A 288,358-nucleotide genomic window follows, 5' to 3' on the forward strand; every position below is an offset into this window, starting at 1 on the left:
TTAAAGTTGGTAGCTGTAAGTTGAATAAAAATTATTTTATATGCACATAGAAAAAATATTTGTATATTCATGTAGGTCTCATTCTATTTGTCATATAAAATATATTTTGGAAAATAAGGTGATGTATTTAAAATATGCTTTTTCTTTAGAGAATACCATAGGAATCTTGTCTTACATAAAGTTGTCTATTTCTTATTTCTATTGCATCTAATGACTTTTTAAGCATTGAAATTATACTGATATTCCTGCAAAAAATTAGAATTTCAAATTATTCCTTTAATCGTTTATTATTATTTTGTGTTGGTATTCTAATTCTTTTTGTTTGTGTTGATACACATCCAAAATACACCAAATATGGTGGGACAATTCAAATTCGAGGCTTCCAAACCCAAGTGTTATGAGAGAGACATTATTACCCACATTTTGCAGTTAAAAGATGAGTGTCAAGATTGTTAAAATAAGCAAATTTTGTCAACCAATGTACATACAGTTAGTGAGTGCTGGAACTGAAATTCAAGCTGGGTTATTTTATATTATCTATTTTATGTTTTTATTCGTTTGTTTTCAGGTAAGCTCATTCAAATATATTGTAGTTTCAGAAGGCATCTTTCAAAGTTCAGAAGGTATCTTCTTTATCCCTGGGCCACAGTCCAGGGCAGAAGTTGCTCAGGGAGTGTTTACACCCCTTCCCAGAACTTCATTTCAGTTCTGTCTGCGCTGTCTTGATTTGGCCCATGGACCTAAATATTTTGGAGGAGCATGAGAGAGAATGTCTTACATTCTGACTACAGTATATTTTAGGGGACATCTGGTGGACAAATCACTAAGAACTTGAATACATCTGCTTCTAATTGAGAAAAGAATTGACAGCTGAAAACAGGGATATGAGGGTTATTTATCAGCATTTAAGCAATAGTTTCATCCATTGTAGTGGTTCAGAACTCTTAGGGGAGAATGCAAGATAACAGAATAGAACTAGGTTCAGAAAGAATAAAATCTACTAGAATACTTAAATGAATAATGTAAGTTAAATGAAATATTTGTCTTGGTAGCAGAAATAAGACAAGAGTTACAAGAAAGATGTGTAAATATGCTTGCTGAGTTGGAATTTTATTATCTTATTCAGTAGGACCTTTCTGGTTACATAGGTAACTTTAAGAATAATAGGAAAAATGCAGTTCTACATACCAGACTATCTTTATCTGGAAAAGTTAATGAACTGAATAATATAGTTGAATGAGCTTACTTGAAAACAAACTAATAAAAATGTAAAGTAAATAATATAACTCAGCTTGAATTTCAGTTCTATCTCTCACTAATTATGCATATACTGGTTAACAAGATTTGTTTGTTTGTTTTTTAAACATTGACACCTGAGCTAACAACTATTGTTAATCTTTTTTTAAAAATTTTTCCTCTTCTTCTTCTTCCCAAAGCCCCCCAGTACATAGTTGTATACTTTGATTGTGAGTGCCTCTGGTGGTGCTGTGTGGGATGCCACTTCAGTATGGCCTAATGAGCAGTGCCATATCCACACCCAGGATCTGAACCAGTGAAACCCTAGGCTGCCAAAGTGGAGTGCACAAACTTAACCACTTGGCCATGGGGCCAGCCCTAAGATTTGTTTGTTTTAACATCCTCACCATCATCTTTTAATTTCAAAATGTGAGTAATAATGGCTGTCTCATAACATATTCTGAGGACTAATTGAAGTTCTCCATAATGTTGGTTCCAGAGAAAGGAACACAAACATAATACTAAAGAAAGCCACCAAATCACAAGGGAAGAAAGCAAGAGAACAAGAAAGGAACAGAGAACTACTAAAATGAAAAAAAAAAAAAAACTCAAAATGACATTAAATACATTCTTATCAATGGCTACCTTAAATGTCAATGGACTAAATGCTCCAATCCAAAGGCATAGATGGCTGACTGGATTAAAAAAAACAAGACCCATATATATGCTGCATAAAAGAGACACTCTTCAGACCTAATGACACTCACAAACTGAAAGTGGTTGCTGGAAGGGATAGAAAAAGATATGCTATGCAAATGGCAAAGAAAAGAAAGCTGGGTAGCAATATTTATATCAGAAAAAATAGACTTTAAAACAAAAACTATAAGAAGAGACAAAGAAGGGCACTACATAATGATAACAGGAACAATCCAACAAGAGAATATGACACTTGCAAATATCCATGCACTCAACATAGGAGTACCTAAATATATAAAATAATTATTAACAGACATGAAAGGAGAAACAGACAGGAACACAATATAATAGTAGGGGACTTTAACACTCCACTTACACCAATGGATAGATCATCCAAACAGAAGATCAATAAGGAGACAATGACCTTAAATTACACATTAGACCAGATGGACTTAGTAGATATATATAGAAGATTCCTTCCAAAAACCACAGAATACACATTCTTTTCAAATGCGCATCAAACATTTTCCAAGGTAGATCACATATTAGGCCACAAAAAAAGTCTCAATAAATTTAAGAAGACTGAAATAATACCAAGCATCTTTTCTTACCACAAGAGTATGAAAGTGGAAATCAACTATAGAAAGAAAATCAGAAAAGCCACAAATATGAGGAAATTAAATAAAATGTTACAGAACAATGTTTGGGAAAATGAAGAAATCAAAGGAGAAATAAAAAAATACCTAGAGACAAATAAAAATGAAAATATGACATACCACAATTTATGGAATACAGCAAAAGGGGTCCTAACAGGGAAATTTATAACAGTATAGATCTACCTCAACAAAGAAGAAAAATCTCAAACAATCTAACAGTACACCTAAAGAAACTGTGAAAAGAAGAACAAACAAAGACCAAAATCAGCAGAAGGAAGGAGATAATAAAAATCAGAAGAGAAATAAATGAGAGACTGAAAAAAAAAAAAAAGAAAAAATCAATGAAACTAAGAGCTGCTTCTTTGAGCAGATAAATGAAATTGACAAACCTTTAGCTAGACTCACCAAGAGAAAAAGAGAGAGGGCTCAAATAAGTAAAATCAGAAATGAAAGAAGAGAAATTACAATGGACACCTCAGAAATACAAAAGATAATAAAAGAATACTATAAAAAGCTATATACTAACAAATGGAGTAATCTAGAAGAAATGGATAAATTTTTTAAAGCATACAATTTTCCAAAACTGAATCAAGAAGAAATAGACAATTTTGAATAGGCCACTCAACAGCAGGGAGATTGAAACAGTAATCAAAAAACCTCCTAAAAAACAACAGTCTAGGACCAGACAGCTTCCCTGGCAGATAAGAAGATTTAGTACCTATCCTTCTCAAACTCTTCCAAAACATTGAAGAGGAGGGGAGGCTTCCTAACTCCTTCTACGAAGCAAACATTATCCTGATACCAAAACCAGACAAGAACAGCAGAAAAAAAAAGAAAATTACAGGCCAATATCACTGATGAATATCCATGTGAAAATCTTCAACAAAATATTTACAAATTGTATACAAAATTAAAAAGATCATACTCCAAGATCAACTGAGATTTATTCCAGGGATGCAGGGATGGTTCAACATCTGCAAATTAATCAATGTGATATACCACATTAACAAAATGAAGAATAAAAATCACGTGATCATCTCAAAAGATGCAGAGAAAGCATTTGACAAGACACAGTATCCATTTATGATAAAACTCTGGATAAAATGGGCATAGAAGGAAAGTACCTTAACATAATAAAGGCCATATATGACCAACCCAAGCTAATATCATTCTCAGTGGAGAAAAACTGAAAGCTATCCCTCTAAGAACAGGAACCAGACAAGGATGCCCACTTCCACCACTCTCATTTAACATAGTATTAGAAGTCCTAGCCAGAGCAACTGGGCAAGAAAAAGAAGTAAAAGGGACCTAAATTGGAAAGGAAGTGAAACTGTCACTATTTGCAGATGACATGATTGTATATATAGAAAACCCTAAAGAATCCACAAAAAGCTTTTAGAAATAATAAATGAAGATGGTAAAGTTGCAGGATACAAAATCAACATACAAAACTCTGTTGTGTTTCTACACACTAACAATGAAGAAAGAGAAATTAAGAATACAATCCCTTTTACAACTGCAACAAAAAGAATAAAATACCTTGGAATAAATTTAACCAAAGAGGTGAAAGACCTGTACACTGAAAACTGTAAAACAGTGTTGAAAGAAATTGAAGAAGATACAAAGAAATGGAAAGATATTTCATGCTCTTGGATTGGAAGAATTAGCATAGTTAAAATGCCCATACTTCCTAAAGCAATCTATAGAGTCATTACAATCCCTGTCAAAGTTCCAATGACATTTTCACAGAAATAAAACAAAGAATCCTAAAATTTATATGGAGCAACAAAAAATCCTGAACAGCCAAAGGAATCCTGCAAAAAAAGAAAAAAGCTAGAGGTATCACAATCCCTGATTTCAAAATACACTACAAAGCAATAGTAATCAAACCAGTGTGGGACTGGCACAAAAACAGACACATAGATTGATGGAACAGAATTGAGATCCTAGAGATAAACCCACACATCTATCCACAGTTAATTTTCGACAAGGGAGCCAAAAGCATACAACGGAGAAAGGAATGTCTCTTCAATAAATTGTATTGGGAAAACTGGACAGCCACATGTACAAGAATGAAAGCAGATCATTATCGTAGACCACACACAAAAATTAACTCAAAATGCATTAAAGACTCGAATGTAAGACCTGACACAGTGAAAGTTCTCGAAGAAAACATAAACAGTATGCTCTTTGACATCAGTCTTAGTAGCATATTTTCAAGTACCATGTCTGACTGGGCAAGGTAAACAATAGAAATGTAAACACATGGGACTACACCAAACTAAAAACCTTCCTCACAGCAAAGGAAAGAAACAAAACTAAAAGCCAAGCTAACAATTAGGAGAAGATATTTGCAAACCATATATCTGATAAAGAGTTAATATCCAAAATATATAAATAACTCATACATCTCAAGAACAAAGAAAATAACAACCCAATTGAAAAATGGGCAATAGATCTGAACAGACAATTCTCCAAAGAAGATAAACAGGTGGGCAACAGGCACGTGAAAATACGTTCAATATCACTAATTATCAGGGAAATGTAAATCAAAACTAGAATGAGATATCGTCTCACTCTGGTCAGAATGGCTATAATTAACAAGACAGGAAGTAACAAGTGTTGGAGAGGATGTGGAAGAAAGGAAACTCTCATATATTGCTGGTGGGAATGCAAACTGGTGCAGCCACCATGGAAAACAGTATGGAGATTCCTTAAAAAATTAAGAATAGAACTGCTATACTATCCAGCTATTCCACTGCTGAGTGTTTATCCAAAGAACACAAAAACATGAATCTGTAAAGATATATGTACCCCTATGTTCGTTGCAGCATTACTCACAATAGCCAAGACTTGGAAGCAACCTAAGTACCCATCAAGGGACGAATGGATAAGGAAGATGTGGTATATATACACAATGGAGTACTACTCAGCCATGGGAAAAGGATGGAATCTGGCTCTTTGCAACAACGTGGATGGACCTTGAGGGTATTATGCTAAGTGAAATAAGTCAGAAGGAGAAAGTCAAATACTATATGATCTCGCTCATAAATAGAAGACAAAAAACAACAACAAAGAAACACAGAGATTGGATTGGTGGTTGCCAGAGAGGAAGTGTGGAGGGAGGAGAGTGAAAGGGGTGATTAGGCACGTGTGTATGATGATGGATTGTAATTGCTCTTTGTGTGGTGAACATGATGTAATCCTCACAGAAATTCAGTTATAATGATGTACACCTGAAATTTATATAATATTATAAACCAACGTTACTGCAACACAAAAAATTTAAAAATAGAAAGAAAATAAAAACAGTTTTTACCAGGTAGGCATTTTTTGCTTGTCTAAACCACCAAGCATAAATATCCCTAAATTCTGAAATTCTTTCCTCTTTTATTATCACTCTATATTTTTTGTCTCCTGTGATATCATTTTACCATGCCTTAATTCTTATGAGTCTCAACATTGAATTTTTAGTTCGTTATCCTCCCAGATCTTTCCAGTTTAGTATGTTCAAATTTCCATGGCAAGTTTTCTTTTAAGTGTCTCTCCTTTATGTCAAACTGATTATATAAAAAAATTAAAAATAAACAAATAAATCCTCATAATTTTCTTAAAGCAAATAAGATTCCTCTTCCCTTTTCCTACTAATGGCTTTGCCACTCCTGAAACTGTATCGACATGAAACCTTAACATTATTGTAGTGTACAAGATTGGTTGACTGCTATAATCCCAATTCCCAATCCCCTTCTTCCTAGGCATTTTCAATCAACTGTAGCTGTGTAACAGAGATCTATTCACTGAGGCATACAACGCATGTAGTGAGAATTTTAGAAAAGAATTCTATTTGTCTTTCTTCCTTCTCCCTGCAAGATACAAATGATAACTTGAGGGTAGAAACTACCCAGTGACCATGAGAAAAGGCCATAAGAATCTCAAAAACATCAGCTCTAATATAATTGACCCTGTAAAGACTAAACCAATGCCAGCAGCCACCTACCCCAAGACTTATGTGAGAAAAAAATCCCATATCTGTTTAAGCTACTGTATGCAGGTTTCTGTTACATGCAGGGAAAGCATGCTAACTGATTCAATTGTCTGATATTTTTCAACTCTTTCATTCCCATCCCCGTTATATTGTTGGTTTACAAATTCTGTTGATTCATTTCCAAGAAAAATATTTCTTACTGCTCTCAAACATTGCACTCAGATACACTTACTTTGATGAAACTTTAGATTATCCAGAGCAAATAGATATGGAAGAAAAAACATTCCAATCTTTCATTATTAGGGTGACTACATGTCCTGATTTTCTGGAACAGTCACAATTTACACCTGGTGTACTGGCATAATTATTAATAACATCTTTTTTCAACAGTGTCCAGGTTTAACAATAAATTATACATTGCCCTATTACTTATCCACTTGAATCAGTTTAATTAATGGTTTAAATATCAGAATATTAAAAACTGGAAGAGCTGGCATTTAGTGGATTTGGAAGAACATAGTGAAATTGATTAATTATTTCTCTCAATGTCAAGCTTTTGATCTCTGAACTAGAGATTTCAGCATCCTATGTGATGCATATTAGGCCAGATTTAAATGATTTGGGTATTATTGAAAGTTGTTTTGTATTGTCGGAAAGCCAGGCATGAAATTATATCACTTCAAAAAGTAGAATTCATAGCACAGTGACTCATCTTCTAAACAGACCTCAGTTCTCTTATAGAATCTCCCACCCCTGCTGCTGTCATTGGAAACAGGTACTGTTCTCCACTTTTACATCAGCATCGGATGGGGGTTACTCAACAGAGGCTTATTTTAGTCCTAGAGCCCTCTCATTAAAACCTGAAGTTTACTTAAGGTTGGCTCAGTTGCTTTAAGTTACACAGAGAGAGAAAATTGGCATAAGTAGGGCTGAGAAAATCTTGCTGGTCAAATCGGCAATGTCCAGTACAAAGGTTATTTTGTTGTTCATCGTAATAAGTGTAGTTTATGAACAAACTTGACTTTTGCTTCTCCCTCCCCAGCCACTTCACTATGACCCATGTGAGCTATCATGCACAGAAGTTTAAGAAACTCTCTATACAACCCCGTCAATGACTATTTTTCTTCTTTACAATACCCTTCCATTTTCAGTTTAGTTTACTTTCTGAATAGCTTGTTCAAGTGCCATTCAAATTCACGCTGTTTTATAGAAAATCATTCTGAATATTGTCCTACCAGCAGTCACCTCCTTATATTTGCCATATTGCCAATCATCATGATATTGAGCTTCTCATATTTTGTTGCATATACGTTGCTTTAAGTTTTTGACTAAATATCTAGAAAAATCAGATTATTTAAAATTAATAATTAATTAATTTGGCTTTTATGTCCAGCTTCCAAAGTCTTAATAATTCTCCCCAGAAGCAAGCTCAATCACCTCAACTTGACATGTGTGATTATTCACTAGAAATCCCAGCTGTTGTACCACTTTTGTCTCTCCAAATCCCTAATACAAACCCTCTTTCAAGGAAGGCTTCATAGGCCATTTTCATTTCTCTTAAAGCTTCACTCAACTTTTTCCCCAACTGGAACATTTGCCTCTCTCATTTTTAAAAAATCTAAAAATCTATTCATCTCATAACTGAAAAACTCCTTGTACAAATAAGATCATCTAAATGTCTTTCTTCTTTGACCCTAGATGGGACTGGGCTTCTGTGAAATATATTTTGGCACTCTATTTACATCCTACTTGGATTAGTATATATCTTTTTTTTTTTTTTTTTTTTTTTAAAGATTTTATTATTTCCTTTTTCTCCCCAAAGCCCCCCGGTACATAGTTGTATATTCTTCGTTGTGGGTTCTTCTAGTTGTGGCATGTGGGACGCTGCCTCAGCGTGGTCTGATGAGCAGTGCCATGTCCGCGCCCAGGATTCGAACCAACGAAACACTGGGCCGCCTGCAGCGGAGCGTGCGAACTTAACCACTCGGCCACGGGGCCAGCCCCTAGTATATATCTTTTTGATGTTCCCTGTATTTGTTTCCCAAATAACTCCTAGAGACAAATCATGTATTTGCTTTGTCTCCTATTTTTGCCAATTATTGCAGAACAACAAACATGTGTAAAATATTAAATGAGTAACTTTCGTTAAAAATTAAATGAACAGGTAAAATAGCCAAATTTAATGATATGTGGACTTACAAACTCTGTTCTACTCTATGTGATAGGTTATACTTAAACATCATTGAGGAAAATGCTTTTTGAGATGTTCTTCCCAGTCTTTTTTTACCACTTTCTGCAGAGTATAAACCCAAGTAAAGTGGAGGAACTATGATCTCCACACTATTTGTATCACAGGCTTTAGTAAAGTGTAATATAGACATGAGCTCTTCATAAATATTTATGATCTATCTTCGCTTTCTTCCATATTATGTTCCCTGAGGGGCCAGAATCAGGTTCCCAATCTGGCAGTTGTTACCTGAGAAAGGAGAGCTCATGCTGATTTTGATAGCTGGATCAGAAAGTGAATATGCCTTTCTCACTGCTGGAGACATTGTCTGTGACCAAAGGTTTTCCCATTTCCAACTGATGTACACATAGAACTCTCATTAAAACTGTGCAAGTTTTGCATGCACTTCACCAAGGGTATGTACCCCTTCGTGCTGAAAGATGAACATTCCTAAAATAAACTCTTTTTACATCTAAATTGCAATTTGCGGGAGGTCGCTCTCCTGAGCTATGCGCAAGAAGAGGAAGACTGTCCTGTGGATAATGAGTTTATGCAGAATTCTTTAGTGAATAATCACAGACACTAGTTAAGACAAGATGCAGCTGTGCATGTATAATAATAGTCTCAAAAGCTGTGCTGTCGGAGTGTGGTTTGTAGCTGTGAGGAAAAGAAATTAATCTAGAGATGAAAAGTTATCGTGGCACTGGCTTAACAAGCTATAAACTAAACTTAATGTAATTACATTTAAAATGAACTTAAGAATGTAGCAGTCACTGGATTTGAAAAAGAAGATTCTAAGAGGATATGAAATATCCATAGTGTCATTATCTAATAACACCTCAGAAAAGGTCGGTTTAGTTTGGATGCACTTAAAAAGTATATGCAAACAATACATTATTCACATTTAGGATGAGTAGGATCTGAAAATCATTCCTTTGTGGAGTAAGACCACACTTTAAAGTGGATTTGCTAAAACTGGAGCTTAGGGACCAAAATCTGCCTTGCACAGGAGCAAAGGAGAGGAGGGGCCGACACTTGGACACTCGTCTTCCTTTTTCTCTCCTCTTGCTCACTTTCACACTGTGTTCTTTCCTTTTTGTCTCTGTACTCCTGCTTCTTTTCTACATCCCTATCTCCCCTTTAGATTTGATCTCTCCCCATTCCTCACCACCCCCAACATCCCTTCTCTTTTCCTACATCCTAACCCATGAAATTCAGGGAATTAAAATGTTTACATGTAAATAAAAAAAGAAGAATGCAAAAGCTGTATGCCACTCCACTGCCCCCCACCATTTTCCATCATCTTTAAGGGTTATTGGTAGTTAAACAAGCAAAAACAGATAAATAAACACCAGAATTTGCACAATTGACCATTGCATGTTACATAATCAATTAGGCCAGGGAGAGAAATTAGGAAAAACCACCATGATGTTGTTGAAACAGCAGGGATTCAAACACAGCTGAGGGCAGCTCAACATAACTCTGAGATTTTCAGTACAAATTTATAGTTTATACCAAAAATAGCTGTTGGACTTAGGCCTTAAGGCACTCTACGGTCTACCCCTCTCCTACTCCATTATCTTTTATTATTAATATATTTTTTTGAAAAGTTTAGTTCTCTAAATAAGAAGTACAGACATGAGCCCACAGAACTTCTATCAGAAGTTTTCTACCCATGGGCTAAGATAACTCAGGGAAGAAGAGCCTCCACTATGTGACCTTTCTTGATTAATTCATCCCAAACAAACCGAGTTCCATTATAAATGTTTGATTACTAATGACTCGTTACCATGAGCTAATGAGGTTGATTTCAGAAGACTGGGATGTGTTACTTTTGTTGCCAGAGCAGAGAAACCTACTTCCAGATAAGTGGTTCTCAAGCCTGGCTGAATATTTGAATTACTTGGGGAGTTTTGAAATAGTACATGTTTTGGCTCCATCTCAAAATTGCTGAGGATATGATCTGGGCATCAGTATATTTTAAAAGCTTCCCATGTAATTCTGGAAAAATGCCCCTTGAAATATGACTGTCTGCTACAGATAATTGGGTTAAATTTATGGTTAGAGGCTCCATGGAGGTCAGAGCCACACAATTCATTTTTCAATAGGCAGGCTGAGAAACATAATCATTCAATTTCCATATGAAACAAATTTGAACTCTAAATTGTTGGTGTGAGATGTCAATTACACAAGCAACATATTGCTGATCCTAGTCTCTATCACCATTACTTGAATACCAATCAATCTGTTCTCAGAATCCTCCCTAAATCTATTTGAGCTCATGTAACACATTTGTTGTGTGTTTTAAGAAAGCTTCTCTCAACCACCACTTTGGATTTAACGATTCCATCTTTCTTCTGTCAGTTATGTCTATTGGCAAGGCCCATTTGTTGATGAAGCTTCATCCTTGATTCCTGAAAAAGATGGCCATCAAATAAACTGAATACAATTATAATGCTTTTGAGTCATGTTCTCTCTGAGGTTACCAGCATTGCCTTCTGGAGCTGATAAAGTTATCATTAATCCCTAAACAGGAACATTACTATTCTCACCACCTACACTGCTGCCACCACTCAAAGACATTATTAGTACAATTGAATAAGCCACTACCTCTTTCTTAAGCTTTGCTATGCAGCTGTGTCAATTTAATCTTCCTTTCGCTGCTTAAATACTTCATTAAATCCTAATAGGTGTCAGGCTCTCTGCTAGATGCTTAGCGGTAACTTTTTCTGTAGTTGAAAATGCATCTCGTGCAGTGTCTGCCTTCTGTTGCTATCCACAGAAATCACATGGCAACATCCGTGCCCTGCCCTGACTTCATCCTACCCAAGGGGAGAGAATTCCTATTTCCACTCATGACACATTCTATTATTTTGGTATGAAAGCACGATTGGCTTGTTACTGGGATCTTCTCATGGCTTTTTGATTTGAAAATGTTTTTTGGCTGTTCTTTTTAACAGTCTCCTTTAGCCATTCCCTAGGGAGTTTCAGGAGACAAATGTGTGTACTTGTGTGTGAAGTGGGAAGGAGACTTTTATTCTGAATGATATGCACCATGCTCTGTTAAATAACTTTTTTTTCAAGCTGAAGGCACTGCTCATAGACAAGACTCCTCACCATCTTATCTTCATCAGCTGACTTTTTTCAGAAGGTTCTTCAATCCTCCATGCAAATAGACTCCTAGAGACATTTTGTGGATATAGAGGAATTGCAGGGGGGCTCATGATATCACACTTACCATAATTTATATAATGATTCAACTTATTATTCTATTTGTAATTTTAAATTTTACTACTGTTTACCAGTTTCTAATAATATATACTTGTTCGTTTTTATAAGAAACTAAAGCCTTTATACAGTATCTTCCATGTAACACGTCTTTGTAAACATTGAGGATTTCTTAGGGAAGGATACTTGATTTTTTGGCTGAAGTATATTATATCTGCAGGCCAGTTGTAGGAATGTACCAGAAAGAGCTTTTGTTTCTCAGTTGAGAAATGTAACAAAAATGAATATGTAAAATAAATAGTAAACTATTAGTACACCTTATCTAATATTCTAGAAGAATATTTGTAGTCATTACATAGTCTATATCAGTGTTATCAAACTTGGCAATGCATTATGTATACAGTCTCTGCATCTCTACTATTAAGATACAAATAAATGGAAAACATTATGGAGAGAGTAAGGTCTTTTATTTTGAAACCAAAGAAATGCAATGTATGAACAGCAAAAGACAGTGGGAGACTACCAGCCTCTCCATTGATATAGCCTTTTTCATTTTCTCCTGGGGTCTTGCTTATCATGGGATTGTATCAAATATTCTTGACAGCATGAAATAATCAACAAGCCTGAAGTAGAGAAAGAGCAAGATCAGTAGGCAGGAAAATGTTCTGGTGGATTAAAAAAAATAGTTATGAAATTTGGGGCTACAAATGCCTCTCTTTTTATAGTTCTATTAAATATGTATATTTATAAAAATGATTTTTAAAAAGAATTTTAATGTAAGTACCACTCAAAAAAAAATCCTACCCTGCAAAAACTTTCCTGGATATGATTTATGGTATGTAAGTTTCTTAAGTTTAAAACTAAGAAAAATATATTACCTTCAAGAACAACAGAGATTTTTAGTAACAATTTCATTTTCCCTTAGATTTAGGCATCTCCAAAATGTGATTAAGAGGAATAATACAAAATATAATAAACTGTACACTTTCCAAGTTTCTCCAATTCACGGCAAATGCTTCCTTCATGAAAGCTCTTTCTTCTCCTTCTCATATCCCACGTTACAGTCTCAGCACTCTGTCATCTAGGCACTTTCTGGGGGAATGTTCCATATGACGATAAATATACATCTTTCTCTACCTCATGAGGGTCTGCAGACTTATCCTTGTGAATTTTCAGTTCTCAATGAGAAATTTTTAATGGGATGCTTTCATTTTAATAACTTATTAAAACAGTGTGGATACCTTGGATAGATAATATAAAACATACTACATGATTTTAGTGCTAGTTGGTACCAAATGATACTTTTCACCATTGGGAAATAGATGGTAATGAGAAATAGCATTACCTTTGAATTTATGTCAAAGGTAGTTAGATCAAACTTTATCATTAATTATCTCAAATTAAATAATATTCTTTACAGGTAAAATAGACTTCCACAACAATGGTCTTGAATGAATCACCTCTGCCTACGTCCACAACCCTTTGCAGAGTGACTGTGCTGCTGAGTTGTCATCTACTTACCCATCCCTAGAAACTGATCTGGCCCTGTGACTCACACTGGCAAATAGAATGTGGCAAAAATGATATTGTGTGATATTTGAGGCCCTAAGAGTGTTACCGCACAAAAAGGAGGTTCTCTCTTCCGTGTGCCTTAAAAGCCAATAATCACACCTTTGGCTTTTGAGGAGAGAAAAGGCTTTATTGCAAGGTTGATAAGCAAGGAGACAGGAGGCAAGGCTCTCAAATCTATCTTCCTGATCCAGGGCTTGAGGCAAAATTTAAGAGTTTAGGGGAACAGGCTGATATGTGGAAGTACTGTTGGGGCAGGTTTTGATTGGAGGGCTTTAAACATTTATGATAAGGTGTGGAAGAGGCTTTAATACCAGACCTTTCTAGGCAATGGACCCCTTGCTTCCGAGGAGTCCAACTTTTAAGTTCTGGTTGTGTCCTGATCCTTTGATTCTGTCTGGGAGAGAATCTTTGGTTCTGGGTGTTATTTCAGGTCAAGATTTTCTCCTCTGCGCATGCTCTGGCTACCTGACTTGCAGTATTGGCTTGCTTCTGGCAAACAGTTTTAACCTTCTCTTGATAAGATGTGGTCAGTTAAAATTGGTCCTGTGGTTACATGAGTTCTCTCAGTTTCCATTCTTGCCTTCTCAGAATGCTTCACCATTGTGAAGGAACAGTCTAACCTGATAGTATATGGAAGGCCATGTGGATAGGAACTAAGACATCCTAGCTGAGCCAGCACCAACTAAGACAGGAACCAGCCTAAGGAGACAGGGTCCTCCACAAGTTCCATGGCCTAACAAGATAAGGCCCATAACCAATCCTCAAGCTAGGAGAATCAGATAGAGACCACCGAGATCCACATTCTACAGCCTTGGGACTTTCCCAGGCTTACACATGCTCCCTAGCACCCAAGAGTTGTCTGAAGGTGACCCTAGCCTCATTAGCATAGTAAAAATCACATCCGGGGTAGATAGTTAGGATGCTAATGATACATGCAACACATATATTGGCATGTCCAACAACAGTGCAAATGCAAGGAAAACCCCACCTCTGCATGACATGACAAGGCACTTCTACCCAACCTTTGCCTAATAAAAGCCCCACAATCCCATTCCCCAGTGAGTCGGTCACCTGTTCCTTTCCTTTCTGCATCGGATCCCTTGTACCTTTGCTGTGCACAAGCTAATACACTTTTACTTTCCTACTCCCATTTGTTGTCTCTCTTGATTTCTATCCTGGATGACAACAAGAATCCAATGTGCCAAGAACAAAACCATCAAACTTGTCGGTGAGGGCATATTGGACAATCCTGTCCAGTTGGACTGCTAATGCACACAATTCTGAGGAAATAGTTTTTATGTCATTGAGTACACAAGATAACTCATGTAGCACTGTTCTATTTTTAAATATTAATATATTTTCCATCATTACATGAGCATCATACACAAGTCTTTAGGATTTCCTAATCCATTACCTGAAAATGTTTACAAAGCAAGCATAATAGACACTGGCAATAGACATTAGCCAATCTTCTTCGCACACACACACACACACACACAAGTAGCTTTTCTGTGATAGAGAGTGATAGATCTTTTACTGTCTCAATATGACAGTTCATTCCAACAACATTTTGGGGAAGGTTTTTTTTAAAGATTGGCACCTGAGCCAGCAACTGTTGCCAATCTTTTTTTTTTCTCTGCTTTACCTTCCCAACCTCCCCAAACATAGTTGTATATCTTAGTTGCAGGTCCTTCTAGTTGTGGGATGTGGGACACCACCTCAACGTGGCCTGACGAGCGGTGCCATGTCCGGGTCCAGGATGCGAGCCCTGGGCCGCCGCAGTGGAGTGCACAAACTTAACCACTCGGCCACGGAGCCGTCCCCTTGGGGAAAGTTTTTGATTCTCAGATTTTTCTTGGAGGTCAGGGGTTAGAAGAATACTTTGATCTTGAGCTCTGCCTAAGAAACTAATATTAGGTGTTTCGTGACTTAGAAAACCAAAATCTTCCACGGTTCTTTGCATATCTGGAGGTAACAATTTGAAGCGGTTTTTTGCTCATCATAAGAATCCATTTTAGGAAGAAGCATTTTTCTCCCACTTTCATATTGGCTTTTCACTGTATAGTATTTTTGATTATTTAACTATAAAGTCAATAATCTTCAATGGCATATTTTAGACTAATGGATTTAGATTGCAGAAAATAATCTAACAGTTTGAATTCTCCTTCAGTGGAGGTTTAAAGTGGTAGACATCATTATATTATGTATGATAGAAATCAAAATGACCTCTCTTGCTATGTTCAGGAGAAATATTGATAAGCCTGGAGAGATAGTTGGTAGGGAGATTGTTGATGTAAACCAGAAACTAACAAGGATGTGACTCCTTCAAGGGAAGAGTTTGGTATAAACTGCTGGGACCCTGAAAACAAGTGTTGATGTTATGGTGATTTCCATTGTTTTCTTTCAGTACTGCATTATGAGATCTCTCTTTTTCCTGACTCCTTATGTATTCTATATTAGGAACAATGATCTTTTTACATGTCCCAGATTAGTTATAGAATACTAAAACCATCAATATCAGTGAAAAGGACAAGTTGTCAAGAGTGGGAAGGAATATTTTCATAATACTTTACAACTTAAGTTCAGGTAAAGTATAGGTACGACTTCCTTTAGTTTTAAGTTTATTTTGTAGAAAAATTATGGAAGGATATATACATGATCTCTTGGACGCAATGTAAATGTAAAATTAAAATGATTATTTAGAAATAAAATGAGTCGAAATATAAAAATACAAAATATTAAGTTTAAGTTTTAATGTTACATTAAAATCTCCCAAGTGAAACGCAGCAGAAGTATAATGCTTTCTTTTCCTTGAGCTGAATGATCTCCATTTTATATAAAAAGTAAATATTTATACCCTTAGTTTCTGTAATGAATATAGGCATGCCATAGGAGACATGAAGTCAAAGCATTTATTTATAACTACCTTAATAAATATCATTCCCCTGCCTAATGTTTTCACTGTAATGCACTTTAATTTGACAAGAGAATTGACTGTCTCTTTCCTGAAATTTTAAGGCATGTAAATGATGCAATTACCACCTCAGCCAGAGACCTTTATTTTGTTTGATTGAGTCAATGACAAAGGTAGAATAGAGCCAAAGGTTCAAAAACTTTAATAGTTAACCATTTATAAGAAATGGCATCTTTTAAATTAGCAAGACACCAAAAAAAGCCTGTGTAAGAAATATCAGAATGAAATACAGCAAAGCCGGCTTCATACTGAGTTTCTTGATCAGAGTGCATAAGTCTTTTCACATGTGGCCCTTATCCTAGTGTGAAGATCATAGGGGAAATAATTGCTAAAGGGTGCATCCAGCTGAGTCTCTATTTTATATTTTTATGAGAAAGAAGATAAAGGGTAGTGCTCAGTCTAGCAAGATCAGAGTTTATGGCTCCTGTTGAATGTTAGTCTCGAATTTGGGTAATACAGGTTACGTCTCCTAACGAACTGTTGAAATGTGAAGATGAACAACTTAAACTTTCTCTAATCAAAAAATATTTCCAGTGGAATATAAAGGCATCACAATTAATTAGTCTGTTTTATTTTTTTCTCTTTTGACTTACTCTCAGGTTATTAGGATATGCAACCATATTCCGTGTTTAACAAATGGAATAAAAAGGAGAGAGAATATTTCAATCTAATAGAAAGTGAAGATCAAGGTAATTAAAACAGAACTGAATAAGAAAGAGCAGAGACTCAGGCTGTGAAAACACTGTCCATAGGATCATTTGATTCACCTGATTCAGTAACAATATAAGTTAACACAAGTGTTTACTCTGGAAACTTTAGGTGCTTGACAGAATTTGTCATTCTTTGTTTTGGAATAGGTAAGTAATGTCACCCTTGGTATATGCTAATAGAATGTAAGAAATCAAACTAAAATCTAAGTACACTTGAACAAATATCTATATTAAGTTTTTTTAAAAAACGTTTCAAAGAGCTCATATTTCCTTGTACTTTAATTGATGGTCTCCTGGGTAGGAAAATCTAAGTAAATATGTTCTTCATATTTATGTATTAATTTACTTATAGCCTGTTTTGGTAAGGAAATATTATAAGGTAGCTAAATATTATGTTAATGTGCATATCTTTCATATTTTTGAGTAAATGAATATATTCTAAATTATCTAAGCTTTCTCAAAAATGAAAGAGTGTGTTAGTGATTATTTTATTAATGATTATTGATTATAAATGATTATTAATGATTATAAACCAGTATAGTACAGGCCAATATTTTAAGTTTCACATGCATCTGATAGGCAACATGTAGTAAGGAATATAATCTGAACAATATTACATTTGATATATGGAGTTTACACCATCACACTGTGTTGAAATGTAAATATACTTAGTTTAAGATGCAACTATCTGAAGGTGTTATACAAACAGATTTACACGTGGCTTTACAAAGTTAGCAGTTAATTTACAGGGATGAGCTGTAATTCACATAGATGTAAATTCAATAGATTGTTTATATGAACTGATCGATATCTAGATTAACTTTCTAAAAGTGTCAATAATATTTTTTCTTTAACATAGATAATCTAAAATTTTACCTGAATTGTGTTCAAAAATAAAGAGTTGATAGTAGTATGTGAACATATCAATGACTGCAATACTCAAAGGGAATCTTTCTAGAGTATTAACTGTCAACTATTTTAATCAGTGCAACATAAAATCTTGACAAGGTCAGTGAAAATGACTTGCCAAGTATTTAGTATCGATGTCATACACATCAGTAATTAATGCTGGACAATTTTATGTTTTAGGAGATAAGCTTGCATAATAGGAACAGTATGGACTTGAGAGAAAAGGGAAAAAAAAGCAATTCTCATCCCAGCTGAACTCTCAACTAGGGCTGAAATCTAAACACTAATGATCTAGCTTCATTAAGGCTTAGTTTCTTATTTGTAAAATAGGGATAATTGGACATTTCATACATGAATGTTAAGGAACATTTAACACATTGATTCTCACATAGAATGGGCTAAATAGCAAATAAAATAGCCATTTACCTATTTTCTTTTTTTCCTAAGGAAATGGGCTTCTTAAGTCTTTGCTACCATTCAAATGTAAAAGATAAATTAATCAAGCATAACAATATACACTATTTTACTTGTGTAGGTACAGCATGACATTTGTGAAGTTGGTAATGTGAGAGCAGTTTTAAGGCAGCATGAAGTGTGTAATTGTCATTGTAAATGCAAAGCACCTCAAAATTAGAAGCTTAAATAGGAGAACTAAATAGGACTGTTAACATGCCATCAGGTTCATGTTCATAGTGTCCTACACACTAGATGCTAAGTGCTGAGAAAGGAGTTTACACACACACACACACACACACACAGAGACACATACACACCCCTACTGCCTAATCTTTCCATGATATTCTCTTCCCTTAAATTTTAGTCTGTAAATGATGCAATTTAACATATACTTAAGACCAGAAAATGTCAAGGTGTACGAAGCTTCATTGTGTAAAAGCAAATTTTAGAGGCCTGGTGAACTAGTGGAAAATGCTTAAACTACTAAAATTACTGTTTTGCCTTTGACTGAATCCTGTTTATATCATTTCACTCTTCTGCAAATAACTGAAACATTTTCCTCTTTGATTTTTGTGTGTTCTTTCATTCATGCAAATGATTCTTCCCTGAATTCTTTAACCACTGAAAGCATAGCTTGGATTCCATATACTTTACAATTCACATTTACATATCAAATTAGAAGAAAAAACTATTCATCTTTCTCTATTTACACATTTACGGCAAAAATATAGGATATGCAGAGCACTTGTGTGTTGTGTGGGTACTGTTTATTTCATATATACGTATTCTTTAGAATACCCTTATTTAAAAATAAATTCTAAGATTAATAGTCTTTTTCTTAAGGAGATTGAGACTTGCTAATTTGTATGACAGTTATGAAAGAAAAAGAAAGAATCTCTATGTAACACTTCATTATTGACATTTTCAGAGTGTTTGTGTTTGCTTTTTTCCCCCTGGTAATTATATTATTGGATAGTTATTAACAGAATATCTGGCTTATTACGATAATGATGCATTTGTGTTAACTATTTAACAAAATGTGTAAAAATTGAATGCGCTACATAAAATCTAGTTAGCCACTTTTCTATTTAGTAAATTTTCAATGCAAGAACTCACTGGAATATTATCTGACATTGCGAAAATAGTTCTGAACATAACAGTGTCTCAGGCATATGATATCAACTTATAAAATAAATATGAAATATTAATATTTTGTTATATATTACAATATATTAGAGAATATAATATAATACTAATAATATAATCAAGTAGTATTAACTTCAAGCAGAAAGAAAATATATAATAATCATCACTGAGTAACCAAAATGAGAAAAATAATACTAGATAATTATTTATTCAAACAATTTTTGCTTATATTTTCTTCTAACAATAATAATGCAATCCTAAGATTCACTGTCTTGAGCATTTGTGCATTAACTATCACTAGACATATAACAATAATTGTGTTGGGTGTTTTTTTTTGAATTTAAGAACTTTTCAAAAATCTCCTGAAAAGATTTTGTTAGAATAGATGACCACACACATTTGGGATCTTGTTTTGAGAAGTAATTCTATTTATGTCAAATGAACAATTTAGTGCAATTGCATAACTGCAAGAAGACAAAAAATTTAAGATATAAACTTTTACATTTTGGTTGTGATAGTTATCACACAATCTTTGATTTATTCTCAAGATTTAACTTTGCTTTCGCCACACACATCACCATCACCAACATGATGAAATAGCCTGGGACTGTGTAATGACCGACAGTGATCTGAGTTTTAGTTAGTCTTCGCCTGCTGTGATATCTTGGCCAATAATATTAATAATATACGGCTCTGTTATCTATTTTTAAATCCTTAATCATGAACTGTTTTTATAAGATTTGGAAGTATGATTTCATCTGCATGATAACTTTAGGCAGTGGGTATTAATTCCCATTTAACAAATGAAGGTGTTAAGTATCAGAGAGTTTAATAGCTTAGTCAGGATTATTCCAAAAATAAAATAGGCAGAGAAAGTAAAATTTTCTCTATTCTGTCTACAATTTCTCCCTATGTAAGACTCTATTTCTATCTGCCTGTACACACCTCCATTTCAGCAATTAATCATTCACTTTCTTTTAAGAAAGAAGGAAGGAAGGAATAGAGGGAGGAAGGAAATGAGATAAAAGAAAAGAAATCAGTGTATATAAAGACACCGCATCTTCTTTATCCGTTCCTCTGTCAGTGGACACTGAGGTTGCTTCCATACCTTGGCTATCGTAACTAATGCTGCAATGAACATAGGGGTGCATATATATTTTCAAATTGTGTTTTCACTTTCTTTGGGTAAATACTCAGAAGTAAAATTGTGGATTGTATGGTAGTTCTATCTTTAATTTTCTGAGGAACCTCTAGCATTAAAAAGAATGGAATCATGCCATTTGGGACAACTAATGGATGGATCTAAAGACTTTAATGCTAAGTGAAATAAGTCAGACAGAGAAAGACAAATACCATATGATTTCACTTATATGTGGAATCTAAAAAGAAAACAAATGAACAAACATAAGAAAACAAAAACAGATTCAAAGTTACAGAGAACAAACTGGTGGCTGCCAGATGGGAGGGTGGTGATGGGTTGGGAAAAATAGTGAAGGAGATTAAGAGGTACAAATCTCACTATAAAATAAATAGGCCATGGGGATGTCATGTACAGCATAGGGACTATAATCAATAATATTGTAACAACTTTACAGGGAGACAGATGGTAACTAGATTTTTTGTGATGATTATTTTGTAATGTTCATAAATATCAAATCACTATGTTGCACACCTAAAACTAACATAATGTTGTATGTCAATAATACATCAATTAACAAAAAAAGAAACCATAACTCTCTTCCGCTATTATGCATCACATTTTCCTCCTCCACGTCAACTTTTTTAAAGAGTAGCATATTGGAGAGTTTATAAATCCAAATGTCTAAAAAGGCCATTTGGGAGTATTATGAGTAAAATAGTTCAGTACTGATAGAGATGAAATAGAGTGTTCAAGGCCCAAATCACCTCAATGTGTGATGTACAACTCTGTCAAATATTGTTTCAACCAAATGTGGGCAGAGAATGATAATCTTCCAGTTTTTCAAAGGGAGCCATACATCGAAATTTTTATGCCAAAACTCCTAATTTTAAATTTCACATAGTGAATTGGTAATTACAATCAATTTGTAATTTCTCATAGTCATCTCTACCTTCATTTCTTTCAGATTATCTACTGTTTAGCTCTCTAACATCTGGAGTCTGCGACCAATACTTCACAGTAGTGGAGGCTGGGGATGACTTGCACCTTATCTTTTGAATGCCTTTTAATTCACATCTTATCTGATGCGTCTGCAGTTTAGATGTGTTTAGTGAAAGATTCCTTAATTATTTCAACCACTAAAAAAGAACATAATTAGTGATCTGATAGAGGTGCTAATTATCTCTACAATGGCAGTCATATTACAATATTTAAATGTATCAAATTAACACGTTGTACACTTTAAATTTACACGTCAAATACATTCCAATAAAAAATTTAAAAAAAAAGCATTCCTTCATTTGACTTTCTATCTGTCTCTGTTCTCTCCCTTGTCAAGCTCCTCTACTACCACATTTCAGTTACCATCTGTCATGCCAATAACTCCCAACCTTAAGCATTTAGCACAGATTCCTATTCATTTCTTACAGGAATTTTCATATATCCTCATATTCATATATCCAGGGGACGGCTTAAGTCTTAATTCCCCAAACATATGCCTGGTGGTTCAGTTATTTTTTAACCTCAATAAACGTCATTATACTTTTATAGTACTCTATTTTCATTTCATAGACCTTCATTGTTTTATGGTAGCTTTAACGATATAATCATCTATTTGGGCAATGTAATGTATCCCCTACTAGACTGTAATTTCTGTAGGGACAATAATTTTGTCTTTATCTTTATTGTGACATCTTAGTACCTAATATGCTGCCTGGGAGGCCATACATTTGTCAGTATGCCCCTCAGCTCCAAATTTACCCTTCAGCTTATGCTCTGTCTGTAATGGGAGGAATTCCTCCTCTATTTCTTCACAGTGAGCAGGATGTTAAGTGTTCTCAGGACAGGGCACTGGAGGCACACTGCAGGAGGAAGGTGCTCGCCTGTGGCTTCAGGCTGCTCTCAGTGGGTGGGTGGTGTGGGTGTGAGAACATCTGGTGGTGCTCTACCCCAAACACGAGGTCCCTCAGCAACCTGAGAGCTCAGGCCTGCCTGGCAATAACCTTCTCATAGCTCTCTCAAGAGGGATGTCACACACTCCATGCTTCCTGCCATCAGAGATGCCCCGATTCCCCGTGGTACCCTTGCATCTCAGTTTGCTATTGGCCCGCTTCTCCTGCACACTCATGCCTTGTCCACTGAATGGGGTTCCCCCGTGTGCCACCTGCTGAGTGTGATTGTTTTCTGCTTGCCCAGCGATTACAGACTAGCTCTGACCCAGGCAAACCAATTAACTTCTCTACTCTCCAGTGGGCTGCAACTACATCTTTTCCAACATCCCTGGCATCAAGGAGGGGGCGATTCGAGGGAGCAGGTTTATCTAGTTTGTGGAGTTTAGGTCATTTACCCATACCCTAACTGCAACAGAGTCTGGGATACTGATTATCTGTTATCTTCAGCTTCTGTCATGGGTGGCAAGCTCCACACTGCACCAACAATCAAGTGGAAGGTTTCTCAATGTACGATGGCGATTCAGATATTGTGCAGTCAAAATACACACATACGCAGATGCATACGCTCTCACTATCTGGATGCCCAAAGATATTTGTCTCAGCACCTCATGCAATAGTAAAACCTTGAGGAAAGTCTAAATTTCAATAGAAGAATGATGGAATAAATTGTGGCACGTTTTTGGTAGACACTATTTTTGGTTACCTACATGCCAATCCCAATAAGCTACTCTCTTTGGCATTCTACCACAGAAAATAAACAAAATAGGCAATTCTGAAGTTTCTTTTTGGTCTTGGAATGACCCTGTGAGTTATATCCTAGCCAATGAGATTTAAAGAGAGGTCTGTTGTGAGACTTTTGAGCCAGTTTTTTCTCTCCTCATATAAAGAAATGTGTGCATGCAGAGGGAGGGACCATATTGAAATTTGTCATTTATACATCAGTAAAGCCAAGAGAAAAAAAAGAAAAAAATCAGTGAAACATCAGAACCAAAATATCCACACAAATTAAGAGAAGAAATACATCAAAACTATTGTGTATAAAAGCCAGTTAAAGAGAAAGTGGAATGTAGGTGAAACCTGGGAGAGACTGAAGAGAAGAAATTTTACCTCACTGAAGAAAACGCAAGTAGAAAAAGAAGAAAATTAATGTATCGTTATGCTAACCCAGGATTGGCTCCACTGGATTCTCAGGAATATTTACTAATGCTGCCAAAGAATAGCTCCTGCAGGACATGGAAAAGGCTGCGGTGATGCTTTCAGCTGGATTAAGATGGAGCTAATACAGGTGAAAGGCAAAACATTAGAAACGCGCAATTTTTTTTGTATTTTTTAGTAGCATGTTCTATGCCAGACTCTATTCCTTAATGTTACAAAAGTTGGAAAGGGGGGAAAATATAAACTGGGATATCTTTTGTGCTTCATGCATTGTCAAAAGGTGAGGGTTGGTTATTGTTAATTTTATCAAAAGGGAGAACATCTTACTGCATTAAGTGTAGTTACTATGTATTTACATAAGGACACATGTCTCATATTCTAGTTCTTTGTAATAAGGAAATGTATATGTGTGTATACACATATGTATATATACCTACAGGCATATATATTAATATACACATATATATACGCATACACACACATACACACACATTGTATACATGTATACCCTGGGAGGAGAATACTTAGGACAGAAGTGAAATTAAGATCTTTTGAGTCTGTACTAAATGTTGGGTGACATACTGGAAATTATATACTATTTCAAATAATTTCCATAATAACTATGAGAAAGATTACCATCATTATTCTAATTTTACTGATAAGAATACTGAGTCATAGACAGTTTTATCATAAAAAAGTCTTGTTAAGCGGTACCAGAAGCACAATCAATAATGACAGAGGTTTGTTTAAAGCAAGACATATTTTCTATAAAGCTCATAGTTCTTCTGACATGCCATAATGTATTAGGTTGGCAAAAACCTAGAAATATTAGGATGTGATGGCAGCCCTAGGCTCAAATTATATCCTTATAACTCATTAATTTGTTTTCTATAATTGCCTGTCCTTTCTGAGCTTGTTTCCTCAACTGAAAAATGGGAGCGGTAATATCAGTCTTGTAAGAGTGCTTCTACCTTCCTCAAAAAATTATCGCTAGAGGGACAAAAAAACCCTAATAGGTATATATAAATATATTAAAATTAAACCATAATTGTTTAATGATTTTATATTATTTTTGTACATCTCATTTCAACCAGTTTTTTCACAAGAAAAAACTGTAAGTTAACATGAAGATTTCTGGTTAATATTCTATATACTTATTTTATGAATCTATAGCTGGCTATTTTATGTTTCATTAAGAATTATTTACAACCATGAAATATGTACCAGATGAAGACCTTCCTTTTGGATCATAGAAAAAATACAGAAAGTAAAGAAAGAGTTTTATGGATTAAGTATAATGCAAGTTATTATTAATTGTATTATTTTTTACTGGAACAAAGAAATCTAATAGGTCAACTACATAAAGATGCTTCCCATTTTTGGTAGTTTTAAATTAAATGTTGCATTCAGTTTACCTATAAAAATGTTAAATTTCAAATACTCCAATATATTGCCTCCAAGCCATGCATGAGCACATTTGATGAGACGGTCAAAAAAACACCTTCTTTTCAGGTGGATACAGATATCAGCTGAACCTGCCATAAGGCTATCTATAATAATAAATTTACTTTTCTTGAAGTAGAAGAATCAAAAAACTGAATGACATAAAGATAAAAAGTTGTCTGTGGAAGCCTTTTTTTGATCTCGGTAAATATAGTCTATTCTTGATAGCAGATCCAAATAAGGCAATATGGAATCTCAAAAAGTTTTGTATAATCTACTATTATTTGTTTGTATAGACTTGTAAGAGGTATGATGGGTGAAACCTGGTTGTACTCTGTCTACATAAAAGAAACGACCAAATCAAAGAAGAAGCAACTTAAATATTCCTGTTGTGGGGTAATCAAATATAAATCATCATATACTCAATGTCTTTGATTATGTTGCTTCAGTTTGGGAAGAAGGTATGTTTGACCAAATTATCCTGGATGTTGTGATGAAGAAGCCCAGTTTTAATCAAGTGTCTAAAACCAAGAAGACAGGTGAATGGTTAGATCCGTTTCAGGAAATAGTGATACAAATAAAGCCAAATTAATCAAAATTTTTAAATTCTGTTCATCATTCGTTTTCATGAATTCTTAGTTTTCTTCTTACCTTTCCTTTTGTCTTTCAGTGTCTAGCACAGATTCACATCTATTGGAAAGAATTCCTCAGGTAGAATTAGTTGCCCCTTTCCTGCTGGTATAGCCCCTTTTCATACTGCTGAATTTATGAACTTTAGCCCCAGTCGATGGTCAGCTTCCTGAAAGATCAGTATGCATTTGATTCATTATTGTAGGTAGAAATTGTTTGTTATGGTGTCCCATATATGAAAGTGATTTCTTTAAATGCTTGTTTGAATAGCTGATTAAATTAATAAAGTAAAGGCATTAATTGGCTTGGCGCATTTCAGTCTGTACTGTCAGTTATTACTATGTGTGTGCAGCTGATAGCGTTTCTGGAGAAAGTTGAAAAGAAAACCCACTGTGACTGAACAATAAGGTCACTTTAACTCTTTATTTCATTTTTCTTCTGATGGCTTTTTTTTTTTTTTAAGGATTTTATTTTTTCTTTTTCTCCCCAAAGCCCCCCGGTACATAGTTGTATATTCTTCGTTGTGGGTCCTTCTAGTTGTGGCATGTGGGACGCTGCCTCAGCGTGGTTTGATGAGCAGTGCCATGTCCGCACCCAGGATTCGAACCAACGAAACACTGGGCCCCCGGCAGCGGAGCGCGCAGACTAAACCACTCGGCCACGGGGCCAGCCCCTTCTGATGGCTTTTTAAGTTTATTTTATTTTTTATATTTTCGTATGGTAAAATTGAATTTTTTAGTGTAAATTTCTATTAATTTCAACACAGTCATAGATTCTTGTGACAATAAAACAATTTGGATGCAGAACAGTTCCATCACCCCCCAAACTCCCTCCTGATTTCCCTTTATGGTCACATCCTCCTCCCACCTTTAAGCCTTGGTAACCACTGATTTGTTCTCCATCATTCTAATTTTTTTTCTTCATTTAATGTCCTATAAATGGAATCATGTGTTATGTATCAGTTTGAGTCTTGCCTCTTTTACTCGGCATAATATATCAATTGTCGGTTATTTTTATTAATGGGTAGTAGTTCATTGTATGGGTATACCATATTTTCCTTGCCAAGTCACCCATTGAAGGATGTCTAGTTATTTACAGTGTTTGTCAAGTATGAAGATAGCTGCCATAAACATATATGTATAGATCGTGTGTGTTTCACTATTTTTAAGCAAGGTATTTTTTTCCTTTTCCTAAGAACCTTTGGGTAGAGTCATATTTTTGAAAATCATAACTCTTATAATGACTTGAAATTGTTATACTGGCACACTTATTTATTTGTCAAATAATTTTTGTCTGTATCTGCCACAAGCATGTAAGTCCGATGAGGTTAGATGTTTTGTCTTGTGCACTGCTATATCACTAATCGTTGGGAAAGTGCCTGGAATTAGTAAATACTTCCATGTAAATGCATATGTGTGTCTGTGCGTGTGTGTGTGTGTGAGAGATGGAGATAGAGAGAGAGATCTCCACAACTTCCATCTCATTATTTCAGGAAAGAGTAACCATAAGCAGGGTACACTAGTTTCCAGGAAGCTATGAAACATAGCTATGAAAACAGCTTTATTAGGAGAATCAGTATCTTACTGATATACAACGATGTCAAATGTGCAGAATTTTAATTAGAAGTTTAGGATTCAAAAGTAAAAACAAGTCAGACTATCTGGGAAAGAATATATCTGCTTAAGTTTTGAAACCGTAGGAAAACAAAATAGCAGCTTACATATTTCACAGTTGAGCTATTTAACAACTATTTTCCACTTTCATTTATTTATTTCATTAGTGGACAAAGAAATATTTGTTTATTCTTAAGCTTGCAGAATGATTTAGGGCCATCTAAAATTATCGTTAACATAGCTAAGAAATGGGGGAAAAAACAATGTCAGCACAGCTATACCAAAAAGCTAAGGATGATTTTTTCTAACCTGGTAATGAAATGTTTAAATCTACTGTTTGAAAAGAGAAAGGGAAGTGATTATGCCCATTTGTGTGTGTGTGTGTGTGTGTGTGTGAGGAAGATTGGCCTTGAGCTAACACCTGTTGCCAATCTTCTTCTTTTTGCTTGAGAAAGACTGTCATTGAGCTAACAGCTGTGGCAATCTTCCTCTATTTTATGTGGGATACTCCCACAATGTGGCTTGATGAGTCGTGCTAGGTCTGTGCTCAGGATCTGAACCCGTGAACCCCGGCTGCCAAAGTGGAGTGCAAAACGTAACCACTATACCACCGGGCCAGCCCTGATTCATGGCCATTTTAATAAGAGGAGGCAAGCAAATTTTTGAAGACTTTTTAACAGCTCCATAATTAATAACTGTAAATACTAGATATTTGCAACATGTGTGTCATCAGGGAGTTTGACAAATGGCTGAAATTTGCCATCTATCCTGATGAAACAAAGCAGGAAAGTGTTTCAGGAGTTCATCAGTCTTGAGCAGCTGCTGATAACTTTCTTTTAATTTTGGAAAACAATTGCTGTTTGCTAAATTATGGGGAATATGGGGAATGGCTTTAATTAGGTTAATATCATGAAATCAGAATCAAAAAGAATAAACTTTTTAATATCATCAAGATCGGAGATTATTTTCTTATTCAGTCAAAAGAAAGTTTAATGAGGAAAATCTTCTTTTTCCCCTCTGAAATATATCTTAAAAAGTAGATATCTATGTTATATGGTCCATTATTTTCCAAATGCCAGGATTTAAACTAGGATGTGCTCTTAGTTTTAAATTCCTTCAATCTCCTTGATGGTAGAGATCTCCTTCAGAATCTTCATTATAACTTCCTAGGACGTTTATCAAAATCTTAGTGTATTATTTCAGGCTTAAAATATATTGGTGCAAATATAATCATAAACTCCATAGCATCAAGGTAGGAATAGCCCATAAGTCATGACTGATCCTTCTCATCCATGAGGATGTCATAATGGGCTTGATACACTCCCTTCCCCAGGAAACAAATTTTCTTTTTCACACAGTCCTTCCGATTAACTAATATCTTATCAAGAATAATGACACCAATGGTGGAAATTTCAGGCCTTGAATATTTTATTACTGACACAACTTGGTAAGTGTGTAACATTATTAGGAAAAAAAACTTATGCGTTACTCAGTAATCGATCAACAAGCATTTATGGTTATTATCATTGCTTACTACTCTGTATGATGCTGTATTGGAGGGAAAATCTAAGCTGTGCTTTAACTCCTGAAGGCAATTTCAGTTTAGTGATATCTGTTATACCAGGGTAAGTGAGTGAGTAAAATTATTCAACTGAGCACTTACTGTTTAATATTCTCAGTGCCATCGGAGAACATCAATTTTATTTTTTATACCAGCTTCCCAAGAAGTACTAGTCAATTCAGCATTTTAATTATCATCTCTACTAAGATGGTTTCCAAATTAGATCTATAAATTTGACCTTTTTTTAATATTCCAGGACTGTATTTCCATATTTAATATATTTCACTTATTCAACAGATACATTTATTAATCACTTATTTAGGTGTGCCTCTCTAGGCTCTTTGGCAATATCTTTCTCACTTTTTATAGCTGAGTATCTTAAAGGAATCTTTGATTCTTGATGGGTTGAGATGTACGATAATTTGGGAATCCAGTCAGGTGACTCGGACATTTATATTATTTAATAAGCCCTTAGACAATTAGCTTTTATTTACAATTCTTACTTTGTAAAAATTTTGTTAGGATTTTCTCTCACTAAAGTTTTCAGATACTTTTTAGAAATTTAACCTCTCCTATTTTTCTATTTTCAGAAAATATACGTGCAAAGTGGCATTTGCTTATATGATTATCTGATTTTTATTGAGAATTTCAACTAAAAAAGAAAAGTCTGACCTATTTTCCAAACCCGATTGTCACCAAGATAATTCTTCTGTAGTAGAGTGGGCAAACTCTTTCCCCCATAAATATATATTGAGATCTACCTTTGATAACTTCATGGCAAAAAAAAAAAAAAAAAAGCCTGGCATGATCTCCCACTTCCATTTCAGTGTTCTTTGTTTATAGACTTTGGCCTGTAGCTCTGAGTTTTTTGTTTGCCTGTATCATTTATCTATCCCAAGAATTATCGCAAAAACATGCACATTTGTCTGCCTCTGCCTTTACTTCCCATTCTGCTACCATCTCCCTTTTCCTTCTTTTTCTAATTATCTTCAATGAGAATGAACAATCACGCAGAGTTTTCAGTGCTAAACTCACTGTGCCTGAGGAACAGATTTAGAGAAACAAGTGACTGTAAATGCATTTTTAGGCAAGGAAAATATTCTCTTAGGTAAAGATCGCTGGATTATCTTGGTGGAATTTACTTCACTCCAGTTTGTGGAACAGGTGAATTATTAAAGTAATGAGTGCTTTGGTGATCTCTTACCCCAGTGAGTCCATTGCTAAAAGAAAGATTAATTCTCCCCTTCCCTTCATAGGCATTATGTCCCAGCAGTAACGGTCTGATTTTATGCTATGCTTGTCCCAGAACTGAATGTTAACGTTTTTTTCTATGGCATGTTGTGAGAACATGGAGTGGGATGGATTAAAGTGGACTATCTCAGAGACTAGGCAAATTGGAGCAAAAGTAGATTAGTGGTTGTTTAGGGTGGGGGGTAGAAGTAGGGGAGAAATAGCTAAAGGATATGTGGTTACTCTTTGGGATGATTTTTACTGTTCTGATGTTGACTGTGGTGATAGTCGTTACATGTGTATGGATATACTAAAAGCTATTGAGTTGTACACTTTAAGTGGGTGAATTCTATAATATGTGAATTTTGTCTCAGTAAAGATGTTTAAAAAAGAATCAGAAGGAAAAAGTAGAAGAAGGAATAATTATGGTAATCTGAGCTATCTGGAGGTAAATGAGTCATTAAAGATCATTGTATGGACATTGGGTACGACAACTGATCTATTTGTACATGTTTTGCTTCTGATGGTATTTTCTATTAAGATAATTTCATATAAAAGCACAATTTCAGTACCTAATGTTTAACAATATTTATACAGGCACAGTTCGTTTTATTGTGCTTCACTTTATTGCACATTGCAGATATTGTGTTTTTCACAAATTGAAAGTGTCTGGCAACCCTGCATCAAGCAAGTCTATCAGCATCATTTTTCCAATAGCATTTGTTCACTTCGTGTCTCTGTGTCACATTTTGGTAATTCTAGCAATATTCAAACTTTTTCATTATTATTATATTTGTTGTGGTAATCTGTGATCTTTGATGTTACTATTGTAATTATTTTGGGGTGCCACAAACCGCACCCATATAAGACAGCAAACTTAATAAATGTTTCTGTTCTGCTTCAATGACTGGCCATTCCCAACATCTCTCTCCCTCTCCTTGGGCCTCCCTATTTCCTGAGACACAGCAATATTGAAATTAGGTCACTTAATAACCCTACAATGGCCTCTAAGTGTCCAAGTGAAAGGAGGAGTCACATGTCTCTCACTTTAAATCAAAAGCTAGAAATGATTTAGCTTAATGAGGAAGGCGTGTCCAAAGCTGAGACAGGCCAAAAGCTAGGCCTCTTGTGCTAAACAGTTAGTCAAGATGTGAATGCAAAGGAAAATTTCATGAAGGAAATTAAAAGTGCTACTCCAGTGAACACACGTATGATAAGAAAGTGAAACAGCCTTATTGCTGATATGGTATGCTGATATGAAAGTTTTAGTGGTCTGAAGATCAAATCAGCCACAACATTCCCTTAAGCCAAAGCCTAATTCAGAGCAAAGCCCTAATGCTCTTCCACTCTGTGAAGGCTGAGAGAGGTGAGGAAGCTGAAGAAGAAAAGTTTGAAGCTAGCAGAGGTTGATTCACCAGGTTTAAGGAAAGCAGCTGTCTCCATAACATAAGAGCGCAAGGTGAAGCAGAAAGTGCTGATGTAGATGCTGCAGAAAGTTCTCCAGAAGACCTAGCAAAGATAATGAAGGCGGCTACACTAAACAGCAGATTGTCAGTGTAGACAAAACAGCCTTGTATTGGAAGAAAATGCCGTCTAGGACTGTCATAGCTAGAGAGGATAAGTAAACACCTGGTTTCAAGCTGCAAAGGACAGGTTGACTCTCTTGTTAGGGGCTAATGCAGCTGGTGACTTAGTTGAAGCCGATGCTCATTTACCATTCCAAAAATCCTAGGGCCCTTAAGAATTATGCGAAATCTACTCTGTCTGTGCTCTATAAATGGAATCACAAGACCTGGATAACAGCACATCTATTTATAACACAATTTATGGAATATTTTAAGCCCACTATTGAAACCAACTGCTCAGAAAAAAAGATTGCTTTCAAAATATTACCGCTCATTGGCGATGCACCTGGTCACCCAAGAGCTCTGATGATGTACAAGGAAATTAATGTTGTTTTCATACCTGCTAACACAACATTTATTCTGCAACTCATAGATCAGGAGTAATTTTGACTTTCAAGTCATTATTTAAGAAATACATTTCATAGGGCTATAGCTGCCACAGTGATTTGCCAAAGTGATTTCTCTGATGGATCTGGGAAAAGTAAATTGAAAACCTTCTGGAAAGGATTCATTATTCTAGATGCCATTAAGAACATGCATGATTCATGGGAAGAAGTCAAAATTTCAACATTAAGAGGAGTTTGGAAAAGTGGATTTCAATCCCCATGGATGACTTTGAGCAGTTCAAGACTGCAGCGGAGGAAGGAACGGCAGATGTGGCAGAAATAGCAAGAAAAGTAGAATTAGGTGTGGAGCCTGAAGATGTGACTGAATTGCTTCAATCTCACAATAAAACTATAATTGATGAAAAGTTGCTTCTATAGATGAGCAAAGAAAGTAGTAGTGCTTTCAAAGAAAGTAGTATCTTGAGATGGAATCTACTCCCAGTGCAGATGCTGTGAAGATTGTTGAAATGACAGCAAATGATTTAGAATATCACATAAATCTAGTTGATAAAGCACCATCAGAATTTGAGACGATTGACTCTAATTTAGAAAGAAGTTCTACTGTGGGTAAAATGCTATCAAACAGCATCATATGATACAGAGAAATCATTCATGAAAGGAAGAGTCAATCGATGCAGGAAGCTTCATTGTTGTCTTGTTTTAAGAAATTGCCTCAGCCACCCCAATCTTAAGTAACCACCACCCTGATCATTCAGCCGCCATCAATATTGAGGCAAGAATCTCCACCAGCAAAAAGATTACAACTCACTAAAGGCTCAAATTATGGCTAACATTTTTTAGCAATAAAGAATTTTTTTTTGGTAAGGAAGATTGGCCCTGAGCTAACATCCTTTGCCAACCTTCCTCTTTTTTTTTTTCTCCCCAAAGCCCCAGTATATCGTTGTATATCCTAGCTGTAAGTCCTTCTAGTTCTTCTATGTGGGCTGCTGCCTCAGCATGGCTTGATGAGTGGTGTGTAGGTCCGTGCTGAGGATCTGAACTGGCGAATCCAGGGCTGCCATAGTGGAGTGCATAAACTTACCTACCATGCCACCAGGCTGGCCCCAAGAGTTTTTAAATTAAGATATGTACATTTTTCTTTTAGACGTAATGCTATAGAACACCTAACACTGCATTATAGTGTAAACATAACTTTTATATGCACTGGGAAACCAAAAACTTGTGTGGCATGCTTTATTGCAATATTCACTTTATTGTGGTAGTCTGGAACAAAACCTGCAAGATCTCCAAGGTATGCCTGTACTAAAATGTTATGTAAATGTGAGTACTATATCATTATAGAATATATGTTTCACTTAATGTCATTTATATATATACTAGAGAATAACTACAGTGATAGATTACTGGTATTCAAATCTGGTTGCATATAAGAATAACTTCGAGAGCTAGATAAAGACCCAGATTTCTATACCTATGTTACATGTGTGGAATAAGAATATGTAGGGTAGTATCAGGAAGACATATGTACTTTTACTAATGTTCTTTTGTGCTTCTCATTCTATGGCCAGCCAGTCAACAATCCACAGACTAGAGTTTGGTGATCTCTAGGATAAATGTTTGCCATAATTATATCTGGATAACTATTGAACTTTCAAACAACATGGTTGGAAGGAAAAAAATAATTCTAAGGCATGCTTTAATGAAACGTCACAATGTATATGGCATGTCTTTGGAAGCACGGAGCAAACTCAAAGGAATGCATAGATTATACCATATTTATCTTTGACATAGTAATAAGTGTTAGATAGCTAGCAAAATATTAAGGATGTATTTCTTCTGGACTTTTGGTAACTTCACCATGTACTTGAGAGAATACCACAAGATTGGTGGAAGGTCAAAGTAAATTTGATAGGGACTCTCTTATGGATCTTCACGTAATTGTTTACCAATCCTTGGAACACTCGCATTTTATAATTGGACATCTCTTGATGAATTTCCTACAAGGAAAGCAACCTTATACATATATATCAGTTCTCCTTTTCCCATACACTAAGTTTTCTAAGTTCAACAGAAAAAAACCTTCAAATATAAGACTCTCAACAGCATACAGAAAGGGAAAGTTGCATATTTCATATTCTTCACCATACCGGATATTCAAATTTAATGCTTTAGAAAATTGAAGGAAGTAACAAGTTATCACCTTGAAGAGTCATGGGAATTACCTCAAGAATACCTGAGGCATGTGGAGTGTGTGTATGTGCACGCAAACACCTATATTCTTTCCAAAGTAAATTTAATAGATTTAGATTTGCTTTTGCTGATGTACAGAAGTATTGTGGAGAAATATTTTGAAGATATTAATCTTTGATGCTACCAAACGCATGCACACTGACTTATGTCATAAAGATTCACTCTGGCTTGCATATCTTTCCATACTCTGCTAGAAAATCCGTTGAGATGAATACTGACATATTTGTGATAAATCATTTAACTACATTGCTAAGAGGAAGAGACAGTGATATAAATAGCCTTTACAAATACAGCATAACCTCAAGGCCTTAATTGGGCAATAAATAGGATTTAAGTAGATATTTTTATGACATAAAATTTTGATTTTTCACTCAAAATCATATTTTCAGTTTTCCTCCATCAAGAGAACTCTGTGCAAGCAAAAGAAATTAGTCTCTCACATTACTTGGAACATTTTGCCTAAGATGCTGCTCCAAGCTAGTGTCTAGTTATTATAGCAGCCACATGTCAGTGCTGTAACAATTTATAATGAGAAGAAAATTTGTCCAGGCACTATAAATGTTATTAATAACCTTTTAAGGCCTAAAATTGAGAACTTGTACCAATTATTGTAATACAACATGAAAGTAAAATATACTTGATGCAGAGCAATTCAGAGTTTTTATTTATACCCTTATATTACATATCATAAGTCTTGCTGGTAAATAATTACACTGCAGCCAGGAGCAGTACACAGAGGATTCAATTATTATTGGGACAGAGAAAGGGGTCTGCAATTGTAAGAAAATAAAGACGGTATTATTTTTATAAACATATGAGTTAAATTTATAATATTCCCCTTTGAAACACTGAAAATTGTTACACTTTGAAAATAAAACCTGAAGTTGCAGCTGCAAAATACTAGGTTCTCGTTCATAAAAATGTATGCTGTACATAATTAAAGTTCCCAAAAGGAGGTTAGAAAATATATTTTTGATAGTTCTCAAGAAGAGTAAAGTGTTTCCATGATGGAAATATAAAGAAATGTTCAACCATACAAGATACAATATTATCAATATGCTGAAAATTCCTCTGAGTATTGCAAACCATAGAAAAGTCCTCCCCAGCAAACACGAGAACATGTGAGCATGGGAAGTGTCTAGAGATAAGAAAAAATTAAAAATAGAAATATTACTGAAAAATGAATCACTCTAAAATGTTCCATGTTCCATGTTCCATGGGGACTGCAGTTAGTCTATACAAAGGAAAGTCCAGAAACAGAGCTGGGCCATAAGAAACAGATCCAAAGCCTGGGGTCTTACCTCCTGAATGTGTCCACAGTTAAAAAGACCATGCTTCTGAAGTGGACATCTAAACAGTTCTTCCAATGCACCAGGACCACAGCCTGGAAAGAGCTGTTTGTCCAGAGCTTGGAAAGGTGGCTCAATGCTGTCTCACCTACACGTAATATCGAGCATATTCCCTAAAACAACAAACAGAGCTTAGGAAACTCAATCCAAGGTGAGACTGTGGAATTTTGTAAGACCAAGCGAAAGACACTTCTACATAAGATAACTTTAAAATCCAGTGGTACAAAACGCCTGAAGAAAGTCACTATAATGGGAGGAAAAGAAAATGCTCAACAAACAAAGAAACTTACATTGGAGTGCCTAGAGATAATAGGGTAATATGAAAGACTAAAAAATTTTGTGTCTACAAATGAACAAAGAGTGGATTACAACCATGAAATGTGTTTTAAAAATAAGACCAGAAATCCAAGTAACTCCAATAACTCAATGGAAATATGAGAGATAAAGGTTGCATTTATTGAAATAATGACAGACTATGCAAGGAGAAGTGTGAATTAATGAATTAAGAACATTTTTTAAATATCACAGAAACAGCATTACTATATAAGGAAAAGTAAAGTGAAAGAATTGAACTTTAGGTGTATAAAATTTAGCATAGTTCTAAAAGAAAGAGAGAAGTGAGGGAATAATTAGGAGGCACTAAATGAAAAACATTGCTTAAAAACATGAGTTCTCAAATTGAAAAATTAAAAAAAACTAACTAAAGTACTCATAGATAATGTAATAAACTTCTAAACATCACAAATAAAAGCAATGAAAAAGAGGGATCAAACATATAGAGGAAAACAATGTTTTTTCAATAGCTGAGAAGAAAATTTCCATTTTAGTATTGTTATGTGTGTGGCTAGATAGAGATAAATAGAGACATACACCTCTGTATGACTATTTTATTATGTACATATGTAATACACAAGAAAGGATGAGTAAAGGCAAATATTATTCTGAAAGAAAAAAATTCATATAAAATTATTATGTGACTTTTGACTTTTAGAGGAAAATAATTTATCTGATGATGAGTACCATAAAATAGCCAGATTCGCTTTTAGTTATTTAACAATAAGATTGGATGAGATAGTCATGGATAACCATCTGAAAAACTGTCTCTGTTGAATGACTTCCAGTGTCTTCTCTTTTCACTTTCCACTATTTCCATTATTTCTTTTTAATTTTCTATTATTTATTCATCATTCTGGGGTATCTGAGACTCTGCTGGACACTTAAGTGTCTACACACTAGTATACTCTATTATTACCATACTTCTAATTAAAAACACAGCAAATGCATAAATTTTTGATAGGACTGAAGAAGATAAATAATCCTTCCTAACAAAATGAAATTTTAGAAGTAAGAAATAGCATCATTATTTATTCCATTCTTTTATTCACACATGCCTTTCAAAGTTTTCAATGATTTCCACTTTGTTCATTTCCAGAGGCAACGCTTCTCTTAAATTCAAGTCAGTTTCAAATGAGATTAACTCTAATACATAGTTTCTTAAAATCCTGGTAGAATTTTGTATTAGTTATGGAAAAGACTTACCCTACCAAACTCACTAAAATGCCATGGCTTAGGGGAAGAAAAAGAACATTTATTTCTTTGTCATTTAAAAGTTCTGCTGGAAAGACCATATATTGATTTCTATGTTTACTAAGGCACCAAATAGAACAGTGTTTTATAAAAATAAATTCATTGCAATTTCTATGCTACCTAGCATAATACTTTTCATATAGAAATGACCGTTTTTTGAAAAAATGAATTTTAGGTCAAAAACAGCAACAACCAAGTTCTGGTCTCGGCTGAAAGCCTTCTGTGATCCACAAGATTCAGGGATCCTGGATTGTTCCTTCTCCTTGCTCCACTTGCTTTCTGGCATCAGTCTTATCTGTATTGTCAAAACAAAACAATGCCAACAAAGACTGCATGCAAATCAGCATTCTAGACAATACAAAAGGAAACAGGACATAGAGGTTAATCAATTGACTTTTAAGCAAGTTAGGTGGATAATAAACCCACCACTTCTGCTCACACTGCAAATTTAGACATATGTAACTACTCATTGCAAGGAGGGGATGGAAAATGCACTGCCTAGCCAAGGGGTCCATGAGCCCATGAGCTCAGGAAGAGAGTAGAATGCATCTTAATTGCACAATTACTACTTTTGCCACAGATTTCTTTAATGTTCTCCACCTTCTGTCAATGCAGTGAGAAAGATATTTTCTCTTCTTCATGGAAACATTTAGAGGATTACATGATTACATTTCCAAAGATCTACTCTTGTAATGGAGAGTAATTCCACACACAACTCACTGTTTAATTAATCTTAGGACTAAACTATTACACAAAGCCTCTAAATTCATCCTTGTTTGGATTTTGTTTTTCTCTAATACTGTTTGAATGTAAAACTAACAAGGGGCATGTGGTAGATAGACTCCACAACTGCAGCCTCCTCTCCTCCCCCCCAAAAATGTAATCCTTTTTCCTTCTATGTAAGCTACTTCTTTTTTTCTGGCTTTAAACGATAGAATGCTGTAGAATGACCTTTGGGATCTCTGAACTCAGAATGAGGAGCAGCAGCTTCCACTTCCTGTCTCCTGAACCACCCCACTAAGAGCCCCAGGCGTCCTGATAGAAAGAGAGAGGGCACAGCAAGGACAGTAAGGCTCCAGGCTTGTGCGTGGAGATGTAATTTTGGTTGTTTCAGTCTCAGTCCACAAGGTGACCGATTTTGCTCCAGAAAGTTTAAATGACGTGAAGAGAATAACCAGCTAGGTATGACCCAGCCAACCGAGAGAACCAACAGAAATAATCAAATTGTTGTTTTAAGCAACTAAGTTGTGAGGAGGTTTGTTCTGCAGGAACATGCAGCAGTAGATATTCAAAACAACAAATTGGCACATTGGTGTGAAAGAAAAATAAGGAACAACTAGATGGTTTTCAAATTCAGCTTATGTCCTAACGATATTGAATTTCTATAATCATGATGACAGCACATTTGTGCAGAGTTTGCAGGGTATTCTCACAGCAAATAAAGCTGCCGTGATTTGCCATTTCATCAACACAGGTGTCTCATCACAAAGAGGGGAAATGATAGTCTCTCTCTGCAATTCTGCTGAGATAATTGGTATATTCTTGTCAGTTAGGGTCAGCTCATTACTGTAAGGATAAAGATTAAATGGAAGAATTCAGAACACCAACTTAGACACAAGAATCACTGGCCTATAAAGTCCAAGCAGAGGAGAAAATTTCTCAGGTTGTTTTACAAGCCTCCATGTACCTGAGGTGTAGGCCTAGCCCCTTGACACCTCCCCCATTGCAGTAAGAATTACAATGATTCTCCATATCATTGCAAAAACATAGCAAACAGGGAAATAAATCCATATCCAAAATAAATGAGTATTCAACAAGGACAAATTGTTGGTCATTCATTCGGGAAGGTATCCACTGTAATCAACTATTAACCAGCTAGCTAGCTGGCTCCCTGTAGGTAAGTTGTATCAGAGATTCAATAGGAACCTGTCTATTACAGATAAGGTAGCAACGCATAACTTTTCATATTTAAATCAGACCCTTGGCTTGTTGGTTCTTTCAAATTAATTAACAAATTTCTCTGCTACAGAGTAAGTGTGCTGTGCCACACTCAATTCAGGAATTTCTGCTCTGATGTTTATTATAAGGATTTTGAGCAGCGTTAATATTGGTAGCAATTTAACTTTAAAGCAAAAGTATTCTGCTTTTTCTCAAGATTCTCAAGACTAGGTTATGATTGGAAGTAAAGCTCTAAAACCTGTTGTCATTGACATTTAGCTCTATGAATGAGGATTTATCTTAAAGCATAATCACAATACAATGCGAAAATAAATTTGAAACTGAGGTTGGCTAAATATTGCAAATTTCATCTCTGATTCACAATCTCATGCTTATCACTGATGATTACTGTTTTAATACAATATAAATATTATGATCCTGAATTTTTAAAATAGATATATAAAATACTATACATGTTGGGAAACAATTCTCCATGAATATCGTATATACCTGATCCTCTGAGATCCTCTGAGCAAAGGCATTTATAGCCAACTTAAGAATGTTTGCATAAGGAGACATTCCGGGATAGTAAAATATAGACACGTCACCCTCCTCAAAGACGTTCCCAGATGTAAAGACTTTTCCTTCCCTTCAAGAAAGATTTGTTTACATTGATAAGCAAAATAAAAATAAGGAAATAAATAAAGCAAAATAAAGATAAGATAAAATAACAATAAAGTAAGTCAAGGTTTTTCTGTCTCTTTCCAGAGCAAAGGATAGGTAGATCACCAACAGCCTGACATAAGATCAGAGTTGCCTAATCTTGTAGTTCTGTCCTTTGAAGCACCCACCACATCTAGCCCTCATGAAATGTCCTCTGGCTATTGGTATTCATGGAATGGCACAAGATTCACAGTTTCTGACACAGCAATATCCTTCGCATATAGATTGTAAATGAGGGATTCCCCGTTAAGTGTTATTTAAAAATATATATTCCACCGTGGGACGGTTTAAACGCTGTGGGACAATGATATCTTATTTATCTCATCACATCAAATCATCCTCTAAACTTCAAGCAACTGAGTATAGCCAAATGATACAGATGTTCTAAAACATCTTTACTGAAACAAATGCTTAAACTTTTCATGTCTGCTTTGTTGATTTTGATTTAAATATTAAGTACTGTTTCCCTTATCAACAGGTAAAATATTTCTTTCTTAAACTGAATTACATTCCCTTGCAACCTTTTAAGACACATACAGGCTAAAATTCAGCATATCCTACAATCATCACTTAGCCTCTTTTTAGTCAAAAAGCATAAGTTTATCTCATGTTTCCTCTTGAAGGTTGCCTATTGTTTTCCAGTTTTATTAAAGTGTTGAACATGCAATAAAACCCATTCATTTTAAGTGTATATTGTGATGTGTTTTGGTAGTTGTGTACAGTTGCAAAATGACAACCACTGTCAAAATATAGAACATTTTCATTTCCCTAAAATGTAGCTCCGTGGCCCCGTATAGTCAATCCTTTTCACTGGCTCTTGACCCATCAAACCACAGATCTGCTTTCTATCACTATCATTTTCCTTTTTCTAGATTTCATAAAAATTCAGGTATACTTTATATAGTCTTTGGTTTAATACTTTTCACTTATCATAGTAATCTGAATTTCATCCATGATGTTTTTTGTGATAGTATTTTAATTCTCTACTTTTTTAGTATTTCATGATAAGTTCGTATCAAAATATGCTTACCCATTCACCAGTTGAGGGTCATTTAGTTTGCTTCCTAATTTTAGGTGCTGTGAACAGTGCTTATATGAACATTAACGTGGTATTCTTTGTTTGAACATGTGTTCTCTCTCTTGTGGTAAATACCCAGGAGTGGGATAACTGGGTTTGTGGTAGGGGTATGTTTCACTTTAAAATATACTACCATATGGTTTTCCAAAGTAGCTGTACCATTCTGCATCCCTACCAGCAATGTGTGAGTTCTGGGTTTTTCACATCCTTATGACCACTTAGTGTTGATATGCTTTTTACTTTTATTCATTCTAGTGACTAAGTAGTGGTATCTCATTATTTTTTAATTTGCATTTCTCAAATGAATAGTGACACTATGCATTGTTGCTTATACTTATTCTTTGGTGATTTGTCCATTAAAAATTTTTTTTCTTACAAGTTATAAGTATTCTTTCTAAATCCTTGATAGAAATGATTTGTCAACACATTTTTAAAATATTTTCATAATCTGAGGCATGATCTTAACTATCATTTGAAGAGCAAAAGATTAAAATTTAATTTTCTATTTACTTATTTGTGTTTGTTTTTAATCTTTCTGCCCTGTTTAGTAAAATTTGCCTAACTCAATATCGCAAAGATTTTATTATAGCTATTATATTATAACATTTACATAGGTGTATCTATGATGAATTATAAGGGTATTTTTTGGTATGGTGTAAATTAAGGGTCAAAATTCATTTTACCCCAATTATCCCTTTGAAATCCTTGTTTAAAAGAAATTGGTCACAAAAATTTGGGTCAGTTTGGATTCTATTCTGTCACTTTGATCTATATATCTGCACTTAAATTTATACTACAGTACACATCCTATAGATATTCAAAGGACAATAAAGGAAGGCATTAAACACAACTGTGAAAAGATATTTGACAAAGTAGATGAAGTAGATGAATGTTTTGAAAAACACAAATTACCAAAACTGACACAAAAAGAAATAGAATACTTGACTATTTATATAGCAGTTAGAAGAATTGAATTTATTATTATATACAGTCCCCAAAGGAAACTTCAGACCCAGATGACTACAATGTTCACTTCTATCAACAATATAGAGAAGAATTAATACCAAAACTTCACAAACATTTTCAGATAATAGATGAGGAAGTCCTACCCAACTCACTTTACAAGGCCAATATCGTCATTATAATAACAAATTAAAAGATATTGGAAGAATGAAAATTTACAGATCAATAATCCTTATCAATGTATATGCAAAAGCCTAACAAAATTTTCACAAATGAAATACAAGAATAGAGAAAAGATAGTAAGTCATAACCAAGTGGATTTAATTTTGGCAATTCAAAGTTAGTTTAACATTTCAAATCAATTAACATATTTCACTGAATTATAAAATTATAGAGACAAAAATCATATGATCATTTCTCCATGGTTAGAGTTTCAAATACATTAGCAGAATTTGTTCCTTATATTCAATTTATCTTTTTACTGTACATAGGATCTTTAGTAGTGTCCACTTTCTATTCCGTATATTGCTTTTTTTATGCCCTTCTCTTTTTCTTCATTGGCCAAGCAAGTAACTATTTTACTAACCTTTTCAAAGAATAAGCCTTTGGATTTATTTATATTTTCTAATGTTTATTACTTTACTATTGATTAATTTCTGTTCTTACATTTATCATTTCTGTCCTACCTACTTTATGTTTAATTTGCTCTTTTTATTCTAAATTCTTATGGTAGGATTAGGTTACCTTTTGGAATTTTCTATATTTTCCTTTTATTCTGACAATGCTAGTCTCATAGATTGAAGCTCTGATATTAAATATATTCATATTTATAATTGGAATGCTCTCCTCATTAAATGGGCATTTATTATGATATGTCCTTCTTTATGATTGATCTTAATTTTTTTCTGCTAATCTGTTTTACCTAATATTTACTTAATATTAAGATAATCGCTCCAAACTTCTATTTGAGTAGTATGTTTTTCACCTGTTTATTTTGGACATATAAGGGGCTCTATATTTAAAGAAGATTCTCTTGGAGACAGCATATATTTGGACTTTGTCCCTTTTCCCTCTGACAGTCTCTGCTTTTGATCTGAATGTTTAATTCACTAAATTTAATGCAATTAATTATATGATTGCTTTGATTTTTAATTTTATTTTAAGATTTTGTATATTTTCCCTCTGGTTTTTATTCTTTTGTGCCTAATTTTCTGGATATTAAAATTTATTTAAACATTTTTAAGAAGGCTTATTTTTATTTATTTATTTATTTTTAAAGAGTGGCAGCTGGGCTAACAACTGTTGCCAATCTTCCTTTTTTTTTCTTTCAAAGATTGGCACCTGGGCTAACAACTGTTGCCAATCTTTTTTTTTTTTTTTCTGCTTCATCTCCCCAAGCCACCTCCCCCACCACCGTACACAGTTGTATATCTTAGCTGCACTTCCTTCTATTTATGGGATGTGGGACGCATCCTCAACGTGGCCTGGCGAGCGGTGCCATGTCCACTCCTGGGATCCGAACCCTGGGCCGCTGCAGCGGAGTGCACGAACTTAACCACTCGGCCACAGAGCCGGCCCCAGAAGCTTTATTTTTAGACCAGTTTAGATTTATAGAAAAATTGGGAAGATAATGAGGATAGTTCCCATATTAAATATTTTTTTAGAATTTTATTTTATTTTCCCGTTGTCATTTTAGCTATATACTTCTTTGCATTTTGGAGTGTGTGTGTCTTTTCTAGAATTACAATATAGACCCTTAAACTGTACAGTCCTTTTACTGTTCTTATTAACCACTTCATAACAAATGTAGAAACTTTGCAATTAGATCTATCATCCTCATGCTGTATACTACAGTTGACAAATATTTTCCTCTGTCTAAATACATATGTATACATTATGTGTATGTATATATACATATAAATATGTGTGTGATAATGTCCACAATACAATATTATAAATTTTGCTTTTAATAGTTAATGCAGTATAAAGAGGACAAGAGGAATATTTTTTTTAAAGGATAGTCTTTAGCGTGGATGCAGAGAATAATCATTTCTGATGCACACCATTCTATTCTGAGGTTGCAAAGTTCTATCTAGTATCATTTCCCTTGAGGATATAAGACATTTCTTTTTAGCATTTCTTGTAGTGAAAGTCTTCTGGTGAAAATTCTCTGATTATTCTTCTTATCTTCAAATGTCTTCATTTTGAAGTACATTTAGCATTTCTTGTAGTGAAAGTCTTCTGGTGAAAATTCTCTGATTATTCTTCTTATCTTCAAATGTCTTCATTTTGAAGTACATTTTCACATGTTGCTGAATTCTGGATTCATAGTGATTTTCTCTAAAGATGTTGTTTCATTCTATTTTGGCCTCCTTAGTTTATTTATTTGTTTATTTTTTTTTGAGGAAGATGAGCCCTGAGCTAACTACTGCCAACCTTCCTCTTTTTTCTGAGGAAGGCTGGCCCTGAGCTAACATCCGTGCCCATCTTCCTCTACTTTCTACGTGGGACGCCTACCACAGCATGGTGTGCCAAGCGGTGCCATGTCCGCACCTGGGATCTGAACTGGCAAACCCCCGGCAGGCAAGAAACGAGCGCGAGAACTTAACTGCTGCACCACCAGGCCGGCCCCTGGCCTCCTTAGTTTCTGATGAGGTTACCATTAATCAACTGTTGCCCCACCCCATGTAATGTCTCATTTTTGTCTTACTGCTTTCAAGATTTGCTCTTTTTCTTTGGCTTTCAGTGCTGCTATGAGTGTTGCTTCTTTGCAATTTCTTCTTCTTTTTTTTTTTTTGAACATTTCATAGATGTCAGTTTTTGTCTATTATCAAATTTAAGAAACTTTTTGGTCATTATTTACTCAAATAGTCTTTCTTTCTCCTTCTCTCTTTCCTCGTCTTCTCTTACTCCAAATATAAAGATGCTGTACCATTGAATATTGTCCACTGGTTTCTGAGGTTATGTTCACTTCACTGTTTTTATATGTTTATTACTTTGTATAATTTCTATTGATCCACCCAATGGATGTACTCTAAGTTTAGCTTTACAATTATTTATTTGATTCTTTTAAAAAATCATTTCTATTTCCCTACTGACACTTTTTATATTTTTTCCATTGAGAGCATATTCTATTTTAGTTTAAGTAGTTTTAGTAGCTGCTTGAAAATCTCTATCTAATAATTCTGACATCTTGATTATCTCAGGGGCAAGCTTAGTCGATATTCTTTTCCCTTGGGAAGGTGTTACGTTTTCTTCATGATTTGCATTAGGACAATTTTGGATTATATTCTGGACATTATGAACGTTAAGTTGTGGAAATTCTGGATTCTGCTATTTTTGTCAAATGAATATTGTTTATTTGTTTTAGAAGGCAAGCATCTTGGTTAGAGTTCAACTATAAACATTATCTCTTGAGTAACATCTTTGGTCTCAGTTCAGATCTTTTGTTTCTGTTTGAGCTGCTTTGGGTCTTTTCTATGAATATTTCCGTGATTAATCAGGATTGTGGATAGTTAGAATTTGATATCTCTTCCCCGGCCTTTTCCCTTCTAGTATCTCACCAGTTTTGTAGCAAGAATTTCCCTGGCTTCAGTGTTCTGGATCTCCTGGCTAGCAAGTCTGTGTGCCTTTTCACTAGGTACCCCGCCGCTGAATATACTAGGCCACAAAAATAGAAATTCAACTCATATAATTTCCCTGCTCTAAGTCTAAACTCCCCAGGAGAATCTGTCTGCTTCTTTCATGCTAGTGTTCTTCAGGAGCTTGTTTTTGAAATATATTCATATATTATGGTTTGTTTGTTTAATAGGAGAGTCGGTTGGGCAGGAATTGATTTAATTATTACAGAGGCAGAAGTCTTTATTTCTTTTATCATTTTTGTATCCTGATGGTTTCTTTTCTAGTTTACCAAGTCTCCTTTAAATATCGTCTCCAAAATTAGACATGGCAGCCTTCGAAAGATCTAATTGTTTGCAAATTAGAGTAAACTTGCATGTATTTATTGATATATTAACTTTTTCATGTGATTATGAATGGATCCCATAACTTGTATATAAAAGTAAGTAAATTGACTTGTACATATTGATCACCTAAGGCTTAATCTTTCCTATATTTAACTCTCTCATTGGAGATCAAACTAAGAATTGTTTACATTCTCTTAATACATATTCCCCTCAAATTATTGCTTCATTTATAAGAATTGTTTGAGATAACATCTTCTTAAAGTTAATTTTCCAGATTGGTACAAATGAAGAGAGATTGATATATTAAATATACTTTATTTGAATCTGGATAAGGACAAACAATATGGGTTCCGTATGACAATGAAAGTAACATTTTCACTTCCAATTGATTGTTCTAAATTGTTCTATTTAACTATGTCTCAGAAATATCCAATATTTATGACTAGGGTGGTCCAAATTTACTGTCTATCTGAAGAAATTATATGCAATCCAAGTTAATTCTAATGGTGCTATTTAAATCTATTTAATCAGTTTCAACTCTGGTTTAGTTTACACTGACAAGAAATACAAATTGTGATAATCAAAACTATGCTGAAAACAAATGTCAGTGAAGGCATCAATAATAATAAGATATGTAATTCTCAAGCATATCTATGTGTATTCTTTCTGTGGTTATTATAACAGATTGAAAAAGACAGGAAGAATATATATAATAACTTTAGAATTAACTAAGTGATTTACCAATTTATTTTTCATATTTATTTTTAAGGTGCTGTTGATTTATTCCAACTACCAAAGTCAAAATTATGGATGACACATGAAAAACTTTCTAGTCGTATTTACTCACTGTTATCAAATACAAATGAAGAGTAAAGCAGTATTTTGTCAATTGTGTACAATAATCTTAACTTATGTTATTTTCTTAGCTATGAACTATTTTAGGGCATATCTAAGCAATACAAAAAGGTATACAAATACAGCCCATGTCACTTGCTATATCAACTTTTTCTTGGCGTCAATAAAATTGTGAAATTGGTGTTTTCTAAGCCAAGGAGAGGTCATTTTGGGATTTCATTTTGACAAGTTTATGCAAACAAAAAGCCACCCTACATCAATCATAATAGGAACAATTAGCAAGCATGTTTTTTAATCCTCCATGACCTTGCCTGTGAAGGACAATGTAGCCAAGCATCAAGTCTCCTTACTGAAGAAAGTTGCTCACTAATGTCTCGTGCAGCTATGATGATAAATCTAAAACCCCAACCTCATCTATTTATGTGGCAGGAATTACCAGATGTATAAGTCAAATAGATTATCTTTCAAATATAAAGGCAAATAATGATGTAATTATCAGTTCACTGGAGAAGAGAGTAGAATTTGACATTGATGAAGAGAAATATGTCCATTATGCAAACCGGTTTGATCTTTTTTTTTTTTTTTGACTTGCCATCTATCTGCATCATCTGGCTATACATGTATCATGAATGCTTTGTCATATAGGATTAGATAGTAAGACTGATAAAATGATGGCTAGTTATAAATTCTAATAACTTCATAGATCTTATTACTAATTTAGCTAGGCACAAATACACTATCCTCAATTCAGTTTCAGTATATAGTTTGCTATATTTTTGTAAAATGATATTTTTATAATTTAGGTTAAAGTGTCTTCAATGTTGTTGTTATTTATAAGAATTAACACTGTAGGTAAAAATATAAAATTATCCAGGAAAATATGCCACTGAATGCTGATACAATGCTTTTAATCCGTGTGAAATATCAGTCGGAAATTTCTATTCTGTTGAACAATAAGACAAGAGGCTTGCTAAGTCTGTTAAGATCTAAAAGTAAAAGATCATTCAAGGAAAAGAAAGATTTTTACAAATTGCAAAATATGGACCAAATCCTCTCCTTTCATTTTCGATACAGCTCTGTGAGATGCATATTATCCTCTCTGTTTTAGGTAGAATAACAGAAACACAGCAGCATTAAGTGACAGGTTTCAGGTAATATAACTAATAATTAGTGAAACTTAAGAATTGAGCTAGATTTATCTGGTTGTACAACCTGAGCTCTACATCTGAAAATAGTGGTTAATTATGACCTTTACTTTAAAAAGAAATTTGAGCTGCAAGGAATTTGAAGACACCCTGAATTCATTTCTTCCTGTAGGTGGTTGAGCATCAACCAAAAAAGGAAAGTTTTCTCATTCTTTTTCTGTTTCTTAACCTATCTTTGCTTTTTTTTTTTTTTTTTTTTGAGTAAGATTAGCCCTGAGCTAACTGCTGCCAATCCTCCTCTTTTTGCTGAGGAAGGCTGGCCCTGAGATAATATCCGTGCCCATCTTCCTCAACTTTATACGTGGGATGCCTACCACAGCACAGCTTGCCAAGCGGTGCCATGTCTGCACCCAGGATCCTAACCAGTGAGCCCTGGGCCACCAAAGTGGAACCTGCACACTTAACCACTGCGCCACCAGGCCGGCCTCCTTATCTCTGTTTTTATCTGATTTTTTTACTTTTGGTTTTTCTTAAAGACTTTCTGAAGGATGGCAAAGATGAGGATACCAGTCATTTTCTTGATGAGCAGCTCTATTGAAGTGTTATTTATGTTTATGTCCATTTCCAAGCTAAAGAATTTTAATATTTCAATTCTTTAAATTTTATTTTATTGCAGTAAGAACACTTAACATGAGAACTAATCTCTTAACAAATTTTTAAGCATTTAATACAGTATTGTTAACTATAGACACAATGTTGTTCAACAGACCTATAAAACTTACTTATTTTGCTTAACTGAAACTTCATGCTTGTTGATTAGCAACTCCCCATTTCTCCCTCCACCCAGCCCCTGGCAACCACCATTCCACTAAGTGAAATTATGCAATATTTGTCATTCAGTGACTGGCTTATTTCACTTAGCATAATGTCCTCAAGTTTCATTTGTGTTGTTGCATATTGCAGAACTTCCTTTTTTTCAGGCTGAATAATATTCCATTGTATGTATATACCACATTTTCTTTATTCATTCATTTGTTAATGGATAGATTGTTTCCACATCTTGACTATTGTGAATAGGGCTGCAATGAACTTCAGAGTGTTAATATCTCCTCAAGATCCTGATTTCAATTCTTTTGAAACATACCCAAAAGCGAGATTGCTAGATCACATGATAGTTCTACTTTTAATTTTTGAGGAATCTCCATACTGTTTTACATAGTGGCTGCACCATTTTCCCTTCCCAATGTTGATGCAAATAATCCATAGTCAATCTGTAAATGAAAATTGGGGTGAGTTTATTATGAGTCAGATCTGAGGAATAGCCTGGGGCCTTCCTTCTCTAAGAAAGGAAGGGCACCAAGAAGTGGGGTGTACAGAGTGGTTATACACTGTCTCGGAATAAAGAACATACATCACATATGATAGGAACGTCTCTTTTACAATTGTCATGATATGCTTAGCTAGCACAGCAAGTCAGTGGTCACAAGGTGAGCACAGAATCAATCCTTAGTTTCCAGGAAGAGATGCTTATCCTTAAAGAAATGCCAATATGGGGGAGAGGAAGCTACATCCCTAACTTTAGGGACATCATTCTTGTCTTTGGGACATAGTAAATATTTAAAGTAGATGTACAATGCATGGTCAACAAGCCACATCAGGCCCTTTTGGAAAAGCAACGTCAAGCCCAACTAGTTTTAAACCAAATGGCTTCCTCATATACTCCAGTATATGCTGTTGCTTTTCATTTATTTATCAGCAACAATAGCTACAGGGGTTCCAATTATTTCACATTCTCACTAACACTTGTTGTCTTGGTTTTTTTGATAATAGCCATCTTCAGAGGTCTGAGGTGATATTTCATTGTGGCCTTGATTTGTATTTCATCGATGATTACTAGCATTGATATTTCCATATATCTGTTGGACTTTTGTATGTCTTCTTTGGAGAAATGTCTATTCAAGTTTTTAGCCCATTTTTTAAATTGGGTTATTAGGATTTTTACTTGTTTGTTGCTTTTGCCTTCGAGTTGTAGGAGTTTCCTATATATTTTGGAAAATAACTCATCAGATAAATGGTTTGCAAATATTTTCTCCCATTCCTTTTCACTCTATTGATTGTTTCCTTTACTGTGCAGAAACTTTATAGTTTGATGTAGTCCTATTTGTCTACGTTTGCTTTTGCTACCTGTGCTGTTGGAGTCATATCCACAAAATCATGGCTAAGAACACTATCATGAAGGTTTTCTGCTATGTTTTTCTAGGGGCTTATAGATTCAGGTCTTACATTTAAGTTTTTAATCTACTTGAGTTGCTTTTTGTGCATGGTGTAAGAGAAAGGTGCAGTTTCAGTTTTTAGTTTATGGATAACCAGTTTTCCCAACACAATTTTTGGTAAACACTATCATTTCCTCATTGTGCATTCTTGACACACTTGCCAAAGATTAATTGACAAGTGTGTGTGGGTTTATTGGCATACTCTATTTTATTCCATTGGTCTATATGTCTGTCTTTATGAGAGCATCATACTGTTTTAATTGCTGTAACTCGGTAAAATATTTCAAAATCAGCAAAGGTGATGCTTCCGGGTTTCTTCTCTTCTCACAAGATTCATCTGGCTATTTGGGGTCTTTTGTAGTTCAGTATGAATTTTAGAATTGTTTTCCTATTACTCTAAAAATGCCATTGGTATTTTGGTAGCAATTGAAGTAAACGGGTACATTGCTTGACATAATAGGAGCATTTTAACAATATCAAGTCTTCCAATCCATGAATATCAGTGTCTTTGCATTTGTTTGTGTCCTCTTTAATTTCGTTAATCTAAGTTTTTAATTTTCAATGTACAAGTCTTTCACCTCTAGTTAAGTTTATTGCTAAGAATTTTACTATTTTTGGTGCTATTGTTTTCCTAATGTTCTTTTCAGATAATTCATTGTCCATGTATAGAAAAGCAACTGATTTTTTTAAAGGATGACTTTATATACTGCAACTTTACTAAATTTGTTTATTATTTCTAACAAATTTTTATGAAGTCTTTTGGGTTTTCTACATATAGATCATATCATCTCCAAAGAGATAATTTTATTTCTTCCTCTCCAATTTAGATACATTTTATTTTTTTTCTTGCCTAATTGCTCTGGCTGGGACATCCAGGACAATGCTGACTAGAAGTAGTGAGAGTGGGCACACATGCCTTGTCTTTGATCTTAGAGGAAATGCTTTCAGTTTTTCACCACTGAATATGATGTTAGCTGTGGGCTTTTCATATATGGTCTTCATTATGTGCAGATACTTCCTTCCATTCTTAGTTTGTTGAGTGGTTTTTTGTCATGAAAGAATCACAGAATTCATGTGTTGAATTCTGTCAAGTGCTTTTTCTGCATCTATTGAGACTATTATCATGTGATCTTTATCCTGTATTCTTCCAATATGACTTATAGTTGTTTAATTTTTATATATTGAACCATTCTTGGTCAAGATGTTTGATATTTAAATGTGATGTTGAATACAATTTGCTAGTATTTTTTTGAGGATTTTTGAATGTATGTTCATCAGGGTAGTGGCCTGCAGTTTTCTTTTTTTGTGGTGTCTTTTTCTGGCTTTAGTATCAGGATAACACTGGCCTCATAAAATAAATTTGGAAGTGTTCCCTCCGTTCCAACTGTTTGGAAGAGTTTGAGAAGGATTGATGTTAATTCTTTAAATCTTTGGTATAACTCATCAGTGAAGCCAACGGTTCCTGGATTTTTACTTGTTGGGAGAGTTTTGATTCCTGATTCAATATCCATACAAATTGCACATCTATTCAGACGTTCTTTTTCTTCATGATTCAGTCTTGTTACATTATATGTTTCTAGGATTTATCCATTTTTTCCTATGTTACCCAACTTTTTGGCTTATATTGTTTATCATAGTCTCTTATGATCCTTTGTTTCTGTGACATCTGCTACAACTCTTCTTTCATTTCTAATTTTTTATTTGAATCATCTTTATTTCTTAGTAAGTCTAGCTAAACTTTTGTTAATTTTGTTTATCTTTTCAAAAAACCAGATCTTAGTTTCATTGATCTTTTAAGTTGTTTTTCTAGTGTCTATTTCATTTATTTCTGTGCCAATCTTTATTATTTCCTTCTTCCTGCTAGCTTTGGGTTTAGTTTGTTCTTCTTTTCCCAGTTCCTTAAGGTGTAATTTTAGATTGCTTGAGATCTTATTTTATTTATTTATTTTTATTTTTATTTTTTTAAAGGTTGGCATCTGAACTAACAACTGTTGCCAATCTTCTTTTTTTTTTTTTTTCCTGCTTATCTCCCCAAATACCCTCAGTATGTAGTTGCATATTTTTTAGTTGTGGTGCCTCCAGTTGTGGCACGTGGGACACCACCTCAGCATGGCTTAATGAGCTGTGCCATGTCTGTGCCCAGGATCCAAACCGGTGACACCCTGGGTTAGCACTGCAGAGCATGCAAACTTAACCACTGGGCCACGGGGCCAGCCTCCGATCTTATTTTATTTTTAATGTAGCCATTTACCACTATAAACTTCCCTCTTAAAAGTACTTTTGCTGCATTCTATAACTTTTGATATGTTGCATTTTCATTTTCATTTCTCTCAAGATATTTTCTAATTTCCCTTTTGATTTCTTCTTTGATCTATTGGTTGCACAAGAGTGTGTTGTTTAATTACTTGTATTAAAAAATTGTTAAGAAGGTAAATGTCATATTACGTTCTTACCATAACAATTAAAATTAAAAAAATAAATTTTAAACATCTATGATTTTTACTAAAAAATTAAAAATCACTAAAAATAAAATTTTCGAATACTCAACATCTTCCTCTAGGTAGTAACAACTCTTTTATGTTATGATCTCTATACCTATCTATTTTTATAGTAATGGAGTTACATTACATATATTGTTCTGTAACTTACTCTTCTCAGAAAACTCATATTTGTTCTTCTGTTTTAGTTCCTGTTTGCTAAATTAGTCTTATATATTCCCCCCCCCCCTTTTTTTTTGGTGTATGGGAAAACACTTTAAATCTTCTTTTTTATGGTGATCTGGTTTTATTTTATAAATAAAATTTTCCATTTTTAAATGAATTTTATTTTCAGAAAACTTGACAGATACCAATACTGTTCAACCAAATTAGGCTTTATTCACTATTATTAAAAGCATGATTAAATAATTTTCTTAACCTAGTGTTCTCAGGATAAGTACAATGGCAGTAATAAACATAATCATTATGATCCTAGTTTTTGTTCAATTCAGGTAAAATATATAGAAATCAGGATTTTCTTTTGGTGTCCTAGAGTTCAGTGAGTAATTTGAGAATAAGGAAAAATCTATCATCCTCTACCTAATCCCTTAGGATTTCTCCCTCATGACTTTGATAATGAAAAAGTCTGTCGAACTCCATCCTGGAGCTCTATTGCTTACACTGAAGCTACGTAATCAACACAAGTTTGTTCAACCCATTAGTTTTCTAATTACGTCTACAGCTCATTTTGGATCAAATTGGCTAAAATTAATATTTAAAAAGACATGACAAGGAAATTGAATTTTCAGCAAATATAGGTTTTGTTTGTTGATTTTTTAGTGTTGTCTTGTATTACGGTTCTCAAATACCTTATTTTTATTTCCTCTTTCTTATTTCCAGAATTTAACAAATTGAATACTAGCTAGTAAGTACCTCATTTTCTTTCACTGACTTTCTCTCCTAACATAGGTAAACAAAAATTTTTTCTATTAAAAAATTTCGCTATATTTGGAGAAAGTAAGTCTCAAAAAATTATTTTTTATTTTTGTTTACAATAAAACATTTGTTTTCTAGGTGAAAAAGGATTTTCAAGAATCAACAACATAGCTATTTTAATTCTAATTGTTAAAATAAATGTGTTCTGATCTTTTAAGTGCACTTCCTCATAAAGTATTCAATTCTCTAGTTCTTTATTCCATTGTTTTGAGATAGGATAGAATCGTGTCCATTAGTTCATTTTCAAAATGCCAGAAAGTTAATAATTTCCTTAGTTTTCTCCCATATTTATCATGCATTGTATCTTCATATTAAAAAAAATAGTAATGTACATTTATTTGTAACTATCTTATTTAACGAGATGGAGGACTTAGGGAGTAAATAAAGAATTGCCTATTTTTTTTCCTGTCCTCTCTGTCTTTTGAACCCACAGTTTTTCATATCTCTTCCTTACCTATGGGTGATATCTTCAGTAAATTCTGTAGCTTTTCCTTAATTTTTAAGTACAAGCTTTGTGTTAGTTTTACTTATTAAAATGGCCAATCTAACCTAAATAAAAAATCTTTCATCACACACCAAGTTCATAGCTTTTCCTATTTGGCTCATGCTTGAACTGGACTAAGAAACCTGTAGAGGGGAAAGAGATGATGTACACTCACTGACCTTGCTCTTCCTACTTCTCTTTCGCTCCTGCCTTTGCTTCCTCCAGATTGACATATGGAAGGAGATGTGAGAAGCAATCAAAGAGTCCTAATTACTGGTTTTATGGTAGCCTGACCTTGGGGCCATCTGACTTTTTGTTTTGTGTGGTTGCTTCAAGCACCCAGGGACCTATGAGATTGTATTTCCTTGGAATGTTCAATGCACTCTCTGGATGATATATTATCACTTTCCCCTTGGCTTATGCTTGTGTAGAAATCTCACTATGACAGGTAACCCTCTTGAGTGAGACACTTTCAATCTCACTCTATTAAAGTTAATGTTTGCAGTGTCCTCATAACATATGGGAAAACTCATCACCTTTGCCCTGCTGTATTCTGGAAGTTTAATTTGCTCCTATTGCATCTTTTCCCCTTGATGCAGAAATCAAGTTAGTTTCAGCCAGACTCTTAGCTGGCTTCCAAAACATCAGGATATATAGGTCAAATGCTCCAAGAAGCATCTCACCTTGCTCTGTGCTGGTGCCTTTGTGACACTTGAATGCTAAAAGCCACCTCTTCCCACTGCTTTTATTGAAATGAATAGAGTGAAGGAACAACATCATTGCATTCTATGAAACAGACTACTAACAAATGAATCATATTTTTGCAACTCTCTTGCTTCTTTGCTATATAGGCTGAAGGTAGGTGGTTGACTTTGTGTCACAAGACTTATACTGGCCGTACCTTGAGTACTAAAATTAGAGGATTCTACAAGTCTTATTTATCTTGTGTGGATAGATGTCATAATGTTTTTATAACTTTAAAGCAGATAATTGGGCCAACTCTTTTTTTATGAAAGCCAAAGATGCATAAAATAGTATGATATCAATAGCAAATAATACACACCATGCCAATCAAGTGATATATTAAACTGGAGATGTAGTTAATATTCAAAAATATCATTTGCAGGTGGAGTGGTTATCATAACATTATAAATGTCCTCATTTGCATCAATCAATACACAGAGACAAATATTTTTCTAAACTTTTCCGATTTCTAGATGTTCGAGTAAGACTTTATACCACAGCAATCCTTACACTGCTATACCGTATCAATTGGTTTTTCACTCTGCCACACTCAAATACTTTGGCATGGCGCTGATATAACCTTAGTTATGTTGAGATGAAACTTCACATGACTAAAAATAGAAGGAGAATATATTAAAAACATCTTCTCGGTCTGTTTGGCCACCCACTTCTCTTCAGAGTGTGCGGGATAGAGCCATCCACAAAGCGCTTCTCCATATCAGAACCAGAGCAGTGAAGTCGATGAAGAACAGGGCCGCGCCCCAGATCCACTTCCGCTGGTTAGTGCGCCTATTCAATTCAGCGAAGCTCTTGTTGAACTTAATATGATAGAATCCAAACTTTTCGTCAATGGAGACGCTGCTCCAGAAGGCCACCTCCTTCTCTTTCAAAGCTTTTATCTGGAAGAAAGGTTCTTGACGTGGGCCACATCAGGCAGAGGATAGTCATGCAGATCGGCACCGTTCGCGAGAGCAAAGCCTTCCATCTTCACAACCCTTGCGTGTGCTCCTACACACAGGGAGGTGGAAATTGCTCATTTGTCAATTAGCCTAAATACTCTGGTAGCCAACGTTCTGCTGACACGGCCCAGTCGCTGCCCACAAGGCCAGTAGAGACCGCCCTCTCTTCCCTTTTTTCTGAGCGCAATAGGTCAAAATTGGGTGGTACTGCGTCTTTTGGACTATATTCTTTATGGTGTTTCCCTAATAATATTCCTGCATCCCTGAGTTGACCCATAAATAAATTGGAATAAAGCCACACACCTCAAATTCTATTCTTTAAGTAGTTTCCATAAGAAATACAATCACATGTATATTTCACCAAATTCTGGTCTCTAAGTCATTTATGTATTTATGAGTGGAAAAGCAAGCTATAAGCAAATCCATACTGTTTGTTATTGTGATATATAGTTAGATTATATTTATTTTTACAACACTTACACAACAATGTGAGCAAGGAAAATAGAGTAATGAAGAAGAAAGAAGATAAGTTTTGTAGAGGTTAGGGCAAACAAAATGTAGCAAAGTGGAAAAATATACTTGGCATGGTGTTAGTTAAAAATATAGAATGTGAAATTATCTGTAATTAACATATGAAAATATTAAGATTGTACCTAAACATAGCATTTATGATTCATTTTAAAGTAGAAAAAATAGATATATACAAAGAAGTTCACTTGAATAGATAATAACTTTGATTTAGTTACAGAGTGCAATTATGGGTACATTTTAAAATAGTATTTCTAATAATAATAAAAGTAATCATATGTCCAATATCTTATTTTGCATACTTGCCTTTTTCCAATATATCTTCACTTCTTCTCTAAAAAAAACCTTAACATACAAACACACAAACATATGCGCACACACATTCTTGTACACAGTCAGCAACTTACATTTTCTTTATATACAGTAACCATTGCCATATAAGTATCTTTGCTAACTAACACTCTGTGCTCTTGCAGAAGTCCTGCCACATAATTCTTTCATCAAATTAAAATGTCCTGACCTCTCCCAGGTCCCTTCATGTAGCATATCATCTGTTTTATTTTATTTACCTTTTCATGGTGAATTTAATATCTTTTACATGCATAAAATACTTTGTAGAAAGAGTCTTCTGTTTTATTTTCTAATGATATATTTCATATTTAGGAATGTTCTTCATCATTCAAGGTTTATCCCTGAGGGTTAAGATATATTCCCATTTTTAAATTTGTTTATAGTTTTTATTAAGCTGAAACTACTAGACTATAAAAAGTTATCTGAAAATAAAGGTGTATGTGAACATAATTCCTCTGTCAGTAGATGGATATATTTTATCACCTTATATCTTCAGATTTGTTTAATCTAGAGACCTTTTAACAGTAAGTAAGGAAATATTTGATATGTGGTTTGGGAACATTATTGTTCAAATTCCAGGAGTTGTAGAAGTAGCAATAATGCTTTTCCCCTTTCTAATATCACTAATGTATTGCTCTTTGCTGTCTTTTTCATATAGCAAGAAATTTATTCCTCGTCAAAAAATCAGGTCATTTCTGTTTGAACAATCCCTCCTTCTGAGAATTGCCTTCTGATTTCAATTTATTTTTCTTTCTGTAGAAAGAAATTTTTAGCATGAGAGAGTAGTTTTTCAACAAGTGAAGAATTTAAAGGATAAATGTTACTCTGCTTGTGAAGTTTGTCTATGTACTTCCTTAAGTGGATAGGAGAACGTGTGATAAAACTGTGAGTGTAACAGAAGTTGATCAGACTGTCATAAAGCTGAAGGATGTGATGGAAGAGCTGTCTGTTCTTAGCAGAAAGCACAAAGAGAAAGAGCACATGAGAGAACCTCTACTCTCTACTGAGAGAAAGGACAAACAACCCTGGGAATAGTAGCATGAAGGAGAATTTGTCATTCTTTATATATCAGATGATTTTTCTTAGAAAATCAATAGATTATTTTTATTACTTTAGCAACAAGTTGACTGTGGAGAAACTTTCTGCACATTCGTGGAAGTGCTAATTCAAATGTCCTTGGAACTCTTACCCAGATGAATTTAATAGAGATGAATAATTTTTTAAAATGATATTTTGCTATTATTCATCATATGCTATGGGTCTTTATTTTTTCAGGGATACATAGCTAATATCTCTCAATGAAAACCAAAATATTTTTTATTTAGAGATTTGCATGCCAACTTAAAAGTACATTTTTTTTGTAGACACGACGTTATTTCTTTCGAATGATTTAATGATTAGATTTCATTTTATAGAGATTTTTTTTAACCTTTGAAGAGTCTTAAATGCATTCAGTAATATATAAACATTTGGAGCCTGTGGTTTTCTGTTACCTGTATTTCATAATGAGATAACAATTGTCTTCTTGATAACTGGTGTCAAAATTTCCCTTATGGAAGAAAGTATCTTTCTTTAGGAAAGTGCCTTGATGAATACTCTTGAAGTGGGTAAGTCCCTGTAAAGATGATGATGCACGAGGCCAAAGAACAAGTTAAGGGGAGAGAGTTAGGGAGGTGTACATAGAGAAGAACAGACTAAATGAAGAGAGGCTAGCATCAGACAGGGTAAAAAACTAGTCAATCTCCTCATGAATTGGGTGAGCAAAGGATATTTTCAGGGTGATGAGTCCTGGTGTTTTATTTGAAATAGTTTACAGTTTTTCAATTTAAAATACTTCTCAGTCTTTCCTAAGAAGTTTAAAAGTCTACCACATCCATAGATTGTGTACATATTATATATGAACATATTTGTTTGTGGAAATAAAAGAAAGGATTGAATTTAATATAGTGCTTGTTGGAATATTCAACAATATTGCCCTTCAAAGTGTAGCCCACAGACCAGCAGCATCATACAAGCTTGTTCGAAATGCATATTATTAAGTGCCGTCCCAATTACTGAATCAAAATTTACCTTTTATTAACATCCCCATGTAATTTTTATGCATATTTAATTTTGAGAAGCCCAGCACGCAGTCTCACACCTTCACACATGTCAGCAGAAGCCCAACAGCTTCTGTGGGCATGACGTGGTAAGCCTCCTCAGTATTCAGGCACATCTTGAGAAAGCTTGGAATTTCATGGCTCAGAGATGCTTGTGGCAGAACGCAAACCATCCAATATTACTAAAAACTCAAAAGGCAACTGATACAATGTTACCATTGATGACAGAGTTAAAGTAATAATTCCTGAAACCTGAAGATTCGATTAAGGATAACTTTCCTTTTCAATGTTTCTATGTACCTGGCATTTTGTTATGGCCTAAAGGGATAAAAATCTGCATAACCTGATGCAGATAGTGAAGATGGAGAGGGAAAGTAACTCTGAAAAACAAATCTTGTTTTGGAATAAAATGCACAGACACACTCTGGGTTGATTATGCCATCAGATGGAAAGAGTGGTACAAAGTGAGCCCAGAAAGAAAGATCAAAGCCAACTGGAAAGAACATTGTAAACTATTCTGTAGACAAAGAGCATGAGCAAGTTTTAAAAATTTTGGAAAAAAGCATTACCATTTTAAGAGTATTTCCAATAAACCATTTAACAAAATTTGTTTTTACACTTACAGAGTTGATCTTATTTCCTATCTCATTACTTATAAGTTATTGATTATATCAATGAAAATTGAGAATGGTATGGAGCAAAAAGTTCTCACCTAGAATCCTAAAGTTGAGTCAGAATATTAAATATAGAAGAAAAAGTCTTGTGCATTTGCTATCCTGTTTCATCATTAACAAAGCTTTAACAGGTTTATAAATAGAATCTGACCTAATATGATGCAGCATATTTGAAGATATTTGCCCTATATTTCTATGGCCGAAAGGTTACTGAGTCAGGTTTTAGATGAAATAATAATGATGTTGTAAGAAAGCTAAGAAGAATTGGCATTTAAAACTTTTATGAAGTGCTGTTCATTTGTAAACAATTATATAGGTAACATACATTCAAATATGAGTTAGATAAAATTAATATTAATAAGCTTGATTTTTATTTTACGATGTAAAGCTTTGATCTTGCCTTTGCATATTTTTCTGAAATGAAAATCGCTAAAGGGTCAAGATAAAGTAATATGGAATACTCTTTTTCACAAAAAGTGTCCTTATTCATATTTCACTCAGTAGAGACACTGCAATACTTTATTAAGTAGGGTGAGCTCTGCAGTCAGGCACCCCAGGTCAGAGCTCTCTTTTACCACTGAATAGCACCATAATCAGGTGCAAGTTACTTACTGTCTGTGCCATAGATTCTGATCTGAAAAAGGATAATGTTTTTAATAAATATTTACTCAAAATACATCATTGTAAAGCATTCACAACAGAACCTAGCAAACCTAACATATAAGAGTTTGTTAGATTTTCTATTAAATAAATGTAAATTTTACACATACACACAGGACGAGAGATAAAGAGTGCTAAATTTATTCATCGTTATCTTACCATTCTTTTTTTTCATAAATTCATGAGTTAATTGCAGTCTATCTGGTGTCATCAGACAAAAGTTCTGCTAAAGCCACATTTTTCTCATCAAGTTTCTAGGTTCCATGAGATGTTGGTGAGGTTTGGAAATTTTCTCACCAAATGGTACTTGAAAGGAGTCTGTCTCTGATCTGTTACTTGTAAAGAAATGGTGCCACCAGTGTTAGTCTGCAGTCTCCAAGAAGCAGATGCTAAGGGACAGTTAGATGTGAGAGGGATTCATGAGAGGGAACACCTGGTAATATTAAAGAGGAGGAAAAGGAATAAAAAGTGATAGCCTTCAGATTCTGATGCAGGTCTGACACCAGTGAAAAGAGGGAAAAGGAAGCAAGTTTGAATAAAAGTCTTAGTTAGCAGAGTAGCTCTAAGAAATCTGCAGCCCAGGTAAGGGCCAACTCTCCTTTTAGAGCTGCTCCCATTTGAACATAAATGGGCCTCCACTTGTACTCCTGCTGTGCTCAGGTTTTTCAGTTTTTCAAGTTTCAAGTTGATATAATGCATATAAGATACATTACAAAATCCTTATAAAATGCATATGCTGCTTCAAGATCTGCTGAAGATTCAACATTAATTCCTCTGACTTACTCATATATAATTATTTTCTTTTTCTATTTCAAGCTGTTCTGCCTTCGTATATCCCATTTCCTCTGCCTGGGATACTCTTATTTTGTTTTGGTGTGTTTCTCATCTTTGCAAACTCCATTCAACTTTCAATAATAGGCAATGATGTTACTTCATCTATGAGCTCTCAACTGACATGATCACTCCAGTGAGCCTTGAATATTTCCTTACCTTTATTCTTATGGTGGCCTTTTTTTCACATTCTTTTGTGCCTTATTGTCTCTCAAATGCCTCACCTCCATCAAGACAGATATTATCTTTTATTTTTATATTTCTAGTGCATAAGGAAGGGCTTGACATGTAGAAGGTATTCAATGTATTTTTGTTTGATCAGTGACAAGACGCTGGAATGAGGAGTTGTGATTTTCTGGACAACCAAGTGGATGAATGAAGGTACCATTAAGCAATATAATGAAAATAAAAATAAAGTAGAAATTTTGAGATTGAAGATCATGTGTTCATTTTAGATACTTTGAGATTGAGACTAAGTGATGAGGAACAAAATTTGTTGGACAATTAAACATATGGGTCCATATGTGAGTACCATTGACCAAATGCAAGATAAATAATTGGAAGGAATTAGCATGTAAGTGGTTAACAACAACTGTGGGAATATATAGTTTTGATAATGAGAAATGCCTATGTAAAAGAAAAAATACTGTTGAACACCATTATTTATGGGATGTACAGAGGGAGATGAGGCAGGGAAAATTTAAATACATGAAAGAAGGAGAATGAGGAAAGGTTGAGTCATACAAGTTCAACATGAGAATCCTAAAGAAAGAATTAGCCATGAACATCGTATATATCAGGACAAACAAGTAAATAAACCCTAACAATGATTTTGGATTTGGCTTTTAAGAGGTGTCATCAGAGACATGGAGATGTAAGGATAGGTGCCAAGTTGTTGCACACTGAGAAGTGAATGGAAGCGGGGAAAATGAAGGTAATGGTGCATATTTACAGCCTTTGGGCATTTGCATATACTCATATATTTACCATTTTTGGCTCTCTTTGTTTTTTTGTGTAGATCCAATTTTCTATCTTGCATTATTTTCTTTCTGCCTGAAGAAGATGTGATAATATTTCTTATAGTGAAGATCTGCTAGCAATGTTTGTCAAAAAGCTTTATTTAACCTGTATTATTATAATACATTTTTAGTAGGTATAGTACTCTAATGTGGCAGTTTTTCCATTTCACTTCTTTAATGGTATTGCTACATCGTCTTCTACCTTAACTAGGTCTGACTATGCCAAGAGGTCTGTTGCTACATTTATCTGTTTTTCTCCTCTTTATGTGTCTTTTATCATTTACTGTTTTTAAGCTTTTCTCCTAATCACTGTTTTCCACCAATTTAATTGCAATATGGCTTGATGTGGTTTTCATTATGTTTACGCTATTTGGAGCTTATTTAGTTTCTGGATCTCTAGGTTTACAGATTTCAACAAATCTGGAAAATCTTCAGCTGTTATTTATTCCAAGTTTTTCTGCTACCCCCTCTCCTTCCGGAATCGTGTGTGTGTGTTGTGTGCATCTCTGTGTTAGATCAAGTGATTATGGTACCACAAGTTACCAACACACTTCATTTTTGTTTGACATATGTTCTTTGTGTATTCCTTTGGAGAAGTCTTTTTGCTATACATTTAAATTCATTAATTTTCTTTTACCTGTGATTTCTAACTTGTTTTGCAGCCCATTAGGTGTATTTTTTTCAGATAATGTATTTTTCATCTGTAGAGGTTCCATTGGGTCTTTTTTATTTTATTCTTTTCTCTCCTCATCATGTTCATCCCTAAAGATACGGTACATTCTTAGAATTGCAGTTTAATGTCTTTTTCTGCTAATCGCATGTGCTTTGCCATTTGTAGATCACTTGCCAATGACTGATGCATCTCCTGGTTATGGATCACATTTGCCTGCTTCTTTACATGTGTAGTAATGTTTTATTGGATTCTGAGCACTGTGATTTACACGTAGAAGTGCTGATTTTGTTTTATTCACTTAAAAAGTAGTTGGTATTTTCTGGAAGGCTGTTATATTCATGTGCATTAGTTTGCTCCTTTTGTGGTACCTTTTTTTTAAGCTCCTTTATGGTGGGTCTAGAGTAGCTTTCATTCCAGGACTAATTTAGCCTTGGTACTAAAGCCATTCCTTCTGAGGTCTCCGAGGAATGCCCCCTGTATTCAGTGTCAATTCTCCATTTTGGATACAGGGAACTCAACTGATTACTCGCACTGTATGGCTCTGAGAATTCTTCACCCTGCTGTTTTCTGTAATTGTTCTCCCCTAATCTCACGGGTTTTCATCCTGCAAATGTGTAGATTGGTGTTCAGTCAAAGACTCAGGAAGACCCCTATTGCAGTTTCTTGAGCTCTTTTTATGTGTAACTTCCTTCTCTAGTGTACTCTACTCTGGAATATTCCTAGCCATTTTGATATCCTACGCTTCAGTATCTGCCCTTTAACTGAGCAAGATTCCTGGACTCTGTTATGGACCCCTTTTGGAGCCACAGTCTTAGAAGCAGGTCTATGTTAAAACCCTAAGACATAGTATATCTCACTTCATTGGTTTCCTTTTTCTCAGGGACCGTAGTTGCTTTTTAAAAAACATTTTGTCATTTTTTTGTTGTTTATGACATGAGGGCAGTTACAGAATATTTTATTCACTCCTGTCCAAAAGAAGAAGCACCTTCAAAATGAGATTGTAAAATAAAAAAGACACAATAAAATTTTTCAAGGAATTCAGTGTTTAGAATGGAATTTTTATTCAACAATAGTAGAAGCAATATGGATTTAAGGTGAGGATTTTTTTTTTTCCGGAAAGCAGCTGTTGGTGATATATTAATGAAAATTAGATGTCATTGAAGCAGTGTTACCCGGAACCCCATGTGGAGCTTCTGTGTCGGTTCTACACAAGCATTTCTTAACGTAGTGTTAGGTAAAAACAGCCTAGAAAGCAGAGGAAATTTAATTTAACACAGTACATGTTAAGTTCTAATGAATTGCTCTAGCTCCAAAAATTTACAATGTACTCAATTTAAAAAGTTTCCCATGAAAATATTTTTAGTATCAGTAATTATTTGTATTAAAGCATCTTCAAATGAAAAAAAAACACTTGTAATTTTTAAAAATAATATGAATCTAAACAAATAATTTAAATTTTATATAATAATCTTTTGTATTTGTATTATTTAAAAAAATTTTATATTAAAGTGATTCTTCTTATATACTCCTTATGAAAAGGTAGATAATTAAATTCTAAGAAGAATTATTAGGAAATCCATATGTCTTCAAGTTGATTAATGACTATTATGATGAATAAAATGCATATCAATGATACATAAATTGCTAACATCAGGTATTTGGAAGACATATCCGTGCAATATAGATAAGGTAGGATATTGCTGTCTTTCTTAAATTATCTAAATTATTATTCATGCTGTTATTTTGCTTTAGCTATTTAGATCTGATTTTTAATAAAACCCCAGCTATAAACAATGGCATGGCTATTTCATTCTTTCATGTAAGCTTATTGACTAAAAGGCACTGAATTATTGGATGGAAATCTGTTAAAAAATCCAAAGAGAAATCATGAATATAATAGAGTATACAATTCACTGGGGCAAAATATAACAATAACAATGATGATTAAAAAGTCATCAAAGTCTATTTCTTCCAGAAATTATTTTATTAAGCTTAATCCATCTGTGCTTTAGTGTAAGAGCAATTAACTTTCTCTGACCTATATTTGTAAACAGTATGCTAAGAAATTAATGTATTCTGATAACTAAATGTGTTGTAGAGTCCATATGTTTCAAATAGCTGTATTTAAAATTCTCCTGAAATTCTATCTTTATATGTAAATTTTTTTCAATGAAGTCATTTATGATTACAAATGTAAGTAGAGATTTATACTAGCTATATATGTGTGTGTATATGAATATAACTCAGACATATTTGAAAACATGTTGAAGAAAGTATATTCATGAGAAAGAATAAATTTCTTGGCATATATTATTTACATGTTTCATGTAAATTATATATGTATATACACACACATATAATATGTATACACACACACACACAGACACGAGCACAAAGCCTAAATTGTCATTTTATATGTTTTTAACACAGTAAACTCAGTTTATTGATGAAAGTGTCAGAGAACTCTCAAAAACACTCAAAACATTATCCTATTTAACCATAATTCTAAATCTTAGTTTGGTCCTTTAATAATTTCAAGGGGAAAAAGTGAGATTTAAATACTGTGAAGTATTGCATTTCTTTAAATTATAGGATATTGCTACTAGAGAAGTACAGAGAACCAGGTCCTGTCTTTTTCAGATGTGGACCACTGTTGTTTCTTCAGAGCCTTTCAATAAAACCTCTTTGTCTACTTCTCACCTTTGCTTTGCTTTTTACAAATAGTCCCAGGGTTCACTTAAGGATAAGTTATCCTATGTAATTCATATGTTTAGTTTGCCTTGAGTCTTAATTATGAAAGTTTTTTGAGAGAAATGTATGAGAATAAAAAGTATAAAGGAATCTCAATATAATTTGAAAACTAAGGTTAAATTTGAACTACTGAAACAAAAATATATAAGAATCTGATGAATTAGATATTTTTTAAGCCCAATAACTCCCCCAATCCAAAAGAGAAGTAAGGAAAACTAAAGGTATATAAGATATTGTGAACACATGGACTAACCTAACTAGTCAGTTTGAAAAGTGACGCAGGGGCCAGCCCAGTGGCACAGCAGTTAAGTGCGCACATTCCCCTTTGGCGGCCTGGGATTCCCTGGTTCAGAGCCCGGGTGCGGACGTGGCACCACTTGTCAAGCTATGCTGTGGTAGGCGGCCCACATATAAAGTAGAGGAAGATGGGCACAGATGTTAGCTCAGGGCCAGCATTCCTCGGCAAAAAGAGGAGGATTGGCAGTAGTTAGCTCAGGGCTAATCTTCCTCAAAAAAAAAAAAAAGAAAGAAAACTGACAGCTTTTTGTTACACAATTTTTAAAAATGTGTTGGCTATCTCTAATAGAATATTAGCATTTTAAAGCTTGGTACAACTGTGTTGTCTGTGTTAATCTGTTGTGAAGGCCTACTATGTTGTGAGGAATAAACTCATTCTTCACTAAGTGCCATTGAGAAATGAAACTATTGCTGGTTTCAATTTCTAAAACATTAAAATTCTATTTTAAAAAAGAAGTTACTATGGTGCATCATAAATTATTAAGTTGTATTAAACTTTCACACATTTAAGAGAAAGGAAGAAAATGTAAATGTCAATGCATATATTTGCGTTGTTGGGAAGCACAGTGTTAATATTTTTCTGAAATGACACAAGCACTTCTGACTATCCTTATTGTATGATTTAAATTAGTATTTTAAAAAGTCTGCATATATTCACTAGTATCTAAGAGGAATCCTTACACACAAAACATAAAGCACAGGAACACCAAGTATATCCACTCGATTCTTTGCTCACTAAATATTGCATCCTAATGCTGTACTATGTTTAGTCAGGGGAAAGAGCACCTCTTTCTTCGCCTAAAGGCACTATCAGATCACCAAGTGAAGCATGTGTGAGTCTAAAAGGTAGCAGGAATTCTAAGTGTACTTCTGGTGTACCTCTGCTTCTGCTCCCTGGAACAGAAATGTTGATTTAAGGCAGCCAGAATCTAAGGAAGATCTAGACAAATGCTTGCCACATCAGTTTTGTTTTGTTTTATTGTTTAACACTCTCAAATCTATGTAGGATTGGTAGTAGAGGGTCAGGAAGAAAGAGTAAAAGGGGTAACTTTAACTGAGGGGAAAGGAATAGAGGTATTGGAGACCTTGAAAAGGGGAAAGAAAGAAGATATTCAATCTGGAAGAAGAAAAAATGGCTGAGAACCACGACAAAGCTGCCCTTGAATAAAAGAAAAAATTCCTGCTTTCCATAAAAACCTTGAGATCCTTGTAAATATTCTCTAAACAGGATGTGATAAATGGGCAAAAAAGGAAAATGAAACCTCTTTACCACGGAAGAACTGATCACAATGATTTGGGAATTTTTCTTTGAAACAGAGAAATGGCAAACTCAACAGTGCTTCACTAACTGTAGGGGAGGAAGAAATTTTCCTCTACCTTCATACATTCTTCTGGCTGGTCTAAGAATTAAACTGACATGATACAGAGTAACAGGAGAAAATCTAACGGTGTCTAATAACTTGTATATATGGGAGAAATCCAGGGAGACTGAGTAACTCACAGAAATGGCTGAAGCCACCACCTTAAATACCATCTTCAGCCAAAGACAAAAGAGAATGTTGGGAGTAATGGTTTGGGACTTCAAAGGGGAGGAAGGCAATTCACATGGAGATGGTGCAAATGCTTGGTAAACAAATGTTTGGGACAATGAGACACAGACAGGACCTTGGTTAAAAGGGCCTTGCTAGGTTCCTCCCTGTCTACCACACCTAGGTCATATTATACTGTAGTTATCTACAGTTATAGCTCCTTGCTGGAACAGGTCTTCTATCTTAAATTCTTTTAGCCAGTTGGCGTGGGGTGTGGGGAGGTCCAAGTTTCTTCCTGTGTCTTTTAATCTTAAAAATAATCAAGCCAAAGAGGCTTGATTTTGGGGTAGTAAATTCTGCTCCCCCACATAACATTACAAACTATTTCTCTCAATTATTCTCTCAGAAATAAAATAGTGTCTCACTTGCTTCTTCTGTTTTTGATAACTGTTACTTAGTTTTAGAGATGGTCAACATAGTTTTAAAATATTGAAATGGTCCTCTTCCTTTAACATTCATTACTGAAAAGTAATGAGGTTAAAACAGAAGTAGTTTTGATTAAAAGCATATTGCTTCACGTTAATAAGTTTAATGGATAGTGTTGACCTTTAAATTATAAAACACATCCATGAATCAGCTAAATAATAGGTCATCCGACAAACAGAAATTCTATTCCAGTTTATAAAGCAGAAACAGCTAGCAAACATGCTTTTGATGGCTAGTGAAGTAGTTCACAGTATAGAAATAAAACATTCTCTTATTCATTAAAATGTCAGACTGTATTTTCTTGAGGTTATAAGAGTGTTTCTTACATATGCATATTAATTGTAAAGCTTAAAGATAAATTAACAATATTTTTCTAGCAGTTGGGTATAAATTGTTGCTCTCTTGAATGTGTTTGTATTTTAAGGGATGGTGGGAAATAATACCACTAAGTGCTCACATCTCTGTTGGAAATTTAAATTGGTTAAAAACCTTAATGAACAAGCTATACTTTGCCTTTCCTGTGGAAAATGAAAGAGGGTTTTATTTTTGAGATCCATAAAGAAAATACACCTTTTCTATAAAATCTAGCTTTTAATTTTCTAAAAACATTTATGTAAATTGACTAAACGCAAATGAACAAATCAAGATGATGGCTTTTCTTGTATAATTTTATGTGCCCATTTTCCAAATAAAGATTTAAAAAAAAAATCTTCTTATGTACATACAAATAGTTTCTTCTACTTCTTCCTAGAAGTACATAGTTACTAGATACTTTTTCATTCCACTCCATTAATTATGTATCTTCCAAAAGTACAGAAAGAAGATTCTTTATTGGTGATTCATGACAAAATTGGAAACTAATGAATTCACCTCAGTGTTCCTCTATGGTAAGATATCCGCAATACTTTTTTCTTTGTTTATTATCTGTAGACTTGCTCTGAATTGTGACTATAAAGTAACAGCATTTTTAGAAAAACACTTTGGTTACTAGCATTCAAAAAGGAAACAGTCATTACTTTTTAAACTTAAATCAAGTCAAATAAATTTCAAACATATACAAAATTATAAAAAACAAATACTACAGGCATAACTTAATGACTTTGTTTCAAAAATTTAGACCTGAGTTAATAACACACAGAATAGACAATGATTTTACTGGCCCAGTTTTACTTTCTTCTTCAAAACAGCAATTTGTTTTCAGCACCTGGCCTACTGTCTTGCTATTTGACTTTGCTGTGAAACCAGACGGTTAAAAATCTAAGCCTAGTCTAATCAGTTATCTCCATCATTGTTGCCAGGCTCCATCTGAAGAAAAGCACCCTAGCTGGGCATCAGCCAGGAGTTCACTGAAGGGAGTATTAATGAGACTGACAGGAAGCAGGCAGTTATTTCTCCAGAGAGTGAAGTGTTATAAACTAGTGACCATGAAGAAGTTAAGGAAAAGACAAATGAGACTGTTCCTTTTCTGGCTGAGAGCATATCTTATTGAGAACAATTCCTTAGGAGAAGTCAGAGTTCTGCTTTGATAAATACTGCTGAAGAAGGCCTCACTTTGATCTCTGCCTTATTTCAAGGGTAGACATCAAAATACATTTAATGAGCTTTCGTCTCCCCTTCAGGTGAAGATAGACTCAGGGAATTAAGAATTTTGAAACCGTATATGGTGATATCATTTGTCTTTCATTTCTTTCTCATATTTTACAGACAAAGAACTTGAGGCAGAAGTTACATAACTTGCTCAAATGGCAACTACATTTAGAAGTAGAGACAGGTCTGAAATTTATTCTATCTAAGTTCCAATCCAAAGCTTTCTCTCTTCTACTTTCTTTCAGTATGGTTCCCATATCATTTATATCAAGTATCATGTCATCTTGGGAGAGATACAGGCTTTCAGAAGACTGATTCAGTGTGAAGGGTTTCAGGAATATTCACAATACTGGGAATAATTGTCATAGATTTTATTAAATTTACGCTTGAGACATTGAATGCCTTCTTTAAATTCATTATCACTCTCCCATTTTACAGTTGAATAAATTGAGAGGTGAAAATCATACCCTTCTTCCACAATCTGGAGTCCATAATGCCAATTGTACATTCAACTTGATAAATGAAAATGAATGCAAAATCTTCAGCTGGGTCTTGTTTCTACATATGTTATTAGTTCCAATAATTTATTATGATAATTTTTTTTCCTTTTAGTAAGTATACTACCAAAAAATAATATTGTCCTTTTATATCTGAAAGTATAAATAACTCTCAGAGAACCACATGTTGTCAGTGTATTCACATATAAATATAAGTTAAGTTGAAAATTTTATACAATATGACATTATTATTCATCAAAGTGGAGTGAAAGAGCACATCAATGAAAAATATATAGTTGGTTCCAGCTGCTATAGATATATGAGAATTATTTTCATTAGTTGTGATATATACACTATAAAGAATCACATAGAAGTAAATTATGCTATAAATCTTAAAGTGCTTTTACTTCTTGTATTTAAAGTTGATCATATATTAAATAACTTACTGAATTAAAATATTAAGTTGAGTTTATCTTATTTTTGTTTTTCTTAACAATTATACTGCAACATATTATATCAAAAGATATAAAATGATTTAATAAGTAATTTTATCAATATTAATACTTAATACTTTGATATATTTAATTTAGAGAGATCTTTTTATATTTAAGAGTAAACCTCTTCTTAACAAAGGTAATAACTCTATATAGGCATGCAGGGTATTAGTAAAATAGAGATTGATGGTGAAATAAAAAAAACATAGTGTTCTCAGAATTGGACAAAGGGGAAATTATGTGGATAAATATTAAAATTGATTAATATAGCTTTGAAATAAAACTAGACAAATATTTGGTAACATTCTAACACTGAATTTTTCCCAGAATGGACACTTTAAGTCCTGGTTAGAAAAGATTAACTATTTTCTTCTCTGAGAATTTGACACAAAATATCTTGAATTTCTGCTGTGAGGAAAAATAAATAAAAATTCACATTAAAAGTATAGAGGAGCATAAATTTTAAGAGGGTGAGAATTAAACAGTTTGCATTCATCTGAGGTTTTACTTTAAGAAGGGAAAATCTAAAATGTCACATATATGTTAGAACAGCCCTATTTATAGAAAAACAGATCATTTAGAAGAAATGAGAATAATTTTTTCATATTTATTTATGAACAAATGGTTCTTAATATTCCTGAGGTGTTCCTTCTATAAAAGTTTCACTACGTGAGTTACCAAAGAACAACTAATTTCCAAAATGTTCTAGCACAAGATGAGTTCTAATGAAACAACATTAATTATAGTTAAACTTTAATCCAAATCAGAATGTATGCATGTGACTTTCTATAAACATGAAGGGATTAGATTAGAAGACAATTAACACAATATGTGCTTGGATACATATGAATGCTTATTATCTTTCACTTCTCAAATACACAGTTAAGTGCTAATGCATGACAAGGGCACAGATCTAAAATATTTAATAAAGAAAATACTGAAAAAGAGTTTGAATACTGCAGGATAGTTCTCTATTTTCAAAGCAAGTACAGCAGTTTGGCATTCAAATAATAATAATGTTTGTGTAAAGTCTACTGTGTCTCATTGAAATAAATGAAGTTAGTGATTCTCACTGAAGAAAATTGGCAGAGTTAATGACATAATTTCTGTGACTTATATTTTTATGTATTCACAAGTCAGTTGCTTAACTAATTTGAATTTGGTGATTAATGCTACCCAGTTATTTGGGGATGATAAAGTTGGATTAATTAATTAATTATTAATTAGCTCCATCAAGCTATATTTTTTGAGCAAATTTTATTTGATAGACCAATTATATAATAGGCCTATGCACTTCAACTGAAATCTTTTTAAACCAGGCATATTATGAAATGTGTCGAAGAAAATGTGAAGCTGTAGCATAAATAGGACATAGCTTTTGAAAGCATCAGTTAACTGGAATATTTGAAAGAAAAACTTTGTATAATTAATGTCAACTGATAAACTTAGAAGAAATGATCAAGTTAAAGATGACTATTTGGAAAAATTAGACAAGAATCATCAACAGATGAGTAAAGTGGTGTGAGTAAATATTTGATGAGTGATAAAATATACATAGTCACAAAGTGTCTCTCCCAATGTATTTTCTAGTGACCCAAAGGAAAAAGATAATTCTAGAAAGTTGGCATAAACTACAGAGTAGGGATTAAATAATCACAATGGGATTTTGTCTCCGAGAAGACAAAGCAATTCATAATGTGTTTGTGCCTAACAACACTGTACTAACATATTTAAAGCAAAATCTAATAGAACTGCAGGGAGAAATACATGAATCCACTATTAGAGTTGGAGATTTCAACACCCCTCCATCAGTTATTGACAGAACCAGCAGGGAGGAAATCAGTAAGGATATGCTTGAATTGAACAGTACTATTAATCAACTGCATCTAATTGGCATCTATAGAATACTTCATCCAAGAATGACAGAGTATATGCTCTTCTCAAGCTCACACAGAACATTCACCGAGATAGACTGCATTCTCAGATACATAACACACCTTAACAAATTTAAAAGGACAGAAAGCACACAAAGTACACTCTTACATCTCAATGGAATTCATGTAAAAATCAACAACGTAAATAGCCAGAAAATCTCAAAATAATTGGATATTATACAACACACTTCTAAATAACACATGGGTCAAAGAAGAAATCTCAAGAGAAATTTTAAAAATATTTCAAACTAAGCAAAAATGAAAATAAAATAAATCAAAATTTATAGGGTGAAGTAAAAGCAGGACTTAGAAATTTATAGCATTGACTGAATATAATAGGAAAGAAAAAATATTGCTATGGGGAATGCAAAATTTAAATTTATGGTAAATTTTGATAAATAATAGTATAATTCCTCCAAGCATTGTGTTCTTCAATATTGTCTTGATTATTCTAGACAAATTTTAGAAGCAATTGTTATTGATGTCCTTTTAGATTTCCACAAATATATTGCAACTAAAATGAATCAACAGTTCATCGTAGGAAAAATGATATGACAAAATTGAGTTTCTAGGGCCGGCCCCGTGACGGAGTGGTTAAGTTCGGGTGCTCGGCTGCAGTGGCCCAGGGTTTCGCTGGTTCGGATCCCGGGCGCGGACATGGCACCGCTCGTCAGGCCACGTTGAGGCCGCATCCCATATGCCACAACTAGAAGGACCTGCAACTAGGATATACAATTATGTACCAGGGGGATTTGGGGAGATAAAACAGAAAAAAAGAAAAGACTGGCCTCAGTTGTTAGCTCAGGCGCCAATCTTTAGGAAAAAAAAAAAAAATCGAGTTTCTAATATGTGAATATGGTTATTACTTCATTTCATCATGTTCTCTGATTCTCTCTGTAATACTTTTATATCTCATGTATAGCTATTGTACATCTAATAGACTTATTCCAAGGTAGTTGATGTTTGATGTTATTGTAAACATATCTTTTAAATATCATTGTTTACATTTTTTACCCAATGCCATTTCTCCACTTAATCAGCCAACTAAATATGATCTCTCCAAACCGTAACAAGGAAAGAACTATAAGGCAGTGTATTCTGCTATATTCTCCAGTGTATAGGGTTGGGAGGGGCCTTCTTTTCTCTTGTGTTTATGTGCTTTTATTTTGGGGTAACTTCTGGTATAGTACAACCATTAGCCTCTCACTGCTTTCTCACCTTTGCTGAGGGAAGCAGGAGTAATTTATCTGATGGGGGAATTTTGAAGAAGGACTGGTGAAAAGATTTGTTGTTGTTGTTACACAGGCTTTCTGCAGCGCCGTTGTATTTTGGTTGCTCCTTCTATGTGAGACATGCTTACTTCTCTCTGGTAGTCCTGTAGTTGTACAACTGTGCAAGTGATCCTGTGTGGAAGTCTATTTATCTTCAGAGATGAAGTATTAGCAGATTTACTTGGTCACGGGTCTAAAACCACATTTTTCAATCAGTCCAATTTATCAAATCTGTATTCTCTTATTTAGTTCTGAATGACAGAGAAGAAATTTTTTTTTTGCAGTAATTCTCCATAATTCCAACATGATGCACAATGTTTTTACTTCTTTTATTACATTTACTTTATTTTATATATCCTTTGTAATTTCTGTACTGTCCACTGACTCCTTCAATAAATATTTATTGAGTGGCAAGCAAAAGAGGCTGAATTGGGGTTGGCCTGGTGGCCCAGTGGTTAAGTTTGCACTTTCCACTTCAGCAGCCCGGAGTTCCTCAGTTCAGATCCCAGGTGTGGACATAGCACTGCTTGGCAAACCATACTGTGGTAGGCATCCCACGTATGACGTAGAGGAAGATTGGCATGGATGTGAGCTCAGGGTCAGCCTTCCTCAGTAAAAAGAGGGGGATTGGTGGCAGATGTTAGCTCAGGGCCAATTTTCCTCAAAAAAAAAAACAAAACAAAAGAAGAGAGAGACATAAATCTTCTGATAGTGTTTTTGACTTACGTGGGAAAATGGAATAATAAAATAATCGCACAAAAATGTTTATATTTGTGATAATTACTGCTACAAGAAAAGAACTGAGTACTCTGATACCTTCCCTGAACGGAACCTTATGTGGATTGGCTGAGGACAGGTCATGAATGCTTCCCTGACAAAGTGACTTTTCATCTGAAATCTGAAGAAAGAATAAGAGTTGACTATTGTTGTCAAAACAACATAAAGAACATGGATATTATTACTTGGTTTGTTCCAGACAATATTTTTCTCTTGGGGTAGCCTAGGAGTTGGCGAACATTTTTAGTTAAACTCCAGATTCCAAACATTTTTAGCTTTATGAACTATACAGTCTCTGTTACAACTACTCACCTCTACCATTGCAGAATGAAAGCAGTCACAGATCATATACAAATGAATGCGCACAGCTAGTCCCAAAAACTTCTTAGAAAAAACAAGTGTTGGGCCGACCCCCTGCCAAGCCTAATAATATACTACGTTGTGTATTTCTACTTCACTTCTTATAATAAACATATTTACATTAAATTTTTTTAAATAAGAAATTAGCATCCCATTTTTAATTTCTGTTTCACCTAATTGAAGGGCTGTACATTTGTAACCATTGAATTACACTTACTTCTTTCATTTATCCTACCACATGTATTTAAAAACTATTTATGTATATATAATATTTTTCTTCCAGATGTATTATTCTCAAGAGCAAAATCTTGTGTCCAATGTCTTTACAATAGTCATTGATCACAAAATTCAATGAGACGTTGTCAAAAGAGTTTTCCAAAGTGTGTTCTGTGGACCACAGAGCCCTTGAGATGCTACCTAAAGTAGCATCTCAAATACGCTTAGAAATCACTGTATGTCACTGGTTCTGAAATGCCAAATAGTAACATTTTCTTATGTGTAGAGCAAAATGAGAAAAATGAGGGCTGTGTGGTTAGTTTTCGGTGTGTGGGGGAAGATTGGCCTGAGCTCCATCTGTTGCCCATCTTCCTCTTTTGTTTGAGGAAGGCTGTTGCTGAGCAAATCTTCCTGTATTTTGCACATGGGTTGCCACTACAGCATGGCTTGATGAGCAGTGCATGGGTCTGTGTCCAGGATCTGAACTCACAAACCCCGGGCTGCCAAATCGGAGTTCGTGAACTTAACCAATATGCCACTGGGCCAGCCGTGTGGTTAGTTTTTGACAAATATAAATATATTTATTTTAAGACTTACTTTAAAGTTGTAGTTTTCATATATTTCAGAAAAAAAGTACTTTTTTAATAATGATAACAGTAGGTAATTTCGCTAAATTATTTTAGAGAGCAAGAGTTTTATAACTCACAAATAAACTTTAATTTCTGTTTATATACACCTCTCTCATACCCTATGACCCACTGAGGAATATGGATAGAAACTTGAGGAATGCACTTGCATTTGCCTTTTAATACGCTGATGCTTAGCAAATCAAGGCCTAAAATTTGAAATATTCTAGCTCAGATATGTACTTTTTTATTAACTACTCACTTTCTTTCTGTCTCAATTCCTCTTTAACTATTTTTGCCCTCTTCTCCCAGTTTGAAGATAATTCTCCTTATTTTATCACTAGTTATAGCCTTTCCTTAGAACACATCCTGGAATGAGGAACAATATAGATGTCCTGTATGTACCTGTCTAATTTTAAAAAAAGTCTGTAAGCAGTGTATTTTCTTTGTCATCTACGAAAACAAAAAGTATGCTGAAACATTTTCTTTGAGTGTTTTCTGGCATGCTGTGCTGTCATGCTAATGTGTTTACTGTAAGAGTCTCTTATACTTCATTATTTAACTCATTATCGGATTGTTCTTTGTGGCATATTAAGGAAATCAGTTGAACCTAGGACAAAAAAATACTGATTCAAAAACATTGCTCTATTATCTTTAATGAGATTGGCACATTAGCATCTTGGAATCGAACAATAGATAAATAATAATCCAAATGTTGCCCAAACAGACGTTTGACCTACTTGTATTATTTGGTCCCCTAGCTTTCCTTTCTCCTTTGCCATTATTGATAACGATTTCCTTTCAGTACAGCCTCCTAATCCTCAGGAGTTCTTAGCAATTTTAATCCACAATGTGGGAGGCAGAATGAGGTGAAGGCAAATTTCTGGATACCTATGAACATTTCTCCCAGGTCGAATCAATTGTTCTGACTCTCACAGCGATGAAGTGTGAGGAATGAATACATTGTTTACTTAATGGGCTCTCAACTTTCGAATATTTTATTCAGGCAAGCAGTTTTGGGCTTTTAATTTTCTTATGTAGGGCAATCTCTTAATATTAAAATTCATTTATTTATAAATGGGTTGTACTCCTTCCACAAAGTGTGTGTATTTGGGCAGTCATTACAAATTCTTCCTTGCAAGATTTTGCTAGCAAAATTAAGCCAAGCTGAATCATGGGTAACATAAATGAGTATCAGATCAGCAAGGGCAGAAGCAATCTTCATAATGGGCTGGAGGTTATAGCCCATGGGAGATGAGATGGCCAGAAAATGAACTGAAGTTTAAAGCTGATACAAAGGTAGCCAGTGGGAGCCTAAAGGGCTTAGTGGATAATGTTCTTCTTAAATGATTGCTTCCAACTTTCTGGTTGACTAGAAGTAAAAGGAAATGAAAAGCATATGCATTTCAATGTTTAGCAACTTGTTCAAACAAAAATTTTCACTTGATAACTGGGTGAAATAAAGTAACTTAAAATTTACTTTAACACAACAGTATAAAAAAAACTTTAATATTTTTATTTTCTGACAAAACATTTTCCTTTTGAAATATTAAACATGATGTAGAAAAATTTAATTTTAGAAAAACTTTTCAGGGACATTTTAAATGGATTTTTACACTATTTGACAACAATGTATTTTTTTCTTCAGTTAAATACTAATAATTTATTCAATTTATTTAGAGATAACTATGGTTTTGGTATTATACTTTTTAATTATGTAAATGATGCTTTTACTATCTAAAAATATTAAGGAATATAGAGTCACTAACAGTTTATTTTAATAATTGCAACCTATTTTTTTAATTATAGAAAAATCTGGGAAATAATTTCAAACTTTGATACACATTTAATACTTTGTCCATGATATCCTCTCTGATGTCTGTGGTGAGCTACCACATGACGGCTAGACTCCCCCGTTAGCTTACCAAAACCCCAACAATTTCTCTGCTAATGAGAAATAAATTTTCATTTTGTTTAGCCACTGATATTTTGGGACTGTTATTACTGCAGGTAACATTAACCTTATCTGAATATTACAGCGCCATATTAAGCTGTTTATGCAGTTTCCATATCATTTCTTGGAAATGGTGAAGCACATATACCTCCTTCTCTCTCCAGTTTAGGCTTATTAAATCAAATGGTTAACCACATAAGGAAATAAAAACACTGTGGTCCACCCATACTTTTTTAAAATCACCTTCGGTTGTGAAGAAGGTGACTGATGGAGAAATTATTTGAAGCCTAGATTTTCTTTTACAATACATTTACTTATACACATATATTTGTGCATATATCTTATCCATTTTACAATATTGAAAAGCCTCTAGGGGGAAAAGCCTTTAACATACTCATTAGTATTCCCTCTATCGTTTGCAAATTGCACATGATTAAAATTTTGCAAGATGGAGCTGAAAATTTGTTCTCGTGTGACAGTTTCAGCATTCTTCATTATCTTATTGGTTTAGCTTTGGAAGAACTGAAGTTTAAAAAGGTTCATTTTGAACTGTGTTTTAAAATATGTTTCCAAGAAGTGAATATAGTATTCTAATATAATTTGATCAACCTAATATCAATGGTATCATTGAGTTCCTTGTTCTAGCCTTATATTTATACTATGTAATCTTAGACTACTTTTGATATTTATGTAATATTAAAGGGTATTACTGAGTTTTCAGTCATCTAAGAGGCACCTCTTGTGGTGAAAGCACTCTCTTATTCTAGAAGTGGTCAGGAAATTATTCTGCATAGATCATCTACAGGGTATATGGGTTACCTGCAAAACATCAGAAATTGAAGCTTTAGGTTAGAAACTATGTCTAGCGGTACAAAATTGATGAACAAGAGTGTAATGCTACTATGAATAACCTGTCAAAGAAATAAAAATATCTTTGGGATGTGACAAAGAAATTTTTTGAAGAATCTACATCGATTCCAGTATGCCATTCCCTAGGGGGGAAAAATCTCTTAAAAGATAATTGAAATTATTTTGCATGCATTTGTCCAAATGCATAGAATGTCCAACACCAAGAGGGAACCCTGAAGTAAATAATGGACTTTGGTGATTATGATGAGTCAGTGTTGGTTCAACCTTAGTTTAACAAAAGAAAGGAATCATTCTGGTGAATGATGTTGATAATGGGCGAGGCTATACATGTGTGCTGACAGGGGGTATATGGGAAATCTCTGTAGCTCTCTCTTAATTTTGTTGCAAACCTAAAACTTCTCTAAAAAAATAAAGTCTTTAAAAAATGACTGAAAATCTTATAGGTCAAGCTCAAAACTCTATTACAGTGGTTCTATAAAAGCTATTTCTGATACATAAATTTCCTAATGGTACTATTTCTATAAACGTTAAGAAAATTGTAGATATATTTATCCATACTTATCTCTTTAAGTATGATCCTTAAGTAGACCATGACAGAAAGGGAGACAAAAATGTCTAAGAATGACCTGTGTTGGGGAAATATAATTAAAAACAAAACCTTCCCCAACCACAAAGGTAATAGACAAAGAAAACTATTTTATTGAAAAAGCATTAAACCAGAATGTGATGCACATCACAGGTGATCAGCTAAGAGATTGCAAAGACAGAAAGAAATCTCACCTTTTTATTACGGCCAAGGAGATGGAACCCATTACACACATGTTCTCAAGGTAAACAATAACTAGTTCTCAAGTAAGTGCACTTGACAGCACCATTTGTCATGTAGAGTCATCCTAGATTCACCTGGTAAAAGGGATTACCCCCTGTGTAAGCTAATTGAATTTACCCAGAGGAAGAACAAATGTCTCATATCTTTAGGACAGGAGATATTTTTGTGACCTGGAGCAAGGTGCCCACTGAAATTAGGCTCCTAGCCTCTCAGAGAAACTGGGAAACAGGGGTGACATCTTCTGTTATGTTTACATTCAATGAGATGGTTCCTGAGTTCTTGAGAAGAGCATTCCTGGGTCATAAAGCTGAAAAAAGGCCTATATAGTTTTCAAAAGGATTTATACACTCAAAGAGAGGAGAAAGTATTTGCAATTACAGATTTTCTAATCACTTCCCTTATTTTTAACAGGGAGAATGAAGCCCCCTATTTTTAATTTGTATTTGTCCTTACACCTGAAACACAGTATTGAACGAGATTACCTAAATTTGCCAGGTTTTCCTTTGCTCTGATTGCAATTGTGTTCAAAAACAAGAATAAACTCCACTGAATTGCTAATAAAATTGTTTTATTTACTTTCATCTTTTCATAAATGAATACTTATAAATTTATGTATGTTCTGAACATTACTCCAGTTGTCTCAAATGTGCTTGCTCACCTTTCCCATACTTTTTTTTTTTAGCTCATAGAGACTGTACTCTAGGATATAAAGAAATTTCTCCCACTAAAATAAGTTCATAGAGATTGTGTCATACAAGCTTTAGAAGACAGATAGTACCAAAACATGATGATATGGTAGAAAAGCAGGATTTGCCACCCCAAAATACGTCTCTTTGGCATAAGGATTACTTTAGGCTGGTTACTTTGTAAGAAACAGCGGACAGGGGAGAAGCTCTGAAAATCAAGTTACCCTTTGTAAGAAATATTTACATATCTAAGGGAAATCTCCATTTGTAAGGATGTCTCCCTCATTGTACCAGGAAGAGGTGGACAACTCAATTTCTGGAAACTCTTATCAATGGAGAAGGCAATGACTCCACTGTGCTTAACAACCTTATCCTTGTGTACTGTGCTTTTCCTGGTAACCTCCTATAACTCACTCCCCACTCCCAACGTCTTCTTTGTCTTTAGCTGAAGATGGTATTTAAGGTGATGGCTTCAGCTGTTTGAGGGAGTTACTCAATTTTCCTGGGTCTTTCCTATGTATGCATGTTATTAAACTTTTGTTCCTTTTTCTCCTGCTAATCGACTTTATGTCAATTTAATTATTACAATTTTTATTTATTTAAAATTTTTCCTCCCCTACAATATCTCCAAAAAAGATTATTTCAGGAGAAATTAACAATTATCTTAGTTAAATGATGACACTCTTAGGTATTTAAGGATGTGCCATAAATCATAATTGGTGGCTTTGGGCATGTTTTTACTTCTGAAATTATTCCCTACAATAGTTTAAGTGAGGAGTTAGGTCAAAATGGTTTTCCACATAAATTCTTTTTTTTTTCTTTTCTTCTTGTCCCCAAAACCCCCCAGTACATAGTTGTATATCCTAGTCATAAGTCCTCCTGGTTGTTCTATGTGAGATGCTGCCTCAACATGGCTTGATGCGTGGTGCCACATCCATGCCCACGATTTGAACTGGTGAAACCCTGGGCCACTGAATCAGAGCACGTGAACTTAACCACTCTACCACGGGGCTGCCCCCTTGAATTCTTTAGAAGATTATTCTATTAAGAACTCAATATTTTATAAAACAAGTTACAGGAAATGACTCTAAGAGCTTTAATCATCCTGAGGCATGCCTGTCAAATGTCATTGTGCCCATTGAAATATTTTGCTCTATCAAAGGAAACTACAGTCTCTAGTCAGGGATTTTCCTTATGGTCAAAATCTTTTCTGTTTATGCTTTAAGCGTGTGATGCGTTCAAATCGAAAACCATCTAACACATCCTTTCTTCTTTATTTCAAAAAAGTTGTTCCCAGAGCTATTCAGTATTTGTAATTTGTTATTCATCTAAAGAATATTAAATAATTAATAGAATAAATTCTAATATTTATAACCCATCACAATAATACGATTTTTACAGTCAGAGATTTGGAGCATATGCAGTTCTCAGTATATTAATTTTAAACCTTAGTGCTGTAGGATGCATGGGTAATTTGAGGATGAAGTGCTGCATGTTCACCTCATCAAAGGCAATAAAAGAAAGCCAAGGGAAACATTAAGAAAGAATATGTAGTATTTTCACAGTTACAGGGTGATTCTCTCTGACAAAAGAGGTTCACAAAGAGGTTTTGACTACTTGAATGATTTGTGTGAATGAACTCAAACCACATTTAGGCCTTTCTGTGGTTGGCATAAGTAAAAACTAGGGATCTGATGAGCCCTTCAAGATAGCTGAGCTGTCAATTCTGACTATCAAGCAAGGAAGAAATTCAATAACAGTAACAATTAGATCGTGGCTCCTGACATTTTCAAAATATAACAGCAAAAAAAAAAATTAAAAATTAAATGATTAAATAGTACAAACATCAATAATTTACTAGTGAAAATTAAACTCTTACAGTAAGTACAATTAATTATCAGCATTTAGCACACCAGTGATTCATTGAACTTTTATTATCTCCCCCCTTCTGTTCTTCCTATCTATTTTACTAGATGTATACTAGAGGTATGCAAGGGGACATTTCCCTTGCCTGTTTTACTTTCAAACTTGTAGTTTTAGTTGCCTGTGATTTGGTTTGTTGTGGTTTGTACACAAGTAATATTTATCACGATTCTGGAATCGAAGTCACATATTCTTCACACACTCGAGCCCATATGGATTTACCTCAACTCATACTTCAGAAATAATTACTCTTATGCCACAGCTAGAAGGACCTGCAACTAAGATATACAACTATGTACCAGGGGGGATTTGGGGAGGTAAAGCAGAAAAAAAAAAAGAAAAGATTGGCCACAGTTGTTAGCTCAGGTGCCAATCTTTAGAAATAATTACTCTTGTTGTTACCACACCAAGGTCATAATCTGCTCACCATGAGAGAAAAACCGATTATCAAGAAGCAAGATGGTGGCAGAGAAAGGGCATTCTATTACAGCTTGCTAGCAAGAGAGAAGATGGCCAACTAATGTTCAAAAGAACCATCTTAAGGGCAGCATAGAATCTTGAAGCAGCTGTATAAGCCAGTGGGTTATAGGGGAGGGGGTTAGGAAGGTTGACCCAGGAATCACCACACCAGATCTTTCAGTTCTCATTGATGATGACTATAAGCATAGACTCTCTGTTAGGAGGTCATCACATTCCTAAGGAATTCAAAAGAACGAAGTTATTGTCTTACTACAGCTGGGAGGTACATGCACAAGAAGGGGTCATAAAATCTACAGAGCAGGTGGGTCTCCTGGAGGGTGCATATCCAGTTGGGTTAGTTAGTCAGTGGTCATTCAAAGTTAAAATATAGTTTCTTTTCTACAATGTGGCTTCCCTTATGTCAACCTTGTGTTGAGCCGATATCACAACATTTTTTTTCTGGGCTCTTAATTTTGTCAATGAAAAATAGCCCGTAAGCATTCTATAGATAAGAGAGATAACGTGACCTTAACTTGATCCAGAGTGAGGAATATAATCTAAGAAGGCAGTCTAAACAAAGGAAGAAGGTGTTCTGGAGAAGCATGGTTTTCAGTATAGCCCTCAACATTTTTAGAACAAAGAGCATACATTAAACACACTCGTGATACATATTCATCAAAGTCTCAAAGAGGTATTCAGCTGCAAATTAGCAGGTCAATATGACCTTGAAGTACAAGAAAGGGAATTTATCTTCAGGAGTACTAATCTGGGCATTACCAATAGGGCATTGCCATTACTGGCTTTGTAGGAGAAGTATGCATTCTTATCTTAAGAGAGTGCCTTCTTTTACTTTGACATAATGTTTAATGCACTCTTTACCTTAATGGTTAAAACAAGTGTAAAACGTATGTTTGATAGGCCATAAGTCAGGCTTCTTTAGTTCAAGCCAAATCTGTCTTGAATCACAGTAACTACCCCATAAATCCTAATATGTGAAAGTCTCTTTAGTTTGATTTCGTTCTTCTATGAGTGACTGTTACTTTCAGTGTCAATGGTTTCTCCTAATTTGTACCTTTATCAATACTCATGTGAATGATAACAATCCCTTTAATATTTACATATCATGTAATTAGCGTTAAATTAATTAAACAAGGAGGCCATTAGACTGGGGTGGCTCTAACACAGGGCAGCCTATATAAGCAAACATTAAGGTCTTGGTCAATAGGCCTAAACCACTTATGACAACCCAACCAGAGTCTGTCAAGTGAATAAATAGAAACTTCATTAAATTGGATTTGGGAGGCCAAAAGGGGGAGCTCTCATGCCCTACATGGATAGCAGAGCCCAACAGGAAAAAGAAAGAGCCTCTCCTTGACTGGCAAGAAGCTCAGCCCATGAAAGACTGGCACAACTCAGCCAATGAAAAGTCACTACACATTGAGCTCTCACTTCCTCCAATGGACTCTCTGTTTACAACAGACCTTCCAACTTCCTCTTCTCTCTAAAAGAATTTCTTCTCCCATGCTGTGAGGGGGCTTGCACATGGCTTGCCATGGTTGTTGACTTTGAATTGCAATTTTTTACTGATCCCAAATAAACCCATTTTTGCTGGAGATATAACTGTGTGTCTATTTGTTTATGGTCAACAAGTCCGTGAAATTCATACAAATTTGCAGGCAAATAAAAAAGAAGGTTTTAAAAAGGATATTTAAATTCTCATTAGTGCTACCACCTAGTCCTTATCAAGTGCATTTTGATTTCTTTCAAACTCAGAGAATTTGGAATGATATCTTCTAATACAATATAAATGTCTTATCACTAACTTGGAATTACTTGTACTTCACATTGTGAACAATTTAAATCTAAAAGGACAAAGTATGATGTTTAATGTTGAACCTTACTCTACAGTATGATTAACATTAATAAAAAATCTGACTTTTTGTCTACTGAACTGTGAATAATGAAGTTTTATTAAAATGCCTAATTTGTTTAGGTACATGCATTGCCTAGTTATCCAATTATTCTGGCAAAATTACAAATGAAGAAAGTTGAATTTGTTAAATTAAGAAGGTCATTGAAGTAATTAAGACTGGTGAAGCATATGATTAATACTTTACAGGGGAGGGTAATAACACAAAATGTACCTGTTCCCTTATGTTCAGCTTAGGTTCCCATGGGAACTTAATTATCTAAGATCTCAGAAAATAGTTTAAATATTTTATATATATTATATTATATATATATACTATATATATATATAGTAGGTCATTATTAAGAAGACACCTAAGACTTATTTTAATAAAAAATCCCATTTTATGAGGAAAAACAATGGCTTATTAATAAGCAGAAATTAGCACAAAATGGAGGTTTGAGTGTGTAATAACTATTAGCTTAAAATAGATGCTTAAATTAAAAACATCATGAAAAATAATTCATTTAAGAATATTAACATTAGCCATCTTAATTTTCCTTTTTAGTTTAACTAATATGTTTGAGAGAAAGGGAAAAATCCTATAAAGGATGGGCTAAGATAGCGTATAGAAAGAACATGGCTGAAGAGTAGGAGATAGAGAAATGAAGAACAATACATGAGTACTTTAGATAGAGATCATGAAATTCACTTCATTGTGCATTGCAAGGATTTGAGTAAACATTTTTGGAGTATAAAGTGAAAACTACTCATACTTACCTGATAACTCATAAAAATGATTTAAATATGCATTTCTCAATTACTACATGTTTTGAAGTATACTTCTAGTTCAATTGAACTTGACCTTCGAATACTTACAAGTGAATAATAGACAATTTTTCTTTCACTACAAATACAGGTACAGGTGAACTGTAGAGACTAAGAGGTCTAGTTTATCTCTTTGCTCCCCAAAGCGGATTATGGATATTGATAGAGTAGTGTCAGAGTCAGAGATAATCACTTTTCCTTGTTTCCTCAAGGTACGCTCTCAACTCAAGGTTCTAGACAGGGCTTTTCCATACTCTGAAAATATATGAAAGTAATTTTGTCTGTAAACACAACCACTCAGCTGAAAAAAATGAGCCCACTAACCCAATTTCCTTGTTTATTTCAAACTTGAAGCAAGTTTGTAATAAACTTAAACTTATTTGTCAAATTGGCTACCTACCTGTATAGGCTAGCATGAGTATTTTCTGGTTCTATTTTCTAGATGTTTCAACTCTTTCTCTTTTTTTTCTAAAAGAATTTCTTCTGTTTTCTTCCATCTTTTTTCCAGTTTTATACCCAATTCCTTCATGAAGTCAATGATATGATTTGTTCAACGTATCTTTATTGACTATTATGTATGATTGGTAATCATAACGAAATAAACATGCGTAAGACAAAATCCTTGTCCTTGGAAATCTGACAGACTAGAATGTCAGGTAACTATGAGACAATGTGAGGAATGAGTGTATATCCCAGGTTTGAAGTTTACACAATTTGGGGAGTGCTCTTGAAAAAAATGTTATAGGATACAAACAAAAAACCATGCACAGATACTTCAAATGGGCCTATGCAAGTGAGGGGCTCTGAGTCTCAAGCTTCACTTCTGTTTTGGTAAACGCACCGCTGTTCCTGAGCATTACAACGGTAACATATATAAAAGGCTATGGCAGTGCTATTGGTCAGATTACTTGCTCGTATCCCATTACCATCTCATTAAATAATAGGGAGAGAAGCCTATCGTTCTGCCAACTGTGGGAATCAATTGAGACTTTATAAAAGTAAAATCTGAGCTAAGGCTGGCAAATGAGAAATAATACATCAGTTAGAATAGGTGGGAAAGAAAACCTTTCAGACAGATGGAGATGCACAAACAAATGACAAAAAGAGGTGAATATGTTTTCTTTTAAGAAATTGCAATTATGTAAAGCATGGCTGCATCATGAGTGAATAGGGAAAATGAGAAAAATATACGTAGGCTGGACATTAGACTGTTGTCAGAGAATTTCTTGATTCTCTTTTGACAAGGTAAGCACAATTGCTGTATGTCTTAAAGCAGTGGCATGCTTAACTAGCAAGTTGTAGCTCTTTTTTTAAAATATCTCTAATTAAAATTTTGTCATTAACCACAGTTTTTGAGTAAAAAGTTATATTTCATGCTGGTGTGCTACATAAATCATTTATTGTTAATATATTGATGACAGAATATAAAGAGAATAAAAACTACCATTTAACATTCATATTAATTTACATATTGAATATAGAGATTATTATTTAAGTGACTAGATATCATTAAATCACTATGAAAATATTTACATTGTCATCCAATTTTTACCTGTTTATATATGTACTTTCGTTTGCTCTGGAGAAAACTGCCAGGCTAATGACATTTAGAGTGATGACAGAATCATCTGTCAGCCTTCTCTGTAATTCTCTCCAGGCGCTGGCAGACAGATACGTTTTCACATGCTATAAAAAATTAAGTACCAAAACAATATAAAAATAACTTTAAGGGTCTGATAAAATAGGCTAAAGCAAGGACATTGAAAGTTAATGCTTCCCTTTCTGCCTAAACTTGCTTTATTCAATTTCACAGATTTTATAAAATGTAATAATTCTTAAAAGCCTACAGAGGGCAAAGAGAGACAAGATCTTCTAAAAGAAGATATAAATAATGGTCTAAATGTGATTATGAATCAGCTAGATGACTCCAAATACTTTTGTTCTATCATTTAGGATTGTTTTTGCTGAAGGTAACCAAAACTCAACACAAAGTGGGTTAAATTTTAAGTAGAGTTGTGACAAGTCATGGTTCAATCATGGCTTTGCTGTATTTGTGATTCCCTGATTGTGTATGATCATTTTTCAGTATGTTAATGTAATGGTTTCAGCAGTTCTGATTCTCACACATACCCCGAGAGAGAGCCCATTAGTTCCAGTCTTCCCAGCAAGAATGAACAAATAATTTGTGTGTCCAAAACTTACTCAATGCCTGCCCAATGGGAAACAAAGTACTTAGTTCATTTCAATCAACCCTGCCCTCTCCTCCCATTTGGGATGTAGTCAACCTTCTCCGAGTTATATGGCACATGTAGTCAACCTTCTCCATTTCCTGCATGAAAATTTGGACACTATTAAGAGAGTGCAAAGTGAAACTGAATCCTAGGTAGACAATCAGTTATGTTCGTTGCAACTGCACAAAATGAAATGCCAATGCTTTATCTCAAGTACTGGTAATTTATCTCCTGAAATTTTATGATGACTCTTAATTACTCTTCTTTTTAACTTATTTTGTCCACACACTACAAACTATATCCATACTGTGCTCCTTAGAGAGGAAATCTGACTTAACTTCTTAAGGTTTTTCAGAATACCCTAGAACTTCAGCAAAAAAGTGTAATTCCCGTGGAATGAGCACCCCAAGTTTCTAATGATATTTCCCATGATTTGCTCATGTGCTTCTTGTCTCCTTACACTACATCTTAGAATTAACATTTGAGAATTATGAAGTGTATGCATTTTTATAGTTCTGTTTCAGTGCACTTGCATACCTGTGTTATAAGTTTTGTGGTCTTTGTTTCACCCTGCCCTGAACTTTTAATTCTCCCCTAATAATCACAACTAGCTTCCATGCTTCTTGCTCGGGAAGGCCTCCCGCAGGCCAAAGGCTAGAATGCCATGCAGACTTCTATACACCTGGAGTGACCACAACTCTTAGAACATTATGTTACAAGGTCTTTTTACCTGTTTTCATGTGAAGAGCTCAATGGAAGAACCTGAACAAAGCGCCTGACACATAGCTGCACTTAGTAAATCTTTGCAAAATGAAACTAAGCATATTACACTAATAGTGGCCTTGTGTGGTACCACATTGATCCTCGCTTCCTATGTTCCAGTTTTACCTGATTTATTTTGTCTTTAAGCTACACTCTTTCTTTTTTTTCTGTTTCTTTCTCATGGAATTATCTTCTCATTTTACCTAGTTAATTCTAATTTGCTCTTCAGGCCCTAGCTTGAGTGTCAATGTTGGGTAGGCAGCTGTTTATAACTTATAAGTCCATGGTAAGTCTGCCTGTTATGCATTCATAGAATAGCCTGGTCTTTCCCATCATAACACTGAAATTGAACGCATAAGGACTTATTTAGTGCCTTTCTTTCTTCATTCACTCTGAGATACATGGGAATGAGTGTCCCTATGGGCCTATTTACCTCTATAATCTATAACCTAGTATAGCACCTGGAATATATTAGGCATATCATATATGTTTAAAAATGTAATGATAGCACGAACCCCTATGATTGTAAGTCTGAGCCAGTTCTCTGCTTAACTTTATATATTAACAATTTTGCTAATGGCTAAATATTTAATTTTGAAAATTCAAGATAACTCCATTACTTATAGTTCATGACTTCTATGTGTGATAAATTTAGTGATTTTAGGCATTCAGAAATCTCTGTGTCTCCTTCTCTATCTGCTGACCGAAACCTCAGGCTGTGGAACCATTTCACTTCTTATTTCTGACACCCTATTCTGCTACAACTTCTATCCAGATTCATGTCTACCTTGAAGATGCAGACATTCTGAGAAGCTGCCTGCTCCAGGATTACAAATGGGATATAGGAAGTCTTTTCTGTTTTTGGATCCCTAAATCTATCTTAAGGTTTCTATCACATCTACTTCCACTTTCCAACACTGCACCCACCTTTGTTAAGTAAGCTTACCACTGTTTGATCCTCCCCTTGCTGTGGAGACCGCTCTTATTTCACCATAAATCCTTCCCCATGCTAAAGCCATGCTCTGAGGCTCCCAGACATTCTGGATCTTGATATTCAAAGCCAACATTAGACCACAGAACCATTGTCTCTAATGTCATAGTTTTTAAAAAATCAGTATTTTTTTTTTTTGCTGCGGGTTTGAAATATTTGTTTAGATCTCATATAACTCTTTCTAAGTTCCTTTCCCCAAATGTTTTACTAAAATATGAGTCAAAATGTGTTCTGGCTGCTTGAATAGTCAGGATAAAGAATAGAAAGGATTCCTCAGATGAAAACACAGTATTATTTACTTCATAATACAATTTTTTTTTCACCATCCAGATCCGAAAACACACAAACAAAAACAGATAAAGACAATAAGGTATGGGCACCATTCAAACCAGAGTCTTGTTGCAGCAAAGGGGCTGAGACTCAAATTCCAGATGGAGAAATTATCCTTAGATTGAAGGGAGGACAGCTCTTCTTTAGAAAATGAAGGCTACAGGCAGCTTCGATATCTATTTTTATGCTAATGCTTCCCAGAGCTCTTGTCAGAATTGAATATCCACATATTCAGCTCACCAAATACTTCCTGGTGTTTCCAACATATATCTCACAGATATCTCAAGTCAACATTTCCAAAATGGAACAAATGAGCTTCCCTAACCTGAACTGATTATCTTCTTGCGATTCTCTTCTCGATGATTGGAATCATTATCTGCTATCTGCTCCGTTGTGCCTTTTTGCTAAATTATTCTTGACTCAAAACTTGTTCAAGTATTTCTCCTTTTAAAGTAAACACAAAAATACCACCACCAAGCACTCTACAATCAGCATTCTGTAACACTTTATTTTTCCTCTCCTACAACCAAACTCCTTAACAGAATTTTCTCCTCTTGTTGCCTCTCAACGCATTCATTCCTCACCTCAAATTCTCACTGCTATTCTTACATCTTCAATGAAATTGCATCTCTTAATAAATCAAATGTATACTTTCAAACTTATTTTTCTTGATCCCTATAGAATTTAATACTACCAAAGACTCTATTTTTGTTTTTTGCTGTTTAATCACTTTAAAAAATTTCAAAGCTATTCTTTTCAAAGTTTATCTTATTCTTTTCTATGTGTTACTTTATGACCCTCCATAGGATACCGTAGTTACCTGGGAGTTGTGGGAGGGGCTAATCATGTGACTTCCGTGTATTCCAGGGCAAAGACCATGTTTATGTCTTTATCCTTTAGTGAGTGAGAACTACCGATTGGATAGTATCTTTATCAATCCATGCTTTAACAATACCACTTTGATATAACTGAGATTTATCACTGCAACTTTCAGAAGAAAGAATGTTGATAGTTTGTTGGGAGACAATTGAAATTGTCCAACAGGAGATGACAAAGGTCTTAAGTAATTTAATGGGAGTGAAGACAAAAATAATTGTTGAATAAAAGAATGATTAAGCACTTAGAATGATGGGTATAATATAAAAAGAGGACCCTAAAATGATCTTTATTTTCTGAAGAAAACACTTTTATGAAATGCCAAAACAATCACGAGAAAGGAGAATAAAATTGAAGGCAATATGCTTGCTGATTTCAAAATATAATACAAAGTTATAGTAATTAAAACAGTATGGTACTGTCATAAAGACAGATATATAGACCAATGGAGTAGAATAGAGAGCTCAGAAATAAATTAACCCATAAACAGTCAACCAGTCTTTGACAAGGGTGCCAAGAATACACACTGGGGAAAGGATTGTTTCTTCAACAAACTGCTCTGGGAAAACTGCACAGCCACCTGCAAAAGAATGAAAGATCTGAGACACTAAAACTTCTTGAAGAAAACCTAGGGGAAAAGCTTCCTGGCATTGACCTTGGCAAGGTTGGCAATGTTTACTTGTATATGAGACCAAAAGCATAGGCAACAAAAGCAAAAATAGACAAATGAGACTATATCCAAACTTTTGTTCCCTTTTGCTTTGATCAGTGTTTAGAACTTCATTCTTTAATGTAGGCTTAAAAACTCATCTTTTATGAAAAGAGTCCATAGCTCCATGAATTTGCCTAGGTAAACACATTTAGGAACACTTTACTAGGCTCCCATTTCCCCACAGGTAAATCATAAGAGATACGGGAAGGCGAGTGAAAGGATGGTGCTATTTTGGATAAGACAGCCGAGGAAAGACCTCTCGGTACAGCGAAATTAGGACGAAAACAGAGTGAAGATGGTAGGTGGGTGGGAGATTCACTTAGATATTCACTGGGAAGGTGTTCTAGGCACTGCAAATGTCCACAGTGAGAAGGTCCTTGGTGTACTTCTGTTTTCTTTGGTTAATATGGATAGAAGTGAAAGAGGATGACTTGATAGAGTGGGAGAGAACTGGATCAAAACATCACTCTAACTGAGGCCAGAGAGCAGAAATAATCAGAGTTAGAAAGACAGGGAAATAAAAGTATGTGTGTAGGCTCAGAATATGAAATGTTAAAAGTTATGATTTCAGAGACACAAATATGGAACTGCAATAACCAGTAGCCACAATATTGCTTGTATGTATTATTCATATAGAGAAAATGCTAGTAATATAGAGAGATCAGATCAAGTATCACATATTTATTTTTTATCAAAAAGTCGCTACTGATAAAAATATTTTTTATTTTCTGTAAATATGAGCAAGTTGGCTTCATATGTTTTATTCCATAAGAAAGAAATTAAATCTTAACTTGATATTCCTCAAAATGTGTTTTGCAGAAAAGTGGGTTCCATGAAATGCTTGAAACAAATAAGTTGATTTTGTGGTCAAATAATTATGGCAAGTGCTGCCTACTCTACCTCCCTCTTAGATATTCACAAATCTTAACAATACGGGAGGGTATGATAAGTCCCGCAGTATAGAAACCTCTTTAGTTTTCAACCTACTTACCAAAATTAATGACTACAGGACTCCCTCTTTACCATAAGTTAACAACTCAATATATTCAACTGCTGTTTCTCAAAGCACTCTGAGAATCATTGTTTTAAGCTAAACAATACATGCATGTATGTTATGTATTATAGCTCAGAGAATTTCTTGTTTCGAAGTCACAAGATGTGAACTTCCAGGACTGGCCCTTGGCTGAGTGGTTACATTCGCACGCTCTGCTTCAGTGGCCCGGGGTTTCGCGAGTTCGGATCCTGGGTGCAGACATGGCACCGCTCATCAGGCCATCCTGAGGCAGCATCCCACATAGCACAACCAGAGGCACTCACAGCTAGAATATACAGCTATGAACTGGGGGGCTTTGGAGAGAAGAAGAAAAAATAGATTGGCAACAGTTGTTAGCTCCAGTGCCAATCTTTAAAAAAAGAAAAAAAAGATTGAACTTCCTTTCCATAAAATTCATTCAGTTACTCAGGATGAGCTACCCAACCAGAGGGCTGGATGCTGTCTAACCACCTTCCTGTGGGAAGGAGTGGGCTGTGGCTTCACTGATGGCAGTTTAGATTGAGAAGCTTGCTCTCCCCTGCTGAGTTGGATGGCTGGCTTCACTGGTTAACATAAGTGCTTGAGTGGTACTTCTGGGACGGCATGGGTTCTTTAAGTCATCCGAATCTATGAAATGTCAATATTATCCACAGTCTGAGATAGGTCACAACTGAAAGGACAAGGCAAAGGTTTGTAGTTTCAATTTGCCAGACATTGCCAGAATTATAATACTAAGCCAATTATTAAAAACCAAGAGATTTCTGCTCTATAGAAAAGGGGAGAATGTGATGTGAGTATCCCTTCAAAACAGTCGATCAATTTCCTGGAACAATGAGAAACAGTGGCAAGGAATAAAACCTTGATCATCTCCATCGCATGGCCTGGACTGAGGACACTAGGATGATCTGTGTCATTGCTTCCTTATTTATTTGGTGTGGTTCCTGCACATGGGGACTTCCATTTTCCTTTGGAGAGAAAAACTGCCCAATTTCACCAAGCTTCTGTGATATGTCATGACTCCTGCAGGTATTTCCTTCTTTCCTTCAGAATTTGCCGTCTGCCTTCAGTTTAGCCCATGCTCGCCTCCTCTTATGGAGATGATGGTAGTTTGGCATTCATGTAAAGAGGCTCTTCTTCAAGCCTCTCTGTCCCAGGTAGAGGGATTCCTAGGATAGCAGCCATGAGCCAGCCCCAGGCACCATCATGACCTCTCTCCTGAACTGATCACATAGCCTGCCACTGATAGAGTTACAGTGAGAGACCCTTGCCCACTACTGGTTGTGTTGGTATTGGCTCCTGTCTAGATGGTCTGTGGCCCTGCCAAGCTGGCAGCCGAGATGGTGGTCATGGCTTGCTAGAGAGTGATGCCATCAGCATTAACTGGCTGATAGAAGATGGTCTGTCCTTCAATAGTCTGTGCTACCTGCTGCCCCTGGACAGTGACCTGCTGCTGTGCTTTGTGTGTGGCTGGCAATAACAGCTGTCTGTGGTTGCTGGATGATGATCTGCTGAGTCTGGTCCTATTGGCCCTGCACCTCCAAAGTCTGTCCTCCCTTCCCCCGCCCCACATCCCACATCTGGATCTGTCTCCATAAACCAACTATGTCTGCCAAGGTTTGACCTTCTCCACCAGGGACAGTTTGGGCTATGATAGGTTGTGATTAACAGGCCAGTGATGAACACTGACTTGTACCACTAATGGTTGCCCCTGGACCTGCTGTTGAATCCATCCAAAAATCTGCTCTGTCAAAATATTGTTATTTGCTGCATTCTGCTCCATACTCCAGCCAAGTTAGAAACCCAGTAACAAAGAGTTTCACTCTGGAGATCCTAGAAGACTGTGAAGTATACTCTAGAGTATAGAGGAATTTGTGGCAGGCAAGACCACGCCAGGTCTGGGGTCTGAAAACCTGGACCAAAGGAAGAAGGATAAGGGGATGCATTTCTATCTGGCACTGGCACTCTACAAGGGTCAAGACCCTCAACCTGCATGTTTCAATGGTGCCACCCTTGCATGGGATTAGCCTCTGCAGGCCTTGAAACAGACGGACACACAGACTTTGGGCCAGGATCACCGCTCAGCTGGCTAGGCTCAGCTTGCCTCTAACAATTTACTTTTTATTCAACTTAGATTCATCAACGTACACATATCCACACTGGACTTTTTGATAGAGACACAGGGATATTTAGGAAAACATTATTCACAAAAACTGTCTTATATGATGCATTTGGAAAGATGAGAAAAGCACAGAAAACTCTTATGACAAGACAAACTAAGAGACAAACGAGAGGTGGAAAGAAAATTCCAGGGATATTACAGAGTAACAGCCTTGTCTGAAAATAATAAAATAGAGCACATAAAGAGGGATATTTGACCATGATCTTTAACGTGAAAAAGGTTTTGACAAGAAAAATAGGGAATTTATGGAAAACAGGGTGTCTTACAAAAAGTGGAGAAGAGTTCAATTTGACAATAACATAAGATACATATAAAGGAGTTGAAATCTACTAAATTTTGTTTCTGTATTCTTTCTCAAGTTTTTTTCTTTCTTTCTATCTCTCTGTGTGCCCTATTTGTCTAGTATAAGCTTTTCAATGTAACCCTATAAGTCAGCATTTCCCAGGAATCTGGCCTTGAACTTCTAACTTTGCACTCTCATCCTTAGAGCTGACACCCATAGCTTCATGAAAAACATAAAGGCTGATGACTCTCACCCTAAATCAGTCTCCTAAACTGCAGACAATTTCACCAAATGCCTCCTAGATGTCTCTCAGTGAATGCCTCCTAATAATTCTAAAAGCGATATATCCATCATTTCCTCGCAAATCTATGTTGCCCGGAGTTTCCTAATTTAATCTATAGCAATAAAACGCTTGAGAAAAACAATAAGGAGGAATCCCTAGGCAACAATAATAGTCATATGATGTCACATCTCTAGACAATTTAAAATATCCCTCAGAAATTTTCTACACAGAGGAAATGAGAGAGAGTGATGGCAATCCATCCTAAAGATAGTTACACTGGCGATGGAATTTCCCTGAGATGGGCCTCTGTGGAGAAGTGGCAGAAAAGAGCAAAATAGATTTTCAACTTTAAAGGGAGGCACGTGGGACCAGCTACATAATTTGTAGTGCCCAGTGAAAAATGAAAAGTGGGGCCCCTTGTTCAAAAATTATTAAGAATTTCAAGGCAGCAACAGTAAAGTGTTAAACCAAGTATGGGGCCCTTCCAAGTGTAAGCCCTGGGCCTACACATCCCGAAGCCATCCCTGGATGCCAGCTCCATAACTAGCAGAAATTGGTAAGTTATAAAATAGTGTGGGTCACATTGAAGGATCATAGGTTATATTAAAAATAGGAAAGTATTCATAGAGAATTTTTAATGAAAATTCAAAGAGAAAAGTGAGCCCTAAATGAAGAAAAATGTGACAGAAATTTCCACTATTCTGTGCGTCCTCTATTTAGCTCTACCATGTAATTACTGCAGAGGTGACATCAGATATTTTGTTCATATTCACACCAGTTAAGGACTTGGTGCTTTTCCTTTATTAAGTCACAACCATTCTGCATTCATAACTTTTCTTACAAATATGTTCAACATTTATTTACGTATTTTATGATCAAGAAGTTCTCATTGTACCCATCAGTATTTGCCTTAAACCACGTGTGTTTATTTTAAAGAAAATATTCATGTGGCTTCTCTGAAGCCTTGTTTTCAATTCTGACATCTTATCTGCAACTTCCTTCATGATAACCTCAGAAAAAGAGCTTATTATTTCTATTCATATTCTATTCTGCTGTTATTTAATTCTTTCCATTATCCCTTAGTGGTACAAAGTCTTCTATTATTGATCTTGCTATCTTTCAAGAAATGCTGAAAGCGTCTTCTGTTGTTTTATTCACTTTCAGTGCAGCACATCCTCGTATCATCCTCTGTGCTTTTTCAGTCAATGAGTGTTGCCCTTTCAGTTTTACTTCATTATTTACTCTTTTCAGTGTATGAAATATTTTCCCAGATTTAAGCAAATTAGGCATTGATGCAAAATATATGTCTAGTAAGACATATACAAAAGAATTCTATGAATATCTGGGATACATTTGTGCATCATTGTTGACATATTTCCCCCCACTGGTCCAGTTTTGATCCCTCGTCATTGGAAACTGTCAATCATTCTAAATTGTATGTGGGTTTTATAATGTGAGGATATTTCCCAGAGGCTAAAACAACTGAAAGTCTTGGGTAAATTGAAAAACAAACTAATAAATAAATAAAGCAATTCAACAAAAGCCATGACAGAAGGTGCCACTCTGTATATTCTTACTATTCGGATTTTCAATGCTCTGCCACACAGAAAAGATAAAAAGTTCTATTACTAAAATTCTTATGGTAAAATGGTTTTTAAGTTCATCTTGCTTTCAGTAAATAAATAAGGTAAATTAAATATCCTGGGCTATATCAGAGAAAGAAAGCTATCTTCCATCATGTATTTTGTATGTTTGGTAGGTTTTAGTGTTTTTAATAAATTTGCATATAAATGTTTTGATATATAATTTTAATGACATATATAGCAAATCAGCATTTCTGTAATTCTAATGTCTTATATTGTCTGCTATTATGGTCATGTGCTACTTTCCTTTCCAATGTGGTAATATTCAGTATATCTTTTTGTTTCATTTTATAGTTATGACTGGGGAAAAGCTTACAGATAACATATTTTTAAAATTCAAAAGAACACAAATTAGAAAATATCCATATATAATTTTCATCTTTTAGGAATTAATTCTTGTTAAGTGCTTGGTGTGTATTATCATATTGTAAATTCCATAACGGGGGGAAAGCATTTAGTTCTAAACTATGTGTACTGTATCAAGGTCATAGTTTCCAATATTTTATCAGTTTACCACGAGTTCCAAGTTCATATTTATTCTGCGGGTTCTGAGCAATAAACCTGTGTTTTTTTAGTAACGACACAAGCACAATCCAAATTATAAAATATAGGAGTATTTGGATGAGTTTATTATGATTGTTACTGTTTTTGCTTGTATTTACTTTATGAGAGTGCAATTACTTCAAAAGTCTCAGTCATTTAATATTCTCTGACTCACAACTCATCGAAGATCGACCAAAGTCAGGCATGTGATATGTCAATCACATTCCTTTCATAACCAAATTTTTACCACAGGAGCTGGTTTCCCCAGTTCTAGTTTCTCCTTCTCCCATACATTTGAGTGTGGTGTGTTTGTGCTGCTGTTTGAGAGCATTTGTGTTAGGTGTGGCATAGGCATCTCAGTGAAGAACAGCCTTAACTTGCAATCAGCTCCAGAACACAATCTCAGAAGATAATTTATTGAAGAGCGGGGATATTCTCACATTTCTGCTGTTTGCTATGATCTTTCACATGGAGATCACATATTAATTGCTAAAATAAAAACTAAAGAAACAGATAAGGAAATTCAAGAACAGAATGGTGATCTTACCCAGAGATGAAGGTACATGCTTAGTAAGGGAAGATAAACAGGAAGACTAAGTCCCAACTGTAAGGTTTACAATTCAGTTATAACTACTTTGTCAGCATGATCAACATTAAATAAATTCAGTATGTCAGTAGGGTATTGTGGCTTGGAGGAATACATTCTACAGGTGTAATATTAAATTATATTCACTTTGGGGCTACATTAATTAAAGTCACAAGCAATGAATTCATGGAGAATCTTCTGAGCTCAAGAAGGATATGTTACAAATCAATTTACCATTTGCTTATATTTTGAAGTCCAGATTACTGCGTACTTCTGGAGGTGGCTATTGAACTCAAGAGAACACTGCAACAAAGATATGCGTCAAATGGGACTGGGCTGTGGGTCAGCCTTGTTACAGCAAAGAATTTCAATTCTGGAATGCACATTAATAGCAGATCCAGTACTGCCCATAAATTTGAAGAGGTGAGGGAGACTTCTAGAAAAAAAGAACAAAATCATATTTGTCTGCATTGTCTCTTTCTAAAGAACTACTAATGTTCTTTAATTCTGTGAGGTTCAACCTCTGATAATTGGTATTCTTTATTGCGAATTATTTAGCCGCAACATGGAATTGTCTAGACTTGCACAAATAATTTTGACTAATAGGTGTATTTACAGAATTTTGTGCATTGCAAATAGAGAATACACTAGGCATATTAAAAATAAACCACAGACTAGAAAAAAACAATCTTATATTCAAAAGAAACATCATGAGACTATGTTCTCTAACCATAATTTAATAAAGTTATAAAGAAAGGGAAGATGTCATAAAATCTTCATATCTGGTAATAAACTACAAATTGAATGCTGGGTTAAAGAGAAAATAAGAAAATTTGCAAAATACTTAGTACATAATTCCTGTGGAATCCCCCTATGCCAAAATATGTGAGCCAAAACTGAACTAGCCCTTGTAAGAAAATTTGTAGCTTAAAATGCAGTTCAAAAGTAAAACATGTCTGCTATACAGCCCTAGAAAGGAAAAAGTTAAGAGGGCAGACAATATCTGTGTATCAGTATCAGTGAGTATATGAAACAATAAATATTCATATACTGCTGGTGGTACAGCAAATTAGTACAACCATTTTGGATAATTGTATGCCTTAGTGGTATTTTTTAAAGTTGAACACTTCTTGGGGCCAGCCCACTGACACAGCAGTTAATTTCCCATGCTCCTCTTTGATTACCTGGCATTGGCCTATTCAGATCCTGGGTGTGGACCTATGCACCGCTTATCAAGCCATGCTGTGGCAGGTGTCCCACATATAAAGTAGAGGAAGATGGGCACAGATGTCAGCAGAATGAGGAGGATTGGCAGGAGATGTTAGTTCAGGGCTAATCTTCCTCAAAATAAAATAAAATAAAATAAACTTGAACACTTGAATATCTTTTGACCTAACATTTACACTCTTAAGTACATGCTTAATAGAAATATTTGCAACATGTATGAACCATAAGACACGTACTAGAATGTTCATGACAGCACTATTTTAGTTGACCCAAAAGTTTACCCAGATACCCAACAATATTAGAATAAAAATTAAATTGTAGCATATCCATGTAACGTAATATTTTTCAACAATAAGAATGAATAATCTGGACTACATGCAATACGAATAGACCTCACATTAAGCATTAATTGCATTAAGTCAAGTGAAAGAAGCAAGACATAAAAGAATATACACTATTTGGAAGAAATACTGTAGAATCCCATACAGAATACTGTTTTGGAAGTGGGTAGAAACTGAAAGGGAACATGAGAGGGTTTTTGAGAGGTTATGATTTTTGATCCAGCATGCTAGTTTAACAATCTAGCAGTCGGTTTGTGAGAATTATGTGAGCTACACACTTATGTGCACTCTTCTGTATATATACTATACTTTAATAAACAGTTTTAAAAGACAGATGAATAAATGTTGAAAATATATTTTATCAACACTCAATTCAAAATTTTAAAAAGAATAAGGGGGAAAATTCAACATACGAAGAATGAAGGATGTTGGTTTTGAAAAAGCGTCAAGAGCAGTGAGAGAAAGTAAATTACAAGGCTTGGTTTAGGCTTGAGGATGGGTGAGAACAATGATTCAGATTCACTTAAGGTTAGTATCATCCTAATTTCTCACTGAATCATCAACAAATAGTTCAAATTCAAATCCAATTGTAGTCATAGATACATGTGGTTACATTTTCCTTCCTTCAAACAAAAGAACAAACAGAGAGAGAACTCCTAAATAAAAGGAATCCATATGGGCCCTGCTTTTTCTGTTTTAGGTGGTAGTAGGGGATGAAGGTTGGGAGGGAATACAAGCACAAAAGCAGCAGTTTTATCTTTCCTCATCTGTTTCTCATTGCATTATTGGTTCTACTTTTGTTTCTATTAAGGTGTATATGGCTGTGTCTTAACCTATCAATGGACTCATTGATGCGTCCTTAACCAGTACTTAAAAATTCTTTATGATGTGTACAGATACTTCCTTATTAATCTGGTAAAGGATGTTTTTAATTCCACATTTAAAAAACCACAGGGTGAATTTAATTGACAGGTGATGGTAATTTTGGCAAAACTCATGGTACCATAAACCCTAACACAAATAGTTAACAAGAATAAAAACTCCATGTGATTCAGTGTGCGAAAGAATTGCTCTATCCTTGCAGCCTGTTTGCCATGAGGATAAAATTTGTACAGTCATTTCCTCCTCTCTGCCACCAGGCCACATTTCCTGGATCCTTTGTAATTATGTCATCTGCCTTATCTATATGCTATTGTCTATCAAGATAAAGGCCCAGACAATCTCCTAATGCCAAGGCATTTAGGATTCCTATCCCTTAACTTTTTATTCAGTCCTTAGCAAAACAAGTGACCGAGTTTATCTTTCTTACTTTAACTATGCACTCCAAAATTTAGTCATATCCCCATTATTCCCTCTAATATTCAGCTTGATTTTACCACCATAACCACTACCACACGTACATACACACAAACACACAGATTGCACACACTTTCTGCTATTACATCTTATTGGAGAGTTTTGAATATGAGAGGATATGACTGAACTATCCCAAAGTAAGGGAAATTTTGGAGTTTTATGGAATGTGTGTATTTTACTTCATACACACTACCCCCTCAGATGCATCAGAGAGATGAACTTTGTGGATTCTGTGGTGGTGCTCTTTGGGAACAAAAAGCAGTGTATCCATTCATGCCTCTTACAATTCCATGTCAAACACTTTACTCTAGTGCGTGTCAATATTGACTTGAAATGCCTTCCATGTTTGTTTGTTAAAATTGAAGTGCTCTTAAGGTTGCTGTTGATAAGAGATTGAGTTGCCCTTGGAAACACTTAGGAATGGGAAAGATGTAATTTTACCTGACAGATTATTCTGCACAAGCGCCACAATGAATTGACCATATGGACCATCCACCCTCCATAAGGACTTTCTCTTTGTAGGTGTCTACCCAGCTTTCCCAATCCTGCATTACTCAGCCTCATCACAACATCGAGGACCTATAAAACATGTATAACACAGTGGAGATTTTAATTCTACCCATGGGATAAAGGAAATAACCTTAAAAATTAATTACTTCATTCCATTTCCCTGCCGATATGGCAATGACTCTCATGGTTGAAGTTAGTGCTGATGCTAACAAGAGTGACATACTTTTATTTAACCCACTATAGTTCCACTGTGAGGTGCTTTAACCTATCTGCAAAGAGGGAGCTGTTTTAAAAAGTAATAATATAAAATAAACAAAATAATAAGAAGTATGGAGGGTCTTGCTCTTTTATGTCTTTGAAGATTCACTTCATCTAGAATGAAGTATTTAAGCTTGTTTACAACTGAGACAAGCTGTGCAAATTAAGGGACTTCCATTGGGCCCTCATTATTCTGGACCTTGACTCTGCCAAATGTATGAAATAGCACTACCTCCTGAAATCTCATTTGTTTAGTCCCACAATATTTTCTCTCTGATTTCTTATCACATTTCCCCTAATTTAAGAGGTGTCAGAAAAGCGGTTCACCCCACTTGCAATGACTCCACTAATTTTTCTATTATCCTCAATACTTCTCTCTGTCAAAAGGTATCACCCCTACCCCATATGGACACTAACTTCAGCACACTTGCATGTTCTGTAGAATGTAGAATGGCTTAACATGGGTAGCTTTCATGCTCAGGTATTATTAGTCAGGTAAGCTGTGGTGCAGAGTTTGCTACTGTATGTGGACCCAAGGAATAAAGCATGTCATCCTGACAAGTTCCCTAGATACACTCCGTCTTTGTCCTCTCCTACAATTACCATATGGTCTTCCTGCATTAGAACAGGTTAAAACTTCCCTTCCAAGATCCAGTGCTCTGCTTGTGACTAATGAGTAGATAATAAGATTATAAAGCACATGATCAACGACAGATACAGAAGACCCAGGTAGAAGCAACCAAGACACAGGGTTCCCATTCAGGTGCCCCAAATTAGAGTACAGATGAAGAGTCATTGTCTTCTAACCTGAACCAGCTGTAACCCATCTTTTAGGCAGCACCTGAGACTAGATGCTATAGGGCTCCTTGACTTGAAGGTGGATGCAGGAGTAAGGAACGATCTCACCTGGGGAGGTTTACCAGTAGAGCTTAGCCCACCTCCAGAGTCCTAATCCTCAAACCCTCACTTGGGTTAGAGGTTAAAAGGTGCTCTCCTAAACCTTTTCTGAATTGAAAGTTGTAATTAAGAGTAGATCCTAGAGGCCTGACTGGCTTTCTTCCAGAAGCCCTCTGCTCGAGGCCTCTTAGAGTGCTCCTTTTTGTTTAAAATAAAACAAGATGTATTTCATGTATATTTTGATTTTTCCCCTTTCTCACTTAAACCACTAGGCTATTCTAGCAATTCTGCCCCAGCTACTCCACAGTCCCATAGAGTACATTTACAAAAATATTTGTCATGTCTTTGTGTGTGTGTGTATGTGTGCACAAGCACATACATGTACACACACATAGGCTAGTCAGGAGATGGGGAAAAAAAGAGTCTCTTACTGGAAAAATAAATCAGTAAAATGTGGAGTAAGGATACTGTGCAATATATGTAACATTTAAAAGAACTGTCATACACAGTTTAGGAGGCTATTAACACCCTTCACCTTGATACCTTCACTTTTCCTCCAAGAGGATGGCAAAGGGATTCTCTAATTTATCAAGCAGCATGAAAACAGAGGGGTGCCTTTCTTGAACTTGAAGGCCCTTCTTAGACAAGGAGACATGTCTCCTGCTGTCCATATCTGTTCACATGGTTACATATATGTGTAATAGGTTCTCTTTATTAAAATAACTTGTATTGTTGGTCTGTATCTCCACATCTGGCTATTCAACCCACTTTGACCACCCCACAAGCCTAACATTACCTTCCACTTTGTCATCTGTCTAATCTACAGTTTGGGTGGTTCACCAAACTTAGAGAAAAGAAGCAGCCGTCTTGAAAAAAATTATGTCTATTCTCATTAGCCTGGCATATGAAATGTGCGTTATTCACTGGACCACGAGCTAGATAAGTGTAAGGACTGACTTTGTCATATTTACCCATTTACCCCTGGAGCACAGTATATTATTGGTGTCTGTATTTTTTAATAATGAATGTCTTTTTTCTTCTGGCCCCAGTTAAACATGCTAGCATATCTTGTGTATTCTCATTCAGAACATATGATTTGATAATCACATGTGGAAGCTCATGCTTACAACTTCTTTTTATTATGTTAAAATATATTCCAAAACTGTAAATTAAGGAGCTTTTTAAACTTAGAATTGCAGTGGAAATTACCTTTGGTTTCTCTCTATACCAGGTGCAAAGGAATATTATACTGCCCCGTTCCCTGAGCTTAACATGTTTGTAACAATACTTTGACCAAGAAAATGAGAATGGAAATCAAATATGTCATCCCATGCTGGGTGGAAATATTTATCTGCTAAGACTTGAATTTTCCATTCACCTGCTCTCTGTCTCACAGAACTAGAAAGTATTCCAGATAAACATCTATAAGAGGCTAGAGCCTCTTTCAGCCTGGCTCTCTGAGTTGCCTCATAAAGGATGGTTGCTCCAGTGACCACTTAGATTTACAGAGGGATTTACCTAAGTGCTAAGTCACTGAGATTGTAGAATTGTTTATTGTCGCAATATAACATAATCTGTCCTGACCAACACAGAAACTTGCTCACTTCATTATATTTTATTATCCTGTCCTTTTCCCTATGGTGATGAATAGTATCTCCAAAACTAAAAGGGCCTGTATGTTCATTTGCAGACATCAGAGGAAAGAGCTAGCTGGTGTGATTGACTATTCTTGCAAAAGACCCACAAGTGAAAGTGTAGGTGGAGGAGTAGGCAGAGGCATTGGGACTTGTGATTATGGTTTCTACTCCCTATTCCATTCCTTCTTTGGTGGGCTCTACCTTTTCTGCTATGGTGAGAGGCAAGGATTGTAATTCATGCACTAGTCTTCCATAATTGCTGCTAGCCTGTTCCCCTTCATGGAAGCCATAGCAGAGTGAGTTCTGTTTTCCTTAGTAAAAGAATAGCTTCACATAGTGGTGTAGTTATAGATGGTTGTAAACCAAATTATATTAGTGAAAGGGCTTAATTAGGCCGACTGTGGCCATGCCTGTGGAAATAAGGTCAGGCAACTGTTAAAACCAACACTCATCCAGCATGACGTTTCATTACAGTCCTGTTTTATTCCGATGCAAATCCTCCAATATTTGAACCTACTCAGTATCTGCTTCAGAGACTCCGCTCTGTTTCCTCCTTCTCTGTTACAGTGTAAGAATGTCAAAACTGCACTTTCCTTCTTTCCTATTCCTGAATTTTCATGTCCTGCTGAACAAGTCATTCTGTATGCTGAATGAGATATAACAACTTTTGTGTAAATACATGTCTATGTAGGTTGAAAATAAATAAAATTACATACCTTCTGTAGTAAAATGCTAATCCAATCAATTAATGAAAAAATATGATTGAAGTTATATTAGTAAGACAGCATAACAGATACAATTTTTATCGATTTATGCTAATATTTATCATTCAGCACTTGTAAACTAGTGACCTACACACAGTATTGGTAGATAATCAACTCTGAGGGCAACACGTACGAGGACCGGTTGGATTTACGTGATGTTTTTATGGGTTTCAGTTCGTGTTTCACTCATTAACGTTTATGTTGGATATTTGGAACTTGCTATTTTTCATATCAATTTATTCATCACTTTATTCTCACTATGCCATTTATGGGGCATTCTCTTTTATGTACATTTGTTGATACCAGAGATGAGAAGGTTGCAAATAACATAGCTGAGCAGAATAAGCAACAATAGGATAGGTCAGACTCACTCTGGCAAGAAATTAGATGTTACAACGGATCTAAATTTATTTTGGGAATTTGTTATAAACCATGAGATCAAAAACACCATGAAGTTGAAGAAATGGTCTGTGAAATAAACAGAGCCTGTGATAAAGGGGAAGAGAACTGATGAAGGATTTTAATTACCTAGTACATAAAAAAAATCTAAAAATGTACTGTTCAGAACTACATAATATTGTCTTATAGACAAGCATATTACTTCTGTCACCCTTTTTTCACTCAAATTAAGGTAAACTTCTATATAATCTCAAACTATCATACACCTTTTAATTATCTGTTCAGCTTTACATTACTAAAAGTTGTGACTTTTGTTTATTTGGCATAGATATTCTGAAATTTTTGTTAATTTGACTGCTCAATGATGACGAAAAGTAGAAAGATGATTAATAATGATCACACATCCATAAAATCAATTTGTCACATTCACAAAGTTTTTCACTGCATATAATCCAGATTAAAGTTGATTTTGTAGCTTTTCTCCTAGTTAAAAATGAACCTTTTGATTATGATTGAAAAGCAGATATAAAACAGACCAGAAATCTGTTAATTGGTTATTAGGAAAATCAAATTGAAAATAAATCACATTAATATGTGTAGTTCAAAAAAAGAACCATGACGTTTCAGCACATTTAGAGTAGAAAAAGCACTGGAAATCTACCTAGATATATTTTTGGATTTCTACATTGTTGAGTGTTAAAAAGGCAAAACAAGGTTATGAAATGCCAAAATCTCAAAATTGAATTTAAATAAAATCACTCCACCTAAAATGACCAAATAAATTTGAACTGAATGTAACATTATCACAACTACGCCCTTTACCTCAACTTATTGCTGTACTATTTTGTCTTCAGAGGGAAAAAAAAAAAAAGAAAAAAAACAAGCAGTCAGAGAGTGTTTTTTAACTAGATGGAATTTCATCATTCTGGATTCTAAGTGCTAATTGGTAAAACTCCCTGGATAAGCACCTCTTATTATTATATATCAAAACCTCTTATTATAAAGCTAGATTTTTCCAGGTCATTAGAATCTGGGCTTCTATAGGAAAGTCCTAATCAGCATAAGAGAGGCATTATTTTTATTAATCACTGTGCTTCAATAGTAATTTAATACATATTTAATAAATGCATCCTGTTTGTAAAGGAACAAAGATATCTTAGTGTGTTAGGTTATATGATAAATAGTTTGTAGGTGAATTCAAGTGTGATGACTTTCTTGTTTTCAAGCACGACAACCCAGGTTCTAGAACGTAGATTTATTTTACTTTACCGTAAAATATTGCAAAAGGCTACAGTGTTCTTTTATATTCATTACCAGGTACTTGAACTTCAGTGTTTCAACAAGACAGGACATCTTGAAAACTTGCTCCAGAAATGTCGTTTTTCTCTGAAAAGAATTTAGTTTAGTACATTGATTAAATGCCAAGTTTCTGAAAGTTGCCTACCCTAGTTCATAGCCCAACTCTGCCATTTGTTAGCTCTGACAACTTGGGTAAGTTCCTTATCCTCAAGTGTTTCAGTCTCCTCATCAGGAAAATGAGGAAAGTGATATACCTACCGACTTGCGCGGTTACTGGGAGAGTCAAACGAAATAATAACATAAAATGCTTAGAACAGTGCCCAGCATGTGGCAATTGCTATATGCAAGTGAGCTTTCATTATCTGTATGCCGTTATTTTACTTTCAGTGTCAGCGATAAATGGTCCCATCTAAGAATGCATATGGTTTCAATGACAAATTTGAAATGACTCTAGAGTTGGATGCCAAATATTGTAACTGGTTTCCTCTTGGGTCCAGGGAGGAAGAATTTGGTGTTTCTAAGTGTATAAGTTCATATCCAGGGACTTAGTAGGAAATCTGTGTAACTCAGCCGTTATTTCAGCATTTCACGATATTTTGGGCAGTCATTTCTACAATCCAGCTGTCAGAGTATAGGAAAGCTTTCTACCTGATACAAAATTGAGCCAGATTTTTTTAAAAAATAGAACAATACACAACTTCTATGCTAGATTCTCAGTAATAAAGTCCTCCCCTGTATTTAATATATAGACCCTCTTTTGCTTTGGAAATTAATCTTGTTAGAAATAATGATAACACTTTGTTCACTTGGATTAACATCATAAAATAGTTGGTGACTTTCCCCAAGCAGTTTTCATTTATTACAATCCAGATGAGCATATTAAAACCAAACTGATCCAAAATGGTATTATAGTTATAAAGTAACATATAAGTTAAGGCACAGATCAATGGCCATAGAATTTGACCATCTTATATTTTCTTCCTTGGTATCCTGTACACCATCTGAGTTAAGAAATCCATATCAAGTCTCATTCAGAGTTTGTAGACTTCAAGGTATTCTTTAAAATCTTTTAATTACAATAACTTCCAAAGTTGCCTCCCATCTCTCTCACCTCCCTTAAAACACAACTCTGTGATCTCATCCAAGTCTATTTGGGAGGATGGGATTTGAAGTGAAACATAGGAAACAAATTACTGCCGACGACATTGTCTTATATTGACAATGTCTTGTCTTGCATTGCTTCTGATCCAAACCCATCTTGGCATTATAAAATCTTCTTTATCCACAAGCCTTGAAAAGTCTGAGGAGACTAGACCCCTTGGGATCTACAACAAACTCCAAAATTGCTAAACACATATTTCAGATTTGTTTGGGGGTAGTTGTGAGCAAGATTTAAATGGGCCAGGAGTCTTGAGTCCCAATTTCCTAATAGAGGAAAACTATGCGTGTAAAATAAACATACTTTAAGTGATTGCAATAATTTTTGTTTCAATATTTTGATCTTTTTAATTAACATTATGGCAAAAGCCAACATTTTCCCCATAGTGTTATTTTATTATAATAACAAACAGAGGGAAACAAACAAACAAACCAATGTGCAAAGAATCTGCATTCTTTTGGCTTAATAGAAGTTTTTTCTCATGAAACAAAAAAAAAATTTAAAGTGTAATAATTATTTTCTTGACAGGATAAATAATCTGCATTGAGAGACAATTTTTCCATGATTTCTGTAATCTTAAAGTGCAATTTGAAATAATATGTGCATATTTCCCTAGGAATTATTTTGTATTCATAGTTATTTTATGCCTAAAGTTATCTCCTATTTTTAATATGAACAAGGAATTTGATCCTTGGCAAACCTCTCATGAGGATATGAGCTCAAATATTTTGTTTAAATATGATTTTTTAATTGAATACATTATAATAACTGAGAAAAATACTGAAATCTCAGAAAATGTTTTTAAAGAGAATGAAGTTCTTTATTATTATTATTATTATATTATTAGAATACATTAGAATCAGAGTTATTAGCATATTGGAATAATTAGAAAATTAGAATAATTAGAATATTATTAGAAAATGTTATATAGACTGTATATCTTCTGCCATGTTCTGCCAAAGTAGAATTTAACTTTGTTTTTTTTTTGGCACCTGGGCTAACAACTGTTGCCAATCTTTTTTTTTTTTTTTTCTGCTTTATCTCCCCAAACCCCCACTGTACATAGTTGTATATCTTAGTTGCAGGTCCTTCTAGTTGTGGGATGTGGGACGCCGCCTCAACATGGCCTGACGATCGGTGCCATGTCTGCGCCCAGGATCCGAACCCTGGGCCACTGCAGCGGAGTGCGCAAACTTAACCACTCGGCCACGGAGCCGGCCCCTAGAATTTAACTTCTTAATAAGACCATTATAGGTAATGCATTATTTGTATTTGTTTGTTAAGTATTAGAGACCTCAGCTATTCTAGCATTAAATCATTTCTTTTTTCTTCTTAAGAAGTTTAAAAGGGTGGTATTATGTAACACGTATTAGTTAATTGAAAAAAGTTTGGCTTGTTGAAGTCAACTAAATATTTTGACAAATGTTACAAGACTAAATGAAAAAGTCTAATTTTAAATGCAGACCTTCTCATTGATTCCAGTTTTTATTCTGAGAATTAAATAAGAAAATATATTTAAAGCACCTACCTAAATACTGTCAATAAAAGCTATTATTTTATTATATTTATCTTTCAATATTTCATTTATAGAATGAAGTAACATGCAAACTGTTCATCATAGGGAGATAATCACATACACACCACCCAAATTAAAAATAAAGTTTGCACTTGCTATTACTCTGTGAAACCACCATTCTGGATGTTATCTAGATCATTCTCTTACTTTATGCATGCACTTACATAAATACATGCACACATACACATGGGTCACAACTATAAGAATTCCTAAAAGAAAAAGGTGCTGCTTAGTTTTAGTTGACCTTATAAAGTGGCTACCATGCTATTGTATTTTTAGAGATTTACTTCTTTAATTGAGTATTGTGTTGATAGGATTAACTCATTTCTTTTGAATATTGTGACATCTTCAATTATGTAAGTATGGCAACCATGGAAGTAACACATCTATCCACTAGACTTTTTTTCTTAAACTTTTTATCGTTTTTTATTAGATATAATTTATGTACAACAGCATTCACCATTTTTAGTGCACAGTACTGCAAGGTTTGAAAACCACTCACAGTTGTGTGGCCACCACTACAGTCAAGATATAAAACAGTTACTCTAAAACTTTTCCATGCTATGCTGTGGTCAACCTCTTCCTCACCCTCAGCCTCTGGCAGCACTGATGTTCCTGTTACTACAGTTTTTCGTTCTCCACAATCTCGTATCAATGCAGTCATATTATATATTAGACTTCAGCATCAGAATATTTTCAAGTAACATGATACATTTACGATTCATCTATGTTTTTGCATGTTTAAGTTCATTCTCTTTAATATATAGACATTCCACAGCTTGTTTATTGACTCACCAGTTGAATGGCATTTGGATTGGCATCAGTTTTAGATGATCATAAATAAATCCACTATGAATATTTACTTCCTGTGCTTTATGTGAACATGTTTTCATTTCATTGGGTAAATATCTAGAGGCAGGATTTCTAGAACATAAGGTAAATGTGTGCTTGAGCTTATAAGAAATTGTCAAACTGTTTTCCCAAATGACTGTACAATTTTGCATTGCCACCAGCTATATGTAACAGTTCCAGTTGTTCCTTATAGCCAAGACTTATTATTCTCAGGGTTGTTTTTCTTGTTATTGTTGCTGTTGTTTTATTTTGTTTTTTCCATTTCAGTAGGTATGGATGGATTTATTATTGTACTTTCAATTTGCTTTCTCTTTTGACCAAGGAAATTGAGAGTCTTTTACATGCTTTTCTATTTTCTATATCACACCTGATGCATAGTAGGCACTCAAAACATTTTGAAAAAAATAGCATTCAAACACTTTCTTAGAAATTTTTTCTCTCCTTTCTCTATCATGAAAAGGCGGTTCAGTTCTCTTCTCTCAATAAGGTTCAACTTTCTTTCACAGTTTTGTACTTAAATGAATACCAAAGAAAAGCCAGGAGTTAACTTCAGGGAATGTTGTAATACTAAATCTCTCCCTAGGAATTATTCTGATGATATTCTACTAGATTTATTATTTAACAATTTCAAGTCCAGAAATTAATATTTATGGGAGAAATGATTCATTCATAGATTAGAGAAAAATACTTCAAATAATCAAGAAATGGAAATATCTCTGAAAATAAACCTGAAACTTAGCATAGTTCTTCAAAATCAACAGATTATGCCTTTTGAACTATGCTGACATTGGGAGCTTCTGTAAATATGAAATCTGTTTGTTTGAATCACGTTGCTATAGGAATTTTAGTATCTAACATTAATCACCACTTTGTAACCATAGCTACATCTAATAATTTCAAGTTATTCATGCTCTGGAACATAAAATAATGCCCTATAGACTAATTGAATTAGAATAGTAGTTAAATGCTACAAGTTCTGCTAGTGCAAGTTTGACCTACATTTAGCCCAACAAAGCTAATCAGTTGGTGAAACTTAATTAGCAAATCTAATCATCAAAGAACTAGGATTATGCTTTACCAAGAAAAAGAAGTAGTGTTTTTTTAAGTGGGTACTGTTACAAAAATCCATTTATCAATTTTTAATCTAGTAGAGGTCCCATCCTTTAGAGATCTCAATATTCACCAGATTGGATTCAGCTTTATTTATTCATTTAAAATGCAAATATATAAAGCTACTTTGTCTTTGCATTCAACATAGCATGTACACCCTATTAACCTGATAGGTTTGCAGAAGAAAGTCTAATTGTAGAAATAGAGAAGTATTTGAATTGATTTTTTTCTTCTTGAAATACCCCTTCAGCCACAATGCGTTGCGTAAATTCATTGATGTAATTGAATCACAAAAGAACAGTTTTGCTTCATTTCCCCTCAATTTTTAATTCGGTTCTAGTCAAAAAAACTCTCTTGATAATAAATGATAAATGCTTGGAGAGCATATAGCTAGATTAGTGTTTAACAGTGTAGAAAACTGATAGTTTTTAAATAAAAGAACCCCAGAGTTTCACTCTCTATATTGGTAGGAAAATCATGTGTGCATAAACATGGTTAAATGCAAAGATTGGCCACATCATCATAAATACAAAATAATTATCTTTTCTTCCATACTTATCATCGATATGAAAATTTATATGCAGCCACAGTTCTTGTTACCTCACAAGACAACAAATCCTAGTGAATGGGCCCAGTGTAGAAAAGAAAAATAGATCGTGCAGTGATATATGTGACAATCCCACAGCCACAGCAGCTTTTCTTAGAATTCTATCACTTCATGTTGTCCAGTGTTCATGTTCATTTTGCCTCCTTATCTTCTCAGGTCAGGTTCTACGTTACAAAAGTGAAGTTTAAAAGTAGAGTTTTATTATCCACTGCACAGTGTGAATCATGACTGGTACAATAATTTGTAGATTATTTATTTCAATCAGTGGTAACACCTTTTTGCCCCAAAAACATATAAATGGAGGGGAACAGTTGAAAGCCTTTAAGCAGCAGAAATAAAGTGAATACATGGTTTGTCTAGTTTCTGTAAACTAACATTTAGTAAAGTACTCTTGTGGATGTCAACATGAGACAAAATCTTTCCTGCAAACTATATCTTTAAATCACAAATCTTATGATACAGCTTGCCAAAAGGCTCAATTTAGCATTTTGTATGGAGCTATGTCAACAAATGCTACATACTTGGCCATTTTACTGCATTATATATGATATGCAAATTCATGTCTCAATAGAATCTTATGAGAAATGATTATTTTTCCTATTTTGCAATTACGTAAATTGTAGTTATTTACCTGCTTATACACAATACTGAGTGACAAATCTAGAAGTTGTTTCTAGGTACATCTGATTACAGAAGTCTGTGACTTTTGTACTATGCTACATCATCTATTTTTAGCCTACTATCTTCAAATACAGTGGTAGAAGAGAGAAAATTTTGGTAAAAATTAAAGTATGAGGTTTCATGGCATGGTGGTTAATATCACAAATTCTGGAGCAATAGTGCCTAGGTGTAACAGGGTTCTTCAGAGAAACAGAACCAATAAGATATAAACATATATGTATATATATACATAAAAATTTGATTTGTTATAAGGAATTGGCTCACACAATTATGGAGGCTGAAAAGTACTACAATATGCTAGTTACAAGCTGGGGACTCAGGAAAGCTGGTAGTATAGTTCCAGTTCAAAGGGCTGAGAACCAGGAGGATCAATAGTGTAAACTGCAATCTGTGTTGAGAACCTCAGTCCAAAGGCGGCAGAAGACTGATCTCCTACATAAAGCAGCCTTGCGGAGAAAGAGAATTCTTCCTTCCTCTGCCCTTTTGGTTTATTCAGACCCTCTGTGGATTGGAGATGCCCACTCACATTGGGGGAGGACTCTTCTTTACTCACTCTACTGATTGAGATGCAAATCTCATGCAAGAACACCCTCACAGACACACTTAGAAGTAAGTTTATCCAATTGTCTGGGCACCCCAAGACCCAGTCAAGTTGACTCATAAAATTAACAATCACACTGGGTTAAAATCCTGCCTCTGCTACTTTTTTGGGGTGTGTGTGTGAGGAAGATTGTCTCTGAGCTACCATCTGTTGCCAATCTTCCTCTGTTTTATGTGGGATGCTGCCACAGTGTGCTTTGACTAGCAATACTAGGTCTGTGCCCAGGATCCAAACCTGTGAACCCCAGGCCACCATGCCACTGGGCTGGCCCCCTTCTGCTACTTTTTGTTTGGTCAAAATTAGCCAGATGATGATGTTACTGCACCAGGCTCATTTTTGCCTGCTGCCCAGAAAGCCAAACACAGAGATGACGAGATTGCAGCAGAGAGAGCATTTAATCACAAGGCAGCCATGTGAGGAAGAGAGAGCATGAGCCTCAAATCTGCTTCCCTGAAAACAGGGACTCAAGGATATTTATGGGTTGGATGGCAAGGTGGTCTGAAATGTGGAGATAAGAGATTGGAGATGAGGAGAGGTGAAGTAATTGATGATCTGTGCAAGTGTAGTCAGACTTCATGCCTCTTCACAGGATGCGTGCTCACAAAATGTCAATGTAAGCATGATCTGAGGGTGGAGTTTTTAGCCTCTTGACATCAAAAGGTTGCCTATCAGACATCTGCATGGGCCCAGTTGATGAGTTGGTGGTCTCAACTGGTCTGAAGTGGACAAAGGGCTTCTAATTCCTGAAAAACAGCTCACGCACCCATTACCATGGTGATCTGGTCTCCAGGGGGATCTTATCTATAAGAACGTAGTGGGAGTCAGACATCATGTTGCCTAAGCAGCACAGTTAACAATGAGTGGGTTAAACAGCTAAAATCTATAATCAGTAATATCAAAAGGAAAAAAACCTTTAGTTCCTAGCTATTTAATCATCATGGCTGACTCTTTCCAGTTTCAATGATACTAAGATAAGGAGTGGTTCCTTAAGCTCTTTACACTTAGTTTCTTCATATGTAAAACAGGGATAATAGTAAAAGTAACCTACCACATAGCCTTGTGAAGATGAGTTAACACTTAAATAGTTCAAACTGCTTGACTAGAGAGAGATAGTAACTGCATGACATTATGAGGAACTCTGTGGACATACTCCCCAGCTAAACTGGTAAACACTATTTATTTAAGAAAAATAAAATCTCTGGAAATGGTCCTAAGCATAAGTAGCAAATGAAGAAACATTTATCAAGAAAGGCTACTGAATTTGGTGAGAACAGGAAGAGTCTGTGCTACTTGAACTGAGACCTCTCTCTCTTCCCCCTCAAACTCAGTGAGACAGAAACTCCACTCCATACTGGTGCATCCAGGCACATAGTAGCGATCCCTCTCCCCACGCTATCAGTCAAGGACTATTTTCCCAGGCGGGGTAGAATGTCAGTAATTCACATCCTGGCACCTTCTACCTGTTGCTGAGGTTATATATGTGAATAACAAGGAATATTGTTGAAATAAATGAATTGGATATTAGAAAAGCAGTAGAAATTTTTTTAAAAGCTGATTCTTTGAAAAATCAATAAAATTGACAAAGCTTGAAGTAGATTTTTCAAGAAAAAAGAGACTACTTAAATTACTGGAAAGAGAAATAAAAGAGAGAGCATTATTACCAAACTTGCAAAAATAAAAATGATTATAAAGCAGTTGTGTGAATAATTATATGCCAAAAATTAGATAACATAGATGAAATGGACAAACTTCTGAAAATTAGAAACCACCAAAATTAACTCAAGAAGAGATAGACAATCTGAATAAACCTATAACAAATAAAGAGATTGAATGAGTAATCAAAAACAAGCCACATAGGAAAGCACAAGCTCAGATATCATCACTGCTGAATTCTACCAAACCTTTAAAGAAGAATTAATACCAATTCTTCATAAACTCTTCCCCAAATTAGAAGAGAAACATTTCCCAAGTCATCGTATGAGCCCAGTACTACCGTGAGACCAAAACCCAACAAAGACATCACAAAAAAAAAAAAACTTATGCCCATATCTCTCATGAATATGGATGCAAAAATACTCAATAAAATACTAGCAAAGGCAATAAGGCAACATATAATCAATTATGCATCGTGACCAACTGAGATTTATACCAAGAATGCAAGGGTAATTAACATACAAAACAAATTAATTTAATATACCACATCAATAGAATAAAATCCAAAACTACATGATCATCTCAGGAGATGTGGCTGAAGCATTTGACAAAATTCAACACCATTTCAAATAAAAACATTCAACAAACTGGGAACAAAAGAGAACCTCTTCAACCTGATACAGGACATCAACAAACTAATATCATACTTACTGATGAAATAGTAGATGTTTTCCCCCTAATATCAAGAACAAGACAAGATGTCTGCTCATAACACTTCTACTTAACATTTTACTGGAAGCTTTGGCTAGAGAAATAAGTCAAGAAGAAGAAATATACAACATGGAGAGAGGAAAGGAAGAATAAAGCTATCTTTATTTGCAGATGACAAGATCTTATATGTAGACATTCCTAAGGAATCCACTGAAAACACTAAAAAGCCATTAAAGCTAATAAACAAGTTCAGTAAGTTAGTAGGATACAAATCAATGTATAAATATAAATTGTAGTTTTATATACTTGCAACAAATGATACAAAAATAAAATTAAGAGAGCAATTCCGTCTACAATACCATCTAAAGTGAAATACTTAGGAATAAACTTAATCCTATAAGTGCAAAACTTATACTTGGAACACTATGAAACATTGTTGAAAGAAATTAAGGAAGATCTAAATTAGTGGAAAACAACTATGATCATGTTTCAGAAGAGTTAATATTCTAAAAAAGATAATACTTCGCAAATTGGTACACGGATTCAATCTCTGTCAGCATCCCAGGTGACTTCTTTGTAGAAATTGATAAGTCAATCCTAAATTCATATGGAATTTCAAGTAAACCAGAATAATCAGAACAATCTCAAAAAAGAAGGCCAAACTAGGGCACAACCTCCTGATTTCCAAACCTAATAAAAATCAACAATAATCAAGACAGTGTGGCACGGGCATGAGAGTAGATATATAGATCAATGGAATAAAATTGAGAGTCCAGAAATAAACCCATGTGTCTATGGTCAACTGATTTTTGACAATGGTTCTAAGACTCATGGGGAAATAATAGTCTTTTCAACAAACGATGCTGCAACAAATACATAACCCTACAGAAAAAAATGAAGTTGAACTCTTACCTCACATCATATATTAAAACATAACTCAGGGGCCGGCCCGTCGTCAAGTAAAGTTTGTGCATTCCGCTGTGGCAGCCCAGGGTTTCACTGGTTCTGATCCTGGATGCGACATGGAACTGCTGATCAGGCTACGCTGAGGCGGTGTCCTGCATGTCACAACTAGAAGGACCCACAACTAAAATATACAACTATGTATTTGGGGAGAAAAAGCAAAAAAAAAAAAAAAAAAGAAATTGGCAACAGTTGTTAGCTCAGGTGCCAATCTTAAAAAAACTCAAATGGATCAAAGACCTCAAGGTGAGAGCTAAAGATCATAAAAATCAGAAGAAAACAAAGGAGTAAATACACATGGCCCCAGATCTTTCCAACTGATTCTTAGATATGACACCAAAACATAAGCAACAAAAGAAAAAAATAGACAGTTTGGACATTAGTAGAATTGAAAAAAATTTAAACTTCAAAGTAAATAATGAAGGAAGTGAAGTAACTCACAGAATGAGAGAACATATCTTCAAATTATATATTTTATAAAGGATTTGTAGTTATAATATATGAAGAACACTTACAACTTAATGATAAAAAGACAACCAAATTAAAAAATAGTAAAAGAATCTGAATAAACATTTCTCTGAAGAAGATATACAAATGAACACTAAGCACATGGAAAGGTGCTCCAAGTCTTGCTCACCCAGGAAATGTGAAATAAAACCACAGTGAATGACCACTTAACACCCTCTTTAATGTCCAGAATCAAAAACCCAGATGAAAACAAGTGCTGGTGAGATTGTGGAGCTATTAAAACCCCGAGAAATAAATAAGCAAGTTCAGCAAGGTTGTAGGACACAAATCAATATACTGGTGGGAATATAAAATGGTATAAGTACTTTGATAAACAGTCTGGCAGTTCCTGAAACAATTAAACAGTTATATGACCCAGCAATTTTACTCCTAAGTATATACCCAAGAGAAATGAAAACAGGTCCACACAAAATGCCTGCATGAATTTTTATAGCAGTATTATTCATAACAGCTAAAAGGTGGAAACAATTCCAATGTCCATCGATGAATGGATGAATAAATAAAATGTGGAATATTCACACAATGTAATGTTATTCAGTCATAGAAAAGAAGAGAGTACTGAGACATTACAACATAGGCGAAGCTTGAAAACGTTATGCTAAGTGACAGAAACTAGTCACAAAAAATACATATCATATGATTTTATTTATATGAAATATCCAGAATAGGCAAATCTACAGAGGAAAAAAGTAGATGAGTAGTTTCTTAGGCTGGATGACAGGGAATGGAGAGATGAAAGGATGATAGCTAAAAGGGATGGGTTTTCTTCACGTGGTGATGAAAATGTTCTAAAACTGACTTAATGGTGGTTGCACATATCTTTGAATATGCTAAAACCATTGCATTGCACGCTTTAAAGGGCTTGTGAATTACATCTTAATAAAGCTATTTCAAAACTGAAACTGCTTGACAGCAAAGCAAATACACACATTAGCTGTTATTATTATCTGTTCTTTTTGAAATGTAGCACTTGACACAAACCATTGAATCCTATATTCAATTTCCTTTGCATTGAATTCCTAGGGTTTTTATTTTTTGATTTTGCCTATGTCGTAGAATTTATAAAGAAAATTTATTCAGCACAACAGAAAACAAAAAATCAAAATCATGGGAATTTAAGGTATGTAGATAGCAGTTATTCAATAAGACAATATATATAGACCTGGTATTTGAATTATATGTGCTAAACCTTGAGATCATGTCAGTGGAAAACTATTTCCTAATAGCGTGGTCTGTAAAAGTATTCTAGGCTTTAAGTTTGTTTGAAAAGGCAGGTTTCTTCTGGGAAGCGAATATAATTGCAAGCCTAAAATTTTCACTTGTGTAGGAGGGCAGTTACCTACTTGTCTGTACCAGCTCTTCCACTTACAGACTATTCTTCCTAGAGAGGAAGCTGTGCTAAGTGAATGTACCATAGTTGTTTGGATTTATTCATAATCTCAACACTGCATGCGAAAATTGACAATCAACTCGATCATAGACTGGTTGAAACAATTTTTTTGTCCCTCAGAGCAAAATAGGCACTTCTTGAAACAACGCAAAGTGTTTTTTAAAACCATTTGATAAATTACCACTGGGTTGTAGCCTATCTATTTGGAAACAAATCACAATAATTTCACTATTTACAGGGAGATTACTAGGTCATGGCGTATCAGCATTTTTTAACTTGTCTGTATTTATGTATAGATATGAGACAGGGAATAAAAAAAGAGAGGAATAGAAAACAAAATGGCTATTATATCACCCTTGATGTCCAACAATCACTGTTCAAATGTTTGCCAGATGGCTGTCATTGGAATGGCTACAATTTGTCACCATTTTCCTTGTCTTCCTTTTCATTTACTCTTTTATTTTCTGGTCCATACACCAACAATTTAGATCCTTTGAAAGATACTACTTCATTCCTTTACCAATATTTTTTGTTCACTACATTCATTTATATTTAAGAATTCGCCCCAAGTAAATGTTTTCTACCTATTCCCTGTCAAGGTTTCTATTCTATTCCCATCGCCTTTCCTTCCCATGTTTATGTTATGAACAGCTAGAAAACGACTTTACAATCATTGCAACGCACTCACAATTGCAATCTCCATAAATCACCTATCTCAATCTCTGATTTTTCACTCTCGCTGAAATTACATGTTCTCACATGCTCCAGATTACATTCTCTGCTCATATGCAATAATTTTCCTGACCTTTCCAAGTTCATTGTATCTCTATGCACTTTCATTTTTATTTTTAATAATTTTAGTAATTTTTCTTTTTTACCTCTGTTATAGATTGTTAATCTTCTTGGTCTTTCAATATTTGCAGAGTACTATTCCATAACAATTGCACAACTACGTTCAAATGTCTCTTCTTTAATATAAATTATTTTGAGTTTTGATGAAAGAATTCATGAAATCAAATTGATTAAAAGGTATGTTTAATGCAGCTATGTTGGTATCATCAATTTAGATCCTAGTAGAAGGGAAAACATTTTTTTACCAAATAATGTGCACAACAAAACGCCATGGTCTATTGTTTCTCCCTTAACCACCACACTGATTAAATTGGATGCTATGCACTACTCACTTCTATAGTATCCGAGTGAATTACAAGTTTGGATTACAATTGTATTTTGGAAAAAGCATATATTTTCTAAAGCCATAAAACAGACAATATTAAAGGTATGTCTTTTAAAACTGATATACACCTCTACCTCAGCAAAGGAGTTTACTTATATTAAATAAAACACATAAATGCCACTGAGTTATGAAAAAATGTTAAAAATGATTTGAAATTTTCCTGTTTAATATGAAGCATAGAATAAGACATTATAATATGACCTATTTTTTTCACTCAAAAATAATCAAATGAGTATAATCAGGTACTCTATAAATAGTAGAGGTTTTCAGCTTCTATATTGAATTGATATTCAAATTTGTGAATCTTAGTCATTAAATAAATTTATTTCCCTATAAAAATTAAATAATATTTTTGGAGCTTTAGGAGAAAAATTTCAAGAATTTTTAATGACCAAGCCAGTAACAATGAGCATTCCTTGTGTCCAAATCTAAAAGAAAGTAAGGATGTTATCAAATTTGTCAAACTCTATTGTTAATGGATTAAAGGACCTAAAAAAGAACAAAACACCACCAATGGTCTTGTCAAATAAATCAAATCTGAGCCTGATCAAGCTTCTGGATCCAGCTTCCAATTTTCATAAAAGACTGATGCTAGAGGAACAGCAGAACTCCACAATGAGTTTCCAATCTGTAAATTCTAGACTATAGGATATACTAAAAATTCAATGACCTGGGTTTGTCAATAATTACATTATTTCCCACAGAGGTTAATTCTGTGACAGCCTTAGGTTCATGTTATAAAAAGTCCTACTGATCTTCAAAACCCCATATTTCATCTTACATACTCCATTCTGTAAGAGATATTTCCATCATAACCTTCCTAAAGATGGCCAGGAAGTTATGGCTGCAAGGCTCCACCTTGGCCACGTTGTATCTCCCCTCAATCTTAGGACTTTGATTCTAGAGTACATTACTGAAATCAAGTTTGTGATATTATTATAATGTAGGGGGAGGAGGTATCACTACAGATTTTTTGTGTGGCACAGTGTAAGTTTAAATGCCAGGGAAATTCAGGATAAAAAGTTTAGGGTGAGACAATATAGCTCCCTATTTTATTTGTGTGGTTTACTAGGGCAACAGTGTAGAGATTGTGGATCAAGATAAAGTTTAACATTTTTTGCAGACACAGGGCGTTATTGCAAACATCTTGCCTAGACATTGTGTATTTCTGTGGGGCTTTCTTTTTTTATTCCAAGAGAAATGAGGAAAAGCCATGCAATTAAAACCTTTCTGATATTTAAGGCAGTCAAAAGAGTACTTCACGAGCCGAAAGTACTCTTTTTCATTTCATGTGCATTTGATTCTGACACTAATTTGGACTCATCCGTACAATCTTTATCCAAACCAAAAAAAGCCATTTTTTTAGTTAGAGCTCTTTCCTCTCTAAACCACGCAAAAATAGTTTCAACTTTAAAACTTTGCATACATTTCACCTTCTTTATGGTACATCTGTTCCAATTAGATGACTCTATAGTGCACACAAATGAAAGATTTATATGACCAATTAATCTCCAAAACTTTTAAAAAGGAGCCAGTCATAGACACAAAAGGGCTACAATTAGAAGCAAACTATTGTAAAAGCTATCTTCTTCTTTGAAGAGGAAAATGGCTTTAAAAAATAGTTGCACACAGACTTACCACAAGAAACAGAGAGAACCAGGAGCCTTAGCTTTTCAACTTCAGCCACTGGTCATATGTAAAAACAAAAACCAATTTTCTCTATTCAAACAAAATTCAGCAATCAGCTGCATCACTTTCAGTAGAGGTGGGCAGGTAGGTATGAGTAATCTCTGTGAGATGTTCCTTGAAATGAGAACTGATTTTCATTTGATTTTTTTTATATTTAAGCTTTTCTTTTAGTTGATTCAAGTTCACGGAATGTACAAACGAAAGCTTTTATCCAATAATCAGATTATACATAATTAACGATTTGAGAAATAATATGAGCACTTTGTCATCCTTGCGCTACAGGTCAGCCATCTCTCTTTTTAAATCATATTCTTATGATCTATTGGCAAAGAGAATGGTTTCTAAAAACCAAGAGATAAGAGAATCCTCAACAAGCAAACACAAGAGATAAACAGAAAGATACAGTGTTGTCTGTCACTTGAAAAAGCCCATATGGTCGGATAATATAATCAAAACCAGCCTCCCAATGTTGCTGCTAAAAAGAAAACAAAATGAGACTCGTTTACAAAGTGGAATCAGGTTTGGCTGAGAAACAAAACAGAGTCAGAAATAGTCAACAAGAAGAAATGATGTTCACTGCCTCGTTAAATTTATTACTGGAGCCAAGAAAGTTGAGTCCAAGTAGAAGATACAAAAGAAGAACATTTTGGAAGCAACACAGTTCATTTAGTTAAAGTGAGTGGGTCTGCCTGGGAATCTTGATAGTACTTCTTCTACTAATTAAGGAAAAATTCACATGGAAAAAATGTATTTTTATTTACAAAGTTGGCAGAGGAGTTTACACTTCTAAAGAAACTTAGATCTACAGAAGGAATGAGAAGCAATAGAATGAGTAAACATGTTGTAAATATTCTTTTAATATTAATAATTATTTAAAGAACAGTTGGTAGAGGAAAAATAATAACAGTGCAATGTGGAACTTACAATTTTTATAAGTAAAATATATGACAGCAATTAGACAAAGGACGGGTAAGGGTAAAAGGAATTATACTGTGGTAAGCTTCTTACATAATGTGTGAAGTGATGTTCTATTATGCGAAGGATAACCTTGAGAAGTTAAGGATACACATTGTAATACTACAGCTACCACCATTTATGGCTTAAAAACTCAGTAGAGATACGAAAGGAAATCTGAAAATATTAATGTTATCTCTAAGGAAATCAGGAAAAGAGGAACACAAAAAGAAAATAAGAGAAAAATGGAAAATGAACAGCAATATGGTAGACAAATATTTTTTTTAAGATTATATCTGGTTGCAGAGCATTTTATCTCTTTGACTGAGATATGCATTCTCCTTAGCCATAGTGGTGGCAGGAAAGTTCTAATTTTGATTTCTCAATCAGAAGAATGTATGAATCACTGAGTGTGGGAAAAAATTATTTATTTTCTCTCTTTCTCTCATGTTAAATTTTATCTTTCACACTAGATTTGTATTTTAATCAAATACAAAATTTGTGTTCTAAATTTTTTTCTTTTGGAAATTAAAGAGGCTTAATTAATTTCTATTTTACTATCATACAAGTATAAATTCAATTACCATCCAATATTTCCCTTTTTGTAACCAAACCACTTTTTCTTTCTGGATAATTTTACCATCATCTTTTGTATTTAGGATTCGGATATTTTAGCAAAACCTATTCATCTCTAGTTACTTTGCTTTTAACTAGCTTGGCAGTCTATTGGCCCTTTCAAACAGAAGATGGATGACTATCATCTGATTAGGAAGAATTTCTTCTATCATTTTTAATAATTTATTTCCTTACTTTTTTCTGAAAATTTTATTAATATCTCCTCTTAGGTTTGTTAATAGTTGCTTTATGAACTTTGGTGCTCCTGTGTTGAGTGCATAGATATGTATAAGTATTATGTCTTCTTAGTGGAGTGTCCTTTGATCATTATATACTGCCCCTTTTTGTCTCTTTTTACCTGTCTTATCTTGAGGTCTACTTTGTCTAAGTATTGTGACGCCTGCTTTCTTTTGTTTGCCATTAGCTTGGAGTATTGTCTTCCATCCCTTCACTTTGAGCCTATGTTTGTTGTTGGAGCTGAGATGTGTTTCCTGGAGGCAGCATATTCTTGGGTCTTGTTCTTTAATCCATCTCACCACTCTGTGTCTTTTAATTGGAGAATTCAATCTATTTACATTTAGGGTGATTATCAATACATGAGGGCTTAATGCTGCCATTTTATCACTCATTTTCCAATTCTCCTGCATTTCCTTTGTTTCTTGTCTCATATGTTTTTGTCTACCAATTGAGTTATATAGTTTTTTATGTTGTGCTCCCTTGTTTTCTCCTTATTTATTATTTGTGTCTCTGTTCTGCTTTTTTGTTTAGTGGTTACCGTGAGGTTTGTATTCAAACTCTCGTAGATAAGATAGTCCATTTTTTTGATGGCCTCTTATTTCCTTAGACTAAACCAATTCAGTTCCTTTCCTCTTCTCCTCCTAAATTATTTTTCTTACATCTTACTTCTCCATCTTGTGTTGTGAGTTTGCGATTAAAATGACGAGATTATCTTTGTTTTGGTGGCTTTCCTCCCCTTTATCTTTAATGTTATATTTGAGTATTTGCTAACCTGTTCTGATGTATGGCTACAATTTTCTGATTTTGTCTACCTATTTATCTCCTTACTTCATGCTTTGTAACGCCCTTCTCCCTTTTTTTTTTTCAGGTATGAGGTCCTTCTTGAGGATTTCTTGTGGGGGATGTCTTGTGGCTATGAACTCCCTTAGCTTTGTTTACTGGGAAAGTTTTTATTTCTCCATCATATCTGAAGGATATTTTTGCTGGATAAAGTATTCTTGGCTGAAAGCTTTTATCCTTCAAAGATTTGAATGTGTCATTCCAGTCTCTCCTAGCCTGTAAACTTTCTGCAGGGAAATTCACTGAAAGCCTCATAGGGGTTCCTTTGTAGGTTATTTTCTTCTGCCTTGCTGCCCTTAGTATTTTCTCTTTGTCATTCACTTTTACCAGTTTCACTACTATATGCCTTGCAGTAGGTCTTTTTATATTGACATATTTGGGAAATCTGATAGCCTCTTCCCCATGGATTTCCATCTTCTTCCCTATGTTTGGGAAGTTCTCTGCTATTATTTAAACAAGCTTTCTGCTCCATTCTCCTTCTCTTCTCCTCTTGAATACTTATAATTCTTATGTTGCATTTCCTAATTGAGTAGGATATATCTCAGAGACTTTCTTTATTTCTTTTTAGTCTTAGTTCTCTCTCCTCCTCTATCTGGAGCATTTCAATATGTCTACCCTCAATTATGCTGATTCACTCCTCTATGATGTCTGCTCAAGCATTCAGGGAATCCATATTTTGTTTTATATTGTTGACTGTGTCTTTCATCTCCAATATTTCCGATTGATTATTCTTTATAGTTTCAATCTCTTTTGTGAAGTAGCTCATAAACTCACTGAATTGTTTCTCCACATTCTCTTTTAACTCATTGAGTTTTTTGATGATAGCTAGTTTGAATTCTCTGTCATCTAGATTACATATTCTGTGTCTTCAGGACTGATTTCTGGGTAATTGTCATTTTCTCTCTGGTCTAGAGATTTAATATAATTTTTGATACTGCTACAGGGCATGGCTTTGTTCTTGTCCATCCTGGTATTATTTGGTCACAGTTACCACCTATCACCACTGGGTGGGGGTCAAGAGCCATGTATTCTGAGCCCTCAGCATTTCTCCCAGGATCCCAGGTGCTGGAACCAATGCTGGGCAGGTGGTGGGGAGGGGTGTTTTCTTGTTTGTGCTCTGCAGGCTTACTTGCTCTTCTCTCGCTATCTCCTCTCCTGGGCTGTTGGCTTGATGAGGTCAGCCCCATGTTAGCTTTCATCTCAATAGGGGCTTTCCCCTAGGCTGCAAGGGACCTCAGGGATCTTTGATGTTCCTGCGAATGAGCATCTCCTCCCCCTTTCCTTCCCTCTCAGAGGCTGCCCACAGTCCCGGATCACTGTCTTCTGGGGAGGGAGTGAGGTTTTCTCTTACCCTGATCCACCTCCTCTGAGCAGGGCTCCAGTCTCTCCACCTCTGACATTTGTCTGCATGGGTCTTTCAGACTTCTTTTGTGTTGTGTGGATGTCCTCAGTTGGAATATGAATGTCTTTTTCATTGTATGGTGGAGGGGTGAGATCACTGGGAGAACTCTCTCTGCCATGATGTTGACATCACTCCTGGAAATTTTATTATGAAGATATGGAAGAATTGAACAGATTTTCTATGGCTCTTTTCTCTAATATTACTTTTTTGTATATTGTGCTTTATATTGTAGAAAATTTCCTCAATCTCATTTGCTAAATCACTAAGTCAGTTTTAGCTGGAAAGATGATTATAATTAGAAAGACCAAGTGGAAATTTGTGGAAGTTCACTTCACTATCTAAACAGTAAACCAAAGACCAGCAAGAATAGCAGTATTTATTATCAGCTTGCATATATGAAAGAAGCCAAGGTAAGATTTCTTTTACTTTCTCTTCACTTAATTAGCCTTTTTTTTTTTTTATTTTGCTGAAGACAGATGGATTTTGAAGGATTCCAGTGGGTTACTGTAAACCAAATTAGGCAGTAATTCCAATTGTAGTTTATATAGACATTTTGATGAGACAAATCGACAAAACCCTGATATCAGTTGAGTAACCCAAGATTTTATAAATGATTTATGTCTATGAATATAACCTGAGGAAAAATAGAAGCAGTTTGCATTCTCATGACAAGGACAGCAGAGTGCCTTCATTCAAAGTTAAGTTTGCAGAGTAACTTTGCTCGGGGCTATACCAACACTCTCTACTCTTGCCTCATAATTAATATACAAGGACCTTCATTACATTGACCTGCATCACTAAGGAGAATTTGAAGTTCTCCCTATGCTACTGAAACCCTGCATTGCAGGGTTAGGGACATATTAGTATAGGCCCTTCAAATTGAATGAAAAATTCCTTTCCTTGAGACCTGAACTAATAAGAAAGTGGTACAAGATGAGTCTCTTTGGACTTTGGAAACAATATGCAACACATTTGAGTGTGTTTCTCTTGTCCATTCCTATAATGACAGTAAATACTTTCAGCATAAAGAGTTATCCTGAATAAGAAAAGGTTCTCCAGCTGTTCTGGTATGCAGTGCAAACAGATTTTTCATTTGGCCTGGATCCAACTGTGCCTGAAGTATCTATCAAAGATAAGTATGCTCTATACATTCTGTGGCTGACACTCTTTTTTTTTTTTTTTTTTTTTTGCTTTTTCTCCCCAAATCCTCCCAGTACATAGTTGTTTATTTTAGTTGTGGGTCCTTCTAGTTGTGGCATGTGGGACACTGCCCCAGCATGGCCTGGTGAGTGGTGCCATGTCCATGCCCAGGATCCAAACTGGTGAAACCCTGGGACGCCAAAGCAGAGTGCACGAACTTAACCACTTGGCCACAGGGCTGGCCCCCCAAAATCTTCTTAGGAAATAAATATTTCATTTCGATAAGGTGGTGACTTCTGATAATTCAAAATTGTTTCTAGAAGTTAAGCCTAGAGCCTACATTTCTGGCTATTCCAAACCTGTTCTAATTTGAAAGTCACCAAATGCTTGCTTACATATATCCCTGTCTACTTTAATTATCAATTTAAGTCACATGCTATGAAATCTGAGCCAGTAAACCATATCTTAATGATCAGCTCAGACTCCAGCTCCTGTACAAGGGATACTTGAAGTGTCTCAGCCAGCAATAATATCTCCGCTTGTCAGCTCTCCTATGGTACTTGAATTTTAACTTTTAAAAAGTATTTATCACTTTGTTCTTCTATGTGTTAGTGTCTTAATTAAGATGGTGACTACTATTCCTAATGGGATCTTGTCAATAGTCATAATAAAATTTTAGGTCAACCTGATACTTAATATCAAAAAACTTCTAATTTCATTTATTTAAATTTCAATTTGAGTAAGTAATGTTAATACCAGCAATTAGATGATAAATTGGACATCAAATAAACATATATTTTTAGGAAGAGGAGAAAGAGAAATTCCAACATTCCCCCTCAAAATACCTATCTCATCAATAAAATTGGATATGGTGAGCCAATTTTCCATATTAAGCATTATACATAATATATATTTTTTTAATTAATAAAGGAAAGGAAAACAATGCACATTAGATCATACATATTTTCCTTAAAAAGTCAGTTTATTGACGTTGAGGTATATTACTGAAGTGTGGTATATTTTGAAAAAACTAACATGCTTGGGTAAACATTTTATGTCTTCTGTGAGATATTTTTGGTAGTGAATATTAGAAATAAGGAAAGAGGATTTTGTGAGATACTCAATCCTGAATTCTTGAAATAGAATGATTTGTCTGCACATTTTGCACATTCATTCTATTTCTCTAGTTCACTCATAAAAGTATTCATTGCTGTAATGAAAGAGTGGATGTGAGTACCACAGGGCCAGTATCTTGAGTGAGGATGATAAAATGGAACATGGAAAGACAAAGGCTTAGACATTTCTAAACGTGTCCCTTCATTTGCAACTCATTCTGCTCAGGAATCCCAGAATAGCTTTTAGTAGCTAGTGAATTATGAAGAGTTATTTAAGAAAAGATACGCTGATGAAAATCCACCCTACCAGGAATTTTTTGTCCTGTTCTTGCTCCTTCTTCCACCACCGCCTGCATTCTCTGAGCTCTAAACCGGGCCGTCATCTTCTTTATGACCAGGTAGTTGCAAGAAGGAGCAGTCTTGCAGGGATATGTTTTATTTTACTATTTTTGTGAATAAAGTACAAAATAAGAAAGTGTAACATCAAATAAGTCACTTATTCATATTAATATTGAAGATTAATTTTCAAAGATCCATGGAACTTTGATGTCATCCTCCTGTTAAAAGGCTTTTGTATTTCAAAGCTTAGGACTTCAGAGTTCTTCACTTTGTGGTCCTAACTTCAAAGATTCACCAATCCTACTCATTTCTCCCAGATTTGGGAGAAAAATATCGATTCAAAATGGCAAAATAAATTTTTCGATTGTGAAAATTCAAAAGTATATATTCTGAGCTAGTAATTGGTACCATTTTACGTGCTGTTATCTAAAGGACATTATAAGAAACACCTTGTGAATTACTGCTTTGATTATTAGGGTGTTGTTAAAGATGGGGTAAACTAAAATAAACGCTGAAAAATTTATGACAACTGATGAGAGAAACATCTTCCTAGATTTAGTAATGGAAACAATAGTATTTACCAAATGATCTTCCAATAATCATAGTGGTTTCTAAGAAGCTTAACATCCACCTCTGAGAAGTATATAAAAATCAATTGCAAACAATCTGTATACCAAACCCTCCTTGCCTTTTCTAATATTTGTACCTACATTTTAGCTTTGAGATTATCTTTCACTTATTCATTGTGAATCATTGGAAATAATATATCATTGGATTCCTCTTCATCATTGTTGTTTTGAGTATCACTCATTGATTCACATATTTACCTGGTCAATGAATAGTAATCGGTGGGCACTATATGATATAAAATAAAGGTTGAAAATATGAAATTGGTCAAAAAAGGTGCATCAAACATCACATTTGTAAACTGATAGCACCTTTATTCAGATGCATCATGTAGCTTTCGTCTCAGGCCCCAGCTTTTTTCTGTTGTCCCCATAATGAATACCTGCAGGAATTAAATCAACCATTTTGGCTCCTCTGTACACCTGGAAGAAGAGAAGGTTAACATTCCATCTCTGTCACATGTTTTACTCTCTCACCTCCTTTAAGTTCTTTTACAAATAATAACTTATTTTAAATTGAAACCCATTCATAACCTTATCGTTTAACTCATCCTTAATTTATTAAAATTGTCGTCATTGAACTCACAATGTAATCTAATTATTTGTCTTCTTATTGTTCCTCCATCAGACCTATGTGGAAATAAACTCCAAGATGGCCAGAATATTAGTCTTCTTTGCTCATCGTTGTCTCCTTTTTGCACAGAAAATCTCCTAGTAGGTAGAGTATTCGATAAAAATTTGTTGAATTAATTGATAAATAGAATAGTAAAATAGCAAAAACAGAAGAAGTATGTGAATGTGAGGAAGACTGGGGAGATATGTCATATGAAAAGTTAAGTTTTAGACATGAAGTAAAATGCCAGTGGGCAAGTGATTCTGAATAGGAGCCACCATATCTAAATGGGAGATAAGAATTTGGAAATCCATAGCCTAACAACGGTAATTGGCGTCATTGGAACAAGTTAGATCATTCATAGTAATGTTGATGGCGGGGAAAAAATGGGAAACTAGCTTGGAACTCTGAAGAATACTACTATTTAGGAGAAAACCATTGAAAAACTGCCTATAACTTCGACCTACAAAAGGATGACACAATGTTGTAAAATCCAGTGGAAGAATAATATTTAAAAATGGATCAAAAGTTTATGAATAGCAATTTTAGTGCTGTTTCTCAAGAAAAACATAGCATTAAAATTCAGGTATTTTGGAGAACGTTCCTCACTTTCAGTTTGTCTGATATTTTTCTTAAGATTAGATGGGAGTTATGGGTTCCAGAGAGGAATACTATAGAGTTCAAGTACTGCTCTCATCACCATCGTAGAAAGGGTACATACTATCAACCTGACTTATCGCTGTTGATGTTAACCTTGGTCACCCAGCTGAAATGATGTCTGTCAGTTTCCTTTGCTCCGAATTTATGCTTTTTCTCTCCCTTTCCATGGTATGCTCCTTGGAATAAACACTATTTGTAGCCCATACTTAAGGAGTGGGGAGTCAGGTGTCACCTCCTTGAAGATGAAATATCCTCAAAAATTGTTTGGAATTCTTCATGGATGATTTGTATATTCTGCTCCATTTTTATTATCCTATCATTTATTTATGAAACTATAGATTCCTGGATATTTACTGTATACTTTCAGTATAATCTAATATTGTGTATGTATTTTCTTGCTCAAATTTTCCTAGCTTTGACTATTTATATAAGTTAGTTCCTATATCCCTTTGACATAAACTCCTTATTGTGTGTTGTTTTGGGGCACTTCCTTCCTTTCTGGAATGACAAGATGCTCCAAGTTCAGCTTGTATGTTTCCTGCCCCACTCCTACAATCAGCCCTATCTCCAAGGAGCCCTGGTTCTTTTCTTTGGAGAAGAGCATTGGAAACTAAGATCTGAAGCCAGCCTCAGTGGCCTAATAGGTAAGTTTAGCATGCTATACTTCAGTGGCCCAGATTCGGTTCCTGGGTGTAGGACCTGCTCCACTCTTCTGTCAATGGCTAGGCTGTGACGATGGCTCACATGAAAAATAGAGGAAGACTGGTAACAGATGTTAGCTCAGGGTGAATCTTCCTCAGCAAAAGAAAAAAAAAAAGAAGAAAGAAAGAAAGAATGAATGAAACTAAGACCTGGTCACAAGGTGTGCTCATTGCCACTGGGGTCTCTGTTTCTAGGCCCTCTCAGTTGACACAGCAAGAAAATATATGGATACAAATATCTATAAATATATCTATATGTAAACATCTGTATCTCTATTATGCTAAACATGAGTTCATGTTAATTTCACCAACTCTAATCCATTACCATATATATCATTCTAGACTCCTCTCTGTTCTTATGTGACAATTCCTACTCCAACACTGAGAAACCTAGCTCCCACACTCTGCCATCTATTTACTTATTTGTTCAATTCCAGTGTACATATGTAGTGGTTTCAGAGTCGTTAACCAAAGCCCCATTGGAAACTACTTTATATATTAGAGTTCTTATGTGCAGTTCCTTTTGTTGTTGTTCTAACAGACTCCACTAATTTTCAAAGTTACTTAGGTCAGCAACTTTTCCCACCATCCCATGTAGAGAGGTTGTTTCATATATTTGTAATATAGTTAGATTGTTTCATGATATTCCACATCTCATTCTGATTTTCCCCAATGTCCTAAATAAATTTTTAAATTTGTGTACAATAAGGTCACTCTTTGTGCAGTAAAGGTCTATATGCATAATGTCATGAATGCACAATACTGTAGTATATAGAACATTTTAACCACCTTAAACAATCCTCTGAGCTTCACCCATTTAGCTTTCCCTACCCTAAATAGCCACAGAGCTATTTAGCATCACTATAGTCCTTACATTCCTTTTTATAAAATAACGTTTTTATATTTTTACTTAGTTATTCTTTAATAATACAAATAACTTCCAAAATTGGCAATGCTAGTTGCCAAAATGTAATCTTCAAAATATATTTGACAGAATATCCCTTGATGAGATATCATGTTTTATATAAATATATCACAAATTTAAAATAAATCAAGGTATTTTGCAAGAGAAAAATATTGTGCTTACTGAATCTTTCACAGACCATTTACAGTCTCTGAACTGCAAATCACAAGTCATCCGGAATGCAAGTTAAAACACCGAGAACATGTAGGGAAATATATGTATTGTGTATCTTTGTAAAAGTTGGAAAAAAAGATTCTAAAGCTGCTGCTAATTGCACTGTGATATTCTGAACCAGTAAGAATTAGACTATGCACAAGAGTTACAGAATATGATCCCAATACAACATATGAAATATTCAGAGTAAACGTAGATATAAATTAGTATTAGCAAAGAAGAATTTGAACAATAGACGATCTTGGCACATTTGACGTGTAAGAATCAGGAAGCAAATTTGAGTAATAAGCACAATCCAAGAGCATTATGCTAGATAACTAAGGCTTATGAATATGGTATAGTCTTTGTTAATGAAAGCACCATTCCCTAAACAGGGTAATTGTGGTGTTTGGAACTGGAGAAAAGGTGGAAGAATTAGAGCGTTGTAAGTGCTTCCCAGTGCACTATAGCATGCTAATTCTATTCCACTCTCTTCTTTCCAGGTTTTTAATTGCCTATAGGAAAAAGTCTCAAGATCCTTGAGTCAAATGGAATTCCCATGATGGTTCTCCGGATCATTAAAGATCCCTGGTAAACATGGGGTGAAGAGGAGAGAGTTCCAATCATGCATACAGAAAAATTTTTAGAATATCAAGAGGTGTCATAAACTTTACGAGGCACAGTGCAAATTTAAAAGGCATATTTTTTGCCTTTAAGAAATCAACACCACTTGTTATGATAGAGAAGCATATAGGCAATTACAAAATAGTACAATAATGCTCTTCTAAAAGTACTATGAGATCACCTATCTCAGTTGGAAGCTCTTCTAGGAAGGTTAGATACCTTTTTATCTGAATTGAATATCTTTCAGACTAGAGGTTATTCATGCTTCAAATATGCATGATACGTTGGATTTCCCAGGAAGCAGCAGACCTACCTCAGCCAGGAAACACGCTTCAAAAATTAAGTGAGACTACTGGGATATTTTCTGAATAAAAATAAGATCAATCTGTCTTATTATTGAATTAGGTGATAAGAATTGGTGAATAATCATACGGACCTCATGTAAGAGTTTACAGAGAGAATGAAAGCATGTGAATATTACCTCAAAGTTATTCTCAGGATAAAATGAGGTAATTTATCTGAAAACAATTTGACATACAACAAAATAAAAGTTTACATTCATTAAGCATCCTAGAAAATTTCTGTTATCTAACACTTTAAGGGAGTGAAGATGAGTGCTAGTAAATAATTTAATATTTCCAAAATTAATTAGCATGTCTCAAGTATTCTGCCTCATATTTTTTCTGAGTTCATCCTTCTTTAACCTACAGAAAAAAATAAGGTATAATAAAATACTCACATACATTCCCACTACCTAGAACCATTCTGGCTGAAGAGAAAATTCCTAGTAAAGAAATCTGCAAGAACAAAAAAATGTCTTATGGCCCACATGATCTTGATTATCTCTACTATGAATATTTGAATTGAATAATTTAACAATTTTGGGATCCAGCATTCTAGTGTTGGTAAATAGTAAATTGCACTGTTCTTACCAAATATATTCACAAATGGGCAAATATGGTCGTATTTCTGACATACATTCTAATTTTGCCCCACATTCGACTGGGGATTCTTTTGTTGGCTTGTTCTGTAAGCAGACCAAAAACAATATGATAACCCGGACTATGAACGTATTAGTGACTTTGACCATTATAAAATATTTCTGTGTTTTTATGTCAAGTGGAAGTTCAAGGTTTTTTCCAGTTTTATATATTTCCGCAAAAAATGTGCTAGAGTAAAATTGCAGAGAAAAGGTGCAATTTGTTAGCCTCTCGCCAGAAGGTTAATGATGCGCTAGCAAGTAATAGCGCTTTTACTGCTGGCAAATAAAGATACCAGGCTAAGATGACCAGTGGTAAGAAAACATGATAAAAACATCTTTTTCAAAATAAAGTACTTGGATTAGAAATCCTTTCAATGACACCTAAGGCTGGTAGTGTAATAGCAGAATTTTGGGGTTTTGTTTTTTTCTTTAGGAGTTATGAGATTCAGTAACTGAAGAAGCTTTGATAAGATTTGGAAATTTTAGAGGCTTGTTGACTTATCAGAGAACCACAGCTTATCATGTAAATATAATGCATGCAAATTTATAAAGATAAGAGGCAGACACTTTTATAATCTTGCTAAAAGAGATACTTGCCAGGAGAGATGAGAGTACCCTGAAACTTGATTCTATTTATCAACTCACAGTGGATGCAAAGAATACAAATAAACTTCACGTGGAAATGAAGCAAATAAATAGAAACTGAAGATTTTTCAGTACTGAAGGAAGGGAAATTCTCTTCAAATATAAGGAAAAATATTCTGAAAGGAGTAGGTAAAGGGAAAAAAAAAATAAGATAGTAGATGGTATGTTTTTTTCAGGCCCTTTTCCGTCAGGGAAAAAATTTAGATAAATTAGTCATGCAGAACTGAAACTGCTACTTGCTCATCTTTGAATATTGCACCTGGCCAGGTATTCTAAAATCTCTTTCCCAAAATGAGCATCCTCCAATTCAGCAAACTTCATCTTCATTTCAACAACTGAATTCCCAGGATACAATGTAGATGTTTTTGTTATCAATCTGACCTATTCTCTTACTGAAATATAGAACTCCATACTTTTCTGAACACATACCTTGGAGGTCCTTGCATATGTCTCAGTTTCACTTATTTTACTCTCATATGTTATTGTACCCTTCTCGTTCCTTAACCTTCTTTTTCCCTTTCTTTATCTCATGTTTCTATTTTCCTTTGTTCTTCCCTTTCTTTTCTACCTAACCTGTACACCTTGGTACATCACTTTAAGAAGGATCTTCAGTTCCGACTGTCTACTCGAAACTTCCACTCTCTTCTCATGCATCTCTGAAAGTTGAGTGGTGTCCACATTTGCAATTCTTTCCTTGTCCTTTTATAAAATATTCTAAATGGCTAATATTCTTCTTTGAATCCAAAACCTACCTTTAAAAGTTTATGCTTAGTGACTATTTCATTGAGAAAATAAAGATCATCTTTCATGAAATTAATCAATTATCTTTTCCACAAATATTAAATGGCTTTACAACTTTGCTCACCGTTATCTGACTTTTTCCTTAGAAGAATGACTATCTTAATTCCTTTCCAAGGACAACTTTCCAGACATCTCCCCCAAACTGCAGCTTATATATCCAACTGCATGTTTGATATCTTCACTTGGACATTAAGGAGCTTCTAAAACTTTCCGTGTTCAACACTGAACTTCTGATTTTCCCCATACCCGTAGGTTTCCCGTTCTCACTGTAGGGGAGGAAGAATGTTTCCTCTACCCACTCCAGGTCCTTCTAGCTGGGCTATGAATTATATTGACATGAGATGGAATAACAGGAGAAAAATCAAAGAAGTTTAGTAATGTGTTCATGTGGGGGACTGGATGGCCCCTCAAAGATATGTCTCTTTGTCATGAGGATTATTTTCAGCTGGTTACTTTTAAAAACTGCAGACAGGAAATAAACTCTGAAAAGTAGAATTTACTTACCCTTTGTTAAGAGAGATTTAATTTGTAAAGGAAATCTCCACCTGTAAAGGTGTTTCCCTCTCTGTACCAGGAAGAAGGGGGTATGACCTTATCTCTAGAAACTCTTCATCAATGCAGAAGGCAAGGACTTAAATCTGCATAATAACCTTACTCTTGTTTACTGTGTTTTTTGGTAACCTCTCAAGATCTATGTCCCCCATCCCCAACATCCTCCTTTGTCTTTACCTGAGGATGGTATTTAAGATGAAAGCTTCCGCCATTTTGGTGAGTTGCTCACTTTGCCTGAGCCTCTCCTATGTATACATGTTATAAAGCTTTGTTTAATTTTCTCCTGTTGTTCTCTCTCATGTGAATTTAATTCGTTGTTGTCCAGCCAGAAGGACTTCAAGCAGATAGAGGAAATGTCTTCCTCCCCTACATATACATGGTAGAAACCCGGAAATTCTGAGCAACTCAACCAAATGGCCAAACTGCCAGCTTGAATACCATCTTCAGCTAAAGACAAAGGAGGACGTTGGGGCTGGCAGGAGTGAGTTATGGGAGATTACCAGAAAAGCATACTAAACAAAAGTAAAGTTATTATGCAGATTTAAATCCTTACGTTCCGCATTGATAAGAGTTTCTAGAGATAAGGTCATCCCCACTTCTTCCTGGTACAGAGAGGGAGATGCCTTTACAGATGGAGATTTCCCTCACAAATGGAAATGTCTCTTAGAAAGTGTAAATTCTACTTTTCACAGCTTCTCTCATGTTTGCAGTTTCTAAAAGTAACCAGCCAAAATAATTTTCCTGCCAAAGAGACACATTTTGGGGTAGCCAACTCTGATGCCCCACATCACCAATGTCAATTCTATCTTTCCATCTGTTCAGAGCAAAACTGTTGGAGTCATCATTGACTCCTCTCTTTTACTCATACCCAGTTTTAATTTGGCAAGAAGTCATGTTGGCTCTACCTCCAAAATATATGCAGAGATGAAAATAGTACAATACCAAAGCTAATTTTATTATTTTGATTATTGGACTCTAGTTAAAGAGAATGTCCCTGTTTTTAGGACTTTTAATCTGTCCTTGTTTAATGCCTTAAATGCTTCCATGTTATCATATATATCTGCCTTAAGTGTTCACATTTTTTTCCCTAAAAACAAGGACATTTTCTTTAACTGTACCTATTTATCTATCTGTCTATCTGTCTATTTATCTATCTATCTATCTATCTTTCTATCTATCTGAGAGTGAGAGAGAGAGAGAAAGCACATCTCATAAAATGTTACCATGTTACATTTTGTAAATTTAATGAAGTCATATGGCAATTTTTGTACTATTTTTACAATTTCTCTGAAAGTTTGAATTTATTTCAAAATAAAAATTTGAAAAATAAAATGTTATTCTAAAGGAAAAATACGTATATCCAGAATCCTCATTTTCTCATGTTATCCACTGCTACTCCCCTAGTCTGAGCTACCATCACTCTCACTTCAGTTATCCGAATAGCTGTCTTACTAGTCTCCTTAGACCTGGCTGTCCCTACCAGAGTTCCCACAGTTTATTATCAACAGCTACCATAATGATTTTCCAAAGTTACAATTCGGAGCACGTCAATCCTCTGCAATAAACTGCAATGGTTTCCCATTTGACTTAGGGCAAAATCCAAAGTCCTACAATGACTTAAAAATATCCTGCATATTCTCATCCCTCATTCCCTCTCCCTGGTGTCACATCCTTCTATTTCCCGTCTCTCTTAGCCTATGCCAAGCTCAGTGGCACTCCACATAGAAGTGGGCCATTGGGGTGGCAAATAGGTAAGTATATCTAAAAATCATCCTAAATATCCTAGTTCTACTGGTATCACACTTTGGAAAACGTTACCTACAGCTGTTAGGTAAGTAGATATTCAAGATTGTTATGGCAAAATAAAGTGATATATAATCCTTGAGTAACAGTATTTTCTAAATCCTATAGTATTTATCACACTTTCATGTATTTTTAAAAATGTATTGTCTGCTCTTACTTTTTTTTTTTTTTTTTTTGAGGACGATTAGCCCTGAGCTAACTACTGCCAATCCTCCTCTTTTTGCTGAGGAAGACTGACCCTGAGCTAACATCCATGCCCATCTTCCTCTACTTTATACATGGAACACCTGACACAGCATGGCTTTTGCCAAGTGGTGCCATGTCCGCACCCGGGATCCAAACTGGTGAACCCTGGGCCGCCGAGAAGTGGAACATGCGAACTTAACCACTGTGCCACTGGCTGGCTCCTGCTTTTACATTTTAAGGTGTTTGATGTCAGGGGCCTAGGCAAGTATTGTACACTCTGAGGGCATAGTGTTAGTTTTATTAATATCCCACTACACTAAGATTACACTAAGATTCTCTTTCTCTCCTCCACTTCTTTAGATAAATGAATACTTTGGAAGTCCTTCCTGTACTTTGAGTTTTCAGCTATGTAAGCCTACACTCTAAAGCACCTATTTACTACAGTCTGAGGGCAAATAATAACCTCCTCTCCTTTACCTGAAATAGTCCCCTTGATTTCACAACCAATCCAAATTTTACCTCTTCAGTCCTAGGTAATTTAGATATAAAAATTACATCCTTGTGTTTGGGTTCCATACACAAATATCCAACTATACCTATGCATTACTACTAGATATATAAAACAAAAAGGGGTATGCTAGGATGAAGCTGATGCGATAAGGTTCATTAAGTAATGTTAAGAATTTTAGACATTATTTAAAAAGGGGAGTTATTTAATGGAGTTTTATATTTCCCTTATTTTTAGAGAATGCTCCAAGTGCAATGCAGAAAACATACTTCTGAAAATCAAGTTTTGAGGTAAAGATGCCATGGGGGAAGTTAAAATGCAATAGTTCACAGAAGAAATGATGTGGACTGAACCAGGCTGTGGAATAAGAAAGAAGAATAAACAAATGGGAGAGATGCTTAGAATATGGAATTGAGAGATCCTCATGGTTAATGAGGCAGAGAATTGAGGGAGAAGTCGGTCATACATTCCAGATTTCTAACTTTGTATATGTTTACAGTTAACCAATAAGTGAAGACAGAAAGAATAGCAGGGATTTTTTGTATGTGTGATGGTCTCTGTTTTTATCATTTTTAATATTAGGCCCCCCTTGAAAGTAATATCTAAAAGGTAATTATAAAAATAGATCTATAGCTCAAAAATATGTTCTCTGTAGAGTATTTTAGATTTTAGAGTTCTAACACATATGTGGCATCCAAAGCAGGGAGAGGGAATGAGATCTCTTTGGAAGAAGTGTAAATTGCAGTTCACAAAGTCAAAGGCCTACTCCAGTTGTTTGGATGGCAAACAAATAGAGCTTTCCAAATGTAAGAGTAGTAGGGATCATTTAGAACTGGAGGCCACATGCTTCATTTAATGCAGCGAGCTGTTCTTCAGCACTAAGAACTTGGCAGATCATGTAATTTTGAAGGGAAGCCAAATGTCTATATTTTTGCATGCACTGTCCTTTGTATATTTTCATAATTCTTTTAACAAGCAATGTAAAAGGTCTCTGAAGGTCTTAAGTCAAAAGGAGAATTTGTGTAATAATATTTATCCTCACGAAACTGATAGGATACTACAAAGTATTTCAGGCTTGCAAAGTGGACAGGAATCAAGGAGTCTTAGTCGGCTTGGCATCATAAATAGTCTGTCCACCACATCTCCAGCATCACCGCGGACCATCAGCTCAGATCCATTTCTACTCTCCTAAATCGAGATTCCAATTTCTGAAAGGAAGTGTCTGATTGGGCAAGCCAAGGACAAATATCCTCTACCTCAGATGCTAGTGAGCAGGTACAGAGTGGATTTACCCACTTCACCTTCCTGGATGGTAGGAAGGGCACTCAATTCTGTCATCACTCCACAGCCAGGACTCTCCCTCCAAGAGAAGTGGAGAATCAGTGCTGGAGAGCTAAATATCTTCTCCATAAAAGTAATCAATGCTTTATTTAAAACACGACATGCTAACACATATATATAGTCCAATTCTGGCTCATAGATGACATTTTGTAACATCATGTAATGAGAGAGAGAGAGAGAGAAAGACAGCCTTGGACTGATAAATAGCAAATTTTAAGGAATGAGTATAGTGAACAGATTTCAAACCAGACTAATAATTCCCGCAAAGTTCTAAGAAAATTATCTGTTGTCTCTAAGGCCAATAGTTTTCCAGTTGGAAGGGACATACAGCAATATTCAAAACTGAATTAATACATTAGACTAAAATGTGTTCCTTGGATTTCATAACATGAGGATTATGATCATAGTTCTGGTGGAAGAAACCAGATGAAAAAAGGTGATAAATAACAATCTGATGAAAATACTGAAACAACTGAATACAGACAACTTGTTGAAAAAAGTTGGCTTTCAAGTGAGATAAGGAGATAAGGCAAAAGCTAAATGAGATCTCTCCCATGCCTGCAAAGGAGAGAGATTTGAACATGTTTAAATGACAGCATGGCATATACAGAAAGAGAGAGACTAATAATCTAGAACTAAGTGGATAATGATTGAATTGAAAGATAAGCAGAGATATGCCCTGAGTATAGGTAGAGTCATTAGAGCTAGATAGGAAATCAGTGAGTGCCTCTTCTTGGGTAATAAGTGTGGTCAAGGAGAATACTGAAGGAAATAGACTTGTCAACTGATGATGGGAAGCTGAGGATGTTCCTTTCAACAAATTGACAATCTGAAATAGGAGGGGATGTCATTTCCTGAGAATGGTGGATGACAGTTATCTCTGAGCTTTGAAGAGATTAAAGAATATCTTAAATAGTGTAAAATTGGAGGATTTCTCCTTTTAATTTAACTCAATATTGTCCCAGTTGTCAACAAAAATTGATGCTCTTGTTCACAGTTATGATTTTCCCCATCACTCTCCTCCAATTTTCACATCTCCTTCGTTTCCAACTTCTTTCAACATCACCCATCAAATATCTCTCAAATCTGTTCCTTCTTAACCATAATATTATTATCTCACAGTGGTCTTTCATCTAGGTTTTTCCAATATTCAGCTACCTGAAATTGTTCTCCACTCTTTTACTCTGCAATCATTTTTTCCTAACGCTTTCAGTTATCCGTTGAAAAAATATCTTAGCTGATTGTCCCATACAATAAAGTAGAAAACTATTAGTATAAACAGAGCCTATGACAGTCTGGTGCCTAACTAGTTTTCTGCTGTAATCTTCCCTCACTAAACATTATGCACAAATTTGAGGTTATCGAAGTTTCCATAATTGAAATCAAGATGCCAATTTAATTATTTGCTTATTTATTTATTATTTAATGACATTTATTTACTGTATTTTACAATGTACTTCTTCTCTATACTAATTAAGGAATCTCTACCCTTTAAGGTATTGATCAAATGTCTTCTCTTCTATTAAACATAATCCTTTCTTCCTTTCTTATAATCCCAATAATATTTCCCTTACGTTCCCCCCAAATTTGCACATCTTTCATATAGGGCTCATCGTACTGAACGTTACCTAAAACATTAATGTGGCTATCATATCCACTCCAATGTCTGCTACTTGAACAAAGGATCAACACTTTCTGAATGAGTAATTTATCTTCCCGTATATATTCTATTTCCTTTTATTTCATGAAATATGCAATGCCATCATTTTTATTTTTCCTTATTCATCTATTTTTAAACTAAGAAGCAGCATAAGCCAAACTTACGCAATTTCTATAGCCTATAGAGAAAAGAAAGCTTCTTTTAAACTGGTAACAGTTTTCTTTTCTAGAAAGTTGATGCCAGAGTAGAAAAAGAACCAAGTCCATTGCAGGAGAGCATACAGATTGTGAATATACAGTTTTCCTGCAAATGTTTTTGCCCAAAATGTTTAGTTATTTGAAGAGCCCTAGGGTATACTTATTCAGGTGGAATAATTATTCCTAAAATCACATTCAGAGATGTATTTACAGAGTCTGAGAAACATGTAGAAAATTGTCGATGTCAGCAGTGAGATTAGCTGCCAGAGACACTTTGGAAATTCTTTAAATGGGGCTAAAGTTCCTGAGTACAGGAAAAAAATGTTTTCCCATTTGAGTTTTTTTAGAGTTAATTCTCATGGGGAAAATATTGAGACAATGGCCAAAGAAATTTAAAAATCTTTCTGGATAAACGAGAAATAGTAGTCATAAATCAATGTGAAATATTTCATGTTACCATATGTTTCAAATCTTAAAAAATAGCAATTTATTGCTTAGTATGTATTACAAATAAGTTATAAAATATGTATATTGATGAATTCACATACCACTAATTACTGTGTACCTGTGATTTAGGGTCAACTGGTAAATAATCTTGTCAGTATCAGAAATAAACAAACAATAGAAGTTATATTAACATTAGTCACTCAAATTTACATTGTTTCAATAAAGCTTTCGCTTTGACATACAGTAGTTAATCGATAAGTCCATATGAGTACACCTATGTCATAGTGAGTTAAACAAGTAAGAATCATAGTGTACTACTTACCTTTTACTATGACTGCCCTTACAAACCTGCACGCAGACACTTACTACTGTGATAAAATCTAGGCCAAATCTAACAACACTTTCAATTTTTCTCAGGTAATAAAAAGTTCTCTCATCATTTTCACTCACAAGAATATTGCTGTGTAATCAGTACATCCAGTCCAACGTAATGACCAATCTCCAAACTTCAAGTTAAATCCTCTCACCTTGTCCAGCTCAAGCTTTTGCCAAGTCTTTTGGAAGGAAAGGAAACTGGCCCACTCCCTTCTCTCTTTCCCTGTCTAGTTCTCTTATTTCTCTTTCCTCATTAACTAGGCTACTTCTGGTGACTCCAGAGTTGAAAGGCGATGGCAGAGCAGGAGAGGTAAGATGCAAAAAGGTCCTCCTTTCCTGGCATCAATGTAATTAGGCTTTGTTACCTCTGCTCTTGGCAATCACCAAGCGGACCCCCTCTTGGCTTGGCAGATAATAAAAGCAAGCTGCTTTCTGGGAGCTTATTTGTGAGTTCTAAAGAGACACCCACCAGGGATATTTGACCAGACTTCTTTGACGTGTGCAATTTATTTTCTTCCTGATGATCACTTACATTTCTTCTCTCAGCACTGAGAACTTTGACATTTTTTTAAAGGGATGATTGGAATTCCCTCTCTAAGCAACCTCTTGGGAACGGTTTAAAATGCATCTAGTTTCTGATTCTCTGCTATGTGATATATCCTGGTGACAAAACCAAACAAAAGCAAATAGACAAATAAGCAAACAGAAAAGTGAGAATAGAAAAAGAAAATGAAGAAAACTCATGCATCCTTTCCTCTGCAGTCAGTGGAGATATAAGCTAGTAAGGGTCGATTATGATGCATAATTTACATGTGGGACCTTTGCTCCAAAAGAAGGAAAATAGTGCTGTTAAAGGTACAAACATAAAAATGTCCCATTATTCCACAGTCTCTCTGTCCACTATCATCGTATTTTTTTGTTTGCTATTTAGTGTCAAGCTCCCTCAGGCACAGGACTACTCAGGGATTGCATGCAGACACTCACAAGCACCTGGGGGCCTGCCCCACAATTCCATGGGTAACCCACTGGCTGCTGAGTCCCTTCTGTAAGCTACCAGTCATATGCCCAGTACCCTGACTGAAGATTGCTCTCCACAACTAACCACGGCAGACAAGCAACTACCAAAGGTTTGCAAGCTCAACACCAAGCTACGCTAAATCCTTGGATTAAAGGTCAACATGAAGTTTACCCCTTCAAGCCTCCAGCTGAACGTGCTTTGGCGCAGACAGCCCAGACCAGGATGTCCATGGCATGCCCCACTCCAAGATGCCACAGGATGTACATAGTAAACTTTCGTAATTTTTGTGACTGTGTCCAGGTCTCCATTTAAGGCAGACAACCATGGCAGAATGGTGGGCTCTCCATGCCAGTGTGACCTCGATGCTACACTGGGCAGAAGAGGGCAGTGAAAGTTGGGCAGGAGTGGGAAGTGGGAGGATGACTGGGGCCCTGAGCACTAGGAGGAAGGAAGCTAGCTGCCAAGAACCCATCTCTGGGAGGCGTCAGGAGGCAGGACTACATGTGAGGCTAGAAATCCCTTGGGCATGCTCGATTGTCCTATGGACTTCACTTGAAAGCACAGATTTAAAGATAACATTAAGAGATTCAACATGTTGATCACAGAGCTTTAGCCCCCAGTGCAGGTCCCTTCTGAATGTGGGCCCCTATGAGACTTCACTGAACATTGCCCATAAAGCAGTCCCTGACAACAGTTCAATTCAGTGAAATTCTCTGTCTCTCGCTCTCTCTCTCTCTCTCATGACCTCACTAGTTCTTGCTTTCGTTTACTCCCTCTTGCTCTCTTTCACTCATTCTCTCAATTTCTTCTGACATCTCAGGGTGAAACTCTTGTGTTTAGCTTCACTTAGCACTGTATAATACTAATCCAGTAGATTAGGATGCACCTAAATCCTCCACCCCCTACAGGGTTTACAAATTTCTGTCTGTACAGGACTCTCTTAAACCTCTTAATAGCTTGAGGGAAGGAAGCCAAGGCACCCATCACCGTCCTTCCTTCCTGAAAACGGAGTGCATGGTGAATGGAGATTGGACTCATAGCACACTGACAGACAAATCTCTCCCAATAAAAGTCTCACTTTAATTTCAAAATTACTCTTTAAATTATAGATCACAGGTGTACAGTCAAATAAGAGTGACCATATCTATTCAAACGTACATACCTTCTGTGTAAAAGTCTGTTTAGGTGGTCTCGTACCTCATATTGCAATGAGTAAGAACAGTTAGCATCTATTTGCCCGGGGTTGCCTCATTCAAAACTGAGATATCTTCTTAAAAATGGACATATCTGTATAAACATCAAATTAAATACAGACACATGTATAGTATATGTTATGTAACCATAGGCTAAATGGTGCCATTTTAATGATAATCTCTTATGGATAAACCATTCAGTTTTGCACACACATTCTTGAAGATTCAAATGGTTATTGTTAGAGTATATTCAGAAAAGCTAACAAACATATATCTTTTCCCAATTTGCCTCAAAATAATCAAATCAAATGATGATGGCCTAAATAATTTAGGGAAACTTTTTAGTATGTGCACTTTATTCCATTTTGCTAATGCCAGAAGTTATTAGATATTTGTTTAGTCTGTTTTAAATTGAGTTGTTGTTTCAACTTATCTTGATTCCACAGGTTCAGCATTTCAGGACCTCCATATGTATCATGTAACTATTTTTCTGTCTCACATTTTCCTGGTCTATCTCCCTATATCTCACACCTTACTAAAATTCATTTACTTTGAAAAAGATTTAACTTATTTTTTCTAAAATCTCCACTGTTCTCTCATTATGTTCATTCTGTGATATTTTCTTCCATAATACCCCAAAAGATCCCAGTATCCAAACTATTATTTTAATAATTATTTGAGAAGTGCATTATGAACCCTGAATTATTACATTAATTTAATTTGATTTTTTAAACATAATGTTATAAAACATTTTTTTCATCATTATTTCTTTGTTGATAAGTGCTGTATGTAATTATTCTGTGGAGGAAGAAGGGAAATGAGATTAATGTAATAGAAGAAAATAAATGAATAAAGGAATTGATAAATGATTAAATAAATAATTTGAGGGGGTTTGTGTGAAACATGTTGATAATGTGGCATAAACTATAGATAAAGATTTACTCAAACTTCAAACATGAGTTCCAAAAAGCAAAGTAAAGTATCTGAAAAAGTAATAAAATTTTTTTTAATTATTTCTTTTTCTTTCTTTTCAGAAAACAGGAAAAATACTAAAAGCACTTAATTACTTTTAAGTTTTCTCTTATTCACATAAGACCCATAAAACCTAAAAATTCAAACAATGTTTAGGATTTACCATTTCTTTTCCATGTTAGTTTAGGAAACATATCTTTGGGTGGCCCCATGTCTGGTTTGAGGAAGGAACACTTGCAGCATGTTGCTTACCCTGCATAGATTAAAGTTGCCAGAGCTTTAAGAAAAAAGATAATGAACTAAGTACCATATGTGGGACAGAAATTGTGACAAGGGTTCTTGATACAAAGGAAAATAAGATAAAACGTTGCCCAAGAAATGTTGTATCAAGGGAAATATAGATAAAATAAACAAAGTAGATTCATGAAAAATTAATAATGCATTGAAATCATACAGGATAGAGAATTTGTGAAGAATTGCTTTCTTTTCTCCTAGTGCCTATATAAAATACATGTGTAAAGATTAATTGAATAAATTCAGGACTTCATAAAACTCCCTCTCAGGTTGAGCAGATGTATTTCTTTTTTACTACTTCAAATCCAGTGCTTACCATATATTAGGTGTTCAATAAACAAATGCTGATTAACTAGGTTAAAATTTTCCCAGACAAAGAGAGATTGACTATACCAGAAAAAAATAAGCAATAATTTGTTTATACTTAGAGATGACCTAATGTAATATGTAATTTTCATTGTGCATAATAGAACTCTAAAAGAAAAAATAGTGACCTAGACTACATTGTAATTGCCTGGAAAAACCCCATGGATCAAAGAACATGCATCTTTAACGCTCATATGAGGAGGTTTTGATATGTTTAAGCAACTATTTCTAGTTACTTCTTATTTCAGAGATTTTTCCCTGTTGAGAAGATCTTTTCCAAGTTTTATATAACTTGGACTCTTTTTTTCTCTATTTCATAAGACAGACCAAGCTATAAAAACTCTTCTGTTTCTGGGGCCAAGATGAGAGAGTTTTCTAAATGGAGCTCATACAGCCCCAGAGATGCAATACAGATAGAAGTCATTCCCAGATAGAAATGACAACCATAGCAACTGTACAGAACACACCGAAGGGGAGGGCATATTCTTGAAGATCAATGTTGCTCATATTAAGCAGTATCTAGAAGGAATAGTGCCAGTCATAGCTACAGAAATATAATTTAGTAAAACTCTGCCTCTAATGTGTGAATTAATAAAAATGACATGATCATTAAATTAAAAAGTCTTGACATAAGAAAAAACTGTATTGTAGCATATTGTTTAAAGTTGAATGAAATTATTTAAAGTTGTATGAGAACAAACATAGTCATATACAAATAATTTAAGATGATAAAGAAAGGCACATTAACATTGGATTTGGACCAGTTATACAGAAAGAGAGAAAGTAATTCAAAATGATGAAAATGTTACATGCTATTTGTAAATTTAGATGCACACTTCTATTAAGGTTTTAAGAGGAAACGGATGGCACATTCAAATTATGATATGAGTAGGGTTTAACTACAATTTTAATATTTAGAAAGGTGTAGTTTTCAGGGAACCACAGGGATACTGCAGTAACTCAGGGATACTGTGACCATCCCTAGACCCAAAGGAGGAGGAAAAGGAGCAAAGAATATCAGAAGCCAGATATCATAGCCTAACAGAAAAATATCAAAGGAGTCAGAAGAACAGACCATCAGATGGAGTCAGCAGTCCTGAGATCATGAGATTTGGGTCAAGAATTGAAGTCAGAAGCCTAAAGCAACTTCAGAGGAAGGTAGCCAAGGAAATAAATATTCTAACCTCATCTCCTTCCTGCCTACAATTTCTCGATGAGGCTTCCCATTATGTGAACCCAACTGAAACTCTGAGGTACAGAGCTCTGTTGACGAAATAATGCACGTCAACTTTCTAGGCCAAAGACAAAGGCAGAGGGAAGTGATGAGGGAAAATAGAAGGACATGGAAGAGACAGAAAAACCAAAAATGCTTTTAATTGTTTAGTTAACTTCACATAGCTCATTTCAGATTATGTGCTTAATTCTTTCTTTTATTTCTATCATCTTTTGTTTGTTTTATTCATAAATTCCTGTGTTAAAATATTCCCTCAGTTCTAACTAACATTTGGATTCTGGATGCTGGCGCTCCTATTGACGAAGACCAGTAAGCCAAACCCTTATTAAAAAGTGGTGTCTTCTGTCACCTTTTCCACTCCGGAAGAGCTTTGCGTTGCATTCCTTGGAAGCAGACTCTGAGAAGACAATCTGCGGACAAACGGTTTACTAAGACAGTGCACCCAGAGAAAAAGTGGAGAAGAGAGTGGGGGAAGCAGGACAGATTAGGGAAAGAAGCCACTCCAGGCTGCACTTTCTGCAGAGTTCCCAGCCTCAGTCTGATCCTGTAGGGAGCTCCCGTTATGACTACAGTTTCCTTTGTTCCACCAGAGTGGGCAAATGTTACCAAGAGGAGTGTATCTTAGCTGCCACATGGAAAAAACGCCCAGCATTTGAACTCCATGATATCAGTTTAGGAAGGTGAACAAGTTTTTTTCTTTTGCCTCTTTCACACATGTTAAAATTCAAGTTTTTATAAGCACATTAAGAATGTTTTACAATACATTGAAGATCTGCTCATTTTTGAAATTTTGGAAAACAAAAAAATATAAAGAAAAATATGTAAATTAGCTGAAATTTTGTCTCCTTGATAGAGTACTTTAAATACTCCCTTCAAATGCTTTTCTTAGTTCAGGTATAAAGGTGAGACACACACACACATCTACACACATACATAATATACATATGAAGTCATATATATAGGTTGGCATGTTGTGTACATCATATTATATATATACACAAACATACAAATATAACAATCTTGATCGTACTATATAAGAAAATTTGTATAGTCTTCTTTATTCATTTAAAACAAAATTGCTGCAATTTTATTGTAGCTCTAATATTCTTTGCTTGAAAAACAAACAGCTCAAATACGGGGTCCAAAATTTTGATTATTCACTTACGATAGATTCTTGAAGTAGAATCACTTGGTCAAAGGAAATACATTTCTAAGGGCTCCTCATACCTGCTTTCCAGAAAGTTTTATATCCTACCTAGTAGTGTATGAGATTGACTATTCCACTGCAGCTTTCCATTGCTGCATGTTGCATATCTGTTCTTTTCCTAATATTTGCCAATTTTTTTTCTTTGAGGAAGATTAACCCTGAGCTAACATCTGCTGCCAATCCTGCTCTTTTTGCTGAGGAAGGCTGGCCCTGAGCTAACATCCATGCCCATCTTCCTCTAATTTATGTGCAGGACGCCTGCCACAGCGTGGCTTGACAAGCTGTGCATAGGTCTGCACCTGGGATCCGAACCGGCAAACCCTGGGCTACCAAAGCAGAACATGTGAACTTAACCGCTGCACCATGGGGCCAACCCCTAATATTTGCCAATTTTACACACACAGGAAAAAGAACGACATGCTACAATTTAAATATGCATAAATTTTATTTCTGGGATATTTGAACATATTTTTGTTTAATAACAATTTGTATTTCTTCGTTTAATTCCTTTGACTATGTTTCTGTTGGCATGTTAATGTTTTTCCTTTTTTTATTCATTACCTTCTACCTAATAAGGACAATAAAATGTTAAGTCTATGTCAGTCATATATATCACAGATATATTTTTACAAATATTCTATACTGTGACACTTTATAAATATTGTAACTAACGTAAAAGCTTTTGTCATTAGCCAAAAATTTATAAAACATCTACTAACAGTCTTCAGAACTATTGTAATTTGCTTTGAGCTCTAGCAGTTCAGCAGTCACTTATAATTCATATTCACTTGAACTCTATATTCTGAATCTCCAGTTTCCAGGGCCACTTCAGGAGCTTGTTCCAGGCCCACTTACTTTCACTCCACATGGAGTTGCCTACTTTCTTCTTTGAAAAGCCTGAAGGATAGTCAGGGTCAGACCAATTAACAAAATGTTATCACGGACCTAGCAAGAGGTTAGAAAGTTTTTTGGTTTGTTGATGACAAAATAGATTATTTCTTCCTTTAATGAATACAAGTAATGGCAAGTACTTTAATGAATCCATATCCTACTGGGAAAAGCCAAGAAAGTTGCCTTAGGGAGGTCAATTATTTTTTATGTCTTTTTAGTGTTCATTTTATGACTTTATATGGCCGGATTAATTAGCACAAGGACTATGTAGGAAAATGGCATGAAAACAGGATTATTTACCTAATGTGAGTAAGCATGACATAAAAGAATTAAAATGTAGTAATTTCTTGAATGTTTTCAAATGTTATTTTATGTATTTTGAGGGAAGCTATAGCTGCAAAATACAGGATATCATTAACCTACATTCCTGCAACTTTGCATGTCACATTTTCTTCTAAAAACTCAGAATTTTTCTATTTACTTCTTAAAACTCAAAAACTTTCTTTTGTCCTCCTGCTTCTTTCCTATTTGTGGTTGTATGAAGACATATTTTTGTTTGTTTGTTTTTTTAAGATTGGCCCTGCGCTAACATTTTTTTTCTTCGCCCCAAAGCCCCCCAGTACATAGTGGTATATTCTAGTTGTAAGTCCTTCTGGTTCTACAATGTGGGACACCACCTCAGCATGGCTTGATGACCAGTGCTAGGTCTGCATCCAGGATCCAAATCGGCAAAACCCTGGGCCACCAATGCAAAGCCTGTGAACTTAACCACTCTGTCATGGGGCTGGACCCCTGAAAATGTTTTAATTTTACTTTTTCTTTATCTTTCATGTAGATTAAATGCAATAAATCTCACAGTTTTTGGTATGATTAGAACTTAAGAACTATTTTTATATAAATCTATCTATATCACTGAATGTTTTATATATATATATATATATATATATATACATATATACATAGTCTTGTGTGCTAGCACCAATATCCATAATCCATCATGCCTGTATACTATATCTCACAGAATCAGAAAAATTCTGTTAGATATAAAGTTAGGGCCATCTAGTGCAGTCTACTCCTTTAAAAATGAAAGATTTTCATATGTCCATTGAGTAAATCCTATGAACTATTTGCTCTATTTTATAAGAAAAAAGTAATTAACATTCAGCGACCACTTTCTGCATCAGAAGGTGTTCTTATTTGTAAATATTTCAAGCAGCTCTTGCTGGGTTGAAGCAGAAAGGAAGTTTATTAAGAAGATATTGGGCATTTCCCAGAATCATTAGGAAGGCTGGGAACTAGGCCAGATGTTAAGCAGTAAGAAAAGTGCCCCAAACTTTGTTTTAATGTTCAGTACAAACATACTAGTATCTATTGGCTAACACCACCCTTTCCCATTATAATACCTCAAGCTGTTTTTGGTAATGGATCTACAGCTTTGTTCCAGCTCTTTCTACCAATGCTTGGAAAACAGCACTCCTTGTTTCTTACCTTGATCTGCCAGTAGGTCCTAAGCCTACATTGGCATGATGGCTCTGAATGCCAGAGCCTGAGTCACGTGTTCATGTCCTTTTTGAAATGAGGGCTTGAGAAACAAGCCGCTCGTATTGTCAGTCCCTGTGGTGGAAAGCAGTGTTTCCTGCCAGTTAACAATCATAGCACAGAGAATACTCAAAATCTAAAATGGAAGCCTGGTTGGTCAAAAAGTAAGCTCAAACATCCATTCAAATGTCCACATGCCAGGCACCGTGCTCAGACCTTTGTAGGAAAGACTCAATTTTCTGTTTCCATGTGAGAAAATAGAGAAAGAGAGAAGCTAAATAATTTGTCCAAGCCCACAAGGCTAATAAATAATATTATCAATATTCAAATCTCTTTTTATGTGTCTTTAAAAAACAAAAATATCATTAAGTGGCATGCAATTTTTATTAATAACAATATTTATGAAATGAGTAAATTTCTCAGATTTTATTGAACTTCCAATCATTTCCACATTCATTTGAGCATTCAGTTGTACATACCAAGCTTTTGAGGGAAGCATCCATTTAATTGAAAGTGATGAAGTTCATGTTGAGAGACCTTTTGTTTGCCTCTTAATCAGTTACATCAATAGACTTATGATTTTTTTTAAGAAAAGAAACATTTATCTTACTACAAATAAGAAAAGTTTATGCTTGTAAAACTTTGTTCTTATATAATAAATGCCCTAAGTTAAATATATTAAATAATTCCTTTACTAATTACTGTTCAATCCTAACAGGAAGTTCATGAAATATTCATACACATTTGCTCCTCTCCCCAAATTATAATAAAACCATAAAAATACCTCAGAAGCTATTAGTACACTATAATTAAATGTCTGTTTAAATTTTAATGAAAATGTATTAAATTTGCAAATATAAAACTAAGGTTAAACATGATGCAATATTGACTTTTAATAAAATGCAGTGATTCTAATGGTAAACAAGCCATTGGTCCGTATTTTATTGAAACCATTCTCTGTAACTACATACTCTCCACTCCCCTTATTATCAGCAGCATTACAAGCGAGTACGCAGGAGATGAAAAGCGAAAATCTATGGTAAAGGTAATGATCTTTGAAAATTTTCTCTAATGAGTAATTTGTGGCTCAGTGGATTTCAGGAGATTATTGGTTTTGGAAATGGATTCTATCAACCAAGGAGATAATGAAAATCATTAGGGCTGAATAAAATAAAACAGCAAATTTGCCATGCACACTAGCATTTTCCAAGTCTCTCGTTTGCACACAAGTTGAAAGTCTCATTTAAAAGCACAATTATGGAAGTTTTTTTAGCTAAGCCAATGTATTTCTGTGTAGTACAGTGAGTTTACACTTACAGCAAGGCATAATATTACTTTGAATTCTAGTTTTGAATATAGTTTTTTAAAAACTTGAAATTTAGGATGTTTTTATAGAGTACAAAAGAGCAAGTATCAATGCAAATTACTTGACACCAAGTAACTAATTAATTTACATAGATTATATTAAAACAATTTGACCCAGGCCATTTTTGTATCATATACTCAATACAGAAATAGCTCCAGTATCATTTCTGGATAATTTGCTTAACGTTCTAGACCAACAATTCTTTAACCTTTTATTTTTCTTCATACACTCCTGTCTGTTTTGGTTCTTGCAGTATCCTCAGGCCTTAGTTCAGTGCCTTGTACACAAGAGGAACTCAAAATTTGTTGATTAACTCTCTGAATGAATAATATATACTCACGCTTAAAGATAAATTACAGAAGCTTGAATTCAATGGTTTGATTTAAACAGTTAGCACCACAAACTCCTTGAAACAGGTAAATTTGTATTCGTATTAATGTATTAGATAATGAAGGGATTATACTAATAGAAGTAATATTTTAAAAGCTCAGTTTGATTATCTTTAACAATTAATTGGAAACCAGTTCTTAATGAAATTCTTGATAAAATTTTACACACCATTTTTCTTTTGGAAGTGTAAAATATATGAAAACAAATCTAATTAGCTATTTATTTAAAAAAAAAACACACAAATGAAATGTCTGCTTCATATAGTTCCCCTGATCTCAATCATTTTCTTTCCCCACTCTTTCTTATTAATGAACACTATCTTAAAATCATTTAAAAAGAGTTCATTCATTTTTATTTTGCAAGGCCAAGTGTTGATTATAAATGCTAACAGTGTATGACATTGACTAATATTCAGGCAAGCTGTGCATTTGGAAATGCTGAGATGATATATTTATAGATTTTAATTATTTTAATATCAAAATTGACCTACTGGCACATGAAAAAATAGTAAGAACTCGCTAAAAGTAAGTGATCTTACTTAAAATAATATCTTATTCATCAAAAAGGACAAATAAATGCATAGGAATGGGCACAGTCGTATTTATCTGTGTAGGAAAATAATGCAACTAAATTATCTGAATCTTAGAAATACATTATACCTCTTTCAGTATTTTAATTACTGGTTTTCCATAATCATTTGGACTAGAGGAATCTTAAATATGCTGTCAAAAATTATAAAATTCTATCCTATTAATGTGAATTATTTTACAAAATCACAATCAAATCAGTGGTAAGGAAACAATAAGATTTTAAATTAAAGGCAAGTTTTGAACATTCTAACAAAAAATAACACAAAGTAGGAAAAGAAAAAGAAGGTAGTAGATTGAGAAAAGTGTAAATTATCATTATATGGATCTGTATGTAACTCACTGGTAGATACTTTATAATGAGACCTATGATTATCCTTATAGATCTTCCAGATGATTGAGGAGCCTCAGAAGAAAAAACTAAAGCTGGTTCTTTACTGTCTTTGTTGAAAAAGAAATATTTAGTTAAAACAAGTGATGATCAGTGGTTGATTTAGAAATATTAGGCATGGTTTTATAGGATTAGTTCAGAGATATATTGATAATAAGAAATAAATGAAAAAAGACATTATTTTTCTGAGAGCTTACATTGTGCCAGGTATCACACTAGGGAGTGTGACATACTATGAAATGTTATGTTTAATTTTATAAAAGAAAAAACCATAGCACAAAGTAATTAGTAAATGAGCCCTGGTTCCACCAAGTCATGAATGGTGACCAAGTTTTAAGTCTAGCTCTGTATTCAAAGTCTGTTCTGAAAAAGATCAGAGATTCAGCACAAATTTCAGAAGGTGATTTATATTCTTGAAGGTTAGATTCAAGCTTTGTCATGTGTGTGTAGTTTTCTTTTTAACTCAAGTTCAGATGCAATGATACTTTGAAAGGACATTTTAATCAAGGTCTAGTCAATTTAAATCTGTGGGTGACAGTGTTTAAAATCTGAGGAGCAGATAGTATGCAATAACAGCAAAGTCCTAAAGAACTAATTTTTTTTTCTCATTTTAGCATATTTAATTTTCAGTCTTTTGTCCTAACTATTCTTCATGAGGTGGTCACTTCTGTTATCCATTCATTCATTTAGCGACTATTTGTGAAAGTCCATTATTAGCAAAGATAATGTGTTAGCCACTGGGAATGCAATAATAAAAAAACAAAATGCTCAGGGCTGGCTCTGTGACCTAGTTGTTAAGTTCAGCAAACTGCGCTTCAGCAGCCAACGTTTGGTTCCCCGATGCAGACCTACACCACTCATCAGTGGCCATACTGTGACAGCACCCCACATACAAAATAGAGGAAGATTGGCAAAAGATGTTAGCTCAGGGCAAATCTTCCTCAACAAAAAAATAGAATAAAATAAAAAATAAAGTGCTCTTGCTTTCAAGGAGTTAACAGTCCAAAGAGGAAATGATACAAGTAAATGGAAAATTATAATATAGCCTGAAAATTGCAAAAATAGTTATAAAGGTATGCCTCACGAATACATGGAAGAAATATCTTAGCTAGTCTTGAACAATCAGGGACGTTTTCTTTATGAAAGCTATATCTGGAAGATGAGTAAGAGTTCTCAAGACAAATTCAGCAAGGAAAATTGTTTGGAAGTGGGAATGGATTCCAGCCTGAGGCATGGTGTATGCAAAGTTCTGACCAGTAAAGGAAGATGGAACTAATTGGTTCTCTAAAGTGGAGAGCAGAGAAGGTGCTCAGTGCTTGATGAGAGATGAGGCAGTAATGTAATCATGAAGATGATTTTAAGCCAAATTTAGAAATTTGTACTTTATCCTGAAGAAAAAGGTTTTTGTAACTTTGGTCAGATTTGAGTTTTTGAAAAATCAGGCAACAACATGTAGATTTAATGAGAAAATAACAAGATTATAGAGAGAAAGGCCAGTTAGAAAATTCTTCATAGTAAGTTAGATGAGAATTAATGGTAGCTTGAATTAAGGTAACTAAAATAGCAAGTTCCCAAGCAAGCTAAGAACTTGAATCTATGAGTGTATTCCTTTTACAAGTTCACTTCAGACCTAATTTCTGGTATGAATATATTAGTATATTTTTTCTTTAGTCATATTAATACAAAACATTTTACAATCTTTGAAAAGAACTTGAATGATTGTGATGCATATTGATGTTATAGCACATACCTTCCACTATGGTAGCCTGGTGCTACTCAAAGCTCAGAGGACCAGCATTCACTAGCACCACTTGTGAAATTATTAAAATGCAAATTCATTAGACTCTCCCGAAAAACTACTGACTCAGAATTTCTGGAGGTGGGCCTGAACTCTCCATGCTATTCTGATGATCACTAGGATTCAGATTACCTAGTCAAATTCATAATATACTTAAAAGCAGAATAAATCTTTAAAGAGAGAAATAATGCACATCTTTATGTTCAAAGGCTAAACCAGAAATTATAAAGTAACAGTAAATGTCAAACATTTCAGGTTTATATGGAGAGCATGTAACTTCATTGGTGTATTTTTTGTTTCATGGAGAAAAATAGTATCATACTTCAAACTGTAACATTCCTGTTAACCCATCTAAGTTATAGGAATTTATTTTGTACAGCACAGTTACTTTCTTTAGTCCATGGTGACCTCATTATAGAAAAAGTAGTTTGAGGTAAAATCTCCAGATATATGTACATGATCATTTAGGTTTCTAGAAGAAAATGCTCTGAAGGAGTTTTCAAAAGTGCTCTACGTGATGTGTTGATATAAAAGAAATAAAACTTTACATTTTAATTATGGCATTCTTAAAAATGGAAAGTTGAATGAAAATTTTTCCCTGTATTCTTCTCTTACTTAAAATAACTTTAATCTGTGAAGTGTACTAGTGACAAAACATGAGGATACAAAGAAGACCAAAATAATAAGGGTAGATGTTCATCAAAATTTTACATTCATAGATATATCTTCACTGACTCCCATTATTGCTAACTGAATTTATACAGGTAAAATCCTATAAACCATTTTAAAATTGTTAAAGCCTTATAAAATTTGTTTGTCAAGCTTGAAAGTTAATGAAATAGGGAGTGAAGTAAAATCACAATGGTAGATTCATAATTTTAACTGTTCTGTTTAAAAAATAAACCTATTAAGCAATTAAAGACAAAAATCTAGTCATAGATGGTGCCCAGTTCTTGTACAATTTCCAAATATCTGATCAGGTTAAACGATAATTATAAAATCTTTATACAAACATGTAATCATAATTATAGTACCTGTTCTAACCTAACCCAAATATTTGTTAAAATTTTTGAACGAACATATTTATTAGTTAAGAAGAATCTTTTGCCAGAAAGATAAATAAAATTTTCAATATCATAAAAAACATTTCATTAAAAATCAGAAATTTATTTACAGGATGATAGCTACTAAATAAATTATATAATTAAAATTACATAATTATATAATTATAAACTCTCATGTATCCCATGAGATGAGAAATAGCTCAGTGTGATAAAGTATTTCTATGAAAAACCTATAGCTGATAATGTACTTGTGATATATTGAAGTTTTCTCTGTAAGATCTGGAACAAAGGATAGCCAATCTCAGACCTTCTTGTCAATATTTTACTGGAAGTCCTACAAATTGCAATAAAGCAAAGCAAATAAATAAAAGACATTAAGATTGTAAATTAAAGTTCAAAAAAACAGAAATATTGCAAAGTGAGACAGGCAAACATGAACAGAGTAACAAAAAAGATTGCAAAAATCAAAAGTAAATATTGAAATAATAAACCTAAATTCAACCATAATAAAAATTACATTTCACCAAATTTTAAAATATTGGAAAGAGCTTAAACAATTTAACATGTTCATTAAATAAATTATGATATGCCCACATAATAAAGTTCCATGCAGCTGTGTAGTATTGTGTTGTCCATTGACTTAATCATTGTATCTTTCATTGGCCATGAACATTTTGGAAAATGCTAAAGAAAAAACTCCAGGTGAGTCTTCACGTGAATACAGAAAATCCTAGAGGATTTTTAAGCCACTAGTATAAATTGCTTTTTAGGATTCTCATTATTTAAAAGAGTGCTGGTCAAATGTATTTACCTCTCACAAAAGTTATCGCTTACATAAAATTATGTTGTAATTCAGAATGTAAGGAGATTATACTTCCTTGGTATTGGTGATTTAATGAAAAAAAAAAGAGAAAACAGAAAGAAAATGTGCACTGTTGTAATGCCTTTTGAAGTGATAGTATTTACCATTTCTTTTTTTCTACAGGGGCCCCCTTCTAGTTCACAAGTCTCACCATTTTGCTGGTGATAAGATGTCCTCCATAAACCTCTTCACTCTTGAAGAGAAAATGGCATTTTGGAATATTACAATAAAAGAGAAGCACTGCACGCTTTTTAAAATGACCATAATATCCTAATTATTTCAGCACACACACACACAAAAACAAAACATTATAGTAGCTTCCAATTAGATAATGATACAATTGGCAATATTCCTACAAAGTATTCACATGTTACTTTTTGTTAAAATGTTCTGACTTGTATACCTTGTATTATTATCTGGAACGTACAATAGTAAGGATAAAGATTTGAGTTCATTTACATTCACAGTAATTTAGACTCATTCCCTGTGTAATCCCAGATATTAGTAATTTGTGTTTTAGGATTTTATAGCACGTCAACTTTTTGCTTTTTATCATAATATCTTCCTCATTCTAATCTCTGCCTTTGAACTGCAGAATTATGTTAATAAGTTCTATTCCCGAGTCTTCCAAAAGAAGTAGAAATTTCCATATGATAGTATAAAGCATTTGTTTAATAAAAGTAGAAATTTTATACTTTGCGACTTTTTAATGCTTGTCACCATAATGTACATGTCCCAGGAGACAAACATATTATGTATATTCACTCTTATTTAGGGAAATAGATTGAAACTTCACAGTTTTGTCCATTCAGTGAGTTTTTTATGTCAATGTGGCATAGGCTGAACATTTTTATAACTTAAATTAGTTCAAATGAATATTATATTCATAGATAGGCTTTCACGTCTTAGCCTGATAAAGGTGCCTGTCTCTTCTCACCCCTTCCCCCTGTGATCACAGCACTTTAATTGTCACCAAAGATCCAAAGGAGTTCTGTGTGCAGAGACATTGATAGCTCCATAATGATGATATGTTAATAGTAAAATGGCAAGGCTTTCAGGGCTGTATATATTATGAAAAGGTTAATGAGTAGTGCTACCCACAGAGCACTGTTTAGCTGACTTTGAAATTTTATTGGTGAGAAAACTTCTCTTTTTGTCAGGAAGATTGGCCCTGAGCTACCATCTGTTGCCAATCTTCCTCTTTTTGCTTGAAGAAGATTGTTGCTGAGCTAACATCTGTGCCAATCTTCCTCTATTTTATGTGGGTTGCCACCACAGGGTGGCTTGACGTGTGGTGCTAGGTCCGCGCTCAGGATGCCAACCTGCAAACCCCTGGCTGCCCAAGCGGAGCATGCAAACTTAACCACTATGCACCAGGCTGCCTGGAGCAAACTTTTGATTTTTTCTTCTGAAAATATGTACTGAAATATGTTGGCCGATGATGCTTCTTAGCTTCACAAAAAAAGGTACATATTTATGTCTTTTTGTTAATCAAAATGATTTTTGAGCTGTGGGAATATGGATGACTATTGCAAAGTATTTTTATTTCTGAGTGGCTAACTTACTGTTTGTTAGATATACAAGTCATGCAGAACTGTTGTTTTCCCCAGTATATTGCACTTCTTGCCTCTCTTTATATATAGGCTGAAAAATAATTATCAATAAAAATAATGATAATAAAACAATTGTAGCCATGACATTAGTTGCTCTTGGTAACAAGCAACAGAAGTTGAGTCTCGCTGTTTTAAGCAAAGTTTAATGTATTGGATGTGTATGGGGGGGGCATCACAATACAGGTTTCCCCCGCTATCCGAAATTAGACGTTCCTGTGAAAACATACTTTAGCTGAAATGGTGTAAGTAAAGAAGCAATTGCCATTCATTTATTTGGAAAAATTTTTGAGCGTTCCCAGACCCAAAAAATAACCTACCAAAAAAATTGAGATAAAGCACAGATGCTCACAGACACAGTTCAAAGCTACAGCGGCTTGATGCTGAGATGTTGAGGGTAGTTCCCAAGGAAGGAGCTTGGCGGCGCTGCTCTCACTGATCAGGGTGGCGCTCCCTCTGTAACGCCTCGCTGCAAAACAAGAGCTGAATGCTAATTTCATTTTCCCCTTTTTTGGTAAAACCAACAACACTCTTCAGATTCCTTTTGGTTGGTGAAAACAGGTACTAATGTAGGTCTTTCGTAAAAGTGAAGTGGCATAAAACAAGCTTTCAGATAGCAGGGGAAAGCTGTATTGACTGCAGTTGGAGAACCTAGGCTGGGGAAATGTACAAAAGTGGGACTCTCAGAGCACTTGGCCGCAGGAACACGTGGCCAGAAAATTGGTAGACCCTCTGTGACCACTGAACGCTGTTCTACTGCCAGTATAAACAGTTTCAAATTTTCCTTTATTTTGCATCAAAAATCTCTAAATTCATACTTCCATATCTGAGAATCTGATTGGATGAGCTACATCATTGTAGGCTTCTGATTCAGAAGCTAAGTTACTGCCTCTCTTAATGTGGGATTGACCCCACTGAGAAGGGGGCTACTTGAAGCTGAACAACAAAAACAACAAGTAGTCACTATATTTCACCACTTTGGCTACTCAAAATCCAAAAACTCTATTCTGCCCACTTTTATATCTATCAGTAAAATCAAAGTCACCTATTCTTTAGGAGATATTCACTCTCTTACCTAAAGAGAGAACCTGAAATATTGTTAGTTACTGATCTAGCCCTGCATGCAGGATCTTTGGATAAAATCCTTAAGGTTCACTTAAAACAATTAATAGACTTTATTTTTAAGCAGTTTTAGGTCTACAGAAAAATAAGTAGAAAGTACAGAGAGTTCCCATATATATTCCCTCACCTCTACCCTTACTCTACCCAGGTTCTTGTATTAACATCTTGCATTAGTGTGGTGCATTTGTTACAATTGATAAACTAGTATATATACGTTAATATTAACTACAGTACATAGAGCATAGTTAAGTTAACTCTCTGTGTTGCACATTCTGTTGGTTTTGACAAATATATAATGACTTTATCCATCATGACAGTATAATATAGAATAGTTTTACTGCCCTAAAAATCCCGTGTTCCACTTATTTATTCATCTCTCTCTCCCTCTCCAAGGATCTGTGGCAACCCCTGATCCTTCTACTGTCTCTATCATTTTGCCTTTTCCAGAATGTCATATAGTTGTAATTATATAGTATACAGCATGGTAAATGGCTTATTTTACTTAGCAATATTCATTTAGGGTTCTACGCATTTTGTGACTTGATAGTTCATATCTTTTGATCGCTATATAGTCCATTGACTGGATGTACCACTGTTTATTTAGCCATTCGCCTACTGAAGGACATTTTAGTTGCTTTCAAGTTTTAGCAATTATGAATATAACTGCTATAAACATTCAAGCAAAGTTTTGTGTATGGACGTAACTCAACTAATCTGGATAAATATCAAGGAGCTTGACTGCTAGGTCATATGATAAAAGCATCTTGAGTTTTGTAAGAAACTTCCAAACTGTCTTCCAAAGTGGCTATACAATTTTACGTTCTCATCAGCAATGAGTAAGAGTACATGTTGCTTCACATTCTCACCAGCATTTGGAGTTATCAGTATTTTGGGTTTTACCTATTCTTTGAGATATATATTGGTACCCATTGTTGTTTTAATTTGCGATTCTCTAATAACACGTAATATTGAGCAGCTTGTCATATGTTTATTTGAAGATTCAGTTTTTTCATTTCACTCATAATCACAGTGTGCTAATCTGCAAATTATGGAGTTAATGGTGAAGTTGTCCATGATAGAAACACCATATGAATAATTGTTGGAGAAAAAAGGAAATGTTATAAAACTGGAAATAGAGATCACTCCAACATTTTTATTTCAGTAATTGTGCATGCATACAAATCAGGTTTTACTAACTCTCTCCTCCACCACCCTTCACCTTTGAGCAATTTCTCAGATGGGTTCTTTACCCAGAATTAAAACTTTTCTTAGGGGTTCTATTGATTATTCTGCCTTAAGAGAAGCATGATATATTATCCCCTGTGATTTTTAGAACTAAAAGTGGGAATATGAGGAAGAGAGCAGTGAATTCCCAGATTTACCCATAGTCCATCTGATCTCCAGGATATTGCAAGAGTTCTGTTTCTTAATGATGACCAGGATTTATTACTCCCAATATTCTGAACCAACTTTTTGTCTGTTTATCCTGGGGTTCATCTATAACAACTTCAAAATTGGCAGGAGCCCTCAAAATGAGTCTGTGGCAGTTTTATTTTGGAATCATTGCTCTCTCCCTGGTGAAGCAGTCCTTTGTGCCATGAACTTTAGTCCAGAAACCCAGCAGAGTCCAGAGCTCTAATACAGGAGACGAATATTTTTTGATAGAACATTGAAATGCTTCTCATATACATACACGCATTCATAATTCTCTGTGGTGCCCAAAAACATAGTATGTGCTTCTTCAGTGCTTACATCAAATCTTTGAAGATGTGCTTCAAAGGGTACCATAGAATATAGCAATAACAAACTTCCACAAGAAGGGTGATGGGTGAAAAAGTGTATATTCCTGAAAAACATGTAACTTTTAGTTGATCATTACTGAAAATTGTTCTCAAAATTCCTACAACTATTTCATCGTTGTAGACCTCCCTTCTCTTACTGGATCTTTTACAAAACAGTCAGTTCTGTCAAAATCTAATTGTCAAAAACTGTCAAATTTTGTGGCAGGCACACTTATCTATAGTAAAATCATTAAAGTAGTTAGGAAAACAAGGCATTCAATTTAACATTACTTGGGGATGTTGAGAGATTAAATGCTAGTTTTACTCTCTGCATTTAAGTTGGGGAGAGAGGGAGAAAGAAAGGATATGAGAGAGAGAGAGAAATAGATAGATACTGAGGCGAGGTGAGAGGGAGGTGAGCGAAAGAGATTGGTATATGGTTTGTGAGAGTGATAAAAAATACCATTTGCAATGTTTTCTTTACACAAACAGAAGAGATTAAAAAAATGTCCTGGGGCTGGCCTGGTGCCTGAGTGGTTCAGTTCATGTACTCTGCTTCTGCAGCCCAGGGTTTTGCCGGTTTGGATCCTGTGCATGCCTAGCACCGCTCATCAGGCCATACTGAGGTGGTATCTCATATAGTAGAACTAGAAGGACCTACAACTAAAATATACAACTATGCACTGGGGGATTTTGGGGAGAAGAAGAAGAAGAAAACAAGTGTCCTGCTAAAGGCACTGATTTTCTTGACATTTTAGGATTGAAACATATTTTACCCAGACAACTTCTTCCTTCTCTGCTTGCCCTTTATCTCAAGGATAAGATTTAAACCCCATAGAATGACAGAGCAGGTCCTTTGTGATCTGCTTCTAGCCAATCTTTCTAACCATAAATTTGTCTTCACTGAATTCTAATTCTCACATTCAACTTGTCCCCTAACTTTCCTCAGACTTTTTTCCAATCTAAATACCCTATGTAACAGAAACTCTAAATTAATCATAAATCTTTGATTATCCCATTCACTTCTCTATTTCTTCTGTCTGGGAAGCCCTGTATTACACTCTCTGCGCTTTGTATTGAGCAGATATTCATGTTTCAGAACATGTCTCAAATGTCACTTCCTCTGTGAATTCCCCCTTAACTTTCCATTGCAGAGTTAATTATGTCCTCTGTTGTACTCTTAGACCATTTTGAACATAAAGCATTTGCTGTATTGCTTTGATACTATTTGCTTACCCATCCTCTTTACCCACTAGATGGTGAGAATAGACATTATGCCATGATCATCCCTGTAGCTCAGGTGATGAGAAGAATAGGTACTTATTTATTCAACAATTGAGAGTTTTCAGCCACTTTTGGAAACAGTTGTTTATCTGAATAGCATCTCTAATGGGACTTTGACCCTGGAGGCTGATCCATATTCACTACGTAGTGTTGTGTTTTTTTGCATATACTTATTCAAAATTTTTAAGTTTATTATCTATTTAATAAAAACATAGACACAAGACGACAGAAATTGGGCCAGCCCTGGTGGCCTAGTGGTTAAGTTCGGTGCACTCCACTTCAGAAGCCTAGGTTCAGTTCCTGGGTGCAGACCTACACCACTCGTCTATCAATGGCCATTGTGTGGCAGCAGCTCACATACAAAAGAGGAAGATTTGCAGCAGATGTTAGCTCAGGCTGAATCTTCCTCAGCAAAAATAAAAAGAGAGAAATCAAAATAAATTAATTTTTACACTCAAAATATTCAAATATAGGTTGAGGGTTTTTTTTTTTTTTAACTAACAAGAAGAAAGTAGACATTTTAACTGGATTTTTTTTTTCTTTTTTGAAGAAGATTCACCTGAGCTTACATCCCTGTCAATCTTCCTCTATTTTTTAGTATGTTGGCTGCCATGACAGCATGATCGCTGACAGATGAGTGGTATAGGTCCATGCCTGGGAACAGAAACCAGGCCACCAAAGGGAAGCGCACTGAATTTAACCACTAGGCCACCAGGGCTGGCCTAACTTGAAATTCTTGGCATATTTTTCAAAATCATCATCTTTGAAAATAATAACTTTGATAACTTACTCAAGACAGAAACACGATATACTGATAAACAAATGAATAAATCCATAATTAAGATTCAACCTATGATCACTGATATGGCTAATGTGATTAGAAACAATTCTTAGGAAAGCTGTGAGATTTGTCTGGATGATGGCCTTGCTAACAACTCAATTTAGATTTTACCTATAAGGCTTAGAACTGAAACTAATAAAAATTTAAAATGATCATTTTAGATTTGACAGTTGGGTGGCAGGTGAATACAGTGGACAGCTAAAATATATCCCAAACCTAAGATCATTAAAATCATATGCAGTCTCTGTTTTAACAATGCAATTTTGAAATCCCATTCCCAGTTAGTCCCAGGGAAACATGTTAAATACCTATGAAATGATGACAAATGTCACAATTTCTAATACAATAAAATAGACAAATCTTCCTAAATTAGACCAAGACAAAGTAAAGCAGATTTCAGTCAACACATCTTGATGTATGCCTGATATGTTTTATAAAAGCTGAAAGAGAAACTAGGAAATAAAGCATCAAGACAACTTGCCAGCTTAGAGAGATCTATACCACAGACCTCACAAGACAGGGCCAATGCTGAGTAACCGAAATGTTGAAATAACAAGTTACTGAGAATTGCCATTGTGATAAATTATTTATAAAATTTGTCTTATTTATTGTCACAGTCTGCTCAGGCCACCATAACAAAATACCCTAGACTGAGTGGCTTTCACAACAGAGAGATTTACTTTCTTACAGTACCAGAGCCTGGGGGATCCAAGATCAACGTGTCAGCAGATTCCATTCCTGGTAAGGGCTCTCTTCCTGGCTTATGTCTTCACCTGGCCTTTTTTTAGTGTGTGTGTGTGTGTGTGTGTGGAGAGGAGTGAACAAGCTCTTTGATGTCTCTTTTTGTAAGGGCACTAATCTCATCACGATTCTTCCTTATGACCTTATCTAACTCTAATTTCCTCCCAAAGGCCCTATCTCCAAATTACATTGAGGATTATTAGTATTTCAACATATGAATTTTAAAGGGACACAAACATTTAGTACATAACATATAGTTAGCCCACTTAGCAATAGCCAAACCATAATAATATCTATTACATTTATTTAGAAAATAACATTTATTTACGGAAAAAAAAAGGATTTTAGTAGTCGGAGACAAGTGAGGACCCAGAATACAGTCCAAGAATTTGCATAAAATTGTGTGGCCTTTGTTCCCATATCCTGAAAATGAGAGTGAGAAAAGATAGAGCGTTGGTAGAGAACTGAACTTTAAATAAACAGGAAACAGTTTTCTTTCCCTGGCAAGCTTCAGTTTTTCATCACTATTGTTAGGACATTTAAAAGATGAGAAAATCAGATTTCAGATTCATGAAGTAATCCAAATGGAGTCATACAAATAGAAAGTAGCAAATCTGGGACTTTTGATTCAGAATAGTTTGGAATTTAAAATCTATCTTCATAACAACCCAGCTATACTGTCCAAACAACCTCCCTGAACATTTATATTTAAGACGGGATTAATGAAACATAAGTTATAGGATAGTTTTCAAACTAAACTGCTTACGTAAAATGCCAATCACATAGCAATTGTTATGGACTGAATGATTGGGTCCCCTCAAAATTCATATGTTGAAATCCTACCCCCCAGTATGATGGTATTAGGAGGTGGCACCTTTGGGAAGTGATTAGATGGTGAAGATGGAGCCCCCACAAATGAAATTAGTACCTTATAAAAGAGGCCCTGAGAGCTCTTTCACTTTTTCTGCCATCTGAGGACACAGTGAGAAGGCAGTCATCTATATGCCAGGAAGAGGGCTCTCATAGGACATCAAGCCTGCTGGCATCTTGGTCTTGGAGTTCCCAGCCTCCAGAATTATTGGAAATAAATGTTTGTCGTTCATGCCACACAGATTATGATATTTTGTTATAGCGGTCTAAATGGACTAAGGCAATAATTATAAAAATAGTTTACTTTACTATTCTTAATTAGGTTGCCATTCTCAATTAGAATAGAAACCTATGTCAATTTTATATTTAAATAAACCAATAATAATTATTATTCTGACTATTATTTAGTCTTTATTTGGCAGAATGATCTCCCAGAACTCGTTAATTAGAAGATCTAGTAATATACTTTAAATATATATTTTCGGCAGATTTAAAAAAATACATTTTCGGGGCTGGCCCCATGGCGGAGTGGTTAAGTTCGTGCGCTCTGCTGCAGGTGGCCCAGTGTTTCATTGCTTCGAATCCTGGGCGCCAACATGGCACTGCTCATCAAACCACGCTGAGGCAGCGTCCCACATGCCACAACTAGAAGGACCCACAATGAAGAATATACAACTATGTACTGGGGGGCTTTGGGGCGAAAAAGGAAAAAAATAAAATCTTTAAAAAAAAATACATTTTCATGTTATTATGTGGAAATAGGATTAAGACCTTAAAGCTGATCCTCCCAGACATATTATGTTACATTAGAAATAAGGGCTTTTTTCAGAACTCATACAATTAAACAACAAAAAAAACAAAGAACCCGGTCAAAAAATGGGCAGAGGATATGAATAGATATTTTTCCATAGAAAATATACACATGGCCAACAGGCACATGAAGAGATGCTCAACATCACTAATTATTAGGAAAATGCAAATTAAAACTATAATGAGATATCACCTTACACCTATCAGAATGGCAATAATTAACAAGACAAGAAATAGCAAATATTGGAGAGGATGTGAAGAAAAGGGAACCCTCATACCCTGTTGATGGGAATGCAAACTGGTACAGCTGCTATGGAAAGCAGTTTGGAGATATCTCAAAAAATTAAAAATAGAAATACCATATGATCCAGCTATCCCACTACTGGGTATTTAGCTAAAGAACATGCAATCAGCAATTCAAAGAGATTTATGCATCTCTATGTTCAGTACAGCATTATTCACAATAGCCAAGATATCGAAGCAACCCAAATGCCCATCAACGGATGAACAGATAAAGAAGATGTGTTGTATATATATATACATATATATACACACACACAATAGGATACTACTCAGGCATAAAAAAAGACAAAATTGTGCCATTTGCAACAACATGGATGGACCTTGAGGGTATTATGCTAAGCTAAATAAGTTAGACAGAGAAAGACAAACATCATGTGATTTCATTCATATATGGAAGATAAACAAAGACATGGATAAGGAGAACAGATTGGTGGTTACTAGAGGTGAAGGGGTGTGGGAAGGGTGAAAGGGGTAAAGGGACACATATGTATGGTGACAGGTAAAACCTCGACTTATTGGTGGTAAACATGATGCAGTCTCTACAGAAACTGAGGTATAATAACGTACATCTGAAATTTACACAGTGTTACACGCAAATATGAACTCAATAAAATAACTTTAAAAAAAAGAAAGAAGGGCTTTTTCCTCTTTATCTATTGGTAAGGATGAAGTTTATTGACTCAGCTGTCTTATCTTCTAAAGATGAAATTTAACAAGAAAGGCTACACACTCACACGTGTGTGTATATATATATGTGTATATATATATATGTATATTTGTATATATGCAGAGAAAGAAAGAGAGTGTTCTCTTCCCATCGTTGACAGAGTAATTGTTATCAGACTAGCCACCCCAAAATAAACAACTATAATACTACGCAAAATATATAAGGCAGCTTTTTTTGGCCTTGGGTACAGACAGCTTTCAAGATCTCAGGTCTTTAGAGAATAAAAATTCATGAATCAAGGCCTGTGATCATACCAGCTCTCCATCTGCACCACAGTGTCATGAGTAGTCATCTAATGAGAGCACAGTAGTGCCACTGAGCTGAAGAAGTAGTTATTAGTGACTGAGGCAATTAAGATGACTGAACTCTATGAAGCAGGTCACCAGAGAGGCATCAGCTGCCTAGGAGTTTGGGAAGCAATCTGGGTGGAAGTTCTCTATGTTACCTTAACATAGGATTGGGCTTCTAATATGAAGGGCCAGTCTAAAAATGTTTATTTGAGAGCAACTTCTTGAGGTTTGAGAGCAAAACAGAAATAAATGAGATTAGGTAGTGTTGGGGAACATTTAAGGTCTAGCTCAACCGAGTGGTTTAAATTTGTTAACATCTTTTTTGTCACTCCAGTCCTAAAACTGAGACACAGGCTCAGTTCTGCCTGCTCTAGACCTGCCCTAGCAAAGTTGAAATCGAAGCCCTGAGAAGAACTAGTGGGCACACAATTTTGAGGCTGACAAGCTCACTAATTTACAAGGACTTGGGAAATATCATGAGCTTTAGATAGATCTGCCCTAACAAAATACAAATCCAAGCCTACAGATCAACCAAGGTGATCAGAAGTAGCTGACATACAAGCTAAAACAAAATCAACAGTCTCCAGAGGAAGATAACAGAATACAGTCTCTACAATTTATCATCCACAGCATCCAATACACCAACAATAATCCCACTCAAGTAAATAAACAGGAAAATGTGAATTGGGGTCACGAAAAAAAAGTCATTAAGAGACTGTCCCCAAGATGGCTGAGAAATGTTGCCTTTAGAAGACAAAGATGTTTAAGCATTTATTGTAAATATGACCAAAGAACTAAAGGAACTATGCTTAAGAATCTTTCAGGGAGAGGAAAAGAGCCAGTGATGGAAGGTAAATGACCTTAAAGAGTGAGCAAAATATGCTTTCGTATCTGAAGAGCAGAGAGGAAAAAAAGGTTGAAGAGAAATGGACAGAGATGTAAGAAACTTGGACAATTATCAAATAGTCTAACATACACGTGATAAGAGTCCCAGAAGGAGAAGAGAGTGAAGATGGAAATAAAGATACAAAAAAAAAAGAAGAAAATAATACTTGAAAAATGCCAAATTTGATCAAAACCTACAATTACAGATCTAATAAATCCAAACAGTACAAATTGTTAGCATATTATGATCAAACAGGCAAAGATGAAGAGAAAATCTCGGAAGCATGCAGAGAAAAATGGCATGTTACATACAGTGTGTCAAAGAGAAGAATGATAGCTGACCTCATCAGGAATAATTGAGGTCAGAAGATAATGAAGAAGATAATGAAATGACAGCTTTAAAGAACTAACAGCAACAGAAAAATTGCCTATCACCCAAAAATTCAATATCCAGCAAGAACATCTTCAAAATGTAAGGTAAATAAATTCAGCAAGAATATCTTCAAAATGTAAGGTAAATGTTTAGCCACCTGTAATTTTTCAGGTGACTAAAGCTTAGGGAATTTGTCACCAGCAGACTTGGGCTATACAATTCTAAGATGTCCTTCATACTGAAGAACTAAATAGAAACTTGAGTCTACAGAAGGAAAAAAAAAAGAAGACTGGAAATGATAAATAATTTAGTAAGTGATATACACATCCAGTCTTAATAGTTTTTAAGAAGAATAAATCAGGAGATATGGGTAAAAAAGAATGATATGATGGGTTTTATGCTAAATAAAGTTGTCAGGCATTTCCTCATTGGTAAGAGACATTTCGTCGTAGATCTAAAGAAAGTTAAAGAGTGAGCCGTGCTGATATCTGCGAGAAGGAACTTTCAGGCAAAAAACAAGCAAAGTAAAAACCCTCAAGCAAAACCATGCTTGGGGTTTTCAAGAGTCAAGCAGGAAGTCAGTGGGGCTGGTATGGATGGAGGGAGAAGGGATTAGGAAAAGATGAGGACTAGATCATTTTCTAAGATGTGGTGAGTATTTGGCTTGTTGGGAGTTACCGTAATGTTTTGAATGGTGAAGTGACATAGTGTGTCTTTTATTTTAAAAGGATCACACATTGCAGCAGTGCGAATAGAATGTAGATAAGTAGAGATGTACAGTGCTGGGGGGGGGGGAGTGGATGTAAAGCAATTGAAATCTGGATACATTTTCAAAGAAACCACTGGGATTTAAGGATGGATTTAACGTGAAGAGGAAAAAAAAGAGAAAACAAGGATGTCTTCAAAATGTTGGCCTTAAGAATGAATTGTTAAGGGCATTTACTAATCCCTGAGAAGTCTGTGGGATGAAGACTGTGGGTCATATTTCAGTTAGCATTCCTCAGAAAACAGATGGCATAATCAAACTGGGTGCTTTGAAGAGATTTTAGTCAAGTGAAGAGACTGTTTACAAAGGTTGAGTCTGGAAAAATGAAAATGGCTTTGTACAGTACTCTGGGGGCTAACAACTAATTCGAGAATTTTTGCCAATATACCCTCTAAGTCGAAGGGAAGGAGCAGTTACAGTAAACAACATAGAACACCTCCATGGATAGAGTTGTCTGAACAAAGTCTGTTCTTCAGTAAAGTGTTGCAGACAACTTATGGTGATCTTAGTGAAAAGAATTGAGGGCCGCAAATACCCCAGTATTACTCTCTAGACTTCATTTTGGTGCCCCTCATTATGCGAATCTCACCAGAAGTAAGAAGGCAAGTGAGATTCTTCATCTAGTTCATATGGATTAAACCTACTATAGTGGAAAGCAAAGTACAAAGATGTGAATAATGGATTCAAAGAAGTTAATTGATGATTTATAGCACAGGTTGAATGCCAAGAATCAAACATTCAATGCAAAGTAGAACAGTAGTCTGGAGTTCGAGCTGAATCTTTGGACAAGCAATATAAATTAGAGAATGGTCAGCATATATGTGATATATAAAATCATGTGACTGGATGTGTGGTTTTTAATCAAAAAGATGTCAGATGCCTCATATCTAAGTCTGTCTAGAATTAGGAGGGGAAATAAAAAAGATCAGCAAATCAGACTGAGAAGGATTGACTGGTGAGGAAGTAGAATGAAAGAAAGAATTCTGCCTGCCATGAAAGAATTCTGCCTCCCAAGACAAATGAAGACTGATTCAAGAGGTTGTGAGTGGATCAAAAGTGTCAAATAATGCTCATAGGTTTAGGAGGATGAGACCTAAGAAATGGTCACTAGTTTGATGTTATGGAAGTGATTTTACTGAACAGTACTCAGGCCCAGATTTCAGAAAACACCTAAATATTTGCCCATTCCAAGAAATCTAGACACTGGCTTTGGTGCTCATTCCATTTTGAGGGTTCATAAGTTTGACTTGATAATTTTGAATTGTTATTAAGTGAATTAGACATCTCGAAGTAAAACTTCCCAAGCCTTCTCTAGCACCAACTTAAATCTAGAAATTTCTTTAGATATCTATAACGATTGATGTAAGGCTAAGTGAATATATACACTTAAATTTACATATTTATCCTATTGTTAATGAGCATTACCTTGTGGAAGGTACTGGACCATGCCCTGTGTTGACATGTGACTCTATCAGTCCTCTCTCTTATTCAATGGGCTTCTGCACACAGGACATGCAAGTACATGTTGGGACAAATCTCAGTACACAGTCTTCCTATCCACCCTAACAACCTACCTCCTTGAAAAAAACATTACCTTTGCACTTTAAAAGTAAAGAAGAGTGGAAATAAATTTACGTCTTGGCAGGACCTGTCTAAGGAGTAGCTACAATATGATGTTGACCCCTCAATTACACACTCACCTTCACTCTGTTCTGGATATTATTTTGTGTTTCATACACAATGTTATACACGATTTTGAACTATGGTTATTTATAACAAGATCTCTCATGAGTTTTTTAATTCCACAATTACTTTAGTCATTTTATATTCATGAACAACTACCACACATTTAGTTTGCCCTCCATGATTCTGAAAAATCATTTCAGAGACGCTTCCGTTGGTGTCTTTCTTCCCGCAAAATCTGCAGAGATCTGAAATTTTGATTAAAGTTTCAAGTCACTTTCTCACAATCTGTATACATTTAGCAAAGAAATGCAGTGTCCCTCTTAATTGAATATTTTGTTTTAGTCCCTTATGAGAAACTTAACCATTAAAATTGATTTCTTCTTAGCCCTAAATTCAGTAAGAATTTTCTTTGTAACTGCTGTAATTGGAAATCCACCTCTATATTCTGTGTTGCCTTTTTGAATCACTACTCATGAACAACTCCAAGAGAAAAATATTACTTCTCTTTGCCTTCTCATTCATCTCATTGTTCTTCTATTGATATGTATTTGGGTTTCTTTCCACTGTATTATGAATCCCCTTGGAAAAAGCTCAAGCCACGTTTGCACATTTGTTTACGTTCACCACAGGGTACAATGCAGGGTCCTCCACAAAGCAGTGCTGGTTAAAAATAGGGTAAAAGTGTAAATTAAGCCAATATAGCAAATTAGAGTTTATTTATTCATTACACAAAATAGAACATATGAGTTTCCTTTTTATGTGTATTCATATGTTGTTAAACACATATGTGTTTCTTCTCTTCTTGACTATATAAGAGTCAAATAGCTAGAGATAAAGATACTGTTTTATACAACTTTGAATTTCTGGATCTTGTGAGAATGTCTGGTGGCAGAGTGGACACTCAGTAGATGCTGGTTGAACTATAGTGAATTGGCATACAATTGGATTGAAATTCTAACCGATTGCCATATCTTCTTGTAATCTAGCTAAAGCAATGGAAGCATCTCATTACATCATGTAAAATGCTAATATAATAATCAAAAACTTCTATTCTCTTAAGTAGAAAAAGTTTAAAAGAATGATCCATATTTCCTACAGGAATAATTACAAATTTCTTAAGAAGTCACATATTTTGGAGAATATGACAAAAAACTGAAAGGTCTTCTCCCTCGAATCATCCACTCACATGCATATAAAGTTTGATTCCAGAGCCTTCACAAACACTAACCTCCAGTATCCAAGGACTATGAATAAGAACACAGGATCTACAGTAACACATATGAAAAGATCCAGATGTATCATTTCAATTATGACTGAGGAAACCATGTTTCAGTGATATATCCCTAATAATCTCAAAGCATAATAATAACATTGATATCAATAATGGTATCTATAAAGGTGTAAAGGAAATAGTAATGAATTTGGAATTAGGAATCCTACATTCAGTTGTATAACATTGTTGAAAAATTTTAGCCTTCTTTGGCTCAGAACATTGGCCCACATATTGGACATTGCACAGCAAATACTGTAGGTATTCAGAAAATATGTGCCATCTGACCATTAATTATTTTCCCATCTTCTCTGTCTGAAAATGATGGACTACGATCTGCAAAACCTGAGTAATAATAATTTATTCTCTCATAACATTTTCTGATGGTTCCATATGTGAACTTTAACTTTAAATTCATTTTAAATTATTTGTTTTTATCCTGATTTTAGATTAATATTTTTAATATTTAACTTTACATTTACTATTTTCCTAGTGAGATGTATCATTGAGGTTAATAACAAATTAAATGAATGTGCTCAGGAAAGAATTCTGTGAGATTTTATTTTATTTTTTCCCTATTTTCTGTTATTGAAGCTGACTTTATGAAAAGCTATCCAGGTAGTACAATTCAAATTGCATAGAATTCGTTTCACAATTTAATTTCATTGATACTTAGCATCATTTCACTTTTTTCTTCTCTCATGAAGATAAAGAACCATGCCTATGATGTATGAATTCAGATATATTCTCAATTTTTATTTGTTTTCTTTTTTTCTCTTTGTTCATAATTGAAAATTCAAGCAGTATTGAAAGTTCAAGATACACTAACATGGTTTTACATTTCTTTAAACTTCATTAACTTAACCTTTCTAAAAACACTAACCTTATTTTTTAATCCAAATCAATGACACTTCAAGTGTAGATAGCAGGAAAAGTTAGATCTTAACAGCCAAATTCTATACATATAATGTTTTTCTAATTGTTTTCACCTGAATAATACAAATGTTGACGTGTTTATTCAATGAAATACTAATCACAAGTGATTATGACAACTGTAGCTGCACAAATTTCAAAAATATAATTTGAATTCGAAAAGATTGTGAAATTTGCAGTACAATCCAATTTATGTCAGATTCAAAATTTGTATACATGAAGCATATGTGAGATAATCTATAAAAAAGTAAACAAAATATTCAGAATATCTGTGTTAAGGTTTTCAACAATATTAGTAATATTCTCCAATTACTTGCATGAGTACACAGATGCTTATTGCATTATTCTTTATATTCTATATGTGCATTTAAGTATATTCTTTGTATGCATGAAACTTACCATTAAAATGGAATAAAAATCTGCAAAAGATTGAGCTCCAAATGGAGGAAAACTATGCCACAATTATGAAAATACTTCTATATGCAAAGGAACATATTTGGAAATTAGTTGCATTTTTTTAATAAGTATTTAAAGTATTGGATATCCATGGAATTAAATAAAAATAGCATTTTGGTAAAATTCCAGAAATTTTTTCATAAATGGCAGCTTTTAATCATTCAAGAAATTGTTCCATTAAAATTCCTGAGATTTCTAATTCAGATCTTTGGCCAAGACATTCTTTTGCTCAGGAAATTGATGTTTTCTCAATATTAACATCTTAGTTAATTGCCCATCTACATTAATTATAGTTAAAAGGTCATTTTGATGGTTCATTTCTTTGAACGCAGCCAGTTTTGTGAAACACTGTTGTCAAATTCCAGAAAAAGGGGCTTTTTATTTTTGTGTTATAGTGTATATGTATAGATAATTTTTATTATTTAAAAAAAGAGTTTGAAACCTATTTAGAGCTTTATTCATTTTAAATTTTCTGCAATTTAAAAAAATCCTTTTCATCCCTTCATCTTTCAACACACAGATAGCAAGTCAGTTGTCTGACCACAACAAAGTTAGAGAGAATCTTAATCTACTTTAGAGAAGGATGCTTTGTTTCATTTTCCTTTGAAAACATTTTATTGTATAGTGACTTTCTATTTTAATTTAAAATATTGTTTGAAAAAATGAATAATGTCTCACAAAATATGATTCTGTTTGAAGAGTACTTAGAGCTCTGTTCATTTTAAATTTTCTACAACTTAAATCCTTTTTATCTATGCAAGCACACAGTTGGCTAATCTAGGTAAATGACGAGATTCTGTGCAATATTTAACAACGCATTGTATTGCAAACAAAAAAGCAGGTTTCCATTCACGTAATCATTAATATCTAATTAAAAGTCTCAGCATTTTGACAATTTTGTATGCATGTCATTCAGGAAGATATGAGGTTGATTAAAAGAATTAATCTCTCAAAAAGTGAAATATTCAATATAAATGTAAAGTGGCTTTAAATGACCCAGTGCTATTTGTCAGTCATTCTAGTTATTCTTATTTGGCTGCATAGTTTCCACACTAATGCCTAATTCAGACCTTTTATCACTGTCCTTAAAAGCCCATTTCAAGCCTTTCACTTTAGCTCAAGACTTTAGTTTCCGGTTTATGGAAGGGCTCAAAGCAATCTAATTTGTATTTACTCAATTTTCCTTTCTTCTGCCTCACTAGTTTTCAGATCCCCTACATCCACCTCTAATTTTCTGATACTTTAGCTCTCCTTAACTCCTCATCTCCTTTCTTCCCCTCTTTCTAGGCTAACTCTTCTACCATCATTTTCCATAATTTCTTCTATCATTTGATCTCAGTATGTTCTTTACTAGACAATTCTCTTTCTCATGCATTGTACTCTCTCGCCATTTACTTTTTCCAGATAAAAACACACTTAAGACCTCATGTCTATAGTATCTCAATATTCTTGAGTGTGCAAAGTGCCATCACAGCCACATCTTTCATTCCTTCTTGAAGCCATTACAATCAAAATTTTATCCTTATCCTCTTGCTAAAATTGTTATCTCAGAGTTAGCTCCTGTTAAAATATATGAAATAAAGAAGAAAAAGGAAGATATATGTTTGGTGAAATGGAGAATCATAGGAGATAAAAGTATCAGAATGTTTATTATGACAAACATATTTTAAAAAAACACGGATTCAGAACTTGATGACTATGATTTCTAGTTGGGTCAACTTGTGCAAATTGTAAAACTCACCTAAGTCACACTTTCCTTTTCTAAAAAGAATGAATTAATATTAGCTTTTCTGCTGCATTGTTGTCAATTAAAGGAAACACCATATGTGAAGATCTTACACAAGTGCTTGCGAAACAGTAACCACACCCTAAATATGTATGTGTGTATGTGATAGGTAGGTTGATAGATAGTGTGTATTTAATCCTAATACTAAAAAAGGTCTTTTTGTACCCTCTAACTAAAAAATCTTTTGGTATTACCTAACTAAAGAGAGAATTAATTTAAGCTGAAATAGAAACACAATATTCAGTGTCTATAGAATGAATAATAAGCACATTTCTGTCTATGAATACTGATATGAAATCCATATATCTACTTACTTACAAAAAGTACTGATTATTGGCAAAAAACTACAATATCTCTTTATATACCCATCTAAAAAAAAACAAACTTATATCTTACCCTATTTTGAGATTTCCAAGAAAGGTAAAATCCTGTAGAGTTTAAGTATAGTTTAATCTTTTTAAATTAAATGTCATGCTATAATATTTTAATGACACGTGGCTATCAATGAAAGAAGTTGTTATCAAAAAAAGAGAAATGAATAAATGATAATTTTTATTAAACAAATATGTAGAGGTTTGTTGATTTTCTAATTTTTAAATGTAGATGATGTATTTTAGGGGATGGCCTGGTGGCATAGTATTTAAGTTCGTGCTCTCTGCTTCGGCAGCCCGGGGTTTGTGGGTTTGGATCCTATGCACAGACCTACACACTGCTCATCAAGACATGCTGGGGTGGCATCCCACATACAAAATAGAGGAAAGATTGGCACAGATTTTAGCTCAGGGACAATCTTCCTCAAGCAAACAGAGGAAGATTGGCAACAGATGATATCTCAAGGCCAATCTTCCTCACCAAAAAAAAAATAAAATAAAGGATAAACATAGATGATATATTTTCACTGTTTTTCCCTCATTAAAGAGAATATGTATGCATGACCAGAATTTTACCCTCACATAAAGTCATAGGAGGAAAAATACTTTTCTATATAGGCCAGTAGACAAATAATTTCAGTCACATATTACCAAGGTCACATATGACATTTCTAACAAGGGACTTGGAATATACAATCTCAATGAGTCCATCTTCACTAGTCATGGTATCATATTTTCCAAGTTCTTATTGTATGCATGTGTGTGCTAAATTCCATAAATATTTCATAACTTAGAAATCTAATTTCCAATATGGCAAGGTAGAAGTAGAATATGTAAATCAAATTCTGTGAATCAATATAAGCAATTTATTTAATCTGAGACTGCCATAGAGAGGTATGATTCAAGTCTTGCAGCCATGCCTCTTAGCATTTATTCATAATAATTAACTATACTAGTAGAAACAAAGAAATCAGGAGTTGATGAAATCATCCATTGATTCTTTAATATTTTGGGATTATGAAACTGTGTCTGTCCTAAAATCTGTCAATAATATTTGAATAAAAATACAGATATGTACAGAGAAAAACAACTTTTCCAAAAACCATAGACCTACATAAGCAGGAGCTAAAAGGGAGCCACAGACACACACACACATACATACCACATACTACACCACACCACACCACGCCACACCACACCACACAAATACGGTCAGCCTTGAAGATTCCCAAAGCTAGATGCAGACTGCTCTTATCTCTGGTCATAATCAGCACAAAAACTTAAGTCCTTGTTCAAGCAAGTCCATCTCCATATGCCTTTTGGTAAATTCTTCACTCTCCCTCCCTTTCTAGAAAAGTCCAAGCCTCCTCCTCCAGGAAACAAGACATAAATAAGACATGATGCTTGTTTCTTAGGAGGTAATAATCTTGTTGTTGTTTGCATAATGAGACACAACATTCTGAGGAACTCTTTTGGGCAGTAACAGTCTTTCAAAAGTCTGAAGACTGGCTGATTAATTTGTTAATTGATTGACTTCATTGGCAGTACATCCAAGTGAACTCATTCTGAGACTTTTGCTTTACTGAAATTGGATAGTATTAAGCCAAAAGTTAGTCTTGTAATTGTTTTCATTGACGATTTCTGATTTTCCAAATACCCCCAAGGGCCTTGCCAGCATTGCTAAGATTAGTTTTTCTTTTCTAAGCTCCTCTCTTTGATGACCTGATGTCCCTCAGTAAGCAGAGAAATACAATCTCATCTTTGAGGAAGATTTTATGGGTGAGGGTGGCAGCTCTTACTTCAAGCAGATGCAACATAAGGGGAGCTACATTTATTTAAATTACAAATTTGAATTTCATTTTGTACTGTAGCAGAAACCAATCAATCTTCATGGGAAACAAAGAGTGTGAAGCGTATATGATGGAATCAGCATTTAAATGTGATACAGTTTTATGGAAGCACTTGTTTTAAGAGCTCCAAAAGACTGATTAACTAAAAGTGCTTTATGTTAATGTATTTTAGCTTCAGTAATTTTTACATGGGCTACAATCTAAGTATTATATGTGCTTAAGAAAGCAAATTTGACAGAGGCATAAGAAAAGATATTGTAGAATGTAGAATGCATATTTCTTTGCGATAGAATTTAATATGGGATATCAGAAATTGCAGTTTATTATTCCTCAGCAAAATGTAAATTTTGAAAATTATTCCAGACTACAAGGTGGAAAAAATTGATTTTTATATATATAAAATACATAAAATAGATTATACTTTAACTATCTAATTTCTTATTTAAATTAACCCTAATGTTAAACCTTAATTCTTAGGGAGAATATGTATTATCAACAATGGATGAATGAAAAATCATAATTTTTAGGTCTTTTACTTCGAGCTGAGATTGCATAGCAAAGCAATACACCTTCCAGACAAAAGTAATCAAAACTTCCTTAAGAAGATTCCGAAGAGACTTTCAGCAAAGATAACAAAGCAAAAAGTAACTTACAAACACCTTTCCAGGAAATATATTCAAATGAGGATTTGGGCAGTAAAAGCCAAAAATAGAGAAAAAATTCATATTATAATTGAGATGCACGTTAAGGAATTTCTGCTAGACATGTTAGAAATGAAACTGAATTAAAAAGACATGTTTTCAAGAAAGAAGTCCAATGTCATGAACGGTAAGTGAAGAAATACTGTTCAAACACTGCAAACTGTCCTAACTAGAAAGATGTTAACAGTAGCCATTTTTTCATCTATTTTAGGTGATTTTTTTCATTTGTCTGTATTTTCTAATTTATATAGAGAGTCCGCACTGGCCAAGTCATAAACAGAATCCCAGTGAGACATTGAAAAGAATAGAAAGCATGGACCCTGTCTAAAATGATATGTAAATCACTTAAGCAAAGAGAAATAATAGAATGAAAATACATGAGCACATGTATAAAGCATACATACATATTTACTATATGCTTACAATTATATATATAGTAAAATAACAATACTAGGAGAAATTACCATAGCAGGCATTAGACTGGGCAATTGGTAAAAATACATCTTTTTAAAAAATATTTCTGAGAACAAAATATCCAGTGGAACAAACTTTGAGAAACACCCTTAATGAGTGTTCACTTGGCTAAGTTTGATTCCTTCACTGCAGACTTCTCACCATTTTTGTCTTAGGAACAATGGAGTCAAACGGCACCTCAAAAAGGGAGCTCTGACACAAGAGAAATCTCCAGCGAGAGGAAAGAGCAGTCACTGGGAGCTGGAAACAACATAGAAAAGAATGAGTACCACCAGCATTGGACTCCAGCAGCAGATTTCAGAGCGCACTAGTGAAGAGTTGGGGTAGGTGAACTCTTTGAGGTCAGCAAGAACTCGGAATAAAATCAATCTGAGGACATGCTTGAGGTGGCATGGTACCCACACACTCCCTTGAGTTTAGGCCCCCTGTGGAAAATGATCTGCCTTTGTACTCAGCTTTTGGAAATGAATGCAGAGAGAGAAGATACAGCGTTGGTAGTAAACAGAACTTTAAGTCAAGAGAAAATATTACCTCCCACTGACAAGGGTGAGCTTTTCTTCACTATCCTCAGGACTTGGAGTTGCTGAAGTTTCAACTAGTTATCAAAATCAAAGAGTCAGAGTTGTAGCTTTTTTTTCCCCCTGCTTTTTCTCTCCAAATCCCCCCGGTACATAGTTGCATATTTCAGTTGTGGATCCTTCTAGTTGTGGCATGTGGGACGCTACCTCAACATGGCCTGATGAGTGGTGCCATGTCCAGCGAAACCCCAGGCCACCGCCAAAGCAGCGTACGTGAACTTAACCACTGGGCCATGGGGCCGGCCCCGAGTTGTAGTGTTTTGATCATCTCAGTAATAATGTGGGTGATAATGCACCTGCTAAAAGAAGTAATATACCTGACATGTAAGATGAAAATTATTTTCCACAATAAAAACGTATTTGATTGAAGCAATCCATATGTGTTATTCTGAAGCTAATATTTGCCCTTAATTATTAATTAGAGTTTTATTTTTTATTATTTATTTATTTTTTTAATTGTAATAGCATTGGGTTATAACATTATATAACTTTCGGATGTACATCATAATATATTTCCAATTCTGTGTACATTACATCATGTTCCCCACCCAAAAACAAAATTATAGTTCAAAATTAGAGTTTTAAAATAGTCATTTTCCTTCTTCGGTACATGACATATATGCTGAACTTTAGGCATTATATTTGCAGAAAATGGAGACAGAATGTTTCTTTGTTTCTGACTACTACTTGAATAGCTTTGGGCAAATTATTTAACATGAATCAGAAGTTCAGCCTCCTCATCACTACAATGGGATAATAATAATAGTAACAACAATAAAAATATTTTTTTTATTTAATGGAACATTTATGAGGTATTCTGCGTTTGACGGACAAACTCCTCTTCAATTTGAGGAACTCTCATTCTGGGAGTCTTGGAGGAAGACAGGGACTGACCTTCTCCCAAAGAAGTCCAAACAACCTGTCACTTCCTCCACAATCCTGTAACCTAGAGCGTATGCACGTGCATTAAGTTTGACCCTGCAGAAGAGCACACCCGGGACTTTGAATAATGAACAATGTCTCAAAGACAAAGGAGCAAGTGAGAAGCTTCTCACAGTGGCAGGGATAGTGACAAGGATCCAGGAGAAGGAGTGGAAAAGTGGCCTTGACAGTCCAGCTGTGGCAGTGCCATCAGTGGCATCCAAACCTAGATGATTCATGGAATGGTTCCCCATAATTAGTACCTGTGTATGCTCTTTGACTAACAAAATATCTTATCTATTCATGAGCCTGATAACCTTCAAGAAAATTCTTCTGCTAAAGATCTCTGTGTCCATTTCCATGGTTTGCAACTGAGAATCATAACACCATTTGGTATTCATGATGTAATTAGGAAGATGAAAAACATGAAATCTACCACACTTCAGTATAATGATTTCAGGGAAAATTTATTCTTAATTTGAACACTCTGTAACCTTTCTAATGTCTTGCTATGTTCAGCAGAGAGTCCCTCCTATAGTAATGAGGAACAACGATTAATACACTGGAGTAACAAATTACCACAAACGTAATGACTTAAAACTACACAAACTATTATCTTACGTTTCTGAAGATCAGAAGCCCAAAATAGGCCTCACTGGACAAAAATCAAAGTGTCAGCAAGGTTGTGTTCTTTTCTGGAGGCTATTGAGGTGAATCCATTTCCCTGTCCTTTTCAACTTCTCGAAACAACCCAAATTCCTTGGTTCATTTGTCTCTTTATCTAACTTCAAAACCAACTATAGAGGCTGGACCAATGGTGCAGCTGTTAAGTTCGCACATTCCACTTCAGGGGCCTGGGGTTGGGGTGTGGACCTTCACACTGCTTATCAAGCCACGCTGTGGCAGGCGTCCCACATATAAAGTAGGGGAAGGTGGCCATGGATGTTAGCTCAGGGCCAGTCTTCCTCAGCAAAAAGAAGAGAATTGGTGGCAGATGTTAGCTCAGGGCTAATCTTCCTCAAAAAAAAGAGACAAAACCAACTACAGCAGGTCAAATTATTCTCACATTATATCACCCTAACTTCCTCTTCTGCTTCTTTCTTCCATATTTAAGGGCCTTTGTGATTTAAGGCAGATTACGATATTATTATATCTACTTAATCCATATCAGATTTTAACCAATTCCAAACAAGTTTATTCACAGGGAAATCATTTGGTGTATATGCTATTTTTAAAATCAATTTGATTTTAAAGATTTGTAAAGGATTTCTAAAAGTAATTGAAAAGCTTAAGTCCCTTTATAGCTATTGTAACCAGGGTAACTAACAGAGGAGTTGTAGAAAAGACAGGATTTTAGGAACTAGGTGCCTGTAGATAATTCTTCCTTTTACTTAATAATAACGACAATAGAAACAGAAATCTAGAGTGATAATAGGTATTTTCTACAAACTGGCGAACAATGAAAAGCTGTTTTAAGGTCAAAAAAGTTGAAATCCACTGAAATAAATGCATAGAAGTTTAATGAAGATCTAACTATCAAATCTGCTTTCCATTACAAACAGGATGCATATTGTGAAATATGAAAGAAGCCACAAAATTAAAAGTATGAAATAGATTTTGGGTTATCAAATAAGAGACTCTGAATATAACTATTAATGAAAAAATTAACTACTTTATAATACAGGATCACTGAATCATATATAATTTAGTAATTTTTTTTAACAACTCATCTTAAATATTTCTAAATGACATTCCCTCTTTTCCTTTCTGTCTGTTAAATCTTGCCTAGGTTTTACAAGAACAGTTCCTGTGCCATTTTAATTTCCATTTGTGAGCCAGTTTTGGATAATGATTAAAAATTATACCCAGGGGCCAGCCCAGTGGTGCAGCGGTTAAGTTCGCACGTTCTGCTTTGGCAGCCCCGGGTTCACCGGTTCAGATCCCGGGTGTGGACATGGCACCACTTGGCAAGCCATGCTGTGGTACGCATCCCACATGTAAAGCAGATGAAGATGGGCACGGATGTTAGCTCAGGGCCAGTCTTCCTCAGCAAAAAGAGGTGGATTGATGGCAGATGTTAGCTCTGGGTTAACTTCCTCAAAAAACAAAAAAATTATACCCAGATCAAAGAGAAGGAAAAGAAATTGAGTTTGAAGCAAAACTGAGACTACTAATAAACCAATAGAATCGATGTCTAAAGTATCTAAAAGGATGCCAGTTATTTTCACAATTTCCTAAACAGCCTTTCTCCTCCTTTTTTAGAAATGCTTTCCATCAAGCAAGGGCAATAAATTGAAAAGAAAATGTATTTACTTTGTTAGTTTTTGTTTGACAGTTTCACAAATATATTCTAATATTATCATTGATATATTAATGTATTATGGCTATATTAGAATTCAAATATACTCATGTTATTGGACTAGGAACCTGACATTTTTAACATTTAACATTTTTAACTTCTTGAAATAACTATGCTTAACATTATTTCCATGGGAAATTTTCTGAGTGCTGAAAAAAACAACTGTATTGTTAACTATTGAAAAAACAACTCATTTGTTACTTAGGAGTGATTATGGATCTATTTTGGGGGGGTTCATTTCTGTTTTAAACATCTTAATGTTTATATTCAGTACTTTTCAGATTACCATAATTTAGCATAATTTCACAATTGGAATATTTCTTTACATTTGAAAACAAAATCCTACAGCAACAAATGATAAAAATAATATCACATAGAGAAAAAAATTACAGCTCAAATAAGATTAATCTCTTGGAAATTACAATGAAATGGCAGTCATGGGATGAGATGATGTGAATTACGGGTTCAATTTTTAGGAACATTTATACAGGTTTTCACTGGAGGACTTTTTTCCTCTCCCAGGACTCTAGCATCTACACACCGGGTTAAATCAACTGACCTTCTCGTCCTAGTTTCCTCCAAGCTATTTCATTTTCTGCACTGTTCTAATTTACCCCTAAAGTATTTTTCAGGAACTCTTTAACCTTCTCCAATAAATGCACAAGCCTTTAGGAATGTTTGGAGTTTGTTCCTATTTGTTTTTAATTGATTGGAGTTTTCTTAAAAAAGATAAATTTGTGGGAGCATGCTTCATACAGTACACTGAATGGTCAGTTAAGGTAAAGCCCGCAGTGTTCTATACTAACCAAACTGTTTAGACTAAACTATTGATGAAATCTATTGATAGAATTTGAAGCTGTATTATCAAGTAAGAAGAAATCAGAACGTTAGAACAGCGTAATAATCAACAATAAAAGTGAAAAGGAAAATAGAATTTTTAGTTGCAATTTTAAATAGAGGAGAGAGGATGTATTAAGATGAGAATACATACAGAGTAGGTTGCTAAATCAATGAGAAAAATCAATGGTTAGTTTCTTTGAAGTACAAATATCACAAGTACTACCACCACAACCACTCTTCCCTCCTATTACACAGAGGAAAATATTCATAAAATTTTCCAAATTATCTTGAAGGAGTTATCATAACCTATCAGGTAATCTAATCTCAATTTAAAGAGACAATGTCTGGGTCTAAGTCACATATTTCACATATATCTCAGTAGTCTATCAAGAAAAGAAAATATGATACCATCAACTAGTTGTTCCTAAAAAGGCAAAGGTGTGGTGAAATGCATTTCAGAAAGTAAATATCGTGAAGAAGAATCTATATAAAGGAGGAAAAGATCACAAAATACTCATAACTTGTTTACTTTTATTATACATACAATCCACATAAATACTGCAATCCTTAAGGAAATGTAACTTTGAGAGACTGTGATCAACATAAGCTCCTCAATCAGAGGAGCCATGTCTCATTGATTAGTGGGTCTGAGATATAGCAGACTAAATAAATGTGTACTAAATGAGCTCACCTCACAACTATTGTTGTCATAGTAGTGAAAAGGAATAACTTAAAATAACAGCACAAGTTTAGGGTTTGTGTTTTGTTTTGTTTTTGTTATAGTGCTTTACAAGAAGATAAAATATTTGTAAGAAATCAAGAATATTATGAAATTACCGTTTAACATAACTAACTAAAATCCATGTGTTGGAACACAATATATTTAGTTTAAAACAAGTCTCTTGAATATATATGTAATATATATACATTATTGTAATTTCCAAGAGATTGATCTCATTTGAAACCATTTTTTTATATAATTTTTAAGTATTTTTAAATAATTTCTAAAAAACATTCCAATTGAGATTATGTAATATTATTGTATCATATAACATATATATTACACTTTAGAAAATTGATATTTTTCACAAGGTAAAATTTTTTCTCAATATTAAAATTCATGTTGATAAAGAAATTCTAGGGGCCGGCCCGGTGGCACAGCAGTTAAGTTCGCACATTTTACTTCTCGGCGGCCCAGGGCTCACCTCTTCTGATCCTGGGTGCGAACAAGGCACGGCTTGGCAAAAGCCATGCTGTGCTGGGTGTCCCATGTATAAAGTAGAGGAAGATGAGCATGGATGTTAGCTCAGGGCCAGTCTTCCCCAGCAAAAAGAGGAGGATTGGCAGTAGTTATCTCAGGGCTAAACTTCCTCAAAAAAAAAAAAAAAAAAATTCTGTGATTATGGATTAACTAGAAAAGAGATGTTGTGTTTTGTCTTGACCCAAATAATATAATTCATTAAAACTATATTGAACTGTGCATATTTATATAAAATGCACAGTGATTACTACTTACATGCCCCACTTTCTGACTTTGTCAAATTTTGAGTTTAAACTCAACATGCTTAAATTTTCAAAGGGATTAACTTTATGGTTTATTTTGAACAATAAGTAATATGAAGTTTTGAAGATTACATGACATTAGTGCAATTCTGATAATGTAACCATATGTACCATTTAAAGTTGGGATAAACTGTAGTCCTAAATAACAAATATGTTCTGTAAATCAAGAGAATTTTCCAGAATATTTCTAATATAGAAAGCATTGACAACTGTTCCCAAGTGCTGTAAATATATTTCTAGGGAGAATAATAAATGGGATTGTCAATATTGCCCTACATACCTAATATGAAATAATTGAAAATGTAGACAATATTGCAGGATTTTTTAAATTCACATGCATTAGGTATTTCCATTAACTTTCACGCCCTGATATGAAACAACTAATGTCATTACTAATTCAAATTTTCTATGCACATCATGATATAAATTATTCTGTAAAATATATTTAAAACTGTAACTTTTTTAGTGTTAGAAATCTTTGTGGAGGAGGAAGGGATGGTGACAAGGAGGAGGCATGGTGTTGACATGGGGTGTCTTAGGTGCTGAAATATACTACTTCTTGTCCTGGGTGGTGGTTGCATGGTTAAGTGATCTTTGTAAAAATTAATTAAACTGCACACATTTTTGTACAGTTCTCTGCCGATACTGACCTGGGAGTTTTCTAGGACCAGCCAGCCAGACTACACTTGAGTCAAGTCCATAGTCAACTCTCTGTATATTTAGAATTTCTAGTCAGCTTTTACCTTCACTATCTTTAATATGTGTAAAAAAACAAAAGATTCAAAATATTCAAAACAATTCTCTAATATGAAAGAGAGAGAACAAAACAAAACAAATGAACAGCAGAAAAAAAGGCTTTGAAATACAGTCCATGCAAGAAGAGAAAAGTCTCCAAAATATGCACTATTAATATAAGAAAAGCTATTACAATCAGGAAACAAAAACCAGGATCCTCTACAAAATAAGGTCACTCAGATTACACAAACATGGACCTAGCAATGAAAAACTCTGTAGGAAGTTTGAAGATCAAGGTGAAGTTACCTTCCAAAAGGGCAAGCAAAATACAAATAGATAAAAATAGGGAAGAAGAAAAGAAAATTGGTGGAGATGGGTAAATCAGTCTGGGAGTTCCATTAACTAAATAACAAGAGTTCTGTAAAGAAAAAACAAAGAAAATAAAGTTGAGGAAATCCACGAAGCAAAAATGCACAATACTTTTACAGAACTGAAGGACATGCGTTTTTGGATGGAAAAGATCCACCATAGGCAGGGTACCTTGGATGAAGATAGAAACGTGAGAAGCTGGGAACAAAAAGAACATCCTAAACATTTTTAGGAGCAAGAGTGTAATGAGAGAAAGAGACAGATTTTTCACATAAAATATCAAAATAGCAAGTAATCTTGGAAGTTAGCAGACAGGGTAGCAACATCTCAAAAATCAAGACTACTCTCCATCATGAATTTTACACATAATCAAATTAGCACTTAGGTGTAAGGATAAAATAAAGATAATTTCAGATATTCAATGTCTCAAAAAATTTAATTCCATGCACCCTTTACCAGAAAATTACTAGAGTAGATGTTCAACCAAATTAGGGAATCAAGCAAGAAAGCAGGACACGTGAGATTTAAGAAAAGGGAGATTAAACAAAAGAGATATGTGAACAGAATTATTGAAACGATGGCAGTGCTGGAGACATTTTGAACACCAAGTCTCACAGACCTAGAGACAAACCAGCAGCTGGGTAGGGTTAGAAGACTCTAAGGAGAGATTTGTTTGCAAAGGTAACACAAAAATACACAGCACACACGCAAAAAACACACACATGCACATACACACACACACATACATATTTGGGAGCGTTTGATAAGTTAGGGATAAATGAATAGAAAACTAAACAAATGAAAAAAAGAGATGAGTATTTTCTCCAGAAATAAAAAGTTTCTCAGAGAAGGACAATCATAACATATTACATTTCCACTTATCAGTGGATTGTGAGGAGATAAGAGCAGATACCAGATCTCAGTTTTTCATAGTGGAGAGTCAATTATCTGCTGATGAGAGCATTGTCTACACTCCCTTTTGAAAAATCAAAAGAAGCAATATAAAAACATTATTTGGGGATATAAAGGCAAGTGCAGAAATAATTTAAAGGAAATGGAAATGGTAACCTCTGAGGGTAGGCATAAGGGCACTTTCATTTTCTAATAAGAAGGTTTATAGTTTTTTTTTGTTAACTCAATCTATGAACTTGCACAACTTTGATTAAATTAAAAAAATAATAATAATACTTAAACATATTAGGAACCATGGAACTTCTCAGATCAGTTTCTTCGTTTATAAGAGGAGGCACATGATATACAAAAGATTTAGCTCATTTTTTGAAACAATATAATGGCTAAACCAAAATAATAACGGAAGCATTTGGACTAGCAGGCAGATGATCTTTTCCTAAGGAAAGCAGTCTCTTTCCTAAGAAAAATACTCAGCAATATATTTCCAGATATGTGTGTAATTACTGGAACCTCCATTCCATTATCAACATGAAATACAAGTCACCCAATTATAGTACACGATATATTGCAAATATATTTTGCTTACACCTTAAAAATAACAGGATAACCACAAGGATAAATCCATCTCATCCAGGGAACCGTGCCTTATAGAATTCATGAGGGTGAACACACTATGGCTCAAGTTGTCTTTTTAATACAGAATTCTATAGGCTTTCTAATTTCTAGTTTTACCAAGTAAGTAAGGAGCCAGTTGTGGAAAGATGCGCATATGTGTATGCATACAGAACTTCTGTTACAATCTTTCTTCAGAGTTTGATTCATCTTTCATCTGAGGCTTGGTGTTTCCAAGGTGGTAAAATATAATCTCTGCTGTCCTGGATAAATATATCCCTCTGGGGATACAGCTTAATCTTATTCTTGTAGTACCACCTTTGCAGGGCTTTCTCCATTGAGGACTGGCAAACCAGACTTGTGGGTATGTCTGGATTCACAGAAGATAAAAAATAGAATTAAATGTTGTTTCTTTTATACACGCTTACCTCGAATAGCATAACCCTAATATAATGAATGGAACGATGCAATCATAATTGAACATTTTTAAGGCGGCCTTCTAGCCTAGCCCCAGGGATGTAGATTTTTGCTTAAATTTGGCTTATATGAGCAATGAGTGGCTCAAATTTAGAAAAGAAAAAAAAGGCTTGAAAACTGCAGTTTCCCATAATTTCCTTAACGGTTTTTAAACAGCCAAATCCTTTGCTTTGAAGTGAGATGAATTATCAACAATTTACATAGAAAAAAACCTGGGGACAGGAAGAGGGAGAGGACGAGTTTAGGAAAACAGCTTTATTAAAAGAGTCCGTCATAAGTCACCTAAACCATCTAAACAATTATTCAATGTACAGATCTTTTTTGTTGTTACTAGGAGCAATTTATAAATGACAGCCAGTAAAATGTTTAAATGAAATGGATATGAGAAGAAATACGGCTTTCTTTATGGGAAAAAAAAATGGGAAGGAGGAAAGCTTTTTAAAGCACTATTAATTTGTCGAAAAGAATTGGTTTTTTCTTTACGTTTATTCATTTTTTGTTAATCATTTTGTATTTAGAAAATCCACTATATCATTCAGAAATTATAGCAACCTTTCTTCCCTAGCATTTATTAATCTGAATTAAGTGTGTTTATCTTAATCTAGGAATTAATGAATTACTTTGTGTCTACCTACAGCGTAGAGGTCCACTTTACAGAAAATCATCTCACCGATGAATGAATAAGCTGCTGTGATTTCGTCCTTGGGAAAGATTTCTGACTATAATCCTGTTAGCTAGGGGAACGTTTGCATTTCTAACTAAGAACAATATTCTATTTCTTTCCTACAACCCATGACACTCAAATGTCATAAACTGCGAGTGAGTGAAGAGTTTGTCGCTGTTACATGTATTTCTGAAAGTACCTTTTCTTGAAAGTCACAAATATTAATGCATTCACCAATTATAGCTCATAACCAAAAGAAAATTACAGTCCCACACCTTGAGACCAGACTTCTTTATTAGTTCTATGCTTGATTCACGATGAGCTAAAGTAGGTTTTCCTCTAATGAATTCTGCAGGCCGGTTCTTCAACAACATAAAGCCTTCTGGGCACAACATCCCTTCTTATGTAAAAACTCAATTCTCAGTAGGAACCCAGGCCAGCAAACTCAGAAAATGGATTGTGATTTTTTAAAGCAGGTCACTTGAATGCTGGTGATGTTTGAACTATCGCTGCTTAGAAATTCAAAATGTATTCCGCTTTTTACAGTTTTAAGTGGCATTGACGTTCAAAGTTAAAGAGTAAGATTGTTACTGCTTATGTTGTTCTACTTATAAGGTCTAACTCTTTCTCTCACATAGAACTTGTTGGTCAAAGCAAAATATAAATTCCATGTAACGTCGAAATGAGCATATTATTCATGTACTAAGCTTGCCTGTTTCTGAGAGATGCTTTGAAGTAATTTATTGTACTTGAATCTCTTTTGATTTTAAGTTAAGAAAGCTGCTTGATCATCTTTTAAAAATAAGTATAAGGTAAATAATTCACAGGGGAATATTACAGATCTTAATTTCAGACATAAGCTGAACTACGTCATTGGACAAAGAAAACAGAGATCTTTATGTATTTTGTCCTTCTCTCTGTATATCAGCCTAATTTCTCTTTCTGCCTGTTGACACGTTTTCTGAGTAATGATTCACAAGGCAAAATTTGGTTAGTTTGAATTTTCATAATTTATATCTTAAAGATATAAAGTTCCAGACACACAAAACAAAAATAAAATAAAAAACATGATACCAAATGTAGGTCCAAGAATCCCCTTACATTTCCAGGAGATAAATTCTGATTGGTTTAAGTTGTGTCAACTCTCTACCATTACCAAGTCAACTATAGTCATAGGATAAAGTCATATAAAGATGTGTGAGTCTTAGAGGTTCAGTCCTATGAGCAAGGGTCATTTTCCAGGGAAAAAAGATGCTTTATAAGCGAGGTAGATATTCTAGTAGATTTGTAGTATTGTATTGTTTTCCATGATTTTGATATTTTATGACAGTAAATTATATGTTACAACAATTGATCATATATTGTATATAAATGAAGGACAAAATATATTTAACTGTTCCATATAGCAATATTTTTTGTTAAAAATCTGCCCTTTGCCAAGAGTTTGTTTTAATTAGGAGAATGTTGAGAGAGAGGAAATAATGTTTACATTCATTTGGTGAATTCTTCTGGAGGCAAACAGATAGCCAGGCCACATTTAAGTTATATGGATGTTGGAATTCACATAGGGATTGAGTATACATTCAGGAAGAGGTGAAAGAGGTACATGCTTCCACTCATCTCAAAATCTAGTCAAAGCCATATTTAGTAAATATACCAAGGGTGCACACTGAGGCAACGCAGATATTAGATTCCGAGTTTGAAATATTAATGACAGGTTCTGACCTGGCTAGGTAAAATCACTGGGATATACATAACTGAAAAATTGTATGTACTTGTATGTACCAAAGACTAATATGTGTCTGAACAAGCTATACTTACAGGCTTTATATTTTGCTTGGCTCCTTTTGATACGTAAAAAGCATAGGTTTAGTTACCAGAGTATTATCGCATTTTGGGGTAAAAGACAGTTGAGCTTAGTTTCAAGCAGATATTGTCAAGGTGTTCACCAATTTAATTTCCTTATCCTAGACACACAGAAAGAGTATTTTTCTCAATCTTCCTTATGATTATGTTGGGGTTATATAACTGGATTCTAGGCAAGTGTAGTGTGGTCAGAAATGATGTGTGTGAATCTAAGCCTGATCCTAAAACAATTTACATGATCCTCCAAGTCTCTGTCTTTGCACATTGGCTAGACAAATGCCAATCTAGAAGATGATGCTTAGGCGTCCATAAGAGAGAGAGGAGCAGCGTGATGTTAGGAGGCTTTTTTCCTGAATTGTCACTGAGGAAATCTGTTCAGTGGAGCTATCTGATTGCCATCCACTTGTGACTTGAGTAAGAAATAAAGATTTATTGCATTAAGCCCCTGAGATTTTAAATAGTTATGTACTCACGGCCCTGACTCACATGCTAGTGTAATTATTATTCTTATTTAAGCTGTAAGATGGCAACCATATCTTACTCTTCTACAATATTTTAAAAGGTTAGTGCTCACTCTTACTGCTTGTAATTTCAAGTTTATTAGTGAGCTACCTCTTGAAAGGAAATAAAAAAACAAATTGTTCCTTCAAGTTTAAGGCATCCATCTTAAACAATTTTAGATTGACATGCTTCCACCATTGTAGAATAAAGGGAATGAAGGGAAGGAAGTGAATTGTCGGGAGAATAAAACTTTTAGAAGAGGTGCTTTCCTTTGTAGCAGGGCCTAAGGCAAGTAATTTTAAGTACCTGAGTTTCAATTTCCTCATATATAACACGAAAGAGTTAGAGCAGACTCCAAAGGTCCCATCCCATTCCACGATTTAATCATCTAGGAATAATCATGACTAGGATAGGATAGGGAGTTGTAGAAAAAAATGGAAAGAAGGATATAAAGATTGTAGGTTGAAAAAAAGAAGTGTGGAAATAGAGGTGTGGCAGAGATTATAGAGAGAAAACAAAACTATAGACTGACACTATTTTCTATAGTTGGAGCAATTCTTTGTACTGAAATCTTGATGTATAGAGAGTCTGGTTTAAGAGTTTGGGCTGGGAAATCAAACAAAACTGATTTCAAAGCCTAGACCTGCAATGTGTATTTGGAAATGCATCTAAATCTCTCTACATTCGAGTTCACCACTCCAAAAATACAATAACTTTTCCTTAAGTGAAAAATTAATGTGAGAATTAATTGAGTAGTACATTTAAAGCACATAGAATGACATGAGATGTATACCAAAAGTAACATATATTTATTTAAATATTTATTATTTGAATCTTTTAATTCCAAAGTCAAATTAAATTTTCACCTTTCGGTATGAGTTACCGATTTTCCTTTTAACCTACTGAGTAAACTTGTCAAATCACTTGCTGTTTCTGTATCTCAGTTTCCTAATCTGAAAAACAGAGTCAAACCAAAGAATCCTGAATTCTCTTCAAACACTAAAATTATACCAACTCCCTCTGCATTGGTAAAAGCATCTAGAATTGACAAGATATGCAAATTACAGAAATGCTAGAAAGTTAAAATATATTTTCCCGTTATAGATGTTGCAAGCACCTGAGAAGAAATGCACATATAATAATCTTTGAAAGAATCAAAATTTGTCTTAGTTTTCCAAAATATTCCAACATATTTAAAAGACTTAAGGAATGAAATAAACTATAATTTACTCAAATAGTAAGTACAACAAAAATATATTCTGCATATTAAATATTAATTGAAGTTTCACAAATTTCCTACCCTTCATACGTTAAAAAGTAGCACTGAGATAAATACAATGTGTAGGGACCTGAAATTGGCCACCCCAAGATATGTCTCTTTGGCATGAGGATTATTTGAGGCTGATTGCTTTTGATAAACTGGGACAGGCAAGGAGGCTCTGAGGAATGGAACTTGCCCTTTGTTAGGACACATTTACATTTGTAAGGTAAATCTCTATCTGTAAAAGGTGCGTCCCTCTCTGTACCAGGAAGAAGAAAGGAGATGACCTTCTCTCTAGAAACTCTTAATCAATACCAAAGGCAAGGACTTAAAACTTCATTTTATTGTGCTTGTCTGGTAACCTCCTGTAACTAACTTCCCTCTCCCTCCCAACGTTGGCATCTCCTTAAAGATTAAGCATCTTTCTTTAGTCTGGGAACGGATTGCAGCGCTCATCTGTGACCCCCCAGCCCAAGGTAACACACCTGCCACCTCGCGGCGTTCACTGAGACAGCAGACCTATCTGCCATTTCTATCAAGCGCTGTGCTGACAAATCAGCCTCATGACTGTTGTGGGAGGGACATTTAAATCACATGTGAAACACCCTGTTTGGGGGTATACAACCACTATGTGCACCCCACTTCTTCGGTGCCCTTTCTTCCTTCGGGAAGAAAGGCCCCAGGCCATGGTTCCTCATAAACCTTTGTTTAATTTTCTCTTGCTATTCTGTCTCATGTGAATTTAATTCATTCTCCGGCCAGACGAAACCCCATTTGGGAAGAGGAAATGTCTTCCTCACCTACAAATGCATGTAAATAACACTAAATAAAGCCTATAATCTTACAATCTATTCACTTTATGTATTAGCTATTTTGATAATTAATTGATTTTCGTGAACATAAAACGAAAAGAATAGAATTACTTCCAAGTGAGAGTTAGGTTAATACAAATAATTAAAAGAAAATGATAGTTGTTTTTTTACGCTCACACTCTTTAACAGCAGTTTTAATTGAATCACCATTTCTCCCTTAATTTTATTATCAGTGGGTAAATACTGTTAAAAAGGAGCTTGACTAGTCGCTATACTAATTTTTTTGTATAAATAGTTAAAATCAAAAGTTCAAGCCTTAAATCAATCTGAGACTTAAATCAGTTTAATGGAAATTTAAGACAAATCAATTTGCATCTATTTCTTGAAGATTGCAGGAGTCATTTGAGATTTGACTTCCGATTTCACAAATTTTAAAATGGCATGATAGATGAAAAACTAGTAAAGATTATACACATGATAAACACAGCGAAATGCTGGGAAGCAGTACATATTTAGCAAAAGGGACTTGGGGAATTACTGTAAAGCCTTTCGGATTAATATCTCCAAAACTTCACATTAATTTACCAAAAAAGGCACAGACTATCTTGAAATTTAACCAAATGTTTAGTCTCAAAAACCATATTGGAAATTTTCCAGTGTTCTACATGTCTTTTAAATATAACTAGCGAGATTTTAGAAATTCTGTTCTATACCTTATTTCCTATTTATCCTTGAGATATACCAGAAGGGAGTGAAAAATATAAGGTCGAGTTTACATAAATCAATTTAGATACGCTTATACAAAAGTGGTCTATTAATTTGTTTTCCTACAGAGTTGTGAGGACTTTTATCTTTTGTAAAACGTTCAAGTAGTGAAACTTGATTGTTTTGTATATTAGAACTCATGAGCTAGATGGTCCTGAGTCAATGAGCAATGATTAGAGGAGGCACGTTCTAACCACAAAACTGCTTGGGAAATTAAAGTGAAATATAAGTCAAGTAGCATAAATCTGTCTGTATCATCCAAGAAATTAAAAATAAAGATAAACCTGCTCACCTTACACATTTGTGTTGTGCATCTGTAGGTGTGATAGCATCCTATCTGTTTATTTAGATTTCTGTTAGAAAATCACCAGCCTAGGGCTATGCCGGCATGTGAAATGATACAGCAATTTTCAACCGTGAGAAAAATTTCTCCAGCAAATTCTCAATCATCTAAATAAATGGCAAAAAGATGAATTTGTCACGATGAACGATTGCAATGAGAACCTCACCCTTTTAACTCACTCAATTTTATCTAGTGATTCTGTATTTTTTACCATAAACAGAGATGTTACCTCATTATCTCTATTACTCATAAGGGTCTCATGTTACTTTCATAATTCTGACAGAACAAGATGATCTGAAAAAGTCTGTGACACTTTAGAAACAAGCACACTGTAATGCCCTCACTAATCGAAATGGGAGTGTATTCCAATATATATTTTGATTCAAATATCATCATATAGATTATGAAGTCCTATGAAGAATTAATCTGTTTTTAACACTTGTGAGTTTTCTGCTATCTTCAGCATTCACCTTTCCTAATTTATTTTGGAATAAAAAGGTTTTCTCCTGTCCACAACGAAGCCATCCACCTCATCACGTGCTCCGAGCTACAATTCCCACTTCCGCTGCGGGTTACCATTCTCTGTTCTGCTGTAATTTCCTGGTGGACTATCTCATCTGGCAGAACGTGAATCCTTCTGTGTTGTTTCTATAGGTGTGAATATTCCTTTACGCCTCACTGTTGTATTCCCCATGGCTATGTAGTTTGAAATTGGACTGGAGAATTGGAGTAACCCAGAGATTAAAGTGTAGGAGGCACGGAAACTCTTCTCACACGACAGTCCCAGCAGTGCAAAGGAAAATTATCCTCACTAATCCAGTGTAGTTTCTAACTTCTTCTCTATCTTCAAACCAGGACATGTGTTAGCAGAGCAGATCACCTGTAAACTGCCATGTTGAAAATGTGTACGTGTCAGAGGGCATTCTCACCGTCTACTCACAGAGATTGTCCAGGTTTAGAATGCATTTTTCTCCCCTATTCACAAATACTCCCACACAGGCAGAAGAGCGCTGCCATCTCCTACAATACTTTTTTCTAGATCTGAGTCATTCGAACTAAAATATCAAAGGTAAGAGAGTTAAGGAAGATGATTATCTACAGAATAATAGCGATCAGCTTTGGCTTGGGTGTTACAAATCCAGCAGAGTCATCGGAATGGGCTTGGTTCAAAAAGCCCAATTTCCCTTTAAGTCTCCTGGTCATGGTGAGGTGGAGCAGATAAGCTTCATTCTTTTCAGTGGTTGAACCTTTAGTCATATGCATAGAAATTCCTCAAAACAAATATTAATTATGTTCCCAATTGTGCCCGTATTTGCATACATAGTTTATATTTTAAAGTCTAAGAAACTTGGATGTAGCAATGAACAAAACTGGCAAGAACTGTATCCTTATGGAGCTTGCATTCTTTTGGGGGCAGGAGGGAAAACACACAAATAAGAAAAAAATTATACTGTGATGGAAGCTAAGACGTACTAAGTAAAAAATGACACACGGGGATAAGGAGTATTGAGAATGGGCTGCATTTCTAAATAGCGGTCTGGGAAATCTCATAGAGAATGCGACGTTGAGAACAGAGGGCAAGAGTTGAGGGAATAAATGGTTTAGATATAAGTCAATAAATGAGCAAGCACTAAGGTCTGCAGAAGAATTCCTATCACACTTGAGGCAAATGGAGGAAACCAGTGTGGCTAGAGCAGAGTATCATACCATGAGAACAAAATCCCAGATGGTGGAGGAACTTGTAGGGCATGCTACGCGCTTTGGCTTTTATTGTGTGTGAGATGGAAAGTGCTGGAGGACTTTGGGGAGAGCAGTAGTGTGATCTGACCTGAGGTTTAACAGAATTGTGCTGACTGGTCTTCAGGGGAGATGAAGAGGAGCAATGATGGAAAAACAGAGCAATTAGGAGGCTTCTGCAGCAATCGAGGACTTCTGCAATAACCGGGAGCCTCCTGCAATAATACAATGACGAAGAGCTACTGCAATAATTAGGACCTGGGGCAATGCTTAGGGACTCCTGCAGAATCAGAAGGCCACTGCAATAATCCTGGGCTCCTCCAAGAACCAAGAAGCAACTGCAATAACGAGGAGACTCCTGCAATAATCAGGCCTACTGCATTAATCCGGGGGCGACTGCTTGAGATCATAGTGCCTGGCCAGGCTGTTACCATGGAGAAGCTGGGCGATGATCAGACTCAGGCGTTATTTTGAAAATAGTCCCGACAGTATTTCTGGACAGATAGCACATGCAGTGTGAGAGAAGGAGAAAGAAAAAAAGAAAAATACCAACATTTTTCGCTTGTTTGTTTGCTTTTGCTAAAAAATTAGAAGATAGAATTGCTGTTGACTGAACCGGGGAAAACTGTGGCCAAAGCAAATTTGGGGAAGTCAGATGCAGAACCTCAATGCTGCACGTGGAATATGTTTGAAGAGCTTTTTTCTAAAGCGTATTCTGAAGGTTACTCAGTACACGCAATTCTTAGAAAATGCTACATTTTCATTCTTTAGAAATCTATTTCTCTTCAGCTCATAATATATAAGGACTTTTTAAGTCCTGCTGTCAACAAATATTTCACCTTTGTTTCACCTTTCCCAAACGTGTTGCAAGATATAAATGGCCATGGGTTTTGTCTGTTTGTTTTGAGATTTGTAATTATTATAAGTATCCAATAGAAATAAAATTCTGTAGGACAAAAAAATGTGATAGATATATACAGTGGAATATTATTCCCAAAATCTTTATTGAGCAATTATTAAAAACCAGAAAGTGTACTGGAGTTTCTTATAAATATTTGTTTTCCTAATCCTCAAAATTCATAGCAAAAGATCAGTAGTATGGTAGAATTTCAGATGATGATAGTTTGTTTGTGTAAATTAATTATCAGTAAGTCTTTCCCTCCAAACTTGACCCCTAGGAAGAGATTATGCCTTTTTAGATTATGAATTTTACTCACTGCAAGAAACTAAAAACCCCTTATATGGAATTTTTCTTTAGATTAACCAAAATAGTTCAATGTTAAGTCCTAAATTCCCCTGCTTTATTCTGTCTAGGTAACATTTGTTAAACATTAAGGGGATGCCCAGAAGAAAAAAGCACATCTAGACACGAGTACTAAGGTAAGAATTTCTCTAACTCATGGCTGTTAGAGACCTGCAGACAATAAGTATTTTTGTGTACCTTTTGGGGGGCAGCAACTTTGAAAATTGAGAGCCAGCTTTGTTAATTTTCATACTTATCATTCAATACTTTACATTGTAACTAAATTGTATTGTTTTATTGAGAAAATTACCTATATTTTCAAAATTTTGTGGTATGAATCTCTGATAGATATTGTAGTAGGGGATGGTAGGACATGCGCATCATCTGTATTTTTTGAGGTTGACTGTAGCTTTTAAACGCAATGCAAATAAACTCATCTGAAGAAAATATTAATACTTTATTTTTCTTAGGAAGAAAATCATCATATGATTATTTAAATTGAAAATTTTATTTCAAAATATTTCTTTTCTTTTATTATTTTATTTTTTGTGGTTTTATCTCAACAGGTTTAAGGTCAATGACCTACACTTTACAGCAGGAGCTGTTTATCTCTGAGAGTTCCTAGTTATGGTTGATTAAGAACAGCACACAATTATTTCATAAGTATCTTCAGATATGGAGTACAAAGTGTCAGGAATATTGTCCTTTCAACTATTTCTATTACTTTTTTTAATGACAAAAACAGGGTTCCCTCTGAGGAAAATTCTCTTTTAGTGAGTGCTACTAAAGTTTGTTCCATGGGTGTGCTGCTTTTGTTGGGGCCATAAAACAAATTCTTAGTTACAAAAACACCAAAGATAAAATGCAAGTTAAAATGCGTGCCATGAAGTTTTATTCTCAACAACGTTAATAAATTATCAAAGGTGGTTTAAAAATAGACCTGCTCCGATTTCTTCCCCCTAGTTTAGATGCTCTTCTTTATATTGTTGTATATATATGTTTTCATTAGTCTCTTACAAATTTATGTATAACATAAACATAGCTAATATTAAGTGTAAGTTTTATACTTTTCTAGGATGTTTTACTTACTAAAACATAATTCTTTCCTTTATTTTTCCTGGAGTAAATTCTTTATATAATTTTCCCCACATTGTTTATTATGACATTAAAGTTAATTACACTTGTGGGGACCTGGAATTGGCCACCCCAAGATATGTCTCTTTGGCATGATGATTATTTGGGGCTGGTTACTTTGCAGACAGGAAAGCACCTGAAAAGTAGAATTTACTTACCCTTTGTAAGAGACATTTACATTGTAAAGGAATTCTCCATCTGTAAAGATATCTCCCTCTCTACCAGGAAGAAGGGGAGATGACCTTGTCTCTAGAAACTCTTAATCAATGGGGAAGGCAAGGACTTAAATCTGCATTTGTTTATTGTGCTTGTCTGGTAACCTCCTATAACTGACTCCCCCCACCCCCAACATCCTCCTTTGTCTTTAGCTGGATATGATATTTAAGATGGTGGCTTCAGCCATTTTGGCGAGTGGCTCAGCTTGCCTGAGCCTCTCCCATGTATACATGTTATAAAGCTTTGTTTAATTTTCTCCTGTTATTCTGTCTCATGTGAATTTAATTCATTCTCTGGCCAGATGAACCCAGAGAAGGTAGAGGAAGTGTCTTCCTCCCCTACACACTTCTATTTAAAGACCGCATGGAATTTTTTTATTGATGTAATTAGCATATAACATTATGTAAATTTAAAGTGTACAACATGTTGATTTGATACATGTATATATTGCAATATGATTACCACGTGATGTTAACTAACACCTCTATCACACCACATAGTTATCACTTCTTTTTTATGATGACAACATTTAAGATTTATTCTCTTGGTATTTTTGAAGTATGTAACATAGTATCGTTAACTATAATCACAATGCTGTGCATTCATCTTCTAACTGAAAGTTTGTACCCTTTGACCAAAATTTCCCCAATTCCCTACTCTTTAGCCCCTAGTGACCACCATTCTACTCTCTACTTCTGTGAGTTCAGCTTTTTTAGATTCCACATTTAAGTGACATCATACAGTATTTGTCCTTTTCTGTCTGACTTATCTTATTCAGCATAATGCCCTCAAGCTCCACTCATGTTGCAAACAGCAGGAATTCCTTTTCTCACGGCTGAATAATCATACATTGTATGTATATACCACATCTTTATTCATCTTTTGGCAGCTGTTTAGATTGTTTCCATGTCTTGGCTGTTGCGAATAATGCTGCAATAAACATGGGAGTGCAGATAACTTTTTGAGATCCTATTTTTACTTCCTTTAGCTATATACCCAGAAGTGAGATTGCTGGACCATGTGGTAGTTCTACTCCTTTTTTTCATTTCTGTAGTATCTTCAAATATTTTCAAATTGTCTCACATAATAAGACCATATTTTCTAAGTGACTCAACAAACGACTATGTGACCGATAGTGATGCTCCATGAAGAGGGATCAATAATTTTCCACTCTCTACCAGAACATCTCCTTTAGCACGTAGATATGCCCAAGGAATTCTCTATCTTAAAAACAATCCAACAAGATAATAAATAAATAAAACTATTAACTCCAAGTCCTGTTCCAGCTTCTGTGCATTTCTCTGCTACCCTTAAAAGCAAAACTATTCAAAAAGAAATTTGGAATTTCTTTCTCACCTACAATTTCACCTATAATTTCTCCTCAATCCAACCAAAGTACATTCCTTAGGAAATAAATGATTACCCAAAACTCTTGAAAAAATCTGCCTATGAAACAACGTGATAGCCTCCAGTACTAGCTTGTTTAAAATATAAATGAATTTAGGTACTATGAGGATATATAAGGCAAGAAAATTCATCATTCAATTGCTGAGAAGTCATAAAGTTATACTAATAATGTGTCAATTGCACCTGCAAATTGTAATTGTTATGAAGAAGACTATTCTACTGTTCTTAAAAAAAAGAAACTCTGGCTATAACACCATGAAGTTGTATTCTAACAAAGTATTTCACACCAAAGTAATTTAGCATTATAAAATAGTCACTTTTTGGACAGAATAATATCACAACTATTTACTATAGGGAAGTGGAAGTTTAAACATTGAGCCATTTTTTCTGATTTGAGATCAGTAGTAATGGACCCTCTTCATTTCTGATATTAGAAATTTTTCATCTTTTTTTTCTTCATTAGCCTGTCTAGATGCCTATAATTTTATCGATCTTTCAAAAAACAGATGTAGGTTTTGTTGATTTTTCCCTGTTGATTTCTTATTTTCAGTTTCATTCATTTCTGTACTAATTTTTATTATTTTAATTTTGCTTTTTTAGGTTTATGTTGCTCATGTTTCTCTGCTTTCCTAAGGTAGAAGCCTAGATTAGTGATATTAGATCTTTTCATTTTTTAATACATTCACTCAATGCTATAAATTTCTTCTAAGCATTTTGCCATATCCTACATATTTTCATAATTACATTATCATTTTTATTTAGTTCAAAGTATTTTTTTTTTATTTCTCTAAAGCGTTTTCTATGACTCGTGTTATTTAGAATGTGTTGGTTAATCTTCAAATATTTGGGAATTTTCCAGCTGTCTTTCTGTTACTGATGTTATCTGCTTAATTCCCAAAAGGATTTTTCTCTGTTCTTCCCCATAATAACCTAATGGAGATCCTCAAGGTAAAGCCAATGAAAGTGCCAGGGTCTCCTTAAGACTGATCACATGGGAGTTTTTAGCTTTCAAGATACTGTACACTCAGCCTCCTGCAATCCATCAGTTACCATGTAAGGCTTCCTAATTACCAGATACTCTCTCAGGCAGCTTCTGATCATGGTATGCTTGTCTCAGACGTGAATTTCTGTATTCTCCCGTCTCTCCAGTTTCACTATAGTGGGTTTGCCTTGTGTCTTCATTTCTACGATGGGCCTAAGAAAAGCTTTTGATTTTCAGTTCATTTCAGCTTTTTTTCTTTTTGTGAGAATGGGAGTGACTAATTCTAAGATCTTATATGCAGGAGCTTAAACCAGTGTCTTTATTATTATATTTTTAATTTTTCAATATTATTTGCATAACATTTTGCTTTATCTTGTGAATGGTATTCTTCTCTATTAACATTAACCATAACTGTTGAAGTTGATTTTTACCACTGTTATCTTTTTTTTCTTCTTTTCTATGAGTCACTGATTTTCTCTTTGTATCACTGTCTTTCATATTAGAGCCTTTTTCCAAAGTCTGTGCTATGTGGCAGTTCATTCACAGTTAAGATGGGGTGCTGGGAAGCATTTGTATGGGCAGGTTTGTTGACTGGTGAGCTTTACAGTATAGTAACCACTGAAACACATCATTCAGAGATATGGCAACGTTAGTGGCAGAAATCCTGAAATTTCCTACTTACAAGCCTTTAAATACATGAATGTTATTGTTTTTATTTTATTATATAATTCTTTTTCATTTTAAACCGTCTATATGTCACTGTTTGCAAGTGTTTTAAATGTCCTTGCAGGTCAAAGTAAGAGTGTGTGAAAACTTCTCAAAATAGAGCTTTTTAACCATAAGTATTTGAAGAACAACAAAGAATTTTTAGTAAATGTTGAAGTTCTTGCAGGTTTTGCCAGACTTCAGAGAGTTTTGTGGAGGCTTAGGGCTACTGTCCCATGGACAAAATCACTCTACACCTTTCATATCCAACTCATGCAAATACTTTACCCTAGAGAAAAAGTGGTGAATGTGGTGAATATTACTTTGTAAATTTTACAATTTTACCTAGAGCTTCATAGGTGATAAAATTTGCCAAAGATTTCCCTTTCTTTATTCCCCTTATACTGCTGTGTTATAAATTAACAAGTAATGGCAGGGTATAATCAGCATTTTCTCCCCCAAATTTACTTAGAAATGGAAATGTCTTAAAGTATACGATAGTGGACAATGTAGAAGAATTAAAATGTCTAAGATTGGTAATACTATTGTTTATATATTTAATAAGATTGAGTTTCCTTTTGTCTTATTTCTCTCTCCATTCTTTTTTGTTACTCCATTGTATGTAAGCTCAATGTCACCAAATGATTTGGTCTTTTTTATAAATGCCTGATGGGTTCAGTGATGTTTCTCAAGCAACTAGCACAGTTCCTGTCATATAGAAAGGTAACACTAGTATTTCTGAATAAATTGCTATTGTTTAATATGAAAATATGTTATCCTGACAAATGAACAAACATGTAAGACAAAAGGACAAGAAAATTCTCTTCTGAGAATTATTTTTAAAGACTTTTACTGATAGGAACATAATTAGTTATTATTATCTTAGAAAGTATCAGAAATTCTCTATTTTGTTATTCAAAATAGAAGATTTTATAATTGTATTAATATTATGTTATTTGCAATAGAAAACATAAAGTTGAAAACAAAAATTAAAGCTAGACATTCTCTTCTGCCTGTTGCTCCAGATCTTTCTTCTATTCATTTTCTAAAAGATAAAAAAAGATTATTAGCTAGATGTTCTTACAGGGTTTTCAAATAACAGAGAGAAATTACACATATCAGAAACAAACAACTTAAAACTAAGTTCCTTACCACATTTGAGCTCCCTACTCATTCCGTGCTGACTTTTTGCCATGGTATTGACCTGCCCAAGTTCCTTAAAATAATTTCCTTTCTTCTACACTTGTCTCAATTTTTATTATCCCAAGCCCTATTTTTAGATGTGAAAAATCTAAATGTTATTTTAACTTTGTTATTGAAAATGTTTTGTTGTTTTCATCTAATTTTGTCCAGGCTAGTTTTGAACCTCCCTCTCAAGTTTCCTCAGAAGCTTCCTCTGCTTTAGAACTTTCTAAAGCAACATGTTTGCATACATTTTTTAATATTTTCAAATTGTTGAATAACAAACTATGACAAAAGTAGCAGCATAAAGCAGCACATGTTTATTATCTCACTTTCTTTTTTTCAAGTGAGGCCTGGGGTCAGGAGTCTGGATAAGTTTAGCTGGTCTTCTGCTCAGGGTCTCACAAGGCTGCCATCAAGGTGTCAGCTAAGGCTGGCTTTGCATCTGGAGTCTTACTGGGGAAGCATTTCATTCCACATTCACTCAGACAAAATTCCTTTTTTTGCAGCTGTTGGAATAAGATCCCAGGCTTCTGGTGGGCTGGCAGCTGGAGACAGTCTCAGCCTGTGAAGTTCTCCTACAGATCCTAGAAACTGCTCACAATTCCTGAAGAGGCTGCCTGCAGTTCCTTCCTGGGCAAGCTTTCCCAACAGGAGGGCTCACTTCATTGAACAATCAAGGAAAGTCTCTAGAGCAAGGCTGATACGAGACAGAGTCTTGTATAACACACCATAATCATGAAGTGAGTCCCCTTCTTCATATTCTATTGTTTAGAAGTAAATTGCAGATCACACCCACGCTTGGATAGGCAAGGTAACACACAAGGTATGTATATCAAAGGCAGACAGCAGAGTGGGGTAGGGCGGGCATCTGAGAATCTGTCTGCCACAATATGGTTCTACAAACAAAGAGCAATTCTTGAAATGAATCCTGCTGCTCTTTCAGAATGCATAAGTAGTGGTATTACAACTATTTTTATTTGATAGCAATAATAGTTATTATTAATATGTATGTATGTATTTTTAATGGAACTTAAATCTAAATAATGTTTTATAGCATTTTATTTCATTCAACTGTATATGATGCATTTATTTCCATATCAAAGATTATAAATACATATTATGACCTTCAGTGGCTACAAAGTGTATGGATGTAAATAATGTATTTATAGATTTCCCTATTGATGGACAAGTGTTTCACTATTTTCTCACTCCTAAGCATATTGACGAACACCATTTTATATATTTCTTTGCAAAACTTTCAAATTATTTCATTATGTAATATTTTCTTGATATCAAGTTCCTGAATCATCTAAAAATGTACACATTTAAATTTTGACACTGATTGCCCTTCAGGAATTTGCATTTACATTCTCACTTACAGAATATGAGAGTATCCATGACCTGGATTAAATTTAGGTAAACTATTAAAACACCTAAGCCTTTAATGCACAAGCCAAAGTGTACACACACACACACACACATACACACACAAATCTTTTCAGAATTACTTTAAAAGTAGATATTCTCATTTTTTTCAATGAATTATTCAAAATCAGTGAAACCCAAAGTGCTTGGAGAGCTTTGAGCTCTTTCCAATGTGCTCTTCATTATACTCATAAGAATAACATGTAAAACTTTTTGGCAAGGAAGACTGGCCCTGAGCTAACATCTGTTGCCAATTTTCCTCTTGTTTTTTTTTTTCTCTCCAAAGGCCCAGTTAATAGTTGTATATCCTAGTTGTACGTCATTCTAGTTCTTCTATGTGGGAGGCCACCACAGCATGGCTTGAAGAGCAGTGCATATGTCTGTGCCCGGGCTCTGAACTGGCAAACCCCAGGCTGCTGAAGCAGAGCGTGTGAAATGAACCACTCGGTCATGATGGCTTCTTGCCTTTGGCTGAATTTTTCATTAATATATTTGCATGTATTTAACACTGCTAACATTATCATTGCCTTCTTATTTCAAAATTTAAAAAAATCGGATAGCCAGTGAAAACCCCTCACTGAATATCATTTTCCATGTATGAACCTTTAATTGTGTGTAAACAAAAATAAATTATTTCATGCTAAAGTATAATATCCATTAAGTATTCTAAGTATATTAGAAAGCTCTGAAAAATTTTAAGTGTAGAAGAGAATTTTTATGGGTCTTTTTTTGTTTTTTTTTTTAGTGAGGAAGATTGGCCCTGAGCTAACATCTGTTGCCAATCTTCCTCTTTTTTTCTTTTCTTTTCTCCCAAAGCCCCAGCACATAGTTCTATATCCTGGCTGCAATTCATTCTAGTTGTTCTATATGGTATGCCTCCACTGCATGGCTTGGAGAGCAGTGCGCAGGTCCGTGCCCAGGATCTGAACTGGCAAATCAGACGGACTGGCCAAGCAAAGCACATGAACCCAATCACTCAGCTACAGGGTTGGCCCCCTGAGCTAGTTTTTTTGATGATATACTGAACTTGAACTTTTGCATAATAGGTAGGGTTCCATAGTTCAGATACCCAGGCTGTTTTTGAAATTTGCTATTTTTCAAAACTTCCTTTGGCATTTATGATACAAATATGGATTAAAAAAAAACTGCATGGAGAGTCAAATACTAAATATCATTTTAAAGATTGTGTCACATACTCCATTAGAAGTAATAGAAAAATAGACAATGATTCTTTTTTATTAGGGGCAGTAATCCAAATGATACTTGAGGAGTACAGCCCCTGGCTAAAAACTTCTCTGTGATTTTGAGACTCCATCACAGACTATGACAAAGGCTTTGCCTGACGGGCCTCATGGGGGAACTGCCCTCCCCAAACCAGATGTGGTGCGAAGCCAATGTATTGCAGCTGCCAAAGGGAGTTGCAATCAAGGACTCAGGTATCTGTTAACCTTCAGTGTACATTCCCAATGTGAAGACACAGCATGGGACGTTTCAATATCAATGTCTGCTTATTCACTGCTTGTGAACACTTCTGCTTTCAAGTACACTCGACATACTCTCACAATAGACGAACAGTGTACACATAGCTCTACACTGTAGTCATAGAATAACTTATAGTCCCCCGGTGGTACATTCTCTTTCACATTTATATATATTTTTGCATGATATTCATTCTTCCTGAAATGCTCTCCTCTCTTGCCTCCTCGTTCTTCAAGACTCAGCTCACTTAGTACTTTCTTTGTAATTTCTTTCTGATAATATTAAGTATTTTCTCCTTTAAGTTTCTCAATCGCTTACTACATTTAAGTCATAGAACATTTGACACTATTGTCAATATTATGATTTTTAAACTGTTCTCTTTTCCCTGACCAGAATCCCTAGAACACTGCTTTACCCATATCATCATTGCAGAACCCTGCTCCCCGCTGCCTTCAGGGGCCACCACTTGGCCTACGGCTGACCAGGGATGGTACCTTGTCTTCCTGTCCACAATGATTGTCCGAGGAATGGGCACATGGCCCAAACACGGCCTTTTTATTTTCAATCTGTGCTTCTCCAGTATGCAGTATAACTTCTGACATGAAATTTTTGTTTAATATTTGTTGACTTAAAAAGAATAGATTTCCAATATCTAGTAAGACCACATGCCAATTTCATTCCTTCAGTTATAATATCCTTTCCTATTATTAATATTCATCAAGTTGTATTACATTCATACTTTTTTCTATGATTAATTCTCCTTTCTTTGATCTATTCCTTTGATGCTTAGCAGTACTTAAAAATAGTTTCTCATTATTTAACAATTACTTACAATTTCTTATTCCATTGGCAGCTGTATCTATCACATGCAGCAATTTCTATTACCAGATTATAATGCCATTTTAGTATGTATCTCTGCTATGTACTCCACTGAGATTAGATGTCTTGCTTCCTTGGATTAGTAACCACTCCTGTTTCCTTCTTAAATCAAAGCCTTACTCTATAGTCTAATATAAAAAACTCACTGAATCCACCATTTGAAACTTATATAACCTATAACGTGCCTGAAAGATGATACAATTAAAACACAAGCTTAGTTTTGTCTCTCAATGTCCATTTAACATTTATTCAGGAAATGGCTGTCCCGTATATCTGGGTGAAGATATTGTCAGGTTGCATGACTATTAACTCTTCAGCAATAGGCATAATTCTGGTTCTATTAAATAAAAAATATCTTTTGACTTCATTACATGCTTTACACAAGGTATTAGCAAAACCCCAATTTTTTTTCCCCTGAGGAAGATTAGCCCTGAGCTAACGTCTGTTGCCAATCTTCCTTATTTTTTCGCTTGAGGAAGATTAACCTTGAGCGAACATCTGTGCCAATCTTCCTCCACTTTGTATGTGGGTCACCGCGACAGAATGGCTGACAGGTGGTGTAGGTCTGTGCTTGGGATCCGAACCCACAAACCTGGGCCACTGAAGTGGAGGGTGCTGAACTTAACCACTAGGCCACAGGGCCAGCTCCCCAATATGTTTTTAGCAACAAATATTCTCTACTCTCCCATCTTTAACTAGCTTCAAGCTGGAAGTCAGCAGTTGGAAAAGGGGCAGGTTTGGGTCTTCTCTCCCTTTCTCTCTCTCCCTGTGTCTCCTCCCTGAGCTAGGTAACTGAGGCTTCAGAAGTTCAGGACTTGTTTGTGTGGGAAGAGAAGAGGAAAGAGGCAGTAACCATTTGACAGGAGCTGACTTTTTACTTCATTTGCCTTGTAGATAACCAAGCAACATTTTTTCCTCTGGTGAGGACCTTTCAGGGACGCTATTGAGCTTCCCCAATGACCTCTGTCTCCTGCAGTTCTCCTGACCACCCAAACCCCAAAGGATGCCTTTCTATTCCTGCAGAGATCTTGCAAGTCCGTCAGTAGCCCCCAAGTATCCAAGTTCACCTTCTTGTTGGATCTCATCACGTTTCAGTTGAACAGAACCCACAATAAACCCTTGCTGTCTTTCTCTCTGTTTCCTTTCTGAATCTCATCCTGACTACAAAAATGTCTACACATCATTGGCTCTAACAAAATCTGGGAGTACATGTAGATCTGAATATACTATCTAACACCCTCATCAAATAGTCCAGTCAGTCACATTGGCTTCTCCAGATTTCCTGGATTAGAGTCATTTTCCTGACCACTAAAATACTCTGATATAAGGGGCCAGTTAGTTCTCAACGCATCTCCTCCAAATGCTCCCACAGTGTTTGAAGTGCTATGTGGGAAGATAGTGGGGTATTTGTAGAAAATGATTATCTGTTATTCCTCAAATAGCTCAGGAGAAATCCGTCGAAGAATATTGTTGCCCCTTGCCCAAACTCTGCCTGCTTACAGGAAAGAATCACATCTATGAAATATATTAATTCATAATAACCAATTTTTTGAGTTCCTGAAGTCATAAGATACCTAAATAAATGAATTAAAAAGTCATAGATCTTTGTAATGTATAAATACTGCTATATTGACCAGATTATTTGACCTTTGGGCCAAAAGCTTTTGGCTATAATTCCTTATTTATCTCTAATTTCCTACACAGGAGAGTTATTTAATAAGCATAAAGTGTTATTGAAAATGATGATAAATCCTTAGAAATTCATACTGATCTGTTTACACTAACAGATTGATGGGTTTATAAATAAATGATTAATAAATAGTTCTTGATTGCATTGCACAATCTATGTATATTAAGTAGAGCAGTTTATTCAATGTCTGTTGTAAGTTTAGACACGTTCTTTTTGAATGCTCGAACATATATTAGATTTCTTTATATCCTCTAAAATATTGTGCATAATACATATTTAATAAATATTTCTGTCTTGCTGAATTGTTTTGTTTATGAAGTGTAGTTTATAATATATCAAACTTTTGGATATATGCCTAGAAAATATGGCTGTCTTATCATCACAAAAGTTAAATTTGCTTACATTTTATTCATTAGCATGAAATGTTAAAATTGATACTATGTGGGAAGCTCAATGAAATGTTTGTGCTGTCTACACCCAGTTTCAATACACATTTAAAACTTTTCATTCTTTGCTACAATCTTTTTTAAATAAAACATTGGATTTCAGCATATCCTGGAAAGGCACATTTTGTTGAAAAGTTCTTAGTAAACATGCAATAATGTTTACTTTCTACCAAATTCTGTGATGGGCACAATGGTGACATTTAGAGACAAATGTTGGTTTCCAAGTAGGCCAGTGAGGAAGAGCAGACATTGGACAGCTTTGTTTGTAGGACAGAAGAAACCAATGTGGACATTTACTGGGGATGCCAATTCACTTTTCAGGAGATCCCTAGTTTATAGTTATGCACACATAACTCTAAAACAGTCCCAAAGAACCCCATATTATTTTATTTTGTTCTACAAAACTCATCAACTTGCCTACATTGCATTCAGGGTGTTTTTCTTTTGTAAGCAGGAGAAGTGATTTAATTTTATTTCTTATATTAAATGTTGATCTATTCAAAATATTCTTAAACAAGAAACAGTTACTGAGTCTGAATTGCTAGAGTATTCTATGAGTTGCTCTTTCATTAACATAAAATCAGGCTTTATAAAAATCACCCAGATGTTTATTTGGAAAAATCCTTTAAACAAACAGAAGATGTTAAACTGACAGGATTTATTTTAGAATGTGTAAATGCTCTTATTACATATAATTCATGGGGGAACACCACTACCTCATTTAGCATTGTTGCCTTTGACTGCTATCACTCAAATAAAGGCCAGCCATCTTCAAAGACCACTGGGGACTCCAGTACAATCAAAGAAAATGATCCCTTCACAAGTACAGCATCTTAAGCAATAACATACATGCAAACTTACTAGTAGTACAGTATACGTGTGGACTACTTCTTATGATTTGAGATGTCTTCTGAACTTTCTAATATCACTGCTACATTTGGTAAATTAGTTAAGGAGTTGCCTTTTGTGTTTGTTGCTGTGCAGAATGATATAAATATGTGCAATCTAGGAAAGATAATTCTTTATTAAATATGAAATCAGTACTTGCTTAATGAAGCTTTACCTTTTATTTGATGACTCGTATTAAGTATGTGATATGTCCTATCTGGTTCGTTTAATAGACTTACAGAGAATTAAGTCTAACTTTGGTCTTCTTACATTAGCAATCAGACTGCTGGCTAGAGTGTTCTGCTTTTTTAATTATTTAGTGACTCAGTAGCACAGGCTTCTCCACAAAGCCAACTGTCCACATGAAGTAACAAATGAAACACCACAATCTTAACGAGATTATCATAATAAAGAGTCATCAGAGAAATTAAAATTATCTTCTTTAATTGTAAGCTTATAACCCCATTAACTCCTCTGCAGGAAAAGTGGGAATTAGGGAATAGGAAAGGAAAATCCATAGATGGCAATTAAAACTCCAGAGTAAATTAAAGAGACGATGGGGAAAAATGTCCCGCATGGATTCAGATTTTCTGGTAATTTATTTAGTAGCATATGTTTGTTGTAAATTGCAATTTCCAAACTATAGGAAGCGTATTCTTTTGGTTTTGAATTTTTTTCAGGTTGCCTAAACAAGCAGCACTGAAAGCTACAACTTAAAAGAAGATCCTTATTTAAATATGCCTAGAGCTGTGAATTAATTATGGCCTAAATAAGTTATTAGAACAATATTGTCACTGATGCATTATTTATGGATAGTTGCTGAAAAGTTTGTAATCGCAAAAGTACTGAAGTGACATTTCCAAAGACATTAACATGAAAATGAAGAGAATTTGAAGAGAAAATATTATTCAATGTGGAACCTCTTACTAAGATAGTCTTCAATAATGTATACAGCAACTACATTTTTTTACTTCTAATATACACATGCAATATTCATAGGCCTGCTCTAAAGCTTTTCCAAATTAAGTTTGCATGTATAAATGAAAAAATAGACACCCAGTGACAGTAAAATTTATACGATAACAAAATTATATCCAGGCATTATTACCATATGCACAATAAATACATTAAGAGCAAAAATATCCTTCAAAGTTGTTGTAGACTATGCAAGTTTTAAAATAAATACGTATCTACTTTCTTACTATGATATTAATATTTTATATTTTAGATACTCCAATATAATTATATTAAATTGTAGGTGATCTGTACCTTTTGAAGATTAAATAAAACAAAAAACAAAAAACACATTATATTCAGTGAAGCATATTATTAAATTTCAATATAGTAGCAATCTCGGTTGTTTGTATTGTAAAAAGGACAACATTATGCTATTGTGTGAAAAGATCTTACTGAAATTAGCTTCTGACAAAAGATTGTACAGAAATAATCTTTGAAATAATTCAGAAAAAGCAGTAGCTACTGCTATAAACATTGAAAGATAGGGCATACAGGAAGTAAGGATGAGTTCACAAGACGTTTATTATGTATTCAATTTCAAATCTTAAATGGTCAAGCCAGAAGCTTTGGATGATCCATTATGCATGCTGTGTATATTAAGAAATAAAATCCAATCAGAATTCTTCAGGGTCATACGTAATTCAAGCAGCCATGAAGAAAAGTTTCAGTTTTTGTTAATATGTATTGTAGTATTGTTTACTTCAAAATTTCATGTTTTCCTCTAATATCTGGAAATGAGTATACTAAAGTCAAGAAACCATTAGTATTTCATTTCTTTTTCATACTTTTAGATTCTCAGACTTCATCAGTTGATTAACATTTCCAGAAAGGCAAAGTCATGATTTTCTTTGAAGTTGTTTCATTTCATAGCTTTTGGAAATATCCCTGGGGAATTGGAAAGTTTTCTTTCTTTACGGATTGATTTTGAGGTATATTTCTTAGGTTATTCTTATCATGTGATACTGGTTCGTTTCTACCAGCACAATAAATGCCTTAGCAACATTGCTACTTCCCCATTCAATATCCACTCCACCTTTCAAGTTGGCTAAGAGAAGGTCAATTGTAGTCAGTCAATCTTTGGACCTACTCAGTATTCAGAAGCAAAGTGAATTACTCTGTTGTCAAATCACGGGTAATTCCTGATTCATCTAAGCCAGTTATGTAGTTGCATTCTTGTGACCAATGGTTGGTTTAGTGACTAGTTTTGACCATGCAGATGTGAAGTCAGTTGTGGTGGCAGAAATCTAAGAGGAAATGTTTCCTTGCTGTTAAGGTGGTGGAGGTGATGGTACTGGAAGATGTGATCACCTTTAATCAAAGTGAGTGCACTAAGGCGGCAGAGACAAAGGATGGAAAGACCTTGTGTCCTTAAGGGCATCTTTTTACGGATGATCCCTACCTGCAATTTTTTGTAATACAAGCAATCTATCTATTATTTAAGAAAATCTGAGTCAGATCATTTAATATGGGTCTATGAACTTCTAAATGTTACAAATGTTAATAAAGTAAAGCACTTCAATGGTAACTGCCATCTATTAGGAGCTAGATAACTATCTGATATCTTTGAATTATAGCATTTAGAAAAAAATCGCTTCTTAGAAGAAAAACTCATATTTTATTTGGCATATTTCCCATTTCCTATTCATTTGCTTTTTAGTAGCTAGAATTATACAGAATTGCTTATTTTTTAATATTTTAGGAGATATTAACATTCTCTTGGTGTTTATGATTTCTTTTAACATTTGCAACAGTGTTGTTATTTTATTTTACCAAATATACTTGCAAGGGCAAGGACTCCGAAATGAGCTCCACCCCTGTGTTCACCATTATGAATAATTATTTGAAAGTGACAATTATTCCTAGTGAAATAATTAATTCAAGTGGCAATTTTTTAAATGGTCATTAAGAAGTAGACCTATAAATCCTTGAAGATGTACCTGGATAAGAGGAAGCATAGCAAATGAAACTTTAATACACTTTATTTGAAAAGAACTAAAATAAATCTAACTTCTTTCCATTTATGAAGAGATACATAGGTGCTTTATTTGAATTTCTAATTATGGAAGAGTCTTTTTCCAGTAGTTTCCCTAAAAAATGAATTACCGTTAGCCTATGTCTACCTTTAAAGTGCTTTAAAAAGGTGCCATTCAATTCCTTTTCACTCAATTCACATAATTAATTTTAGCAGCAATAGTCCTCAACAGACATATAAGCAATTAACTTTTGAAGCTAAGATTTGGCCCCCAGGTGTGAAAGAGCACCTTGAGAAGAATACTTATATGCTGTCCTTCAGTCCTGAACTGTGCAGGACTGGTAATAAATTGACACTAATTTCCTCAGTAACAACTCAGCAGGGGAGGATGAGATCTCTAGTCTTGCTACCCTTCCCTCTGTTACTAGCATCTTGATCTTAATAACAACCCTTAGTTTTATTCCATGAACATTTATTGAACATCACTTATGTATTGGTTTAAAAACAAGTGCCAAGGATGAAAAGACCCAGACCTTGCCTCCTCTAGTGGAGGACACATTATCTTTCCATGTGACATCACGACACTAAAAACATGGACCCGATACAAAGGCAAGAGCAAGTAGCTTAAAGGAGGAGTGTCCAGGCAAGGCTTCATGGAGGAGCTAACTCAAGCTAGATACTTAATGATAAACAAGATGTGCTAAAGTGAAGGGAAAGAGGGACCAATCCAAGTAAAGAAAGTGACGAGGTCATACTTACAAAGAATGATATTTCACAAACCTTTGGGAGAACTATAAGCATGAAACAAAATAAAGCCTTTAACCATAGATTGATTCTGGTCATATTAATATTTAAAAGCATTTTAAAGGAAGTGGGTACATAGATTTAAAGCAATGCTTTTGATATCTCCCACCATGCCAATAAACAAAGTCAATTTTTACCATTTTGAAATGGACACATGGTTTAGCGGATTATAATTTTTTTTCTTTGTCAATATACTATTTGAGGAAAAAAATATATTATGGAGCAGTGTCAGAACTCCCACAAATAAGGAGTTTATGTATATTTATACCTTTTATCAGAGTATAGCTAATAGAACACAAAGGGATACAAGACTGCATGAGAAATATTTTAAGCTTCTTTCCTCCTATTAGTGTTTTTTTGCTTTGTTTCAGCCATTTATCCATTTTGCAGTTTGGGATAAATATTCTTAAACTGCATTATCGTGTCTAGTAAATTGTGTGCTTCTTGCTCAGAAGGATTATTCGCATTTAAGCCCTCTGCAAGAAGTTATCACACTACTTCATATATAATTGGTGTTCAACAAATGTTTATGCAATTGAATTTCTTGCTTTTCTAGTACATAGTCTGCTCTTCTATCTATGCAGAAAATTGTTAAATCAATGTATATAGCTATTGTATTATATTTTAAAGCTCTAAAGTACAGTACAATAGCACTTTCATGAAAGGCATTTAATAGCTTTATACTGTCTATTGGGTGCAATAGAACATGGTGTTTGTGTGTGTGTATGTGTACACATATAATAGTTCTTTAAATTCAGATAAAAAAAGAGAGGCTATTTAACAGAGGTTAAAAGAGAAACATATAATTATCAAGAGCATTTATATTTTTTAATCAATTAAAACCTACCATAATAATTTAAGAATAGTTTTTGATTGTAAAATATTTGATATGTAATTTAATTGCATTCCACTATAACTTTATTTTTCATTTTTGTTTGCACCCATATTATTTAACTAATTATGTTTCTACTCAGTTTATGCTTCTACTTATATAGCCCCCTTTTCCACCAGAAAGATCAAATGCTGATAGGGATATTATTTTAATTTTAACCCATGTTTATCCCATGTACTAGGATGAAAAATTATTCACCTGTCTCTATTCTATTATGTGTCTAAAAAAAAATTAAAAGTTTTAAATTTACTTTTAAAATTAAAAATTAAGAAATTACAAATCATTACATTAAGTCAATTCTCTTTTCCCCTAGAGAATTCAAAGCAATCAGGAAAAAAAAATATTCTCTCTCGTTGTTTTATGAAATTTTTAAGTGCCCACATATATTAGAGTATACCTTCTCTCTTGCACTTAAGTTTTCACTGGGGCTTAGACCTATGGTCAGATTCACATGCCTGTTTAGAGCTAAATCTACTCTTCTGCAACTGAGTCAGTTATGTCTGCCTGATCTGGTAAAATTCTTTCAGCTCCTTCAAAGTTGCAAAAATATAAAATCCATTACATATCCCACCTTTTCAAAGTTCCAAGGAATTATAAAAACACAAAAGACTATCATAAAATTAACACTATCCCAAGCACTAGAAAACATGAGTATATCTCATAACTAAATAAGACCTTTGCTTACCATTTTCACATGAAATATCACACTCCCTCAAAATGTTACAATATTGATTCAGATTGTTGTTAAAACCCATAGGTCTTACCTAAAAATTAGTGTTACCAAAAATAAGGAGAACGTTCAGACAACTGAGAGGAAGAATAAATTTCTTGGAATTTAACTTATTCATACCAGTTGTTAAGACTACCACACATGAAATTAATTAGTCAGAACTATACCATCGTTTAGCCAACATTGCCACATCTTGAGCTAAAAAGCAAGTTTATAACCAACTCAGTTGGCGTGTTCTCAGTATGTGGATTCAGAAATACTTACGTCTTTAACTACAAGTTAGAAATTTGTGATGACTACACCTCCAGCACGACGTGTTTCCTAGTTATCATATAAATGTAAAACATTTGATTTATCCCTATGTCCTTATGCCCTCTTTTATTCCTCCTCTCCTCTTACAGAAATACCATTTTGAGCCCAGCAGTATTGGGGAATGTGAGAAGCAGGAACACATGACCTTTCTTTGCATGTGTGTGTATGTATATATATATTCCATTCACTTTTAGAAAAGCCATTTATGAAAGCCAAATTACATGCAAAATATGAGCCGTTGTTCTTACTATGTCATTTTCTCAACTATAGTTGAAGAACTAAGTGGAAGTAGGAGAGTGAACCCCAAATTATACACCAATGCAAAATGCTGCTATATATATTTTAATGCAGTTGGTTTTTGAACATAGAAATGAATTCATTCTCCAGGTAAATCACTTTTTATTCATAAGATATTTTCCTTGGAAAGCATGATCCTGCCTCAGATCAATAAATGAAATGCATTTCTCATCCTTTCCAGATTACCACTACCTTCAGTGATTAATGTCCTCTTGCTTTATTTAGGACTTCAACATGGAAAAGGAAAAGAAAACTACTCATAATTTGAAAATATAATTATTGGCCCTTGGAATTCAATCCTGTTTAAGCAAGTATCTGCTACCAGATCTTCTCTCGTTGGCGTATTGCTTTGTTTTGTTTTGTTTTTTTGCCAGGAATGATGTATCAAACAAGCAGTTTCTTTCATATTTTAAGGTGGGTGGTAAAACTAAATTCCAAAATTGACACTTACATGTACAATTATCTGCTAAATTATGGTGTTATTTATGATCCATTGCAAAGATGTATAGAGATGCTCAAATCTTATCTCCTTGATATCCACTTCTGGTGTGATGTGGAAGTGACCACCTCAGCTGACACCATCTTCAAGGAATATCATATTCTAAACTGAGAGAGATTTCATGCATGTGAATGAATCTAGAGTGTACAATAATGGAAATTTCCACCTGATACCATGACGCTACAGAATCCTCCTTTGAACCTAAATTACCGAGGTAGAAAGATGAGGTGGAAAATCTTCGAGATGACTGATATTAAACTTGAAGTGAATAATAATTTTACTATAATGATGGGGCAAACTTGGAAGCAAAAAATGGATTTTATGTCATAGTCAGAATGGAATATCAAAGTAGAAACAAAGTTGGCTGATAAGTAATTGTTTCTTAAGTTATATCTTTGCTCACTTGCGTTTACAACTGAGAAATTCATATCTCTTGTGTGAATGGTTCATTTATTTTTCCTTTTATTTATGTTTGTCTCTCTCCCACATTCATGACAGAAGGGTATACAGGGTACATACATACAAGATACTAGTAAATAATTGTTGAAGGAAGGAAGCTAGGAAGGAAGAAAAGAAGAGAGGAGGGAAGGAAGGAAGAAAGGGAGAAAGGAATGGAAGGAGGGAGTGAGGGAGAAAGGAAAGAAATAGCATATACTGGTTAAACGTAGAAAAAATGAATGTGTTTCTGAGGCAGACAGACAAATATTTTAGATGTCAGAAACATTCACTCAGTGCTTTGATATCAGATATTATCTAAACATTTAATGAGAGTGGTTTGGATCTATGATTAGCAAATACTAATATGTTCCTGCTCATATAAAATAGTCAGCCGCATGGAGGACAAAGGATAGACTTTAATTCTTCAGAAAGTTTTACATAAACAGTGCTCTAGTGAATCAAAAATTTATTTACATTCAGGAAAAAAATTCAGTTCTCTCTAACTTCAATTCTTTCTGTGAACTTTCATTCCAAATTTACCACTGGAGTTTGAGGTGGGGATGAAAGAAAGGAAAACTATACACGTACACACACACTCCTTCTTTATATAGATATGAAATTAATTCAGAGCACACATTTCCAAATGGGACTCAATGTGTGGTTTGATCTATCTGTTGTCTGTGTTACTGTCTTATTTTCTTATCATTTTCTGACTTGTCTCGTGATATCTATGTTTATGTTTCTTGCTCAAAATGAAAACAGTAACCACCGTCTTTGCTGTATTTATTGTACTTCTACTCTGGCTTTTTTTTTTCATTTATCTTTTCTATCTGTATTTATTCTCTCTTCTTTCCTGAGAGGTTATCTTATTAATCTGCCTGCTCTGCTATATATAAGTCCTCATAATATTTTGCATTTCAATTGACCTTTCCTCTTTCTTTCTACTTTTATTCTCATAACTAAACCTCCTTATTTGAAAGAAATGAATTAAAGTTCATCATTGCCACGAGGCAAACTTTGGTTTGGGGGTCCTAAGTGGGAAGTAGTTCTCTTCACATTGAAGAATTCTAAGCTATTACTTGAAGCAGGGGTTAAGGAGACATACATAAAAGATCGGCAGAAAGACAGCTCTAGTAATTGGAGATTTTTAGGAAGATTTATAAAATGGTAAAATTGGTTTGCTGTCTTTGAATTTCCCTGGGCTACAAATATGTGGAAAAATTACATTGGCATACATACAAAGTGAATGTTTATATCAGTTTATTATTTGTTATTTAAGAAATTTGGGACAAGATTTTAACCCTAAGGACATTATGAAAAATAATTCTGAAAAAGTTGTTTTAAAGAGCAAGAAAAAGCTTCCTGCTTTCATATTTCATCAAAAGGATAATTTTAGAAGGCAACAACTTCCAGCAACCAATCATAGAAATAAATAGGGCTGCAATATGGTACTTAAGGAATGCAACACAAATTTGAGTAGGCTTTATATTATTTTCTACTTTAAAATTGATGCTTTACTTTTATAGATTCATAATAACATTCATCAGAGACATTTAAAAGGTGTTTGTTCATTTTAAATTACCTCACCACAAACAGTGATTGTACACTGCTTATATGTTAGACCCTCTTTTATAGCTCAAGAATAAAAAAAGACAAAAATAGCCCCTGCTATCAAAAAGTTCCCATGACCAGAAATAACAGAAAAATGCTATCTCAAAACACAAGTTGCCAAGTGTATTTGAATATTATGTATTTAGCATAGTGATTTAGATTATTTAATAAGTCAGTGGTTAGAATGAAAGCTGGCAAGAATGAGTGAGACAAAACATATAAAAATTAGACTAAATGTATAAGATTCAGAACCAGAAAGCAAGAATCATATTAATGCACTGTTTTTCGGATGCAGACTCAAAGAAAGTATAAAGTGAGAAAAGCAATGATTGGAAAAAGTACCCTTTATTTTCCAAGTACTATTTATGTTCACATTATGTCAAGAGTATCATTATGTAAACTTCGCACAAAACTAGGTAGAGAATGCAATGGAATTTGGTGTTTACGATCATTTAGGATGCAAGCAAATATTATGCCCAACAGAAATAAGAGTTAACATAAGTGTAAAAGAAATGAAATACTGACTCAAGAAGAGTGAAATATAATAACATCAAAATATTATATTTATTGAAATGAGATAGCACTATTTTAAATTTATCCATCCCCAAATCAATAATTTCATCAAAAAAAAGTCAACAATATTTTATCTTAATTTTATTTGCACAAGCTTACCTCTTCCTAACTGCAAGTTCAGGTTAATATGACAAGATTTAAACTCAGTGTAACTTGCATTTTTCTCTAAGATTTGTATCAATCCAGGAAGCCAGGCTAATTCAACACTAATAGGGTTACTTATCGAGAAAATTAAGCGAAAAATTTTTCAGCATTGTTTGTCATAACTAATGTCTGGTGCAACTTTGCATGGTGCCTTATCCATTCCCACAAAGATCAAAAGACACAAGAACCATCATTTTCTTAGTTTTCCGCCAAATAGAAATCTTGGTTCATTCACAGAAAGAACTTTCTGCTGCTTGTACTCACAAGCTTTGATAACAGGAGACATGTCACAATTTAGAACAAATGATAGTGACTGTCACATGCTACCTCAACTTGTCAGTGCAACAGCTCCTCAAAGATTAAACAGCTTTTGTAACTATAAAGAAATATTTCAGGCACTGTGAACACTTTAGTCTTTTGCAGAACACCAAGCTACCTCTTAGAAAGGTTCAACCAGTTTCTGTTTATAATTTAAATCAGTAAATGCGGTGAGATCTGGAATCCAACCATGCCTGCTCCTGCTGTGAGATGGCCACCAAAAAGAAAAAAAAAAAAAAAACATTAAGAAGTCTTATGTTGAAATTCACTCTCTAGATAATATTGTTTGGCATGCTCTGCCAGCATGAACACATTCAGGTGATACACAGAATGAGTTACTCCAAAACTAGTATCATGATCTGAAAATATAGTCTGATTTCAAAAGGACTGGACAATTTCATGGATAGTTGATCCGTGACTGACCACCCAAAGAAACTAGAAATGTTTTATGTGCATAGTTAGCCTGTTGAAGCTAATGTCATAGAAAATATTAGTGCCCAAGATAGAGTCAGAGATTACTGAAGGCTGTAAACCAGTGTTCTTTCTGAGAATAATATTTGAAGTGAAGTAAGCCTCAAAGTGTGAAGTCTGTGCATGTGTGACTACTGTCTGCGTAATACCCTGGATGCTATCTTATAATATAAGAACATTACAGACACATAAAGAAACAAATACTCGCCATGATCAAGAAATTCCATCCTCAGGTATACATGGTAGTATTGATGGGCAATTGCACCGTACAAAAGACTGATATATTAAACAAAAATATACAGTATCAAATGACTGTTCCCTCTTTATTTTAGTGCCTTTCTCCTCTGCTTTTTCTCTCCTCTCCTCTCCTCTCTCAGTTTCACTCTGTGTTTAATCAGTTTACTAGGTGGAAAAATTAAAAGTTAGTGTGACAAGGTCCAACACAGCACCTCCCTATCTGTGCTCTTCTTCAGTGTGAATTTGTGACATCTTATCAATAGATGGAGTTTATTTTTGCATTTTCTTGAATCTAACTTGGCTATGTGTCTGTTTTGACAAATAGTGTATGGTAAGAGTGATACTATGCCAGACCCAGACATGTCTTTTCCTGGGCTGGTAGTTTCAGACTTCTGTCTGTAAGAACATTCCCTCTTGGTATACTCCCTCTTAGAAGTCAGCGGCTGTACTGTTAGACACACAAGTCACCTGGAGCAGCCAAATGCAGGTGCTCCAGTTAACAGCTCTAGATGAGTCCCCATCAAGCGGCCAGCATCAACACCAACCATGTGAATCAGCCGTCTTGGCCATCCAGCACAGCTTGGCTTTCAGATCATTGGAGCCTCAGCAGATACCTGCTTGCAACTACATGAGAAACTCCAAGGAAGAACTGTTCTGCTGTGTGCAGTCGATCCCTACACTTGTGACAGAGAATAATAGTTATTCTAATCCATTAAATTTTGGCCTTAATGTATAACAAGAGATAACAGAATAGTGAGAAAATAGTCTGAGTGCGAACAACTGTAGGAAATCTAGAGATTGTGTTACTGAACCTGAAGTGAGTGCAGCAAGCCAATCTCTGACACCAGGTGTGGTGAAGAAAGTAGGAATTTTATTTTTGCACGGCGCTGAGCAAGGAGAGAGGGCAGCTAACGCTGAAATCCCAAACTCCCCGAAAAGCTAAAAGGAAGGGTTTTTATTTGGGGTTTTAGGTAGGGGAGGGGCAGCATATGGCCTTGCTGGTCGGAACTTTCCCAACAGCCTGTCTTTGGCCTTGAGACGCTTACAGAGAGGAGGAAGCCTGTGACCTTGCTGGTCAGCAGCTTTCCCACTAGTCTGTATCTCTTTGTGGGGAGGAGATAATCCAGGTGCTTGTCCTTGAGGGTGTCTGTCTCCATGGAGGATAGTGGATTCTGCAGCCAGGAAGCCAGAGAGTAAGCAGGGAATGAATGTTTTGGTTTTAACCCCATATATGCCGAGTTTAATGTGGGGAAACTGATATCAGGGTCGGTATCAATTGGAAAAGTGAAAAAAAACAAGTGGGGAGAAATTTTCTTTGTGATGTAAACAATTAGAAGTGGAAATGATGGCAGTTTCTAAAAGTCAAGAGAGGGTTAGAGGAGACTGTTGAGAAAAAGTAAAACAAAGAACTCTGGAGGTGGGGGTGGCCGTGGAGTCATGCTGAGTCAATTTACTTGTCAGGAAAGAGAGCACAAAGCAGTACAATAACAAGAGCAACAACAAAAATCAGTTCACTGAGTCGTGAAAGGAGAAAATGTCGGGCAAAGCGTGAGTATGTTTGAGAAAGGCAGGAGAGTTTATGCTACTTGAGACCTAGTTATGCTACTTGGGAACGGAAAGCTTGCACTCGGATAGGATAGAATTAATTTATATGTGTATATGGTTTGTGAAAACAAGTACCGTTATTTACTAGACAGAAAAGAATTTCCTGTGTTTGTCCAATGAAAGACTGATGATCTGCAAATGCTCCGAGTTCCTGGTTCTTCTTTAGCTTTCACTGACCCGTTGCTCAAAGTTCATGGTATTTTTGTTATTGTTGTTTTTAATATCTTGAAGTGGTTAATACCAGTTGTGGAAAAACACAGTATTCAGTAGTAATATCTGCAAGTAAGGGGAAAATTTTTCTTTTATAATGAACAAACATCATCAAGGGGCCAGCCCGGTGGCACAGTAGTTAAGTGCACACGTTCTGCTTCGGTGGCCGGGGTTCACTGGTTCAGATCTTGGGTGCAGACGTGGCACCGCTTGGCAAGCCATTCTGTGGTAGGCGTCCCACATATAAAGGAGAGGAAGATGGGCACGGATGTTAGCTCAGGGCCAGTCTTCCTCAGCAAAAAGAGGATGATTGGCAGCTGATGTTGGCTCAGGGCTAATCTTCCTCAAAAAAAAAAAAAAAAACCCACATCATCAGGCTTTACAATCTTTTGCCATGGTGCATTTTTTTTCAGGTTTTCTGAACAAAAATCTATCAAAATATTAATATGTTTTAAATTATTTCAAGAAACATCAAAATCTTTGAGAAGAATTTGTATTGAATTGAACTTACTGTACTTTAAATAAAATGTGTCATCTATATAACCCTTTCAAGGAGATTTATGAAATCCAAGAATAAGGTGTGATTGCTAACATGTAGGAAAGTACTGGAACAATCCTATTTCAAATTACGCAACACAATCCGTTGCATCAAGAGTACCATCCAAACTAAGGCTGGAGTAAACACAGGGGTATAAAACAGCTAAAATGGCGAGGGTGTTCCTGTCTCTCTCCAAGTTCTGGTTTCCCACGTCATATTTTCTATAACACCAACAAAACTTAGGCATTCGTTAGTATGTTCATCACTACACCAACACACACATGATGGTACTCAAACTCAGGCTGAGTTTATTAGAACAGACTTTTCAAAGAAAGGAACTGCAAGATTTTTCCAAAAGTAATCCATGGGACTTCAGATGTTTTAAAGTCACTAATAATAAACCCTGCTGTTATAGTATATGTTTAACCACAAACTCACATTAACCTTCTCCTCTCAATCATCATTTTGTCTGCTGGTTGCTTATTCTCCCATCAAACGGAGAGTAAGTGACTGGCCATGGGCTGTCTCAGAGCTTGAGGACATTTAAATAATTTTCTAGGTTCTAATTCTTAAAAGTTTAAATCCATGATTAAGCATGGAAAACTAATATTTTCATTTAAAAGTAAAATTTACTAGTTTTTGAAGACAAAAATGAGCTGGCTGTTGTGCTAAGTGCAAAAGGGAGGTTTGTAAACAGCTCTCTGGAGATGACCATCTTTGGAACTCCCTAATTTGTTAAAATATAAGAAACTTTAGATAACTTTTTGAACACTGTTACCTCTTTGATGAAGAAAAAAATAATTTCTAAAGAAATTTTTAATGTATGTAGGTGTACACTTTATGTTGTTAGGCCGTTATGGTTTATTTTCGGAATATAATAAGCAAATAAAAATGAAATGGAGAAATGTAAAGACACTACATAATTATATACTTTCCAAAACTTTAAATCATATAGTTATTAATATTAATGGTAAATTCCTAAAATGCTTACTGTTTTCTATTATAATGCAAAGGTTCCAGATTTATGACATTACTAACAAACTAATAAATAGCTGTGTATATTAGTCATGCATATGTATCCACTGTCTTGTATATCTGTAGGTATTGTGTGATGGCAATAAAGAAAAACAACAAAAATGGTCACATAGATCATGTCAATAAATTTTTAGTATTTACAATCAGAGAATAAGAAATTTTATTCTTTTGTTTGCCTTTTAGTTTTTAATAGAGGCACAATTTACGTGATGTACAGATCTTAAGTGTTCCAGTTGAATATGTTCTAACAAAGGCATAAACTGATGTAACCCATATGCCTATCAAGATATAGACGTTGCAATCATCCATGAAAGTTCTCTCCCACTCATCCCAAGCCAATCCCTCCTCCCTCCCCCCTCAGCATAAACTATATAGCAGCATAGATCTGATCGGAATCACAGGCTTGTACAGATTTTTCTCTTCCACAATCATATAAATAAAAACATACGGTTTATATTGTGTCAAACTCTTTTCTCTCAGCAAAGTTTGGAGACATAGCCATGCTTTTTGCACATCAGAGGTTTGTCTCCTTTAGTGCTGAGTAATACTCCATTATAAAATACACGCCATAAAGTGTTTATTCATTCCACTGGTTGATGGATATATGTTTTGTTTCCAGTGTTTGGCTATTATGACTAAAGCCACTAGAAACACTTGTGTACAAGAGTTTGCATGGACATATATTTTTATTTCTTTTGTGTAAATGCTTCAGAACTGAATTGCTGAGTCACATGGTAAATATATGTATACCTTTACACAAGATTGTCAAGTTGTTTTATAAAGTGGTTGTAATACATGCTCTGAATACTTGCCAATTTTTAACATTTTGATACTTTCAATTTTAGAATTTGTAGTGTGTTTGTGTAGTGATAACTCATTGTAGTTTTCAGTTGCATGTCCACAACGCTTAATTTGTTGAGTCACTTTTGTGCGCTCACTGGCTGTTTATACCTCATCCGTCACGAAGTATGTTTACTTAAGTCTTCCCCCTGCATTTTATTGGGTTCCTTGTAAATTTATTATTCATTTTAGGAATTCTTTTATATTATGAATATAAGTCGTTTGTCTTTTAGATATTTTGGAAATATTTTCTCTTATAGATGGCTTGCCAATTTATTCTCCTAACATCATATTCTGATGAACACAAGTTTTCAAATTTTGATGCAGTCCCTAATATTATTTTCTTTTGTCATCAGTGATTTCTGAGAAGTATTTTTCTACTCCAAGTTCACACAGATATTTCTCTATGTTTGGAGATTTATAAAGCAGCTTTTATGTTCAAGTATATTATCTATCTCAAGTTAATTTTTGTGTATTGTTTGAGGTAAAGGCTGAGGTTTGTTTTTCTCCCTGTATACACCCAAACCAGCTATTCCAGGGCCACATGTTGAAAAGGCATTCCTTTCCCTATTCAACAACTTTGCCATCTTTATTTAAAAAATAAATAAAATAAAGACATTGTTTTAACCTTATATCTCAATCCAGAAGTTTTAATACATAGTTATTATCTTACCAACATGTTTTATTTCTCTATTTTCTTTCCTCTTTTGTCTTCTCTTTCTATTAATTTTTTTTTTTTAATTTCCAAAGAAAGAGCCAAGTTCAAAACTGAAACATTCCTAGAACTTCCAGGCAACTGGGAAATGAGAATGATAATCAAGACACTTGTGATAAACACATGCTATCTTTGATCCCCCATTACATGATATTTTGACATATACTATTTCAAGATCTGTTTAAAACAATGCTGTAAATTACATATAATTGTGACAGATAAAGAGCTTGAAATTCAGAGTGTTTAGTAAGCTGCTTGACTATTACAAATCTTTCATAAACAAAACAAACAAAATTGAAAATTTCTGACGTTTAGGTAGGTCAAAAGTCATGTCACATTCTGATATACACATTATTATACTCTTTTTTAGATGAAGTCACGTGATATTTGAATGTTAATTTTCTTCTGGTACACTTGCTAGAATTGTATGCAGAATATTCTGTATGGCTGATACAGTATCTATGTCTTTCTCCATAAATTATCTTGTAGGTTTTTTTAATGTAAATGCTGATGCATTGAGACTACAGGTTTATTTATGGTAAATTTTTAATCACTTGTACACATAATAATTAGTAATATAGAGCAATAAAAAGATTCAGAAAATTTTGAAGTAATCTATGCTAAACCTATATGTGGGTAACCAAGCTTAAAATTTGCTATTAATTTGGAGGTTAAAGTACAAATTAATAGTTATAATACAAGTGTGATAATTGCAATATCTACCAAGTGATAATGGAGACCTATACAAATGCCACTAGATGCCAACCTAACACTGAAACAGGGTCTGTGAGGCTTTCGCTGAGTCACAATTTTATCTTGAAAATCAGGATCCTAGATCCTAGGGGACCAGCCAAGTAGACAATATGGTGGGATCACATGAGAAGCTTAGAAAAAGGGGGTATATTGCCACTGGAGTGGAATTATATGAATATTTTAACCAGTATTATTGTACTAGTATAAGTATATGCCTACAAAATCAGGTATACTATCACATTTTACCAATTCTATGACATGTATCATTTTATTTCACATTTTAACATAGGATTTAACAATAGGATGTGTCTGACGCCAATGTTTCTTAAAATTGTAGTTATGCAACTATCCTCATCATTTAGTTACCATTGTGCATGTGCTAGCTGGGCCAGACTTGTTCACATATCCATCACTATGATTGAGTTATGTTTGTTCTTGGTAACATATAGTTTGGATTTAATTACTAATTACAATGTCTCCAAAACATTATGAGACAATTCAGTAATAAAACTATGTACTGAGTTTGGAGAAAATCAAGAAACAGAGCAGAGAAGTAAATTTTCATCATTGGAGGAATGACTGTAATTTCATCTTTTCTTGTAAAGCAATAACCAAGTGCCTTACAGAACCTAAGAAAGGAAAATTGCATCACACATAAAGGTGACAACATTTTATTCTTGAGACGGTTACAAAAAGAGCCCTATCACCCACCAACTGAAGCCACGAGAAATTGCCAGATCCAGCAGAGTAGAAGAAAGAAATTTCAAATCAACCAAAAAGTTGTGTTACAACTTTGTGGATTGTACATTGAAACTGAGATATTGTGTCATAATTTATTTGAGAGCATTTCTTTCCTTACTGATTGGTATATAGCCTAATGATGCATCCTACAATCAAAGGGGTCTAAGAATCAATAAAGTATCGAATGTACAGCAAATAGCCAAAAAAAAAAAAAAGAATAAAAGATTGATTTGTAAAATTACTTCAACTAGAAATCCTAGAGCTATGACAGTAAGTATTAAATTCTGTATTAGGAGGTGTCACCAAGACTTAGGTCCTAGTATTCAAAATGTACTAATCATGAAACATCATTTGCTGTGACTCAGGCTCCTGGGCATTATGAGGAAACCAAGGAGGGTAGTTGTAAGCTTGTTGTGCCAAAAAAAAAAAAAAAAAAAAGAAAAGATGAAAGTAATGCTGAATCACATCTTCAAGAAATTGGGAAAGAACTTTAGATTATTACAACAGAGAAATATATACGTCTTTAGTAAAGTAGACTGCACAAATTCAGAGTTTTCTCATATTTGTTTGCTTATGTCTTTTTTCTTACTGAAAGGAACACTCAAGAAGAGTAGGGACTTTGCTTTATTCTTTCACTGCAATGGCTGCTTAGAAAAGTATGTAGCACAGACTAGACATTAAATGTAAAGAATAAACAAAGAGAGACTCCTATTTTGTTTATGTGACAATTACCATTTGAAAATAAGCATGATGTACACACACACACACACACACACGTATACATATAGTGCATGGATATTACCATGCAACTTTTCCAAGTTTTTACAAGAATATCCTATGTGAAATGTCAAACAAAAAGGAAAATATTTGTTTGAACAATTTGCTATGAATAATTACTACAGTTTTAGGATCAAATTAATGATAGTAACAGCAACTTTCATTCACAGACTTTCACCCTGCTGAATTTCCTCACATGCTCCACATAACCCAGTTGGTTCCTAAATGTAGTAGCAACTCAGGAATCAAGTTACTCTCAAGATTTCATTCATAAATTTGAAAAGAATTTTTGAGTGCTCGCTATGAGCACTTGACCAGTGATTATATGCCATTTAAATTGTAGGGTGATGAGCAAAGAAGACATGGTAATGATTAGGATCATATCTAAATGAATTTCACTTTTAGAAAAAATGCAGAAAAAGAGAGAGTGAGAGCTGCACTTCTGTAGTCTTACAGTATTAGAAAAATAAACATTAGTTCATTCAAAATTAGTAGATTCAAAATCAGATGAACTGGTTTAACTCATACGTTTTTATTTTTAACTTATGAAGTGTGTGATATTAAATAATCCTTTGGTTTATATTTCATTATCTGTAAACAAGATTTAGCAATAAGGATTTCCAGAGCTTTTGTGACAATAAAAACATAATGTATGTGAAAGCATCTTGTGATCTTTAAAGCACCATAAAAAGGAAAGTTATTGTTTCAATTATTCAAAACAGGAACCAGAAAGGTTATTCCTGCGTGGCATTCTGGTGTGATAGTAAATGAGTAAATTTATGCAGGCATAAGTGGGATACAAAACCTCTAATAGATTCTGCAAAAAGGATATTTGGTTCATGAGCAATTGGGACCCAAATCCAGGTTTATGACATATAACCATTAAAGAGGAAAGAATAGGAAGAAGAGAAAACAATTTCGTTGTCATATTTAAGTATAACCATTGGCACTAACAACTATAGATTTAGGAAGAATTTACTTTTAGTATAACATACAAGGAAAAAATATTTTGTAAGTCTTAATTGAATCATCCAATTAAGAGCAGTTTTTAACTATGATTCTTCCTCTATTTTCTGGTTAATTTTTAAAACTCATTGACAGTAAGAAAATTAATATTTTAATGACATCTCTCTAATTTCAACAAGTTCTTTATTACTCGCATAAAACTTTGGAAAGATTAACAGAAAGACTTTTAAGTAATATTGAACATAATTCATTGTCTAAATGATGAGTTTAATGAATTTATTTGAAATTAAACTATATGTTTCATGGTTAATTGATAACATTTTACAAATATGTGGAACTAAACTATTTTCATAAATTGGTACCACCTATTTGCACATGTATTGCTAATGGACACTTGAAAAAAAAATCAATTATTTAATGAAGATATGTTTAACATTCAAATTCATTTCTCATAAAATATAAATTGTAACATAATCTACTAATATTTTTGTTTTTATTTTTGTTTCTAAATGATACAGAAATTTAGCCTTTTTGACCTGTTGTCTTTGGAGTAAATATAAAAATTCTGGCTAAATTTTATTTGTTATAGTTGCATTCTTTCAATTGTTATCCTGCATCCAATTTCAGTAGAACTGTTCTTATCTTTAAAAAAGATATTGTAGGGGCTGGCCCAGGGGCGCAGCGGTTAAGTGCACACGTTTGGCTTTGGCAGCTTGGGGTTCACTGGTTCAGACCACAGGTGTGGAGAAGGCACTGCTTGGCACGCCATGATGTGGTAGGCATCCCATGTATAAAGTAGAGGAAGATGGGCTCACGGCCAGTCTTCCTCAGCAAAAAGAGGAGGATTGGCAGCAGTTAGCTCAGGGCTAATCTTCCTCAAAAAAAAAGATATTGTGTTTCATGATTGTCTTCTCTTCTGAAAGGCAAATTATGATAGCAATGGCTATCTTTAGTTCCTAGTACCATTAACAACAGCAGCTGGACACCAGGAAAACAAATCATTCTTCAGGTTATATTGAGACTTTTTTTTAAAATAAAACTTTGTAAAGAGGAACTATCTCCTTTATCTAGAGTCTGCTAAGTCTTTACTGAAAGAGGCAATGAGAAAGAGGGTTTCATGACCTCAGAGTAGGGTTTAGACAAAACGCAGGTGATAGGATTCATTGCTAATGTGCCATCAGGTAAATAGACCTGTATAGTTGGGAGCAAAGTGCATTTTGAGAGGATAAAATTGGAAAGAGATATTGGCTTTCATAGTAAACACAGATCGTAGTAAAAGATCATGAAGGTAATGTTGCCATGGAAAAAAATGAAGTGTTAGAATGACGAAGCGTTGATATGCTACAACATTAGCTCAATAAACTGGGCTATTGAGGACTTATTTTGTAACCCCATCAGCTGGACTTTATTTGCATACACACAATTATGATTTTTCGAGAGGGTGGATAAAAAGAAATTTATTTTGTACAATTCTATAATGTCTTGATGAGCAATACCTTGCCACCTGAAGGTAGCAAAGAATACACTTTTCAAACAACAATATGTTTTGGTCTCTTATATAGTTATTCAAAATGAATATGTTATTTTCAAGGGCTGCACAGAAAATACTGCTAACTTATTCCAGAAAGGTTCTCCTGTGAAGAGTTTTAAGTTTGCATTGAGATAAAAACTAAGTTCTCCAATCACCTTGAAATGTGGAAGCTTCTTCAGGAAGCCATGGAACCACCATACATTCATCACTGTAGAGAATTCTTAACCAAATATCGTCAAGAATATCTCATTAAGAGAGGAAATTGTGTTTTCCACAGATTGTATTTCTAGAAAGAAGCTCCGTGATGTCTATTTCTAAACTTTTAAAAATTCTAACTAAAATAGAATAGATATCCAGAAATATTGGTAACACCATTATATTTAGATTCCTTCAGAAATACTGGGCATGAGCTATTAGGTTAAGATCTTATATAGAATACAAGTTGGTTCAGGAGGTGCATCTGGTATTTTTGCTTCTAAGAAAATAATAGATTAAAAATATTTTGGGGGCTGGCCCCGTGGCAGAGTGGTTAAGTTCGCGCACTCCGCTGCAAGCGGCCCAGTGTTTCGTTGGTTCGGATCCTGGGTGTGGACATGGCACTGCTCATCAAACCACGCTGAGGCAGCGTCCCACATGCCACACCTAGAAGGACCCACAATGAAGAATATACAACTATGTACCGGGGGGCTTTGGGGAGAAAAAGGAAAAAATAAAATCTTTAAAATATATATATATATTTTTAAAAAGTAAGAAGTTAAATTATCTTTATCTTCATTTATCCATTGGAAATATACATAGATTAAATAATATTTTAACACATAAGTTATTAAGGAAGAGATACTAATAAAAATTGTTGTGGAAATTTTAGTACATTAGTGAATCAGTGCAAGAAACTGAAAAAATGTCCTACAGATTTGTTTCTTAATAAATTTTACAGATATGATTTTTTTTAAGACAGCAATTTGGTTTAAACGACGATCTGTTGCCGGGAAAACATTTTTTTCATTATATTTTACAATGTATTTTAGATTCCAATTGCATATACTTGTAATTCTAAGTGAAATAAGTCAGAGGGAGAAAGTCAAATTCCATATGCTCTCACTCATAAGTAGAAGATAAAAACAACAACAAACAAACACATAGCAACAGAGATTGGATTGGTGGTTACCAAGGAGAAGGGGTAAGGGAGGAGGGTAAAAGGGGTGATTAGGCTCACATGTGTGATGATGAACTATAATTAGTTCCTGGGTGGTGAACATGATATAATCTACACAGAATTCAAAATATATTACCATGTACATCTGAAAGCTATATAATGTTATAAACCAATGTTACTGCAATAAAAAATTTTAAAAACTTTCAGAAAAAATAAATGTAAATTATGAGAAAATATAGGTGCTGCCTCTACTTGTTCAAAGCAGAGAACGATTTCTGCCACACAGTAAACATTCTATTGCTTAGTAATTATTTGGTTAATGAATAAATGGATAAAGAGGTCAATAAACAAAGACATTTTTAAGTTTCCAAAAGTATTATTAGTTTCATCATGATATTAAAACAAATAACAAAATGATAGTATATTTGAGCTAAATGAAACAAGGAAGAGGGTTTTTAGAGAGAAGCGATTTGGTGACTGCAGAGTGAGAGGTTCTCCATCATGCGTGCAGGGGTGATCTCTAGGTTTGCAGCTTCTTTTCATTTATTAATTGATTTTTTCGATCATTTAGCAAATATTTGTTAAATGCCTATAATGACACAATAACTGCATTGGCATGGCCATGGAAGGGTGAAAATTGTAAGCTTTGCCCCAGCCTTCAATATATCTAAAAATATTGGCGAATAGAGAGGGATAAAGGGGAGTAGAAAGGAGCCATCGATCGCCAAGGAAGGAATTCACAAAAATTGCTCTCATGCTAGTGCTTTACAGACCAAAATGCTATTTTATGTGTTTACAATTTGCTGGTTGCCTGCACAAGTCACTTCCCCACAGCGGTTAGTTCTGGGGTAGAAACCAAATTAGATGAGAGATTGGTAATCATCTCATTCAAGTAAATGGAACTGGCTATTCTTAAGGGGTGCTTTCATCAGGTTATGGGTTTGGGAAACATTTCTTTTTACACTTAAATGAATAATTTCAATCTAAAGAATGCTGTTCATTAAGTAAATATTTATTCAATATCTACTATTCTAAGCAAAACACTTTTATAGATCAAAAATATTAAATTAGTGCTCTCTCTCCTTTAAACCATGCATGACAATAATTTACGTAGTCTATTTTTTGACGCGCTGATCACCCAGTATGAACCACTGTGCTAGGTGAAGAGGGGCATAGTAACGGCGAAGACAGACATGGTCTGGGCTTCAATATAATGATCGACTGCTTAGAATAATTTAGGTTTCTGGCCTTGAACAAAGCTGGTTAAAATATTCAGCTACATATTTTATCTTAACAGTAGTGAGTTCTTAACAGCAAGTGTTAGAAGAGACCCCTCCCTCCCCAAATCCTCATGTTGTAATTTAATTTTAGAGTAAAAGGTAAAAAATTGTATATCTTACTAGAAATATGCCCAAGTATTAATTGGGTATTTTTATTCTAAAAAAGCTATTTCTAGATCTCATTCTTTTTTCCTTAGGTCCCATGACAGTAAAGAACTTTTTTCTATTATTTGACTTATAGAATTTGAGAAGAACATGCTCTATAATCACCGTGTATTGGTTGCAAGAATTCTGTTTCCCAGTAAAAGATAGTGACTTTGATATGGTCTTAACATTTTCACGAATAAAATCTATGTTGAAATTATTGATATAGCAAAACAAAAACTTTGTATGTTCCATTCTACTTAGAGGATAAAGGCTTATACTTGGGAATTTATATAATTTTTTCTAAATATTCTTATTATAGATAATTTATCTTAATTCTAAAATTTTTAATAAAATCGACAAAGTGCTTGAGGCTTAGAGTTCTATTTGTTTTATTTTTTCATGGTTGAACATTGAAAATAATATTAGATAATTTTATTTATTCACTTGGTCTGTTTCTTCAGGATTCTCAGATAGACGCTTGGGTGAGGTCTTGGATAACTGACCGCATTCACAATGTCAGAGAAAAATGTCTGTGACGTTTACAGAAATTTGGATTACAGAAGTCCATAAATATGAATTCAACTACATGTTACCTATTCTCTCATTACAGATCTTGATCTATGATTTGAATTAGAGAAAATTTAAGGGACTTGGGATTCTCCAATATAGCGACAGCTATCCTTTCTTACACTCTTATCTACACATGGCATTATTAAAGACCATACATAAATAATTTATTGATCAAGAAACATATTAATTTGAAAGTTTGTTCTTTTATTCCCCCTCCAGTTGCCAGTTGAATTTAGCATTAAAAAATACAAGAAAGAAATCACAAATCAGCTGCTGTGTAACTAAAGGCTCAGCTTTTCAAGCATTAAATAAGGAAGCTGCTTGTGTCTTTCAGTACATGAGCAGAAGATCACAAGGAAAAATGCCTTAGATACTCTGATGTGTACACACAGGGGCAGAGCCCCTTAAATTATTTTAGCTTTTACAGGATCCTCTTGATTTCTAGTTATATTCCTTGCCTTGTCTTTTGATTTGTTTCACTGTGATGACTTCCCTCTTTTTTTCATCAGTTAGAAAAATGTGGTAACGTATCAGTTGGCTAGAAAAAGGTATAATAATAAGAATAATGTCAGAAATTTCCTAAATAGGCCACATCAAATTGAGTATTACTCACCTTTGTACTTATAAAATAAAAATATACTCAATTATAAATCTTAAATATGAAATTAATAGCTTAGAGATGATTAGTCAGTAGAGGATCACCTCTTTTGCACCAGAAATAACAGTAGAAAATTGTTTAGACCCTGTGTATAAGTTCATATTCTGGGCATTTGTGTATTCATATATATAGCTAAAGTATATACATATATACACACACTATAGCTTAATATATGTGTGTAGTTTAGTTAGATGTATACACAGCTATTTATATATATATATAAGCTATGTGTATACATCTATGTATACTTATATCCATATATGTGTGTATGTACCTACAAATGTCCAAAGTGTGGATATAGCATATAACATTTATGTAGTTTTAGCTTATGTATACATTTATTTTTTTAATAAAATAAGATAGATGTAATTGGGAAGAATTATCTTATCATCTTGTGACAGCATTGACTTTAGAGTCCAGAGTCCTGCCTGTGACTAGCTCTGTGTCCTTAAGCAAGTTTCTTAAAATTTCTGAACCTTCTTCTGGAAATTGTGAGTGATAAAATACGATATTTTTTCAGAGCTATTGTAAGGATTAAATAAGCTAATGAATGCAGAGGAGAAAATAGCACAACCTCTTCTTGTAGTAGATAATTAATATTAAACATCATTTTTCCTCATCCCAATTCTTGATTAATAACATCAGTTTTATTGGGAGAAATTATCACATAATTGGACAGGGAAGAGTCTAATTTAAAAGAGATTGTGAAAACATGGCTACTTGTACAAAAAAAGATATCAAAATGACTGAAAGAAATCACTGCTTTACTTTTTACTTGAGTCTACTGAAGGGATATTCTCTCCGAGCACAGCATATAACATCAATAATTGTGTTTATCTTTCTTTTAAGGTATTGTTATCGTATGCTATGCGTTAGGACATATTAAAATCATTTAATCCATCAATTGTGTTCAATATCTTTTCAGTTTGTCATACAACAATTACTTGGGTACTTTAACTTTCTACATATGCCAACCTGGCAAAGTTATGTTGTCATCAGTGTCCCTTCAACCCTGGAAGTCTATTTACATCCCAGAACCGCACTGTTAGGGACACTCTCCTGCTACTGACTTTGAGGAAAACTGCTCAGAAGTCAATGTAAGATACAGGATTTTGTTCAGCACTGATTTGTATATGCTAACTTCTATATTAAATTGAATGCTAATTGAAAATTCCACACAGCTCTTGGCCTTTCCTGTTAGGTGTGCTAATATTTGGGATCACTTCTTTGGGCAGCATGGTGATTAGAATCTCAAAGTCATGGTGTATATGTATTTTGCTTAACGTAGCCTACAGAAGGGGTTAATGCTTCTTAATCTTAAGGTAGTGCCATACTTTCTTCTTAACAATCTTTGGCTTACTTGTTAATTATCATTTATATGTATTATTATTCATTTGTCATGTATTAAGCAAACATTTAATGAGGATGTACTATGCTAGTATTTCCCAGTCACTGTTTCATGTGTTATTAATACAATTTCTTACATTCCTAATGGAGAAATAAAGTAATAACGTTTACCAATTTATTCTTAACTACTTTTGACTATTTAATGCAACCAGCAAGCATCACGAAAACTTTACTCACACAAAATGTCCAGGTTTTCAATGGAACTGTTTTTCTACTGAATTAGGCAATTACCTTACATATCACCAGGCATGGAAGAAAAACTGCATGACTTTTAGGAGATTCATTTCCATCCTCAATATATCTTGATATCACTTCTTTTGCCCAACCTCAAAGTATTTTTTGAAAATTAAATTTTAAAAATATATGATAAACTTAAAACATGTCTTGTAACACAGAATAGAATTAATGGATTCTGTTAACTGCAGTATCTAAAGTTCTAGTCCATGAACTCACATTTAAAGGGGTGCTTTGGGACAAATGAATTGGAAAAGTGGCAGGTCTACGCCCCAATGGGACAATAGTCCAACCTGATGTTGGTAATACAGACTGCCACATATCTCAGTTTTATGTTTTAATGTTCTTTGTAATACTTCTTTAGGAAAAATAAACAAGTTTTACTAAAAACAATTGAAAACCATTAATCTAATGTTATTATAATTGACTGATAGTATCACTTTTCTACTCTTACTGAATAGTTTTAGATTATAGGCTAAACTATTATTGGATTTGATTCAACAATACTGTCAAGGATTTTGATGATACAATCCGAGTTGATGAGTGTATAAGAAAGTGTGACACAGTAGGGGCTGGCCTGGTGGAGCAGTGGTTAAATTAGTGCACTCTGCTTTGGCAGCCTGGGGTTTGTAGGTTCAGGTCCTGGGCGTGGACCTACACACTGCTCATCAAGCCGTGCTGTAGCAGCATCTCACATACCAAATAGAGGAAGATTAGCACAGATTTTAGCTCAGCAACAATCTTCCTCAAGCAAAAATGGCAAGATTGGCAACAGATGCTATCTCGGGCCAATCTTCCTCACCAAAAAATAGAAAAGAAAAAGAAAGTGGGACACAGTATAACTATAAGCTATGTTATAATCAAAGCAGTCAGGTGGTATGTACCATATATGCAATTACTCAACAATTTTAATTGTCTCGTATTTTCACATCTTCTAAAACATTGCTAAATAAAAACATCTACAGTTCATGTATCTCTATCTGTTCATTTATTTCACATAAATTGAGAAAAAGCTCAATATATCTTTCAAATAGCAATGTCAGTGTTTTGTTTTTTGCTTTATTACAGCATAAGCACTTAACAGCAGCCTAATAAGTTATTATCTTTTTATTAGAAATGAAGAAATTCAATCTTTAAGAGGTCAATTAACTTTCCCAGGGGCATATAGCAAGAAAAACGTTTCTGGTTTCCTTCAGTGCATTTTAATATCCTCCATGACACTTTCTGTACACTTAGCATGGTGCTTCATAAAAGCATATGTAGTCAATAAATCTTCTTGACTGACTAATCTCTAAGTGAAGCTGATCATAGCAACTCTAACCAAGTACGATTAGCATACCATTTCCCTAATTTTATTTTTCCAGTCATAATAAAATAGCAGAGAAAATACGCTGACTAAATAAGTCCCTCGTGAAACTTCTTGAAACTAATAGAAAGAAAGGAGGAGCAAGGGGGAACTCTTTTTTCAGAGATATGAGAAAATACCTACTACTCTGAATCTCACCTATGAAGAAATAGTGACACTTAAGACATAAATTAGATCTTGTAGAGTTAACGCATATGTACAGACCTTGGGGAACACTAAGTTGTACTTTCTGAAAGATGAAACCAATACTCTTTTTTTTTTCCTAATTGTTTTCAGAGCATTCTAAATATAGTTCAACAGAACTCATAAGGGAAGGCAAGGACAAAAATTAGTAATTGATGCATTGTGTTTTTAAAGAGATTGATGAACAAATAGTAGGAAAAGTGTGGGTGTCAATCTACTCCATCACTGTTGACTGTATCTTTTGAAGGGAAATAAATGCTAAGTCATCACAGGACTATAACACATAGGCCTCCCAAGTCAACTAGCTTTTATTGCTGTTAGTCCAGAACTGAAATACACACAAATATAGGTGAGGCTGAATGATAAGTATTTCAACCAACATACTTAAATCCATGTTTTTTAGTGTTGCAACACTGAGACTTTGTTCTCAAAGTAAACAAACAAATCTTGCAGTCCCAAAATAAATATGAGTTGATCCCAATCAAAATTATAATAGTAGTAAGAAAGAATCCTATATTAAAATGATGCTAAAATATGTCAGCAATCACAAAAGAATATGACAAACGGATAAGACAATTGAAATTAATATACATAATGGAAAAGTTTTTCCCATAGACTCTGAAATAAAGAAACATAAAACAAGCATAATTCAAAGAAAATATAATAAGAAAACATGATTTTGTGAACAATGAACTGGCAGAGCTTAGAACAGCGATGAAGAGAAAAATAAACAATGATAGAAAATAGGCCATTAGTAAAGCACTTAGAAAATAGGCTCTGCTGAATATAAAGTCAGGAACCACTATAGACTTGATATATTTAAGCAGAATAAAGTATAGCAAAAAAAGGATTCAAAGTGATTAGGAAAAAGGTGATGCACAATTTTTGAACCAAATAAAGTAAATATCAGAAGATTATTTAAAAATCAAAAAATATTTTTCTAAAATAAAGGAGTACTATATTGATAGTCCAAATATTATACTGTGTCCCTAAGTAATAATAAGTATTATATCATAGCAGAAATATAGATGTGTTTTTACATGTATATACAAAAATATGAAACAAAATATTAGCAAACAAAATTGAAAATTATAAAAAGAAGAATGCTCTAACAATTTATTCCAAAAATTAATGACTAGATAAATATTAGAAAATCTATAAATGCATCTCACTATATTAACTGATAAAAGAGGAACCAGTTGACCATTTCGTTAGGTGTAGAAAAATCATTTCATAATATCTAATATGCATTCATTTTAAAATATCTTATTATCTTAGGGAAATTTCTTAACCTGTTGAAGAGCACCATAAAAGTCTATAGAAAAATATAATAAGTAGAGAGTTGTTGAAATGTTTTTCTTTAAATCAAGAAGGTTACAAGGTTGCTCACTACCACTGTGTCCAGTGAACATTGCTTTGAAAACCATGGCCTGTAAAATAAGAAAAGAAAAAATAAATTCATAAAGATTAAAACATAGAAAACGTTATTTGCAGAAGATATGAAATATCCAAAGAATATATCAGTGATTTTACAGAACTAATAAATGAGTTTAGAAGGTGGGTGAATATAAGGTAAATACAAAAATCAACTGCATTTCTACACACCAGACATAAACAACTAGAAAGACAAAATTTAAAAATACTATTTTGTACCCTTTCACCAACATCTTCCCGCATCCCCCATCTCAGTGCCCCAGATAAAAACCATTCTACTCTGTTTCTATGTAGTCAAGTCTTTTAGATCCTACATATAAGTGAGATACGTAGTTTTTCCTTTCTCTGTCTGGCTTATTTCACCTAGCATAATGGTACAAATTTGCAGTTATGTAGAATGAATAAATTCAGAAATCTAATGTACAGTATGAAGACTATAGTTTAATAGCCACACAGGAAGAATGTTTCTTCATTGACTACCTTTTCAGAGTTTGAAGTTTTTATCATACATTTACTACACAAAAGGGTTATGTAGGCAATGATCTTAATAAAATATATCTAATAATAACTAAAGGAATAAACGTGATAAAAAGGAAAAGAGAGAAACAAAAGAAACTAAAACAAAGGTTTCCTTAAAATTTTCTGTATTATTTCCTGGCTCTTGATCCTAGGAAAACAATTTGGTCTGAATCTAGCCTGGTAATGCACATCTTGAGTAAATTCAACTTGAACAGTACAAACTGTCATTGGCTATTTTAAAGAGTATATATTTTTTAGTTTGATGGTCTTGAACACGTACCAGGAGTAAGAGGAAGAAAACTATTTGACTTCAGAAGCCCACTTTACATATGATTCTATTTAGACCCAGTGGTAGCCCAGGAACGAGCAACATGATTAGGCTGGAATTAGACCAAGCACTCCAGGTTTACATAAACTTGGCATTCTCAAATTCCTAGGAGTAGGTTTGAAATCAAATGACCCAAAGAAATTCAGAAAAAGGAGAAGGAGATAAATTTCCAAACACCCTTATGCCATCAGTAATAAAGTTAAAAAGAGTTGTGAAATTGCATATATGATGCTTATTTTGTTTTACTCATTTTTAAAATATTAAAAGAGATTCAAAAATGGTAAAGGAGACTTTTATAATTTCTGGATGATGTTGGTATGCTGTTTGCTCATCAAATCTTTCCAGGGTAGAACTAATAGTTGGTATGGAAACAACAATTAAAATTAAATAAGTAGGCATGTCTAGTCTGTAAATGAAAAAAAAAAAAGCGAGCTTCTAATTTCAACCGATTTCTGACAATTAATATGTGAATAGACAAAAACACATTCATGCCTTGATACACAAATTTGTTGCCAGAGTCAGAGGGAAGATGCCCATTTTATGCATTTAAATACACCATAGAGTATGTCTATTTTGTATGCTGCTGTATTTTTTATTGTATCTTTAAGTATTTTGCATAATTTAAGAAAAGGGTAATTCTATGTATATAAATTCTCTTTGGATGTGATGTGATGGCTTAGTTCAGAGCTGTGGTTGGGAAAGTAGCAGGAGAGTGATGAGAAAAGTAAGGGCATGTGAGCAAGGTAGACACCAAGACAGAAAACATACAAAACATAATAAGCTCCCAAGTGTCATGCGGATAGCAAAATGGAAATTAAAAAATACTATAATTATTTTAAGCAAACCATGAATGCTTCAAACAACTTGAGTCTTCCTCACCCGCCTCCATTGCTGTTTTGCTCAGTTTACCCATCTGGATCCTGATATCTTTTGAGCCTGGGATCTTTCAAATAAACAAACAAAACAGCTTCTGATTATTATTTTTATTACAACAGTAGGTAGAGTGATTTGATTATGGTAAATGTTCAATAATAATTTATAAATATAAATGAAATCTGTAATAGCCTGCTGTCGCTATGCCATCAGTTAAGCATTTGAGCAAAAGTAATGTAAGAACATAAATTAACCATAAAAAAATACTACACGACCTCTTCTAAATCAATCAATAACTCCCAATACTCTTCTTACTTCTCATATTTCTCTTTGAAAAGAATTAAAAATGCAATTTATCTTTAATCAGAAATGAAACAATAATAGAGGATAAGTGGAATTCAGGGAAATTCCAAAAGAGGTTATTCTCTCTTAAATAATTCAGTGTGGAAATGAATTGGGTTTAGTGTGATAATCTCTTTGAGAGATCTCTAAAATGATAAAGTATGATTTAAGGCATCTGTGGCCTACTGATTAAATTATTAACGACAAGCGAGAAAGTGTTACTGCTGGCTCTGAACCTAAAAATTTGTCTGTGTATGGAACAGTTTGTTGTTGTTTTCTTTTTCCAAAAAAGAATGAGCAGGACTGATGTTTGGTTCTGTTATGTTCTTTCTCTATATATCACAAATATCACTTGATATGCACATTCATTATGAAAGCATCAATTAAGCAGAGCGAGTTAAATGAAGTATGCTAATATGCAATGATTCTAAACTACCACAGGGTGGTAGAGATTCACTTTCCACAACATTTGTCTAATTGGCAGAACTAACTGCTTTGCTACACTTCTACCACATTCAAATCCCTTATTAGAAACTATATCATTGTTACTGCTCAATAAGTGTGAATAAAATCTCAGAGGCAAAATTATGCTTTAGGATATGCTATACTTAAATACGAGTCCAATTCACCTAGAAAGATAAAGTTGTGCATATATAAATCTGGTTCCTTTGCCTGTTTGCATGTTTTCTGTTTTTCACACAAAAGACAATTTAATGATTAATGTAGGGGAAGTTCATAAGATACTTATAACAAATGCATCATATTATTATTGTTATACTATTTAACTGATTACGTCATTACAATACTCCCCAATATGGAAATATACATAAGTATGTTATTAATCAGAAGGTTAGAGTTGGAAAAAATTCATAAATATATAGCTCCCCACTTTCTTATTTTACAGGTATATAACATAAGGCTAGGATATGTTACAAAGATCACAAAGATAATTTGTGGAAGAATTAACTAGCAACTAAATCTGTTTAACACAAGCTATATATTGTACTGATATAGAGCACATATATGTAGTCATTTAGAGATTTTTATCATTCTACTTAAAGACGTACAGGGCAATTGGGTTTATCATAAATGAGAGTAGCGGGGATAATTTTCATCATCACTATTTCCTATGCATGTTCATAACGGATTGGTAAAATCATTGACATACTTTTACATTATTCAAGATTTGGGTAACAAGTTTATTTTCTTTTGATGAGATCGAAAGCCAACTTCAACATAATTTGCTATCTACCTATATGACAAAAATAGATAAAAAATAGAATACAAGTACTTGTTTTGCATCAAACAGCACCACTTAATATTTATTGTCTTTTAAAAATAGTTCGTATATTCATTATGTGTACTTATTTTAGAAATAGCTTAATCCCACCATGGAATTTTTAAAGTTTTTTCTTTTCTAAGTTGTGATATAGCTTATCTATCTAAAGTAGAAACATTGTGTTATTTCTCAAATGGTTAATAGAAGTAGATTTCATGTTCCACCATATTTAAATTTTAAAGCAATATTCGACTCATTTATTTCCTGTGTTTTAGTTTACATATAAAAATATATAAATAAACAGTTAAAATTCCAATTGACATTTGAAGACTAAACAATAGAAATATTTTGAAAGTTTCACCTTTCTTAAATAAGTTTTTAATACATCTGCAAATATATTTTTCTGATCTTTTCAAGAATTATGATTATTCTCAGTCCATGTAATCTATAAGCAAAAACTACTGTGCTGGGTTTTAAGAAGACATTGTATGTAATTCATGTTTTACCTTAATTATTTTAAACATTTACTGGAATATAACACTACAAATACTAGAACTTTTTCCATGACTCAAATCACTCTTCCAAAATATCCATTTTAAAATATACAAAAAAAAATCAGACAGGTGGCTTTTTAGGTAGGGAGTATCATGGTGAAGTAGTGCAAAGAAAAAGTGCTAAAAAATAATAATGACGAGAGTGTATTAGGGGAGAAAATCCAAGGACAAGAGGACAAATTAAGATGCAGTGCAGTATTCCTTGATATGTTAGAGAGCCTTCAGAAATTGATAAGAGACATAGAAAGGAAGGGAAGAGGGTGAGAAATTTGTTGAAGGGAGTGTGACTTTTAGATGGAGGCAGCATGGTGAAGGAGTGGAGATCGTCACACAGCACCTGAAGGATTTCAGCGTGGAGCCGTTAGTAGAACCACAGGAATCCCAAAGAAGACCTATTTGGTATCAAGATGTAATGAGATCAGCTCTAAATAAATTGAGTTTGAGAGATTGGCATTACATTCTAGTAGAATTATTAGCTGTTGTATATCAAGAACTAGATCCTATGGAGTGACTTTTTTTTAGAAAGTGAATTTTGGAGCCATGTGTAAAGAAAAGATATATGAATGCATTGAAATGAATGAGATGAAAGTATGAAGGGTTGAAGACAGAACTTCACGAAATGCCAGAATGTGGAAGTCGGTGAAAACAACCAAAATTATGAGCTGCTACAGCGTAAACTAAGAAAGAAAAACTGTGGTTTACCCAATCAGATGGATCATCTCCCTCTCCTGAGCCTCTGTATATGTTGTAGCTGGCTAATTAGATTGGAAACTCCATCATCACCTTTTCCACAGACACCCCTAATGCATTATCTCACTGAAAAGAATAGCTATTGCCTTGGTTAATGAATCCCATATGACATTCAATAATATCAAAGGTGTTTGGGGTTTTTTTTTGGTGAGGAAGGTTAGCCCTGAGCTAAAATCTGTTGCCACTCTTCCTCTTTTTTTGCTTGAGGAAGATTAGCCCTGAGCTAACACTTGTGCCAATATTCTTCTACTTTATATGTGGGTGACCACCACAGCATGGCTGATGAGTGGTGTAGGTCCATGCTCAGGATCCGAGACTGTGAACCCAGGCTGCAGAAGCAGAGAGCACTAAACTTAACCACTATGCCATGGGACCAGCCCACTCAAAGCCATTTTTAAAAAGTTGTATTTGGGGCCAGCCTAGTGGCTTAGTGGTTGGGTTTGTGCACTCTGCTTTGGTGGCCCAGCATTCAGTGGTTCAGATCCTAGGCATGGACGTATGCACAGCTCATCAAGCCATGCTGTGGCGGCATCCCACAGACAAAATAGAGAAAGATTGGCATGGATGTTAGCTCAGGGCCAAATGTCCTCCCCGCCACCAAAAAAGTTGTATTTGATGTTTTGGAAGTCAACAGTAGTGAATATGAATGAAGGATTGTAAATCATTTTGTCAAGTCAATAATAATGAGATAAAGACATCAAATTGTATGGAAAACAATTTTTTTGGGATCATGATCCTTGTTTTACTCATATATTGAAAAAAAAATCAGTATTATGTCCAAACTTAGTTTTGACTGTTAACATGCATTTATAGATTTCCCAATCACTAAAATAATGATATTTTCAACTATTATTTCTACAGCCAATAAAACTTTTAATTTAATTAATATCAATTCTTCTTTTATCCCGAAATTTTACGAGTAGTTGAATTCCCACATTTTGATATCTTCTGTGATGGCTAAAATATATTAAAGAATAGTTTAGACTTTTTTTTTAACTTAAACAAATAGAAAAATCCAATAAAGGCTAAAATTTTTACCTATATGTGAATTAAATTTTTTTTAAAATCTGCAGACTTTTAGTTTGCACTTTATTACTCCACCACGCAATATTGACAATGGAGATACAACTAAGATGATAAATTATAATTGATATACAACATTCGAATATCTCATCACCAATTTACTTTGTCTTTTATTTATCCAGAGTTATTAGGCATAATTAAATAGTTATAAATGCTTCCTAAAGAAATAGAAATCCATTAAAATATTTATACAGGAAGAGAGTAACTGGAATATTAGCGTTAATGATAAAAATTTTTAATCATCTTAATGGTTTACATTATTATGTAGTATGGAAGAAACTAGAATATTATAAAACCATTAATATATTAAATTAAAGTGGGTAAAAAGGCAGTTACAACACTATAAACAAGAATAATGTCTACATTCATTTCTTATGGCTGCCTTAACAAATTACCACAAACCTAGTGGCTTAAAAGAAATTTGTTCTTCCACAGTTCTGGAGGCCAAAAGTCTGAAATCAAGTTTTCGGCAGGGTAAGTTCCTTTTGGAGGTACTGAGCGAGAATCCATTCCATGCCTCTCTCCCACCCTTGGTGGCTGTCAGAAATCATTGGCGTCCCTTGACTTGTAGCTGCAGAACTCCAAAGTTGACTCCGTTTTCACATGACCTCCACTGGGTGTCTCAAACCTCACTCTAATTTTATTTTTATAAGGATGCAAGTCATTGGATTTAGGACCCACCCTAAATGCAGAATGATTTCACCTGGAGATCCTTAACTTAATTATATCTGCAAACTTTTTATCTAAGTAAGGTCATATTTGCAGGTTCCGATGGTTAGGATTTGGACATATCTTTTGACGTATCTTTTCTGGGGGCCACTATTCAACCCACTGCAATGCCAGTCAAATTAAGAAAATAAAATGCACCAAATATTCCTTGTGTGCTAGGTCATGTATTGAGTGCTTTGAGAATTATTAATTTACAAAATTATTAGAATGAACCTATGAGTTACCCTGCCTCTGAAGGTAAATATCTTAATGATATAGACAGTTGGAACACTCTAAAACCTAGACTATATTAAGAAATATATGAGTGATTTATACAATAGAGGTTAGTGTTTGTGCTGTGTTTTAACTCACCAAAATATACACCAACCAATATGAGAAGAAGAAAAATGCCAACTATTAATCAAGGCATGTCTTCCACCCTCTTAAGCTGTATTTCTACATTTATCAGACCCCAGGTAAAACATTAAGTTCTGACCTGCTCTTGTCTGCACAAGCATTGATTTGTAACACCAAATAAGGCAGCACAATCAAAGAGCAAAGTCAGAAAGAAACATCAGCTCCTTGCAGAAGATGAAAGCTCTGTTATTAGTCATACTATTGATGGCATCAGTAATGTAGTTAGCAAATAAACTTAGAAAAAGAGAAGAGATTCATTTGTCCTCGTCAAATCTGCCTCCATGACTGTGTTTCTTTGGAAAGGGAGACTGCTAATTATCTGGCAAATTTGTGCATATAAGTTTCATTCCTTTTATTTATTTCTTCTTTCCTATCTTCTCTCCAAATGAGTGTCTTCATGAAAATAAATATCAAAGCTAAATATCATAACCATCTTCCACTATAACACACTCAATAATGTCATAGCCTGTGCAGAATTTTAGACAAAAATCTTTTCTTATTAATCATATACATAAATATTTTAAAACCAGAACAGAGAAAGAACATACGAATATATTTTAAAAGCAAATTTACTACACCTGTAACTAATTCATTTAGTGCCCAGAAAGAGAACACGTACACATACGCCAACATCATTGTCAAAACCCTTTGAAAAGCATAAAGGGCTAAATTAACATAATAAATATTCATTAGTATTATCTATTACCAGAAGTAACACAAAGCCCTTGGTTATAAAGTTTTAGAATGTTTCCATTGTTCCTTCATGAGGTATTATGGGGATTGAATGAAAACATCCCCTGTATTAACAAAGGGAAAATTATATTGGCTATTCTGAAAAGCCAAAATAATTAGGGGACTTTGTGTGGAAAGCCTGAAATTCTTCATTCGTGTTAAAGTTTGACATGAATACGAAGCTGCTATTCTGGGTAAGTAGCTTCTTTCAAACGATTAATTTCTATTTCATGGTATTTAAAAACTGTTAGTAACAGAGTTCATGTTGCACCTTCAAAACAGCAAACACACCATTAAGGGGAAGAAATCAGCATATTAGTACATGAATCAATCCATGTTGAACTTCTCCAACTACTCCAGTTTGGGTTTTTTTTGTTTGTTTGTTTGAGAATTTTGGGTATTTTTTTCACCCTGTAGAACTACAACTGTCCATTACTCATACAAGTTCGTACTTCTATCGTTAGGTAAGAAGTACACTCTACCTCTACATAAACAGCCCTTTCAACTTTGAAGGTCAATATGATATTCAAACTTGCATCCTCTAGGCTGTCTAAAATGAACAGCGGTGTGCTGCAGCAAGCTTGAACTGCCTCCTGGCACCGAATGCTGAATTTTCAGACATTTTTCTAGTGTTTGACATCAGGTTGGTAACTTGAAATTGAGCATGGTATAGTATTTACTCCATGATAACCAACAAATGCCACAGATTAGGGCTTCCTTCCTGCTGACCTCCAGCTGGTTATTAATCATTTACCAACACACCTGTGATGAGATCCCATCTCAAAAGTAAATGTTTTTGTTTGCTTCCTTTTCAAAAAAGGAGAGAAAAGAAAGGAAAGGAAAGGAGAGAAGGGAAGGGAGGCGAAAGGAAGGGAAGAGAAGGATGGAAAAGAGGAAGGCAGAATCAAAGGAAGGAAGGAAGGGAAAGAAGGAGGGAGGGAGGAAAGAAACATCCAAATCATTTAACCTGTATTCTCACAGTTTCTCAAAATAATCTTTTATTTTTGTCTGACATATTTTAGAAAACCACATAAAAACATAAGACTTTTTAAAAAAATCATTTGGAATATGAAACTAGTTTTTTGGTAACATTTCTTCATCTCATAAGTGATTATAAATTTTTCTGTAATGCTGTGTAAGCATTCTTTTCAGAGGAGAAAATTACATGCAAATAAATTTCAGAGATGAAAATAAAAGATTTCCTATCAATAACTATAAATATCCTTATCCATAAGCTGAGAAGGGTGAGATGAACATTATATATTTTGAATAAAATCTGATTTCGAAAACTGTAGTACTTTCTTTGATTTATCTCCATGACCACTGTGACAGTCTTCTAATTTTGTTCTTTTTCTAAGACTCCTCCTTCTGAATAAATTCTCTGGACTGCTACCTGAGGAACCTTACTAAAATACCTTTACCGTTGGTCCTCCTCACTTACTCAGGGACAGGTAGTGCCTTCTAGAGGACTTGCTTTCATCTGCAGTCAAACTGTCCCCTGGCTCCTCAGTGCTCTTCAGAGCTCCAGTCTCTAGTGGGTCACGCATTCTGCCCTCTGTAATTCCATGCTACACTTACAGTCCTTAATCTTTCTCTTTATCACAATTCCTGTGGGCTTAGAAATGGGACAGATTATTGTATTTCTTCCCTGACATCTCCTATGACCATAAAACGTGCCAAATTGTTGTAAGTGAAAGGGATATCTTCTATAATAGCAAGAAAATTCGTTCTCTGAGCTCATATTATACTTAATTGAGATATAAATAAATTTGAAAAATATTTTAAGATGAAAACATGTTTTGCAAAGATTTTTGTCCAACACATTATACCATCATTTAATGTCAGTATTTACTTTTTCTCTGTAATTTTCCCTTAAGCAATGGAAGCTTTGGATTAGCTTGGGTAAAGTATTTGTAAACAGAAAGGAAATTAAAAAAATGCATCACTAATAATTTGTTATTTATTATACAATAAAGTTTGTAATTGCTGGTAATCTAAACTGAGGAAAATGAGAACTAAAGATTTCCTAGAGAAACTAAGCCCTAAGATGAATCTCATAAGCTTGTTAGGAGTTATCTAGCTAAAAAAACAAAGACTTTGGACTAACAATGAAACATTCAAAGTCTACCAGAGCAGGAAAACATGATGTCTGTGGAAAAATGCAAGGATTTCACTATGACTGACATGTGGAATCTGAGGAATGAGGGAAAACAGTGAGGCTAGAGAATTGAGTAACGCAAGATTGGGTTATGTATTGGATACAGTCCTATGACTACATATTGAAGGTTCTAACAAAAAGATAAGTCTTTTAGCTAACAATAGTATTTTTTAAAAAGAAGAGAATGGGTTGGGGAAGAGCACAAACCTTGAGGCAAGAAGACAATGGTAAGTTAGTGCGAGTAAGGATGGAGGAGCCTGGGTTTTAAATACATGTATTTAAAATGTTTAACTAATGTTAAATACATAAATTTAAATATATATATTCCCCACATACTTGGCTCAGCCCTTCTAAAAATACAGTTAGAAGTGCAAGGCAATAGTGGATTGTATAGCTAATGAGAACCTTGAGAAGAATGAAAGTTGTTTGACACAGGGTGTAAGACAATTACTCTGTGCATTTGACTTTTTTGGATTCCACAAATAAGAGGAATGATATGATCCTTGTCTTTCTGTGTCTGGCTTATTTCACTTATCATAATGGCCTCCAGGTTCATTCGTGTTTTGTGAATGGCTAATTATCATTTTTTATGGCTGAATAATATTCCTGTGTGTGTGTGTGTGTGTGTGTGTACATCACATTGTTTTCGTCCATTCATCTGTCAATGGACATTTAGGTTGTTTCCATACCTTGGCTATTGTGAATAATGCTCCAATAAACATGGAAGCACAGATGTCTCTTAAAGTTACTGATTTCATCTCTTTTGGGTTTAAACCCAGAAGGATTTCTGGATCATATGACAGTTCTATTTTTAGTTTTCTGCTGAACCGCCATACTGTTTTCCATAAAGGCTGTTACAAATTACACTCCCATCAATAGTGTACAAAAGTTCCCTTTTCTCCACATCCTCATCAACACTTGTTATCTTTTTGATAATTGTCATCTAACAAGTGTGAGGTGACATTTTATTGTGATTTTGATTTGCATTTCCTTGACGATTAGTGATGTTGAGTACTCTATCATATACCTGCTGCCATTTGTATGTTTTCTTTTCTTTTTTTTTTTTTTAAGATTTTATTTTTTCCTTTTTCTCCCCAAAGCCCCCCGGTACATAGTTGTATATTCTTTGTTGTGGGTCCTTCTAGTTGTGGCATGTGGGACACTGCCTCAGTGTGGCTTGATGAGCAGTGTCATGTCCGCGCCCAGGATTCGAACCAACGAAACACTGGGCCACCTGCAGCAGAGCGCACGAACTTAACCGCTCGGCCACAGGGCCAGCCCCTTGTATGTTTTCTTTTGAAAAAATGTCTATTCAGGTCCTTTGTCTACTTTTTTAATTCGGCTATTTGGTTTTTTGCTATTGAATTGTATGAGTTCCTTATATATTTTGTATATTAACCCCTTATCAGATACATGGTTTGCAAATATTTTCTCCCATTCCACAGGTTGTCTTTTCATTTTGTTGATGTTTTCCTTTGCTGTACAGAAGCTTTTTAATTTGATATAGTCCTATTTTTTTATTTTTGCTTTTGTTGCCTGAGCTTTTGGAGTGATATCCAAAATATCACTACCAAGGGCAACATCAAGGAGCATTTTCCCTATGTTTTCTTACATTTCTTAAATATTTTACATTTAAGTCTTTAATTCATTTTGAGTTGATTTTTGGGTGCAGTATAAGGACCAATTTCATTCTCTCATGTTTGGCTATCTGGTTTTCCTAATACTTGCTGAAGAGACTATCCTTTCTCACTGTGTATTCTTGGCTCCCTTGTCCAAGATTAGCTGACCATATATACATGGGTTTATTTTGGCACTCTTTATTCTGTTCCATTGGTCTATGTGTTTGTTTTTATGCCAGTGCCATACTTTTTAAATAATTTATAATATAGTTTGAAATCAGGAAGTGTGATGCCTCCAGATTTGTTCTCCTTTCTAAAGATTGCTTTGGCTATTCAGAGTCTGCTGTGAGTCTGTACAAATTTTAGGATTATTTTTTCTTTCTAAGAAAAAAGCCATTGGAATTTTGATAAAGATTGCATTGAATCTATAGATGGCTTTGGATAGTATGTACATTTTAACAATATTAATTATTCCAGTGCATGAACAGGGGACATCCTTCCATTTATTTGTGTCTTCTTCAATTTCTCTCATCAGTGTTTTATAGTTTCCAGTGTTTAGATCTTTTAATTCCTTGGTTAAATTTATTCCTAAGTATTTTATTCTTTTTGATGCTATTATAAATTGAATTGTTTTCTTGACTATCTTTTTTTACAGATTGTTGTTGGTGTAAAGAGATGCAACTGATTTTTGTATGTTGATATTAACCTACTTCAATATTGAATGCTCTGTTTAATTATACTTTAATATTCCACATCTAATTTTCCATGTATTAGGAATACTATATGCTTAATTTCCACGATATTTCTTAATTTTATAACCTATATCACATTGTTAAGCTTTAATAGTGCTTTTTAATTTTAAAACCCTCTATTACATTGTGCTTTTTGTGTATGTATTTTCCTCTTGGAATTTAAGTCTCTGGAGTGCTAAGACTAGGTCACTTTTATTTGAATTCCTAAGAATAGAATAATTTTTACCACATAATAGATGCCTAATAAATGTGTATAAAATGGTGAAAAAAATCAGACCACAAATTCTAAAAGTAAGACTCAAAGCTAAAATATATTAAGCTTCTGTTAATTACCAGATTCTTTCTATGTGTATCTTAAAAATGTCAACATTCCATGGGATGGATCTACAATTTATTCTCTTTTTACAGAAAAGGACATTGAAATAGTAACTTAAAAAGCTACCTGTTGAATTAAAGCATACCCAGTTTCAAAATTATTTCTATCTAAACACACTGCTTATCTAAGCCAAGACTCATTTGCAGAAATTTTTGTCTCCCAAAGGAACAATAAGGTCTATGATTTCTTAAACTGCTAACATATGCCAGACACTGAAATAAATATTTCACATGCATAACTTCATTTAATTATCCTCTAATATTATAGTGTGGGCTCTCCTAGTCACATTGCATTAGAGATGAAAAAAAAAGTGGAAGCTAGATGCAGAGGACCTTGTCCATGTCACATAGCAAGAGATGAATGGAACCAAGAAATTTATGCATCTCCATTTAACTCCTAAACCTGTGAGCTTAGACATTATGCCAAGTTCAAGAATTAAAATTATAAATAAATCAACCCTGGGAGGGAAAGGTAAAAAATAGTTATACAGGAGACACGGCAAGATTTGGCCAATCATAAGACTATGACTTTCCAATGTTGGTTTTTAATTTTCTCTACACTACCCTGAATAAGGTAGGTTTCTATATCCTGAATGTATAACTAAGGAGAAAATTTATAGTTTCATATATTTTTCTGAATAATAGGATTTAAAAGGAGTTGAAGATCATTGAAACCTCACCATCATTACATCTATCATTAATATGATTTTTTCTAAGTTAATTTCTTAGATGTCTATTTACCCAGCTCATTTGATCTCACTTTGAGGATAGAGAACAAATTAGAATCATGATTTATTTATAAACAGTCTTCTTAAAAATATCAGTTAATGTAATCATGCCTTAGTCATCTTAGCTGGAAAGCTTGGATGCATCTTGATTATTTTGTTCTTCTGGCCCCTCACATCCACAAAAGCCAAAAAATAACTTAAATAGAGGAAAAGAATCCTATGATGTTCAGTCACAACCCTCACTTGAGACTCTATTGTGCATGGGATTTACTTTTAGACGGTTTAGCATATCATACAAGGTCCTTTACAACGTATTTTTCTTATTATCATCTGCCATTCTTCCTCTGCACTCTTCAGAGTCTGTGTTTCAGCCATTCCCTGGACATGTGCTACTTCATACCTCCATGCTTTTATACATTCCGTCCTCTCATCCTTGAATGCACATTTCCCACTTCTCTGCCAGGAGAATACACACTTATTGCTTAGGGCATAAATTCAAGGTGGTAAAGAACATACCTTCTGGACTAGGCAGAATTAACACTTCATCCTTTGTGAAATCAGCATTTTGCAAACACATAATATAGTTTTTATCACAACGCATTATAAATGCAATTGCTTACGAATCCATGCTTACTCGTTGGATGATGTATTCTGATTTGGGAAGGACAAATTTTTGTCTATCTTTTAGTTAGCATGCTAAATTCAGTAATAAAAGTTCTTTGAATAGAATGCTCAGTATATGTGTATCATGTTAAATTTTGTGTATTCTATGATCTCTAACATAATTTGTGGATGAAGCAGGCACTTAATTATTTTAATTTAAATGTATCAATAAAATACCAATGAATAGCTAATTAGAAATTGTGATTGACTATTAACATAAAAATCCAAATTTGTTAGTATTGAAAAGAAAGTTTAGGAAACCTAGTTAGATGGAGGGATTTATAGATTCCTCGAATGAACAGATGTTGATACATTTAACTCTTAAACCACTCCAAAATCTAGGTATGGTTTATTTACTTTTTATTATTAAAATATTTTTTCCAGTTACCTTATCCTCTGATATCAAAAGCCATTGTATAAAATGTTACATGAATCAAATTTCTGGATTCATTTTTAAATGAGTCATATTTCTCCAGTGATAAAATGTCAACTTCTGTATTTCATACACTGTCAGATTTTCCATATTGCTTAAGAAAAGGTCTGAATAAATACATAAACCATGTCCTAAACTCTAAAATCTGAAAATTTATTGGACATCCAAAGGAGTATGCCACTCACTGGCAATATATTGTCTTCACTGATATTCATAAAATGACTCAAAGAATCTTTGTCATAAAATTCTGATATAATAGAAAAAAAGGAAGAGAGAGTTGTCTAGTGAAAGACATCGTAGAATTATGAGGGAGTGTAAGATTATATGTTACTTACAGTTATGTCACTAATTCATTATGGCCTATAATTTACCTCATTTTACCATTTCATAAGGACCTATGAATGGATCTCCAGAAAATATTCTTTCACACTGCAATCATGAATTCATTATAGCAACATTTACTGAGCACTTAGCTGAGGCCACTGTTGAGAAATTTGTAACATTTTCATTTTCCCTGGTACATTGGCACATTATGACACTCTAACCTTAGCAGTGCCCTGACTTTATACTTTCTTAGTAATCATACTGCCCCATATTGGTTCAAGCCCTTAGACTTCTATAGTAAAATCCTCCCTGAAAGCCTTACTTTCTGTTTCTCTCCTACTGTATCCATTTTTTGTGTCATATTTGCCTTCTCTAAGCACAACACAGAGCATGCATTCTGCTCCTCAATAACCTTGAAATCTCAATGTTTGTTAAATCAACTTACACGCAATTAATGCATTTCAACATTTGCCTATCACAATTTTCTCTACCATTTTGATATATTTTACCTTTTTTATGTATTTAAGCCAGGTTTTGGGTAGTGAAACATTTTCTTAAAAGAAAATTGTACACTGAACCCCAATTAAAACATTGGAGATGTGCTGGCTAAACAAAAATGATGGGGAGGATTTCTACTTCTGTCCAAGACAGAGTAAAAGGAACCAAACTACTCTTCCATCTGAAAGAACTGGAGAGCTGGAAAAAATATATGAAAGAACAGTGTTCAGAAAGTGATTCTTGAGATATTGGAAACAAATAAATTGAACTCTTTACTGGATTGAATAGTAGTGTCCAAAATCCACGTCCATCTGAAATTTCTGAATCTGACCTTATTTGGAAATAGAGTCTTTGCAGATAAAATCAAGTTAAGATGAGGTCACACAGGATTAGAGTGGGCCCTAATTCAATGGCTGGTGTCCTCATAACAAGAAGGAAATTTGGGTGCAGAGGTAAACAGTGAGAACACCATGTGACAAAGAACACAGAGATTGGAGTTATGCTACCACAAGCCAAGGAATGCCACACATTGTCAGCTATCAACAGAATCTAGGAAGAAGAAAGGAAGCATGTTCCCAGAGCCTTAGAGAGAGCATGCTCCTGCCGACATCTTAATTTCCAACTTATAGCCTCTGGAACTGTAAGACAATAAGTTTCTATTGTTTTTAAACCATCCAAATTTGTGATAATTTGTTACAATAGCCCTAGGAAACTAATACAAGCCTGAAGATGGCCACATTTTACTGCCTGGAGAGATTCCAGTATGTAACTTGGTGAAAGAAAATCTAGGTGGAAGCTGATAATCTCCCCAGGTTATCAACAGAGAGCTGGAAGATTCCAGCAGGTTCAAGTCTGATGAAGAACTGAAAAAGAAAGAGCTTCAGAGCAGGAGAACTCCAATAATCCACAGAGGATCCCCTTGGATCTTTATTTGAGTACCAATCAGCTTATTTGTGTGAGGGAAGTATCCAAAATGCAGTAAAGAATCATTCAACATGAGTAGAAGTATAAATTCCTCGACCTCAAACAACACCAGAATTAGTTCATGTTCTAATTCTCCAGAGTGGACTATCTCACAATTCACCCAGGTATCATACAGAGCAATCAGAAGCTCCTCAGGAGTGGAGCTAACTAGCCCTACCTAAACTAAACTCTTTACCTACAAAAGAAAACAAGCTTTGAGTTGTCACAAATCCTATCAGACATGCAAAGAAGAAGGGAAATAGGACCTATAATGAAGAGAAAAATAAATTAATTGAAACTAAACTAGAAATGAAAGAGATTATAGTATTAGTAGAAAAGGAATTTTAAAAGAGTTGGTAGACTTCCAGCTTCAGCTCTACATGTAAAAGAGCTTGGAAGTCCTCACTGCCATCCTTACAAGAAAAAAGTTCAACAAACTGAAAATCAGTGCCTTCTCTGAGCCCCATCAGACACCTGAGGTCCTAGTGCAAACTATGTCAAAATCCATAGAGACAGGAGAATCAGAGAATTGCAGCCAAGATCTGCTTAGCTGGAGCAAAAGCTGTTGGAGCCAAAAACTGATAGGAACAGTTAAGTGATAATTACAATGAATTGCTGGAAGCTGAGTGTGGATTAGCATGGAAGTAAGAAAACTTTGGTGGAGGGGTCCCACACTTTCCTGGATTTTACCACTGGAAACACTCCAAAGGTATATAGTGAAGACTTGAGAAAGGTAAGTTCTTAGCTCTGGCAGGGGGAGGGGAAGAATTATCAGGATGAAATACACTGAGAGAGTTCTCTATACCAAAGGCCTATTCTCCAGAAGAAAGACTTTACCAGAGTTTTAGCTCGCTTAAAGGGCGTTTTTCCAGTTTCTGGTCCCTGGAGCATTTCTGTCTCATCTAGTAGAATAAAAATGTTGAGAATCACTTGTGCTGGTTACATGCCAGGTACACAGACCACTAAAAGATTGAGATTTAATCATAAGATTGTAGAATATACTTCCCCCCTACACGTACCCTAACAGCACAGGAGCAGGGCTCCAATATAATAATAGATTACAGTTGAAAAGTCTGCAACTCTCAGAGGAGTACTTAGGGAGGCCCAGAATCTGCAGGAAAGATGAAAACTAGGGCACTAGAGAAATGTGAAGCCTCTGGCACCAACAGATACAAAAAACATTAAATACAACATCACTCTTAGCCAGATTAATATAAAACTTACTACTAAAGGATGATTTTCCTTGGTTTCTATTACCCACAACATCATGTTTGGCTTTCAATAAATAATTACAAGTCTTGTTAAAAGACAAAAAAAAAAAATCTGAGCAACAGCAAGCATCCAAAGTTGCCTCGCATCTGACACAGATGTTGGAAGACAGGGAATTTAAAATAGCTATGATTAATATGTTAAGGACTCTAGTAGGAAAAAATAGACAATAGCAAGAGTAGATGGGTGATTTAAGTATAGATGAAAACTCTAAGAAAGAGTCGAAAGGAAATGTTAAACTTAAAAATACTGATTTGGAAGAGAAGAACACTTTTTGATGGACTCAACAGTAAATTACACATGACTGAGCAAAGAATAAGTGAACTTGAAGAAGGTAATAGAAAATCCCCAAAATAAAATGCAAAGAGAAAATGAATGAAAAAAATAAAAAAAGAACAGAATATCCAAAACTATGGGACAATTTCCAGTGGTGTAACATACATATAATTGGAATACAAAAAGGAGAAAAAGAAAGAAGCAAAAAGATATTGGAAATAATAGAGACCTAAAATTTCCCCAAATTAATGACACACGGCAAACCACAGATCAGGAAATTTCAGAGAACATTAAGCGGGATAAATAGCAAAAAATATATACCTAGAAATGTAACAAAGTATCAAAAACCAAAAACAAAGAGAAAATCTTTGAAATAAGATAGAGAAGAAAACAAAACACTTTATGTGTAGTGGAACAAAGATTAAAATTATAGGAGACTTCTCACCAGCAACCGTTCAAACATATTGCTAAGTGAACATATTGTAAGAAGCCAGTCCGAAAGGCTTAATATCATATCATTATAATTATGTGATGTCCTGGGAAAGGTGAAACTATAGCAAAGGTAAAAATATCAAGGTTTTCCAGGCACTTAGGGATAGAGGGAATGTTGAAGGAGTGAAGCAGAGGGAATTTTTCAGTGGAGAAATTATTCTATTAGATATTACAATAGTGGCTGCATGGCACCATGTGTTTGTCAAATCTCACAGAATTTTACAGCACAATGAGTGAACATTAATGTATGCAAGTTAAAAAATTATTTAGAAACCCCATATCCAAGGATAGAATGCAGAATGTGGACAAAAAAATCTAACTATAGTAAAAATAGATTAAACTACCTGACTGAAGGAAGTGGGAGGAAAACGGTGACCTAAGTAACTTTGGAAATAAGTAGAGTCTTTTACACTAAAGATTGGAGTTACGCAGCTGCACGCCGAAGAATGTCAAGGATTTACAGCCACCACCAGAAGCTAGGAGAAGGCAAGGAAGGATCCTTTCTACCCGAGTCTCAGAAAGAGCATGGCCCTGCTGACATCTTAATTCCAGACGTCTAGCCACCACAACTGTGAGACAATAAATGAATATTGTTTTAAGCTACTCAGTTTGTGATACTTTGTTACAATAGCTCTAGGAAAGGAAATATAGTACTTTTTTAAAAATTTCCCAGAATTTGCAAGAAAACATAACTGTAAGTGAAAGAGTGTTTGATACATTTGTAGTTGCTTGGAGAGGAGACGTATACATACGTGTACATATGTATGTGTACGTACATATGTGCATACACATATGTGTATATGTATGTATGTACACAGGTACATATATAAATATACACACAGACACATTATTTATATATATGAGCTTATTCATATGCGTGTCTATGTTAAGTACATATGTATGTATGCAAATGTATACTATGTATACTATGTACACACATACATATGTATGTAAATGTAAATGTAAGTTTTACTGAATCAGAATTTCTGTGGTTGGAGCCCAGGAATTTGTATTTTTTATGACATGTCCCAGGTGATTCTAATGCACAAATGTTTGAGAACAATTGTTCTACGTCATGGTGACCTACTACAAATATTACTACCATGTCTAATATTATTATTCCTACAAAGATATTTCCCGAGATACTTCTGTGAGCTGCTTAATTAGCTTTTCTGTACTACAGCATTCAGTGATCAAAAGAGTGTAAACAATTTTGCCTAATATATCATTTCCTTGGACATTCATGATATATATTAGCAATAATGTAGAAGGATAAAATTATGTATAATAATTAAGATTTTCTCTTCTCTGTGTTTACCATTACTGCTACAGAAAGCATTGTCTTCTCTTGATGGGAGACTGCAGAGGGTCACCAAAGGAATCCAGAGAGATTAAAGAAACCAGTTTAGTTTTCATAATGAAATAGACTGGGTAATAAAGTTCCCTTGATTTGCAGAAGCTATTTTTTTTTTCCTGAGAAGAAGAAAAAAGTATATATAAATGTAAAGCTTAGAACACTATAAGGCACAGAGCAGAAGATCTCAGTAAATGAAATCATAGAATAAAAAATGGAGCTGGGGAAATTGTGTGAGTATATAAGCACAAAATTTCCCTCTGAAGTTGAGCAGCTGGTGAATAAAAGACTTAGAAGAAACTACACATCCATAAGAATGACTAAATTTTAAAAATATTGATAATAACACATGATGGAGAGGACACGGATAAACTGGATATCTTATAGATTGCTGGTGGAAATGTAAAAAGGTATGGCCTCTCTGAAAAATCATGGGACATTTTCAAATAAAATTAGATATATACCTATCTTATCACCCAATGATCACACTCCTGGCCATTTATCATAGAAAACTTAAAACTTATGTTCTCACAAATGTTCATAATAGTTTTATTTGCAATAACAAACACAGGGAAAAAAATCGCTGCCCTTCAACAGTGAATGGTTAAACAAAAGAGAGGTATTCAGGCCATTGAAAACTACTTATCAATAAAAAGAAGCAAAATACTGATTGATACACACAACTTGGATGCATTTCAAGGATTTTAGGCTGAATGAAAAAGAGCCAATCTTAAAGAATTTGGTAAGTATGACCTCATTTATATAACATTCTTAAAATGGATAAAATTAGAGAGATGGAAAACAGATCAGTGGTGTCCAGTAGTTAAGGCTGGGGAGAGAGGAGTTATCACTATTAACGGGGAGCATGAGGAAGATTCTTTGTGGTGAGAGAACAGTTCTGTGTGTTGATTATATGCAGTGGTGGTTACAAAACTCTGCACGTGAGATAAAACATCAAAACAGCACATATGTACATACACAAATGAGTGCATGAAAGACTAGAGAAATCTGAATAAAGTCTATCAATTAGTTAATAATATTGTGCCAAATCAATGTCCTGGTTATAATATTTAACTGTAGTTTTATGTAAGATGTTACCATTGGGGCAATTTGAGCAAAGGATACACAGTTTGTCTCTGTACTATTTTTGCAGCTTTCAGTTAGTCCATGATTATTTAAAAATAACAATTTTAAAAAAAGGATGGCAAACAAATTTGGCCTGTGGGCCACCGTTTGCTGACTCATGGTCCAAGAGGAAATATATTCCTCAATCATAGATGATAAAACTAGTAAAGAACTTAAATCAGACTTAGTAATGAAGTTAAAAAAAGAGTTGTGATAAGAGATATATAAATTTAGATGTCATATATGTCTGAAAGGGGTGCCTCACTTTCTGTCACTCTACCATATCCACGTTCTGTGTGTGGAGGCATGATGAAAAAACCTAGGTAAATTTTGGAATAATCTGAAAGCAGGGGGTGCCAAGGCCTTACTACCCACGATGCCCTCCCATGTCTAAGTTGGCAAAGAAGTGGTAGAGGAGCAATGTTTGACTAAGTGGTCCACGAGCATGGGTCTGAAAGCAGCCTCTCAGGGTCCAAGACATCAGAGAACTGTGCACGGGAAAAGATCTAAAACTTTCCCTTTTTCTCAAGCCATATTTTGGACATGGACCAAATAAACTTGAATCCATGACAAGGTGAGCCACAGATCTTCGTAGCTGACATAGCATCTGGAGAGGAATATACATGTTGTGTAGGCTAGGTTATAATGCAGTAAAGACATCATCTCACGCATGCACAAGCAACAATTCAGTGACTAAACACAAAAATAAATTTAAATAAATTTATTTTTTGTGCATACTACTTTCTCAGTGCAGGTTGGCACAGAGTTCTGCTCATCCTTGTTCTTCAGAGTTTCAGGCTAAACAGGCTCTCTTTTGAAATGTGCTTCCACAATGATCTCAGCAGGAAGAAGAAAATCCTGTAAGGTCTTGCGCAAGCAATTAAATAATTGGGCCCAAAACTGATATGCTTTGCTTCCATTCATTTTCATTCACTAGGACAATTAAATCCTCAAACCTAACCCAAAAGTACCAGGAATTCATTCAGCCTTTGGTGAGTCTGAAGTAATGGAGACATAAATAAGAATGAGAAGTCTGAAAGAGCACCAAAATGCCAGTCACCTAAAATCGACTGTCCATGGACAGCTGAAGAATACAAAGGATAAAATAGACTTTCTCCCCCTCTCTGTTAACACTTTGTCAAGCACCAGGCACCCCATTTCCACCACTCTAGGTACTTTGGGGGTGGGAAGAGACATGAACTGATAAAAATTAGATTTGTTGAATACGTATCATATTCATTCAATGAAACATCCAATTTTGTTAAGATCTTCATCCTCCCTAAATATATCTATGGATTTAATGCAATGCCCTCAAAATCTTATCAGGCTGCACATGTTCTAAAACTAGATTATTGTGATTTTTGCACAATGCCATAATTTACTAAAATATCATCAAATTGTTCTTTTAAACTGGGTGACTTGGATGACTCACATAGGCAAGCTAATTATACTGATAACATGCTTATGAAATACAGTGTAGAAACCAGGCAGAAGTGAATCAGCATTTTCAAAAGCACTTAAGAAAAAAAAGAGTGAACCAAAAATATTAGTTGTCCTTCATGTTTTAAGACTAGGAAAACAATTTTGAATTTTGAATGAGGCCACAATTAGTAAATACTATAAACTTGTGCCATCCCTGAGGAATCTACTAGAACTGCACAGTCCAATAGGGTAGCCACTAGCCACATGTGGCTATTTAAATTTAAATTAATTACAAGTCAATTAAAATTCAGTTCCTCAGTCCTCGATACATTTTAAATGCTCAATAATCATGTATGGCTAGTGACTATCCTACGGGACAAGGAAGGTACAGAACATTTCTAGCGTTGTTAAAAGTTCTATGTGACTGCTCTTTTCAAAAGGATCAGCTTCATCCCATCAAATGACACCTGGTAAAACTTGCAAAAGGACTCATCGCAAGCATTTCATATATTCAATTGTAGAGCTAATATTAAAACAAGAGTGGGTCATGGGATCCTAAGTAGAAGAATAGTATGTAAATAGTTTATGTTCTAGAAAAAATTTAAAAAAACTAAAAGTGGGAAAAGAAAGGTAAATTAGAATGAGATTATTGCCAGCTACATAGTAATAAGTGGGAGACAAAGCATACCTTTAAAACTTACAGAAGATATAAGATTAAGTAAATAAAAAGTAGATTATGGACACTATAAAAATGTTTACAAACAGGTAACAACTAGAAGAAAATGCAAATGTTCTTAAATACCAAAAGTTTTTTTTTTAAAAGGAATAAAGATTAGCAAACATGAATAGAGAAAGAATATGAATAAATATACGATAAATATGACATATTAAATACAGTAATTAAAACATAAGATATGACAGAATTGAGACCAAATGTAATAATCGTTACAGTAAATAATTATATAAATAGGCTTAGCTGAGCAATTAAAAGAAACGATTTTTGTATCAATTCATAAAAGCCTCATGACATAATTAAGATATAACACTTATGAATACCTCTACAAAAAATAACACAGGGAAAGATCCTAGAGATGAGAGGAAAAATAGAATAAAACACACACATCTGAGACAGGACTAGTGGAAAAAAATAAGAACTAAAAACATCTAAACAACATTATCAAAAGGCAGTTCTTTTAGATATATACCAAACACTGTACACTAATAACAGAGAATATTTTCTCGAGCACAGTGGAGCATTCACAAAATTGATCATACACCAAGGCACATGGAATGCATTAGTAAATTACATAAAGTGTGTTACCAAGAACACTCTCTGATGCAATAGCACTAGAAATTTTAAAAGACTAAAGAAAACAAAACAAATCATAAAACAAAAGTATATCTGCTCTCCTAACTTAAAAAAAGAAAACATCAAATTGCCAAAATCTAGAATTTCAAATAGTTTCAAGCATAAAGTAATAGTGATAAACATATCTGTTTATAGGTTTATAAATAAGGTCTCCATAGCTTGCTGTCTTCTCATTCTCTGCTCACTATTTATTCTAAAGCCTTTGCTTTAATTATTTCTTATAAGATGATGATTCTCAAATCTATACACTGACCCAAATATCTCATGTGATCTCCATACCCTTGTTAAAAATTGCCTCCTTATATCTCACTGAGTTTCCTTATAGGACTTCAAACAGCATTTTCAAATCGAACACCTTGTCTCCTCCCACCCCTCTCTCCCCGCTACATGCCCCCCTCCTCCAAATTCACCATATTATTATCTATACAGATGCCCATGCTAAAATCTAGATCTGTCAGTTGGCCTTATCCCCCCCAATTCAAAGGATGATATTTTCCTTTGATCTTCACGACTTAGCTTTTTCTCCAATATATCCTTTCCACTACATTCTTCCTACCATTATGCTGGGACAAGCCTAAATCATCTTTGATTATAAGAATTGTAGGATAACTGTCTCATGACCTCTTGTATTGCAATCCTTTTCCCCCACCCTCCATATTACTGCCTCAGTTAACTTTCTAAAGACCCTATAACATTTATCCTGTCACCACACTATTTGAAACATTTAAATCTCCCTCCTTTGTATGCTCTACAGAAGCTAACTGGCCTGTGACAAGCTAAACAATGCCAAGGAATGTATTTGCTTGTCAAGAACATTTTTTTTGTTGTTTTAATTGAATGTCCTTTGCCTTCTCCAGTGTTCCGGGGCCACCACCCCTTTTTGTCCTATTTTCTGGATTCTCCCATTTTTGCTATCTGCTTGATCCCTGTAAGCACTGCATTTGTGCACCCGTGGTTTGCGTTATAAAGTACTGACTTCTGTATATTTTATAGACCTTTCATCTTCTGACCTCTGTTTATTTCTAACCTTAACAACATCCTCCCTTTCTTTTCAAGTCACTCTCCTCTGACACTGTTCTATAAGGACACTTAATAGCCTTTGAGCTTCTATAAATGCTGTTTATAATGTTATGTGTCTTAGCACATGTTGTCCTTTCTGACTGGAATTGAATCCTTTTACACTTCATCTGCTCAGTGAAATTCACCTCACTAAGTATTTCCTTTGCTAAAAGTGTCAGTTCTCAAAAACATTTGCTTGGCTTCTAAAGTATTCAAGGTGCAAAAATGTAGTCATATAATCTTTACTCATAGGCTCTAATGATTAGTATAAAAATAAGACACACTGTTTAAATGATTTTCCATTATAATTGATTGAGAATAAACCAGATGTTACTCGACAAATAGACAAAGTAACTGCTTTCTCTACTGGGACCACAATTGACCTCTCTTCTGTCATTATCTATAATATATCTATCGTCTAGACAAAACAGAACCACATTTCCATAGTTGGTTTTACATGCTAATTATATTAGAATTTTACAATATTCTCTCCTGCCCTCTCAGAATCTGATCTGTTTACCTCAAACATAATGTTAAAAAAAGGAGTTAGACATCTGAATATTGACAGTTTTTATATACAATATCATGCCATTCTGCAATACTAAAATGGCCATCCAATAATATAAACAGTCGTAGTTCATGTTACCTAAAATCATACCTGTTTACAAATTATATCCTTGTATGAAGAAAGCTCATTCCTCAGAGCATGTAGGGGAACGAAAGTGACTATGGCCCAGAGTTCCATTAGTTAACAAAAAATTCAAATCCAATAAGCACTAGCCTCCAAGGCATGTGCAACAACGCTGGAAATGGCTAATTTACTTTAGAACTACAGAGTCAGAGAGAAACCATTCAAATCCAGAGACTCAGCAATATCACATAAGTGTGGGAGATATATAAGAAATAATTGAGGTCAGGGGTTAAAATACTTGAAAAGAAAGTCATTGATTCCTTTTTTTCTTTGCTATATTATTCTTTTTGATATTTAAATATGAGTGTGGTATTTAAAAGAAAACATAGAGGGGCTGTCCCAGTGGTGTAGTGGTTAAGTTCGCTCACTCTGCTTCAGCAGCCCAGGATTCATGGGTTTGGATTCAAGGTGCAGACCTACACACCACTCATCAAGCCATGCTGTGGCGGCATCCCACATACAAAATAGAGGAAGATTGACACAGATAGCTCAGCGACAGTATTCTTCACCAAAAAAAAAAAAACAAACAAAGAAAACAAAGAAATTAGAGTCAAACTAAACTGAATTCAGATCTAAATTCTACTTATTTTACATGTCCTTGGCTGAATTACTTAGATCTCTATCAGTTTTCTTATCTAAAAATAGTGGGTAATAAAACACCTACTTTGAAGAGTGGTTGTGAAGATAGGATGTATGAAACTTTTCCGAAATACCACTTATCAAGCTTATATAACCATAAAAAATGGACTTAGATAAGCGACTTCATTATTTAAACCAATTTATTGAGTATCATCTATGCCCCAGGCACTGTTTTAGGCACTAGAGGCTTACAATGAAAGAATACTGGGACGAGCCCACAGATTAGTTTAAAATCCATAGCGGAACACAAAATGGCAAATCTAAGGAAGACAAAAAAATATGTAAAGTAATAAGTGTGTAGACTATATAGGTACTGCTGACTTGGAGTTAATTAAGGAGTAAACATATTAAGAATAACCAGAAACTTGGAAACTTGACTAGAAGAGAAGTTCAGAGTGAGGCACTTAAAGGAGAACCGTGTGAGAAATATTTTTTGTTTGTTTCTTTGTTAACATGGGAGGGTCTGGAGGGAAGGGATATGCTTATATTCTGAAATGAAAGAGCTGATGGGAAGGGAGATGCTAAAATATATAGGGTTTGTTCCACGGTAATTTGAAAAGCAGCAAAAAGCTTTACCTACCTCAAAAATCTATCCCTTATTGGCCTATTATTTTGTCTGAAATTCTCACTAAAGTTGGGGATTTTACCCCAAGAAATTGTTTCGATCACAGTTTTGCTAAAGTAAACCTGTTTCTTGTGTTACCTGCAGAAGCCTGCAGCTTCATGCAAAGTAATGAGGATTTAGAATATTATCTAACTATAAGTCAAAGAGAATAAGGCCCTAAGCATAACGAGATAAATAACACTTTTATTTGTTGTTTATTTATGTTTGTGTTTTTGTTTTGTTTAAGAAGAAATAGAGAGTATATGCTGAAATATTAACAAAAGGTGCATGAGGTTATTGGTGAAAATAAAGGCACAGTGAGCCAAAGGTGCATAATAAGCCTGAAATAAATCTCCTCCTGAACTAAAAAACTGGCATGAGCTAGTATAGGTGTCTACTGGTTTCAGAGAGAGACCCTTGGTTCAACCTAGCTCATAAAGATGAAATACTGAGCTCTGACTTGAAATTCCTGAATAAATGGCAAGATAAGGAAATCTTTCGTAACTTGAGGATGGAACACTTGTTATTAGACTTGCCTTCCTAACAAAAGAGCTAAGACTGCTCTTTTGAAATGAATATAGATGACATGAAAATGTGATTACTGGATCACAGAAACTAATGTGCCAATCAATGATCCACTTTTCTTAGCATTTCCTCTATATGCTTGTGCTTGCAATTACTAAATTAGCCTCTTAACAGGAAATCAGAAGAGCCATTAAATTTGTACTATATCCCAGTATGGAGGGACATTAAGTTGCCAGCTGTTCACTTTTAATAAAAGACTATAATGTTTATGAAGTCCAACAAAGTCCTAGAAAGCTCTGTGTCATCGTAGTTTTTCTGTTTTCCTCTGGCCTCCATGGGTACAGAAGAAACTCTTCTATCATATGATGAATTCCTGTAATATCCCAAAGTGAATTTAAAAATTTCATAGTCTTTCCCTCTGAAAGGTAACACCTCTTGCATTCTCTTGTTGCATATTTGTGCTTTCCTTTAGTAAATGAACACTGAAGGGGGAATTTGAGAGTTCTAATAGCTTCTGTAATGTTCCTATAATAGTAATGTTTTTAGCATCACTATAGTTAAGGACTTGTCAGCACTTATAAACTCTTACTTTACTGAAATTTCACTTGGCATATAAGCTTTCAGCCCAAGAGCAATTTTCATTTCAAACTTTAAAACCATCTCTTAGGGTATTTGTGATGGTGTGGTTAAAACTTAAAACAAAGCTTACTGTTCTCACATGATTCCAATCTCCTCCCAAATTGCTCTTTGCAGGTTTCTTCTATTCATAAAATCAATTAGCTCATAATAGCTAAAGAGAGTGAGAAGTTTTTAAAAGTTGTAATGATGGATGTAATACAGTTTTGGGCATCAAAATTACATAAAATTTTCAAGTGCCAAAAACAAAAATGTTGATAAATAAGTTGCATTTTAATATATAACAAATACCTCTTGAAAAGCCAAGTTTTAGGTGATACTTAAAATATGAAAGTGAAATATTACCAGTGGGAGAATTAATTTTAACCTTAAAATGTCACATTTGATGTTTTAAACAAATATAAAATTTTAAAGTTTTTCTTTTAATATCTAGCAAATTACTTAAGAACCTGAGATTATAAATTCACCTCTCATTTTCCTGACTGTTCCTTCTTTAACTTCTTTCCTGGCTTCTCCTTTTCTACTACATTTCTGAATGACAGAGCACCCCAAGGTACTTCTGTTAATGTGTATCTCTCTCTAGGTCATCTCATTAAGTCACACGGCTTTAAAGGTTATACCTATTCTGATAAATCTCAAGTTTACATTTCTACAGCAGAAATCTTCAGAATCTTACAACTCTACTTTGGATATTTTACAGACATTTGGTAATTTGAAATGAATACATTAGAATCTTGATTTTCCCCTCCCATTCCCCTACAATCTGCTTCTCTCTTCAATCTAGCAAATTTCATTGCTCATGAAAAGAACCCTAGATGTCTTCCTTCTCCTACATCCAACTCATCAGCTAGTACTTTCAGTTCCAACTGAAAACATATCTTGAATCTATTTATCTCCATCTTCACTGCTTCCAGCACCTCTAACCAGTTCTACCCCACCTGTAAAGAAGATAAGAGTGATATTCAAAAATACAAACGCTGCCATGACATTGCTCTGGTAAAGTCCTCTCCATGCACTAGGAATAAGATTCAAGCGTCTTACCTTGAATTACCAGACTCTGCACTATCTTTTCCCATCCGAAGTCTCTAACTTTATCTCCTGCCACTCTCTAGTTAAGACCACAAAGATCTTTTGGAAACTTAGACAGAATAGAAATTTAGAAACGTTGATTTTCTTTCTCATCCTTTGTTAGGATTTTCCCTTTGCTTTTCTCATGATGTTTCAGTATTGAGGAATTTCTCAAAGGGGAATTGGATATTGTCAAAAATATATATAACTGGAATAAAAGGGCTCCTATAGGCCAAATCCAGGAAAATTTGAGCACCACAAAGAATAATAAAATAATGAGGGTAATGGATTTTAAAACAATGAATAAATAAAAATCCATAAATCATTAGTGGTAGTTTAAAAAAATGGGAGAGAGAGAAAAGGGTAAGAATGGAAAGTTCTCCTTTTAAAAGAATGCCAACTGTGACAGCTTATATTTATAGAAGAAATTGTAGAACTAGAAAATTGGCATCTGTGACCCCTATATATTTACAATCTCAGCCAAGGATCCTAAACTGATGCTAAAACTGTGAGTTGAAATTTTTTGTGACCAAGTCAGTCAGACAATGACAAATTATAATCTTACAGTTTGCTTATAAATTACAAAGGAAATATTTCCTTAATAAGGAGAGATCCAGAAGTCACCAACTTACATAAATGTCCAAGCATGGTATTGCCAACAGTCCTGTAGCATGACAATATGTGTCTCTTGGTGTGATTCATCATACCTATGTGTTGTTGGCCAGAATAGTTTGACATCAATCTAATCATGAGAAAACAGCCAGCAAACAAGCAGAAAGCAGGACATACTCTAGGACAGTGAACCAGAAATCTTCAATGTATTCAATATCATAAATAACAGAGAGATAAATACGGTGTTCTAGATTGAAGAAGAGCAAAAGGATATGACAGTCAAGACCTATGTGTGAAACAATTTTGGAAACAATAAGTAATTTGGAAATTAAAGAAACAATGTTTAAATAGATGAAAATAGACAGAAAAAATCAGTCATAGATTAGTATATTTAAGTGGATTTAAGCCAATTTCAAATTATCATGGAATTCTACTCCAGAGATAGCAAACATATTCATTTTCGTGATCCTTTCAAGATAGAAATAGCAAAGAAGAAAGGTGTCACATGGAAAATAGAAAACCATAAAGAGAGAAATTTTCTTTTTTTCTTTGCTTTTTAACAACAATCTTCCTAATATTGCATGTCCTGTAAAATTTCTCCACATTCTCCTCATGCCGGCCACGAAATCATAAAGGAATGAAAACCCATGCTTCTAGGTATCAATACACTGAAACCAAAAAGAGCACTGTTGATACTGAGCCATGGCTTGATCTTTCACTGCCAGATAAAGGCCAACCCATCAAGAGGCAAGGCAGTTGAGAGACAGAAACTTTATAAAGCGATGAGCTAGCTGATCAGAAGATGGTGAACCATCAACCTAAAAAAAAATCTTAAAGGGGAACTGATTTGGAGACAACTTATATAAGGCAAATGGGGTAGGGGAGGGGGCTCAGGAGTGTCAGGTGTTGGATGACCGCATACCGTTGGGCATCTCTCCATAAACAAAATTTCAGATCTTCTGAATGTGACACTCTTGAGGAGTCTAAGAAAACATTAGTTATTTTCTTACAAGGGAGTGAAAGAATATCTTGGGCAGAAGCCTTAAATGTTCTACTGGTAAGTCATTCTTTTTCCTAGCACTGACTGGTTACTGATTAGCTTGCCAATGTGCAGTTCTAAGTGTTTCTCTAAAGCATGCTGGGAGAATAAGATGTGGGGGCAGGTTTAGCATGGAATCTCTAATGCTAACTTGGTCTCACTGTGACAGAAATGCCAGCAAGAAACTGAGATTGAAATGCATTTATGTTTATAGGAGACACCTATAGTTAAGATATAATGGCAGTCTTGAAGTCAATATTTTGAGATCAGTCTGATCATAACATGGAAATTTAGCTACCAAAGTAGTAAGGAAAATGTGATTGCAAACCCCAAAGTTGCCACCAATGACTACATTTCTTTGGTTTTCATAAGGTCATGGGGAGGATACCCTGTAGAAAAGTGTCCAAGTCCTATTTTTGGATTGAAAATGGCCAAACTATAATATGTACCTATAGCCTTGAAAGAAAGCAAGTGAGATATTGAAGTCAGAATGAAGAAATGCAATGCACAGATATACTAAGTCCAGAAGTTTCTGCCACAGCTGAAAAGGCAATATGGCAGAGTATTACTCAATATAAATGTACTACAGAAATAATACAGTGAGAATCTTAGGGGAGCAACTTGAAATTTCCTACAGTCGACTGCGAATGGATAAGAATCGGGGCTTGATTAGAGATTATGCTTCTAGAACTAGCTCTGAGTTTTTAGAGAGACACTTTAAGGTAGTGGTTAGGCATTGACTTTGACAATAAAGTGACTTCATTTCAAACTCCAGCTCTGCCATTATTGCAGTTGTAACACTGTGTAAGTCACTTTACTTCACTTTCTTCATTTATAAAAGGAGGACAGAAATAGTGGCCCCCTCGTGATTGCTTTAAGGATGGAATAAGATCATAGGAGCAGATCACTGAGCTCCTTCTTTGTTGTGAAATATTAAAAGAAGCAATATTTGTGACACACATTTTATGATTACTCATATGCATCTGGACTGATAACTCAGTGATCCTGTGTCCACAGTCGGTCTGGAATTAGACAGGAATCAGTTCATCAAGGGGTGATTTGCAAAATGAGAAGGTGAAAACCAAAGCAAAGCTACTCCTAGAAAAGAACTGCTGGAGACCAAGCGAATGTGTTGTGCAAACCGCAGTTGTTTCCAAATTTCAGTGGTCATGTGTAGTGCATCCAACTAATATTTATATTATGTATTATTTCTGATAATTAAACACATATAAATTGTGATGAGGATGCACAGCAATATTTTAGTTATTTCTAGTGTTACTTCACAGGAAAACTAAGAAAGGAAAAGAATGCTCCGTCAAGCAATTTTCAAATACAAACGTATTCTTTGAGGAAATTCAATGTAACCTCATACTGGTATGTCTATTATGCAACAATCCAGTTTTGTCTCATGCATGGGCATATTTAAATATATAAAATACATACTGAAAATCCTCACATACTGTAGGTACTGAATTGTTGAAAGACATTGTTAATATATAAGCTGTAATTAGAGCACAGAGAGCTTGGGTGAGCCCAAGAACTCAGTTGTATTCAGTAAGCAACAAGGCTACCTAAGGTTCCTGAACAGGAGAGGGACACATGACAGGATACATCAATCCATCCGCGTAATGTAATGTACTTGAAGGAAAAAGAGATCGGAAGCAGCAATTTGAAGTTGGAAACTATGATTTTCAAGCAAGCTTTGTTACATATATGCTTATGTTCACACATGTGAAACTGAATGCTTCTGGTGAATATTTATTTAGAATTATGAAGAAAGTAATATTTTTGGAACATCTCCTATAATATAAGGTGATTGGTCTTGAAATTCTGTTTTAAGTCGATCCTGAAAGTTTTGGTCATTATGTCTAAAGTGCTTCTATCCATGTAATTCATTATAGCAAATAGCAACGAACACAAAATAGTGCGTCTTCTTAAGTGTATTTGCAATATTTTTGATAAATAACATTTATCAAAGTGGATTTTTCTAAAATAAGATTTTAAAGCTACAAATTGATGCTTTGTGTCATTAAATGGGGATCAACTATTATGGCTTCATAGTAATATCATATTTGGAATATAAAGTGCCTATAAATGCAAAGTTTGCTAGTATTATGCAAATAGATATATTCCCCTTCTTTCTTTGAAGCATTCCAAAATTGTTCTGTTATAGTAGATAGTTTGAAAATTACATTTATGTTCTGATTATAATAGAATGACATTCATAATCAAGGAAAAGTCGATATTGACATTGTCGTGTGATTTTTATTATTTGCTGCTGTATAATTTAAATGTTTTGGTTAATGTAGGACAGCTCTCCCTTTCTCTTTATCAAAGCAATCATATTAATATGCAATTTGCTTAATATCGTGGTGGCTTTTTAAAGAAATTTTTCTATTATGTTTTTGTGCAAACTCTTAGTTATATGATTGCCCCACATTCAAATAAATTATTTTAAGATTTGCAAAAATAAACAATAGGTTTATTTCCCTGTAATAAATTTTGATAACTGAATGAAAGACAATAGCAAAGGCTAAGGAGCATTGAAAGCACAACCTCTTCACCAACACAGTGATTAAAACATATGAAATTTAATCTTATTTTCAGTTAGCTTGAACTTTGGAAAACTCATTTTGAAATCTAATGGGAGAAGTAACTTACACATCAAATCATCATTATTTCATAACTCTTTAATATTTCCAAGAGAAAAGTTTTTTTTAAAATACACAAAATGGAAAGTAATAATGGCTCCTTAAAGTTGTGACTCTTGAGAGTTCCTTGGAAAATAGTAACTAGATACGACGAGAGAGAAAGAGTCAGAGGGCAAAAGCAGGGCTACGTCATTAAGTACTGAGTGCTCGTGTGGGCACACGCGCGCACACACACACACAACACAAAGACGTATACACACAGCTTTTACCTATTAAGGTGATGATAAAATTCCTATACTTTTAAAATTGCAAAATTCAGAATTTATAGATTATATATGCTTACCTTGCTTATACATACTCAAGAAATTTGACCATTTTTGAACAAAATCCACTGTGTAAAATGTACTGTGCAATTACAGCTCTAATTTGAAACTACAAATAATCTGCATACAATTATTTTAAAATTTGCTTTATTTTCTTCTATTATTTTGGGAAAATGTAATTATCTTATAAAGATTTTTCATCACAGTCTTTTTCTCATGAAATCTAGGAAGTTTCAGTCTTTTCATCAGCATGCTATATTATCGCACTTGATAACTGTCTTAAAAACAGTACTTGATTTTATGTAAAACCTGTCAAACACATTATAACTTGGAAGACTGCAAGATTTTGGGCTTGAAATGTAAGTAATGACTTTTAATCAAAAGAAATATTTAAAAGTTTTGCACATTAACTAAATCCAATAAATAGTTCTGTAGAAATCTCCACTATAGTAAATGTTTAGGATACTTATATTTAAAAGACAGTGATTAAGCTTAAGATCACTTTCACTTGACAAAGTCAGTGGAAGGCATCGGAAAGAGGCACAGTTTAATTTGTGATTAACCATAAACCATCCTTTTTTTTCTCTTCCTTGTTGTTCACCCTCTGGTCATTTCATTTCTCATTAGCATTTATACCAAGGAATGGGATTGGAAGAGACAGGAAATGAAATTCGCATAATCAATTAAGCCACTAATTTGTGCTCTTTTACAAGATCAGATGGAGAAGAGACTGGCATTCTTGTTTCAGCTAAATAGCTGCATTTGAAGTATGCTTTTTGTGTCTTTCTGCTACTCCCCTAGCAAGATATTTTGGAAAGAGAAATTTGTAGAGTAAACGTGCACATTGCTGTGGATACTTAGTTTTTACTTTGAGGTATAAAATCAGTTTCATGAATTTAAAAACATTGTATGTTTATTTTTCATGTGATCGATTTACCACTAAGCTATTATCTCTCTTCAAACATACATTACTTATTTTTCTTACTTCAGTCAACGTTTTTACTTCTTTCTTTATTGTTAACTTGTTTTTTTCTTTACTCTACAAAACCCTATATTATAAAATTCATTAAAGACAACGAATCATATAAGAAGGAAGCATGTATATAATTGTACTTCCTTTTCTATTTGCTTATGAAATACACTTATAAATGTCAAACTATTACAGTTCTCATATGTGATGGGCCCATCTGAGCAATCTGACATAGACGCTTTGCAATGGGCTTTTAGTGCTTATGTGATGATATCTCACTGACAGTGAATTCTTTGCAGATGTACTTTCCCCCTGTGGGCAATGGGAATATCCCCTGTAGAACTATTTAATTCTCAACGTTAAGCTTTTTCATTATTTTAGTATGAAAGTCAGAAAGGTTTAATTAATGGCAGTGATTTTGGAGAAGAGTGGATAGAGCTTTAGTTCTACTTCGTTCACCTTTAAAATGCAAAATTGCTATTTTTAAAATTGTTTTAGTTTTTCATTGAATAAAACATAAAAACATCATAAATATTTTCTGGATGGTTTGCACATGTTACTCATTTTTACTTTGAAATAACAAACTATAAATATATGTGGCATATTTTATAACCAATAAAATATTTAGCAAGTCTTTTGATAGCTACTAAACAATTTACATAGCACAAAGTCCAAAACTGTGCATTAAATGGGAAGCATTACACAGAGTAGTTAATTACTCCGACTCTGAACACCAAGTCACCTGGGTTCAAGCGTGATTCTACTGACTAGCCATGTGAACTTGGGCAAATTATTTTAATTCTTGGTATCTCAGTTTCTTCTTTGGTTACATGTGGTTAAATAATTCTATCTCCTAAATTGCTGTGAGAATAACATAAATTAATACATGTAGCAATCCTGGAATATTGCTTGGCATATGGGAAATACTATAGTAGTATTAGCCATTATTATCAGTATTATTATTATTTGTAGTAGTATTATGAAATGGTAAAATCAAAAGCACTGGAAAACCTGTCACCAGCTCATTTTTAATGTACTGTTACTACTAGCAGCTTGAAGCAAGAAGCAAACATGTGAACCATTTCAGAGGCCGGCCCTGTGGCCGAGTGGTTAAGTTGGCGCTCCGCTTCAGTGTCCCAGGGTTTCTCTGATTCAGATCCTGAGTGAGGACATGGCACTGCTCATCAGGTCATGCTGAGATGGCGTCCCACAAAACACAACCAGAGGGACCTACCACTAGAATATACAACTATATACTGGGGGGCTTTGGGGAGAAGAAGAAGAAGACGAAGAAGAAGAAAAAAGATTGGCAACAGATGTTAGTTCAGGTGCTAATCCTACCAAAAAAAAGAACCACTTCAAAAAATAATATATAGAATGGTATATTTCTTACCAATGAATTAAATTCTAGAAAGTTGTAGTTTCCCTCTCTTTTTTTCGTTTGAAAGAGAGCGCAAATGTTAGAATATATATTATAATCTTTACTGTTTCATTTATTTTCCTAGTCCCTTTTATTTTAATTCTGTCATGTAGGAAAATAAAGCCTAAAATTCCCAAATAAGTGATTTCTCAAAAGTTGAAATAATATTTAACCTCTTGAATCTTATTCTTCCCCAAACCAAGTCACTTTTGTCTGATCAGCGAAGCTCATAAACTCAGAACACCAGGGAACCATATACGGTATGAGTCTATTGCTGCTGCAGCACTAACTGCCACCTTCATTGTGTAGCATACAGCCATGGGGAGAACATAGCTTCTCAATACTTTTCATGCATTATGCACTGACATAATCCCGATTCTTCTTTTCCTCCTTGTAAGACCTCAGTGACTTCTTTCACTAAAAGCAAAAGAAAATGTTCCCACTTTTTAAAATATACTTGGACTATCTTCCTAGTTTGTAGAACAGAGAAGTTTTGGAGGATGTTCACTATACAAGATACAATAGAGCAAATCTTTTCTATTTTCATGGAATGGTATTTCATAGGTTTATAACAAAATCAACTTCTTTGAGAGTGCATCAAATCAAACACAGATTACTCTCATCTGAAAACTACCAACATGTTTTGATGCACTCTACCCTTCATCTACTTCTTTCAGTTTTAGCAGACTCATTTTAAATTGTGCTCCACGTTATAGAAATAACTTTTTTGGAACCAAATATTTTGAATTGAAAAATTGTATCATGGGGAACTGAAAACTTTGCCTTTAAGATTTTTTTCTCTTAGGAAAAAATTTTACTAAAATCATCAAAATATAACATGACATATTTGATAAATAGTTCAGAATAGTTTTTAATCTTACCCAAGCGATTTTATATAAGAAATTCCTTAGAAATAATTATTGGCATTAAATGGTTATTGGAGTAGCAATAATTACTCTACACATTATGCAATGTTTGGAAACAATTCTTTCATGGTTATTGTTTAGTGATGTAAAGAGTAAACACTAGTCATTAAAACTTTTTAAAAATGATTTTAGATGAGACAGCCTTTTAGGATGAAGGGTGCAACGGTATCAGAATTATTATCTTCAGTGGGAACTAGATTTCTATTATGGTCACTTCCACTTACAAATATTGCTAAGAATACAACAACAACAAAATGCTGAATCACCACAACTTGTTAAAATTCTGTGCTGGAAATAAATCCAAATAGAAGGCTTTGTTTAGCTTAACATGTTAATGAATTCTTTGGTTTGCAAAAGTGGTCCCTAAGCCTAGCACAAAAGGAAGACTGAAATTGCCTCAAATAATAGAAGACTGTTATCTTTCCCCAAAACAGTCTGAGAGGGATGGCTTAGAAAATAGAATACAGAAGGATTGCTAGATATCCAAGCATACAGCCCATGGGACAAGGTCTATGGGTCAAGGGGCTAAACAGACTTTTAGGAACATGGATGTCAACTATTTTACATTTAGAGATTTTTGTTAACTATAAAGTAAAAATATCTCTGTTATTTTAAGCTTTCAGTAAAGTCGTATTACCAATTGAACGTCATGTATAAGTAGAAATCTCTTTGAGAAAAATTCTTTTAAAAGTTTGGAGTTAGACATATTGGAAATGTTCTTCTCTGCCTCTAGCTATGGTGATTTAAAGGTGAATCCCTCTCCCAGCCACACAGGTACATCTACCCATAGAAGAAAAACACAGCAACAACTGAGGGAGACTGAAAACAGAATGAATCCACCGCACGTGGGCATCAGAATTTTATAGAATTTATGAAGAAAGTAAACCTCCCCGTAAATATAGAACGTGAATAAATAGATCATTGATAGACACATAAAGTTATTTTTGTTGTTGCTACAAACTCTCCTTCCTCATGTATTTTTACCCTGAAATTAATATTTATTTTTAGTTAATAAAATATTGACCAGTCCAATGAAAAAATATATGGATACAAGTAACTTTTGAAGAAAAATAATGTAGCAATAGGATATGTATTGTAAGACACACACACAAAAAGCAACAAGATATACTTTATACACCAAGTTTGGTTAGGCACTTTGTTAATTTCTAGCACATAGGAATCATAAAATAAAACAAAATTTAATTACATTTAAAATTCATTAAAGTTAGTTCTATAAAGTGAATAGGGTCGACCTAGACTTCAGTTTGGCAAAATTTTGTCAAGTTGGCTGTAATTCCAGTGCTTTCCTTTATTTATATCTGCAATATTTCACTACTTCCCCAAATACATGAATAGGAAGTGTGGTGAACAACACCTGGGTTGAGTTGACCTCAACCAAAAATCGCCGTAAAACATCTGGTTCCAGGGGCTGGCCTGGTGGCATGGTGGTCAAGTTCAAGTGCTCTGCTTTGGTGGCTCAGGGTTCATGGGTTCAGATCCGAGGTGCCGACCTACACACAACTCATCAAGCCATGCTGTGGAGGTGTCCTGCATGCAAAGTGGAAGAAGATTGGCACAGGTGTTAGCTCAGGGACAGTCTTCCTCAAGGAAAGAGGGGAAGATTGGCAATGGATGTTAGCTCAGGGCCAATCTTTTGCATCAAAAAAAAAAAAAAAATGTGGTTCCAGAATTAGAGAGACCACGTAAATAGTACCCCTTCCTAAATACCACCACAATGAAGCATGTTCTAGTGATAACACATAGAATCTGTACAATCCTGATTTATATTGTATTTATGTATGAAATAGAGCACTCATATAGTATTATTGGTTTTCAGTTGATTGCTGTGATATTATTCTATTTGTTTGTTGCTCAATATTGTAAAACCTTACCTATGCTAATTTTTCTGAAAGTTGTGAGTTGTGCATAATCGTAAATTAATAAATGAATATTTTTAGAAATGGAAGTATCACAGGCATTTCAAACAAATTTTATGGTGACTGTAAGAATAATCAATTGGATACAAATGCAGATGGTTGAGAAATTATATTTGGGCATCCTGCGGTGCAGTTTAATGAGAATTACTTTCTTGTTACTAGGTGTTTTTAGCTGGAAAGCTAAGACCCCGATTTTGCTTAGGTAGGCAGCATCTCCTAACTATCCCCACGTTCTCTTTGAGTACTGGAAACGGTAGAGTACAATTTTTATTTTTTGACTGTTTGAGAAAGGAGGCTTTTCAACATGAGGAGTAGCTATGAAGAGAAGACAGAGTTAAGATAATGATATGGCTTACATCTCCTTCCAAGATCCAGAATGGGTTTGGATCCTTATAGAAATAAGTGCAACAAATTGACACAACTATTCAAGACATACATGGTATACTCTGGGCACAGAGTGGAAATCTGACAAAGTGTGAACAGCCCTGGAGAAGAAACCCTTTCCCTGAGTCTCAAGGGAACCCAAGTGTTGCCCAGATATACAGCCGTTTAGCACCTTTGGAAATGTTTGGCAAGCACCATTTGCTTACACATCAGCATTATCATGAAAGGTGAGAATGAAAACAAAATTTTCCCAAGTCATTTTAGCGTGAACAGATAAGAATGAGGAAGGAGTAATTGTTCTGGTGAATGAAACTGAAGAAGTCATTCTTGAACACATGTGAAGCCCTACTTTGGGGACAACAAAATAATTGAGAATTTGAAGGGGATCTATAGTTCTGTTATTATAAAGGCAGAAGCTGTTCAATCAGCAGACAGTTGAGTTGTGTTCTTTAGATAATATTGTTACTGTTACGAAAAGGATGTATATCTCATCAAGGAAGAATAAGAACTATAAAGAGAAAACTATTTAGATTCAGCTACATATTTTCTCCTATTTTGCAATCTTTATGTCATAAAACCTAATTCTATTCAAGCTTCTGAGGAATCAGTCATTCTTTGACTGAAAGCTTAACAGTAAAGAGTAAATGGAGAATGGGGTACCGTTGACACCCGTATTTTATTAATAATCTCTGCCTTGTTAGGTAAGCTTGCAGAAGGAGCTCACTCTCATCACTCTCCTCTTTCTAAGAAGACTAAGAATTAAGCATTCATATAGTGAGAAAAAGAGAAAGGACAAGATATATGAACATATCACATACATAAAGTTCCCCGAAAGCTCTCTGTTAAAAGCCTATACAGATCTTCCTTGACTTTTGATGGGTTATGTCCCAATAAAATAAGTTGAAACTTACATCCCACCATAAGTTGAAAATTTGTTGCGGAAAATGCATTTAATACTCCCAACACACTGAACATCAGAGCTTAGCCTAGCCTAACTTAAACATGCTCAGAACCTTACGTTAGCCTACAGTTGGGCAAAATCATCTAACATAAAGCCTATTTGATAATAAAGTATTGAATATCTCAGGTAATTTATTGAACACTGTACTGAGAGTGAAAAACAGAATGGTTGGATGGGTACAGAATGGTTCTAAGTGTATCGTTGTGTGCCCTTGTCATCTCGTGGCTGTCTGGGAGCTATGGCTCACTGTTGCTGTCCAGCATCACAAGAGAGGATTGCACCACATATCATTAGTCTGGGAAAAGATAAAAATTCAAAGTTGGAAGTACGATTTCTACTGAATGTGTAATGCTTTCATACCATTGTAAAGTTGAAAAATTGTAAGTTAAACCCTCGTAAGTTCTGGACTGTCTGCATACCATAAACAATTACCCCCTAGGGAGATTTATAAGTTAAAACCTTCCATATCTTTTCAGTTACTGTTGTTAAAAACTGATTTTAGCATACATGAAGCATATAACTTGGTATACATTCCATTTTACTATGACATATCACCAGAGACAAGGTCTGAGTTACTCTACTCTCCTTATCCCTTTGGGTGATTATTCAATCTCTCCACCTTCTTCCCACCGCCTCCTCTTAAATGTAGGGCAATTAAAAGTTAATTTCTTTTATATGACCTTATCCTTTAGGCAAAATAATTGGTCTAAAGATGGACAGTCATAACACCTACTACTTCTGACTAGGGTAAGTTTTGGTCAGTTGGTTAGGGAAAGCAGAATCCTTCCTAGATTCTTAGATCAGAATACAAGTGAAGGGGTTATTTTCTGCAGGGTGCAGAAGCTGAGCGTCAACTTGCCAGGAGTTATATCCTCAGCAAAGAGGAGAAAGTCTATCTCTCTAATAGCCCGGAAAGAAGTCTGCATGCACAAAGAAAAGCAGAGAGAAGAGAAAAGAAGTAACTTTTGTTTCTACTTCTAGTTCCCTCTGAAGCTAGCATCAATTCTGTCATTCTCCTAGCTTTGTCACACAAACAAATACATTTTCTTATTTTGCTTAAATTAGTTCAAGCTGGATTTCTGTCACTTTGGAACAATCATATTGCAAAGATCAAAGGATGAGTTATAGCTTTTTAATGCTGCTTAACCAATAAAGGAAGAAATAATTAAAAGGAAATACAAATTATGGCACAAAATTTCAAGACACCTGCGGGAAAATAAAGCACATGTCAAAGTGAAATGGAGAAACATGAAGAAAATTATGAATGCATAATTTAGAAAATATTTAAAGTCCTTATTTTAATTTTGTAATTATCTATGTATTTATTCATCAAATTATTCTTTTATTCAATGAACAATCTTTTTGAACATATAAAAAATAATTCAAACTTGTTACTCCCTGAAGAACTGAAATAAAAGAGATTTTGTGAAGCAAAGATACAATCAATGTAAACATATTGATTTGGTAATAAAATAAAAATAATAAAATAAACAGAGTTTTTGAAAAATTAACACTCTGAAACTGAAAGATCAGATGAGGGCACTATTTCTCATTGATTTTCTACTACTTTTTATGACATTCAGAATATCTAACTGGTAAGCTTTGCTGATTTCTTGTAAAGATTTTCTGACTTTCTCTGAAACCTGGCTCTGTATTTTTTAATCGTATTGTAAACATATACTCTTCAACTGAACAACAGTTTTTTTTAACGCCTGATAACTATGTACTAGTCTTACAAGTTAGTTATGTAGTCTTAGCTAGTTAGCTAGCTAGTCTTACACATGTTAGTTATGGCTGTACCCCTTGCAACATTTAGATTAGAGCATAAAATAAAGAGAAAAGGAGAAAATACCCAACTCTATGAAAATAAAAATAATCATGATTAAAGATTACACGAGCCTGTCATTTATTCAGTAAGTTAGATGTAATTTGTGATCTATCCTAGGCAATTTTCACTGCAATTTCAAATAAATAATTAACAGACATTCAAATAAGACTGCTGTCATATACCATTCTCTAAAGCTTTCTCAGTATTAAGTGCTCCAGTTTGCATCTTTTCAATTATTTTCCTTTGCTCTTAAAGCAAATGAAGTTTTTCTTATAGTTATGCAACTCTGACGATCTTGCCAAATGCTAATTGATATTTCAAGTCACTATCTCAGTTTTTTGTCAGTGAATAAACAGTTTCTGGATTCTGTTCATGTAACTCTCTCATATCCTGCCACCCTTTCATGATCTCACATCACTGCAAAAGCTGTTACACTCTTCTTTTTACTTCCATTAAGTGAAAATTCAGTAACTCAATGCAATGAGGAGTAGGTAGAGGTTTTCTTACACTCATGTTAAGTCATTACTATAGTCATCGTCTCTGCAAATCATGTCAAATAATGTGGTTTGAAAAACCATAGTGGCATTTTATTAATGGAACACTGAAAATCAGTTGCTGGAGTTAGTAAGTAAGGAGTTGATACTTAGAGTCAACAGGAGTAAGACTAGGTACGAGACTCACTTTGCTTTGAGTACTAGTTCAACCTTGAAGAGCTTTATCTTATACCACAATGACACGTAAAAGGAACATATCAAAGTTTAGTCCTCCCATGGTTTCTTTTTATACGTTGAATATTTACAAGAGAATTTTTACATTAATTTAGTTTTCTTATTATAAAAACCAAATCAAACAAATAACAAAAAATGGAAATGAGATATGAAATATTGTGTATGAAGATTTTACTTAGGTGTTTTCAGACAGAGCCATTTAAAAGCATCAGCTACTGAAAGGCAGTTAGGTTATTAACCTGATATAGAAACAGACATTGGATATGCAAAGGAAATCAGGCAAATGCATAAATTAAAAGAATATAAGCTTTTGTCTGTATTTCTTTTTTTCCTAGTTTGCTTCTGCATGATATGTACAAGTTTTACTTGATCCGAAAATTGTGTGCCTGCAAACCAATTGTCTATAGAGTATCTGATAAAGTTGGGGTATTTAAATGTTCACCAGTGTTCCTTTTCCTTTTATTTTGATATTTTTCTATAATTAATCCCTAAAATGTGAAATTAATATTTTCATAATGCACTGCATTTACATTTTTATCTTTATTTTTTACTGTAAAAGACATTACTTCTTTAGAACATAGTAATCAACAATCTAGTCTCTAACATTGAAAAACAGAGAAAAGATTACTGTATGTACATAGACCTGAGCTGATGATGAGGGAAAGTTTTAACTGATTTTTGATGATAAATTTAGTCAAATGAAAATAATTTAATAGTATAATAATTGTCATTTTTTGAATCCTTTTTTAGGGGCTAGGCAATATGCTAAGCTTTTCACATATGTTATCTTTTAAATCTCTTTAAATCTGCCTATGTTATTATAGTGTCATTCTCCTTTTCATTTAAGTAAACTAGCCTTAGAGCTTCAGTGCTCAATCCCAGGCTTCACTGCTAGTAAGGGGCAAACTCAAGAATTAAACTCAGATGTGTGTGATTCCAAAACTCATGTCCTTAATGACCTCATTGTATTATTCTCAATACAATGTATTATTGTGAGGCTGGCTATTATTGTGTTACAGAAAGCTAGGTCGGTAAGAAATCTTCTGCCTAAATAGTAAGACACTAATTAAAGAGAGATTTATGATTAAAGAGTTCTTGGGGAGCCCATGACCCAGTGGTTAAAGTTCCGCATGCTCCGCTTTGGTGGCCCCACATTGGCAGGGTAGTATCCTGGGTGCGGACCTACTCCACTCATCAGCCATGCTGTGGAGGCATCCCACACACAAAGTAGAGGAAGATTGGCAAGATGTTAGCTCAATGCTAATCTTCCTCAAGCAAACAAAAAAGGGGAGGGTTGGCAATGAATGTTAGCTCAGGATGAGTCTTCCTCACACACAAACACAAAAAGTGAGTTCTCAAAGAGAACACTAGTAGCTAACTAGACTTTCGGATTTTTAAAAAATATAATACTATGTTCCTACGACAGCAAGTGTGCATCTTTCCTAATTTATTCAGTTTTTAAAAAAATTCCCTCAGCTTTGGTATACTCTTTCCTATCAGCTTCCCCCGATACAAAATGAGCAATTGAGAACCATTAACACTTGACGCCTATGCTGGTATTAACATGGTGCCATAGTTGATAAAATTGCTTATTATATTCATGATCTGGGTAAATTATAAGCCAAGGACACTATTGAGCTCATGAGATCAGTTTGCAAACTGAATTATATACAGTTGTCATAGATGTTATACTTCTAGGGAGTCTAATTTACCATGCAAATTGACTATCTGAAATTTCCCAAACCTTTATCTGTCAGAATGAACTTATGTGACAGTTTTCCTTTTGTCTATCACCTAACCTTAAATGACCTCAGGTAAGCTAAGAAAGTAACAGAAGATTGTGTAGTCCAGTTACTACCTTTTGAAGTAACTTTAGAAGAGTGATTTCTTTATTTCTCAGATGTTTAGTGTGCCAATTATTCCATAAGCACTCAAAGTTCATAAAATGGAAGGTATTGCAAGCCTACGTTGTCCCTCATAATTATGTAATGTCACCTTTACATGCAGAAATTTCTCTGGATAGAAAAATAACCCTGTATGAAGAATTGGAACTGAATTCAAAGTAGGAAAATATGACTTATTTTCTCATCAATTTTAATTGTCTCTTTTATTTATGTATTTATTAAGAATACCAATGTTCTAACTTAAAAACAATCTTTACAGCAACAAGGTTGTGAAATAACTGCAAATTACCCAAAGGAATGTCCATTGATTTTAGTTTGATGTCATTTATTATTATTCTATTAACAAGTGCAATTTTATGATAAATATTATTTCTACTCCGTAGATAATTAATGTAAAACACCTGTATAAGAAAGTTTTCTTTCTGCTAACTGGAATGTTCAACTACTTGGGCCACAGCCAGGCCTCTGATTCACTGGGCTGAAAACCAGCCAAGAGAAAAAAAGGGCCTTTCTGCCAATAGGGTACTGGCATACTTTTTAATTTTTAAAAGGGTGCTGGCACACTTCTCTGCCATTTGGGTGACTCCACAAGAGAGTCTGGCTCCACTCAGATACAAGTCAAACGCCCCCAGTGTGGCTGACAGGAGGCCCTTCCCAGGAGCCACACAACCCCTTAGCAGTCAGGAAGATTCCATTCCTCCCTTGATCCCAATAACCTTTAGGGCTTCCAGGTGGCATGGCTGTACCTAAGGAATTCCTGACCTGCCATCTGAATTCTCATCTTCCTTTACTGATGGCTTGACTGCTGAGACATCTCAAAAGTTATTTTCATGTTCCTCTCCCACTAAGAACTCCTTATATGTCTGGTCTCTTTGTATTTTAGTCATCTCTAGAAATCCAAGCCCATTTCACCCCAATGCTCAGTTTTATCTATTATTACTCATGTGCCTACCTTGACACTTCTTGGTTTATTCCCTACTGTAAGTTACTTTCTCATCTTTCTCATTACTTCAGTTTTTTCCACTGAGCTTTGGATTCCCTAGTCCACAATCTGGAAACTCCTTTCTAGTACTCAAAAATCTTCTCACAAGTTTCTTCTACATGCTTCTCTTAGCTAAACCCTTGATGAACCTTGAGAATACCTTAGCAGCCCTGGAAAGCTCATAACCCTCACACTCAAGGGTCAAAATACTGACTTCTTGTCTTCATTGCTCCTCAATACCATTTTTGACCCTTCTTTACCTTCAATCTTTTGAAAAATCATGTCGCCTTAGAGCTCAGGTAGTCTTATTATACTACCCTTTTTCCTTTACTTATTGAATTCTAGAAAACTTCCTGTCATATTTACTCAGACAATACTACTTAACCCTTTGCCTCAATTTTTTTCTTTCCACCTCAGTTGTGCTCAGCACTTCTGATGATTTTATGGTTCACATAGAGGATTCTTCCAACACGGTGGCTTCAGCACCTTATCTCTTCTTGAATTCCTCTCCAGAATCCCATGGCTGCATTTTAGCTCTTGTCTTTATAAATAAAAAACACTAGAAAAAAAGGAAAATTTTCCAAAATCATGCAGATACTCCATTGTTATAACAAAACCTCCTATCCTTCCATCTAACAATGCATTTCTTCAACTTCACGAAGAATATCAGAACTTTGCCAACTTTTTCAATATAGCCCTCACTTTACCTCTCTTCTTTCATACTTATCCAGCTTGGATATAATGATTCAGCATTATAATCATTCCTTTGCGATTATTATTAAGTATCTTGCCTTTGTACTTTACTTTTAAGAAAACACTACTTTTGGAGTATCCTGTTTGTATACATATATATTAAGGGTGTGTGTGTGTGTGTGTGTGTGAGAGAGTGGTTTATATCTGGTCAAATTTGTAATATGATTTGACTGTTTGAAAAAAAATACTTTATGCTTGTGAGAAATAAGCCTATATAGTATTAGATCAGGCTTGTAGATTATGTTATTAAATATTCCATAAGGGTATGGTTGATTCTACATGATCTGTTGATTCCTGAGAAATGTGTTTTTTAAAGTTTTCTGTTTTGACTATATGTTGACTTTTTTTGATCTATTTGTGTTATCCTTTATATTTCAAATATATATTGTTAGGTGCATAAGGATTCACAAATTTATAGCTTCTTACAGTTTTTATTATCAAAACAAAACAAAATATTCCTGTATGTTTTCTTTTACGCTTTAGGTATTTCATTCCGTTTATCCTATTATCAATATTACTAGATCTACTTTTTGTTTATTAACAAAATACTAAAGCTGTTACCTCCTCTTAAAATTATTCTGCTATTTTATTTTATTTGTGTCTGTATTTTATAAGACATTGTTAGGTCAATTTCATTCTCATATGGGATTCTCTGCCTTTTAAATGGGAATTGTCATCCATTTGCATGTACTGGAACAAGCAATATACATATATTTTTCTTCCTAATTAGAGCTATAACTAAATATATTTAGAATGTAAATAGAATTTCTTTCCAATTTATTCTGCTTCTCTTTTCTTCTTCTTTAGTATATTTCCCTGCCTTTGCTTTTGGTTTGATTACTTTTGTTTTCTTTTTCCTTCTACTTTGCTGTAGTGGTATGGAACATATTCATAGTTTCTCTAGGTTATCTAATTATTGCCCTTAAATTACTAATATTAAAATGTGTAATTTTATATCATTGTAGAGAATAAGGAAAAAGAAGATAACATTGCATCAACTACACAGAGTTCTTTCACATATTAAGACTTTTACTATTGGTATCATAGTTATTGACATTTTCATTACTTACTTACCAAATACATCTTCATTAATGAGATCATTTGGATTTTACATCCAGATTTTTTAAAAGTATATACTAGCAATTATTTTCACAATGTACATCATTACAGATTTGCCAACTACTTTCTCTTATTTTTCATGCCTTCTTTCTCAGAATCATTTTTTCTTTTTGCCACAATATGTCCTTTGTAAATTTCTTCCACAAGTGCTGTTAAGTAATTAAACTTTTGAATCCCCACATGTTTGAAAAAGTCTTCATTTAATATTAGTTTTTCTGAGTAGATGGCTTGACGCGCAAAATGAATTCCTCACCTCATTCCCCTCCCCTCCATTTAATTCCCTCAGGTGTGAGCTCTGCTGGTGTGGAGATCTTGGTTTCTAAGACGAATGTCTTAGAGAGGAGAAAATATTGTTCTGTTAAATTGGAAGTTGAATCTGCCACTCAACCATTAGCTTTTGTGTTTCTCTTTGTTGTTGTTTTATGATCTTCAACCAGCAGACAAAGAAGTTTACTCTACTGACTGGGTGATTGATTAAGATTTCAAGGGGAAATGGTATTACTGCTAGTCAGTAGAGGGTGTGGGAGGATTATGTTTGGAATCTCTGTGGGGTGCCTCTTAGTACTTTAATGTCCAATAGTAAAAGTTAATATAAAATTACAGCAAACGAACAAAGAACCATTAAGGATTTAGTCTCTTCAGGAATGAAGATTTTTGCCATCCCAGCAGGTGAAGAACTGGACCTACTGAGCTCCTATCTGATAGTAAAAGTAACATGAAAACGTTAGTAGCAAATCAACATGGATTCATGACTGTTTATAGGAATAAGGCCTGTATCAGCGATACATATTTTCCTTTGGTTGTTATATCGTGTCTGTATCTACATCTATGTTTTTATCTATATTTATTTTTGCTTTCTCTTTTCCTTATTATTTTATACAAGAATCATTGTTAGTGGCTATTTTGCAATTTTGTCTATAGGTACAAAATATTCAGATGGGACTGTGAATGAATGTGAGAAGAAATTAACATAGCCCAGAGATGAATATTGTGACTGTCTCCCAGATAATGACCTATTGAACTGATTGTGGGGACTTTGTACAATTTGGGGGAGAGTGGAAGAGAAATTTGTTTGTAAAAAATGATAATTACCTCTTGTTAAGAAAAATCATAGGTTATTTTTGTTGCTAAAATACATGTGAATACTGTGCTAGATAACTGCCTATTGACTCTCACCTTCAAATCCAGCCTCTTATATTCCAGCTACGCTGGCGATGGGACTGTCACTCACATTTCTACTTTTTCAGCTAGATCTCTATTAGGATCTGCCAACACAGAGTTTTAGAGGGAGAAAGGAAGTATGGACCAGGAAGAAGGGGCTTGTTTCTTCATGTGTGTTTCCTATTTCTGTTAATCACCCTTGCCATGATTCTCACCTTGGCAATAACAGTTGATTCAAGTAAGAGCAGTTGACTTCAGTATTCTGGTTTCACACACTAACAGAACCAGCCCTGTTACATCTCCTCGGGATAGTTGGTTTCCTCCCCATCCTCTGAGGTCTGAGTCCCAGCTCCATTGGGACCTCTTCTCAGTTTTCTTTTCTTTTTTTTGTGAAGAAGATTGGTCCTGGGCTAACATGTGTTGCCAATCTTCCTCTTTTTGCTTGAGGAAGATTGCTGCTGAGCTAACATCTGTGCCAATCTTCCTCCACTTTATGTGGGATGCTGCCAAAGCATGGCTTGACGAGCAGTGCTAGGTGCATGTCCGGGATCCCAATCTGCGAATCCTGGGCCACCAAGGCCGAGCACGTGAACCTAACGACTACATCACCAAGCCAGCCCCTCTCTTCTCAGTTTTAAGAATACCGTAGACTTCCCTTTCTTTCCTCAGGGATAGGGCTTATAGCTGCTTCCTGCAGTTATGAACTCCACAAAACCTCACTGTCATCCTAGAAAACTTTTCAATTCTCTAATGCCTGATTAATGGTTTTTATATCAAATTATCCTTGTTAAAATAATTGGTATGGGGGCCGGCCCAGTGGTGTAGTGGTAAGTTTGTGCCTTCCCCTTCAGTGCCCTGGGGTTCGCAGGTTTGGATCCTGGGTGCAGAGCTACACACTGCTCACCAAGCCACACTGTGGCAGCATCCCACATATAAATAGAGGAAGATTGGCACAGACATCAGCTCTGCAGCAGCCTACCTCAGCAAAAAGAGGAAGATGGGCAACAGATATTATCTCAGGGCAAACCTTCCTTACATACACACACACAAAAATGGTATAATACCAGCTTGTCATCTGACTCTAACTGACATAGACATTATACTAAGTTTTTTTTTTTAAAGATTGGCACCTGAGCTAACAACTGTTGCCAATGCCAATCTTCTTTTTTTTTTTCCCTCCTTTTTTTCTCCCCAAATACCCCCAGTACATAGTTGTATATTTTAGTTGTGGGTGCTTCTAGTTGTAGCATGTGGGACGCCACCTGAACATGGCCCAGTGAGTAGTGCCATGTCCACCCCCAGGATCCAAACCCCAGGCCGCTGAAGCGGAGTGCACGCACTTAACCACTCCGCCACGGGGCTGGCCCCTATACTAAGTATTGAAGGTATAATGAATGAGGCAAAGTTCCTATCAATAGGTTCACAATAATGAAGGGAGAAGACAAGTAAATAGGAATTACAATACAGTGTGTTATGCAGAAGCTAGTTTTGCAAAGCCCCAGAGATAATATGAAACCATCTGGAAAGACTTGCCCACCTCTCAATGTTACACAGTTTTTTCTGCCTAGAACATTTTACTCATTCTTTCATTGATTCATTCAACTAATATTTATTCAGCACCGTGTATCTATCTGCAGGACTTCTGGAGATAAATTGTTAGGCAAAAAAAGAAGAAAAAATGAAAGGAAAATTATGTTCTCGTGGTT

At 34.5% G+C, this 288,358-nt stretch overlaps 1 pseudogene; it reads right to left on the reverse strand.

Annotated features, from left to right (window-relative positions):
- Positions 1–93,191: 93,191 nt before the first annotated feature.
- Positions 93,192–94,108, reverse strand: LOC103541204 (nuclear transcription factor Y subunit alpha pseudogene; annotated as a pseudogene).
- Between the last annotated feature and the right edge of the window lie 194,250 nt (positions 94,109–288,358).

This window comes from Equus przewalskii, chromosome 16 (genome assembly GCF_037783145.1).
Source record: "Equus przewalskii isolate Varuska chromosome 16, EquPr2, whole genome shotgun sequence".
Taxonomy (NCBI): Eukaryota; Metazoa; Chordata; class Mammalia; order Perissodactyla; family Equidae; genus Equus; species Equus przewalskii.